Genomic DNA, 282,684 nt, shown 5'->3' on the forward strand with positions numbered 1-282,684 from the left:
AGGAAAAAATAAAACCAGCAGAGTTTCTGCATACAAAACAAAGCAAAATAAATCCTTTCTTTCTCTCTCTCTCTCTCTTAACCACACACAGCACTCCTACTCCTAACACACCCACAACATCACACTGTCCTAGCAATCCCTAGATAACAGAGTTGAGTGCTGGTCGTTAACCAATCAGAGTAAGTAGTTTCTAGGTCAAGCTGACCTTGGCTTTCTGCCAAGAGTAAATTAACACTGCCTTGAGTTAATTGTGTGAAGCCAGAATCTGTAAGTTTCCCATGAGAACCAATTAACAGAAACTCAACATTTACTGCCTGCCTAAAATCAATCTGGGATGGGGCCTGATGGATGCTGCGGCTGATTGTTTTTAGGGATGCTAATTGTCCCAAACGGGGCGGTGTGAGAAATCAATCAAACCCTCTCACCTATCTCAGCATAAAACCATGAGGTCAGCCGACTCCTTGGGAGACTCCTGGGCCAATGACCAGCTTGTTCAAAGCCCAGCTCAGGGAAAAGGAGTTTTGGCGTTCATTAGCCTGCTAATGCCTGCGAAGTCCTTCGATGCTGTTTGGAGATGCTAAGCCGGCAACAGTCAGTGGGGACGTAATGATTGCACCTTGGGCTGCTAAGTAGCATTTTGATCTTAATTGCTTTTCTTTCCTTCTGCTGAGACGGAAGATCTGATTGTCGGACCATCCAGGGATTCTTTACCTTTAAAATAAAATAAAAAATCTGCCTTGCACCCAGAATAAGAAAATGCAGAAGTATCGGGAAGCCGGTTTCTATCGATTTCATGGGCCAAAAAGCTGGGGTCACACAGCTTAAAATCTGCCCCCACCTCAGTAAAGGCTGTGTGGATGGATGAGAGTTGAAAAAGATCCTGAGGGTTATCCACCCCCATCATCCAGCCATTGCCAAGGGCCTTCTGGCGGTTCCCTCCCTGCGAGAAGTGAGGTTATAGGGAACCAGGCAGAGGGCCTTCTCGGTAGTGGCACCCACCCTGTGGAACGCCCTCCCATCAGACGTCAAGGAAATAAACAACTATTTTACTTTTAAAAGGCAACTGAAGGCGGCCCTGTTTACGGAAGTTTTTAATGTCTGATGCTGTATTGTTTTTAATATTCGGTTGGAAGCCACCCAGAGTGGCTGGGGAAACCCAGCCAGATGGACGGCGTATAAATAAATCATCATCATCATCATCATCATCATCATCATCATCATCATCTAGTCTAGCACCCTGCTATGCAGGAATCCCTACACGTGGTCCCCAACCCAATTTGAAACCAGGAATGTGCCCTTGCTAAAACCCAGGAGATCCACTGCCAATCCGTATGGCCTATTGGTCCAGAATCTCATTTCTACACCGAAAGGAGGCGGGTCGTGCTGTGGTCTAAACCACTGAGCCTCTTGGGCTTGCCGATCAGAAGGTTGGTGGTTCAAATCTGCGCAACGGTGTGAGCTCCCGTTGCTCTGTCCCAGCTCCTGCCAACCTAGCAGTTCGAAAGCAAGCCAGTGCAAGTAGATAAATAGGTACCGCTCCGGCGGGAAGGTAAATGGCGTTTCCATGCAATCTGGTTTCCGTCATGGTGTCCCATTGCGCCAGAAGCGGTTTATTCATGCTGGCCACATGACCCAGAAAGCTGTCTGCGGACAAACGCCGGATCCCTCGGCCTGAAAATGGAGAGGAGTGCTGCTCCCCATGGCCAAATTCAACTGGATTTAGCTGTCCAGGGGTCCTTTACCTTTACCTACAGTGGAAGGTCACAAACAGGACCCTGAGTGCAGCAGCTCCCTCCCCAAAAAGCGATAGTGCCAATGATTCTCTGTGTGAGTCTACGGAATGGCCTAGTATTGCTCTGAGGGGCATTATGGGGGGAAGGAATGGTGCCCTACTGCACGCCATATATATATATACAAGGCACATGCTTTCCTTTCCGAAGAATTATGGGATCCGTAGTTTTTTGGAGCGTCTCCACCCCCATCGTTCAGCCTGGACACTGAGGTCCAGCGCCGAGGGCCTTCTGGCGGTTCCCTCGTGGCAAGAAGCCAAGTTACAGGGAACCAGGCAGAGGGCCTTCTCGGTGGTGGCGCCCGCCCTGTGGAACGCCCTCCCACCAGATGTCAAAGAGAAAAATAACTACCAAACTTTTAGAAGACATGTAAAGGCAGCCCTGTTTAGGGAAGCTTCTAATGTTTAACACGTTGTTGTATTTTAGTGTTTTGTTGGAAACTGCCCAGAGTGGCTGGGGGGACCCAGCCAGATGGGCGGGGTAATAATAAAAAATTATTATTATTAATATTATTATTGTTGTTGTTGTTGTTGTTGTTAAAGGTGCTAGGAATTGCAGTTCTGTGAGGGGTGGACTTCAGATTGAGGAGAAGCCATGTGGACTTGGGCTCCCCCAGTTTGACCATCCCCAGTGGTGCTGAAGAATTGATGCTTTTGAATTATGGTGCTGGAGGAGACTCTTGAGAGTCCCATGGACTGCAAGAAGATCAAACGCATCCATTCTTAAGGAAATCAGCCCTGAGTGCTCACTGGAAGGACAGATCATGAAGCTGAGGCTCCAGTACTTTGGCCACCTCATGAGAAGAGAAGACTCCCTGGAGAAGACACTGATGCTGGGAAAGATGGAGGGCACAAGGAGAAGGGGGCGACAGAGGACGAGATGGTTGGATAGTGTTTTCGAGGTTACCAGCATGAGTTTGACCAAACTGCGGGAGGTAGTGGAGGACAGAGGTGCCTGGCGTGCTCTGGTCCATGGGGTCACGAAGAATCGGACACGACTAAACGACTAAACAACAACAACAACAAGTGGTGCTACAAAAAAGGTTCATCCCTCGCCCTGGCTGCCCCCTTGAAAATTCTGGGGATGCCAAATTTGTCACCTGGCAGCCTGGGCACCCATCCTTTGCTTCTTCCCACTACAAATACCCCGTTCATTTTGCCCACAAGATATAATGTTGTAACTCTTGGAAGATAACCTCTGAACAAAGAGAGGCTTGTCCAAACGCCCTTGGCAATTTTTACTCAAGTGACAGAATTGAGATATTATTGGATGGACTATGCATTGCCCTGAAGGACTTGGCGTCTCACTTTACCGCTCGATTTTTCTCAGGTATTTGACAGGTGCCTGTGTGCTTCAAAATGTAGGGAGGACCCTGCCTTTTAAAGACAGTGCATGATGTTAATTACATGCCTTGTGGGCTGCTGTAGGTTAGTCCAGGGTTAGACTTTGGTAACGGGGCGCTCTGTGTGGGGAGAAATTTTGGCGCTCCCCTAAATATTTCTGATTTTGTATGCCCTCTTCCCTTCTGTGCATGCTCTCAAGTGTGCTACGCCATAGCTGCGGAAACTCAATTGCCCATCTCAACTGGGCCTGAGTAAAGGTAAAGGTAAAGGGACCCTTGACCATTAGGTCCAGTCGTGACCGACTCTGGGGTTGCGGCGCTCATCTCGCTTTACTGGCCGAGGGAACCGGTGTACAGCTTCCGGGTCATGTGTCCAGCATGACTAAGCCGCTTCTGGCAAACCAGAGCAGCGCACAGAAACGCCATTTATCTTCCCGCTGGAGCGGTACCTATTTATCTACTTGCACACTGACGTGCTTTCGAACTGCTAGGTTGGCAGGAGCTGGGACTGAGCAATGGGAGCTCACTCTGTCGTGGGGATTCGAACCTGAGTAGGTACCCGTATAAATATAGGGTTTTAAAAATATTATTATTATTATTATTATTATTATTATTATTATTATTATCATTTTGAGCTTCCTTAGCTCGGCACCCTGTGCAGGATAACTGCCTGCACCACCCTAAATCTGGCACTGTCTAGCCTTTCCACTTACAACAATGGTGAGTATTTTTTTTCTAACCCGAGGGCCACATTTTCTACTGTGCAACCTTCCAGGGGCCACATGCAGTTGATGGGTGTGGCAATGAATATGCGTTTTACCTCTGCACAGTAGACTAGTATTTTGTGCACAGTTATCTATATCTTCCATCCAGCCAAGCAGGAGCAGTTGGGGAAACCCTGCCAGATGGCGGGGTATAAATAATAAATTATTAGTATTATTATCAGAGGCAATACCAGAGTTCAAGGCATGGGCGCCAGCTCCATAGGGCTGAGCCCTTTTGGTCCCCCTTATATTTTGGGGGCTGGTGCTGGGACCCCCCCCCAAAGTCCAAAAAGCACGACGTCTCCTTTTCATCCTGCTGCTGCTACAGCAGAGGTTTGAAGCACCCTCCTGCCAGTGATGGCACGAAGGGGAGGAGATGCCAGCCATTGAGGCTGCACGGCCACCGCATTTGGCTCCTCCAGATGTCCTGGCATCACATGCACGGCGTCCCCCCAAAAAAATCACCCTCGCAAGCTGGCACCTCTGGTTCAAGGGCACATTCCAGTTAGGTAATATCGTGGATTGGTTGGATGCAGAGGACTGGTGGGGAGGAACCAGCTGGGGAACCCCCAGGGGAAGAAGGCTCAGAGCCCAGGCGGTGGTGGTACAAAGAAGAGAGGTCGGAGGGAGAAGATGGGGAGGAGGTGTCAGTAGCTTGAGAGCTAACAGGCCTTAGTGAGCTGGAGGAGTCTGTGGCAGAGAGCAGTCCAGAATCAGAGGTAGAAGCTGAAGCAGGAGAAGAGGGAGGCCAAGAGGCAGAGATGAGTCAGGCTGGGGAAGAAGCCAAGGGCGTCCCCCTCTTGCTGCTATAAGTTATGGTTACCAGATTTTTTTCAGTTAATCCAGGGACACTTTTTTTTTTTGCGCTGAGTAGCAACAGGGAGTCAGTAGTGGGGATGGTGAGGCAAAAGACCCTGGGCCCAAGCACACATGCATATTGTATAAAGGTGCAAAGCCCTTCTTTCGCACCCTGTGAAACATAAATGCACAGTTTTTTACAAAACTGGGCAATGGCACACTGCCTGCCCATGACTCCCGAGCCTTCCCCAATCTCCTTCCCCCTTTGTTTTGATAGATCAGGAGAGGCTCGGGAGTCACGGGCGGGCGGCTGTTGCCCAGGAGGGGCCAGCCTGGTAGTGCAGTTGGCTCTGGCTGGCTTCAGGAGCTGCTTGCTGCCTGCTGCCATGGCGCAGGAAAAATGGCAGGTGCCACGGCAGTGAGCAGCTCCTGAAGCCAGCCAGAGCCAACTGCGCTAACAGGCCGGCTCCGGGCTGCTGAGGCTGCCGCGGTCACATTTCCCGGAGACCGACTTGCAAATCTGGGGACATTCCGGGGACGGAATTTGTCCGGGGACAGATCTGCATATCCGGGGACTGTCCATGGGAACCGGGGACGTCTGGTAACCCTACTACAAGCTCCCTTCACGCATGTCTCCCAGAACCAGAAGAGGTGTGAAAAGGGCAGAGGAGAGGTTGGCTTCATGCAGGCACAGTCTCTGATTGCTTGGAAGAAACCCGGGAAAGGAGGAGACATGGACAGCTCTGGGGAAGCACGGGCCTTTAGCCTTGGCAAGTGATTCATGGGGCAAGACCTACCGGGGTGAGCTGCTGCGCTCATTTGCCAAGTCTGTGCCGATCCCGTTCTCACTGACAAAGAATTAACTCCAATGTGCCTGGTGGCGCTGTGGGTTAAGCCACAGAGCCTAGGACTTGCTGATCAGAAGGTTGCGGTTCGAATCCCCGCGACCGGGTGAGCTCCCGTTGCTCAGTCCCTGCTCCTGCCAACTTAGCAGTTCGAAAGCACGAAGTGCAAGTAGATAAATAGGTACCGCTCCGGTGGGAAGGTAAACGGCATTTCCATGCGCTGCTCTGGTTTGCCAGAAGCGGCTTAGTCATGCTGGCCACATGACCCAGAAGCTGTACGCCGGCTCCCTCGGCCAATAAAGCGAGATGAGCGCCGCAACCCCAGAGTTGATTGGACCTAACGGTCAGGGGTCCCTTTACCTTTACCTTACACTCCTGTCAGGTAAGAACACTCAAGGATGGGGAGCAGAGGCAGTGAGAGGCGTGGCCTGGGGAAAGAGGGTGTGGCTAGGCAGAGGGTGTGGCCTGGGGACAGTCAAGAGAGCCAGAGAAAGAGGGCTGGAGAGTTCCCCGCCCCCCCGGCTTACAAAAATGTTGGTGCTTCAGGGGGCTGCGTGCCTCTGAGCTCAACTGGAGTTCCTTGACGGAGGGAATTTTCCTCACCAGACCAGCTATGAGGCGGAATCTTGTGCGCTGACTCTCCATCTGCCAGCCCCACAAAGAAAGCACAGACAACTGGGGAAGGAATTGAAAATAGAACTGTCAACATCACAATGCCATTGTACCAATCCATTACCTGACCGCAGATGGAACACCGTGTGCCGTTCTGGTCGCCTCACCTCAAAAAGGATATTGCAGAGTTGGAAAAGGTTCAGAAAAGGACAACCAAAATTATCAAGGGGACGGAACGACTCTCCGATGAAGGAAGGTTGCAGTGTTTGGGACTTTTGTCACTTAGAGAAAGTGAGAGGGGGAAGAGACATGAAATTTATGAAATTATGCCTGGCACAGAGGAAGTGAATAGAGAAAAGTTGTTCTCCCTCTATTGTAACACTGGAACTCATGGGCAAAGAAGAGGAATATTAGAAGATTCAAAGGAGATTAAAGAAAGAACTTCTTCACACAGCACATAGTTAAAACTTTGGAACTCACTGCCACTGGAGACAGTGATGGCCATCAACTTGTTTTTTTTTTTTTATAATGATTTTTTTTTACAGATTTTTATAACAACACAAACATATAACAAATACATAAACAAACAAAAAACAAAAACAGAACAAAAAAAACATGTACCATTTCGTATCTTAGTTTCTTATACCTTTCTTCCCCGACTTCCTCATGCCTCCCTTTTCTGTATTCCAAGTTCTTATCAATTACTCAGCAAATCTTCCCTTATTTTAATTAAAATTTAAACTAATCTTCCTTATTCTCCTTGTCTTAACCATTGCTAATAGTAACCATTTACTTTCCAGTCCAACATCATTCTAGCTTTCATTAATTTTATAATATTTCTTTAAATAGTCCTTGAACTTTTTCCATTCTTCTTGCGCTGCTTCTCTTCCCTGGTTTCGGATTCTGCTCGTCATTTCTGCCAAGCCCATGTAGTCTATCACCTTCATCTGCCATTCTTCCAGTGTGGGTAAATCTTGCGTCTTCCAGTACTTCGCAATGAGTATTCTAGCTGCTGTTGTAGCGTACATAAAGAAAGTTATATCTATCTTTAACACCCCCTGGCCGACAATACCCAAGAGAAAGGCCTCTGGTTTCTTGGGGAAAGTATATTTAAATACCTTTTTCAGTTCATTATAGATCATTTCCCAGAATGCCTTAATCTTCGGGCACGTCCACCAGAGGTGAAAGAATGTACCTTCCTTTTCCTTACATTTCCAACATTTATTGTCAGGCAAATGGTAAATCTTTGCAAGCTTGACTGGGGTTATGTACCACCTATAGATCATTTTCATAATATTCTCTCTTAAGGCATTACATGCCGTAAATTTCATCCCGGTGGTCCACAACTTTTCCCAATCAGCAAACAAAATATTATGACCAATGTCCTGAGCCCATTTAATCATAGCTGATTTAACCGTTTCATCTTGTGTATTCCATTTCAGCAGAAGATTATACATTTTTGACAAATTCTTGGTACTGGGTTCTAACAATTCTGTCTCCAATTTTGATTTTTCCACCTGGAAGCCAATTTTACTGTCCAAAGTGATGGCCATCAACTTGGATGCCTTTAACGATTGGACAAATTCGTGGAGGGGAAAAAGGCTATTAAGCTCTACAATGTTCTATCAGAGCCATGTTCAAAATTCCCCTGGTGTCAGGCTTGTTTTGCTACTGGCGTGGGTCCAGTTGTAACTGTGTGGAGATTTCTGGGCACCAGGTTGGCAACCACAGTTTAAAAACCTCTGCCTTAGTCCATTTCCGCTGTGTGTGTTCCTCCTTCTTGCATACTGGGACGAGTGAAATGTTGTAAGAGCAAACTGCAGTCAAGCAATGCAGTTCAGATCATAGAAGTCCTTTGTGGCTTAGGGCCCTCATATCTATGGGACCCTCTCCTGGTATGCCCCACAGAGGACCTTAAGGTCCATGAAGAACCATAGTTTAGAGGTTTCTCCCTTTTGTCCTGAGTTCGAGTGTCTTCAAAGCCCATGACACCTTTGGTCAAGGCTGTTCTCCAACTGGAGCGCTCGCAGGCCAGTGTTTCCCAGTTGTCAGTGTTTATACTACATTTTTTTAGATTTGCCTTGAGAGAGTCTTTAAACCTCTTTTGTTGACCACCAGCAATACGCTTTCCATTTTTAAGTTTGGAATAGAGTAGTTGCTTTGGAAGACGATAATCAGGCATCCGCACAACATGAGCAGTCCAACAAAGTAGATGTTGGAGAACCATTGCTTTGACACTGGTAGATATGTGAGCATTTAGAGGGTAGCTACAATCAGACATACACATACGGAGTATCTGTTGAGGGGGCTCAGAACTTACAGGGTTAAGAGTTCTGAGTGATGACGTCTCACATTCTGAGGGCGGGCATAGAACACGGAAGGGGTGTGGATTTCTCTGTGTGTTTTCAGTCTGCGTGTTTGCTTCAAGGAGAGAGCAAGCGAGATGTCGGCTCTCTCGCCAGGCAGGAAATTTATAGCTGTTGTGTTTTGCTAAGGAATAAAGTCTTTAAAGATAAGGACACTGCCTGTCAGCCTGAGTTATTGCTACCACACGACGGAACGTTCAAGCTTCTACTTCCGCTGTGTTTTACGCTCTGCTGAGTCAAAGGTCCCGGGGGAAGACCAGAGCTGCGAGAGGGAAGTGTGCCGGACCCCGGTCGAACTTGACCCCGAATAGGTTATGGCGATCAGCAATTAAGATAAGCAACGTTCGTGCGTGTGAGGAAACTGCAGGCAGAATCGGCAGAGGCCAGCTAAGGAGTAGCTGGAGCCAGCCGGGAGGAGCTCGCTGGGAAGGATCTGCCGGACCGGGAGGTGCTACTGTATCGTGAGTAAGCTGGGCCCCCGGGGAGAGATGGCAGACAGCCATGAATCACGTGCAGTCCCTTTTGAAGAGGCAGACGGGAGCAAGCCCTGGGCCGAGAGAAGGCAGGCACTGAAGAAAGCAGTGGGAGCCAGGCCAGAGGGGGCTGAGAATTGCTCTGAGGAAGCACCATGCCCAGGAGGGGCTGGTGGATGCCCAAGAAGCCCAGAGGGACGCCCAGAGGGGGCCAAGAGCTGCACAGAAGCTGGGGAACGCCCAGAGAGTCAAGGAGGGGCTGTGGGACGCCCTGGAAGCCCAAAGTGGGCTGGAGCCGTGTCTAAAAGCTGCTGCGATGCTTTGACACGCCAGAGAGACAGGCAGCCGTGTGCTGGAAAGCTGCTGGAAGCTGGGAAGAGGAAAGCAGAGGCAAGCTGTTCCTCTGGAGGCTGTGCACCAAAGTTTGGGGGTGCAGGCCAGAAAGGCCAGTCCAAGAGTCTTGAGAGTGCCCAGGCTGTTTGGCAGGAGCTGGAGGGGGTTTGCAGAGAAACCACAGCAGAAGCCAAAAGCCATTTTCCCAACGGCAGAAAAGCCTCAAGGAGGAGGGCTGCTGGAAAGGTTGGGGGGGCACTGACGTCCAAAGGCAAGTTTGAAAAGTTTTCCATTCGTTGCTGTTTTGTTTGCGGTTCTCCGGAGCACCTGCGCCGAAGCTGTCCACAGCGAGACAAAGGGCAGGAAAGTCCCAAGGACATTTCCCATGGGAACCAGTCGGGTTTCCATGGCAACAGCGCAGGCAGGCGTGTGAAAGTTTTTCAACTGTCTGCTTCGATGGCGGTTTTGGACAACACCACCTGCAGCGAGAGCTCCAAGGTCGGGGGGAGCAGGAAGTCAGTTGCTAAGGCAACAAAGAAGGACAACTCCGGTGGGGGGAGAGTGCTACGTTGGGTTGTTGACTCAGCTGCGAATGCCCATTTGGTAACAGCGCCACCTGATGGACAAATGTGGAACTGCAAAGCTGTTTCAACTGAGAAAACTGTTAGATTTGCTACAGGTGCACAGGGGCGTGTAACCCATGTTTCTAACATGTTCGTCTCTTTTTTACAGGCTGAATTGAAGGTTTATGTTCTCCCTGAGATAAAACATTGCTTGCTGTCTGTACCTTCTCTTTTACAGGAGGGATATTCTGTGAGTTTTGAAAAAAATGTTTGTACAATTTCCAGAGGTGGAGAGCAACTGGTACGTGTTGAAAAAAATCAGAACAACCTCTTTGTTCTGGAATCACCTCTCGAGGGTGAGGGGAAAGCCACTGACCACACTCATGTGTCGTGTGCTTGCGTGTGGCACAAGAGAATGTCACATGGGTCCTGTGAGGACGTCCAGATGTTATCAGAGTGCACCAAAGGTTGCAAGGTAAAAGAATGTGGTAAACCTTTGAATTGCAAGGCTTGCAGGAAAGCCAGAAACAAGGGATTTAATGATCCCAGGGTGGAGAGGGTCACCACAAAGCCTTTTGAGCTTGTGCATGCAGACCTTTTAGGTATGCCACAGCCAAGTCTGGGCAAGGCCAAGTGGCTGATGGTGCTGACAGATGATTTTACTAGGAACTCCTGGGCTTTCACGCTGAAAACGAAGGAGGAGGCAACGCAACTGATCAAAGATTGGGTTGCAGAGGTGGAACTGAGGTTCTCCACCAAGGTGCAAGGGTTCAAATGTGACCGAGGTTCAGAGGTCACTGGGTCTGCTCTAAAGGGTTTCTTTCGCCAGAGGGGGATACGTCACAAGGTGACTTCTCCTCAGGAGAGTGGCGTGGCAGAGCTGAGGAGTAAAGCCCTGGTTCGAGCATCCGAAATTCTACTGGATGACTCTGGTTTGCCTCACAGTTTTTGGGGGGAGGCGGTAAAAACGGCCAATTTCTCGATGAACAGGTGCTACAATGCAGTGGTAGGTGACACCCCATATTTCTTGCTCAACGGACAGAAGCCACAAGTGCATTTCTTCCGTTCGTTTGGTTGCAGGGCCATGGTGCCTGTACCAAAGTGGTTGCAGCAAGAAGGTGGTCCAAAGTACCAGGAAATGATCTTCTGTGGATATGAGCCTGCGACAAAAGGGTGGAGATTCGCATACCCAGAAGGTGATCAGACCAAGCTTCTGGTCAGTAAACAGGCTGAGTTCTTTGAGCAGGATGGTTGGGCAAGGCGCAAAGTGCGCTCTGACGTTCACTCAGATTGTCTGTCTGACTCTGAGGAGGAGGGAGAGCCAGAGCCTGAACCTGCTGGTTCAGGCTCTGAACAGAGCCTGAACAGAGCCTGAACAGAGTAGGGCGTCTCCACAGGTTGTTAAGGGAGTGTCCAAGAGTGAGCCCTCATCTCCTGTGTGCATAATGGAGAAAGCTCACAGACGTGTCAAGTCAGAGGGGGAGTCTTCTGATGAGGAAGACGCACAAGCTGGCCCCAGTGGGTCAGGAGGAGCACCCCAGTTTGTGCCCAGGCGGTCATCGCGGGCTACAAAGGGAATTCCACCTGAGAGGTTTCAGGTCACAAATGCGTGGGTTGGTTTCGCACAGTGCGAACCTGAGGTTTGTGAGGTTCAACAGGTGCCTAACAACGATGCCAGGAAGGGGCGGAAGGCAATGGGGAAGGTGTTGAACACTCAGAAGTCCTCTCAGAATGTGATTCGAGAGGGGGTGTTGAGGGGGCTCAGAACTTACAGGGTTAAGAGTTCTGAGTGATGACGTCTCACATTCTGAGGGCGGGCATAGAACACGGAAGGGGTGTGGATTTCTCTGTGTGTTTTCAGTCTGCGTGTTTGCTTCAAGGAGAGAGCAAGCGAGATGTCGGCTCTCTCGCCAGGCAGGAAATTTATAGCTGTTGTGTTTTGCTAAGGAATAAAGTCTTTAAAGATAAGGACACTGCCTGTCAGCCTGAGTTATTGCTACCACACGACGGAACGTTCAAGCTTCTACTTCCGCTGTGTTTTACGCTCTGCTGAGTCAAAGGTCCCGGGGGAAGACCAGAGCTGCGAGAGGGAAGTGTGCCGGACCCCGGTCGAACTTGACCCCGAATAGTATCTTCCTCAGGGGTTGGCAAAGTTGTTGGGGCTTGGGCCAGTTCACGGTCCCGCAGACGCCGCAGTTGGCCGGTGTGTGTGTGTGTGAGCCAAGCATGCGCAAAAGCTATTTCTGGCGCTTCTTCTGGCGTGGAGGAGGCGTGCTCAGCTTCCCATTGGCTGCAGGAGTTTCCTGCAGCCAATGGGAAGCCGGCCAGCGTCACAGAAGGCGGTCCCCTCTCCGCTCTGTGCTGATTTAGAGTGGTGCATGGGAGCCAACCGAGTGGGCAGCAGGGGTCCATGGGCCGGTTAAACAACCCCCCCATGGGCCGCTTGTGGCCCATGGGCCTAAGGTTGCTGATCCCTCATCTAACTGTTCCTTTTTTTTGCCCATGAAACCTTGAGTGCCTGCTCAAATTCTAAGCCATACAAAATGTTTACTGCATATTTACAAAAGCAATGCACACAAGTTAATAGATTAGCAGGATTTTAAAAAAAAAACCACTTGTAATATTATACACAATGTACAAAAATTGGAAGTAATCAGAGATAAAGACTTTATTGACGTGCATGAATGAAAATAATATAAAGTAACCAGGGGAAGGGATGGAGTGAACTCAGCGGATTCAAGTCATCCCATACTGTGGATTCAATACTGATTGTGTATATAGTTGCTTTAAATGTTTTATTTCATGCTTTTTAATGCAATGTTTCACAAGAAATTCTAAGCCATGCTGTCCGCAGTTTCAAATAATGTGTATATATTTGTTAAAAAAATGTGATCCTGCAAAAAGCAAAGACCAGAAGGAAGTCTCCTTAAAATAAATAATAAAAGTAGGCAGTGCACTGTAGGAATATAATGCCTAGTGTTGCTATTTTTACCGCACCTGCTCAGAGCTGAGATGGGTTAAAATAGAGGGCTTTAATGACCATTTGGCAACAGTGACCTGCTTTCCAATGGACTAATTATACTCACGGTTGTACCTGGCTGGCCCACTGGGATTGTGAATGCTTGGGCTGACAGGTGTTTAGAGTCAGTGGGGCTGATCAGGGATGCCAACTTGAATGAAATATAGTGGGGGCCCAGATAAGCCCTGCCGCACACAACTGATCATATGATGCAGGTGGCGCTGTGGTCTAAACCACTGAGCCTAGGGCTTGCCGATCGGAAGGTCGGGGGTTCGAATTCCTGCGACAGGGTGAGCTCCCCTTGTTCGGTCCCAGCTCCTGCCCACCTAGCAGTTCGAAAGCACACCAGTGCAAGTAGATAAATAGGTACCACTCTGGCGGGAAGGTAAACGGCGTTTCCGTGCGCTGCTCTGGTTCTCCAGAAGCGGCTTAGTCATGCTGGCCACATGACCCGGAAGCTGTACACTGGCTCCCTCGGCCAATAAAGCGAGATGAGTGCCGCAACCCCAGAGTCATTCGCAACTGGTCCTAACGGTCAGGGGTCCCTTTACCTTTATCTATAACACTTCAGAGTGTTCAGTGTGCTTCTTGCTGATCGGAAGGACAGCAGTTCGAATCCCGGCGACGGGGTGAGCTCCAGTGGTTCGGTCCCTGCTCCTGCCAACCTAGCAGTTTGAAAGCACACCAATGCAAGTAGATAATAGGTACCGTTCCAGCGGGAAGGTAAACAGCGTTTCTGTGTGCTGCTCTGGTTCACCAGAAGCGGCTTAGACATGCCAGCCACATGACCCGGAAGCTGTCTGCGGACAAACGCCGGCTCCCTTGGCTTATAGAGTGAGATGAGTGCCGCAACCCCAGAGTCGTCCGCGACTGGACCTAACGGTCAGGGGTACCTTTACCTTCAGGTAAGCCCCGCCCCACAGAATTGATCACATGATGCAGTGCCCACACACCATTTGAGTGGGAGCACCCATCAACTTTGTGGGGCCCCTCAAATATTTTATTGTGGGGGCTGGAGCCCCCATGCCCCCTAGGAGTCGGTTCCTTTGGTACGGATAATGTCAAAGGTTGCAGGTTTGATCCCCATACGGGACAGCTGCATATTCTCTGCATTGCAGGAGTTTGGACTGGATGATCGTTAACCCTCCCCCAAACCTCTTGAGCTCACGTCAACCCTCTCCTGTCTTTCCAAACTTTTGCTCCTTTCATGCTCTGGGCTTCAGTGAGGAGGCAGGATGCTAACGCCCCCCCCCAAAGACGACACAGCACCCCGGCCCATTTGCCCCCCCAATCCCCACCTCTAAAACCCACGTTTCTCTTCCCGCCCCCCTTACCCAAAACTTGGCTCTCCTGATGCTCTTAAGGGGTCTTCAACGAGGAGGCAAAACACGACCCACAACACGCCTGGTCCATTCCCCACCCCCACCCCATCCTACCAAACTTTTGCTCGCTGCCGGTGCTTTGCAGCTGCGTTGTGGCTGTGTCCCACCCCCCCCCACCCCCAAAAGGGAGCAGGAATAGGAAGGGGGACTGGATAGCCCTGGGGGAAAGTGCGCAAAAACTTCTCGGTGGCCGGCGTGGGTGCGTATTGGGGGGGGGCGCATTTGGACGGAGGAGGTTGGCTCAGCTGGCGAGAGGGAAGGAGGGAGGGAGGGGAGGGAGAAGTGGAGGGGGGAGAAGAGAGAGAGGCTGCAGCCTCCGCGATCATGCGGAGGAGCCGCTCTTTGCACGGTGGAGAAGCAGCGATAGCAGCAGCAGCAGCAGCAGCGCAGGCATCCCCGAGCGCAGACGGATCGCGCTCCCCCCGGGTCGTGTCCGCCTCCACCGCCGCCCCCCCGGCTCCCCCCTGCGCCGTCCCGGGCTGGCTCCGCCGCCGCTGTCCCCGGCCGAGCTGCCCCCGCAGCCGCTCTGCATGGACGTCAAGGCGGCGCCCAACGGGGTGGCCACCATCGAGGACCGGATCCTGCGCATCACCGGCTACTATGGATACTACCCGGGCTATTCCAGCCAGAAAAGTGAGCACGAGCGCCGCGGTCCGGGGAGGGGGGGGGCAAAGGATCTTGGCAGGGGGGGTGTATTTCGAATTATTATTTTTTTGGAGAGGGGGGGTCTGTTTCTCCGGCGCGGGGGGGGGGGAGAAAACTGCAGAGAAGTACCGTAAGTGACTCCTTTGTGGGGGTGTCGGGATGCGGGGGGGGGAGAACAAGCCAGGATCCCTCCATCTCTTACGTTGACTCGCTCCCCCCACCCCTTTTGCAGCTGGAAAGTGGGAGGGGGGAGAGGAGAAAGTGCGATGGATTCTGGGGAGGGGGCGGTGGAGAGGGGAAAGTGGGGGGGGGGCTGGTCTGTGTCTTCCTTGCTGGGGGGGGTATCCTCTCCAGACCCCTTTTGCATTTTAAGCCGCTTGGTGATGCGTTGTGGAGGGTGGTTGTTGCAAAATTGTGCACAGTTTTTTTTTTAAAAAAAGGTTGTATTTGGAGTGTGTGTGTGTGTGTGTGTGCGTAAAAGCACGAAGGAGCCTGCAGTGCGTGTGTGTTTGTGCACGTGTGAAAGAGGTTTGCTGCTGCTGCTGCTGGCTAGCGTCCGCGCGGCAGCTCTTGAGGACTTGCCGCATCAAGTGTCGAGGGGCACGTGGGAACGGGCTGCCCGCGGGATGGGGCTGCAGTAATCCTGCGGGGAGGTCGACCCTGCTGCACGTGTGAAGCAGGAGGCACAGATTGCGGCTGTGGAGGTTCTCCTGAGAGGTGGCGGACACGACAGAGGTGCTTAAAGTGGTGCCTTCGGTGGAGAAACCAGGGGGGGCACTTCTTTGCACATAAGGAGCTTGTGGGACTCACCGCCACATGATCCGCGGACAGGTTATCAGCCCAGAGGGATTTTGAAAGGGTTTTGGCCCCAGCCATGGCTGGTGTTCGGGATGGTGAAATTCAGAGGTAGAAAGTGCTCTGAAAGCCCCATTCTTTGCACTGATTTTAGCATACTTAAGCCTGCAGTCTTTTGTCGGCTTACCTGGGAGTAAGCCCCATTGCAGCCAAGCAGATATGTGCAGAATTGCATTGTGAAGATGGTCTTGGATTACGGCCAAGCTATTTGGAAGAAACACCCCGCAATTCCACATTCTGCAGCGGTGCAACTTTCCTGGAAAAGTTTCAAGATTTTTATTTATTTTAAACATGTATAAACCTCTTTAGTAGAAAGCCAAAAGTGCCTAAGCTTGTGTATTAATAACAGGGCCCATGATTATTATTATTGTTTGATGGAATAACAGCAATAATAATTTGCCACCTACAAATAAACATGAGCAACATTATCTTTTATCATCTGAAGCTACTGGAGATCTGTCACCGCTTTGATTCGCAGTCCAGAAAGGGACCGCTTGCATTTATTAGAGCTCAACATGATCCGTAGAGGAGGCCAATATTCAAGTTTTTAACGGGCAACTTTTATAACCTTTCATCTACCTGCAGTGAGGAGTGCGGCTTGTTTTGTGCAGAATGGAAAGGATTTTGTCTCTGCTAAGAAAACCACATGCCAGCGCTTTGCCACTGGAACGATAAGATGAACGTTCATTTGTCTAATCTGTCTTGGCTTCTCTGTCTTAATTCACTGTAGTGGAAATTCAGATGCAGTTCTTTGGCTTTTTGCTGCTTCTTCTTTTTTGCAATTCTGGCAGAAAGCATGAAATGGCACACTATGGGTGTTAAAAAGGCATTTTAAGGGTGGCTGTGCAACCTGAAGTTCTTAAATCACACGTGGAACCACGGCAGTGGTGAAAGTGAGCAGAAAGACTGCTACAGTTTGTGGGGTCCTGGGAATAGCATCACAACCTTATCTCTCTCGCCCTGACCTAGCCACTGTGATCCATGCGACGGTCACCTCCAGACTGGATTATTGTAACTCGCTCTACGTGGGGCTGCCCTTGAGACTGACCCAGAAACTCCAGCGGGTGCAGAATGCCGCGGCGAGACTCCTTATGGGGTCTTCGCTGCGAGATCACATTCATCCGGTGCTATATCAGCTGCACTGGCTCCCGGTGGAGTACAGGATCAGGTTTAAGGTGCTGGTTTTAACCTTTAAAGCCCTATACGGCCTAGGACCCTCGTACCTACGGGACCGCCTCTCCTGGTATGCCCCACAAAGAAACCTACGGTCTGCAAATAAAAACATCCTGAAGGTCCCAGGCCTCAGAGAGGTTAGGCTGGCCTCAACTAGAGCCAGGGCCTTCTCGGCTGCGGCTCCAATCTGGTGGAACGCTCTGTCACAAGAGACTAGGGCCCTGCGGGACCTGACATCTTTCCGCAGGGCCTGCAAGACAGAGTTGTTCCACCAGGCCTTTGGTCAGGGCGCAGCCTGACTCCCTCCTCTGGCAACCTGCACAGAGTTTTGCTTAATGGTTGCCATCAACTTGATTTTAATTAATTTTTATAATGAAATATTTTTAGAATGTTGGTTTATTTGATTGTTTGATTATTTGATTGTTGTTAGCCGCCCTGAGCCCGGCTTCGGCTGGGGAGGGCGGGATATAAATAAAATTTATTATTATTATTATTATTATTATTATTATTATTATTATTATTATTATAAGATATTGGATGTTTCCATTACAGTGGTACCTTGGGTTAAGTACTTAATTCATTCCGGAGGTCCGTACTTAACCTGAAACTGTTCTTAACATGAAGCACCACTTTAGCTAATGGGGTCTCCTGCTGCCGCCGCACCGCTGGAGCACGATTTCTGTTCTCTTCCTAAAGCAAAGTTCTTAACCCAAGGTACTATTTCTGGGTTAGTGGAGTCTGTAACCTGAAGCGTATGTAACCTGAAGCATATGTAACCCGAGGTACCACTAGTTTTGGACCAGGCTTCCCAAAACACTACTTGGGCAGTGATTCATTTTTTTAAAAAGGAGGGGGTGCTGGAATGATTCACAACTGGAGTCCTTAATTGTGCAATCATAGAGTCATAGATTCTATGATGAGGGACCCTGAGGGTCATCTAGTTCAACCTCTTGCAGGACATGAATCTCAAGGGTTCAGTGGTAGAGCATCTACAATCCCAGGTTCAGTCCCAAGCATCTCCTTGTAGGGCGCAAGGAGATGCCTGTCTGAAATGGCAGAGAGCTGCTGCCAGCCCGTGTAGACAATATGGAGCTAGATGGACCAGTGGTCTGAATCAGGAAGTATAAGCCAGTGCCCTCTGTTCCTAAGGAGTGCAGAAGGTAAAGGTAAAGGGACCCCTGACCATTAGGTCCAGTCGTGGCCGACTCTGGGGTTGCGGTGCTCATCTCGCTTTATTGGCCGAGGGAGCTGGTGTACAGCTTCCGGGTCATGTGGCCAGTATGACTAGGCTGCCTCTGGCGAACCAGAGCAGCGCACAGAAACACCGTTTACCTTCCCACCGGAGCGGTGCCTATTTATCTACTTGCAGGGACCGAGGAGGGGGGAGCTCACTCCGTCGCAGGGATTCGAACCACCGACCTTCTGATCGGCAAGCCCTAGGCTCTGTGGTTTAACCCACAGCGCCACCCGTGTCCCAAGGAGCGCAGAAGAGGAACAGTTAAATAATCCAATCTGGGGGACTGGATTTCCTCGGCCAAGCTCTTCCTGCCGATGATGACGTTTCAGCTAGGAAGTGATCCAAAATGTGCTCCTTCTTCCTGATTTGGTATTGTTGTTGTTGTTTAGTCGTTTAGTCATGTCTGACTCTTTGTGACCCCATGGACCAGAGCATGCCAGGCAATCCTGTCTTTCACCGCCTCCTGCAGTTTGGTCAAACTTGTTTGATCTTCTTGCAGTCCATGGGACTCTCAAGAGTCTCCTCCAGCACCATAATTCATAATTTTAAGATGCTGTCCAGGTTTGTCATTGTTTTTATCCCAAGAAGCAGGCGTCCTTTAATTTCGTGACTGCTGCCACCATCTGATTTGGTATGGGGCACCCCAAAAGCCAGCGAGGCACAACCGCCAGGTTAGCAAAGGACTGGGAGCCCCTGGGAGCCTTTGCAACGGTGCGGTGCGGAAGGTGGTTAAGGCAGGTTCCTAGGTTCTTGTTTGAATGGACAATGAGGACTGGAAACTTGCTGCTGTTTTTAAAGCAAATGCCATAGCTCTGTGTTAGGGCACCTGCCTTGCATGCAGAAGGCCCCAAGTTCAGTCCTCGGCACCTCCGTGTGGACCCAGGAGAGACTTCTTGCCTGAAACCCTGGAGACTCTGACAGTATAGCCAGCTGCCTCAATTCAGGTCAAACTATTTGCCCATCTTAGCCAAGGACTCTGCATTCTGACTTCATCGACTCTCTCTTTAGCTCAGTCGGTAGAGCATCAGACTCTTAATTTCAAGGTCGTGGGTTCGAGCCCTGGGTTGGGGCAAAGTTTTCCTGCGTTGCAAGGGGGTTGGGCTAGATGACCCTCGTGGCCCATTCCAATTATACAATTAGCTATGATACCAGATCTTTGCAGGGCTTGACCCTGGAACCTTCCACATGCAAAGCATATCCTCTGCCGCTACAGTCCCATTCCCATAGGTCAGTGGCGGGGGGGGGGGCATTATTACAGAGGCCTGCAGGGTGTCCTGCCTCTTCCAGTGTGGCACCCACTGGGTCAGAAATGGTAGCTCATTGGTAGAGCCTCTGCTTTGCCACACAGAAGGTGCTGGGTTCGATTCCTGGCATCTGCAGAGACTCCTTCCTTGAAACCCCCAGAGAGCTCAGTCAGTGTGTGCGAGACTGAGCTGGATGGAGTGATTTGTATGAGCTTTGTGGGGTTTTTTAAAATAATAATAATATTTATTTGATTTTTCAAATTACAGCTTTACAATCACATATCCAACATACAACCTAAAGACAAAATTACATAGAATCTCCAGGGCTCCCCTCCTCCCCTTTGTGTGTCCTGTTGTTAATCATTTCCTCCTGCATCTTTTATAACAATCCAAATCTTTTACCTCTCCATTATTCCCAAAATTCAACATTGAACTACAGTTATTCCTATCCTACTAACCATTTTAACTGTTTCCAATGGTTTTTAAGGTCAATTATAAACTTCTCCCGTTCTTTATTAAAAAGTTGTTGTTGTTGTTTAGTCGTTTAGTCGTGTCCGACTCTTCGTGACCCCCTGGACCAGAGCACGCCAGGCACTCCTGTCTTCCACTGCCTCCCACAGTTTGGTCAAATTCATGCTGGTAGCTTCGAGAACACTGTCCAACCATCTCGTCCTCTGTCGTCCCCTTCTCCTTGTGCCCTCCATCTTTCCCAGCATCAGGGTCTTTTCCAGGGAGTCTTCTCTTCTCATGAGGTGGCCAATGTCTTGGAGCCTCAGCTTCAGGATCTGTCCTTCCAGTGAGCACTCAGGGCTGATTTCCTTCAGAATGGAGAGGTTTGATCTTTTTGCAGTCCATGGGACTCTCAAGAGTCTCCTCCAGCACCATAATTCAAAAGCATCAATTCTTTGAGAGCCAGTGTGGTGTAGTGGTTAAGAGCGGTAGTCTCATAATCTGGGGAACCGGGTTCGCATCTCCGCTCCTCCACATGCAGCTGCTGGGTGACCTTGGGCCAGTCACACTTCTGTGAAGTCTCTCAGCCCCACTCACCTCACAGAGTGTTTGTTGTGGGGGAGGAAGGGAAAGAAGAATGTTAGCCGCTTTGAGACTCCTTAAGGGGAGTGAAAGGCGGGATATCAAATCCAAACTCTTCTTCTTCTTCTTCTTCTTCTTTGGCGATCAGCCTTCTTTAAGGTCCAGCTCTCACTTCCATACATCACTACTGGGAAAACCATGGCTTTAACTATATGGACCTTCGTTGGCAAGGTGATGTCTCTGCTTTTTAAGATATTAAAATGTTGGTTTCCCTGATTTCCGATTCTTCCCGTAATTTTTGCCATTTTGGCATAATCCGCCAACTTAAATCTGCCATTCGTCTCTGGTGGCCAAGAGGTCTACAGATAGCTTCAAGTCCTGGTGGCTCATATCTCCCTACTCAGTTGGAGACAGAGATGCTTTTGGGTACCAGTTGCTGGAAACCACAGGAGGAGAGAGTTGCTCTTGGGCTTGGATCCTGCATCTGGTTATCCACTGTGAGAAGAGGATCCTGGGCTCGGTGGGCCACCGGCCTGATCCTGCAGCTGCTTCAAGGTAGCAAGGCCCTGCATTACCTTGGAGTTATCTGTGTTGTTTTCTTTTGGCTTAGGCCCCTCATATCTATGGGACTGCCTCTCCTGGTCTGCCCCGCAGAGGACCTTAAGGTCCATGAATAATCATAGTTTAGAGGTCCCGGGCCCTAAGGAAGTCAGACCTTCCTCCACCAGGGCCAGGGCCTTCTCAGTGATGGCTCCGACCTGGTGGAATGCTCTATCCCATGAGACCAGGGCCCTGCAGGATTTAACCTCCTTCCGCAGGGCCTGTAAGACAGAGCTTTTCCACCTGGCTTTCAATTTGAACTTAGCCTGATCTTTTATTCCCCTTCCTTCCCTCCCTCTCCCCTTTTTATGAAGATTACCCGCTCTGGGTTCCCACAGCTAATTCTCCCCTGGTCTCCTCGCTGGCCCAAATAGGACTAATTTAGCCAGCCAGCCCTGGTGATCATCTAATGCTTATTGGATGGATTCCTCGCTAAATTGATTTTTGATTTTATTGTTATTCACGTTTTATACCGTATTTTATGCTGGGTTTTTTTGTAGCATTAATTAAGTGTTTTAAATTTGTTGTTAGCAGCCCTGAACCTGGTTTTCTGAACCGGGAAGGGCGGGGTATAAATCAAAAATTATTATTATTATTTTGCATGGGGTCTGGGGGAAGTCTGGGGGAAGTGACTTCTCATTACTGCAAGCTCTGAGCAGGGTGTGGGTGCGGGTGTGATCCATCTGGGGCCCCCTACATGATTACAGCATTTGAGACCTGGCACCTTTGAGCAGAGCAGAGCCGAGCCCCCCCCCCATAAAATATATATGGGTGGGAGTTGGATATGGCTCCTGAACAGGTCTCGGATCACCTTTACAGCCCATGGCTTCCCTTGAATCATTCTGGGAACCTTAGTTTGTTAAGGATTCTGGCAATCGTACCTTTGCCGGGCGTGGTGAACTACAATTCCCAGGATTCCTTAGGGGGAAGCTTAAAACATCTTGCAATTGTATCGCGTGGATGTGGCCAGCAGTCTCTTTACATGTTCTTAACTACCCTTTATTCATCACTGTGTTATAATGTCAAAAGGTTGCGCGTATTTGTGGGGGTTGGACTAAATGTCCTCCCGGGGTCCCGTTCCAAGTTGGTGGCTCTCTGGATTCTGGAAGAAAGAGAAAGATTCTGGAAAAGTGAAAGAGAATCTTCCTCAGTGGATCTGGCCTGGCATATTCCCTTGGTTGGTAAATTAGAGGTGATGGGTTGCCATGGGAACCAAATAATAGGCCGATGGCCCTTAATGGTTGGCCTTATAAATGGGCAACTGAGATGCTTCTACCCCTTGCTAAGGAATGTGGTAACCCAAATGTCTGTGAGGAAAGGGCAGCCTTCAGTTGGTAACAGGCTGAGGGCAGAGGCGTCGCAGGCTTAAGCTAGATGTGCCCTCGAATGCATAGCAACTGGGGATGGATCCTGCTTTTCCTCCTGATTCTCACTGCCAGATGTCAACCTGCTTGCACTGTTGAAGGAATGGGTTTCCCAAACCCAAAACTGACTGTGCAGGCAGTTTGAAAAGGGCACCAAAATCCTTATTTTTCCTTAGCTAAAATCCATTAACTTGAGCTCTGAGTCAATGTATAAACAAAAACCCGGCTGTATAAACAAGTGCTCAGAGCCCTCTCCGTTATCAGTTTGTGACGGCAAGGATGACCTTGGCTGTTTCAGTGGAGTAGGGGTGACATGTCTAGGTCTTATCTTACGTCCTGACGCACAGACCTAGTCTGGGAACAACGCCAGAGTGTGTTCTTGGTGACCTCTTGCTCCAAGATAAGAGTAGGAAGGAATACCCTTTTATGGTCAGAAGTACAGGAAGGAATACCCTTTTATGGTCAGAAGTACAGGAAGGAATACCCTTTTATGGTTAAGAATACCGGCGCAGGAACATATGTGATGTCAGCCTGCGTGTATAGGCTGGATTCCTGGGGAAGGGGGGAGAGGGTGCCTGGAGGATATATATACTGCATGAAATTTCTCATTTCTTTGGACTTGCTGTGGACACACCACACAGGTGCCTTTCTGCTGTTCCGGAGAGCAGAAATAAAGAACTCTTTCTCTGAACCAACCCTCGGTGTCATTTGACTTCCTTCCTCCTGTCCGGGAGCAATGCAGACCCAATCGGTGAACTCCAATAAGGCTACACTGTGACCTCATAGGAAAGCCCCTTACGCAGACCCTTGGTCCATCTAGTTCAGTATTGTCTGCTCTGACTGGCAGAAGCTCTCCAGGGTTTCAGATGGAGAGCGTTTCCAGCCCTAACTGCTGACATTTGAACCCAGGACCCGCTGCATGCAAAGCTGACAGCTCATTCCCTTAACCAGGAGCCTTGAGGGGCAGCCATGGGATCTCTCCCCTGAATCTCTTCTCTCTATGGGGCGGGCAGGGTATCCATATTGTAGCCTTATTGGAGTTCACCGATTGGGTCTGCGTTGCTCCCGGACAGGAGGAAGGAAGTCAAATGACACCGAGGGTTGGTTCAGAGAAAGAGCTCTTTATTTCTGCTCTAACCACTGTGCCACCCTGTTACCCATCGGGAAGGTCTTGGATTCCCATCTCCAGCCTCTCCTGATGATGCCTTATGAGGAACGGCTAAGGGAGCTGGGCATGTTTAGCCTGGAGAAGAGGAGGTTAAGGGGTGATATGATAACCATGTTCAAATATATAAAAGGATGTCACATAGAGGAGGGAGAAAGGTTGTTTTCTGCTGCTCCAGAGAAGCGGACACGGAGCAATGGATCCAAACTACAAGAAAGAAGATTCCACCTAAACATTAGGAAGAACTTCCTGACAGTGAGAGCTGTTTGACAGTGGAATTTGCTGCCAAGGAGTGTGGTGGAGTCTCCTTCTTTGGAGGTCTTTAAGCAGAGGCTTGACAACCATATGTCAGGAGTGCTCTGATGGTGTTTCCTGCTTGGCAGGGGGTTGGACTCGATGGCCCTTGTGGTCTCTTCCAACTCTATGATTCTATGATTCTATGACAGGGCTAGGAAAGACTCCTGTCTAAAACCTTTGAAAGTTGCCACCTGTCCATGTATGGATGGTACTGAACTCTGGAGACAATGGCCTGGCTTTCTCCTATAATGGACCTTTCCTGTGGTCCTGTGTGCGAAAAAGATTATTTCCTGGACACCCTATGATCCTCAGGTGTGCCGTTTACATTTTTCCTTCCAGTGTGTAACCTAGGCAATGTGGGATCTGTGCTGCCTTAACGGAGAACTTCTCCGGCGAAAGAAATTTCACTTTTAAGAGCTGAGCTGCAAGCGAGCTGTCCTTGCTGGAATAGAACATTTCTGCGTTGGACGTTTTCAATTAGAAACTCTTTGTTTCTTTAAGCTGTAAGACAACCTTTTTGCCCTAAGCAGAAGTGATTCATGTTTATACACGGATGGGAAATGACCCATCACGGTTTTTACTGTTTTTGGCATAATTTCTTTATTTGGCATACCCTGAGGTGGCTGTGGACAAGGCACTTTTAAAAGGCAGTGATTTAAGGAATGTCCGAGGCGAAAATTCAGACGGAGCTGCACTGGGGAATGCAAAAGATACCGTATTTTTTGCTCTATAAGACTCACTTTTTCCCTCCTAAAAAGTAAGGGGAAATGTGTGTGCGTCTTATGGAGCGAATGCAGGCTGCGCAGCTATCCCAGAAGCCAGAACAGCAAGAGGGATTGCTGCTTTCACTGCGCAGCGATCCCTCTTGCTGTTCTGGCTTCTGAGATTCAGAATATTTTTTTTCTTGTTTTCCGCCTCCAAAAACTAGGTGTGTCTTATGGTCTGATGTGTCTTATAGAGCAAAAAATACGGTAATCCATAGGTTTTTGGGGACAGGGAAGCTGTGTATCTATAGGTTGGGAGACGGGGGAATGGTGGCTCCCCTGTTGCTTGGGGACTGGGGAACTGCAAAAAGACCAGTTCCAGCATCCCTAATTTTCAGAAAGCGGGTGTCTAGAAAGAAGGGGAGAGAGGGGGGGATGCTGAAATCCACTTTCCAAATGAGCAATGCAGCTAGCAGTAAATTAAAAAAAGGACGATGCACGATACTCCCTCCTAAGCCTTTTGCTCGTGATGAAAGTAAAGAGAATCTGGCATCAAACAACTGTGCTCTTATTGCAGCAAACTGGCAAAGACGATTATGTAAGACAATTGTTTGTAGGGCGCGTCTGACGGCCTTCGCTGATTTGTCTCCTGCCAGCTGTGAGCTTTTGAAGAGGATACTTGAGGCAAAGAGAGGGGATAATTCTTCGGAACGGATGTGCACAAAAGGAGCACAATGTTTCTGTCGTGCGACGAGCCGCGTTCGGAAATGGGCAGAACCTCCCTCTCTCTGTGGCTCCCCCCCCCCGTTACCTGCCCACCACCAGGATTTTTGTTTGTCTATTGCTTGTTGTTGTTCTTGCTGTTTGGTCGTGTCCGACTCTTCGTGACCCCATGGACCAGAGCACGCCAGGCACTCCTGTCTTCCACTGCCTCCCGCAGTTGGGTCAAACTCATGTCCAACCATCTCATCCTCTGTTGTCCCCTTCTTCTTGTGCCCTCCATCTTTCCCAACATCAGGGTCTTTTCCAGGGAGTCTTCTCTTCTCATGAGGTGGCCAAAGTCTTGGAGCCTCAGCTTCACGATCTGTCCTTCCAGTCAGCGCTCAGGGCTGATTTCCTTAAGAATGGATAGGTTTGATCTTGTCTGTCGCTAAACTTCTTTAAAAATGTAAAGGGACCCCTGACCATTAGGTCCAGTCGTGACCAACTCTGGGGTTGCGGCGCTCATCTCGCTTTATTGGCCGAGGGAGCCGGCGTACAGCTTCCGGGTCATGTGGCCAGCATGACTAAGCTGCTTCTGGCGAACCAGAGCAGCGCACGGAAAAGCCATTTACCTTCCCGCTGGAGCAGTACCTATTTATCTACTTGCGCTTTGATGTGCTTTCGAACTGCTAGGTTGGCAGGAGCAGGGACCGAGCAACGGGAGCTCACCGCGTCACGGGGATTCAAACCGCCGACCTTCTGATCGGCAAGTCCTAGGCTCTGTGGTTTAACCCACAGCGCCACCCACGTCCCATAAATAAATATAGGGAGAGCCAAATGTCACTTAGAGAAGGATCTGAACTATTTCCCTTGAAGCTGGAATCTGTTTTATTCTGGATTGTTTTATTGGATGTTTAATGTGTTGTGAACTGTTTTGAGGTTTCCCCCCCTTTAAAACATAAAGCAGTATAGAAATGAAATGGATAAGAATAAGAATAAATTATAATAATAATAAATTCCATTGCAAGAAAAGGGGCCCAGATATTGCATTGTGGGGACCACAACCTAGGTTCAAGGTGCCATTAGGCAATTATAGCTTAAATATCTGTATTTCTGTCCCTGCTCAGAGGCACCTCAGAGGCATTTGTTTCCTTCATAGGCTTTGGTAAGAAGGTTTTTGGAGGCCCAGACACCCCCTTGAACCTGCACATTTCTGTAATGCTGTCAAGATTTACAGACCTGCCAGAGTGCTTTATCCAAAGATCCATCGCGGAGAAATAAGCAATGAATAATCTGAAACGTCTTTTGGCACCAGCTAGCATCCTGTTTTTAGATACCGCAAGTCAGATTTCAGGTTACATATTGAAATGGCAGAGAAGAGGTCACAAAGAGCAAACAATAATCTCGGAGAACAAACACAAATAAAAAGCGTCTGCTTTGAGCCGGGAGATCTGGGAAGTCTACGTCCCAATTTGTCGCATTGAAAATGTCAGCTTCTCCATTCCTGTGTGACACGCTAATCTTTTTTCTCAGCCTGTCATTCCGGGAGGTAGGGGAATCTGTCAGTTCTAGAGCATCCACTTTAGAGGCAGAAAGACCCCGCCTCAAATCCTAGAGAGCTGAGCTGCTGCCAGTCCGTGTTGGGCAGTAAAGAGTTAGATGGACCAGTGATTTGACTTGGTGTGAATCCATTTCTGATGTTCTTCTGCTAAACAGTTTCCTGTGTTCAAAAGCATCACAATCCTGGAATAAGAGGAAGGGGCCTTCTTATGGATCCGGAATTGGTTAAATAATAATAATAATAATAATAATAATAATAATAATAATAATAATAATAATTTATTACAGTGGTACCTCAGGTTAAGTACTTAATTCATTCCGGAGGTGCGTTCTTAACCTGAAACTGTTCTTAACCTGAAGCACCACTTTAGCTAATGGGGCCTCCTGCTGCTGCCGCGCCGCCATAGCACGATTTCTGTTCTCTCTTTTTTTTTGTAATAATATTTATTAAAATTTCAGAGGAGATACAAAAATATGAAAAAGAAAAAAGGGAAAAAAAGAAAAAAAAGAAGAAGAGAAAAAGAGGACAAAAAGATACAAAATACAGAAAAATAAAAATAGTTAAAAACAAATCAGTCATTCCATATCCTATCTTTCATCTGCCTATTTCCCTGACTTCCTCACACCTCCCTCTTCTTGTATCCTGATTCAGTCATTGCTTCAGCAAATCCTTTCTATACTTTAGCTTATAACCAATTAATTAACTCTATACATCCTATCCATCTTTTACCATATTCTGTTATTCTATTTACCTTACTTTATTTGACCTTATCTTACCATAAAATACATTAACCTTATCTTACCACAAAATACCATAAAATACCTTAAGACTTAAAAACTTAATACTTATTTATCCACGGAGCCAGTTCCTCTGGTTGGAGGAACTCTGCCATTTCGCCGATGGCGCTAACCCGGAAGTCCCTCTGTTCTCATCCTGAAGCAAAGTTCTTAACCCGAGGTACTATTTCTGAGTTAGCAGAGTCTGTAACCTGAAGCGTCTGTAACCCGAGGTATCACTGTATTTATACCCCGCCCATCTGGCTGGGTTTCCCCAGCCACTCTGGGTGGCTTCCAACACAATATTAAAATACAGTAATGCATCAAACATTAAAAGCTTCCCTAATCAGGGCTGCCTTCAGATGTCATCTAAAAGTCTGGTAGTTTTTGTTCTCTTTGACATCTGGTGGCAGGGTGTTCCACAGGGCGGGTGCCACTGCCGGAAAGGCCCTCTACCTGGTTCCCTGTAACTTGGCTTCTTGCAGTGAGGGAACCGCCAGAAGGCCCTCAGCACTGGACCTCAGTGTCTGGGCAGAACGATGGGGGTGGAGACGCTCCTTCAGGCATACTGGACTGAGGCCGTTAGCAGAGAGTAGGCAGAAAACGGATAGTTCTCCCAATGGAGGGAAGCAGAAAGTGGAAATTCCCCAAGGATCAGTATTGGGACCTGTGCTTTATAGCTCTTTCACAAAGTATCTAGACTCTGAGGCAAGGTGTGAGATAGCAAAGTTTGCTGATGCTACTAAATGGTCCAGGGTCATTCAAACAAAAGGATGGCGAAGAGGTTCAAAAGGAACTCTCCAAACTGAGTGAATTGGCAGGGAAGTGCCGAATGCGAGTCAATGTAAATGGGTCTGTAGTGTTACGGCTAAAATCTGGGTGCGGGGCTACTCTGCCACCCAGCTCATCGGACTAAGTCCGTGGGTCCCTGCGGAAGAAAATGAGCTCAGCCGGAGACAGGAGCAAGATGCGGAGATCCAAGGTTTATTGCGCAACAGGTTCAAGGCGAGATTGAACAGCGAGAAAGGGGTGACATGAACTTTTGAAACTCCCTCCATGTCCCAGAATACAGTGCAAAATACATCCCAGTTACATCATGAATACATTAAGGAGAGGTTGGGTTACACCGGATTAACATATGGAGGAGGGAGGGGGGAATATGCAGAGCTGGAGATATGCGCAGATAAGCGCTTCCTGAGTGCCGGTGATGGGAAGACAATGGTCCATGTATGCATAGTCTGCCACCTGGCATTGCCCGGAGGAAAGGCTTGGCAGAGCACCTTACTTGAGGGATTATGGAGGACAGGGGAGGTGTCATAGAGTCCTAGAGAAATTGAGCAAATTGGCACGTTGATTTTCTATGGATTTTATAGATTTTAGTCCCTTTTGACATTGACAATTGGGAATAAATGGATATATTGTAGCGAAGAAGAAGGTGAAGAAGACATGCCCCCCCCCTTCCGTAACAGTAGGGATGGAAGGTGGAGCAAGTTGCTCCGGAAGGTAGGACCCGAATCAATGGCCTCAAGTTACAAGAAAGGAGATTCCGGATGAAACACCAGGACAAACTTTCTGACTGTAAGAGCTGTTTGACTGTGGGACGGAAGGTGACTGGTTCTCCTTCCTTGGAGATGTTTAAGCAGAGTTTAGATGGCCACCTGTCATGGATGCTTTAGTTGAGATTCCTACATTGAAGGGGGTTGGGCTAGATGACCCTTGGGGTCCCTTCCAACTCTGTGGTTCTATGCTTTTGGGCTTCCCTGAAGAGGCATCTGTGTGCTGGGCCCGGGGATAACCTGTGAAACGCGATCCAGGTCCAGTCCCGAATTCAAGGATTCCGTGAGGAGTCAGTCCGACAGGGCCAAGGCAGGACACGAGGCAGGAAACCAGGCAAGGGCAGGTGCAGGATCTGGCATACAGCAATGTTGCTCCCGCAACCTGGGACAGGGTCCAACAGCCTTTTATCTTTGTCGGGGTAATGGCCGGTCCTGATCCCCCGGTGACTCACCTCCCTGTTTCGCCCAAAGGTGAGCACTCCTCCTGTGAGTACTCAGGTCTCTCCTTCTCTCAGACCTCAGTCTCTGCAGCTCGGGAGCTGTCGGTGGGTTACTAGACCCAGAGGCCGCCTCAGCCTCCCCTGACCCAACCGGTAGTGGAGCAGCTGTAAGTGATGGCCCAGCTGGAGGCAACGAGGGAATACCCGCATCTGGAGCCAGGGCAGGCTCAGGCCCCTGACTCGGCCCAGCTGGTGTTTGTTGCAGGGGAACCTGTGCAGACTGGGACTCTTCAGGATCAGGCCCCAGGCTTGGTTCAGATGATGCCTGAGGCAAAGGATCCGGTGCAGACTGAGTCTCCTCTGGTTCCGAGTCCGAGTCCCAGGCCATCACAATCTGGTTGGCCACCACGAAAGCAGGAAACCACCTCAGATGGCCCCTTTGCCAGATCTAGCAGGGCTTTGCTTACCTTCTCAGTGGGATGTTGTCTTTTCGGCATGGACGGAAAACGTTTATGTTTCTTTGGGTTGTGGACAGCATTTTAATGTGGTGATTTTCTCCTGTTTTTCTCCTCTGCGACATCTATTCTCCGTCAGGGAAAAAAAAACCCCAAATGCATCTGAAAGGCTGTTTGGTTAGAAAAAGAAACTAGCAAATCATTTTATGAGGAAGCGTGGACTTTCTTATTCCAACAGACTGGTTGCTTTTGATTTCGGGGCTGGTGCTATGTTGTTTTTATTGTTAATTAGGTGTGTGTTTTTAATAGAACTTACAGTTTTTAGTTCTATTGATGTTTCACTGTTTTTTAATGATTGAAAAAACAGTAAGTTTCTAACTGTTCTCATTTTATCTGTAAGCCGCCTGGAGTCCCTGTCAGGAAAAATGGCGGAATATAAATAAATAGATGAAGAAGGAATCTAGTTTCAAGGATCTGCAAACTGAACATTAACTGTGAGCAGGAACACACAAGTCTTTCCGTTGCATCCCTTGGTGCAATGGGACTTTGCCCTCGTCTCGCCTCTCTGCCCCCCCAACCTGCTCCCGAGGGTCCATCAATCCTCAGAAGCAGATTTCAGGGTGCACACATGGGGGGGTGGGCTGCGTAGAAGAGGAGACGGGAAGAGGTGCAGTTCTACTGTGCAGGCAAAAGGCTTTGGTGGAAGCTGTTACGGGAAAATCTAGGCGCGAGGTTGCTCAGTCACCCAGCTCATTGGGCAGAGCTCGCGGGTCCCTGTGTAAAAAGGAAGGAGTCCAGCCACCAACCGGAGCAAATAGCTGTGTTGTTGTTTAGTCGTTTAGTCGTGTCCGACTCTTCGTGACCCCATGGACCAGAGCACGCCAGGCACCTCTGTCCTCCACTACCTCCCGCAGTTTGGTCAGACTCATGCTGGTAACCTCGAAAACACTATCCAACCATCTCGTCCTCTGTCGCCCCCTTCTCCTTGTGCCCTCCATCTTTCGCAGCATCAGTGTCTTCTCCAGGGAGTCTTCTCTTCTCATGAGGTGGCCAAAGTACTGGAGCCTCAGCTTCATGAGCTGTCCTTCCAGTGAGCACTCAGGGCTGATTTCCTTCAGAATGGAGAGGTTTGATCTTCTTGCAGTCCATGGGACTCTCAAGAGTCTCCTACAGCACCAAAATTCAAAAGCATCAATTCTTCGGCGATCAGCCTTCTTTATGGTCCAGCTCTCACTTCCATACATCACTACTGGGAAAACCATGGCTTTAACTATACAGACCTTTATTGGCAAGGTGACGTCTCTACTTCTCAAGATAGCTGTAGACCAAAGTTTATTGCGCAACAGGTTCAAAGAGGAATTTTGCACCCCGAGGATGGGGTGACAAGGACTTTTAAAACTTTCCCACCATATCCCAGAATACAGTTTGTACAGCATCATTGCTACATCATTGCTTCATCATTGCTACATCACTGACATGGCACAAAAGGGGAGGGGTAGACAGGGGTTAGGGATGTGGATGGCGCTGTGGGTTAAACCACAGAGCTTAGGACTTGCCGATCAAAAGTTCGGCGGTTCGAATCCTCGCGATGGGGTGAGCTCCCGTTGTTCGGTCCCTGTGCGCGTGCACAGATGTGGCGCTGTGGGTTGTGGACACTGGAGGTTGCGAATGTGCCTCCCGCACGGATCATGTTCGCAACCTGAGCGTCCACTGTATTTGTTAATTGCTGAACCTAGACATTTTGAACGGGGAGGGGAAATAGTTCATTTACGCAGTCGTCATTTCTCGCTGTGCATTATGCATTCTGTTCCAGCTCCTTTGAGTCAGAGGAGGGAAGATTGAGAGGAGGCAAAAAAAAGAAAAAAAAAAAAGGGTATGTAGGCTTTTAAGTCATTTGGGTAATTTAGAAAATGTTACACTTAATCTTTTGTAAAAAGTACAGGCCTCTGGTTCTCTTAGCGACACTCCTGCTGGTTCTCTCCCCACCCCCAGTAAGGAAAAAAGGACAAGCTGCTGTTTCAGGAGGTTTCTAAAGCAAACACCCACATATCGTACTCAGGACTAAAAGTGTGTGGGACCCTCAAGGACCCTTTGCTTTCAATAACACTTGCACAAGTTGTTTTTTTTGGGGGGGAGGTGGGTAGGAGGGTGAAAATCCTGCTTCATTTCCAATCAGTGCTTGCCGTGTAAGTTGCTGCTGAAATCCTGCATTTTTTTTAACACCACAAATTGGTGTTTTAAGAAAAATACTGCTTCCTTTTCCTTATGGGGTATCTAAGAGCCAATATAGAGTCCTTATGTAGGTTCTCTATCAGTAGGAGAAAATAACAGAGGCCAACCAGAGAATATTGAGGAGCAAAGCAGCTAGTAAGCCTGATCTTTATTAAACTGTTGCAACCGTCCATCTGTGGCTTCCCTAATAATAATAATAATAATAATAATAATAATAATAATGAAACCTTCCCTATACAGGGCTGCCTTCAGATGGCTCTGGGGTCGGATAACTCCATACTCTCCAGCATTTCTGCAAAGAAAATAGGAACGTCCCAAGAAAAGCGGGACATTCTGGGATCAAATCAGAAACGGTAAAACCAGGACTGTCCCTGGAAAACAGGGACACTTGGAGGGTTTGGAAGTTCCATAGCTTTGATGATGCAAAGCGTGGAGATAGACTTTCTTCTCTCTGTCTTAAATCTTCCCACATTTGGCAGTCCGCAAATTCTAGTGTTGTGAGAGAGGGAGAAAAGCTAAGCAAGCTATAGCTTATCGGCCTCCCTCTCTTGGGGCCCCCCAAAAAACGTAAAGGGAAAAAACAACTGAATGTACATTTCCAAAATATAAGGGATAAAAAACAAATAAATTAAAACCTACATACAGCAGCCGTGTTTTGTGTTGTGCAGGCTCCTCTGATGTAAGTCATGGGCCCTGCCTGCTAGCCTTCTCCCTAAAATATCACTGGTTTGCTCCTTTCTATATACAGTGGTACCTCGGGTTACATATGCTTCAGGTTACATACGCTTCAAGTTACACACTCCACTAACCCAGAAATAGTTCTTCAGGTTAAGAACTTTGCTTCAGGATAAGAACAGAAATCGGTCTCCGTCGGCGCAGCAGCAGCAGGAGGCCCCCATTAGCTAAAGTGGTGCTTCAGGTTAAGAACAGTTTCAGGTTAAGACCTCAGGAATGAATTAAGTACTTAACCCGAGGTACCACTGTATAGGGTGCCTACATTCTGCATGGACTGGTTGCATAGCAACATGTGCAAATGGCTTGAGATACCTATTAGGTCCATAAATTACCATATAGCTTATATTCAACACAAAAGACAGTGACAATTTGTTGTTGACAAAGGACAGCTGGACATATAAAGGGCCCCATTACCTCCAGTAGCTTAGGGCCTCATCAAACCTAAATCCGGCCCTGTATGCCTGGCATTTTATAAGCTTCTCTGTCATGTCTCCTCTTACCGTACTTGCCTTTTCTCGAAACCAAAAGATCCTGAATGCTGCAACCTTTCCTCGTGGGGGAGTCATTCCATCCCTTTGATCATTGGGGTGGTCTAAACCACTGAGCCTCTTGGGCTTGCCGATCATAAGGTCAGGGGCTCGAATCCCCTTGACGGGATGAGCTCCCGTTGCTCCTGCCAACCTAGCAGTTCGAAAGCACACCAGTGCAAGTAGATAAATAGGTATCACTGTGGCGGGAAGGTAAAGGGCATTTCTGTGCACTCTGGCACTTGTCACAGTCCTCCGTGCGCCAGTAGCGGTTTAGTCCTGCTGGCCACATGACCCGGAAAGCTGTCTGTGGACAAACGCCGGCTCCCTTGGCCTGAAAGCGAGATGAGCGCTGTAACCCCATACAGTGGTACCTCGGGTTACAGACGCTTCGGGTTACGCATTTTCAGGTAACGGACGTGCCAAAACCCGGAAGTACCGGAACGGGTTACTTCCGGGTTTTGGTGCTCGTGTATGTGCAGAAAAGCTAAATCGCGCTTTGCGCATGCGCAGAAATTTTGAATTTCGAAATTTTGAAATACTTTATTGTCACTTGTACAACTTGTATACAGTGAGATTACACGAGCACCCCCCACTCAGCTCTTTTAGTCTTAATTCCGCTTGTTTTCTGACGCAAACCCACCAAACCCAAAAGTCAGTTGCCCTGTTGTTATCTTTTCATTCAGCAGCCTAACAGCCCAAGGATAGAAGCTGTTCTCTACCCTGTTGGTGCGACTAATCCTGCTTCTATATCTTCTGCCCGAGGGCAGGAGATCAAGTAAGTGCCGGGGTGTGAATCATCCCTGAGAATTGTCCTCACTCTCCTGAGGCAACGTTCTTCCGCGATGTCATCCAGCGGATTCATGGGATAGCCCATAATATCTTGTGCTGCATTCACCACCCTCTGTGGGCACTTCCTATCAGTTGATGTCAAACCAGTGTACCACACCGTGATGCAGTATGAAAGGACACTTTCTATTGTGGACCGGTAGAAGAAGATCATCCAACATTGATTGACATCGTTCTTTCACAGTACTCTGAGGAGATGGAGTCTCTGTTGGGCTTTCTTAGCCACCTTGGTTGTATTTATTTTCCATGTAAGGTCTTCACTGAGATAAACTCCTAGGAATTGTATCACACATGCGCGCAGATGCGGCACTGTGGGTTGCGAATGTGCCTCCCGCACGGATCATGTTCACAACCCGAGGTTCCACTGTACAGTGGTACCTCGGGTTAAGTACTTAATTCGTTCCGGAGGTCTGTTCTTAACCTGAATCTGTTCTTAACCTGCAGCACCACTTTAGCTAATGGGGCCTCCTGCTGCTGCCGCGCCGCCGGAGCACAATTTCTGTTCTCATCCTGAAGCAAAGTTCTTAACCCGAGGTACTATTTCTGGCTTAGCGGAGTTTGTAAGCTGAAGGGTATGTAATCCGAGGTTCCACTGTAGTCGCCTTTGACTGGACTTAACCGTCCAGGGGCCCTTAACCTTACACCTTTCTGAACCTTTTCCCAACTCTGCAATATCCTTTTTGGACTGTGCACAGGACTTCAAATGTGGTCGCACTGTAGGTTTGTGCAACAGCATTATAATATTGTCCGTTTCATTTCTAGTTCCTTTACTCATGATCCCTAGAAAGGGATTTGCCTTTTTCCACGGCTGCCACTCACAGGGCTGACCCTCGTTTGTCCTCTGCCATGGATGGCACAGTTAGTCCTACTCGCTATATAAGTTTCCCCTCTTGTAAAATTCCCTTGCAGCTTTTAGCCCAAGGTGCCTTCCCTCGCAAGGAACAAACAAACAAATCTGCAAGCTGTTAAGAGTTTGCCTCTGTTTAGCCCAACTTGCTTCTCTTTGATCGTCTGCATAAGCCGGAGGCTCAAATGGACCCCATCTTTTATTTATACAAATCCTTTGTTCTTAAAGATGTATGAATTACTTCAGTTTGCTAAGCTGCTGTTATTGCTTTGAGAAAAAGCCCATTCCACCTCCCCTTTCCACCCCTCCCCCTTCTTCTGAGTTCTTCAATATGAATGCTGGAGGAAGCCTGCCCATAAAAGGATGTCACATAGAGGAGGGAGAAAGGTTGTTTTCTGCTGCTCCAGAGAAGCGGACACGGAGCAATGGATCCAAACTGCAGGAAAGAAGATTCCACCTAAACATTAGGAAGAACTTCCTGACAGTAAGAGCTGTTTGACAGTGGAATTTGCTGCCAAGGAGTGTGGTGGAGTCTCCTTCTTTGGAGGTCTTTAAGCAGAGGCTTGACAACCATATGTCAGGAGTGCTCTGATGGTGTTTCCTGCTTGGCAGGGGGTTGGACTTGATGGCCCTTGTGGTCTCTTCCAACTCTATGATTCTATGATTCTATGAAATTTCCATTCGTCATGTCATATATATGCGCTTGCTATATGGAAGTGGATTTTGGAAGTTTAAAATTAGGGTGCCCTTTAAGGGATCATAGAATCGGAGTGCTGGAAGGGACTCCAAGGGTCATCTAGTCCAACCCCCTGCAATGCAGGAATCTCAGCTAAAGCATCCATGACAGATGACCATCCAACCTCTGCTTAAAAACCTCCAAGGAAGGAGAGCCCACAATTTCCTGTGAGAGGCGGTTCCACTGTCAAACAGCTCTTACTGTCAGAAAGTTCTTCCTGGTGTTTAGTTGGAATCTCCTTTCTTGCAACTTGAAGCCATGGGTTCGAGTCCTCCCCTCCAGAGCAGGAGAAAACAAACATGTGCCATCTTCCAAGTGACAGCCCTTGAGATATTTCGCTAACAGAAGGGGAATCCGGCAACAACAACAACAACAACTTCTTCTTCTTCTTCTTCTTCTTCTTCTTCTTCTCCTCCTCCTCCTCCTCCTCCTCCTCCTCCTCCTCATTTCTATACCACTTTTTCTCCTTTTCCATGATCCTCTTTCTGCAAGGAGGTTCAGTTATTGTTGTGTTCAGAGGCTTCTCATAGGCATCTGTGAGAAAAGGATCCTGGGCTGCACGGGACTTTGGTCTGACCCTGCAGGCTGGCTCTTACATTCAGAGGTAAATTACTTAGGTATCTGGTGAGACATAGTGTGTTTCAGACGGCAGCCTTGGCGCAATCCGTTTTCAGTTCTGGCAGGAAGAGATATGTAAAGATCAGGCACCGACTCGCTCAGAACAAACCAAAATCAGGCACTGTGCACTGGATTTGAGCGGAAAGATGTCAAGAGAGAGAGAGAGAAAGAGCAGGGCTCCAGTACCTTTGTGTAGAAAAGCGAATTTCAACAGGTGCCGTTTGTGATGCAAGCTGCACCTGCTGAAACCCCCTCTCCTGCACAGGTGGAATCTGTAGTCCAAAACATTGGAGGGCACCAGGTTGCAGAAGACTGTCATGTTTCTTGGTTCTGACTCCCTTGCTTTTGCTGGCTGGAGAGATGTGCTCCATTACAGAGGAGACGCACGGACTTCTGCATTTGTACGCAGAGCAAAGCCAGATCGGGAGAAACACGCTATTCTAACCAGAAGCTGCTGTTTGGAGAGTCAGAGGAATGGCCCTTCGTAGTGCTGAAGGAATGGGTTTCCCAAATCTAAAGCCTGACTGTGCAGTCAGTCTGAAACGGGCCCCAAAATCCCCATTTTTCCTTTTCCATTAGCTAAAATCCATTAACTTGAGCACTTGAGCCAATGTATAACAAGAACCCAGCTGTATAAACAAAGCCCTCTCCTTTATCAGTACGTGACGCTTAATGGATGGCCTTGTCAGTTCCGAAGTGGAGACGGACGGCAGAGCTGGGGCTTATCTTATCTTGTGGGTTGTAAATATCCTGACACACTGACGCACAGACCTTGCAAGACACCCTCACGCTCAGGGATGGTGCCAGGAGTGCTTTTAGAGTTGGTGACCTTCTTACCCCAAGATAAGGAATACAGGAACAGGAACATCTGTTTATGGTCATGGATGTCAACTTACGTGTATAAGCTGACGTGGCTGGATTCCTGGGGAGGGGGCAAGGGGACCAGAAAGGGTATATAAGCTGTGTGTAACTGCTCTTTAGGTGCTCTTGCTGTGAACTGACCACGCAAGTGCCTTTCTGCTGCTTCAGAGAGCAGAAATAAAGAACTCTTTCTCTGAATCCAACTCGGTGTCCTTTTGACTCCTTCCCTCTCTGGGAGCAACACTCACCCAAGCAATCGGTAAAGTCTAATAAGGCTACAGTGGGACTTCAAACCCGGGTGCAAAGCTTTTGGATCGACTCTCCTTGAGATCCTGAACCGAAGCAAGCGATGCATTTGGTTAGGAATGCAAGAATCAGACCGTAGGTGGATTTAGTCCAGCGATGCTTCCAGCAAACTCACAAATGGGGAAGGGTAGCTACAGTCCTCTCCTCTGTGGTTGTCCCACAAGCAACTAGCATCTGGAGATCTGCATCCTCCAGACAACTGGTTTCTTGAGGATTCATCCTGGTTTGCTTGCACTAAGTTCACAGGGAGGTTAGGCTCACGTCAGGGGAACACCATATGTTTAAAGCGCCTTTGGCGCTGTGGTCTAAACCACTGAGCCTCTTGGGCTTGCTGATCAGAAGGTCAGCGGTTCGAATCCCCGTGATGGGGTGAGCTCCCGTTGCTCTGTCCCAGCTCCTGCCAACCTAGCAGTTTGAAAGCATGCCAGTGTGAGTAGATAAATAGGTACCACTGTGGCAGGAAGGTAAATGGCATTTCCGTGTGCTCTGGTTTCTGTCACGGTGTCCCGTTGTGCCAGAAGCGGTTAAGTGCTGCTGGCCACATGACCTGGAAAGCTGTCTGTGGACAAACACCGGCTCTCTCGGCCTGAAAGTGGAGATGAGTGCCGCAAGCCCATAGCCCATAGTTGCCTTTGACTGGGCATAACCGTCCAGGGGTCCTTTACCTTTACCTAAAGCACCTTTATACCATTTTAACAGTCATGGTTCCCCCCAAAGAATGCTGGGAGCTGTTGTCTACCCACTCACAGAAGTACGGTTGAAAGCAGCCTTAACAAACTACAATTCCCAGGATTCTCTGGGGGATAAGTCACGTGTGCTAAACATGTGTTCATCCTACATCTTCCTGAGAATTTTCAAGTCCAGCTCGTTGCAATGCAGGAAATTGCAGTTGTCCTATATGGGGATCAAACCTGCAACCTTGGCGTTATCAGCTCCACACTGTAGCCAACTGAGCTATCCAGCTGTTTAACTGGTAATCAGTCACAGCCAGTCCATCATTTGGAATAATAATAATAATAATAATAATAATAATAATAATAATAATAATAATATATTATTTATACCCCACCCATCTGGCTGAGTTTCCCCAGCCACTCTGGGCGGCTTCCAACCAAGTGTTAAAAACAACACAGCATTAAACATTAAAAACTTCCCTAAACAGGGCTGCCTTCAGATGTCTTTTAAAAAGAAGATAGCTGCTTATTTCCTTTATATCTGAAGGGAGGGCGTTTCACAGGGCGGGCGCCACTACCGAGAAGGCCCTCTGCCTGGTTCCCTGTAACTTGGCTTCTCGCAGTGAGGGAACCGCCAGAAGGCCCTTGGTGCTGGGTCTCAGTGTCCAGGCTGAACAATGGCGGTGAAGACGCTCCTTCAGATATACTGGACCGAGGCCGTTTAGGGCTTTAAAGGTCAGCACCAACACTTTGAATTGTGCTCAGAAACGTACTGGGAGCCAATGCAGACCTCTCAGGACCAGTGTTATGTGGTCCTGGCGGCCGCTCCCAGTCACCAGTCTAGCTGTCGCATTCTGGATTAATTGCAGTTTCCGGGTCACCTTCAAAGGTAGCTCCACGTAGAGCGCATTGCAGTAGTCCAAGCGGGAGATAACTAGAGAATAAGACTTTAGAGCCGCCTCAATCTCAAATGGCAACTAGATATTTTGTTTTGGTGATTGTAACCTTGGTTTAAGGAGCCATCTGGTGCCTAGCTTATCTGTCTGAGTTTCTAACACTGCTTGTTTAACCATCTCCCATCGAAAACTGGGGGGCTGAAATCTGATTAACTGTAGCCAGATTTGGCTCCCTATATATGAACTTGCTTTTTAAAGAGATGGGACTTGTTGCAACCGTTTCATTCCTTTGATTATATTGAGACAAATGCTGGAGTCGGCTGTGCGCACATTAGATGAGATTTATGTTGAACCGTCTTGGGGTGGCTGCTGATCGATGGAAAGCACAGAAATTGCTTTATTGCGACCCGAGAAGCTGCTTTTTCTCGAGCTTGAGCATATTTGTGCGGTTATAGGTCTTGACAGTCAAAGTGCTTGCACTTATCGCGACATTTTGTAACTGCTCCTTTGCTTCGGCTGAGAATGGCCCCCTGAGAAAAGTTTGGTGTGCGTGAATAAAAATATAGAGAAAAACATCTGGGTCACACCAACCCAGCACAAACAACGAAAGTCTCTTGTAGCTCCTTAAAGACTAAAAACTAGTTTATTGCGGCAGAACCTTTGTGTCAACCAGATCACACTTCACAGGAAGCATGAAACTGTCTTCCCTTAGCAGACATATTTGTACATTGGCTTGGGAGTAGATGGGAGGGGAAACTGGTAATCTTTCCAAGATGAAAGGCCATAAGATTATAAGAAGAGATTGTTGGATCAGGCCCATGTGTGGTCCAGCATCTTGTTCTAACAGTGGCCTGAGGGACGGGCGGTGCTGTGGTCTAAACCACTGAGCCTCTTGGGCTTGCCGATCGGAAGGTTGGCAGTTCGAAGCCCCACTACGGGGTGAGCTCCCGTTGCTCTGTCCCAGCTCCTGCCAACCTAGCAGTTCGAAAGCACACCAGTGCTAGCAGATAAATAGGTACCCCTCTGGGGGGAATGTAAACGGCATTTCCGTGCGCTCTGGTTTCCGTCACGGTGTCTGTTGCGCCAGAAGCGGTTTAGTCCTGATGGCCACATCACCCGGAAAGCTGTCTGTGGACAAATGCTGGCTCCTTTGGACTGAAAGCGAGATGAGCTCTGCAACCCCATACAGTGGTACCTCGGGTTACAGACGCTTCAGGTTACAGACTCCGCTAACCCAGAAATAGTACCTTGGGTTAAGAACTTTGCTTCAGGTTCAGTTTCAGGTTAAGAACGGACCTCCAGAATGAATTAAGTTCTTAACCCGAGGTACCACTGTAGTCACCTTTGACATAAGAAGAAGAAGAGTTTGGATTTGATATCCTGCTTTATCACTACCCTAAGGAGTCTCAAAGCGGCTAACATTCTCCTTTCCCTTCCTCCCCCTCAACAAACACTCTGTGAGGTGAGTGAGGCTGAGAGACTTCAGAGAAGCGTAACTAGCCCAAGGTCACCCAGCCATAGCTGTCAACCTTCCCTTTTTTTGCGGGAAATTCCCTTATTCCAGTGCCATTTCCCGCTGCTATCCCAGATTGTTAGATATCCCGTAGACTGTCCCCGGGACAGGTGAGGCTGCTGATCCCTTATTTTCGAGGCTGCTGATCCCTTATTTTCAAATCTGAAAGTTGACAGCTATGCACCCAGCAGCTGCATGTGGAGGAGCGGGGAAGCGAACCCGGTTCACCAGATTACGAGTCCACTGCTCTTAACCACTACACCATACTGGCTCTGTACCTTCATCCTTACCTTCTAACAGGGGCCAATCTGCAGGAACCCCACAAGCAAGATCCAGCCGCAAGAACCCTCTCCCTTCCTGTGGTTGCTGGCAACTAGTATTTAGAAACATTACCGCCTCTACGTTAGAAATTAGCCAGGCGCGTTTTTCATTCTGCCACCTATTTCTCCAAGAAGTCCACGATTCACCCTCTTCCTCCGTTGATCCATACAACGACCCTGCGAGGTAGACTGCGAGGCAGGGACTGACTCCAAGGTCACCCGGTGAGCTTCATGGCTGAGCGGGGATTTGAACCCTGATCTCCCGGGTTCCAGTCTGATACTCTAACCACTCCACCACACTGCCGGTGTGCAGCACTAGTGGGGAGAGTGCTGCTGCACTTGGTTTTGCATCTGGGCTTCCGTTGTTGCTGCCTTGATCCTGTTTTGGAGTCTCGCCTTCAACAATAAGTGCATTTTCTGTGTTTCCGTCCTGCATTTACGGAGTTCATCATCAGGACTCGAGATTTGTCTGGTTGGAGACCTTGATTCTTTGAGATGCATGTGTTAAGGTCTTTTATTCTTCTGTTTTTAGAAGCAGGCATTTAACCTCTGAGTTGACCTTTGCTTCCTTTTTCTTCCTCTTGAGATAATGCTGCTGATTTCAGTTGGATTTCGCCCTCCCCGCCTTGTGTTTAATGCTGTTCTGTGCTTTGATAACTCATTTGAGTTGGTGATCCGATTATAAATCCCCAGAGAAATAAATAACTGTACACTGACGGGGCTTATAAAAGCACTACTAATAACTTAGATCCCCAAACTTTTGCTTGGGTTTACTGCTGTGTGCCGCTTGATTTCCCCCAAGCCTCTGAGCATGTGCTGTGTGCTATTCCTCTGCCCAAGACCCTCCAGTGGGCTCTGTTCCTTTTAGAGGAAGGGGGGCAGGTTGCCTGCGGTCACAGGGATCAGCTTCAGATAAGCCGAAGCCTCAGGAAATCTCCTTTTGCAAACAAATCCCCATTCCACTCCCTCTGCCTACGTTGGAGTGTGTGGCTTAGGGTATCTTCAATCTCACCGGAAACATATTTTGAGCCTTGGCAATCCTTGGGGACTTTGTCCCTCTCCACTATTCTGTTGCAGACTGCAAAGCAAAAGTTGTTTCTGCTGGTTCAATGGAAAAAGCCACGGCACCCCTGTCTGCAGCTTCTGAACATCACACACTTTCTCAAAGACACTTGGCTGCAAGCTGCTTCTGGGTACCAGTTGCTGGAAGCTGCATGTTAAATAGTGGGTAGACCAGACCCTCAGTCTCTGCAGTTGATGCCGGTGACTTCCAGGCCGAGGGCATCAAACCAGTCTAGCCCTAGGAGGCTTGGCCGCTGACCTTCGACCACCACCAACCGGAGCAGGCCCGAAAAATCCTTGAAGGCGATCCAGAACCAGCCAACGCCTACCACGGGAATGTCGTTTCCCTGGTAGTCTCTCAGGTGTACGCAGTGAGAGTCGAGTTGCCTTTTGGACACTCTGGGTACCAGTCTTTTGATGGTGCTCCAAGACACGATGGACAGGGCAGACCCGGTGTCAATCTCCATGTCACATGGAGCTCCTTCAATGAGCACCGTGACGTTTAGCTTGCGTCACGTAGGCGAGTCGGTTTGGCCAATCGTGGTTCCAGACGGGCAGCGGCAGTTGGTGAGAGCGAAACAGCTTTCCTTGGCAGACTGGAGTGAAGACTTGGACCTGCGAGTCGGTGAAGGGGGGGTGTCAGACGGAGCCGATCAGCAGACCTTAGCGATGTGGCCCCTTCTGGAACACTTCCTACAGATGGCGTCTCTGAATCAACACTTGGCACGGGAATGGTTGCCTCCGCAGCCGGCACATTCCGGTTGACCCTTGGACTTCTGTTGGAACTTCCTGCGCTCCCGCTTTGTCTGGTGCACGTCATCGTCTTCACTGGAGGATGCCTCATCACTGCTGGCCTCTTCATGATGCACTGGAACTGGCTTCCTAGCAAGACACGGGCTGCTGGACTTGTGGATGTCCTGGGTGGAGCGTTCAGCAGCTTCTGAGGCCACAGCCTCCTCAATGGCTTTCTGTAGCGTGAGGTCTGGCTTGGCGAGGAGACGCCGTTGCAGATGGATGTCCCGGACCCCGCAGACGATTCGATCCATCAGGGCATTGTCTAAGTATCGGAACTCGCAGTGCATTGCAGCCTGTCGCAGGGCGGTGGTGTAGTTGTTGATTGATTCCCCATCTGCCTGGTTCCAGTGGTAAAACGCATGGCAGGCAGCAATCTTGGGTGGCTTTGGGGCGTAGTGGTTGCGGTGCTTCTCTTGGATCGTGTCCCATGGTGTTGCCTGGACTGCTTCAGGCACAACCAATGCTCGGGCCGTCTCAAACACCTCAGGCCCACAGAGGCTGAGGAATAGGCCCCGCTTCCGTTCCTTTGATACTGCTGTCAGCTCGTTGGCTTGGAGGTAGCAGTCAAACCGAGCGAGGTAGGAGTCCCATGATTCAGAGGCTGGCGCAAACGGCGGTAGAGGCACAAGTGAAGCCATGATTCTGATGCCGGAGAGAAGGGCGATGGATGGAACACAGTGCTCTAGCCAGAACGGTCAGCTCTGAATTGGTTCTGTCCAGTGATTTCGCTCAGTGATTTCGCTCTGTGATTCAGCTCAGTTCAGAGGATGGCCGCATCTGGCTGTGCTCTGATGTCCACTAATCCCACCTTCGTCGCCAGTGTTAAATAATGGGTAGACATGGCAGACGACACAGCGATTTCTCCAAAATAGCTCTTTATTTTGTAAGCTGGAATAGAAACTGAACAGCAAACAGCTCAGCCGGCCTGCTTTTATAGGCCGCTAGCTGTCAACATTGTAGCAACAACAACCCAGGGTTTCCCGCCTAAAATAACTGACGTGGACCTGAGTGAAAACTATCTACAGTATCCCCCTGCTGGCCCAGGGTGAGAACTTCTGTACATAACACTGCAGGACTTGTGTCCGAATCCTGATTGTGGGATTTCAAGTGGGGCATCTGGTTGGTGGGATGCTGGACTAGAAGGGCCGCTGGCTTGACCCAACAGAGTCTCTTCTGATGTTCTTGTGCCCTTATGCAAAGGTCAAGAGTTGCAGACTTCATTTCAGAGCTCTGTATGTCTGCATTGTAAATTGTATCTTAACCTGTACTTTAAATTGGTCGTCCCTCCCCATTATGTTTTACTGTAATTATACTGATGTTAGCTGCCCTGAGCCCAGCTCTGGCCAGGGAGGGTGGGGTATAAATAAATAATAATAATAATAATAATAATAATAATTATTATTATTATTATTATTATTATCATCATTATTATAATTATTGTTATCATTATTACTATTATTATAGCAGGGGGCAGCAAACTTTTTCAGCAGGGGGCCAGTCCACTGTCCCTCAGACCTTGTGGGGGGCCGGACTATATTTTGAAAAGAAAAGAAAAATGAACAAATTCCTATGCCCCACAAATAACCCAGAAATGCATTTTAAATAAAAACGCACATTCTACTCATGTAAAAACACCAGGCAGGCCCCACAAATAACCCAGAGATGCATTTTAAATAAAAGGACACATTCTACTCATGTAAAAACATGCTGATTCCTGGACCGTCTGTGGGCCGGATTGAGAAGGCGATTGGGCCGGATCCGGCCTGTGGGCCTTAGTTTGCCTACCCGTGTTTTATAGGATGGCATCAGCTCTCCTGAGTTTCTAAGGGTTTATAAAAGAGACGAAGTGTCTTGAGCCTTGGTGTAAAGAGCTTGGGAGCGCCATGATCAAATATTCATGATGAACATTGGTGCTTATTTGAAACTATAAATCCCGCAACAGTTTCTTGCACATTCAACAGTTTGCTGATTAGCATTCTTCTGTCTGGGCTTTACGAAGACAATAATAGCGAATGCTTATGAGCTTTGCAGAGCCGTCGTTAGATACACAAATATGTTGGCGCCACTTGAGAATGAAAAGGAAATTTTCAAGCCTTCCTAAAATGAGAATAAGTGAGAATTTGGTAACCCTGGGCACTTTCAGTCCAAGATTATTGTGGCCTCCTCCTTGTAGGAATAGAAGATTTTTTTTTTATTATGGTCACAGACCAAAAACATGGAACGTACAATTAGAAACATGCAACTAGTTTAATACAACTAAAGATAAACATGTTTTTCTCAAAGAGCCAACAAGACAATTCTCCTGAAAAAGAATGTTTCAGCTGCTTTGGTAATATGGAAGGAATGTCCCTTTAAGCGAAACTGTACAAAATCTACTTAAAGTCTTCCCAGAAGGGTTCTTAATGGCGGGAGAGAATTGTCCTCTCTGAACAATTTACAGTGCAGAATAACATCTGTTACTCCAGCTCCACACAGGCAGAAACGTTAGTTAACCAGGACCTTGTTTAAATCTTGATACCTTTTTTAAAAAATTACATTTGTAATTAATATTTACATATTGTAATATTTACATATTGTACATACTGTAAAGGGACCCCTGACCATTAGTTCCAGTTGTGGCCAACTCTGGGGTTGCGGTGCTCATCTCGCTTTATTGGCTGAGGGAGCTGGTGTACAGCTTCCAGGTCATGTGGCCAGCAGGACTAAGCCGCTTCTGGCAAACCAGAGCAGCACACGGAAACACTGTTTACCATTCCGCTGGAGTGGTACCTATTTATCTACTTGCACTTTGACGTGCTTTCGAACTGCTAGGTTGGCAGGAGCAAGGACCAAGCAACGGGAGCTCACCCCGTCATGGGGATTCGAACCGTCAACCTTCCGATCGGCAAGCCCTAGGCTGAGTGGTTTAGACCACAGCTTTTATATCATTAATATCGTTGCATTTTTTTACGTTTTCCAATTCTAATTACACTCATTACAAAACGGCTCAAAATTTAAATAAATGTAGAAAGGTAGAAAATTTCTCATTACAAGTCTTCAGACAACCCTGCTAGGGATGTTAATTGCTTACAATAATCTTTCAGATAGCGTATTAATTTACTCCAGTCCTTTTTGGAATACTTGATAGTGCTGGTTTCAGATTTTTCCTGTCAGCCTCACCAGTTCTGCAAAGCCCATCACCTTCATCTGCTACTCTTCCTCTCGGCTAACACTCTCACTGGGTTGGGCCACGACCTCCGTAATCCTAAAGCAGCAAAACAGATGTGGCTGAGCCATTGATGCAGACCCAACAGGAGGAAATGCAAAACGAAAATGCTGCTCAGCATTGTGGCCGCCTTCAACCCTACACGGTGGGGCGGTGTCTCATTTCTGCGCAAAGCAGCGTTAGAAGTTCAGATATCTAAGGTAAAGGTAAAGGGACCCCTGGCCATTAGGTCTAGTCGTGACTGATTCTGGGGTTGTGGCACTCATCTCGCTTTATTGGCCGAGGGAGCCGGCGTACAGCTTCCGGGTCATGTGGCCAGCAGGACTAAGTCGCTTCTGGCGAACCAGAGCAGTGCATGGAAACGCCGTTTACCTTCCCACTGGAGTGGTACCTATTTATCTACTTGCAGTTTGACGTGCTTTCGAACTGCTAGGTTGGCAGGAGCAGGGACTGAGCAGCAGGAGCTCATCCCGTCGCAGGGATTCGAACCACCGACCTTCTGATCGGCAAGTCCTAGGCTGTGTGGTTTAACCCACAGCGCCACCCGCGTCCCTCAGATATCTAAGCTATGTGCCAAATGGCTCCTTAAAACGGAACACTTGGTTGCTATTCTGGGGCTGGACGGCTCGAAAGTCGTATTTTTCAATACAGGTTTTTGTCCCTGTGAATCCAGATAAAATATAACGGATAGATTTCTACAGGATGTGTTACTCGGGGGTGAAAACAGTCCAGATTCAAGGATCCCCAAGCATGCACCTCCAGATGGTGGAGGTGTCGGGTGACATTCTGGCACCCGGTCGTCTTCACTTGGTCACAAGTGGCTGATTTTGTTGTTGTTTAGTTGTTTAGTCGTGTCCGACTCTTCGTGACCCCATGGATCAGAGCACGCCAGGCACCCCTGTCTTCCACTGCTTCCCACAGTTTGGTCAAACTCATGTTGGTAGCTTCGAGAACATTGTACAACCATCTCGTCCTCTGTCGTCCCCTTCTCCTTGTACCCTCCATCATTCCCAGCATCAGGGTCTTTTAACAACAACAACAACAACAACAACAATTTATTTATACCCCACCAATCTGGCTGGGTTTCCCCAGCCACTCTGGACGGCTTCCAACAGAATATTAAAATATAATAGCCTATTAAACATTAAAAGCTTCCCTAAACAGGGCTGCCTTCAGATGTCTTCTAAAAGTTTGGTATTTGTTGTTTTCTTTGACATCTGGTGGGAGGGTGTTCCACAGGGCGGGTGCCACTACCGAGAAGGCCCTCTGCCTGGTTTCCTGTAACTTGGCTTCTTGCAGCGAGGGAACCGCCAGAAGGCCCTCGGAGCTGGACCTCAGTGTCCGGGCAGAACGATGGGGGCGGAGACGCTCCTTTTCCAGGGAGTCTTCTCTTCTCATGAGGTGGCCAAAGTCTTGGAGCCTCCGCTTCAGGATCCGTCCTTCCAGTGAGCACTCAGGGCTGGTTTCCTTCAGAATGGAGATGTTTGATCTTCTTGCAGCCCATGGGACTCTCAGGTGGCCGATAGCCAGGTGCCAAATGCGCCTGGCGAATTTCAATCACTAAGGATGCTACAACCCCCTTGGAAGTTTTGGGGTGGCAGTTATTTTATAGTGTTACTCTTCGTGTCTCTCCCTCTTCTCTCAAACAAAGCCACCCGCCGCCACCCCACCCACCCCCGCGATGATTTCTGCACTGCCACAAAACAACAGCGGGATGCCTTTCTAGTTGTAGACGTCATGTAAAATCTGACATCTCTTTGAAGAGCGCTGCTATTTTGGTTCAAGAGGGCTTTGTCCCCCTGTCTCCCCCTCCTAGGTTTGTTTTTCCACTTTACTTTGTCCTCGCCCAGCTGCTATTTTGCCGAAATGCTTTTCAGATCAGATTACGGCAAATCAATTGAGCTCTTTGCTGAAGACTTTGCTGTCGGTGGGCGCTGCGTCCGAACGGTCCCAAACTTTGTTGGTATACCATTCCCAAAATGGCTGGTACCACCCTACCCTGGGGGGTCAGCAGGATTATTTTGGGGTGAGGCCAAGAGGCAAGGGGGGGCAGAGTGGCCGTGGCCGGAGGGGTAAAGGACTACAGACTTCGAATAGCTTCTCTCGCTGGATCGTCAATTTTGTTGAGTTAACTAATGAAACTAATAGCTCAGTTGGTAGAGTGTAAGATGCTTAGGGTCATGGGTTCGAATCCCGTGTTGGTGGAAAGACTTCTGCTTTGGGCCAGATGACCGTCAGGGTCCCTTCCAACTCGTTCTAGGATTTTATGAATGGGTTTTGTGCAGCAAAGGTGCAATTAAGGGTTACTGTTTTGAATTCTATTGTGCTATCATCTTCCTTAGTGGGTTATGCCAACAACGGTTCTGAATAATGCTTTTTTATAGGGCAAGGTAGGGGTCCCTGAGGGCTAGTTTATGGAACCGGGGGGGGTGACCCCCCAAAATTGGGGAGCCACTGGGGCATAGTTCTAGATGTGGTCATTACTGGGCCATGTTTGTTGCTGAGTTGAGTTCACTCAAATGCACGAAGCCATCATACCTGACAGCTGTAACTCCATTAATTGTCTGCATGATGTCCTCCTCTGAATCACTTCCTTTAAAAAAAGAATCCCCCCCCCCCAGATATATACATTTCACTGATTTCACAATCATTTTGACATTTTAAAACTTGTCTTCCTCCCCCCTCTTTCTTTGGTTCCTTAAATTTATTTTTATTATCTTCTGCATATCCAAATTAACTTAACTTACTCATTTATTTATCTTCTTTAAATATATGCTCTTAAGTAGCTGCAGGTTATTACAATAACCCTGCCAGTGTTTTTATCTGTTTACAATTTATCTGTAAATATTCAAGAAACCATTTCCATTTCTTATTCTTCTGGGAATTTTTTTGCCATTTCTGCATATTCCATAAGTTTCATACGTTGCTGGGGCTTCTTCTTTCCATTTTTGGGCAGGTCAGATTCTTGTCTCCTCTGAATCACTTGCTTCCCACATTTCTGGCTCCCTCGATATGGTTTTTCCTCCTCCTTTTCCCTTTTTGGAGTATTCCTTTCATGAGAAAATCTGGATTCAGGGGAGGGGAAAAGTGTCAGAAGGTGACGACTCAGAGGAGACCTTCATGGGACAACGCAGAATTAATGGAGGCACAGGGAGTTTCCTCTCTGCAAAACAAGACGGTATGGAAGAGGCTTTCAAAGGGTGCGTGGAGACACAGCTGCCATTGCTACAATTCCCAGAGTTCCCTGAGAAGAGGGATTGATTTTTAAGCCACTCTGGGAACTCTGGTTTGTGAAGGGAAATGGGGGCCGCCTAACAATTCTCAGCACCCTTGACAAACTGCGGTTCCCAGGTTACTCTCTGAGAAGCTGTGGCTGTTTAAAGTGGTATCAGATGTGGCCTTCAGTATTCCTGAAGGAGCGTCTCCACCCCCATTGTTCTGCCTGGACGCTGAGGTCCACCTCTGAGGACCTTCTGGCAGTTCCCTCACTGCGAGAAGGGAGGTTATAGGAAGCCAGGTAGAGGGTCTTCTTGGTGGTGGCACCCACCCTGTGGAATGCCCTCCCATCAGATGTCAAGGAAATAAATGGCCTCGGCCCAGTATAGATGAAGGAACGTCTCCACCCCCATCGTTCTGCCTGGACACTGAGATCCAGCTCCGAGGGACCTTCTGGCGGTTCCCTCCCTACGAGATGTGAGGTTACAGGGAAGCAGGCAGAGGGCCTTCTTGGTGGTGGCACCCTCCCATCAGATGTCAATCAAATAAACAACTACAGTGGTACCTCGGGTTATGAACTTAATTCGTTCTGGAGGTCCATTCTTAAGCTGAAACCATTCTCAACCTGAGGTACCACCTTAGCTAATGGGGCCTCCCGCTGCCGCCACGCCGACGGTGTGGCATTTCATCCTGGGGCAAAGTTCTCAACCTGAGGTACTACTTCCGAGTTAGCGGAGTTTGAAATCCGAAGTGTTTGTAACCCAAAGTTCCACTGTATCTGGCTTTTAGGAGACATTGGAAGGCAGCCCTGTATCGAGAACATTTTAATTTCTGATGTTTTACAATGTTTTATATGTGCTGTAAGCTGCCCAGAGTGGCTGAGCAAACCCAGGCAGATGGGCGGGGTATTATTATTATTATTATTATTATTATTATTAGACCAGGCAGCCCATAAAGGATGCTTTAAAACAGATAACTGCCACCTGACATTCCGTCAAGCCAGAGACTGTGCTGTACAGGGATGGGGAATCTTTTCAAAGCTGAGGGCCACATTATTTCCTGGGGAACCTTTTGAGGGCCACATGGTCGTGGTAGGCAGAGCAATTGATATAAATTATACCCTTGAACAGTAGCCTAGTTTCTGCACACAGCCCTCTGAATTCTCCATTCGGTCAAGCAATGAACATAGGTAGAATCTACACACGTATAAAAACTGTTCTGAAAAAGTTTTTTTTAAAAAAAGCGTTTTTAAAAAGACATTGAATTTTCCATAAGGCTTGCCATCGCCATCTAGTGTCACATTGTATATTGCACTTAAAACATGCTTAAAGTGTTTTATTTGCAGCTATATAGCTGAGTCCCTAATCAAAGTTCAGAGAGAGTGAGAGAGGCAAGGTGTGTGGCTGGGAAGGGTTTCAGGGGCTAGGTGGAATATATTGAGCAGATGATAGTCTTAATGGGAGATACAAATGTGGTAGTTTCTCTAGAGATGGATAGAACTATAAGACAAACAGAAACTAAGGAAGGGAGACTACCTGTAACTTTTTTCAAACTGGTAGAGAATTTTGATTTGATAGATATTTGGAAATTTAAATACCCCCTGGACAGGGAATACACATTTCTCTCAGAACCGCATCAGTCCAGTGGAAGAATCGACCCAGTATGGCTTTCGAGAGAGTTAGTGACACAGGCCAAAAGTAGAGGTACAACCCAAAACACTTTCGGATCATAATTCAATTTTATTAGAATTAAAAGGAGAAAAAAATATATTGACTAGATGGAAATTAAATGAGGAGCTTTTAGACGATCAGAATATTTTACAAAAAAGCAGAAAAAGCCCCGCGGGATTATTTTGAATTAAATTTAAACCCAGAAATATCCAAAAAGGTGGTTTGGGATGCCGGCAAAGTGGTAATGAGAGTGTTTTTTCATCCAACAAAATGCTTATCAGAAGAAAATTAGGGAAGGAAAAAAGAAGTACAATGGTACCTTGGGTTAAGAACTTAATTCGTTCTGTTAAAGAAAGTGAAATCAGGGGTTGCTGGAAAATTTTAAAACAGGGATGCAGAAAAGGGAGGCATGGGGAAGTCGGTGAAATAAGGTTTAAGAAAAAGAGGTTATGAAATTATACGTGTTTACATGTTTGTTTGTCTATGTATTGTGAGTTGTAATGTGTTTAATTCATGTTGGAAAACTAATAAAAAATTCATTAAAAAAAAAAGAACTTAATTCGTTCTGGAGGTCTGTTCTTAACCTGAAGCACCACTTTAGCTAATGGGGCCTCCCACCGCTGCGCCGCTGCGATTTCTGTTCTCATTCTGAAGCAAAGTTCTTAACCCGAGGTATTATTTCTGGGTTAGCGGAGCCTGTAACCTGAAGCGTCTGTAACCTGAGGTACCACTGTATTGAATGAATTGATTGAAAAAGAAAAGGAACTGGTCATAAAACCAAGGAACGAGGTAATAAAACAAACAATAAAACTGCTGGAGAGCCGCGTTCAAATCCTGGGGCTCTCTTTTCCCCCTCTGGCACAGAAGGAGGCACACCTATAGAGCAGGGCAGCTGGGGCACAGTACCTTTTGCCTGGCATACCGAGCGAATCTAAAAATAATTCTAAATGGGACTAAACATGGAACGCAAAAGAAAAAAGGCGGTGGCAGTGCAATGTTAATTGCTGAGCAAACCACCTCTCCACAAACTGTTTGTTCAGCTCCAATTAAACTTTCAGATTTCCGTCCTGGCACCAGCAAAACCGAAATCGATGGAAACCATCGCCTGACTCAGGGCTTGCTGGGCTGAATTGCAAGATCCTCCCTCCTTTGCAGTTGTTTGATTTGAGGCTGCTTCCAAACAGACCGTCCCCGCCGGTGCATAAAGGGAGTTAATTTTGAACTTGGCTGGGCGCTTGTTTGCAGGTATCTGTCTATCAGTATTCTGGGTAGAATTGATTTTCCTTTCCTGGTTCGGTAATTACTTCTGCAAAGCCTAATTTGCAAAATTGAAAGCAGCGGAGGGGAACCAGGTCGTTCATAATGTGTTTAGGCATTGTTTAGCTTCAGTCGCCTGCTTTTTCTATCTTACTTCCCCCCCATGGAAGATGGAAAAATGATAACCAGAAGTTCACAAGTGTTTGCTGGTAAAGCAATATAGGGACCTCCTACACAGAAACAGGAACTCGGATGGCATGTCACCAAGAGGGCAACCCTAAAAGAAGCACATAGATCATTGAAAACATTTATATTCTGCCTTTCCTGACAGTTCATGGTGTCTATAACAGTGAAATGGAATAAAGCATAGTTATGAATTGGGAGTGGGGTCAGTCTGGATGATTCCCCGAGTCCCTTTCAATTTTGAGGATCCTGTATTTGTGGGGTAAAATGCCAAACCATTTCTTTTATTGAGGTAATTATTTTGGGTAGCTAATTAAGCACCCCAATTAGCATAAGCAAGGGATAGCTCAGTCAATATCACATAAGACTCTTTTTTGTAATAATAATATTTTATTGAAAGGTTTTCGATTATAAAGAAATAAAGTGATACACAGAAAAAAGAAGAAAATAAAAATAAAAAGGTAAAGGTACCCATGCCCGTACGGGCCAGTCTTGACAGACTCTAGGGTTGTGCGCCCATCTCACTTAAGAGGCCGGGGGCCAGCGCTGTCCGCAGACACTTCCGGATCACGTGGCCAGCGTGACGAAGCTGCTCTGGCGAGCCAGAGCCACACACGGAAACGCCGCTTACCTTCCCGCTGGTAAGCGGTCCCTATTTATCTACTTGCACCCGGGGGTGCTTTCGAACTGCTAGGTTGGCAGGCGCTGGGACCGAACAATGGGAGCGCACCCCGCCGCGGGGATTCGAACCGCCGACCTTTCGATTGGCAAGCCCTAGGCGCTGAGGCTTTTACCCACAGCACCACCCGCTTCCCCTAAAATAAAAATAGAAAGGCACAAAATGTGTAGAGACTATCCCCCCAAAATACCTTAAGCCATTCTTTTATAAATTTGATATTGTTATCCTAATACATATCTAAATATTAATAGCCTAATACATTTTGTATAAGCTCATTCCAAACATTGTCATATTTGTCCAAACAAAGTCTATGTCTGTAAGCAACCTGTTCATAAGTTGCGAGTGTTATCGTATATCGATCCATTTATTGAAGGCAACCATATCTTTATTCTTCCGGTTCATCAATATAAGTCTCTTGGCTACCATTCGAGCACGAAGAATCCATTTTGTTGTCCCGTTACTAACGAATAGAGCATGAGACTCTTAATCTCAGGGCTGTGGGTTTGAGTCCCACGTTGTGCAAAAGATGCCTGTATTGCAGGGGGTTGGACTGGATGTCGCTTGTGGTCCCTTCCAACTCTATAAGATTCTTGTGGAAATGTTCAGGGAGGCAGGAGAGGATATATTGTTTATTAAAACACGATAAAACAACAAACATTAAAAACTTCCCTTCAGATGTCTTCTAAAAGTCAGACAGTTGTTTATCTCCTTGACATTTGATGGGAGGGCATTCCACAAGGCAGGCACCACTACTGAGAAGGCTCTGGTTCCCTGTAACCTCACTTCTCACAATGAGGGAACTGCCAAAAGGCCCTCGGCACTGACACCCACTGTAAACGGCCTCGGTCCTGTATACCTGAAGCAGCGTCTCCACCCCCATTGTTCAGCCTGGACACTGAGATCCAGCGCCGAGGGCCTTCTGGCAGTTCCCTCATTGCGAGAAGTGAGGTTACAGGGAACCAGACAGAGGGCCTTCTCGGTGGTGGCGCCCGCCCTGTGGAACGCCCTCCCTTCAGATGTGAAGGAAATAAGCAGCTATCTTTTCTTTAAAAGACATTTTAGGGACATTCTGTTTAGGGAAGTTTTTAATATTTAATGCTGTATTTGACTGTGTCGACCACAGCAAACTATGGCAAGTTCTTAAAGAAATGGGAGTGCCTGATCACCTCATCTGTCTCCTGAGAAATCTCTATGTGGGACAAGAAGCTACAGTTAGAACTGGATATGGAACAACTGATTGGTTCAAAATTGGGAAAGGCGTACGACAAGGCTGTATTTTATCTCCCTGCTTATTTAACTTATATGCAGAATACATCATGCGAAAGGCTGGGCTGGATGAATCCCAAGCTGGAATTAAGATTGCCGGAAGAAATATCAACAACCTCAGATATGCAGATGACACAACCTTGATGGCAGAAAGTGAGGAGGAATTAAAGAACCTTTTAATGAGGGTGAAAGAGGAGAGCGCAAAATATGGTCTGAGGCTCAACATCAAAAAAACGAAGATCATGGCCACTGGTCCCATCACCTCCTGGCAAATAGAAGGGGAAGAAATGGAGGCAGTGAGAGATTTTACTTTCTTGGGCTCCATGATCACTGCAGATGGTGACAGCAGCCACGAAATTAAAAGACGCCTGCTTCTTGGGAGAAGGGCAATGACAGGCCTAGACAGCATCTTGAGAAGTAGAGACGTCACCTTACCAACAAAGGTCCGTATAGTTAAAGCCATGGTTTTCCCAGTAGTGATGTATGGAAGTGAGAGCTGGACCATAAAGAAGGCTGATCGCCGAAGAATTGATGCTTTTGAATTATGGTGCTGGAGAAGACTCTTGAGAGTCCCATGGACTGCAAGAAGATCAAACGCATCCATTCTTAATGAAATCAGCCCTGAGTGCTCACTGGAAGGACAGATCGTGAAGCTGAGGCTCCAGTACTTTGGCCACCTCATGAGAAGAGAAGACTCCCTGGAGAAGACACTGATGCTGGGAAAGATGGAGGGCACAAGGAGAAGGGGGCGACAGAGGATGAGATGGTTGGATAGTGTTTTCGAGGTTACCAGCATGAGTTTGACCAACCTGCGGGAGGTAGTGGAGGACGGGGGTGCCTGGCGTTCTCTGGTCCATGGGGTCACGAAGAGTCGGACACGACTAAACGACTAAACAACAACAACAATGCTGTATTGTTTTTAACACTTGATTGGAAGCTGCCCAGAGTGGCTGGGGTAACTCAGCCAGATGGGCGGGGTATAAATAATAAATTATTATTATTATTATTATTATTATTATTATTATTATTATTATTTGCCCCCGGGGATGGCATCCTACGTTTTGGGGACCCCAGATGTGGACAATCTCGAGGCATTTGGCCCAGTGTTGTGACTCTGTATAACTGAGTCGTACATCTGATTCACACTCCGGATACTCCTTTTCGGCCCTATTTGATTCCTTATTCTGATTCTATATAATATGGACTCCTTTTGACTGCCATTGAGACTTGTATAAAATAATTGTTGTGTACTGGTATTTTATGTACCTTTATACTATATCACTGTATATTTGAAACTACATTATTTCTGTACTTAAACGTTTTACCTTAAAACTATTGCACTTACACGTTGTGTTTAAATTTACTATTAGCTTCAAACTGTTATTCTTAGCAGAATATACACGTTTTTCTTTTCAACTCTCGAGTAGGAATTATTCCTTATATTGAAACTTGTGGCCTGAGCTCTTGGTATATTCTTTTTAGTGTATTTCCGACAAGAACTCCAATTTCTTTAATAGTGACTCTGTATAAGGCAGAGGCTTCTTTAAGCCTCACCCAAACCTCAAATAGGCGGCGGGGGCGGGGGGGGGGGGGAGAATCATGCAACGATGCCAGAGGAAGACCAGCCAGGCTTCGATGAAGCTGACCGAGACCAAAAGGCTTCCTAATGAGGTTGCAGCAGAACACTATCAGGGGCTGAAGGAGTTCTGGCTCCTTTTAATTGCAGCCCAGAGATCTGAAGCTCCTTCTTTGCAGAGCGACCTGAATGGGGTAAGGCGACCGTTTGCAAACACACAGAGGGGGGAAAAAGAGAACAGTGATTTGCATAGAGTGGTTGGAATACGGGGATGGACATTCAGCGGCATAGCATGCACTGCTGGTGCCTGGGGCGAGGGCACATGCTGCCCCTTGCGGTGGTGTGCGCTCTGGGGAAGGAGGATGCAGAGAGTGAATGGAGCCTCGCCGCTGATGCCGCTGGAACGACCACCCGCCAGAGCCAAGCAGGGTTGCACTGAGGGTGCAGCAGGCATGCACACAAACAGCACGCTCACGCTGCCCTGCCAGCGCTGCGCCGCTCTGTGATGCTGCAGGGCTGCGTGAGGAGGATGCAACAGGCATGCGCCCTTCCTGTTCAGCCTGCAACATCGCTCAATATCCTTGTTGCAGTCACCAAGGGCTGTGGGCAGGCAGGGCGGCGAGGAGCCAAATACCCCCCCAAATGCGCCCAGGGCCACAATCCCTCTGGTCCTCCCCTTGATCAGCATTGGATAGCTCAGTGTCAGGAGTCCAGGTTTCCAGCATGATAACACAGTAAGCGTAGGTAATCAAATAATAATAATAATAATAATAATAATAATAATAATAATTTATTATTTATACCCCACCCATCTGGCTGGGTTTCCCCAGCCACTCTGGGCGGCTTCCAACAGAATATTAAAATACAATAACCTATTAAACATTAAAAGCTTCCCTAAACAGGGCTGCCTTCGGATGTCTTCTAAAAGTCTGGTAGTTGTTGTTCTCTTTGACATCTGAGGGGAGGGCAGGTGCCGCTACCGAGAAGGCCCTCTGCCTGGTTCCCTGTAACTTGGCTTCTCACAGCGGGGGAACCGCCGGAAGGCCCTCAGTGCTGGACCTCAGTGTCCGGGCAGAACGATGGGGATGGAGACGCTCCTTCAGCTATACTGGACCGAGGATTTATTGCAAAAACAAATAGATACCTCCGGATGGCTCTAACAAAGCCTCTGGCATCATCACTCAAGATGACCCTTCTGAAGGTTTCTTTCGCTGTCAACAGCTCTTACGGCTCTTATTTTGCTTCTCGTCTAGTAGCCCTCCCATTCACCGACTCCTAGGACTTATTGGATTAGCTCTTCTTTTCTAATATGCTATCTGTGTGTTTGTTCGCTCCTGTTTGAGCTTCCGGTGAGCTTTGACTGTGTTCTGGCCTGCTCTCAGCTACTGCCTTATCAGCCTGCCCTTCAAGGTCAGGAATAGCCAAAGTTTCCAGCTGCCGGCTCTCCCCTGCCTAACATCTAAGCCTCTCTGTTCTTGGCTGCTTTCTACAGTTGGCTGCAAACCTTTGCTAGGAGCTGGCTCATTCCTGACACTCAGTTGCTTAGAGCTTGGTGCTTAGAGCTTGATAATGCCAAGGTTGCAGGTTCAATCCCCGTATGGGACAGCTGCATATGTCTGCATTGCAAGGGGTTGGGCCAGATGACCCTAAGGGTCCCAACCCTGCAATTCTGTGATTCTATGTGACGCCACTGTGCACATCCAGAAACATTGCAGGCTCAACAGAAACACAATGCATCTCTCCAGAGTAGGAGAGACAGTGACCAGATGGCTGGATGTCTGCTCTGTCTGCTGTCCGGGTGCTCACAGTTGACTGGAAACTTCAAGGCCTCTCCTGCTCTACCTTCTTTTGGGTCGTCTTCTTCTTTTCTATATACAGTGGTACCTTGGTTCTCAAACTTAATCCATTCCGGAAGTCCATTCCAAAACCAAAGCGTTCCAAAACCAAGGCACACTTTCCCATAGAAAGTAATGCAAAATGGATTAATCCGTTCCAGACTTTTAAAAACAACCCCTAAAACAGCAATTTAACATGAATTTTACTATCTAACGAGACCATTGATCCATAAAATGAAAGCAATAAACAATGTACTGCAGTCACACAATCAATCAATCAGTAGCTGAACTGGGTTCCACACAGCCACAAAAACAAAACAAAAAAGCCACAAAAACGCAAAATAAATAGCAAAAGCAGACAGACATCAGTGTTAACACTCAAATCGGAAGCGTAACACTCAAAACGGAGCACGTTTAGCTTCCGAAAAAAGTTTGCAAACTGAAACACTTACTCCTGGGTTTGCAGTGTTCGGGTTCCAAGTTGTTTGAGTAGCAAGGCATTTGTACAGGTACCACTGTATTTTTTTTGCTAATTGCCCCCCCCAAACATTTTGTGTCTTATCCTCATGTCCGGCTTGTGGGTTCCCCATAGGCATCTGTTATCAAGGACTGGGCAGCCTTTCCTTCCAGAGAAGATGAAGACAGTTCAGAATTACCACAGGGGTTTGAGGGAGGTCACAGCTCAGAGGCAGGTCAGAGGAAAAGCTGGGAAACAATGGGAGAGGGGAAGGAGGAATAAGAACCACTAGGGGAGTGACAGCTGACGGACTCAGTGTCTTTAGAAAGCATTCCAGACCCCACCATCTCCCAGAACCCGGCAGGCCTTGAAAGGAGGAGAGCAAAGAGCTCCAAGGCAGAGGGCACTTTTCAGCTCCCATAACGAGGGCTCATGAGGAAGTGGCTCCCAGTACATTTCCGAGCACAATTCAAAGTGTTGGTGCTGATCTTGAAAGCCCAAGACGGCCTCGGTCCAGTATACCTGAAGGAGCGTCTCCACCCCCATCGTTCTGCCCGGACACTGAGGTCCAGCTCCGAAGGCCTTCTGGTGGTTCCCTCACTATGAGAAGCCAAGTTACAGGGAACCAGGCAGAGGGCCTTTTCGGTAGTGGCACCCACCCTGTGGAACGCCCTCCCACCAGGTGTCAAAGAGAACAACAACTACCAGACTTTTAGAAGACATCTGAAGGCAGCCCTGTTTAGGGAAGCTTTTAATGTTTAATAGGTTATTGAATTTTAGTGTTTTGTTGGAAGCCACCCAGAGTGGCTGGGGAAACCCAGCCAGATGGGCGGGGTAATAATAATAAATTATTATTATTATTATTATTATTATTATTATTATTATTAGTGAGAGAGACAGAGCGTGTGAAGATTCACCTGGGACAACGCTGTTATCCAGAGAGGCTGCATTCCCGAGCCTCTGTCTGTGAATATTGAATAAAAGCAGATGTTAAGGACTTTTTCCTGGTCTTGTCCATTCTTGGCAGCTTGGTTTCTTTGCCGCCTGACCTCTGGCTGGCCAGTGCGCGAACAGGATCCTGGACTAGATGGGCCCTTGGCCTGATCCTGCAGGCTCTTGTCAGGTTCTTATGCATGGTGTGCAGTCCAGCGGATCGAGCGGTCCCAGGGGACTGTGGCCAGAGCTCCACCTCTCAGCCCCTGCTTGTCCCTGGGAGAGAACAGAAGTTCCCTGACCGTGTCTGCGGTTTTGCTCAGCTGCGGCCGGTTCCTGATTAAAAGCATCCGGGAAGCCTTGCATCCTTCCGGCCTTGCCTGCTTTGCCAGGCGCTCCTATTGCTTCAATCAATTTTAAATTTGTGATACTGATGATGGCAACAGAAGCCGCTGCTTGGTCACGTGGCCACGGGGAGCTAAAAATACCACTCTCCGCGGAGCTTTACTTATTTCATGCTCCGAAGCCCCAGAAGTGTTTGTTTGAGGGGGAAAACATATTATGAAGATAGCACTTAATGCTATTCAGACACACTTCACAAATAATTTACCAGGGGAGGGGAGGGGAAATAATATCCACTGGAAATCGTGAGCTCCTAGAGTGCCTGGCAATATTTATCCTAATTACGGCGCTAGTAAGCTCTGCTTGCCCTCTTCAGATTTGCGTCTTCTCTTTATCGTTTCTTTACTTTCCCTCTTTATACCACCCTTCACCAAAAATGGCCATAGAAGCCTAGGGTTGTAGTGTTGGGTTGTTGTTGTTGTTGTTTAGTCATTTAGTCGTGTCCGACTCTTTGTGACCCCCTGGACCAGAGCACGCCAGGCACTCCTGTCTGCCACTGCCTCCCGCAGTTTGGTCAAACTCATGTTAGTAGCTTCGAGAACACTGTCCCACCATCTCATCCTCTGTCGTCCCCTTCTCCTTGTGCCCTCCATCTTTCCCAACATCAGGGTCTTTTCCAGGGAGTCTTCTCTTCTCATGAGGTGGCCAAAGTATTGGAGCCTCAGCTTCAGGATCTGTCCTTCCAGTGAGCCCTCAGGGCTGATTTCCTTAAGAATGGATGCATTTGATCTTCTTGCAGTCCATGGGACTCTCAAGAGTCTCCTCCAGCACCAGAATTCAAAAGCATCAATTCTTCGGCGACCAGCCTTCTTTATACTACCCTTCACCAAAAATGGCCATAGAATCCTAGGGTTGTAGTGTTGGGAGGGAACCCCAAATGTCATCTAGCCTGACCCCCTGCAAGGAGGGGGTCACACCTTAAGGATCGTTGGCAGAGGTGATGCATAGAAGTGAGAGCTGGACCATAAAGAAGGCTGATTGCCGGAGAATCGATGCTTTTGAATTGATGCTTTGGAAGACAGGAGTGCCTGGTGTGCTCTGGTCCATGGGGTCACAAAGAATCGGACACGACTAAACAACTAAACAACAACAAAGTATTTGAAACCATGATTTTCACCTTTTATCATTTGCCACTGGACGTTCATGGTTCAGGACAGCCTTCCCCAACTTGGTGCCCTCCATATTTTTTTGGACTATGCTTCCCATGAGCTTGGTAGCAGTTGTAGCACAAAGTATCTGGCGGACATGCAGCTGGGGAACGGTGTTCCGAACCCTGAACACAGGCGACAAATGGTGGGGGAACAAGAGAAGGTTTCCAGCCATTAGATAAAGGTAAAGGTACCCCTGCCTGTACGGGCCAGTCTTGACAGACTCTAGGGTTGTGCGCCCATCTCACTTAAGAGGCTGGGGGCCAGCGCTGTCCGGAGACACTTCTGGGTCACGTGGCCAGCGTGACATTGTTGCTCTGGCGAGCCAGAGCCGCACACGGAAACGCTGTTTACCTTCCCGCTGGTAAGCGGTCCCTATTTATCTACTTGCACCCGGGGGTGCTTTCGAACTGCTAGGTTGGCAGGCGCTGGGACCGAACAACGGGAGCGCACCCCGCTGCGGGGATTTGAACCGCCGACCTTTCGATCGGCAAGCCCTAGGCGCTGAGGCTTTTACCCACAGCGCCACCTGTGTCCCAGTTCCAGCCATTAGAGGGAGGGAATATATCCATGATTTTGAAACATTTCGGATGGGAGCGAGTCAAAGCCAGTTGACTGGAGAAAGACGCTTCTGTGCTGCTGCTTGGCTACTTACCCTTCAACTCACACAAAGCTGCTTCCATCTGGCTGTTGACACAATAAATACATGAATCAAAGAAGCCAGCAAGCTGTTGCAAGGTGCCCTCCTTTATTTGTTCTTTCTTTTCCTCCCCTCTCTCTCCTTTTTTCCTCTTTAGCCTTGTTTTGTTTTGACAACAGAGAAGCTCAGGAATCCCTTGATAACAATTATTTAGATAATCATTCCATCTGAGTAATAAAGAGGCATTTCCAGCTCGCTACAGAGAGCTATCATTATTGTTAATTGTTCACGTAGCCCTTTTTCGCAGGCAAAACGCTCCTTCCTTGGCTGCACACGGGCTGTTATTTCTGCGGCGCAAATGAGGAGATGCCACAAGCGAAATTGCGCAAGTAAAACATCGGTGGATCGGGCAGCTGACAGAATTAAAGGGAAGGCGCCAGGATTGGGACCGAGCTTGCGTTTTAAACTAATGACTCAAATCCATCCTGCAGTGTTTGCGTACGTAGACTAAAATGTGCATATTAGATAGCTTGAAAATGGTTGCGTTTTTTTTTAAGCCATAAAATTGCAGAGTTGGCAGGGACCCCCAAGAGGTCATCTAGTCGAACCCGCTGCAAGGCAGGGATCACACCATAAGAATCCCTGGCAGATGACCATCCAACTTCTAATTAAAAACCTCCAGCAAAGGAGAGCCCACCACTTCCTGAGGGAGTCTGTTCCACTGTCAAATGGCTCCTGCCATCAGAAAGTTATTTCTATTGTTTAGCTGGAATTTGTCCTTTTTGCCACTTGAATCCATCAGTCCTGTCCTATTTTCCAGAGTCTTATCCTCCAGAGCATCAGGAAACAAGCTGTTTTCTGTCACGGGGAGGCACAATTAAAAATAGGACAATAATTCCCATAAGTCACACAATTAACATAAGTACAGTCGTACCTTCTTTTCTCAAATTTAATCCGTTCTGGGAGCCCATTTGACTCCTAAAATGGTTCAAAAAACTAAGGTGTAGCTTCTGATTGGCTGCAGGAGGTTCCTGCAGCCAATCGGAAGACGTGGTGGACATTCGACTTCCAAAAAACGTTTGCAAACCGGGACACACACTTCCAGCTTCCAGACATTTGTTCAGTGTCTCTGGGGCTGACTCAGGATGGCCGCCCATCAACAGACAGAGTTTGAGTCAATCAACCTAGCAGTTCGAAACCCACCAGTGCAAGTAGATGAATAGGTACCGCTGCGGCAGGAAGGTAAACAGTGTTTCCATGCGCTCTGGCTTCCATCACTGTATCCCCTTGCGCCAGAAGCAGTTTAGTGCTGCTGGCCACATGACATGGAAAGCTGTCTGTGGACAAACACCGGCTCCCTTGGCCTGAAAGCGAGATGAGCGCCACAACCCTATAGTCGCCTTTGACTGGACTTAACCATCCAGGGCTCCTTTACCTTTTACCTTTTTTACCTGAGCTGCCCAAAGGACAAGACCACACCCTCCCGCAACTTTGCTGATGTGGTCCAAAGGAAAGCAGAGCAAGATGTTTGGCACCAGCTTGGCTGCAGGAGTTGCCAGAAGGAGGCGTAGAAGGCGCCATCCAACCGTCTTAGGGACTCCACTCTGGATTTGTGTAGAGTTTACTCCTTAGGTCTTTCTTCTCCCAAAGATGTCCTGCTAGGCAGCGGAGGTTTAGGACCAGAGTCTTCCTTTTCCGAGATGGGCTGCCTTCCCAGGTTGATGAGCCCCACTTACCCCTCACTTCCATCTACAGCACGTGCAGAAACCGCCATCTTGACCATTGGACCCACTCTTAGTCTCGTCTGTTGCATCTACCAGAGCCTGTCTTCTCATACAAAGGAAGTCCCTAACTTACCGAAGGTTTGAGATCCATCAGCTACTCTCACCTGGTTTAGCTGCCCAGTCGAAGCCATTGCCGGGGTGTGGCTGCTGTTGCCTGCTGACAGCTTCTAGGAGTCACAAATGAGAACCACCCCGATCTTGAAGCAGAGCAGTTTCTCGCTGGTGGTGGCAGCTGCTGGGAGTTGTTCTCCAAAGCCCCCGTAGGGAATGAAGGTAGCAGATATTTCTCCTCCCTCTGGGTTTGATCCCAAAGTCTTTCTCACGAAGATGCAAGATGCAAGGCAACGGTGAATCTGTCAAGAGTTCAGCCTACACTCGAGTAGGACCCTGGCAGAGACACATGCCCGACTGGCATGTTCTCTCCTTCCTGGTTGATCGTTTGGGAGTTTCATAAGCTTTCTTCAGCCCGAACGTCACAGCGACCGATGCCAACCGACACCGGCACACTTAGGGATCTGCAGAGTTTGTGCAGTTGCGTAACAGACCTCAGCAACTCAGCATTTTGGCTAATCTACTTTATTTACATATAAACACACACGGAGCACTGCAACATGGCTCCCTCTCTCTCTAGCATCAGACAGCAAAGAGAAAAAGAACAAAGGACAACCGTCCCACTTCACGGGACACAGGAACACAAACATCCTGTCTCCATCACTTCCCACTCTGTGGAGTCAAAACGTGTACCGTCATGTGATAGACAACAATCCCATGACTGCAATCACAGAGCAGGAATTCTAACAGAATCAGCTATTCTTCAAGGTGCCATGGGTCTCTGTGTCATCCTTCACCAACTTGGCACCCTCCAAATGTTTGGGGCTAAAACTCCTGTGTGCTGGTCCTGGGGGGGGGTTACCATGCGGCGTGGTCCGTGTCCAGTCCGAGGCTGAAGCGGGGTCCAAGGCAGTGAGTCGGGCGTGGTCAGGAACTCTGGCAGAAAGCAGGACAGGGTGCAGGCAGGAACAGGTAACCAACGATGTTGCTCCCGCAGACCTGGGCCTGGGTGGACTGGCCTTTATCTCCTCTGAGGCATAGGGTGGCCCTGGTCCACAGCTGACTCGCCTCTCCTGGCCTGGAGGCAAGCACTCCTCCTGCGAGAACTTAGTTCCCTCCACCTCTCTGCCCTGAGCCTCTGCAGCTCAGGAGAGGCTGGAGGGTTACTAGACCCAGAGGCAACCTCACCTTCCCCTGACAGGGCTGGGAGAGGAGCACCTGCAGGCAATGGGTCCTCCATCACCTCCGGAGCCAGAGCGGATTCAGCTGGTGTCTGCTCCTGAGGATCCGGCACAGGTGAGGGCCCTTCAGGTTCAAGCCCCTGCCCCAGCTCAGCCGGCCCTGGAGGTGGGGACTCCTGTGCAGGCTGGGATTCCTCAGGTTCAGCCTCTGAATCAGATTCCCAGGCCATCACATCCTGTCAGCTCCAGACTGCACAGAGGGCACCAGGTTGACGAAGAATGGCCTCAGTTGTTTTTGCTGCAACATGCTAAAACAGCCTCACCCGAACCAGATACTTCAAACTACAGTCCCCACCACCTCTGAACAATAGCGGGACTGATGGGACTTGTGGTCCGGAAGATCTGGAAAGCGCCCAGCTGGGGAGAGCTAGGCTAAGCCCATCCCCACAGAGCCAACTGCTCCATTTTCAGCACAAAACCCATCCCGTGCAAAGAGGCAACCTGGGCCCAGGAAGTGTATCTACTGCTCTAGAAAGATGACATTTAATATTATTGAAATATGCCAGCTTTGCAGGTGCTTGTTTACATGCAATGTAGGTCACTAACCTAAATTTAAACGGTACCTTTCCTTAGGGACGCGGCAGGGTTCGTTCCCTCGGGGAATACTCCCAGGAAGGCACGGCTGGCGATCCGAGGGGCAGATGGATGACCTGCTTCCTAATTGCGCTGCGCATGATGTTTGCATAATGGGCGGAATTTGCAGCTGGAGTCAAAAGAGGGCAAGCCCGTGGCACTGGGAGGCAATGGGAGGCTGTAAATTATATGCTGCTGCTGCTGCTGAGCCCTTTCGTTGAGGCTCTTCCCCCAGTGTTGCTGAAGGAAGGCAGGTGAACATTATGAGAGCCACTGTGGTGTAGCGACAGAAAGGTAGCCGTGTTGGTCTGCCATAGTCAAAACAAAAAATTTTTTTCCCTTCCAGTAGCACCTTAAAGACCAACTAAGTTAGTTCTTGGTATGAGCTTTCGTGTGCATGCACACTTCTGAAGTTCCCTCCACCTCTCTGCCCTGAGCCTCTGCAGCTCAGGAGAGGCTGGAGGGTTACTAGACCCAGAGGCAACCTCACCTTCCCCTGAAAGAGCTGGGAGAGGAGCACCTGCAGGCAATGGGTCCTTGATCACCTCCGAAGTCTTCTGAAGAAGTGTGCATGCACACGAAAGCTCATACCAAGAACTAACTTAGTTGGTCTTTAAGGTGCTACTGGAAGGGAATTTTTTTTTTTTTGTGGTGTAGCGGTTAGAGTGTTGGACTAGGAGTGTTGGCCGGGAGACCAGGGTTCGAATCCCCGCTCAGCCATGAAGCTTGCTGGATGGCCTTCACTTTCAAAGAATATGAGACAGATTCATGGAGGAGTGGGCTATCGATGGTTACTAGCCACAGTGGTTGCACCCAGTGCTTTTTTCCTAAAAAATGTTTAGGGGTACTCTCATTTTGACTCAAGAAAACCACCGTTTTATAGTTCAAATCGGGGAAAATAAGTAACAGCAAATGGAGAGAGCTCTTGTGGTCAAATCCTGCTCCCTGGTTTCCCATAGGCATCCGGTTTTCCACTTTGGGAACACGATGCCATGCCCTCCAACATTTCTCCGATGAAAATAGGGATGTCCTATTCCATCAACAACATTATTATTAATAATAAAACATTAAACCATTAAAAACCCTTCCCTACACAGGGCTGCCCTCAGATGTCTTCTAAAAGTTATATACTGTAGTTCATGGGTAGGCAAACTAAGGCCCAGGGGCCGGATCTGGCCCAATTGCCTTCTAAATCCGGCCCGCGGACGGTCTGGGAATCAGTGGGTTTTTACATGAGTAGAATGTGTGCTTTTATTTAAAATGCATCTCTGGGTTATTTGTAAAAGGTAAAGGTAAATGTACCCCTGCCCGTACGGGCCAGTCTTGCCAGACTCTAGGGTTGTGCGCTCATCTCACTCTATAGGCCGGGAGCCAGCGCTGTCCGCAGACACTTCCGGGTCACGTGGCCAGCGTGACAAGCTGCATCTGGCGAGCCAGCGCAGCACACGGAACGCCGTTTACCTTCCCGCTAGTAAGCGGTCCCTATTTATCTACTTGCACCCGAGGGTGCTTTCGAACTGCTAGGTTGGCAGGCGCTGGGACCGAGCGACGGGAGCGCACCCCGCCGCGGGGATTCGAACCCCCGACCTTTCAGTCGGCAAGTCCTAGGCGCTGAGGCTTTAACCCACAGCGCCACCCGGGTCCCGGGTTATTTGTGGGGCATAGGAATTCATTCACCCCCCCAATATAGTCCGGCCCCCCACAAGGTCTGAGGGACAGTGGACCGGTCCGCTGCTGAAAACGTTTGCTGACCCCTAGTGTCTTATCTCCTTGGCTCGGGGGTCGCATAACTCCATACCCTCCAACATTTCTCCAATGAAAATAGGGATGTCCGAAGGAAAAGCGGGACATTCTGGGATCAAATCAGAAACCAGTCTCTGTAAATCCAGTCTTTGGAAAATAGGGACACTTGGAGGGTCTGGGATGCTGGACTAGATGCGTCACAGGCCGAATCCAGCAAACTCTTCTTATGTTTGTAGGGGTTTATACACTAGCACCTTGATCACAGCCTGGGAGCTAATGGCCAGCCAGTGCAAATCTCTTTCTTCTTCTTCTTCCTTTTGGCTGCTGCTGCTGGAGCCCAGTGGCCTCTGAGCCCACAAGAATGCTGCATCTCTCCATCCTTGAGGCCTGGGGTCAGCGGCAGACTTGGGTACTGTGGAATCCTGTGCAAAGCCGACATCTAGCACCCTCCCAGGCCTCCCTCTGCCTTCCCAAAGTTGGGTAAGGAGGTGCCCAGCCTTGGGAGGGAGGCGCAGGGCTCTGGTGTGGTCCTAGAGCCCTCTCATCTCCTTTCCAAAGCTGGGAAAGTGCTAGGCTTTGCGAAGGAGGCTTTGTGAGTGTCTGGAGGCAGTTGGAGGATGGATGGCGGCTAACAGATTGAGGTTGAATCCTGACAAGACAGAAGTACTGTTTTGGGAGGACAGGAGGCGGGCAGGTGTGGAGGATTCCCTGGTCCTGAATGGGGTAACTGTGCCCCTAAAGGACCAGGTGCGCAGCCTGGGAGTCATTTTGGACTCACAGCTGTCCATGGAGGCACAGGTCAATTCTGTTCCAGGGCAGCTGTTTACCAGCTCCATCTGGTACGCAGGCTGAGACCCTCCCTGCCCGCGGACTGTCTTGCCAGAGTGGTGCATGCTCTGGTTATCTCTCGTTTGGACTACTGCAATGCGCTCTCTATGTGGGGCTACCTTGAAGGTGACCCGGAAACTACAACTAATCCAGAATGCGGCAGCTAGACTGGTGACTGGGGGCGGCCGCCGAGACCATATAACACCGGTCTTGAAAGACCTACATTGGCTCCCAGTACGTTTCTGGAATTCAAAATGCTGGTGCTGACCTTGAAAGCCCTAAAGCCTTGAAAGCCTCGGTCCAGTATACCTGAAGGAGCGTCTCCACCCCCATCGTACTGCCCGGACACTAAGGTCCAGCTGTGAGGGCCTTCTGGCAGTTCCCTCCCTGCGAGAAGCCAAGTTACAGGGAATCAAGCAGAGGGCCTTCTCGGTAGTGGCACCCTCCCTGTGGAACACCCTCCCACCAGATGTCAAAGAGAACAAGAACTACCTGACTTTTTGAAGACATCTGAAGGCAGCCCTGTTTAGGGAGGCTTTTAATGTTTGATGTATTACAGTATTTTAATGTTTTTTTGGAAGCTGCCCAGAGTGGCTGGGGAAGCCCAGCCAGATGGGCGGGGTATAAATAAATAAATAAATAAATAATAATTATAGCAGGACCCTGCCAGAGCCTCACACCTCCTTGTCAAAGGCCAACACCTTGCTTATCAGGCTTTGAGATGGCGCCCCCTTGGCTCAGCACCAGGTGCCACTCATACAGCCCTAAATTGGACCCTGCTGGGGTGCTGACTCTTGGAGGGGAGGGGACCTATCCAGTCCAAATGTTCTCAGATGTTTTCCCCTTCCCCCATGTCACAACCCCAACCCCAGCTCTCACAAGGCATCCAGTGCTCCACTTCAAAGAGGCTTCAAATCAAAATGATGCATTTTGCTGGGTTTTGGGCTTTGGCATTTTCTGGCTCTCTCGTCCAGTACATTTCTGAAGCAAAGCAAGAAGGTTAAGACTTGGTCCCTGGAGTCTTCCCCGTAATGGTCTGAAAAAAACTGACAGAAGAGTTCCCTGCAGAAGCAAAAGGTGAATGTGTGTTGGAAGGAATAAGCTTTTATGCCTTGTTTTGATAATCAAGGCATTCAAATGCTTTTCTTTTTTAAAGAAAAGTTTGTCTAGGTCAGCTCAGGCTGATGGGAGTTGTAGTTCACAACATCTGGAGGGCACCAGGTAGGGAAAGCCAGGTGAGGAGCACAACTCCTTAGAAATCTCCGATGGAGGAGAGCTCACCATTTTCTGGGGGAGCCCATTCCCCCGGTCAAACAGCTCCCACTTTTGCATGATATACAGATTCTTAACAAACAGAAGATGCCCATTTAGGTTAGAGCCAATTCCATATCAGGGCAGGATGAATGAAGAGATCTTGAACCTGTTTGGTTGTTGGCATCCATCTGTCTTGGGAGACAAGAGAGCAGTGCCCCTTCGGGGGTGAAGTCAAACCATTGGAGAGATACAGCTGTGACTGTAGAGACCAATAAGGGACCACAGTTTAAGGCAGGCAGTAGGAGACCAGGGAGACATGATGATCTCTCCCACCAAGGAAGGCAGCTCATCCCTTACGCCAATCAAGTTGAGCTTATAACTTGTAACTGCTGCCTCCCATGTTGTTTTTTTGCTGTGCATGGAGGTCTTGGGCTGCCCAGACGACAAGACCCCCCCTCTCAACCTCGCTGATGTGATCCAAAGGAAAGCAGAGTGTAGGAATAACGGAGGACAACCGGAGGTTGGATGCAGTTGAGCTGTGCAGAAGCACGCTGGCAAGCATGCTCTAAGACAAGCTGCCGGCTAGCTCTGTAGAGGCTCCTTTTATTAGCACACTATGCAAAACCAGTCAGATAGATTTGGACTGTGACCTTTACACATCTTCCAACCCCGAGATCGTGGGGTGGTACAAAGTTATTTTGGCACCTGTTTCCACCGCATCATTTCCCCCTTGAACAATGTATGATGCAGGAGACAAAGGTCACAGACAGGGCGCGGCAGAGAGCAAAGGTTAGATAGAGGGCATGATGTCCAGACAGCTGTGGCTTTGTCTGCAGATGGAAGTGTGCTCCACACCAGACGAGTGGAAGTGTGCTCCACACCCGGCGATCATTCCTTCAGCAGAGCAAGACATTTGGCGCCAGCTTGGCTGCAGCAGTTGCTGGAAGGAGGCACCATCCAACCATATTAGCAACTCCACTGCAGATTTGTGTAGGGTTTACTCCAGAGGTCGGCAAGGTTTTACCTGCCTGGGCCGGTCAAGTCCCATGGAGATCTCTCCATGGACTGGATCGCACGCACACAAATTCTGGCGTCTGGGCATGTGCAGACGTGATTCCCGGCACCACAGAAGCAAGTCCCTGCACCGTGCTGTGCCGGTTTAGTGCAGCGTGCGAGGACTCGCTCAGCGGGTGGCTTGGTTCGGGGGTGGCTCGTGGGCCAGTTAAACTGCCGCTGTGAGATGCTTGTGGCCTATGGGCCACACGTTGCCGACCCCTGATTTACTCTTTAGCTTTTTCTTTTGCTGGAGGTGTCCTGCAAGGCAGCGAGTATGGATTACTCCTCAGGGTTTACCCTCAAAGCCTTTCTCTTGGATGGGTATGTAATAATAATAATAATAATAATAATAATAATAATAATAATAATAATATATTATTTATACCCCGCCCATCTGGCTGAGTTTCCCCAGCCACTCTGGGCGGCTCCCAATCAGTGTTAAAAACAGTACAGCGTTACATATTAAAAACTTCCCTGAACAGGGCTGCCTTAAGATGTCTTCTGAATGTCAGGTAATTATTTATCTCTTTGACATCTGATGGGAGGGCGTTCCACAGGGCGGGCGCCAGTACCGAGAAGGCCCTCTGTCTGGTTCCCTGTAGCCTCACTTCTCGCAATGAGGGAACCGCCAGAAGGCCCTCGGCACTGGATCTCAGTGTCCGGGCAGAACGATGGGGGTGGAGACGCTCCTTCAGGTATACAGGACCGAGGCCGTTTAGGGCTTTAAAGGTCAGCACCAACACTTTGAATCGTGCTCGGAAACGTACTGGGAGCCAATGCAGATCTCTCAGAACCGGTGTTATGTACCGGCTTCTTGACCATCGGACCCCCTATTGGTCTTGTCTGCTCCATCCCCCAGAGTCTGTCTTCACATGCAGGGGAAGCCCCTAACTCAATGAGGGTTTGAGCCCCACCAGCTCCCCTCACCTGGTTTAGCCAGCCAGTCAAAGCCATTCCCGGGTTGTAACCGCTGTTGCCTGTTGACAGCTTCTAGGAGCCACAGGTGAGGGCTTAGTGCTGGGTGGGGACCAAAGCTGGAGGACAAACCACCGCAGAAGGAGCATGATGCGTCCCCCACCAGAGGTACTTCCCCAATCTTGAAACAGAGCAGTTTTTATTCTGCAAGCCTTTCTTCCTCGCTGGCTTCTGGAAGCTGTAGTCCAAAGCCTCTTGAGAGAACCAACCAGGCTGGGAAGAGGCTGTTGTATAAACTGCTAGTATAAAAGCCTTCCTTCCCGTTTACTGCAAGATAAGAAGAAATCATGTTTCCAAGATGCCTTGGTCAGACACGCTCACGGGAGCTTGACAGCCGGCGTGGGGGGGTGGTTGTTGTTATTGTGAGAGACAGAGACTTAGAGCCGTTCTGCTTCAGGTCCCCGGACCACCAGAGCCGGAATTCTTCCAGTTATCTTCCATTTATCCTCACTTCTCTGTGCAGTTTACCCGGCTGGCATGGGCAAGGCTTGCAATGTGGCATGAAACGCCCGTCCTTCCAAGAGGCGGCAGCTGCTCAAATCGTTTATCTCTTGCTTTCTAACTGCCCCAAGGGAGATTGCAAGAAGAGTCTGGCTGGATCAGGCCAATGGCCCTTCCTGCCAGTACAGTGGTACTTCAGGTTAAGTACTTAATTCATTCCGGAGGTCCGTACTTAACCTGCAACTGTTCTTAACCTGAAGCCCCACTTTAGCTAATGGGGCCTCCTGCTGCCGTCACGCCGCCGCAGCACGATTTCTGTTCTCATCCTGAAGCAAAGTTCTTAACCTAAAGCACTATTTCTGGGTTAGCAGAGTCTGTAACCTGAAGCGTATGTAACCTGAAGCGTATGTAACCCGAGGTACCACTGTACTCTGCTGCTAACAGTAGCCGGCAAAATGTTTCTGGAAAGAGAAACGTCACAGAATTTAGTTTCGGCTGACATTTTGTTTGGAAACCCGCTTAGTTCAAACTTGATGGACTGATATGCAGCGGTGTACTGGCACATTCAGTTGTGCAGGGTCTCTTCAAGCTAGCCACAGCCATGTCCCTTTCTAAGATGGTGCACTAATATTATAATTATGCGATGATGACAATTAGGGATGTCTTGCAACAATCAGTGCAAATCTCAGTGTGTTGCTTTTCAGCCAGATATACTATTTTTTGTGCACGGGCCACGGATTTGGAGTGCTCAAACATCTTTTGGACTGATTTAAGTCGTGTTTTTACCAACAAAGGTCCGTATAGTTAAAGCCATGGTTTTCCCAGTAGTGATGTATGGAAGTGAGAGCTGGACCATAAAGAAGACTGATCGCTGGAGAATTGATGCTTTTGAATTATGGTGCTGGAGGAGACTCTTGAGAGTCCCATGGACTGCAAGAAGATCCAACCTATCCGTTCTGAAGGAAATCAGCCCTGAGTGCTCACTGGAAGGACAGATCCTGAAGCTGAGGCTCCAAGACTTTGGCCACCTCATGAGAAGAGAAGACTCCCTGGAAAAGACCCTGATGTTGGGAAAGATGGAGGGCACAAGGAGAAGGGGATGACAGAGGACGAGATGGTGGGACAGTGTTCTCGAAGCGACCAGCATGAGTTTGACCAAACTGTGGGAGGCAGTGGAAGACAGGAGTGCCTGGCGTGCTCTGGTCCAGGGGGTCACGAAGAGTTGGACACGACTAAACGACTAAACAACAACAACTATTTTTTTTGCATGGGCCACTGATTTGGAGTTCTCCAACATCTTCTGGAATGACTTAAGTCGTGTTTTCCTCAAACTTCACCTTTTCCTTGAAACTGAAGCACCCTGAGTTTCCAGTGCCTCTTCTGGGAATGAATTACTTGCACCGTGTGAAGAATAGGGAGGGTGAATACGCCAGTTTTGCCTCCTTTCCGTTTCTCATTTTTCCAGTCCTCAGTTCAGAGCTTCATATTTCCACATCAGACGGCTTTCAAAATAAATCCATATGAAAATTCATTGATGTTTTAGTGGAAGTTTATCCCAACATACACAATCTTACCCTAGTGTGCACTCTTTCATACATGTTAACTGCTTGGAGAACTCACTGCAAAATTCAAGGAAGTACAGATTTTGAAAAGTAGGCGTGTTTCGCTTCACTTACTGCTCTGGAAAGTGCCAATGAGATCTGTTTGCCTTTCAGTGCAAACTGAATCTAATTCCAGCCAGCCATCCCTGGCCATCCCCAGTGAATAAGTCCTCTCTTCTGTCTCTCCTGAATCTTCCAGCTTCGTTAAAGGTAAAGGTAACGACTCTGGGGTTGCGGCCGACTCTGGGATTGTGGCGCTCATCTCGCTTTACTGGCCGAGGGAGCCGGTGTACAGCTTCATGCGGCCAACATGACTAAGCTGCTTCTGGCGAACCAGAGCAATGCACAGAAACGCCATTTACCTTCCCGCCGGAGTGGTACCTATTTATCTACTTGCACTTTGACATGCTTTCGAACTGCTAGCTTGGCAGGAGCAGGGACCGAGCAACGGGAGCTCACCCTGTCACGGGGATTCGAACCACCAGACTTCTGATTGGCAAGCCCTAGGCTCAGTGGTTTAGACCACAGCGCCACCCACGTCCCCTTCCAGTTCGAAGCCCCCAAATTCTAATATTGCAAGAGAACAAAGTGTCATGATGAACAAAGGGCACTCTGCCAGTGTTCAGCCGTGGCAAAGACATTCAGGAGTGGTTCTGCAATTCTGCAATTGCAAGGAAAGCAATTAGCGCCGGGTGCACTTTCCCCAACTTTTGAGACATGTCAGCATTCAGCATCTGACTTTGCCAGCAGAATTCTCCTGAGGCCAGTGGACCTCCCTGGGGGGGCCAAAATAACACTGGAGGTGGGGTGGGGTGGGGAAAGTGGACTTTCTGAGAAGCTGTAATAATAGTTTTTAAGATGAGTGAGCCAGCAAAAAGTTAATGGCATTGCAGTCCCTTCTGCTATTCAACGGGGTCCCCCCCCGCTCCACCTTTCATTCCTCAGCCATTTGGGACTTAAATAGGGAACAGCTCACAGACCTCACAAATGAGCGCATTAGAATTCCAAGCAGTTTCATAATTCAGATTTTCAGAAATCTTGGGTGAGCTGCTGGCACAAAGGACCGGCTTTATTGAGGTGAAACGGTTCACAGCCGCTCACTGGGGGAATTGTAATTTGAAAGGCATGGATATTTTCTCTGTGTTTGGATCCTGCATTGAGTTCCTGGGGAAAAATGAAGATCTCATTCCTCTTGTACTTATGTTAAGCTGTATTATATCATTGCAGGAGAGCTTAGAGCTGTCTTTCCCAACCAGGTGCTGCCAGATGTTTTGGCCCATGGCCCATGGGAATTGTAGTACAAAACATCTGGTGGGTGCCAGGATCCCCAAGTGGGCCATACCATGCCCTGTGGGGGAGGGATTGTTACGAGGCAAGGGGACGGCAGGGGGCACTGAGGTAAATGGCAGTAAGACTTTGAAAAGCTGATTTCGCTGGATGAACTTCATCAGTTTTCCTGAATTAATTAAACTAAATAATTTTAATTGGATCCTGAATACGTGCACCATTAATTGTTACTGTTTTGAATGTTACTGTGTTATTATCTTCCTTAGTAGGCCATGGAAACTACTATTCTGAATAATCCTTTTTCTAGAATAGGGGGCACTGGGAATGAGTTTTTGGAAGCAAGGGAGATGTCGCCCCCAAAAAGTTTGGAAACTACTGCTTTGGAGTTATGATAGAACCTGAGGTAAAGGTAAAGGGACCCCTGACCATTAGGTACAGTCGTGGCCGACTCTGGGGTTGCGGCGCTCATCTCGCTTTACTGGCCGGGGGAGCCGGCATACAGCTTCTGGGTCATGTGGCCAGCATGACTAAGCCACTTCTGGCGAAGCAGAGCAGCGCACGGAAACGCCGTTTACCTTACCGCCAGAGCGGTACCTATTTATCTACTTGCACTTTGATGTGCTTTTGAACTGCTAGGTTGACAGGAGCAGGGACCGAGCAACGGGAGCTCACCCCATCGCGGGGATTCGAACCGCCAACCTTCTGATAAGCAAGTCCTAGGCTCTGTGGTTTAACCCACAGCGCCACCCCCTTGCCCTCAGAGCCTGAGAGTTCATCCTAAAATATAGGTCACTTGCTTTAAACTCTGCAAACTCATCACAGCCAAAGTCTGCTGTTTCCTAGAAATTCTCACAGCGCGATTAGCCTTGTTGCCACCTGCCCTCGGCTTGACTGCATGGAACTCTTCCCACTTGCTAGAGTTGCCATATTTTGAAGAGCAAAAAAGAGGACACATTTGCCGACTTCTGCTTTTAACTATAAATCTCTATGACGACTCTCATCGTGAAAAAGAGGACGTGTCCTGGAAAAAGAGGACATATGGCAACTCTTCCTGGACATCTTGTGGACCCGCTGGACGTATTTTCACACTTGGGAGAAAAAATGCTCACTGGAGCGAGTGTGTGTTTGTGTAAAATTCCTCTTGGGAGTTCAAGTGCTTTCACCAAATCCCCAATCTGACAGACTTTATTCAGCACAGACCAAAGGTAAAGGGACGTGGGTGGTGCTGTGGTCTAAACCACAGAGCCTCTTGGGCTTGCCGATTGGAAGGTCAGCGGTTCGAATCCCCACGACGGGGTGAGCTCCCGTTGTTCGGTCCCAGCTCCTGCCAACCTAGCAGTTGAAAAGCACACCAGTGCAAGTAGATAAGTAGGTACCACTGCGGCGGGAAGGTAAATGGCATTTCCGTGCACTCTGGTTTCTGTCGTGGTGTCCTATTGTGCCAGAAGCGGTTTAGTCCTGCTGGCCACATGACCTGGAAAGCTGTCTGTGGACAAACGCCGGCTCCCTCGGCCTGAAAGCAAGATGAGTGCCGCAACCCCAGAGTCGGCTGCAACTTAGTTGGTCTTTAAGGTGCTACTGGAAGAAAAAAATTTTTTTGTTTTGCCTATGGCAGACCAACACGGCTACCTTTCTGTAATTCAAAACCCATGACACCTTTGGGAAAGGCTGTTCTCCAATTAGAGCGCTCACAGGCCAGTGATTCCCAGTTGTTGGTGTTTATACTATATTTTTAAAGATTTGTCTTAATGAGAGTCTTTAAACCTCTTTTGTTGACCACCAACATCATGCTATCCATTCTTAAGTTCGGAATAGAGTAGTTGCTTTGGAAGACGATCATCAGGCATCCGCACAACATGACCTGGCTGGTGTATGGAAGGGCTGGGGGATGAATCCCGAGGGCTGCATCTGAACCCAAGGCGTGAAGTTCTCCACTCCCTTGTCTAAATGCCTCCCTTTATTTTGTTGCATAATATCTATTCTAATCGGAATTGTCTTCTTCCCAATGCTACGGAAAGGAGCTGAACCATGTCACTGCAAAATATTTACATAATGCATAATCTCATAGACTTGTGTTCTAGAAAATATTCAAAGAAGACCCAGGTCTTCATTTGCATAATGCATACATTTTGCAAAATTCAGCTTTTCTTGCTGCAGATTTTTTTTATATAAATAGTGTGCATACAACTCTGATTATAATCTCCCAGCTTTCATTAACTCTCTGGTTGCTTGTCCCCACCAGCCACAAATAAGAGCTTTCTCTCTTTTTCTGCAGCAAGAGCCTTGCTTATAAAAAAGAACATGATTTGGAGATTTGAAATGCAATATTCCAGTCACAGGCTGACGGGAAGGACCAGATCTCAGGGGGCCAGAGAGAAGATTTGTCCTTAGCTTCTTTTAATCATTCAGTAAGACTTGCCGATCAGAAGGTCAGCGGTTCGAATCCCGCCGACGGGGTGAGCTCCCGTTGCTCGGTCCTTGCTCCTGCCAACCTAGCAGACAAAAGCATGTCAAAGTGCAAGTAGATAAATAGGTACTGCTCCGGCGGGAAGGTAAACGGTGTTTCCGTGCACTGCTCTGGTTCACCAGAAGCGGCTTAGTCATGCTGGCCACATGACCTGGAAGCTGTATGCCGGCTCCCTCGGCCAATAAAGCGAGATGAGCGCCGCAACCCCAGAGTCGGTCACGACTGGACCTAATGGTCAGGGGTCCCTTTACCTTTACCTTAAGGTGGCTGTTCCCATCTATTGCAGGGAAGTGGGCAAAGCAGCGATGCCGGCAACGTAACAGTCTATTTCTCCTCTCAGGAAATATCAGCTGTCCTGTGTTGTCTTAACTGTCCTGAATGGGTTGTAGGTTCAAGAGCAATTTGGAGGTAGGAAAGATTTTTCTTTTAAGTTCTGAGATCGGTCAAAGGTGAGGCTCGATTAGGATAACTCCTCAGGGGAGATTGAGGTTGAATCCTGATAAGACGGAAGTACTGTTTTGGGGGGACAGGGGGTGGGTGGGTATGGAGGATATCCTAGTCCTGAATGGGGTAACTGTGCCCCTGAAGGACCAGGTGCGCAGCCTGGGAGTCATTTTGGACCCACAGCTGTCCATGGAGGCGCAGGTTAACTCTGTGTCCAGGGCAGCTGTCTACCAGCTCCACCTGGTACGCAGGCTAAGACCCTACCTGCCCGCGAACTGTCTCGCCAGAGTGGTGCATGCTCTAGTTATCTCACGCTTGGACTACTGCAATGCGCTCTACGTGGGGCTACCTTTGAAGGTGACCCAGAAACTGCAACTAATCCAGAATGCAGCAGCTAGACTGGTGACTGGGAGTGGCCACCGAGACCACATAACACCGGTCCTGAAAGACCCACATTGACTCCCAGTATGTTTCTGAGCACAGTTCAAAGTGTTGGTGCTGACCTTTAAAGCCTTAAACGGCCTCGGCCCAGTGTACCTGAAGGAGCGTCTCCAGCCCCATTGTCCAGCATGGACACTGAGATCCAGCTCCGAGGGCCTTCTGGCAGTTCCCTCCCTGCGAGGTTACAGGGAACCAGGCAGAGGGCCCTCTCGGTAGTGGCACCCGCCCTGTGGAACGCCCTCCCATCAGATGTCAAAGAGGTAAACAACTACCTGACTTTTCGAAGACACCTGAAGGCAGCCCTGTTTAGGGAAGTTTTTAATGTTTGATGTTTTATTGTGTTTTTAATATTCGCGGGTGGCGCTGTGGGTAAAGCCACAGTGCCTAGGACTTGCCGATCGTATGGTCGGCAGTTCGAATCCCCGCGGCGGGGTGAGCTCCCGTCCTTCAGTCCCAGCTCCTGCCCCCCTAGCAGTTCGAAAGCACCCTTAAAAAAGAAGTGCAAGTAGATAAATAGGTACCGCTTTATAGCGGGAAGGTAAACGGCGTTCCGTGTGCTGCGCTGGTGCAGGCTCGCCAGAGCAGCTTCGTCACACTGGCCATGTGACCCGGAAGTGTCTGCGGACGGCGCCGGCTCCCGGCCTCTTGAGTGAGATGAGCGCACAACCCTAGAGTCTGTCAAGACTGGCCCGTACGGGCAGGGGTACCTTTACCTTTAATATTCTGTTGGAAGCCACCGAACATTGGCATCAGCTGGTGCAGATTTTGGAGATCTCAGCGGCAAACCGTGAGCGTGTTGCACATATGCACGCAAAATTCCCCCGACGTTTAAAAATTCAATTTACTCTCCTTTTAAAAGAGAAGCATGGCAAGCCCATTAGCGGGGAAAGGGAACATATGTTTCCCCGTGCTGAGCAGCTTGGACATGCTGCAGGCGGCAGATCGCAAGAGACGCTCTTGGCACATAGATTTTTAAAAAGTAACATTCCCCCCCCCCTCCGCACCTCCAAGCAGCCATCGAGATAATTAATCATAAGGCAAATTAAAGTTCTGAGCCTGGAATGCCTGTGTGGTACCTAGGCCACAGTTTGAGAAGGATGCTGAATAGGGCCTGCTGCTGATGCTCACCTGTCTGACCTCACCTGGGGAGGAGTCCCAGGTGAACCTTGGATGTCAAACAGAGTGGATTGGCAAGGCATCCTTTGCAGAAGGAGGTCCTTTATGTACTTGAAGATACTTCAAAGGTCTGGGCCTAATTGCTCCCAAATGTAGCAGAGATTCATACAGAAATCTTTTCAACTTTTTTTTCCCTTAAAGGCCCTTCACTTTTTTGTTTTGAAGCGCAGGAAAATCACAGGGGAAGGTGACGCAGCTCCTGCAGATGGAAATTATCCCTGTTGTCAGTCATTAGGATGGTTATGAACACCTGTGATTTCAAGCACGATAATAATTGCAAACGTATTAGCTTGCATGGAACGTATGAAATTGTGTGGAACAGGTGGATGTAGCACATTCGTCAGGGATTGCTGGATAAGTTAAGCAAAAGGTCCCGAGTTCAGTTCCCAGAACATCCAGGTAGGACTGGGGAAAGATTCCCTAGCTGAAATCCCGGAGAGCTGCTGCGTTGGCCATACTGAGCTGGATGGACTGGGGGTCTGGCCCAGTAGAAGGCAGCTTCCTATGTACCCATGTTTGCATGGCAGAGAGAAAGTGTGTGTAGTCAGCCCACCACTGTCCCACGTGGGGAGAAAGATGTTGGAGGGAGGAATGATCAAATACTGTTGGCCCCCAAACTGGGGGAGATTAGCAGCCAAACCTAACGCGTGCATATGCTTACTAGTAAGCCTGAGAAGGGGTTAATACCATAGTGCTGAATTGCTGATAGGCAGATACTCAGACCATAGACGTTCAGTTGGTAGAGAGGGCTCTCTGTGATGTCATTTCCTCTCCTCTCCTAGAGAGCATAGAGTACTTCCTGTTCCCCTGCTTTGACCAGCATTGAATGCAGACATGTCTCTGTTTGCCCCAGCTTTAGGCACATTCCTGAGGCTGGTTATACTGTAAATATAAGTATTTTGCCTGCCTAGTTTTTACTGCTGCCATTGCTGCAAACTAACACAAGATTACAAGTAAGTAAATTATAATTTTAAGCTTTCCTCCCTGGTTGATTCTTTATTAAGCAGGGTAAGAAAGAGGAACCATTTTCCTTCATAGCGTGAGTTGCTCAGAACAAGGTTTTGCAGATGAATTTATTTTAATTTTGCTGCCAAGGATGGGATTTTGAAACTCTGTTCAACCCACACATGTGAGTGCTTGGTGGATAAATTGCAATTAATATATCCTCTCCTACCTTTTAAAACCCATTCCACACAAACTCCCAGTGGCTTCATTTATACTTTCAATAGCAGTGAGAATAATACAGTGGTACCTTGGTTCTCAAATGCCCCAAACCCGAAAGTAAGTGTTCCGGTTTTCGAACGTTTTTCGGAAGCTGAACGTCCGATGCGGTTGTCAGCTATTGTTTCCGGGGCGCCTGCACCAATCAGAAGCTGCACCCTGGTTTTTGAACATTTCAGAAGTCAAATGGACTTCCAGAATGAATTAAGTTTCGTGCTTTTGCTATTTATTTTGCGTTTTAGTTTTTGAGACTTTTTCGGTTAATTTGTTTTTGTGACTATATGTGGAACCCAGTTCGGCTACTGATTGATTTTGATTGTGTGACTGCGGAAATGGATAAAAGCCCCGCACCCAAACAATGACATCAGTGCAGGTAAGAAAAAATAATAATTTTTATTTTTATCCTCTACAATACTGTCTTAGTTATTTTATAGTACAGTACATTGATTATTGCTTTCATTTTATGGATCAATGGTCTCAGTAGATAGTAAAATTCATGTTAAATTGCTGTTTTAGGTTTTTTTTGAAAAGTCTGGAACGGATTAATCCATTTTGCATTACTTCCTGAGGGAAAGCACGCCTTGGTTTTGGAACGCTTTGGTTTTGGAACAGACTTCCAGAACGGAGAACCAAGGTACTACTGTATTGAAGCTGCCAAAGGACTCTCCCAGTGCCACTCTCTGTAGGACTGGAGCCACCACAGAACAGTCCCCCTATTCCTCTCCCAGAGCTACGATTCCCAGAGTTCCCCTTGAAGAGAAATTGTCTGTTAAACCTCTTTGGGAATTGTAGCTCTGGGAGGGGTATAGAGGCGTCTCCTAACAGCTCTCAGCACCCACAACAAACTACAGCTCCCAGAATTCTTTGGCGAAGCCACGACTGTCCACAGCAAAGTCGTACTGCGTCAAATCCACCGTCTAATGTGGTCCTAACTGCACGCAGCATTGTCATGGGAACCGCACGCAGGATTATAACACGAGAGTTTGACTTTTTAAGCGGCTTTCCGTGAAGGTTATCGCAGCAGCGCTAGCAAAGGAGAGACAAGCTTCTCCTCTTCGGAACACTCTCTTGACTTAACATTCCTAGGCAATTTATAATTCATGGGGACACTAGGAAAGGTTTGAATTTCCCCCTGACCTACTTAGAGCAAGAATGGCTACATCTGTGCAACATGCACAAGATCACAAATTCATGGGTTTGCAAATTTATTCTGCGGTGGCCAAGACCTTCCCACGACATCTCTCCACCCAAAGTCTCCCGCAGTATAATGCAGAATTATCTAAACCTGCGGTATCCTGAGTTTTGAATGGAGAGTGCAATTAGTGAAAGTGATGGGGCAGTTTCTGAGGGAATTACCTCTCTTAAACAGTTGTCATTTGGGGTAATTACCCGGCTGTAGCAGGGGCAAAATTGGAGCAAGCTTACCCACCGGTTAACAGTTTATGAAAGTTTAGGGAAATTTTTAATGTTTTATCGTGTTTTAAATTTTCTGTTGGGAGCCGCCCAGAGTGGCTGGGGAGGCCCTGCCAGATGGGCGGGGTATAAATAATTAATAAATAATAATAATAATAATAATAATAATAATAATAAAAAATTATTATAGCGGGTCTTTTTCAGGACAGTGGAGAAGATTTCTCCAGAAAAGTGGACTAGAAAAAGTATTAAGAATTTCTCAGATCTTGGGGGAGGGGGAGAATTCAGACTATGAGCTGGACATTTTGATTTTCAAAGTCGGCATTCTCTGAGGGATACTTGCAAAGAAAATGACTTTTTAGGTTTTGTTAGCTGTTGTTGTTTGGTCGTTTAGTCGTGTCCGACTCTTCGTGACCCCCTGGACCAGAGCACGCCAGGCACTCCTGTCTTCCACTGCCTCCCGCAGTTTGGTCAAACTCATGCTGGTAGCTTTGAGAACACTGTCCCACCATCTCGTCCTCTGTCGTCCCCTTCTCCTTGTGCCCTCCATCTTTCCCAACATCAGGGTCTTTTCCAGGGAGTCTTCTCTTCTCATGAGGTGGCCAAAGTCTTGGAACCTCAGCTTCAGGATCTGTCCTTCCAGTGAGCACTCAGGGCTGATTTCCTTCAGAATGGAGAGGTTTGATCTTCTTGCAGTCCATGGGACTCTCAAGAGTCTCCTCCAGCACCATAATTCAAAAGCATCCATTCTTTGGCGATCAGCCTTCTTTATGGTCCAGCTCTCACTTCCATACATCACTACTGGGAAAACCATAGCTTGAACTATATGGACCTTTGTTGGCAAGGTGATGTCTCTGCTTTGTTAGCTATTCAGTACCTTACCCCGTGGCTTGCAGGACATCTTAGGAGAAGGAACGGCTGCCTCAATCCACCTTTCCTCCACGTAAGGCTTCCCGTTTTATCCTCACAACCTTGTGAGGTAAGCTATGCTGTGAAACTGTGACCAGCCCAAGGTCACCTGGTGAGCTCCGTGCTGAGTGGGGAGATTCGAACCCAGCTCTCCCCGCTTGCGGTCCCTAAACACTTTCTAACTGCTACTCCACGCTGCCCCAGATCTTTGGCACTTTTGTATCTTGAAACAAACCAGGTTCCTTCGTTTGGTGCAACGTTAATTCCAGCCATGGGACTTTGTGGTTTTCTCGGCCCATAATTTGGATAGTTATTGTTGCTGCAGACTCATAAACTTCCCTAATATTCCCTCTCTTTTCTCCCAGCCTCAGCAATAAAGCCTTGGCTGCCCCTGCAGCAATTTCAGCTGATTAATCGATGGAGTACTTGACGTCTGCCATATGTTATGCTTGAAACTCCTGCACTTTTTTTTTTATTAAAAGAAATTTATTATAAGAAATCTGAGCGGTTGGTAGAATATATATTTTTTTGCTTTACGAGCAAAAAGTGCTCCTAGCGCAGCTTTGGCCGAATGGGGCGGCCATTAAATCACAGGGATGTTTGTTTCGCTGTCAAGCTCAGGTTTGGACCACGTGGAGCCTAAAAATAAGAGAGGGCTTTCAATTTTGCATGTTCAGGCGATCCGTCACCATAAGCTAAATGGATGGGTTAAATGTGCTATTTAAATGTGCTCAGCAAAGCGGTGGATCGTTTTCCTCCGCTGAAATATACTTTCCGGTGCCGGAGCCAGCGCTGCAAATCCGCGGTGGTTAAATTATTTACGGGCAGAAATGTCAATGTTTGGAGACGCCGAATGATCTTATTGATAGAAGCAACTTCGGCGTTTTGATGCTCTGTGATCTTTTAGAATTTATTCTGTTGGCTGTGGGTGGTTGTTGTGCTTATCCTCTTTTGTTTTGGTGGCATCCATGCAGCATTTTGCCACCCAACCGAGTCTGCAAAAAGCAATGAGCAGCACAGAATTGGGAGGGGTCCCGGCGGTCATCTAGACCAACCCCAGCTAATGAAGGAAGTCTGCTCCCACAACAGCCCTGACAGGTGGGCATGCAGCCTCAGCTTGGATACTAGTGTCAAAACCTATTTGCAAATTCAGTAGGCAGGATTTGATTAATGAGAGTTCATTAAAGGATCTCATCCAGTCCATTACCGAGGCAAGACAATGGTCCGGCACATTCACTGTAGAGGTAAAGGAGAAGCAGAGCTGTGTGTCATCAGCATATTGCTGACAGTGTATTCCAAAACTCCAGATAACCCCAATCAGCGGTTTCATGTACTGTATTTTTTCGTGTATATGACGCTCCCCTCCTCCTCATTCACTACCTGTGTATAAGACAACCGCCAATTTTTGCCTATAATAATTTAGCAAAAAAGCATTGTCTTATACATGGAAAAATACGGTAGATGTTAAACACAATGCGAGATAAAATCAGACCCTGAAGAGCCCCACACTGAAGACTTCCATGGGGCTGAAGAGCGCTCCTCAAGCAATAAAAGGTAAATGTAAACGACCCCTGCACGGTTAAGTCCAGCCAAAGGTGACTATGGGGTTGCGGTGCTCATCTCGCTTTCAGGCTGAGGGAGCCGGCATTTGTCCAGCGACAGCTTTCTGGGTCATGTGGCCAGCAGGACTAAACCGCTTCTGGCGAAACGGGACTGTTGGATAAAAATCTCCCTTCTCTTCCACTGCGCTTCTGGCAACATACATCATAATGATATACAGTCAGACCGCGGGTTAAATATGCTTCAGGTTGAGCGTTTTCAGGTTACACTCCGTAGCAACCCGGAAGTAACGGAATGCGTTTTTTCCGGGTTTTGCCGCTCGTGCATGTGCAGACACTCAAAATGACATCATGTGCATGCGCGGAAGCGGCAAAACACGACCAGCGCATGCGCAGACATGCAGTCGCATGTTACGTTCTACTCAAGATGCGAACGGGGCTCCGGAATGGATCACGTTCGCACCCAGAGGTACCACTGTATGCACGCTAAGCTTCTGGCAAAACACAGCTAGAACAGTAAGATGTCGTAGAGCTAATCTACTATTTATTTACACACTAGGTACAGACAAAAGCATAATGGTGTCCATTCTCTCCAGCTTTGAGAGAACAAACAGAACAAGTGAAAGTGAAAGTACATTACAGCAGAAGAAATAAGACTGTCTTCTGTTTCCAACAGTCTTCTCAGACAGGCATGTGATTTACAACAATCTTATCTGCAGCATCAGAGTATTGAAATTGCTAACACTGTGACGGAAACCAGAGCGCACGGAACAGTGCTTACCTTCCCGCCGCAGCAGTACCTATTTATCTACTTGTACCGGTGTGATTTTGAACTGATAAAACAAAAACAAAACAAAACAAAAAAATTCCTTCCAGTAGCACCTTAGAGACCAACTAAGTTAGCTATTGGTATGAGCTTTCGTGTGCATGCACACTTCTTCAGATACACTGAAAAAGAAGTCACCAGACCCTTATATATAGTGAGAGGGTGGGGAGGGGTATTACTCAGAAGGGTGGTGGGAATTGGTGATTGGCTGATAGGTGTGGTAAGCCTGTTGATGACTGTTAACGGCTGCAATTGGTCTTACAGGAAAAAGCAAGGGGTGAGATGGCTTTATCATGTATAATGAGATAAGAATCCAATGTCTCTATTCAGACCAGGTCTCTCCATGGTTTTAAGTTTGGTAATAAGTTGCAATTCAGCAATTTCTCTTTCCAGTCTATTTCTGAAATTCTTTTGTAATAAGACAGCTACTCTGAGATCTTGTATAGAATGTCCTGGGAGACTGAAGTGTTCTCCTTCTGGTTTCTCTGTTGTGATTCCTGATGTCAGATTTATGTCCATTTATCCTTTGGTGTAGGGTTTGGCCTGTTTGTCCAATATAGAGAGCTGAAGGGCACTGTTGCCAAATAGCCAGCACGTGTAGACACAAAGTCAGAAAAGCTAAAGCACAGAATGAACTCAGGCTTGCTAGAGAGGTTAAAAGCAACAAAAAAGGCTTTTATGAGTATGTTCGTAGCAAAAGGAAGAACAAAGAAACAGTGGGGTCACTCAGAGGAGAAGATGGTGAAATGCAAACAGGGGACACAGAAAGGGCTGAACTCCTCAATGCCTTCTTTGCATCAGTCTTCTCTGATAAAGAAAACAATGCCCGACCTGAAGAATTTGGAGCAAATGATTCAGCAGAGGAAACACAGCCCAGAATAACTAAGGAGATAGTACAAGAATACTTGGCTAGTCTAGATGTATTCAAGTCTCCAGGGCCAGATGAACTGCATCCAAGAGTATTAAGAGAACTGGCAGATGTGATTTCAGAACCACTGGCAGTCATCTTTGAGAATTCCTGGAGAACAGGCGAAGTCCCGGCAGACTGGAGGAGGGCAAATGTTGTCCCTATTTTCAAAAAGGGGAAAAGAGAGGACCCAAATAATTACCGCCCAGTCAGTCTGACATCAATACCAGGGAAGATTCTGGAGCAGATCATTAAGCAAACAGTCTGTGAGCACCTAGAAAGGAATGCTGTGATCACAATGTTAGAAGATGAGCAATTAAATAGTCCTGAGATGCTAAGTTGGCAGGAGCTGGGTCAGAGCAACAGGAGCTCACCCCGTCGTGGGGATTCGAACCGTCAACCTTCTGATCGGCAAGCCCAAGAGGCTCAGTGGTTTAGACCACAGCACCACCTGTGTCCCCCCCCCACTCCTCAAGCATCACCCTCTGGAAATGAGCATCCAAATTGGACCAGAACCACTGCAAAGTGGTGCCACCGATCCCTAACTCAGACAGCCACTCCAGAAGTGAATTAACACTTAACAGGGACACATTTCCCCTGCCTGTCTCCCGACAAAGGTCATTTTGTTCACACTTGTGAGTGCAAATATGTTGGGAAACTGTGTATGTGCAGCTACTCACACAGAGTCAATTAAGACAAAAAATTTTTTTCCTTCCAGTAGCACCTTAAAGACCAACTAAGTTAGTTCTTGGTATGAGCTTTCGTGTGCATGCACACTTCTTCAGATGCATGCACACGAAAGCTCATACCAAGAACTAACTTAGTTGGTCTTTAAGGTGCTACTGGAAGGAAAAAATTTTTTTGTTTTGACTATGGCAGACCAACACGGCTACCTTTCTGTAACTAGAGTCAATTAGGGTTTGGCAGACAGCCAAAAGGTCATCTGAAAGAGTAAGTCTGCCTGGTGATACAGAAGGCATGGAGACAGCTCCATGATTGGTCAAGCTCTCTCAAGGGAGTGATAATTAATGGCCTACTAACTGGAATGTGTTAGTTCAGAGTTCTGTGTGTCAGTGTAGGAGTTCTGAGTCGTAGAGAGCTAGCAAAAGATCTGTGTCCTGTTCCTGTAAATAGTCCACTGTATATAATAAACACCTAGCTACAAGATCCTGGTTCCTGCTTTGTCTATCCTGTCTGCAGCCAAGTTGCCAATTGCTTCCATGGATTCTGCGTGTACTCTGCTAGGTCTGGCTAAGGTCCTGCAACTAGTCTGAAAGTTGCGAAACACCAATAAGTTTCGCCAATAAAATATTGCACCTGCTGCATGCAAACCTGCAGCGTGGGCCCTCCTTGTGCAGCCGGTGTGTTGGTAGGCAGCTACAGTGGTACCTCGGGTGACATACGCTTCAGGTTACATACGCTTCAGGTTACAGACTCCACTAAGCCAGAAATAGTACCTCGGGTTCAGAACTTTGCTTCAGGATGAGAACAGATATCGTGCTCCGGCGGCGCAACAGCAGCAGGAGGCCCCATTAGCTAAGGTGGTGCTTCAGGTTCAGAACAGTTTCAGGTTAAGAACAGACCTCCGGAACGAATTAAGTACGTAACCAGAGCTACCACTGTAATGCACATTGCAGAGACCCTCAGTTGCTCCACTCAAAAAACCTGTTCTGCCGCTTGTCTTATCAGTCTGATTTTGCTGTGTCAGACCACACGAGGTTTGCGCAGGTAGTGGAACACTTTTCTCTTCCTCGTAGGATCTTGTGCTTATAGTCCAGGTGGGGAGGAGAGAGAGAGAGAGAGAGAGAGAGAGAGAGAGAGAGAGAGGAGCCATTTGCTGCATTATTCACTCGCCCAGAAATAGATTATGTTCCAAGAGTCATCTTTGGGGAACAGATGGCCTCAGGTAACAGCAAAACTCCCAGTTCGTTTGTGACGTCCTTTCCCAGGTAGGCTTTTGTGGCGACCACACAGGGTCCCCGGACGTTTGACGGTCTATCGATCCCTGTGCCACCACTGTGATTGCCTCTTCGCTGCCACCAACCCGTTTCCCTCGGGTACACACAGAGTCCAGACAGTTGTTAACATTAACAAATAATCAAGTTTATTTTTATAAGCATGAACAAGTTTAAGGTTTCAGTTAATTTTTCTTGTCAGTTTCTTAATCTTAGTTTCTACACTGGCCTAACTGTTACGAAAAAGGAGCAATGCAGAAGCGAGCTCCAGGTGGCTGGAATGCCAAACAGGATGTTGATGTTATGGGACTGTACCGTGGGAACGAGGGACGGTCTATTCAGTGCACTGAGCACCGGATGTTAGCTCAGAGTGGCACATGACCCTGTACTGGTAGTACATGGGAGGAGTTATTTCTCTCTCTGCAGTTGGTAATGAGAGAGAGCAGTCACGATTTCTCTGTACTGCTGGAACGACAGAAATAAAGGCATGTAAATACATTTCTGTCTGTCTTTCTCCCCTCCCTGGGAATGGGAGGGGTGAAGTGGTGTGTTCTTCTTCACGTTGAGAAGAATCGCCGATTGAGACCTCGCCTTTGTCTTGCCGGGAGTCGCTGACAGGGAGGTCAACAAGGTTTCAAGCCGGGCACCTGGAGGGTGGCCAATTCCTCTGACTTTTGGCTTGAATAACCTACAAATAACTTCAAACTGATTATCCCAACTATCTATGTGACTCCACCTAATAGTTTCTCTCACTCTCTCACCACACAACTTGACCAACCCACAGACTTATCCTCCCTCTTCCTTCTCCAACTCCCAACTCTCAACTGACTTCCACACAACTCCAACTCTAACTCCTCCCCTCGGGTTCCCACTGGCCAAACATCTTCACACACATTTAACCCTTCCCTTATGACCCACCTAGGAGGCAAACGCCACAGCTGCTTCGAGGGAAGGGCACAACTCGAACCTTTATTTTGGGGGTGGGGTAGGGTGAAACTCTGGTCCAGGGACTGAATGTGGCCCCCAAGGTGTTAGGATATTTCCGTTCCACCTTAAAAGGGAGCAGGATGTTTGTATAACAGCCTGCGTAAGTTCCTGTCTCACAGGATGTTTATGTTGTAAGTTCGTTTCGTTTTTGTCTGTTTTGCCTGAGCAGTCGGAGGAGACGGTCATGATTTCTTTGTTCTGACCAATGCCTAATAAACTGTAAATATGCATGTTCTGCTCTCTGCTTGTGCAACTTCCTGCTGTGTGAATTCTGCTGATATAGTGTGCACTAAGCCTGAGGCTTAGTGTCGCTGAATTGCTGATATTGCCTGACTACGGGAGGTCGATGGATCGTCCGGCACCGAGCTTGGGGGCCAAGATGGACTTTATCTCCCTGGCAGTATCCCAACAACAGGTTATGGGCCCAGATTCACGGCACTTGCAGGAGAGTAAGACTGCGACAGACTGCTGAGGTATGTGTGGGAAAAGCGAAAGCAGAGGCTTTTCTGTTGCCGCGGCAGCCTCTTTGATGTCCGGCTGGCCTAATTGGCCTGGGAGCCGAGCCAGAGGCATCGTGATTTATGGGCTGCCGAGATAAGAAGTCTTAGAACGCATAAAGGCTCACGGCTAAAGTAAAAAGCTGGAATGGAGTTTTTCCAGGCCTCTGAAGCTGCTGAGTGTCCTAAATTAAATCGGGACAATTATGAGACCTGGGCAAGATGGTGTGAGAGTTTGCTGCGTCAGTTTGGAGTCTGGCATACTGTATTTGAGGCCACTCCAGTTCCTCGGACAGAGAAATGGCAGGGCCAGGATTCGAAGGCCATGGATATTATTGTCTTATCCGTCTCTCTAGAGGAAATAAAGACGCTTGCTGGAAATCTCACGGCACGTGACATGTGGGATGCTTTGAAAAAAGCCCATCTGCCAGTCATCCCAGCCCAGAGTTTGACTGCATCGGAGGTCCTGGCTGTTTCCCAGAATGCTAGTGAATGCAGGGATGCTGAGGGCACCGGTTGCAAGCTGCAGGCGGAGCTGACTGTGACGTCATCCCAGGCAGCATTCCAGCCTCCAGGGGGAGCCAAGGAGTCGGCAGCTGAGAGCTCTGTTTCTCGTGAGAACCAAGGTCAGAGCCTTTGCAGAGGCCGGAAGACCAGATGTAAACAGAGCAAGAAGCCTGCAGGTGGCCCGAAGCAGAAGGGGAGTGGAACGCCAGTGGAAAACAAAGCTATGTTTGCTGGCACAGCTCCACCAAAGGCTAAAGGCACGTCTGATGGCCAGGAGCAGGGGGGCAAGTTGCTGTTGAGGGGGCTCAGAACTTACAGGGTTAAGAGTTCTGAGTGATGACGCCTCACATTCTGAGGGCGGGCATAGAACACGGAAGGGGTGTGGATTTCTCTGTGTGCTTTCAGTGAGTCTGCGTTGCGGCTTGGGGAAGCAAGCAAGATGTCCGCTCGGTCTCCAGGCAGGAGATTTATAGATGTTGTGTTTTGCTAAGGAATAAAGACTTTAAGATAAGGAGAGCTGCGTGTCAGCCTGAGTTATTGCCACCACACGACAGAACGTTCCTGCTTCTGCTTCTGCTGTGTTTACTCTGCTGGAGTCAAAGGTTCCAGGGGGGAAGACCAGAGCTGCGCAGAGAAGTGTGCCGGACCCCCGGTCGAACTTGACCCCCCCGAACAGGTTATGGGAGATCAGCAATAAGGATAAGCAACGTTCGTGCGTGTGAGGAGACTGCAGGCAAAGAGGCCAGCAGCCAAAGGCCAGCTAAGGAGTAGCTGGAGCCAGCCGGGAGGAGCTCGCTGGGAAGGATCTGCCGGACCGGGAGGTGCTACTGTATCGTGAGTAGGCCGGGCCCCGGGGAGAGATGGCAGACAGCCATGAATCGCGTGCAGTCCCTTTTGAAGAGGCAGACGGGAAGGAGCCCTGGGTCGGTTGGCAGGCACTGAAGAGAGTGGGAGCCACACCACTGGAGGGGGCTGAGAATTGCTTTGAGGAAGCACCATGCTCAAGAAGCCCAGAGGGGGCTGGAGGCCCAGAGGGGGCCAGATGCTGCACAGAAGCTGGGGAACGCCCAGAGAGTCAAGGAGGGGCTGTGGGACGCCCTAGAAGCCCAAAGTGGGCTGGAGCCGTGTCTAAAAGCTGCTGCGATGCTTTGACACGCCAGAGAGACAGGCAGCCGTGTGCTGGAAAGCTGCTGGAAGCTGGGAAGAGGAAAGCAGTGGCAAGCTGTTCCTCTGGGGGCTGTGCACCCAAGTTTGGTGGTGCAGGCCAGGAAGGCCAGTCCAAGAGTCTTGAGAGTGCCCAGGCTGTTTGGCAGGAGCTGGAGGGGGTTTGCAGAGAAACCACAGCAGAAGCCAAAAGCCATTTTCCCAACAGCAGAAAAGCCTCAAGGAGGATTGCTGCTGGAGAGGTTGGGGGGGCAGTGAAGACCAAAGGCACGTTTGAGAAGTTTTCCATTCGTTGCTGTTTTGTTTGCGGTTCTCCGGAGCACCTGCGCCGAAGCTGTCCACAGCGAGACAAAGGGCAGGAATGTCCCAAGGACACTTCCCATGGGAACCAGCCGGGTTTCCATGGCAACACAGGGAGCAGACGTGGGAGCGTTTTTCAACTGTCTGCTTCGATGGCGGTTTTGGACAACACCACCTGCAGCGAGAGCTCCAAGGTCGGGGGCAGGAGGAAGTCAGTTGCCAAGGCAACAAAGAAGGACAACTCCGGTGGGGGGAGCGTGCTACGTTGGGTTGTTGACTCAGCTGCGAATGCCCATCTGGTCACAGCGCCACCTGATGGACAAATGTGGAACTGCAAAGCTGTTTCAACTGAGAAAACTGTTAGATTTGCTACAGGTGCACAAGGCCGTGTAACCCATATTTCTAACTTGTTTGTCTCTTTTTTACAGGCTGAATTGAAGGTTTATGTTCTCCCTGAGATAAAACATTGCCTGCTGTCTGTACCTTCTCTTTTACAGGAGGGATATTCTGTGAGTTTTGAAAAAGATGTTTGTACAATTTCCAGAGATGGGAAGGAGCTCGTAAGTGTTGAAAGAAATCAGAACAACCTCTTTGTTCTGGAATCACCTCTCGAGGGTGAGGGGAAAGCCACTGACCAAACTCATGTGTCGTGTGCTTGCGTGTGGCACAAGAGAATGTCACATGGGTCCTGTGAGGACGTCCAGATGTTATCAGAGTGCACCAAAGGTTGCAAGGTAAAAGAATGTGGTAAACCTTTGAATTGCAAGGCTTGCAGGAAAGCCAGAAAGAAGGGGTTTAATGATCCCAGTGTAGAGAGAGTCACCACAAAGCCTTTTGCGCTTGTGCATGCAGACCTTTTAGGTATGCCACAGCCTAGTCTGGGCAAGGCCAAGTGGCTGTTGGTGCTGACAGATGATTTTACTAGGAACGCATGGGCTTTCACGCTGAAAGCTAAGGAGGAAGCAGCGCAACTGATCAAAGATTGGGTTGCGGAGGTGGAACAGAGGTTCTCCACCAAGGTGCAAGGTTTCCAGTTTGACCGTGGTTCTGAGGTCACTGGGTCTGCTCTAAAGGGTTTCTTTCGCCAGAGGGGGATACGTCACAAGGTGACTTCTCCTCAGGAGAGTGGCGTGGCAGAGCTGAGGAGTAAAGCTCTGGTTCGAGCATCCGAAATTCTACTGGATGACTCTGGTTTGCCTCACAGTTTTTGGGGGGAGGCGGTAAAAACGGCCAATTTCTCGATGAACAGGTGCTACAATGCAGTGGTAGGTGATACCCCGTATTTCCTGCTTCATCAGCAGAAGCCGCTTGTGCATTTCTTTCGCACTTTTGGTTGCAGGGCCATGGTGCCTGTACCAAAGTGGTTGCAGCAAGAAGGTGGTCCAAAGTACCAGGAAATGATCTTCTGTGGGTACGAACCCGCGACCAAGGGGTGGAGATTCGCATACCCAGAAGGTGATCAGACCAAGCTTCTGGTCAGTAAACAGGCTGAGTTCTTTGAGCAGGATGGTTGGGCAAGGCGCAAAGCGCGCTCTGACGTTCACTCAGATTGTCTGTCTGACTCTGAGGAGGAAAGAGAGCCAGAGCCTGAACCTGCTGGTGGAGACCAGGTCCCTGAACAGAGTAGGGCGTCTCCACAGGTTGTGAAGGGAGTGTCCAAGAGTGAGCCCTCATCTCCTGTGCGCATAATGGAGAAAGCTCACAGACGTGTCAAGTCAGAGGGGGAGTCTTCTGATGAGGAAGACGCACATGCTGGCCCCAGTGGGTCAGGAGGAGCACCCCAGTTTGTGCCCAGGCGGTCTTCAAGGGCTACAAAGGGAATTCCACCTGAGAGGTTTCAGGTCACAAATGCGTGGGTTGGTTTCGCACAGTGCGAACCTGAGGTTTGTGAGGTTCAACAGGTGCCTAACAACGTTGCCAGGAAGGGGCGGAAGGCAATGGGGAAGGTGTTGAACACTCAGAAGTCCCCTCAGAACGTGATTCGAGAGGGGGTGTTGAGGGGGCTCAGAACTTACAGGGTTAAGAGTTCTGAGTGATGACGCCTCACATTCTGAGGGCGGGCATAGAACACGGAAGGGGTGTGGATTTCTCTGTGTGCTTTCAGTGAGTCTGCGTTGCGGCTTGGGGTAGCAAGCAAGATGTCCGCTCGGTCTCCAGGCAGGAGATTTATAGATGTTGTGTTTTGCTAAGGAATAAAGACTTTAAGATAAGGAGAGCTGCGTGTCAGCCTGAGTTATTGCCACCACACGACAGAACGTTCCTGCTTCTGCTTCTGCTGTGTTTACTCTGCTGGAGTCAAAGGTTCCAGGGGGGAAGACCAGAGCTGCGCAGAGAAGTGTGCCGGACCCCCGGTCGAACTTGACCCCCCCGAACAGTTGCAAAAGCCCTCGCCAGTGGAAAACACGGCTATGTTTGCTGGCACAGCTTCACCAAAGGCTAAAGGCAAGCTGCAAAAGCCCACGCTGGTGGAAAACAAGGTTTTGTTTGCCAGCAAATCTGCTTCGAAGGGGAAGGCCAGGTTTATTGTGGACTCTGCGGCCACGCGCCATCTCACCAAAGACCGCCATCTGTTCATCTCCTTCACACCTCAAGATGGAGAGGTCCAGCTGGCTGATGGAAGGACTTTGCAAGCTACAGGAGTTGGGACTGTGAAACTTGAAAGTCTGCATACTACGATTAGTAATGTTCTTTTTGTTCCAGGAGCTGTGGACAATTTGATAAGTGTACCACAGCTGACTGGGCGTGGTTTTGAGGTATCCTTCAAGAAGACTATCTGTGTCATCAGAAAAGGCAAAGAGGACATGTGGCATGCAAAGTTGATGGATGGTTTGTTCTGTCTAACTTATGATGACAATGGTGTTGCTATGTCTAATGCTGATACTTGTTGTGTTGCACAAACTAACAAGGTTCTTCATGCAGGATGCATTCATGATGCACATCGCAGATTTTGTCACCTCTCTTGGCAAGCGCTAACCAAGATGCCTGAGTTGGTTGAAGGTTTGGACATCAAACCTTGTAAATTTCACATGAAATGTGTATCTTGTGCAGAGAACAAGGTGAAGGTTGCTCCAAAAGGCAAGGAGTCTAGCAGGCAGGCTTCCAAACCCTACCAGCTAGTTCACGCAGACCTGGTAGGTCCTCTAGCGCCCTCTTTGGGTAGAGCAAGGTACTTCATGGTTCTAATTGATTCTTTTTCCAGGTACATTCATGTGTTTATGCTCGAGCAGAAATCGCAAGCATTTCCTAAGTTCAAGGCATTCTGTGCTTGGTTGGAGAATGCTCATGGTAAACGTATTGGCTGTCTGTTTACTGATCGGGGCGGGGAGTTCACTTCTCAGCAGTTTGAAGCTTTCCTGACTGAGAAGGGAATCCAGCATGACTTGTCAACGCCTAGATCGCCATGGATGAATGGGCTTGCGGAGAGAGCAAATCAAACGTTGCTGCAAGGAATAAAAACCTTGTTGCATGATGCCAATCTCCCTGAGAAGTTTTGGGGGGAGGCTCTGGCGAATTTTGTTTATTCTTTTAACAGGAGACTGTCATCACCTATTGGCTGCACTCCCTATGAGAAGATGTTTGGTAAGAAACCTAACACCAAGCACTTGAGAATCTTTGGTTCTGACATGTGGGTACACACCCCACAAAGCAACAAGCTTGGGAAGCGTGGGGCACATGGTTTGTTCATGGGGTACGAAAAAGGTGCATACAGGGTATGGATGACTAACTCTAAATCTATAAAGTTCACAAGGAGTGTTGAGTACAATCCTAAGTGGGGGGGAAATGTGGGAATTTTCCAGAGTTACCCAGAGGAGGATGAAGGTGATGTGAAGAAACCAGATCATGCTGAGAAAGCTGAGGAAACTGAGGATGAGGATGATGATGATGATGATCAGAGTTCGGATTCCAGTTCAGTGGGCGGCGCTGCTGCTGCTGTCAGTGACAGTGATGACACAGCAGACTACAAGAGCGCAAAGGCCTCAGTCAGACCATCTGATGAGTCTGACAATGAACTGGAAGAACCACTGTTCACCATTGGTCACTTTTCTCCTAAGAAAGAGGAGATGAGTCCAGAAGACTTGCGTCTGGTTCGCAGGTCTGAAAGGGCGACCAAAGGCAAACCTCCAAAGAGATTTGCTGATGAGTTTGCTAAGATGGCAACTGCTGTTCTTAGTAGCTCGGAGAAGGTGTGGGAACCTTCTAGCTTCAAAGAGGTCCAGGAGTTAACCTCTAAAGATGCTGAGCCTTGGCTTAATGCCATGAAGGCTGAAGTTGATTCCTTAAACAGGAACCAGACTTGGGAACTGGTACCGGTAGTCCCAGGAATGAGACTGGTTGGCAGCAAATGGGTCTTCAAGGCCAAAACAGACCAGAATGGCAAGGTTGTCAGACACAAAGCCAGATTGGTTGCCAGAGGTTTTTCACAGGTACCAGGGCAGGATTACCACGAGACCTACTCACCCACGGTCAAATATGAGAGCATTCGGCTGATGCTCAAGATTGCTGCGGAGGAGAAACTGCGTGTTTCCCATCATGACATTAATACAGCTTTTTTGTACGGGATTCTGGGGGAAGAGCTGTACATGCTTCCACCTGACGGGATGCAGATACAGAAGGGAATGGTCTGTAAACTGCGGAAATCCTTGTATGGTCTCAAGCAGAGTGCCAGGTGTTGGAACACAAAACTCACTGAAACGTTGCTTTCTCTAGGTTTTCACCAGGGCAAAGCAGATCCATGTGTGTTTGTCAAGGAGGAGGGGCAAAACAAACTGTATTGTTTATGTTTTGTTGATGATCTTCTGATGTTTTGGAAGAATCAGGCTTTCTACCAAAGCACCCTAGCTCAGCTGAAGGAGCACTTTGACATGAAGGATCTTGGTGAGGTATCCAACTATCTTTCTCTGCAGGTGGAGAGGGACCAAGCAGGTAATTTTCTGGTACACCAAACACAGAAAATTGCTGATGTTTTAACCAGGTTGAATTTGGTTGATGCAAACCCAGCAGACACACCGATGGTGACAGGTTACCAGGTAGACAGTACTGCTGAAGCGTTTTCTGACACAACGCTGTACAGATGCATTCTAGGCAAGTTGAATTTCATTGCTAGATGTTCGAGACCTGACATTGCTGTAAGCACTAACCTGCTTAGCAGACATGCTAACAATCCTACTGTTCAGGATTGGAAAGCTCTGAAGCGCATAGCCCGGTATTTGAAAGGGACTATGCGCTACAGGCTGAGGTTCACCAGTCAGAAGACTGGAGGTCTTGAAATCTTTGCAGATGCAAGTTTTGGAAGTGACACCACGGATGGTACAAGCACTTCTGGAGTATGCTACATGTACAACCACTGCCTGTTTGACTGGTTGTGCAAAAAGCAGACGACAGTTAGCCTAAGTTCCTGTGAAGCAGAACTCAATGCTCTGTCATTTTCACTCATGGATTGTGAATGGTTGATGCAACTGTTTAAGGACATTGGGGTTTCTGTGAAATGTCCTATACAAGTGTATCAAGACAATAGATCTTGTTTGGCTTTGCTGAACTCGGAGAGTTGCAAGCAAAGAACCAAGTACTTGCAGATTAAGCTACATCGTGCAAGAGAGTGTATTCAGAAAGGACTCATTCAGGTGTCCTACATGCCAGGAAATGAAATTCCTGCTGATCTGTTGTCTAAGGTTGTTAACAGAGAACAACTTAAGGTTTACGCACAAAGGTTGCAATTGGGTTGAACCACAGGTACTACAGGTTACACGGAAAGGGGGAGGATGTTAGGATATTTCCGTTCCACCTTAAAAGGGAGCAGGATGTTTGTATAACAGCCTGCGTAAGTTCCTGTCTCACAGGATGTTTATGTTGTAAGTTCGTTTCGTTTTTGTCTGTTTTGCCTGAGCAGTCGGAGGAGACGGTCATGATTTCTTTGTTCTGACCAATGCCTAATAAACTGTAAATATGCATGTTCTGCTCTCTGCTTGTGCAACTTCCTGCTGTGTGAATTCTGCTGATATAGTGTGCACTAAGCCTGAGGCTTAGTGTCGCTGAATTGCTGATATTGCCTGACTACGGGAGGTCGATGGATCGTCCGGCACCGAGCTTGGGGGCCAAGATGGACTTTATCTCCCTGGCAGTATCCCAACACAAGGCCCCTCTATCTGGCCCTTGGAAGTCTCACCAGATCACGCACCTCGCTGGCCTTGAGTGTCTTGGCTTTGCCGGAATGTGCCCTTAAAATGCCTGCAGCAATCTGGAAAACGCTTTAGCAGGTGCCAGGTGTACATGAAAATGGCTCAAAGTGAAAGCAAAGAGTCACAGCATTTCACAGTGTCCGTCCCCCCCCCTCATTTTAAATCTGCAAAGCACGGGTTGATCGCCCAAAGACATAAAAAGCCACCATCATTTTGGAATTAAAACTGATTTAGCATGGGAGTCACTTGAAGCGCAAGTTTTTTGCCACACTCTCATAATGGGCATGTGGCTTTTAACTTGTTTGCAAATGATCGAGAGTTAGGGGTTAGTAGGAAGGTTGCAAAGTTTGCTGACGGTATTAATTATAAACACATACAATAAATAATGGGTGCAGACAGTGTTGACAGCTGGCCTGCTATCAGGGCAATCGGTATTTTAACGCTGGTTCTAAATAGGTTTTCTTTTAAGTATTGTCTTTAGCTAATTTGTTTTTTTTTTTTTTACATGGTATTTTAAATTTGAGGTTTTAAAAATAGCGTAAGCCGCCTTGAATCCCAGCTTGGGAGAAAGGTGCAATATAAATAGAATCAGAGAATCATAGAATTGTAGAATTGGAAGGGACCGCGAGGGTCATCTAGTCCAACCCCCTGCAGTGCTGGAATCTTTTGCCCAATGTGGGGCTCAAATCCACAACCCTGAGATTAAAGAGTCTCATTCTCTGCCGAGTGCAGGTCTACCACTGCCTTGGAGATTTTGAACCATCTCTAGATGACATCCCTCTAAAGGAAGAATTATGGTCCTGGGCTGTACTGACAGATGAATAATGAGAGTGGCTTCTGCAAGCCCTTATGGTTTCAAAGAGATGGCTAGAATGGTAAAGGTAAAGGACCCCTGGACAGTTAAATCCAATCAAAGGCGACTATGGGGTTGCAGCACTCATCTCGCTTTCAGGCCGAGGGAGCCAGCGTTTGTCCACAGACAGCTTTCCGGGTCATGTGGCCAGCATGACTAAACCGCTTCTGGTGCAACGGGACACCGTGACGGAAACCAGAGTCTACGGAAACGCTGTTTACCTTCCCGTCGCAGTGGTACCTATTTATCTACTTGCACTGGCATGCTTAGAAGTGCTAGGTTGGCAGGAGCTGGGACAGCAACGGGAGCTCACTCCGTCGTGGGGATTCAAACAACCGACTTTCTGATCGGCAAGCCGAAGAGGCTCCGTGGTTTAGACCACAGCGCCACCCGCGTCCCCAGAACAACCACTACTCCGTGATCTCAAGGGCTCGGTGCCCTTTCTATGTTGGAATGCAAGGCTTATAGTCCTAGAACTGTGTAGTTAGAAGGGACCCTGAGAGGCATCTTGCAGTGCAGAAATGACAGGTAAAGAATCCCTGATAGACAGCCATCAAATCCCAGCCTGAAGCCTCTATTGAAGTTTTTAGTCATCAATCTAGATTAGATACCTATTTGGATGTGTGGGCTGCCTATATAAGATACAGAAAATAAATAAATAGAAAATAAACTCGGTTTTCAGTGTGGGGACATTCCCTGTTCTACTTGGAGATGCCTGGAATTGAACCTGTGACCTTCTGCATGCAAGGCAGGGGCTGTAGCGCTGAGCCATAGCACTTTCTTCAAAAGGGCCTTTTACTCCTCTTTTGACCAAATCAAACTAGACTTTTTTCAGAGAGTTCTTTGGGTTTTTGAAAGCATCCTATACACACGTGTGTGTGATTTTTATTTCTTTCTCCTGCTTCTTTCATTCCTACAAAAGATCTCGGAGCGATTTTAAAGAAATTAACAGTAAAAATCAGTTACAACAATTTCAGATGCAAAAGAGATGGAAAGGATTTTAGATAAGAAACCATTAAAAATAAGTTCAGATATAAAAACAGTTTCACATCCAGTGCAGTGCAGAGCAGAAGCAGATTCAAGAAACAGCAACACCTTCCCCCTAAAAGGTTTACTTACCTCTTGCCTTTTCTGTCATTAAGGCAGCTAACATCAAAAATCAGTAGAAACGACACATTTATGCAACAGGTCAAAAGGACAGTAAAATTAATCTGAGTGTCGCATGCAGTCCATGGCCAAAGGATCAGAGGTCAGCAATCAAATCTCAGGCTCAGTTAAGAAGTCTGCTGAAGTTACGAAACGAGAAAAGGTTTGCTGCTTGCCAAGAGGCAAACAGTTATGTGTCCAGGCATAAGATCTGCACATTGCTGCATTGAGTATATATCTTTCTATATAAATAAAAATGCAAGGCTGTCATCACGCAGCCCCACTGGAGGATTCTGCATTTGCATTAAGGCAGGGGAGGGAAGGGGAGCAAAAGAGAAGGCAGGTTTTAGAATGGCAATCTTAAACAATATCAGATGCATTAATAAAGCAGGTATCTGAGGAGCTCCGAGGATATGGAAGGGCTAGAAGGAGCTGTGAAGGAATGGGAGTTTGGGTGAGTTGTAAAGGGAGTGAGGGGTAAGCTGGCAAGGCAAGAATAGGGGTTTGGTGTGGGTAGGGGGTAGGTGGGGTTGGTAAGCAATCTGAGCAGGGGCAACAGCCCCTAGTGTATATTATATAACTGATGATGATGATGATGATAAAATGTGGTTTTCCTGGAACAAAAGGTTGCTCTCTTTCTTCTCTCCCTCTCATAAAACTGCTGCAGGTTTCCTAATAGCCCTCCCTTCCTCTCTCTCTCCACACATGAAGAATCAATGAGGACTTTACCTTTTGCACAGCTCCCCTGCAGTTTTTATTTAGTGTCATGGCCACAGGTCACTTTGCAACGTAGCCTGGGGATTTGTAGTGTAGCGGTGCTTCTTATTGCTTGAGTAATACCATTAGAACAAGCGTTCCCACCTCACCGCAAGCACGTTAAAACCCCCCTCTGACTTGTCTGCCAGCTCTGAGCTAATGTTAAGCATAAATTCTCCTCCTTAACCGAAGCCGAGAATAGAAAACAAGCCGGTTTGAAAACGAACCCTTTGAGAAGCTGAGCATTCTCTGCTCATGCGAGGCATCCTTATTTCAACTGCAAAGACGAAGCGGTGGGTTGGGCACGTGCCAGAGGTCGGCAACAGGATCAGGCCAATTTGCTCATCTAGTCCAGCATCCCATTCCCAGATGCCCTGGTGGAAAACCCACAAGCAAGATCTGAGCACAAGATCGCCTCCTGCGGTTTCTAGCAGCTGATATTCAGAAACTTTACTGCCACTGACCCTGGAGTCACAGCATAACTGTTGTGGCTACTCACAAATTCCCGATTTCTCCCAACTGAAGTGCAGGGAAACCAAAATGCTTGTTTGCAAAGCTATGGTACTACCAACCATACTGTATGCTTGTGAAACGTGGACCACTTATAAACACCATCTCCAACTCCTCAAAAGATTCCATCAACGGTGTCTCCAAAAAATTTTACACACTACTTAGGAAGGCAGACAGACTAACACCAGTGTACTGGAAGAAGCAAAGATCACCAGTGTTGAAGCGATGATTCGTCAACATCAACTTCGTTGGACTGGTCATGTTGTGCGGATGCCTGATTATTGTCTTCCAAAGCAACTACAGTGGTACCTCGGGTTAAGTACTTAATTTGTTCCGGAGGTCCGTTCTTAACCTGAAACTGTTATTAACCTGAAGCACCACTTTAGCTAATGGGGCCTCCTGCTGCTGCCATGCCACCAGAGCATGATTTCTGTTCTAATCCTGAAGCAAAGTTCTTAACCTGAGGTACTATTTCCGGGTTAACGGAGTCTGTAACCTGAAGCGTCTATAACCTGAAGCGTCTGTAACCCGAGGTACCACTGTACTCTATTCCGAACTTAAAAATGGAACGCGTAATGTTGGTGGTCAACAAAAGAGTTTTAAAGACTCTCTCAAGGCAAATCTTTAAAAAAATGTAGTATGAACACCGACAACTGGGAATCACTGGCCTGCGAGCGCTCCAGTTGGGGAACAGCCTCTACCAAAGGTGTCATGGGCCTTGAAGACGCTCGAATTCAGGACATCAATAGCTTTCCTCTTCAAAATCAACCTTACCTTGAGCAGGAATGCCACCCATTCTGGAGTCCAGGGGAGTCTTAGCAGGTTGAATATATCCCACTGGTTTTATTGTTCATAGGGCTAACCAGGCAGACTCTTCCTCTTTTCTCAGGGCTACAACTATCTGTGTTTACCATGGACAGCTCCTGTTTTCTGGCTTCTCTCCCCCAGGATACCTGGGACCTCTCCCTTCCTTCGGCATGGAGACCTTTGGCATAGGGATATTGATGAGTCCACCAATGTCTTGTGCTGGTGGGAGGCACCAGTTGGGGAACCCTCAAGGGAACCCCTGGGGGAGCAGCTGGGGAACCCCCCAGGGAAAGAAGGCTCAGAGCCAGGGGATTGGTGGTGGGACGATGCTATGTGGTCAGAGGGAGAAGAGAGTGAAGACAGGGAGGAGGTATTGGAAGCTGAAGAGGCAACAGGGTTTAGTGAGCAGGAGGAGTCTGTGGCAGAGAGCAGTCCAGAATCAGAGGCAGGAGAGGAGAGGGGCCAGGAGGCAGAGATGAGTAAGGCTGCTGAAGACGCCTTGGAGTCTCCCCCTCCTGCTACAACCAACTGCCCTCGGCTCTTGTCTCCCAGGACCAGAAGAGGTATGAAGAGGAAGGAGCAAAGCTATGGTTTTCCCAGGAGTGATGTATGGAAGTGAGAGCTGGACCATAAAGAAGGTTGATCGCTGAAGAACTGATGCTTTTGAATTCAGGTGCTGGAGGAGACTCTTGAGAGTCCCATGGAGTGCAAGAAGATCAAACCTCTCCATTCTGAAGGAAATCAGCCCTGAGTGCTCACTGGAAGGACAGATCCTGAAGCTGAGGCTCCAAGACTTTGGCCACCGCATGAGAAGAGAAGACTCCCTGGAAAAGACCCTGATGTGGGGAAAGATGGAGGGCCCAAGGAGAAGGGGACGACAGAGGACGAGATGGTGGGACAGTCTTCTCGAAGCTACCAGCATGAGTTTGACCAAACTGCGGGAGGCAGTGGAAGACAGGAGTTCCTGGCGTGCTCTGGCCCAGGGGGGTCACAAAGAGTCTGACATGACTAAACGACTAAACAACAACAACAACAATAACACATTAGTAAAGAAAAAGCGTTTTATACGTGTTATAACACTGTGACACCAGACGGTGCTGTGGAGTTCCGTCTTTTGCCAACGTAGTTTCCCAATTTGAGGCTCACAACGCGCTTTTCTGAAACGCTTCTTTGACCCAGCCGGGAAGAGCTGTCTGCCAGTGGAACGATCTTCCTTGGGAGGTGATAGGCTCTCCTTCCTTGGAGGCTTTTAAGCAGAGGTTGGGCAGCCATCTCTCATCTATGATCTAGTTGAGATTCCTGCATTGCAAGGGGTTGGGCTAGATGACCTTTGGGGGTCCCTTCTGGCTTTACAGTTCTATGATTCTATGCTATATCTATGGGTGGGCACAGAGGTCTCATGCAGCAGCATTTTTATCGGATATTTGGTGCCCATCTGCTTCCAGGGGGTGGGTGTGTAGGTCAGAACGTTGCTCTTTAAGCTCTTCTTCCAAAGAGGTAAAAAGAACATAAATAATTACTTCAGCTCTGGAGAGTTCTCCAAGAACCGCAGCTTTCATTAAAAGGGAAGATTTCTCCCCACCCCCCAGCCCTGGCCTGCTAAATCCCAAATGTTATGTTAATTCAAAACCTAAAGCATAGATTTTAATTGCAGGCAAGTCAAGCAACGCTCTTCCCAGAACAGCTTTTAACTCTGTGCCTGGGTACAGATCTCCTCCTCCTTCCCCACCCTGCTACCCATAATTACACATTGTAGCTGTGCTGGTTTTAAAATGTTCCCATGTTTGCATGTTAGGGCGCTTAAAGGGTGTGTGTGTGTGTGATGGCCTGGGATTCGGACTCAGAGGCTGAACCTGAGGAATCCCAGCCTGCACAGGAGTCCCCGCCTCCAGAACCAGCTGAGCCGGGGCCTGAGCCTGAAGGGTCCTCACCTGTGCTGGATCCTCAGGTGCAGGCACCAGCTGAGTCTTCTCTGGCCCCAGAGGTGATGGAGGACCCATTGCCTGCAGGTGCTCCACTCTCAGCCCCGTCAGGGGAAGGTGAGGTTGCCTCTGGGTCCGGTAACCCTCCAGCCTCTCCTGAGCTGCAGAGGCTCAGGGCAGAGAGGCGGAGGGAACTAAGTTCCCGCAGGAGGAGTGCTCGCCTCCAGGCCAGGAGAGGCGAGTCACCTGTGGACCAGGGCCGGCCTATGCCTCAGGGCAGATAAAAGCCAGCCAGCCCCAGGTTGCGGGAGCAACGTTGTTGCTAGCCTGTTCCTGCCTGCACCCTGACCTGCTCTTCTGCCAGAGTTCCTGACCCCACTTGACTCCCTGCCTTGGACCCAGCTTCAGCTTTGATGGACAGCCTCCATACCACACCCTTGACCTCGGACTGGACTCGGACCTCGCCTCTCGGTAGCCCCCAGGACCAGCACAGGGGGGCATGTTTTGGTTTGAAGCAGGCCGGAGTTAAGTGATGCTCAGCGCTAGTGGAATTGGCACGTCGTTCACAAATCTGCTGTCAGGAGTGTCAGGGACAGGTCTGCGATAACTCAAAAGGTGTCCACGAAGTTAACTCTGCATTCAAAGAAAGTAACATCTTGGGCCTAGTGAGCAAAGCAACTAGGACTGAAAGTTCCTGCCTTCCCACTGCTCTCTAAGGCTCCTCCCTAAGCAATCTGAGGCGGTCTCTCTTTGCTCCTCCCTCTTCATCCCTCTTTTGGTCCTGGGAGATCAGGGGGCAAAGGAGCTGGTTGCAGCAGTAGGAGCCGGAGACTCCCTGGATTATTCATAACCTGACTCATCTTTGCCTCTTGGCGCTCCCCTCTCCACCCTCCGCTTCTGCCTCTGAGTCTAGACTGCTCTCTGCCACAGACTCTTCCTGCTCACTAAACCCTGTTGTCTCTTCAGCTTCTGACACCTCCTCTGGATTTGGGTGCTGGCAAGCATTGTATTCTTAGGCAGGACTCCCAAACCTTTGGGGGCCACTGTCCCCTCGGTTCCATAAACTTGCCCCCTTACCCTACCCTATAAAAAGCACCATTCAGAACAGCGGTTTGCACGACCCACCAAGAAAGAAAGCAACGCAATGAGATTCAAAACAATTAATTGCATAGAATCATAGAATCATAGAGTTGGAAGAGACCACAAGGGCCATCGAGTCCAACCCCCTGCCAAGCAGGAAACACCATCAGAGCACTCCTGACATATGGTTGTCAAGCCTCTGCTTAAAGACCTCCAAAGAAGGAGACTCCACCACACTCCTTGGCAGCAAATTCCACTGTCAAACAGCTCTTACTGTCAGGAAGTTCTTCCTAATGTTTAGGTGGAATCTTCTTTCCTGCAGTTTGGATCTATTGCTCCGTGTCCGCTTCTCTGGAGCAGCAGAAAACAACCTTTCTCCCTCCTCTATGTGACATCCTTTTATATATTTGAACATGGCTATCATGCATACTTATTCATGGTCTGGTTAGCGCTATTTAGTTTAATTGATTCAACGAAGCTGATGACCTTGATCCAGCCATGCCAGCTTTTCAAAGTTGGATGGTCATTTGCACCTCCAGCTTCCTCCTAGAACTGTCGCCTCCCAGGTCCAACACTGTAACCACTACACCATACCATCCTGCTTGGAAGCTTCCCGTAGCACTGGGACGGGGAAACCTGTTGCCCTCTAATTGGACTCCAACTCCCATCATCTCTGACTATTGGGCATCTTGGCTGCGGGTGATGGGAGTTGGAGTCCAATTGGAGGGCAACAGGTTTCCGCTGCCCCAAATTATCAGTCCTTTGAATTGTTGGAGAAGGGGTTTTTCAATACAGTAGTACCTTGGGTTAAGTACTTAATTCATTCTGGAGGTCCGTACTTAACCTGAAACTGTTCTTAACCTGAAGCACCACTTTAGCTAATGGGGCCTTCTGCTGCTGCCGTGCCGCCGGAGCACGATTTCTGTTCTCATCCCAAAGCAAAGTTCTTAACCCGCGGTACTATTTCTGGGTTAGAGGAGTCTGTAACCTGAAGCGAATGTAACCTGAAGCGTATGTAACCTGAGGTACCACTGTATGTATATATTCCCCCCCCCCCGCGTGTGTGTATTTTTCCTCTCTGCTTGTGTTTGTGTGCCATTTGCTACTTCACGTCCTAAAACGTTTTGGACTAACGGTGGCATCAAATTGCATTAAGTCGCTACTCTGAAATATCTGTGTGTGTGTGTGTGTGTGTGTTTAAGAGGTTGAGTGTTAAAAGCATCACCCTGGGGAGGGTGTCACTGTCTTGAAGTAATTCCTGCTGAGGCCACTGACAGCTCTCTGAAATTCAGGTGCTGAAATTCAGGAATTGTAAAAAACCTTTTTTTCAAAGCGCTGCTTCGACTCAGACAGACCTACCTTTGCTGTTGGATGGGGAGAATCATTCCATGCCTGATCCGCCCCCCAAACCCTAAATATTCCCCCCCCCTTGTGACCTGGATGGGAATAATTTAGCAGTCTGTCTGTCTTGTCTGTCTGTCTGTCTGTGTCTCAGGTGATACTTCCTAACTCACTCTGAGCACTAAAGCCTTGTCAACTGTGGAGATTGTGGTCTTCCATCAGGACCTTCTCTTTATGGAAATTTATTCCAGTATAAAATATGCACACGCCAGAGAATTCTTCACAAAACTGTTTTTTTCCACCCTTAGTTTGCTGCCAGCTTATTACCACCGTGGGCGATGAAGGCAGCCCTGAGGCGTCGGATTTTTAACCTTGCCGGCAGATTAAAAAACAACGTTGCATTTGAACAGGAGAAAGTTTGTGGTGCTTCCCCGCCCCACAACCCCCTGCCCCCGATAAAGTAGTTCTGGTGTCTTGTGCTTCCTTCCTGAGGTGAGGGGTGGATTGTATGCTTTGCATTGCAGGTTTAATGTGCAGTTTTAAATGTCTGAGTGATGGAAGGAAGGGTGAATCTCTGGAACGCAGCCAGGCATTGAGAGGAAAAATGGAAAAGTTGTAGAAGCTGTATTGTTTGTGGCAGCCTGACGCCTCAGGCACCGACTGGCTGAACTGAGCGTCCCAGCAATAAAGCGGGTAGAGAATGTTGGCAGTTCGGCTTATTTGAGGGAAGGGGAAATTGTCAGTTTGGCTGGGATGAAAATCTCACAGAGGCTACAAGAGGACTGTGGCGATCACACAGGGCCCCTGGACATTTGACGGTCTATTGATCCCTGCGCCACCTCTATGATTGCTTTCCCGCTGCCACCAACCCGTTTCTCTCCGGTTAGGGTTAGGGTTACAACAACAACAAAACATTGACTTCCACCAATCCCACAGTACCTCCTTTATCTCTCATTGTGTCTTCCTGTTTTCCTTATCATCTCTATCCCAACATCTAGATATAAATCCCCCTTTCACTTCACAACTCTACATTTCTATGTTCCTGTGATTGTAGGATTTGCTCCCCGGGCTTCAGGCTCTTCATGCCTTCCAAATGGGCTTGCTCTGAGCCGTTTCTCTGCCCAAATTGAATGCTGTGGAATTTCAGGCTTTAAAAAAATGCCCCACAGGCTTCTTCTTCTTCTTCTTTGGCGATACCTCGTAGCCGAGTAAGATTGTCTTTCATAAACACGGTCTTAACAGTAAGTCTGTAAATGACTGCGGAGGCCAATTCTGGACCCACATGTCCTTCCACAGTGGGGACATAGGTTTGCAGGCAGGAGTTGATCATGGTGAGGGTTTGCCAAGCGTGCCTTCCTCTTAGCACGTTTCTCCCTTGCGTCCTGAGTTCGAGTGTCTTCAAAACCCTTTGGTAAAGGCCATTCTCCACTTGGAGCACTCGCATTTGTTGGTGTTTATACTACATTTTAAAAAAGATTTGCCTAGAGAGAATCTTTGAACGTCTTATGTAGACCACCAACATTACGCTTTCCATTTTTAAGTTCGGAATAGAGTAGTAGCTTCGGAAGATGATAATCGGGCATCCGCACAACATGACCATTCCAACAAAGTTGATGTTGAAGGATCATTGCTTTGACATTGGTGATCTTTGCTTCTTCCAAAGTTCACCTGTCTTCTCAGATGATGTGTAAAATTTTTCGGATACAATTGGAGTTGGAGATGGTGTTTATAAGTGGTCCACGTTTCACAAGCATACAATAAGGTTGGTAGTACCATAGCTTTGTAAACGAGGTTCATAGTACCATAGCTTTGTAAACAAGAAATTTGGTTTCCCTGTGAATGTCCTGGTCCTCAAAAACTCTGCACTTCAATCAGGAGAAAGCTGCACTCATAGAGCCCAGATGATGTTGGATTTCAGCATCAATGTCTGCCCTTGTGGAAAGATAACTGCCCAAGGACTTGTTTTCATTTCCCTCCTCCAAAAGGCCATTTTTCAGGGACCTCCCCGCCCCCCCAATTCTCCCCTTCCTCCCTCACAAAGTTATTCATGTTGCTGGTAAGATCGTCTACTCGTGAGTCGCGCTTCCACGAGCAAGCCCTTCCTCGCTTTGTAAAATGTGCCTCCCTCTGATCTTGCAGCCTTATTCCTTGGCACTGCTCCAGAAGGGTCTAAAATCCATTTGCTTTCCCTGAAAATAGCTGCCTATCGATTGACCGGCGTCCAGTGCTACAGGAGGGTGCTAAAATGCTTCCCCTTCTACAAACGGGAGGCTGGGAAGCTGTGTCCCAAAGTGGCTTGGCTTTCAAATGAGAAGGCATTTAAACAAATCTCTGCAAGTAGCTTCCAAGTTTTGGGTTGGGTGTTTTGTTTTGTTTTTATATGTGGGGCTTGGGATGCCCCTAATGGGATGCAATCTCTGGGTTCCCCCTCTCTGCCTTGCCACTGTTGCTGGTGCCCGTTGGTTTATCCATCACCATCACAGAATCATAAAATTATGGAACTGGAAGAGACCCCCCCCCCAAGGCTCACCAGCCCCCTGCAATGCAGGAATCTCATTCATTTCATTTCTACATCACTTTATATTTTAAAGAAAAAGTCTAAAAGTGACTTGCATCACATTAAGATATCCAATAAAGCAGAAGAAAGTAAAAAAACCCCCAAAGTATACGTTGAGCACAACATAATTAACAGGAAAACAAAGTATTAAAGATTTCAAAATAAAACATTACAAAGAAGCCCAACGACAGAGTGCACATTTGACACAGCAAAGCTAACCCCCCAAAATTACCGGTATCTTAAACATTTCGCAAGAAAACAGTACTAAAGGGAGACAACAAATAGAAAGTGCACATTTAAAACAGCATAATTGACAAGGGATCAAGTTTTATCATAAGTAAAGAATCTGCTGCTGTGGCTGCCAATCCTACCAATAGTTGTTTGTTGTTTAGTCGTTTAGTCGTGTCCGACTCTTCGTGACCCCATGACCAGAGCACGCCAGGCACTCCTGTCTTCCACTGCCTCCCGCAGTTTGGTCAAACTCATGCTGGTCGCTTCGAGAACACTGTCCCACCATCTCGTCCTCTGTCGTCCCCTTCTCCTTGTGCCCTCCATCTTTCCCAACATCAGGGTCATTTCCAGGGAGTCTTCTCTTCTCATGAGGTGGCCAAAGTATTGGAGCCTCAGCTTCAGGATCTGTCCTTTCAGTGAGCACTCAGGGCTGATTTCCTTCAGAATGGATACGTTTGATCTTCTTGCAGTCCATGGGACTCTCAAGAGTCTCCTCCAGCACCATAATTCAAAAGCATCAATTCTTCGGCGATCAGCCTTCTTTATCATCCAGCTCTCACTTCCATACATCACTACTGGGAAAACCATAGCTTGAACTAGACGGACCTTTGTTGGCAAGGTGATGTCTCTGCTTTTTAGGATGCTGTCTAGATTTGTCATTGCTTTTCTCCCAAGAAACAGGCGTCTTTTAATTTCGTGACTGCTGTCACCATCTGCAGTGACCTACCAATGGTGGTTCGTGGCAAATAGTGGCTGTGGAAGCTCAGGCTCCGTGACCCGGGTTTGTACCAAGAGGCAGCCAAGATGGTTTCCAGCCTCTCCTCCAGCCTCTGCTTTTGTAGCTGGAGTCAGTCCAGGCCCTGCCCTCCCAGGCCAGGTGGGGAAAGGCCTGCGAGGCAGGGAGGAGGTCTTTCAGGACTCACAGCCAAGGTGGTTTGTTCACCCTCTGAAGGCCCGATCTGAGAGAGAGCAGGTGAACAGGTAGTGACAGCAAGGAGGAAGCCGTGTCGGCCCCCACCCACTGTAACAATTTGGTCTCCCTGGCCTGGAATGGAGAATTTGGGGGTGCATTTCCATGCAACACCCAATATGATGGCACTGTAGAGGGTTGAACTAGGTTACCCCCTGGGTCTCTTCCAACTCTGCAATTCTGTGATTTTATAGTCTGCCTTTCTGGGGAGGCTTTGTTGAGCTCTGGCGTGGTGTAGCGCAGCGATGGGGAATCTCAGCCTCAGGAGGGGCAAATGTGCCCCCCCAGACCTCTCTACCTGCCTTCTTTTCACTCCCCTCCGCTGCCATGCGCACTTGGGACCCTCTATTTGTGTGGGGTCAGTTTGCACGCATCCCTTGCTTCCTGCAGAGATTACCGTAACAGCACTCCAGCCATTGCAGAACCTGCTTTTGTCTCAAGCTGCAAACTGCCGTCACATCAGCAGTCCGGTCACAAGCACACCTGCCTGACTTCATTCCTCAGGCAGGCTCTGCTGCCCGTCTGCCTTCTTAGCTGGAGGCGATGCGCGCTCAGGAAGGCAGGCGAGACGTGCGGAAGGAGCATCAAATGCTGCCAGCTAGTGGTGCTCGCTTTCCTCTCTTTTGAAATCCAAGGCAAGGCTGGGTTATCAACTCAGGCAGCTGTCTTGCAAGAACATAGGCACTGGCGAGAGGGCTGGAGATTCTCTTCTGCTCTGCCGGTTGCAAAATGGTTTTTCTGTCCTCTGGCCTGGTTCTGGGTGTGGGTTCTCAGCCCTGGAATTGCCTCTGAAGCCCCAGAAGCAGAGGAACAGCCTTCCCTTCACTCACAGAGGGAACCAGATCTTGCCCAAAATACCTCTGGCAGTAGAGTCTGGCTGGATGAGAAAAGGGGACGGAGACAAGGCTGGAGCCAACTTTTCTGCAGCCTCTCCTTCAGCTTAGTGGTGGAGCATCTCCTTTGCATGCAAAAGTTCCCAGGTTTGCTCCCTGGCATCTCATAGAATTGTAGAGTCGTAAGGGATACCCAGGGGTCATCTAGCCCAGCCCCCTGCAATGCAGGAATCTCAGCTCAAGCATCCATGGCTGATAGCCATCCAACCTCTGCTAAGAAAGATTTGCGAGGAATCTGCTCCACTTTCGAACCACTCTTACTTTCAGAAAGTTCTTCCTGATGTTTAGTCGGAATCTCCTTTCTTGCAGCTTGAAGCCATGGGTTCGAGTCATACCCCCCAGAGCAGGAGAAAACAAGCATGCTCCCTCCTCCATGTGGCAGCCCTTGAGATATTTGAAGATGGCTCTCCTATCTCCTCTCAGTCTCCTCTTTTCCAGGCTAAACCTACCCAGCTCCTTCAAGAGCTCCTCATAAGGCTTCGTTTCCAGACCTCTCATCATCTTGGTCGCCCTCCTCTGTACACCTTCCTACTTGTCAACATCCTTCTTAAATTGTGGTGCCCAGAACTGGATACAGTATTCCAGATGTGTTCTGACCAAGGCAGAATAGAGTGGTACCCTTAATTCCCTTGATCTGGACACTATGCTGTCCAGTATATGAAAGCGTAATGCTGGTGGTCAACAAAAGAGGTTTAAAGACTGTCTCAAGGCAAATCTAAAAAAATGTAGTATAAGCACTGACAACTGGGAAACACTGGCCTGCGAGCGCTCCAGTTGGAGAACAGCCTTGACCAAAGGGCTTTGAAGACACTCGAATGCAGGATGCAAGGGAGAAACGTGCTAAGAGGAAGGCACACTTGGCAAATCCACACCGTGATCAACTCCCACCTGGAAACCTCTGTCCCCACTGCGGAAGGACGTGTGGATCCAGAACTGGCCTCCACAGTCACTTACGGACTCATAGTTAAAACTATGTCTATGGATGACAATATTACTTGGCTGCAAGGGGTCGCCAAAGAAGAAGAAGAAGACGACTGTACTTCTGTTGTTGTAGCCTAGAATAGCATTAGCTTTTTTTGCTGCTGCATCACATGGTGGACTCACGTTCAGCTTGTGGTCCACCAAGACCCCTAGATCCTTTTCGCATGTACTACTAGCAGATGTCCCCATCTCCAGGTACAGCTGCGAGTTTTGCTGCCTATCTGTGTAGACAAATCCTCAGATAGATGGACCACTGCTCTGACTTGGAATAAGACAGCTTCCAATGTCCCTGCAATTCTGCATTCAGCGACTTTCTCAGGAAAATTTACAGTATTACATTCTCTGTTCTGGATCACTGCCATTGCCAACTGACATCAGTTTTTAAAAACTGCTTTTTTAAAAAAAAACCTGATTAAAAAAAAAATCTCAGCTTACTCAACATTTCCATTCCTCAAACAGAAATGGTCACATCACAATTAAAATGCCTCTTTTAATCTCATAATTTATTTTTCACTTTAATCTTATTTTTGTGTGATTTCTCCAAAACTGCTATAGTCTGTACATGTAAATTGAAATGTTTGGATATTCTATTTTCTTTTCTTTCATTTGTTTTTAAGTTATTTACTGAAGTAGCTTGGGGCAAATGATTGTTCTGTGTGGAGTAACGATACACAACTTCAGCTGCATCTTGGCTGAAGTTTTGGGCTAGCTTAGCAGGGCTTTAGGACCCGGCGGAAGAAGCTGGTGAACATGCTGTTCTTTCCACCACCATAAAAAGGACTGAAATAGGTTCGCTCATGTTCTTTGGAAGAGGAAATATTGCTCTGCAAAGTGTTAATCACTTGGAGGAGGTTGGACCCAGAATGTTCAGACAGGAAAATTCATTTCTCTGGGACACAGGGCTGTTAATACAGGCTGTTCCCTTAACGAGATGGGCTTCTCCGATTTAATTGAATAAATCCCTGCGACTGAACACCTCTGATTTGTAGCTGCCAAGCTGAAGTGCCATCTGATCAATATTGTGCCCTGTCCGATAAAATGATCCTCATTTGAGAACTGACCACCATGTCCTCAAGGTGAAAGGCTCATCTTTCAATGAGTACAGAAGCTGCCTCATCAACTCTCTCTGAACTTTTCGGAAATTGCGAGGGAGATGGAGAGGCAGCACTGATGATGGGGTGCAGAGAAAATATGTGTGTGGCCATTTTCATTTCAAACCCCCCCCCCGAGGAAATTCATCACACACACGAAAGGACACTGGTTTGCATAACATTTGCATATAATTGAGAGGGGCAGTAGTGATGTATGGAAGTGAGAGCTGGACCATAAAGAAGGCTGATCGCCGAAGAACTGATGCTTTTGAATTATGGTGCTGGAGGAGATTCTGGAGAGTCCCATGGACTGCAAGAAGATCCAACCTATCCATTCTGAAGGAAATCAGCCTTGAGTGCTCACTGGAAGGACAGATCCTGAAGCTGAGGCTCCAAGACTTTGGCCACCTCATGAGAAGAGAAGACTCCCTGGAAAAGACCCTGATGTTGGGAAAGACGGAGGGCACAAGGAGAAGGGGACGACAGAGGACGAGATGGTTGGACAGTGTTCTCGAAGCTACTAGCATGAGTTTCACCAAACTGCGGGAGGCAGTGGAAGACAGGAGGGCCTGCTGTGCTCCAGTCCATGGGGTTACGAAGAGTCAGACATGACTAAACAACAACAACAATTGAGAGGGCAAGATGCCTTCAGCTTGTGGGCCAAATGAGGTCCAGCTGGAAGTCAGCAGTGCAAAAGATCTTCCTCTGTAGGCTCAACCTGGGATATACTAAAAAAAAGTTAAATTGCAAAAGAAAGAAAGAAAGAAAGAAAGAAAGAAAGAAAAAGAAAAGGGTGGGGGTGAATCCAGAGTTGCACCCAAAATTCATGGTTTGGCTCCCAGTACGTTTCCAAGCACAATTCAAAGTGTTGGTGCTGACCTTTAAAGCCCTAAACAGCCTCAAAGGTCCAGTATACCTGAAGGAGCGTCTCCACCCCCATCGTTCTGCCCGGACACTGAGGTCCAGCTCCGAGGGCCTTCTGGCGGTTCCCTCCCTGCGAGAAGGGAGGTTACAGGGAACCAGGCAGAGGACCTTCTCGGTAGCGGCACCCGCCCTGTGGAACACCCTCCCACCAGATGTCAAAGAGAACAACAACTACCAGACTTTTAGAAGACATCTGAAGGCAGCCCTGTGCAGGGAAGCTTTTAATGTTTGATGGTATTTTAATATTTTGTTGGAAGCCGCCCAGAGTGGCTGGAGAAACCCAGCCAGATGGGCGGGGTATAAATAATAAATTATTATTATTATTATTATTATTATTATTATTAGCCCAGCTGGTGGCCAGTCACTGGTGTCTCTCCCTCCTGCTCTGCTCCCCGCTTGTCTCTTAGACCCAGAAGGGCAGAGGGGAGATTGGGGATGAACAAACGCAGTCTCCAATTGCTTGGGAGAGGAGGAGACAGAGACGGCTGTGGGAAAGTGGGGACCTTTAGTCTTGGCAACTGATTTCACAGAGTAAGACCTACAGGAGATGAGCCGCTGTGCTCATCTGGCCTCACACTCAGCCAAGTCTGTGGAGATCCAACTTTGAGCTGTGTGATTCACAGGCCGGCTCGCTCTGTAGCACCCAACTCCTTGGTGAGGCCAGTCAGGTCTCTGTAACATGGGGACAACTAACAGCACTCCTCTGGATGACTCCAGGGTTTGAGCAGGCACATAAGGCAGTTCTTCAGGTAAAGTCCATATCTCCTGCCCAGGCCCTGAGACAAGCACCTCAGCCTCTTCTCTTCATGTTCCCTAGCTCAAGGTAGATCTGGACGGTGGCGACAAGAGACGGGGTCTTCTCTGTAGTAGCCCCAGTTCCTGCAATGCTTTCCCCAAGGCAACCTTCCTGGTGCCAACCTTGTCACTGTTTCAGCACAAGGCAAATATGTTCTTGTTTTGGGCAGCACCAACGGTACATTTTTGGAGTGTCAAATGTGGTCCGTCTCCCCAATGTTTATGTGATTTTATTACTTTGTAAATCACCCTGGGGTTTCTTATCATTTAGGGGGACACGATGCATAAGGTTATGTTGGCATCTGTTTGTTGGCTGCATTTTAACATTTTAACATTTTACTGTTTCAATATTTCAGTGTTGTATTTTAATCTTGTTTTTAAGTTGTATTCATTCAACTTGTTTTATTATTGCTTGTTAGCCGCCCTGAGCCTGGCCTTGGCTGGGGAGGGCGGGTTATAAATAAAAATCATCACCATCATTATTATTATCTCGGGAGACAATGGAGGAGTGCGCCTTTGGGGGTGAAGTCAAAACTGTTGAGAGGTTACAGCAGTACAGGATACAGGAGAGACATGTTTTGTTGCAGCTGGGGCAGATGGAGGTGTCCAGTTGTGCTGTTGCAGATGCACCACGGCGTTTTTCTGTCTCCTCTAGTCACTGCCAGCCTCCATGTCACGTTTGCAAACTTTCCCTAAAACCTCACTTTCCTTAAACAGCAACAGCCCAATTTGCAAATTTATTTATTATTTCCTTCCTTGGTTGAAAGCCAAGCCCTCACCCGGAAGACTTCAGATTCACTTGAAGACTCTTCTTTCTCTCTTCAACAACACAAGACCCAGACCTAGCACTTCTTTGATCCCTGGGGGCGCCCCTCAGAGAGTTGAGTGCTAATTCATTGTAAGTACGGCTAATCCAACTCCTGCCGCCCAGACTGATTACAGTGACTTTCCTTTCCTCTCTTTCTTTCTGATTTTATATCGTAGTTAGCACCTAATCCTCCTTCAGTCCTGCAGGCTTTGCTATGTTATCTGCTGCGCTACAATATGGTGAGAGAAAGCAAGATTTCCAGGGGAAAGTATTAAGGAGGATTATATGGAGATTAGACCAGAATTAGAATGAGAGACAGACAGACAGACAGACAGACAAGGGGAAAATACCCTCACAATGCTACAAGTCATTTGCAAAAGGAATTTTAAAATTTCAGCTTTTGGAAGGCATTGTTTTGCGATGGAGGGGCATTTGAGACTCCTTCTGTTCACTTGGAATGGAGAGGGCTGGGTGGACAACAATATCTTTCTCCCACCCTGACATCTTTGCTCCAGACGGACCATTTATTAAATCTGTATCCTGATTTGCTTGCAAAAGCTTCCTCGGTCTCCTTCTGATTTGTTTGCGAGGCGCTTATCTGGCAATGAGCATTCAGCCTGATTTGCTTGCGGGGTGTTTGCATGTCTTCCCAATTAACCTTCCATTCATCCCACGCTTCTCAAAATTCTGGAGATCAGGCAGATCCCGAATCCAAGACGTATTAGCAATTTATGTTTGTGTGTCTCATTTCTCAAACGGATCGCCCCTGTGCCACCCGATTAAAATTCACAGGGCATCCTGTATCGGTTTCAAGCTTACCTTCCTCAAAGGGTGTTTCTGGGGCTGCTGGCATCCTTGCAAGGTTCTTCTTGGCTTTTGAAGTGAGTGTGTATCAAGAAGTCTGAAGTTCAGGGCAGGGGCAAAGTCACATATTAAAGGTAAAGGGACCCCTGACCATTAGGTCCAGTCGTGGCCGACTCTGGGGTTGCGGCGCTCATCTCGCTTTATTGGCTAAGGGAGCTGGCGTACAGCTTCCGGGTCATGTGGCCAGCATGACTAAGCCGCTTCTGGCGAACCAGAGCAGTGCACAGAAATGCCGTTTACCTTCCCGCCAGAGCGGTACCTATTTATCTACTTGCACTTTGACGTGCTTTCAAACTGCTAGGTTGGCAGGAGCAGGGACCGAGCAACAGGAGCTCACCCCGTCACAGGGATTCGAACTGCTGACCTTCTGATCAGCAAGTCCTAGGCTCTGTGGTTTAACCCACAGCGAGTCACATATTACGGAGGCACAAACTCAGCTCTCCCTCTCAAGGTGCACAACTCAGTTGGTGAGAGCGGGGTGCTGATTGTTGCCATGCGTCCAAGAGAACAGGGGCAATTGGCAGGCCCCCAGCTGGCTCCAGCCCACCGACCAGTAGCCGGTCGAACTCCAGTCCTCGGTTCTGCATCAAAACTGCGACTCAGAGCTTCAGAAGCCTCTCAGAAGCTGAACATGCAAACCAGCAGAGATAACAAACGCTTCGCGACGGAAGGGCAGACAGAGGTATATGTAAAGCATATTTACAAGCAGTTTATTCAGTATAGATCAGGACAAAGGAAAAACATGTCTTCTCCCCTTCGTGTCCAAGCAAGAAGCATAAGGCAAAAGCTATACACAAACGGAAGTTCCCAGCAAGCTGTGCTGGAATGTAAACAGACATGTGACATACAACAGCTCCACATATCTGTTTAGGTGGAACGGAACATCAATATGCTAACATTGAGAGCGGGGTGCTGATAACACCAAGTTTGCAGGTTTGATTCCCCTTATGGGACACCTTCAAATTCCTGCATTGCAGGGGGTTGGACTAGATGATCTCCAGGGGTCCCTTCCAACTCTAAAAAAATACTGTGATTCTAAATTCTAAGTGTCACCTGTTTGACACACGTGCTTGCCAACAAGTACCTGTTGAATTTGCATTTTACAACAGTACATTGCTACTGTAAAAGAAGATCAATACCCCATCCAAATGTTATATGCAAAGCAGCCTTCTGTCGTTTCCATAGCTGAGCCTTCTGCGCCAGATCTTGTGACTCCATCAGAAACCTGGGGCAAGGTCTAAACAAGCTTTCCCCAATCTGGTCCCCTCCAAATGGTGTGAACTAAAACATCCTTGTCCACGGGTCACGTGATCTTCTGGAGAGTTTGATGAAGAATGCAGTGCGACTCAAAGGCTTGCTCACTGAATTGCTTGTAGGCAAGGTGTAATACTTCCCATTTTCTCCCCCCTTCTTCCTTTTTCTCAGCTTTTTGTCGGGCACAAAAGGGAAAGCACATATTTGTCTAATTAAGTGTGGAGTGTCTAAAATGTAAAAGGAGATATAAGGCCGGGATGCTCACCACACCGGCACTCTGATTAGTGGCTTCTTTGCAGATGCCCTGCGATAAAGACAAAACACATCGTAAGTCCAGAATTGGAAGATGTAAGCGGCTTTCCCCCCCTCCGCCCCAGATTTGTTCGTATATAATTATTTGACATCCAATTACAACCAAATTATTCTTGCTCCAACTCATAAAATAAATAGAAATCTATTACTGCGCCCGACAATGTCGTGCAGCACGCTTCAAATTAATAATACAGATTTCTTTCTCTATTGCTGCTGCAGACAGTCTCTGCCCACCCGCCCGCCCGCCCCCAATGGTAGTTTATTCTCACCATGTTCCGCTGTCAGTGAACAGCTAAATTACTATGTTGAAAGATTAAGGAGCCCATCATCTCTCTTTAGGCAGGAGAATCCTTTGAGACAGCCCTCTGCTGAGAACGAAAGGCTTGCAAGATGCCTGCTTCGTGAAACTGTGTCTCAGATACATTGGGTGCTCTGATGTCTGATTTTGCATCCTTGGGGGCTGTTCTAGCCTAGCGAAGCTTGCTCGGGGGGCTAAATGTTGGGATACTGCCAGGGAGATAGAATCCATCTGAGCCCCCAGCTCGGTGCCGGACAATCCATCGACCTCCCTTAGTCACGCAGTATCTAGCAGTTATAGCGACACGAAGCCTCAAGAAAAGATAGCCACATTCTTGGACTTGTGCACACTCTATCAGCAGAATTCACACAACAGAAGTTGCACAGCACGAGAGCAGAACATGCATATTTACAGTTTATTAGGCGTTGGTCAGAACAAAGAAATCATGACCGTCTGCTCCGACTGCTCAGGCAAGACAGGCAAAAACGAAACGAACTTACAACTTAAACATCCTGTGAGACAGGAACTTACGCAGGCTGTTATACAAACATCCTGCTCCCTTTTAAGGTGGAACGGAAATATCCTAACATCCTCCCCCTTTCCGTGTAACCTGTAGTACCTGTGGTTCAACCCAATTGCAACCTTTGTGCGTAAACCTTCAGTTGTTCTCTGTTAACAACCTTAGACAACAGATCAGCAGGAATTTCATTTCCTGGCATGTAGGACACCTGAATGAGTCCTTTCTGAATACACTCTCTTGCACGATGTAGCTTAATCTGCAAGTACTTGGTTCTTTGCTTGCAACTCTTCGAGTTCAGCAAAGCCAAACAAGATCTATTGTCTTGATACACTTGTATAGGACATTTCACAGAAACCCCAATGTCCTTAAACAGTTGCATCAACCATTCACAATCCATGAGTGAAAATGACAGAGCATTGAGTTCTGCTTCACAGGAACTTAGGCTAACTGTTGTCTGCTTTTTGCACAACCAGTCAAACAGGCAGTGGTTGTACATGTAGCATACTCCAGAAGTGCTTGTACCATCCGTGGTGTCACTTCCAAAACTTGCATCTGCAAAGATTTCAAGACCTCCAGTCTTCTGACTGGTGAACCTCAGCCTGTAGTGCATAGTCCCTTTCAAATACCGGGCTATGCGCTTCAGAGCTTTCCAATCCTGAACAGTAGGATTGTTAGCATGTCTGCTAAGCAGGTTAGTGCTTACAGCAATGTCAGGTCTCGAACATCTAGCAATGAAATTCATCTTGCCTAGAATGCATCTGTACAGCGTTGTGTCAGAAAACGCTTCAGCAGTACTGTCTACCTGGTAACCTGTCACCATCGGTGTGTCTGCTGGGTTTGCATCAACCAAATTCAACCTGGTTAATACATCAGTAATTTTCTGTGTTTGGTGTACCAGAAAATTACCTGCTTGGTCCCTCTCCACCTGCAGAGAAAGATAGTTGGATACCTCACCAAGATCCTTCATGTCAAAGTGCTCCTTCAGCTGAGCTAGGGTGCTTTGGTAAAAAGCCTGATTCTTCCAAAACATCAGAAGATCATCAACAAAACATAAACAATACAGTTTGTTTTGCCCCTCCTCCTTGACAAACACACATGGATCAGCTTTGCCCTGGTGAAAACCTAGAGAAAGCAACGTTTCAGTGAGTTTTGTGTTCCAACACCTGGCACTCTGCTTGAGACCATATAAGGATTTCCGCAGTTTACAGACCATTCCCTTCTGTATCTGCATCCCGTCAGGTGGAAGCATGTACAGCTCCTCCCCCAAAATCCCGTACAAAAAAGCTGTATTTATGTCATGATGGGAAACACGCAGTTTCTCCTCCGCAGCGATCTTGAGCATCAGCCGAATGCTCTCATATTTGACCGTGGGTGAGTAGGTCTCGTGGTAATCCTGCCCTGGTACCTGTGAAAAACCTCTGGCAACCAATCTGGCTTTGTGTCTGACAACCTTGCCATTCTGGTCTGTCTTGGCCTTGAAGACCCATTTGCTGCCAACCAGTCTCATTCCTGGGACTACCGGTACCAGTTCCCAAGTCTGGTTCCTGTTTAAGGAATCAACTTCAGCCTTCATGGCTTTAAGCCAAGGCTCAGCATCTTTAGAGGTTAACTCCTGGACCTCTTTGAAGCTTGAAGGTTCCCACACCTTCTCTGAGCTACTAAGAACAGCAGTTGCCATCTTAGCAAACTCATCAGCAAATCTCTTTGGAGGTTTGCCTTTGGTCGCCCTTTCAGACCTGTGAACCAGACGCAAGTCTTCTGGACTCATCTCCTCCTTCTTAGGAGAATAGTGACCAATGGTGAACAGTGGTTCCTCCAGTTCATTGTCAGACTCATCAGATGGTCTGACTGAGGCCTTTGCGCTCTTGTAGTCTGCTGTGTCATCACTGTCACTGACAGCAGCAGCAGCGCCGCCCACTGAACTGGAATCCGAACTCTGATCATCATCATCCTCATCATCATCATCCTCAGTTTCCTCAGCTTTCTCAGCATGATCTGCTTTCTTCACATCACCTTCATCCTCCTCTGGGTAACTCTGGAAAATTCCCACATTTTCCCCCCACTTAGGATTGTACTCAACACTCCTTGTGAACTTTATGGATTTAGAGTTAGTCATCCATACTCTGTATGCACCTTTTTCGTACCCCATGAACAAACCATGTGCCCCACGCTTCCCAAGCTTGTTGCTTTGTGGGGTGTGTACCCACATGTCAGAACCAAAGATTTTCATGTGCTTGACGTTAGGTTTCTTACCAAACATTTTCTCATAGGGAGTGCAGCCAATAGGTGATGACAGTCTCCTGTTAAAAGAATAAACAAAATTCGCCAGAGCCTCCCCCCAAAACTTCTCAGGGAGGTTGGCATCATGCAACAAGGTTTTTATCCCTTGCAGCAACGTTTGATTTGCTCTCTCCGCAAGCCCATTCATCCATGGCGATCTAGGCGTTGACAAGTCATGCTGGATTCCCTTCTCAGTCAGGAAAGCTTCAAACTGCTGAGAAGTGAACTCCCCGCCCCGATCAGTAAACAGACAGCCAATACGTTTACCATGAGCATTCTCCAACCAAGCACAGAATGCCTTGAACTTAGGAAATGCTTGCGATTTCTGCTCGAGCATAAACACATGAATGTACCTGGAAAAAGAATCAATTAGAACCATGAAGTACCTTGCTCCTCCTAAAGAGGGCGCTAGTGGACCAACCAGGTCTGCGTGAACTAGCTGGTAGGGTTTGGAAGCCTGCCTGCTAGACTCCTTGCCTTTTGGAGCAACCTTCACCTTGTTCTCTGCACAAGATACACATTTCATGTGAAATTTGCAAGGTTTGATGTCCAAACCTTCAACCAACCCAGGCATCTTGGCTAGCGCTTGCCAAGAGAGGTGACAAAATCTTCGATGTGCATCATGAATGCAACCTGCATGAAGAACCTTGTTAGTTTGTGCAACACAACAAGTATCAGCATTAGACACAGCAACATCATCATAAGTTAGACTGAACAAACCATCCACCAACTTTGCATGCCACATGTCCTCTTTGCCTTTTCTGATGACACAGACAGTCCTCTTGAAGGAAATTTCAAAACCACGCCCAGTCAGCTGTGGTACACTAATCAAATTGTCTGCAGCTCCTGGAACAAAAAGTACATTGCTAATGGTCGTATTCAGACTTGCAAGTTTCACAGTTCCAACTCCTGTAGCTTGCAAAGTCCTTCCATCAGCCAGCTGGACCTCTCCATCTTGAGGTGTGAAGGAGATAAACAGATGGCGGTCTCTGCTGAGATGGCGCGTGCAACCTGAGTCAATTACAAACCTGGCCTTGGCCTTGTTTCCCACCGGCGTGGGCTTTTGCAGCTTGCCTTTAGCCTTTGGTGAAGCTGTGCCAGCAAACATAGCCTTGTTTTCCACTGGCGTGGGCTTTTGCAACTTGCCCCCCTGCTCCTGGCCATCAGACGTGCCTTTAGCCTTTGGTGGAGCTGTGCCAGCAAACATAGCCTCGTTTTCCACTGGCGTGGGCTTTCGCAACTTGCCCCCCCGCTCCTGGCCACCTGCAAGCATCTTCCTCTGTTTACATCTGGTCTTCCGGCCTCTGCAAAGGCTCTGACCTTGGTTCTCACGAGAAACAGAGCTCTCAGCTGCCGACTCCTTGGCTCCCCCTGGAGGCTGGAATGCTGCCTGGGATGACGTTATAGTCTGCTCCCCCTGCAGCTTGCAACCGGTGCCCTCGGCATCTCTGCATTCACTCGCATTCTGGGAAACAGCCAGGACCTCCGACGCAGTCACACTCTGGGCTGGGATGACTGGCAGATGGGCTATCTTCAAAGCATTCCACATCTGACGTGCAGTCGTGTTGCCAGCTAGCGTAGCAATTTCCTCCAGAGAGACGGACAAGACTATTACGTCTATGGCTCTCGAATTCTGAGCCTGCCATTTCTCTGTCTGAGGATCTGGAGTGGCTTCAGAGACAGTATGCCAGACTCCAAACTGACGCAGCAAACTCTCACACCATTTTGCCCAGCTCTCATAATTGTCCCGATTTAACTTTGGACACTCAGCAGCTTCAGAGGCTTGGAAAAACTCCATTCCAGCTCTTAACGCCAGCCGTGAGTCTTCTTCACTTCAGAGACTCCTTATCTTGGCACCCATAAATCACGAAGCCTGCTTGGCTCGGTTCCCAGGCCAATTAGGCCAGCCGGACATCAAAGAGGCTGCCGCGGCAACAGAAAAGCCTCTGCTTTCGCCTTTCCCACACATACCTCAGCAGTCTGTCGCAGTCTTACTCTCCTGCAAGTGCCGTGAATCTGGGCCCGAAACCTGTTGTTGGGATACTGCCAGGGAGATAGAATCCATCTGAGCCCCCAGCTCGGTGCCGGACGATCCATCGACCTCCCTTAGTCACGCAGTATCTAGCAGTTATAGCGACACGAAGCCTCAAGAAAAGATAGCCACATTCTTGGACTTGTGCACACTCTATCAGCAGAATTCACACAACAGAAGTTGCACAGCACGAGAGCAGAACATGCATATTTACAGTTTATTAGGCGTTGGTCAGAACAAAGAAATCATGACCGTCTGCTCCGACTGCTCAGGCAAGACAGGCAAAAACGAAACGAACTTACAACTTAAACATCCTGTGAGACAGGAACTTACGCAGGCTGTTATACAAACATCCTGCTCCCTTTTAAGGTGGAACGGAAATATCCTAACACTAAAACCATCTAACTCCTTCCTGGGATGTTCAAAGTCATAGCAGGAAGTTGCGTTATACAGTGGTGCCTTGGTTCTCAAATGCCTTGGTACTCAAACAACTTGGAACCCAAACACTGCAAACCTAGAAGTGTGTGTTCTGGTTTGTGAACTTTTTTCAGAAGCCAAACGTGTTCCTAATTGAGTGCTACGCTTCCAATTTGAGTACCAGCCTTCCGTTTTGAGTGTTATGCTGAGGTCTGTCTGTTTTTGCTATTTATTTTGCAATTTTTGCGGCTCTTTTTTTCCTTCTGACTGTGTGGAACCCAGTTCAGCTACTGATTGTTGATTGTATGACTGCAGTACATGGTTTATTGCTTTCATTTTACGGATCAACGGTCTCGTTAGATAGTAAAATTCATGCAAAGTTGCTGTTTTAGGTGTTGTTTTTAAAAGCCTGGAGCGGATTAATCTGTTTTGCATTACTTTCTATGGGAAAGCACGCCTTGGTTTTGGAACAGCTTTGGTTTTGGAACGGACATCCAGAATGGATTAAGTTTGAGAACCAAGGTACCACTGTACTGAGTCAGCCTATTGGCCCATCTAGCTCAGTACTGTGCGTTTCTGCATACAAAACAAAGCAAAATAAATCCTTTCTTTCTCTCTCTCTCTCAACCATACACAGCACTCCTACTCCTAACACACACCACACACAAACTGTGCTAGCATTCCTAGATAACAGAGTTGAGTGCTGGTCGTTAACCAATCAGAGTAAGTAGTTTCTAGGTCAAGCTGACCTTGGCTTTCTGCCAAGAGTAAATTGACACGGCCTTGAGTTAATTGTGTGAAGCCAGAATCTGTAAGTTTCCCATGAGAACCAATTAACAGAAACTCAACACCCCCTCACAGATTCTGCTGGACAATTAACATCAAATACACCTATGTAGGAGATTATTTTTCCAGCAAACCTAAACCCTTGCACATTCGCTCAATGCGGCGTACTCTGATTCCGTTGATGACACACTTACAACGTCTTGCTTGCGTGACCGCCAGCTGATTAAAGCTCCACCGACCATTATGACCAGTCCTGTGACAGATTTTCTATCCGGCAAATTTCCCCAGTCACTATCACAGTAGCAACTCAACATTTCATCCTCTGAAGAATTTAATTGTAACATATAGCCAATTGTCTGTTTGAGGTATCTCAGAACTTGTTTTACCCCTTTCCAGGCATTTAGTGTGGGTTTTGAGACCAATCTACTTAATATGCCTACTGCATAGCTAATATCAGGTCTGGACCACTGTGCTAGATACAATAAACTTCCAATTACAGAATGATATATATCAGGATGTTCAAATTCAGGACTCTCGTCTGTATGAAGTGTTTTTATGAAACCTGGATCCATAGGCACCACTGCCCCTTTGCAATCCTGCATCCTGTATGTAGTCAGTAGTTGTTTAACTTTGTTCTGCTGACTAATTAGGCAGCTGCCATCTTGGGCCCAGCACACTTCCAACCCTAGATATGTCCTAACCGGGCCTAAGTCTTTCATTTTGAACTTACTGGACAATTGCTTGGCAAACCTTTTAGTTTGTTTATCTGTTTTGCAAGCATACAATACATCATCTACATAAATCAGACAAAACTCTTGATCACTGCCTGTACCACGTACATAAACACAATTGTCAGCTGTACTCTGCTTGAAACCAAATGACACTAAGGCCTCATGGAAGCATTTGTTCCAAGATCTTGCAGCCTGTTTAAGACCATATAGAGCTTTGTTTAATTTCAACACTCTATTGGAACCTGTCTTATAACCAGGCGGTTCGGCTAGATACAGGTCTTCTGATATTGATGCATGTAAATATGCAGTCTGGATATCAAAATGGTTTAACAGGAGTTTTCTCTTTGCTCCAAGCGTTAAAATCAGCCTTACACTGTCCCCCTTAGCAGTAGGGGAAAAAGTCTCGTCATAATCTTTTCCAGGCCTCTGAGAGTATCCTTGAGCCACTAAACGAGCTTTGTATTTGTACTCTCCTGTCACCAGAGGTTTAAGTTTGTACACCCACCTGCAGCCTACAATCTTTGCCCCCTCAGGCGCTGCTACTGGTGTAAAAACCTTGTGCTCATTCAGAGAGGACATCTCTTCCTCCATTGCCAGTTTCCAGAGCTCTGCCTCCTCTTTTGGTAACTTTAACACCTCCTGAAAACTCTTGGGCTCTGCAATTACACTAAACACATTTGCAGTATCTGGAGAAAAACGCACTGGAGGCACTCCTTTGTTTTGTCTTTTAGATCTTCTGGGAGAAAATTTTTCTTCTGACCCACTTTCCTCCTCAGAACTATGACCTCTCTTTTGTTGCTTAACAACTGGTCTTTGGCTAATTCCACTTTCTTGAGACCTCTTATCTGAACTTTCCTCCCCCTCAGACTCTGATTCTCTATGTTTACCTTCAGAGTCATGAAGCTCCTGGGAAGGTTCAAACCAAACCTCAGTATTGGCATGTAGTCTCTCCCAGCCACTATGTTCACAAAAACTGGCATTCCTGGAGATCACAATGCCATTTGTCCCTTCAGCAAAGCGGAAACCTTTTCCCAGCTCCTGGTAACCCACAAACACTAACTGTTTGGTCTTAGGATCTCCCTTCTTCCTCATTTGTTTTGGAATTAACACCCAGGCTTTTGATCCAAACACATGCAAATGGTCAATTTTGGGTTTTTTCTGAAACAATTTAAAGTACGGGGTTGTACCTATTGTTTGATGAAAGAGCCTATTTTGGAGATAACACGCGGTGAGCATGCTCTCCCCCCAATAAGACATGGGCAAATCAGCATCATCAAGCATGGCAAACATCATGTCTTGTAAAGATCTGTTTTTTCGCTCTGCAACGCCATTCTCCTCTGGGGAAAAAGCGTTCGTTTTTCTATGCCCAATGCCACGCTTTTGTAACCAATCTCTAAAAGCATTTGACATAAATTCGCCACCTCTGTCCGTCTGAATCCTTCTGAGTTTAGTGGACAGAAATCTTTCCACAGATGCCACCCAGCCTTTAAACTTAGTGAACACGTCACCCTTATTCTTCATGGGAAAAACCCAAGAATAACGTGTGGCGTCATCCACAATTGTTAATGAAAAACGCGATCCACCCCTGCTTACAGCAAATGGACCAATTACGTCCATGTGAACCAGCTGTAGCGGTGACTCACTAACTCTGTCACTTCTGGGGTAAGAGACTCTGTGGGTTTTAACCTTTTTACAAATATTGCAATCAAGGTACTTGTTACAACTCTTCAAATCACCCCCATCAGCCAATTCTGACATTTTTAGTACACTTTTCCAGCAAGCATGCCCCATTTTCCTATGCAATAAGTGCACACAGTTGTCATGTATAGCTTTGTTATTCACTGCAGGCTGAGATTTACTGACTACTGCTGCAACTTGAGATCCTGCTTTAAGCCAAAACAAGCCTCCCTCTGACTTAGCAGTGCCTAAAATCTCACCAGCCTTCTTAATAATGCAACTGTCTCCTTCAAAATACACTTTAAACCCAGCTTTTAGCAAACAATCTACAGACATCAGATTGCTCCTTAATGATGGCACACAAAGTACATTTTGCAGGCATTCACGAAGACAAGGAACAAAAACTGCACCCCCCGAAATCACTTCGGAAGTACTTCCGTCTGCTAGAGCCACCTGGCTGCGTTGTGCTGAGTTCTTGGAAACAAACAATTCATCTGAATTTACGATGTGCCGAGATGCTCCCGAATCGACCACCCAGACAGCTTGTTTCTCATCAGCAATCTTGACCTCGGCGGTCACCAGTTGAGCCGACTGTTTTTGTTTGAAGAATTTCTTTTTACGCTGCTGCTGCTGCTGATCTCGTCTCTGCTCCTGCACCGGAAGCTGAGACTTGACCAACTCAGGACATTGTCGTTTTAGATGCGCTGAAGACCCACATCGAAAACAACGCCTAACAGCAAACGCAGACTCCTCACCGGCACGCTGCTCTTGCTTCACCCCTGGCACGGCATGAGAACTCCTTCCAAACCGCCCGCCTGTAGAAGCCTCTGCAGCAAACGACCTTTCTTGCCTCTTCTGCCATTCTTCAATCAAACGCCCAGTAACGTAACTGATTGATAAATCACGCTCCTGTATGCCTTCTAGAGACAAAACTAAATTATCCCAGCTTTCCGGGAGAGAACTCAAAATAATAGCCACCTTCTCCTGCTGGTCTAACGCACAGTCTCTTTCCTGTAGCGCAGCAAACTTTAACTGTAAACTGTGTAGGTGTTCCTGCATTGTAACCCCAGGCTGTAACATTGCCTTGTACAATGCCTTGCGAATGAACAGCTTGGAAACCGCTGTCTCACGCACATGGAGTTCTTTAAGTGCTTGCCACACACCTCTAGCTGTCTTGATTCCCCTCACATACGGCAACTGGGAATCTTCCAGCCCCAAGACAATTGTGGCCCTTGCTCTTTGGTCTTTATCGAGGTCCTCATCATCAGGCTTCGCAGGAAACTTACTCACCACTTGCCAGAGACGATCCCTCTGCAGCACTGCCTGCATGCGTTCCGACCACAGCAAGTAATTGGAGTCATTCAGACGCTCAAAAGCCATCTGAACTGGTTGTGAGGCCATCTTGAGAGCGATGTCCCTGGAACCCGGAACCAGCTACTCACGACCACCGAGAGAGAAAACAGGAACCACAGCACCCAGCACTCGCACGCTGCAGCTGTTGTCCTTGTGTCCGCTGCGTCACCAGCTCACCACAGTCAGGAACCAGCCAGTGTCCATCTGCTGCACCAACAGAAACAACAACTTCTGGAACTACTGGAACCAACGCCGTTGATGCTGACACCACCGCAACTCAGGCTGGCAGCACAATACCCATAACCTCATGGAACTTTGAAGTGTCAGGCATAGCTCTAATGGCTTTAGCCCAAACGTAGCAGAGTTTTCCTGCACAGCGAAGAAGCTAGTTGAGGTGGAAATGACTAGTCAGCTAGACTCAGAATAACTATTTACAGGATTTATTAAAAGGAAAAATAAAACCAGCAGAGTTTCTGCATACAAAACAAAGCAAAATAAATCCTTTCTTTCTCTCTCTCTCTCAACCATACACAGCACTCCTACTCCTAACACACACCACACACAAACTGTGCTAGCATTCCTAGATAACAGAGTTGAGTGCTGGTCGTTAACCAATCAGAGTAAGTAGTTTCTAGGTCAAGCTGACCTTGGCTTTCTGCCAAGAGTAAATTGACACGGCCTTGAGTTAATTGTGTGAAGCCAGAATCTGTAAGTTTCCCATGAGAACCAATTAACAGAAACTCAACAAGTACTGCCCACACTGACTGGCAGCAGCTCTCTGGCATTTCAGGCAGGAGTCTCTCCCAGCCCTACATGGCAATGCCGGGGGTTGAACCTGGGACCTTTGGCATGCAAGGCAGACGCTCTACCACTGAACTACAGGCCTCCGTCGAGGGCTCAGAACATAAGAGCCCTGCTTATCATTGTTGTTGTTGTTTAGTCGTTTAGTCGTGTCCGACTCTTCATGACCCCATGGACCAGAGCATGCCAGGCACTCCTGTCTTCCACTGCCTCCCGCAGTTTGGTCAAACTCATGCTGGTAGCTTCGAGAACACTGTCCCACCATCTCGTCCTCTGCCGTCTCCTTCTCCTTGTGCCCTCCATCTTTCCCAGCATCGGGGTCTTTTCCAGGGAGTCATCTCTTCTCATGAGGTGGCCAAAGTCTTGGAGCCTCAGCTTCAGGATCTGTCCTTCCAGTGAGCACTCAGGGCTGATTTCCTTCAGAATGGAGAGGTTTGATCTTCTTGCAGTCCATGGGACTCTCAAGAGTCTCCTCCAGCACCAGAATTCAAAAGCACCAATTCTTCGGCGATCAGCCTTCTTGATGGTCCAGCTTTCACTTCCATACTTATCATAGAATCGCAGAATTGGACAGGACCCCAGGGGTCATCTAGTCCAACCCCCTGCGATGCAGGAATCTCAGCTAAAGCATCCCTGAGAGATGGCCATCCAACCTCTGCTCAGAAACCTCCAAGGAAGGAGAGTCCACAACCTCCAGAGGGAGCCCATTCCACTGTCAAACGACTTTTACTGCCAGAAAGTTATTCATGGTATTTAGTCGGACCCTCCTTTCATGTAACCTGATGTCAGGTGTGTGCGTTCAGGAGCCAGGCCCTGTGACCAGTAGGACTCTGCAGGACTGGGGCCTTCCTAAGTTTGTTCTGAAGAGGCAAGGTGTGGCCACACAGGTAAGGCCGATTGGTAACTCACAGCACCTGGTGGCAAGAATCGGGAAGGGATATAATGTTAGCATTTCCCTTTGGTTCTTTGCCACAGCAACACGTTCCCTGCCTTGATTCTTGATCCTCGGACCCCTGACTTCGTGACTCCTTGCTTCTTGATCCTCAGACCCCTGACTTCATGACTCCTTGCTTCTTGATCCTCAGACCCCTGACTTCACGACTCCTTGCTTCTTGATCCTCAGACCCCTGACTTCGTGACTCCTTGCTTCTTGATCCTCGGACCCCTGACTTCGTGACTCCTTGCTTCTTGATCCTCGGACCCCTGACTTCGTGACTCCTTGCTTCTTGATCCTCGGACCCCTGACTTCGTGACTCCTTGCTTCTTGATCCTCAGACCCCTGACTTCACGACTCCTTGCTTCTTGATCCTCAGACCCCTGACTTCATGACTCCTTGCTTCTTGATCCTCGGACCCCTGACTTCGTGACTCCTTGCTTCTTGATCCTCGGACCCCTGACTTCGTGACTCCTTGCTTCTTGATCCTCGGACCCCTGACTTCGTGACTCCTTGCTTCTTGATCCTCGGACCCCTGACTTCGTGACTCCTTGCTTCTTGATCCTCGGACCCCTGACTTCGTGACTCCTTGCTTCTTGATCCTCGGACCCCTGACTTCGTGACTCCTTGCTTCTTGATCCTCGGACCCCTGACTTCGTGACTCCTTGCTTCTTCATCCTCGGACCCCTGATTTCGTGACTCCTTGCTTCTTGATCCTCAGACCCCTGACTTCATGACTCCTTGCTTCTTGATCCTCAGACCCCTGACTTCGTGATTCCTTGCTTCTTGATCCTCAGACCCCTGACTTCATGACTCTTTGCTTCTTGATCCTCAGACCCTTAACTTCTTGCTTCTTGATCCTCAGACCCCTGACTTCACGACTCCTTGCTTCTTGATCCTCAGACCCCTGACTTCATGACTCCTGGCTTCTTGATCCTCAGACCCCTGACTTCGTGACTCCTTGCTTCTTGATCCTCAGACCCCTGACTTCGTGATTCCTTGCTTCTTGATCCTCAGACCCCTGACTTCGTGACTCCTTGCTTCTTGATCCTCAGACCCCTGACTTTGTGACTCCTGGCTTCTTGATCCTCAGACCCCTGACTTTGTGACTCCTGGCTTCTTGATCCTCAGACCCCTGACTTCGTGACTCCTTGCTTCTTGATCCTCAGACCCCTGACTTCGTGATTCCTTGCTTCTTGATCCTCAGACCCCTGACTTCGTGACTCCTTGCTTCTTGATCCTCAGACCCCTGACTTTGTGACTCCTTGCTTCTTGATCCTCAGACCCCTGACTTTGTGACTCCTGGCTTCTTGATCCTCAGACCCCTGACTTTGTGACTCCTGGCTTCTTGATCCTCAGACCCCTGACTTCGTGACTCCTTGCTTCTTGATCCTCAGACCCCTGACTTCGTGACTCCTTGCTTCTTGATCCTCAGACCCCTGACTTCATGACTCTTTGCTTCTTGATCCTCAGACCCTTAACTTCTTGCTTCTTGATCCTCGGACCCCTGACTTCTTGACTCCTTGCTTCTTGATCCTCAGACCCCTGACTTCATGACTCCTGGCTTCTTGATCCTCAGACCCCTGACTTCATGACTCCTTGCTTCTTGTTCCTCAGACCCCTGACTTTGTGACCCCTTGCTTCTTGATCCTCAGACCCCTGACTTCATGACTCCTTGCTTCTTGTTCCTCAGACCCCTGACTTCATGACTCCTTGCTTCTTGATCCTCAGACCCCTGACTTCGTGACTCCTTGCTTCTTGATCCTCAGACCCCTGACTTCATGACTCCTTGCTTCTTGATCCTCAGACCCCTGACTTCGTGACTCCTTGCTTCTTGATCCTCAGACCCCTGACTTCATGACTCCTTGCTTCTTGATCCTCAGACCCCTGACTTCATGACTCCTTGCTTCTTGTTCCTCAGACCCCTGACTTTGTGACCCCTTGCTTCTTGCTCTTCGGACCCCTGACTTCTTGACTCCTTGCTTCCTGACCCTCAGACCCTTGGCTTCTTGACTCCCGGCTCTCTGACCCTCGGACTCTTGGCTTCCTGACTCCTGGCTCCTGGACTCCCGTTCCTGCCCACACCCCGCCATCTTGCCCCCGGTCCTGACGTCCCCGGCCGGGACTTTGATCGCCCATGAACCGGACCGTGACACCTGAAGCTAGGAACAGGAGAAAACAAGCTTGGTCCCTCTTCTGTATGACATCCCTTGAGATATTTGAAGATTGCTATCATCTCTCCTCTCGGTCTCCTCTTTCCCAGGCTAAACATACCCAGCTCCTTCGACCATTCCTCAAAAGGCTTGGTTTCCAGACCCTTGATCATCTTGGTTGCCCTCCTCTGCACATGTTCCAGCTTGTCAACATCCTTCTTAAACTGTGACGCCCAGAACTGGACACAGTATTCCAGGTGTGGTCTGACCAAGGCAGAATAGAGTGGTACAGTGGTGCCTCGCAAGACGAAAAGAATCCGTTCCGCGATTCTCTTCGTCTAGCGGTTTTTTCGTCTTGCGAAGCAACCCTATTAGCGGCTAAGCGGCTTAGCACTATTAGTGGTTTAGCGGCTTAGCGGCTATTAAAGGATTAGCGGCTTAGCGGCTAAAAGGCTATTAGCGGCTTAGCGGCTTAGAAAAAGGGGGGAAAGCGGGGGGGGGGACGCAAGACTAGCAAGACGTTTCGTCTTGCGAAGCAAGCCCATAGGGAAAATCGTCTTGCGAAGTGCATCGAAAAACGGAAAACCCTTTTGTCTAGCGGGTTTTCCGTCTTGCGAGGCATTTGTCTTGCGGGGCACCACTGTACTATGACTTCCCTTGATCTGGGCACTAGACTTCTGTTGATGCAGCCTAGAATAGCATTCAGTTTTTTTGCTGCTGCATCACCCTGTTGACTCGTGTTCAGCTTGTGGTCCACCAAAATCCCTAGGTCCTTTTCACATGTAAAACCAGGTGTCCCACATCTTAAATTTGTGCATCCGGTTCTTCCTGCCTAAGCGCAGAACCTGCCCTATTGAAATTCATTTTGTTAGCTTGCGCCCAGTTCTACAATCTGTTAAGGTCACATTGAAATCTGAGTCTTCTGCGGCATTAGCTACCCCTCCCAGTTTGGTCTCACCTGCAAATTGGATGGGCACCCCCTCAATTCCTTCATCCAAGTCGTTTATAGAGATGTTGAACAACAACAGTCTCAAGACAGAACCCTGCGTTACCCTGCTAGGCCAGTGGCTCACCCAGTCCAGCATCCTGTTCGCACAGTGACCAACCAGATGCCACAATGGGAAACACACAAGTAGGACCGGAGTGTCAGGCTTCAGGGAATCAGCTTCCTCCTCCCTGGCAGTAGAGATTTTTCGCTGCATAAGACGCACCTAGTTTTTAGAGGAGGAAAACAAGAAGAAAAAAATTCTGAACGAAACAGTGGATGTATGATTTTTGTGGTTCGTGCTGTGGCCACAGACAGAGTTTGGGGTAGCCCAATATGTAGGAGTGCAAATATCCAGAGATGTAGTGATCAGGTGGGATTGCTATGAGGAAGACCTCCTTCTTTGGAGGTCTTTAAGCAGAGGCTTGACAACCATATGTCAGGAGTGCTCTGATAGTGTTTCCTGCTTGGCAGGGGGTTGGACTCGATGGCCCTTGAGGTCTCTTCCAACTCTATGATTCTATTCTATGATTCTATGAGAAGTAGAGACGTCACCTTGCCAACAAAGGTCCGTATAGTTAAAGCCATGGTTTTCCCAGTAGTGATGTATGGAAGTGAGAGCTGGACCATAAAGAAGGCTGATCGCCCAAGAATTGATGCTTTTGAATTATGGTGCTGGAGGAGACTCTTGAGAGTCCCATGGGCTGCAAGAAGATCAAACCGATCCATTCTTAAGGAAATCAGCCCTGAGTGCTCACTGGAAGGACAGATCATGAAGCTGAGGCTTCAGTACTTTGGCCACCTCATGAGAAGAGAAGACTCCCTGGAGAAGACACTGATGCTGGGAAAGATGGAGGGCACAAGGAGAAGGGGGCGACAGAGGACGAGATGGTTGGATAGTGTTTTCGAGGTTACCAGCATGAGTTTGACCAAACTGCGGGAGGCAGTGGAGGACAGGAGTGCCTGGCGTGCTCTGGTCCATGGGGTCACGAAGAGTCGGACACGACTAAACGACTAAACAACAACAACAACATGAATTATAACAGATATAGAGTAAGCCATCTGTGTCAGCAATGAAAGCATGGCGTTGACTGGGTTTAAACTATTTTGATATGATTCTTTATCAATCTACACCTCTGCATCTCTGGCCATTTTCTCTACTGCACATCTCTCTTGCCTGAAAAGTCACGTACACAGCCTAGTTGCTTAGCTAGGCAGGCATCCTGGGCCATAAAGATAGTGGACAAGCTTCTTTGAAGTAGCTTTCTAATATGTTAATCTTAGGATGTTAATCTTAGGGTCAGGAAACAGATCTCACATGAAGGTGATAATGATTGCTGTCCTCCTGGCCATCCTCCTTATCATGTGTATTGCTTGCTTATCACCTCTGGGGTTGCCAAATGCTCTTGTTTGTAGTTCTGTTCTTTGTTTACCCTGTGCTTAATTAGTTTTAGTAGTTTAACTTGTCCCCACATGGGTTTGTGGAAATGCTCAGAAGAAATCTGATTGGTTCTTATGAACACTCTGTAAAAAGTTCTTTTGTGAATAAAACTACCTGGGCCAGGGGCTGCAGACAGACAGGCACAGAGGGACACGATTATACGCACCCTTCCCAGAGTCTTGCTGGTTCAAGCCTCTGTGTGTATTCTTATTAATCAGAGTTCAATCCTTCCTTTACTTTATGAACGCAACACCAATGCAAAAATCCTGAGAATCCATGTGGATCCGTGCTTTGTAACCACGTTTTTGCGCCATTGCAGCCCCATGAAACAGTGGATGCATGGGGTTTTTTTGGTGCAGGCTGTAGCCATGGACATGCTATGTGATCTGATGGTGAGTTTGGGGTGACCCAATGCAAAATCCTGAGGATCCATGGGCTTTTACCTTCCCCCTCCCAGGCAGCCTCCTTTATCTCTATTGTCCCTTATCTCTCTTCCGATCACTTACCAATCAGCTGCTTCCTTTCAACACCTCCTTCCCTTTTGTTTGCCTTAGTGTCTTTTCCTTAGCTGGAGCAGTTTTTTGCTCCTCCTTTTCTTCTAATTTCTCTCATTGCCTTAGTCTTCCTGTCTCCTCTCCTTGCAAGTTCTTTACCTCCCCCTTCCCAGGAAGCCTCCTTTATTGCTAGTGTCCCTTATCTCCCTCCCTGATCACTTGCCAATTAGCGACTTTGTTTCAACACCCACTTCCCTCTTTAAAAAAAAAAAAAAAGCACGATCTGCTTTTTGCCTCTGGGCAATTCGGCTCCAGAGACCATGCATTCGCTCCATAATAAGCACATACATTTCCCCCTACTTTTTAGGAAGAAAAAAGTGTGTCTTATGGAGCGAAAAATACGGTAAGTAGAACAAAGGAAAAGGAGTCGTCTTATCAGTTAGAAACTTTAATAATCACAGCAAGAAGCAAGAGAACAAAGAACACCTCTCCTAGAAATGACGGTGCTCCCAATTAAGGATTCCACCCCTTACGTCTCTATTAATCTACATCACGCCTACGTCTTGTAATCTGAGCTTGTACCCTCTGTGCTTTCTGTTCTGACACTTTCTGAGCTCTTCTTGACCTTGGGGAGAGCGGAAGAATGCTTTCCAGAGACAGTGAATCTGTTAACCCTCTCTCTCTCCCAGTGTTTCTTCTCCTAACTGCTCCCCATCCGGTATTTCCCAGCTACTGCCTTCCGAACTATGTCCCTTTGCAAACCACTGTTCCAAATCTATACTGTCCCCCTACTCTTGGGAAGATTCAAACGCAGGGGGAGGGGGTAGCTCCCACCATTCCTCTTCAGTGCAGCCTTCCTCAGCACAGTCCTTGACACTGAGCACAAGAACATCTCTCCCTACTTGTGATTGTCAACCACTAGAAAACTAATAAATTTGTCTTCGTCTGGCAGTAAGGCAGGGGTGGGAGATTGTGAGTTTCCAGGTGTGGCTGGACTACAAGTCTCAGCTTGGCTGATCATTGGCCACTCTTGGCGGGGTTGATGGGAGTTGTAGTCCAAGAACATCTAGCGGGCAAGGTTCAATGTGTTAATATTAATATATAAAGCCCTTAACAAACTTGGGACCAGTTTACCTACGAGATCGCCTTGCCCCCACTTGAGCGCCCCAGTTGGAAGAGTGGAATTGGCACTCTTACAGGTGTCACGCAGCGTATTTTTCGCTCTATAAGACGCACCCGACCATAAGACGCACCTAGTTTTTAGAGGAGGAAAACAGAGAAAAATATATTCTGAATCAAATGTTGTTGAAGAGGCTTTGCGCGACAATCCCTCTTGCTGTTCTGGCTTCAGTGAGAGCAACGCAGCCTGCATTCACTCCATAAGATGCACACACATTTCCCCTTACATTTTAGGAGGGAAAAAGTGCGTCTTATAGAGCGAAAAATACGGCAATACCCGTTCTACATTTGGAAGAGATCAATCTTTTAGTGTGGAAGCAGTTACACTTTGGAACTCCCTGTCGATTGACACCAGGCAGGCTCCTTCGCTGTACTATTTTTGGCGCCTGCTAAAAGCGTTTCTCTTGAACAAGCCTACGCGAGTGCTCAGAAAGCGGAGGTCAATCTGTTTCAGTATTTTAAAGTTTTAAAATAGGGCTGTGATTCCCCCCCCCCCCGATTTTTACCTTTTGGAAACCGTTCTTTTACAGTCTGGAGGTGTGTAAATTGCATGAAACAAACAAACAAACAAACAAACAAAGGAAATAAATAATAGTGGACCACAAGTTTCAAGGTGGAGCTTGAAGTCAGGTACCCACAGGTTGTGAAGGCCGTGTTTGGAGTTGGTACGACATCCCTGACAAGTGGTGATGAGGAATTCTTTCAAATTCTGGGCCTCTTCCGCAATGTGTGGGGAGTAAAAGTGGGGTTAGGGGGCTGCATTCTCCAACCAGGGAGATTTCTGGGGCAGGGAGGTGAAATTTGGGCAAAGCTCAACGCTGCCACCCAGAGCTTCTCCAGAAGACTTTTTGTTGCTAGGTGACCAGGGATGATGGAATCTATAGACCATGGGTAGGCAAACTAAGGCCCAGGGGCCGGATCCGGCCCAGTCGCCTTCTAAATCCGGCCCATGGACAGTCCAGGAATCAGCATGTTTTTACATGAGTAGAATGTGTCCTTTTATTTAAAATGCATCTCTGGGTTATTTGTGGGGCACAGGAATTGGTTCATATTTTTTTTCAAAATATAGTCCGGCCCCCCACAAGGTCCGAGGGACAGTGGACCGGCCCCCTGCTGAAAAAGTTTGCTGACCCCTGCTATAGCTCCCCAGATGGGGTCCGCTGGTTCCCTTGCACAGCTGAGACCTCCCCACTGCCTTTCCCTCTCTCCCCAGAAGCAGCAGAGCCCAAGAAGCTAGTGGGGGGGGGCGCTCCACCTCATTGTGAGAGCCGCTTCCCCCCCACATTATTTTTTGGTTGGCCCAAGTCTGTCTCGAGAAAAAATGGAGTGTGCGTCTGGGGGAGGGGGGGAGTCATACTGCTGGTACCCCATTTAAGCACTCATTCAGGGTAGTTACCCTGCTTAAACAGTGGTAAAGTTGGAGCAGGCTTACCCATCGGTTGACAGTTTATGACGGCACAAATTTTTGCAGGAGAGTGGAGAAGATTTCTCCAAAATAGAGGGCAAGAAAAATGTATCAAACGTTTCTCAGATCTGGGGGGAAGTGTCAGAATATGAGTTTGACATTTGGAGCTTGGTTATTTTCACATTTTTAAAGTTTGCATTCTTGGAGGGGTAGTTACAAAGAAAATGACTTTTTAAGATTTATTGGTTAAGGTTTACTCCTGAGACTTTTCTTCTCCTGAGTAGCTTTGTTGTTGTTGTTGTTGTTGTTGTTTAGTCGTTAAGTCGTATCCGACTCTTTGTGACCCCCTGGACCAGAGCACGCCAGGCACTTCTGTCTTCCACTGCCTCCCACAATTTGGTCAAACTCATGCTGGTAGCTTCGAGAACACTGTCCAACCATCTCGTCCTCTGTCGTCCCCTTCTCCTTGTGCCCTCCATCTTTCCCAGCATCAGGGTCTTTTCCAGGGAGTCTTCTCTTCTCATGAGGTGGCCAAAGTCTTGGAGCCTCAGCTTCAGGATCTGTCCTTCCAGTGAGCACTCAGGGCTGATTTCCTTCAGAATGGATCGGGTTGATCTTCTTGCAGTCCATGGGACCCTCAAGATTCTCCTCCAGCACCATAATTCAAAAGCATCAATTCTTCGGTGATCAGCCTTCTTTATGGTCCAGCTCTCACTTCCATACATCACTACTGGGAAAACCATAGCTAACCCTACACAAATCCAGAGTGGAGTCTCTAAGGCGGTTGGAATTATTATTACAATTACAATTATAATTACAATTACAATTATTTATTTAAATTTCTATACTGCCCTGCATCTGAGGATCACAGGGTGCGGTTTACAATATAAAAACACAAAAATACATACCATAGTAACAAACAATACCCCTCCCCCCACCGTTTAAAAGGCCATAATTTGTTTAATTAGACAAATGCCTGGTAGAGGAGCAATGTTTGCTCTAAAAGGACGACTTGCAATGAACCAACCTGTTTAAAATCAAATCAAACCTGACAGCACTGTCAGTTTAATGCGTGATCAGTCCTCACCGGCACACTCTCAGCTTTGCGAAGATTGCTGCTGTTATTGCTTTAAAGTGTTTACCTGGGTTGGGAAGGAAATTTAAAATCGCACACCGCCTTTTCCCCCTTGAGTGGCACTTAAAGTGCGGAGCCTGAAGTTCCCTTCGTATCTCTTCCCCGCCCAGCTTTGCATTGTTTCCTTGTTTGCTTCCATAAATCACATTAATATTCCAGCCCTGTGAAATGAGCTGATAATGGCCCTGTCACTTGTCATCCAGTGTCTTAAAAGCACGGAAGATATGACAGCAGATGGTGAGGTTTTCTCATCCTGCTGGCTGGCTGGCCTCCCTCCCGGCGAGCATTTGCAAAGGTTATTTGGTGAAAAGCCAACTTGAACCTGGAAGGCTAAGGATGCCAGGGTCTAGGATCGCCGCAAACCTAGACAGCATCTTAAAAAGTAAAGACATCAGCTTGCCAACAAAGGTCTGTCTAGTTCAATCTATGGTTTTCCCAGTAGTGATGTATGGAAGTGAGAGCTGGACCATAAAGAAGGCTGATCGCCAAAGAATTGATGCTTTTGAATTCTGGTGCTGGAGGAGACTCTTGAGAGTCCCATGGACTGCAAGAAGATCAAACCTCTCCATTCTGAAGGAAATCAGCCCTGAGTGCTCACTGGAAGGACAGATCCTGAAACTGTGGCTCCAATACTCCGGCCACCTCATGAGAAGAGAAGACTCCCTGGAAAAGACCCTGATGTTGGGAAAGATGGAGGGCACAAGGAGAAGGGGACGACAGAGGACAAGATGGTTGGATAGTGTTCTCGAAGCTACCAGCATGAGTTTGACCAAACTGCGGGAGGCAGTGGAAGACAGGAGTGCCTGGCGTGCTCTGGTCCAGGGGGTCACGAAGAGTCGGACACGACTAAACGACTAAACAACAACAACATGAATTATAACAGATATAGAGCTGAGGCTCCAAGACTTTGGCCACAAGGTGGAGGGCACAAGGAGAAGGGGACGACAGAGGATGAGATGGTGGGACAGTGTTCTTGAAGAGACCAACATGAGTTTGACTAAACTGCGGGAGGCAGTGGAAGACAGGAGTGCCTGGCGTGCTCTGGTCCATGGGGTCATGAAGAGTCGGACACGACTAAACAACTAAACAACAACAACAGGATCGCCGCGGATCTCCAGCACTAGAGGCAAGTGGCTCAGGTTCCTTGGTTTGGTATTTTGCAAATGAGAGATGGCAGTGGTGCATTGGTCGGAGTGTCAGGTTAGGACCTGGGACAGACCAGGGTTCGAATCTCCACTTGGCCATGAGGCTCAGTGGTTGACCTTGGTTCTGCCCTTGCCTCTCAGGCTAGCCTACCTTGCAGGTTGTTGAGGAGATCAAAGGAAGAGAGGAAGAAACATGCACGCTCCTTACAGGATTGTGGTATACCAATGCAACAAGCAAGCAAACAAATCATATCCAACGAACACTTGGGATTGTGCACTCTGCCTGCTCCCCTCCATGCAAATGGTAGTTTCTATGCACCTAGGCAGGGATGTGGGTGGCGCTGTGGATTAAACCACAGAGCCTAGGACTTGCCGATCAGAAGGTTGGCAGCTTGAATCCCCGTGACGGGCGGAGCTCCCGTTGCTCGGTCCCTGCTCCTGCCCACCTAGCAGTTCGAAAGCACGTCAAAGTGCAAGTAGATAAATAGGTACCGCTCCAGCGGGAAGGTAAACGGCATTTCCGTGCGCTGCTCTAGTTCACCAGAAGTGGCATAGTCATGCTGGCCACATGACCCGGAAGCTGTACACCGGCTCCCTCGGCCAATAAAGCGAGATGAGTTCTGCAACCCCAGAGTCGGTCACGACTGGACCTAATGGTCAGGGGTCCCTTTACCTTTACCTCTATGCACCTTGGCACTGCCAGCATGACACAGCAGCCATATGCCAGGTAATGAAAAAATGAACCTATGCTGCTAATTCTTGTAGTAGACCAGTAAAGTGGTACCTCTTGTTAAGTACTTAATTTGTTCCGGAGGTCCATTCTTAACCTGAAACTGAAGCACCACTTTAGCTAATGGGCTCTCCTGCTGCTGCTGCGCCACCAGAGCACGATTTCTGTTCTCATCATGAAGCAAAGTTCTTAGCCCAAGGTACTATTTCTGGGTTAGTGGAGTCTGTAACCTGAAGCGAATGTAACCCAAGGTACCACTGTATAAAGTAAGCAGCACATAAGCGGCACACAAAACACTACCAAACCATTCTACGTTCTAAATCTTATATTAATAATTGAGACTGAATCTTTATTTTGGACACAATTTGAATGAGTTTTCTGTTTGTGGCTTCTGTAGTAGATCTTGTACATTGCTCTCTCAATTTTTGGATTATTAATATAAGATTTAGAACGTAGGTCGCTTCGGTGCTGCTAACACAGCAAAAACAACTTGGGGGGGCAGCAGTTACAAGTTATAAGCTCAACCTGATGGTGTAAGATATGAGGGCTACAGGTTGCCTTCATCGGTGGGAGAGATCTACTGCCTGCCGTAAGCTATGCTTCACGAATAGCTGCCCCAGCTGCAACAAAGGATGTCTTTCCCCTATCAGTCTCTTCAACCAAAGCAGGTGCAGTAACTCTCCAACGATTTGACTTCACCCCCAAAGGCGCACTCCTCTGTTGTCTCCCGAGACAAATGAATTCGAAGAACCAAACAGGAAGTGCTGGAGGAACAGGAACCTGGTCAGATATCAACTCCCCCTATCTCCCTGGTGACCTTGGGCCAAGCGCTCTCAGCCTAAACTACCTCAGAGGGTTGTTGTGAGAATAAATTTGGGCGCGAATGGTGACTACAAGCCCTGTGAGCATCTTGAAGGAAGCACATTATTATTATTTTTAATGCAATCATTGGAAACATTTGTCAATTAACTTCCTTTCTCCGCAACCTAAATTTCCTTTTCTCCTGCAACCTAAAATGGGAGTCTATAATGCTTCTTGATCTTGCCGTTTAAGTGTACAGTGGTACCTCTGGTTAAGAAATTAATTTGTTCTGGAGGTCCGTTTCTAACCTGAAACCGTTCTTAACCTGAGGTACCACTTTAGCTAATGGGGCCTCCCGCTGCTGCTGCGCGATTTCTGTTCTCATCCTGAAGCAAAGTTCTTAACCCGAGGTACTATTTCTGGGGTAGCGGAGTCTGTAACCTGAAGCGTCTGTAACCCGAGGTACCACTGTATTGGATTTTGATTTCTCCTGCTAAAGATGCTATTTGCTCCAGTGATTCCGGGATGAGCTCTGCAGCCGTGTGTTTTTCTATCGTCTCCCCCGAAACACTGCTTTTGTCTGCCGTGTTGATTTCCAGGACTTCCCCCTCGCTCTGTGATATTTAACTAAGCGAGCTGAGAGCACCGGTTCCCCTGTCTAATATTAGACCTCACTGGCAGAGAAGTGCTTTCTATTCTGGTGAGATGCAGCCGACCTAAGCTCATGAATTTTCATGGCACGAAGGGCTCGCAAAACAGCGCTGCATCTTTCCTTTCGCTGTGCCGTTGCCGAAAGATAATATGCCTCCTTTGTGGGCTTTCGGGGGGGGGTCGTTTCATTGCGAACGGGGTGCCTTGATTCAGAAGGGGCTTGCTGTCTCTTGGAAGTGGAAAGAGGGATTTTTTTGGGGGGGTAGGGGTAAAATATTAAGAGGGGCACTAAGATCTCTGGCCATGCCCAAGAACTGTGCAAAGTGCTGGCTCTGAGGTCAAGCCTTGTCTGAATGTGTTGCAAATGGTTTCTCTGGGAAACAGCAGATCTGACGGCAGCGTCTTCTGAACAGCATCTCCAGACACAGCAGAGAGGTACCTTGTGGCATAGGGCAGGGAGGGGGGCAGCCCTCTCCCCCCAAAAAATGTGCGGGCAAAAGGCGGCGAAGAGGACGTAACGTCTCAGTGGAGGGCGATTTCCACAGAATGAAGAAACATACCGCGAGAGTGGCACCTTTGCAGCCCTTCAGTATTTCCACATTAAATTCAGCTAGATCAGACGGTAAATGCCATTTTATTTCCTCCTACGTACCTTCCAACCTATTCCCCCCCGCCAAAGAAACCAGTAATTTTTCATTTAGATTTTTGTGTGTGCATGTGTGACGGAAAGGCCATTTGTTGGAATGTTGATGGAATACTTTTATTTCTTAGTTTTGGTCATGCGGTCCCCATAATGTCTAGTTTTTTCACTGTATTGAGATCCATTTCTGGCAATTGGGGGGGGGGGAGAGGGAGACCAAACAGGGGCAAAAAAAGGGGTTGTTGTTAATCTTTCATATTTAGTTTGTGAAGTCCTCACAAACCAGCTCTCTCAGATTGCCTCTGTCTCCCAATACTATTTCAGTGGGGGAATCTTTCATTTCTCTCTCTCTGTGTTAGAAGTATTTTATTATGTTGCAGCAGGTTGTGAAGATCGTCTACTTATCCTGAGTTTCAAATAGTAGAAAATGGGGGGGGGGACAGGAGAGAGAAAAGGACAAGAATCAGTTTTCTCATGAATAGCTTTAATCCAGGAATGTGAAGAGAATGCACTTTGCACACCTGTCCACAGGTGTGCCCTGTTGATGGAAGAGATGGAGGCGGAATCCACAGAACTTCCAGAGTGGGCTCACCTGATCTGGGTGGACCAGGACTCTCAAGGGCTACTAGCCAGGATGGCTGTGCTCTGCACATAAAGTTGGGGGGCAGAATGCTTCTGAATACCAATTTCTGGAAACCGCAGGAGGGACGAGGGCTCCTGTCTTAATGGCCTTCCTACAGGCATCAGGCTTGACCACTATGAGAGCAAGATACTGGACTTGATGGGCCATTGGGTTCTTATGACCCAGACCAGATCATGAACCAGCTTTAGTCCACTGTGGGCTCCTCAGCCTTGAGGTGGTCCAAGAACTCCAGCCATACCTCCATCCATTGCACAGTGGTACCTCGGGTTAAGTACTTAATTCGTTCCGGAGGTCCTTTCTTAACCTGTAACTGTTCTTAACCTGAAGCACCACTTTAGCTAATGGGGCCTCCCGCTGCTGCCGCGCTGCCGGAACACAATTTCTGTTCTCATCCGGAAGCAAAGTTCTTAACCTGAAGCACTATTTCTGGGTTAGCGGAGTCTGTAACCTGAAGTGTCTGTAACCTGAAGCGTATGTAACCCGAGGTACCACTGTATGTGTGTGTGCGTATGTGTGTGTGTGTGTGTATCTATCTATAGATAGATAGATAGATAGATAGATAGATAGATAGATAGATAGATATGTATATAGGGATGCGGGTGGCACTGTGGGTTAAACCACAGAGCTTAGGACTTGCCGATCAGAAGGTCGGCGGTTCGAATCCCCACAATGGGGTGAGCTCCCGTTGCTCGGTCCCTGCTCCGGCCAACCTAGCAGTTTGAAAGCACGTCAAAGTGCAAGTAGATAAATAGGTATCGCTCCGGCGGGAAGGTAAATGGCGTTTCCGTGCGCTGCTCTGGTTCGCCAGAAGTGGCTTAGCCATGCTGGCCACATGACCCGGAAGCTGTACGCCGGCTCCCTCGGCCAATAAAGCAAGATGAGCGCCGCAACCCCAGAGTCGGCCACGACTGGACCTAATGGTCAGGGGTCACCTTTACCTATCTATATATCTATATATCTATATATCTATATATATAGATATAGATATATCACCTAGCTTTCCCTTTGCAAAGCTCCAGAAGAGGTCATCCGACTGCCCACGGTCTGAAGGACCTAATGTGTGGGTTTTCTTCCGACCATGCACTTTGTATAGAATACAGCAAGTCCCCCATGGGAAATCAGATACGTAAGCTAATCGTCATATGGCACCTTAAGGGGACGCGGGTGGCGCTGTGGTCTAAACCACTGAGCCTCTTGGGCGTGCTGATCGGAAGGTTGGTTGTTCAAATCCCCATGACGGAGTGAACTCTCGTTGTTCTGTCCCAGCTCCTGCCAACCTAGCAGTTCGAAAGCACACCAGTGCAAGTAGATAAATAGGTACCACTGCGGCGGGAAGGGAAATGACGTTTTCATGCGCTCTGGTTTCCGTCATGGTGTCCTGTTGCTCCAGAAGCAGTTGAGTCCTGCTGGCCACATGACTCGGAAGGCTGTCTGCAGACAAACGCCTCGGCCTGAAAGCAAGATGAGCGCCGCAACCCCATAGTCGCCTTTACTGGACTTGACCATCCAGGAGTCCTTTACCTTAAACCCACGTTACGTTCCCCACAATGCGATGTCTAGGCACTTTTTGTTTTTAACAAGATTACAAAGCTGAAAATGAATTGCGCCTATCGTCAGCACAACAGAGATGTTAGTCGCCTTCCTGGCATCCAGAGATCTCTACATGGTTGCAGCTGGACCCTCACCAGGTGCAAAATGCACCTGCCACCTGGGGAATTTCTAGCACTGGTTCCGTCGTCCTTGGACAAAGCTACAGGAAGGCAGCTTGGCTTCCTCCCCTGCAAAAAATGCCTGTTGTGATAAATGGATGAGGGTCTAGTTGGAGGAAGGTCTTATCTGTGCCAGCTGGAGGGTTTATTACGGCAAGGAGAAGCTTGATTTGTGACTAGGATCCAATTGGAGAGGTGGTGGCAGCAGTGGTGGGCTGTTCAAAATGGATCTGGTTCCATGGATGGTCAAGTAGCATCCTTAGGATCTGGTGGGGCCAGCTGGTTCCAGGATCAATTTGCTGAGAAGTCCCAAGTGTGCGTCTGCATTTTTGGATTCCCACAAGCACCACACAAGTCAGGGAATCCATGCCAAGATCAATTCATAAGCTGGAGTGACTTGCCAGCGCAGGCGCCATCTTGTAGGTAGGCCAGGAGGTTCTAATTTCAAGCCAGGATAAAAACCAGGTTTGCAATCCCGTTTTGGGGAGGTGAGGTGGCTTAAAGTGCAAACCGTTGTTTCCTAGTTTAGGTGGAACGACAAACAGTGGTTTGCAAAAACACCGTGAAGCAACTGAGCGCTCTGACCGTACAAGGGGAGGCGAGTGTGGAAGTCCAAAGTTCCTTCTGAGATCGTTCTTACGGTTCCATATATTGGTTTGGAATTACGTCCAAAATGAGCAATCGAACAATATATGCACATACATGATGTAGACAGAGCCTCTCAGTTAAAAAATAAATAAATCTGTGTTTTTAATTTGGGTTGGTGGAGAGCTATGTCTGTTGCATTCATATAGTGTTTCATTTGATAGTTGTCTTTCTTATTTGGTATTTACATCCCTTGAAACTTGCAATTCGCCTGGACCAGGAAGTAGAGTGGGAAGATTCGGCTGATCAAAGGGAGCAATTGCTGATGGGACACAGTTCATATCTAACTTAAGAAGAACTCAGACTATTGCCCCTTTCTTACACTACAGAAAACCAGTTTGTCTTGCTTCTCTCTCTCTCCTCACCCTTTATAAGGGGCTATTCATTCATGACTCGTGCTGATGACAGATGCATTGTAAATCCCACCCCCCTCAGAAAACGTCATTTTCAGATGGGCTAAAGGGACTGATTGGGATATCCTGTTATGGTTGGTCTTTAAAAAGGGTGAGGACACAGAACGTTTTGAAGAGCCTTCCATGAACTACGTGTGCTGGTTTTCCCCCCTCGCTGTCCACACGACATCCTCCGTAATCCAAACAGATCCTGACGCTTTGGGTAAATTAATGCCCTCATTTTTCTTCCCCGTGTAAATCCGCATTGTCTCCTCGTGTGGAAGACCAGAAATTCTCCTTTAAAAAAAAAAAAGAATTAAAATCTGGTGCTCTAAGCCGATGACAGGATAAGAGAGCAAAGTTGCATTTTTATATTTGAAGGAAGCTCTGGCAGCCTAAAATCCCAGCACAACACCTTCTTGGTTTACAAATCAAGCTGCTGCTTCTTATTTATTTTTTTATATGGTGCTGGGTTGATTCACAAAGCAGGTTTGCTTCACTGGTGCGTGACGGCTGTAAAGAAAGAGAACGCATCGCATTTTTGTTTTAAAGCTGACACGTAGAAAAATCACAGGAGAGGGAGAAGGAGCTCCAGCTGATGGAAATTATCCCTGCTGCTGATCATTGGGATGGTTAATAACCCTGGTGATTGCAAACACCGTAATGATTGCAAGCGTATTAAATTGCATGGAGCAAGTGGATGAAACACATTCGTCAGGTCCTGCTGGATAAGTTAAGCAAAAGGTCCCGAGTTCAGTTCCCAGAATATCCAGGTAGGACTGAGGAAAGACTCCCTGGCTGAAATCCTGGAGAGCTGCTGCCAGCCAGTGTTGGCCATACTGAGCTGGATGGACTGGAGGTCTGGCTCAGTAGAAGGCAGCTTCCTATGCACCCATGTTTGCATGGCGAGGAGAAAGTGTGTGCAGTCAGCTCACCCCCATCCCACATGGGAGGAAAGATATCAGAGGGAGGAATGATCAAATACTGATGGCCCCCAAACTGAGGGAGATTAGCAGCCAAACCTAGCACATGCATATTCTTGCTAGATAGCCTGAGAAGGGGTTAATACCATAGTGCTGAATTGCTGATAGGCAGCTACTCAGACTATAGAAGTTCAATTGGTAGAGAGGGCCCTGCGTGATGTCATTTCCCCTCCTCTCTTGGAGAGGAAGGAGCATAGAGTACTTCCTGTTCCCCTCTCTCTTCCTTTGACCAGCATTGGATACAGACATGCCTCTGTTTGTCCCAGCTTCAGCCACATGCCTGAGGCTGGTTGTACTGTAAATACAAGTGTTTTGCTTGAATAGTTTTTACTTCTGCCATTGCTAATCAATGTGAGGTTATAAGTGAGTAAATTATATTTTTAAACTTACTTCCCGTGTTGTGGTAAGAAAGAGGAGCTGGACTTGCTCAAATATCTCAAGGGCTGTCGTGTGGAAGATGGAACAAACTTGGTTTTTTCTTCCTGCTCCTGAGACTAGGACCCAAACCAATGGATTCACGTTTAAAGAAAGTAAATTCCGACTAAACATCTGGTAGAACTTTCTGAGGGTTTGACACGATTCTGCGATCCTCTGTTGTTGGCACTGGAGGTGTGTGCCTTTGGGGATGAAGTCAAGCTGTTGCAGAGTTACAGCGCCTGCTGTGGCTGTAGAGTCTGATACAGGAGAGACATGTTTTGTTGCAGCTGGGGCAGGTGAAGGCATCCGGTTGCACTGCTGCAGATGCACCAGGGCTTTTTCTTCTCTCTCTGCTCACCCAGAGTTCATTCCTCCTCTGGTCACTGCTTATTCTAACCTCACAACGCAGTGTTGATCGAAACTCTGCAAACCTGTAAGGTAAATGGCCTGGGTGGGGACGGTCCAGCGCTCTGTTGGATACCACACACTTTGCTTGCAGAAGGTCCAATTTGTGGCGTCTCCAGAACCAGCAGCAGTCTTAATAATAATAATAATAATAATAATAATAATAATAATAATAATTTATTATTTGTACCCCGCCCATCTGGCTGGGTTTCCCCAGCCACTTTGGGCGGCTTCCAACAAAGATGAAAGATACACTAAAATGTCGCATATTAAAAACTTCCCTGAACAGGGCTGCCTTCAGATGTCTTCTGAATGTCAGGTAGATGTTTATCGCTTTGACATCTGATGGGAGGGCGTTCCACAGGGCGGGCGCCACCACTGAGAAGGCCCTCTGCCTGGTTCCCTGTAACTTGGCCTCTCGCAGTGAGGGAAGCGCCAGAAGGCCCTCGGAGCTGGACCTCAGTGTCTGGGCAGAATGATGGGGGAACGATCTTCAAGGAAAGATCTCTGTTAGAGCAGAAAATACTGGGGTGGGCAGACAAAACAGCTTCCAATTTTCCTGCTACCAGACCAAGACGTTCTCATAAGAACATAAAATGAGCCTGCTGCATCAGACCGATGGCCCATCTAAGCCCAGCACCCTCTTCTCATGGTGGCCAACCGGATGCCCATGGGAAGCCCGCAAGCAGGACATAAAGGCAGCAGCTTCCTGCCCACCTGCGATGCCCAGAAATTTGGTTTCAGAGGCATTTTCCGCATCCTGGACTCTCCTCTCCCTTGGCTGCCTTCTCGTTTGTCTATACAAACCGCCAAGCGACTTCAGGAACTTCTGGACCAGGCTGAGCTTCTGTTTGGGGAGAAATAAATAAATGAAGCCCTCGGAACATTTGCAGTGGTACCTCGCAAGACGAATGCCTCGCAAGACGGAAAACTCGCTAGACGAAAGGGTTTTTTGTTTTTTGAGCTGCTTCGCAAGACGATTTTCCCTATGGTCTTGCTTCGCAAGACGGAAACGTCTTGCAAGTTTGTTTCCTTTTTCTTAACACCGTTAATACAGTTGCGACTTGACTTTGAGGAGCAACTCATAGAACGCGGTGTGGTAGCCTTTTTTGAGGTTTTTGAAGACTTTGGTGATTTTTGAAGCTTTTCCAAAACTTTCCCGACACCGTGCTTCGCAAGACGAAAAAAATCGCAAGATGACAAAACTCGCGGAACGAATTAATTTCGTCTTGCGAGGCACCACTGTACCAGAATGCATCGGTTCACCTTGAGGGTCAAAGTACATCCTTGCAGCACACTTAGCTGTGTCAGTCTGAAAGAAGGCAGTTTGGAGCTTCGCAGCTGCTGTTGGATGAAATATTGATAAGCTGTCGCTCCTCAAACATCTGGGAAGAATAGTTTCCCCGATCGAGCAGTGTCACCGAATTAAAGACGATAAAGAGCTGGTCAGAGCTCCCCATTCTTTGGGGGGCAGGGGATTAAGAAAACAGGTTGCCACAAACTTCGACGTTGGATTTTTAAAATATTGAAGACACCTTTGGTTGTGAAAGGGGCAAAATAAATAAATCAGCTGCGACTCCGGCAGCCAGGTAGCCTAACCTTTCTGCCAAGTCCTTTGTGGGCTGAATTCTGAGGCTGCCCGTTTCACCGCCTCTGCAATTTTCGAGGTAAATGCCGGCCATCTCTTTCAATTATGCAAAGAGCCTTCGCAGACCAAGTCTAGATTTGGCCTTTTAGAAAGGGAGGGAGGAAAAGAAAGCATAGATTTGATTTGGAGCACTCCCTGGCCACTGGTCCCATCACCTCCTGGCAAATAGAAGGGGAAGAAATGGAGGCAGTGAGAGATTTTACTTTCTTGGGCTCCATGATCACTGCAGATGGTGACAGCAGCCACAAAATTAAAAGACGCCTGCTTCTTGGGAGAAAAGCAATGACAAACCTGGACAGCATCTTCAAAAGCAGAGACATCACCTTGCCAACAAAGGTCGTATAGTTCAAGCTATGGTTTTCCCAGTAGTGATGTATGGAAGTGAGAGCTGGACCATAAAGAAGGCTGATCGCCGAAGAACTGATGCTTTTGAATTATGGCGCTGGAGGAGACTCTTGAGAGTCCCATGGACTGCAAGAAGATCAAACCTATCCATTCTGAAGGAAATCAGCCCTGAGTGCTCACTGGAAGGACAGATCCTGAAACTGAGGCTCCAAGACTGTGGCCACCTCATGAGAACAGAAGACTCCCTGGAAAAGACCCTGATGTTGGGAAAGATGGAGGGCACAAGGAGAAGGGGACGACAGAGGATGAGATGGTTGGATACTGTTCTCGAAGCTACCAGCATGAGTTTGACCAAACTGCTGGAGGCAGTGGAGGACAGAGGTGCCTGGCGTGCTCTGGTCCAGGGGGGTCACGAAGAGTCGGACACGACTAAACGACTAAACAACAGCAACAACATTCCTGCCCAATCAGGGCGGAGCTGGATGTTACAGGGATGCGAGACTGCCGAGTGGCGGCAACAGCTCTGATGATTAATAGTGCTGATAAATAATACCTGATAATGTAGGGAAAGCTTTGGAAAGCCACCTCCTTGCAGAGACACGAGAAGCTTATGGATTGGACAGAGGTGGCTACCTGTTAATACCCTGTATTGTTAACTGTTCCTGTCTTTCTTTTTTTTTTATTTTTTTTTTTATTAAACAATTTTTATATTAATGCAAACAAAACATACATAAATAAACAACAAACAATAACAGAACAAAAAACAAGTACCATTTCATATCCTAATTTCTTTAACCTTTCTTCCTCGACTTCCTCTTGCCTCCCGTTTCTGTATTCCAAATTCTTATAATTAATCAGCGAATCTTTCCCTTATTTTACTATAAATTTATGTTAATCATCCTTATTCTCTTTGTCTTAACCAATACTAATAGTAACCATTTATTTTAATCCAACATCATTTTAACTGTCATTAATTTTGTAATATTTCTTTAAATAGTCCTTGAACTTTTTCCATTCTTCTTCCGCCGCTTCTCTTCCCTGGTTTCGGATTCTGCTTGTCATTTCTGCCAAGCCCATGTAGTCCATCACCTTCATCTGCCATTCTTCCAGTGTGGGTAAATCCTGTGTCTTCCAGTACTTTGCAATAAGTATTCTAGCTGCTGTTGTAGCATACATAAAAAAAGTTGTATCTGTCTTTAACACCCCCTGGCCGACAATACCCAAGAGAAAGGCCTCTGGTTTCTTGGGGAAAGTATATTTAAATACCTTTTTCAGTTCATTGTAAATCATTTCCCAGAATGCCTTAATCTTCGGGCACGTCCACCAGAGGTGAAAGAATGTACCTTCCTTTTCTTTACATTTCCAACATTTATTGTCAGGCAAGTGGTAGATCTTTGCAAGCTTGACTGGGGTTATGTACCACCTATAAATCATTTTCATTATATTTTCTCTTAAGGCATTACACGCCGTAAACTTCAACCCGGTGGTCCACAACTTTTCCCAATCAGCAAACATGATGTTATGACCAATGTCCTGAGCCCATTTAATCATACTTGATTTTACCATTTCATCTTGTGTATTCCATTTCAGCAGCAGATCATACATTTTTGACAAATTCTTAGTACTGGATTCTAACAGTTCAGTCTCTAATTTTGATTTTTCCACCTGGAAGCCTATTTTACTGTCTAATTTAAACACTTCATTTATTTGATGATAATGTAACCAATCTCTCACCTTCCCTTTTAGTTTTTCAAAACTCTGCAATCTCAATTTGTCCCCTTCCTTTTCCAAAATTTCCCAATATCTTGGCCATTTCGACTCCATATTTAGCTTTTTAACTGCCTTAGCTTCCATTGGTGATAGCCATCTTGGAGTCTTATTTTCCAGCAAGTCCTTATATCTAACCCAGACATTTAATAGTGCTTTCCTGACAATATGATTTTTGAAACTTTTATGCGCTTTAACCTTGTCATACCACAAATATGCATGCCACCCAAAAATATTGTTAAATCCTTCCAAATCCAAAATGTCTGTGTTTTCAAGAAGCAGCCATTCTTTTAGCCAGCAGAAAGCTGCCGCTTCATAGTACAATTTAAAGTCTGGCAGGGCAAACTCCCCTCTTTCCTTTGAATCCGTTAATATCTTAAATTTTATTCTGGGCTTCTTGCCCTGCCAGACAAATTTAGATATATCTTTCTGCCACTTCTTGAAACAATCCATTTTATCCATTATTTGTAATGCTTGAAACAAAAACAACATTCTTGGCAATACATTCATTTTTATAACTGCAATTCGACCTAACAAGGAAAGCTTCAGATTTGACCAGATCTCCAGATCTTTTTTCACTTCTGTCCATGTTTTTTCATAATTGTCTTTAAATAGGTTCACATTCTTAGCTGTCATATTCACACCCAGATATTTCACTTTTTTGACCACAGTCAACCCCGTCTCATTCTGAAACCTTTCTTTTTCAATCTGTGTTAAATTTTTCTCCAATACCTTAGTCTTTGACTTATTCAGTTTAAATCCTGCCAATTGGCCAAACTCTTGAATTATCTCTAAAACTCTTTTCGTACTAGCTTCTGGCTCCTGTAAAGTAAGTACTAGATCATCTGCAAATGCTCTCAGTTTATATTGTTTAACTCCGACCTGAACCCCTTTCACCGACTGGTCCTTCCTAATCATATTAAGCAAAACCTCCAGGACCGAAATAAAAAGTAATGGGGAGATAGGGCACCCCTGACGTGTCCCTTTTTCAATCTTAAACTCTTCTGTTACCACATTATTTACAATTAATTTTGCTTTCTGTTCAGAATATATTGCACCTATACCATTTTCAAACCCTTGGCCTACCCCCATCCCCCGGAGGTTCTTCAACATGAAGCTCCAAGAAATATTGTCAAAGGCTTTCTCGGCGTCCACAAATATCAAAACAGCCTTAGTGTTTATATTCACTTCCAACTTCTCCAAAATGTCAATTATATTCCTTACATTGTCCGACAAATGCCTTTTCGGGAGAAAGCCCGCCTGGTCCCCATGAATCTCCTCCATCAAAACTCTTTTCAGTCTCTTTGCTAAAACATCAGCAAAGATTTTGTAATCCACATTTAGTAAGGAGATGGGTCGGTAGTTCTTAAGTTGGGTCTTTTCAGTCTCTGTCTTTGGTATAAGTGTAATGTAGGCCTCTCTCCACGTATCGGGTGCCCTTCTCCCCTCCATGATCTCGTTGCAGACTTCCTTCAAAGGTTGTATAAGCCCTTCCTTCAAAACTTTGTAGTATTTGGAAGTCAATCCATCCGGTCCAGGTGATTTGCCCAACGTCATGTTTTGAATGGCATCTTCTATTTCCTGTGCTGATATCTCCTGGTTCAAAATTGTCTTACTTTCCTGAGAAATCTTTTTCAGCCCATTTTTCTCGAGGAATTGTTGTATGTCTTTATCTTTCTGCGGCCCTTGTGTATACAATTGTCTAAAGTAGCTCTGGAAACAGTTCCTAATTTCCACTGGGTTGCATATGTTCTTTCCCTCCACTTCTAAATTTGTTACCGTGTTGAGTTTTTGTCTCTTCTTTATTTGCCAAGCCAGTAACTTGCCACATTTATCTGCAGATTCAAAGGTCTTTTGTCTCATTTGTTTGATTTTCCATTCTATTTCTTGATTCATCAGTTCCATATATTGTGTTTGGTACAGTTTAATTTCTCTTAAAACCACTTGCGATTTTGGCTTCAATCTTAGTTTCCTTTCCCCTTCCTTTATCTTTTCCAGAATTTTCTCTTTCCTCTCATTTTGCTTTCTTTTCTTTAATGTATTTTGTTGTATCAAAAACCCTCTCATCACGGCTTTACTTGCGTCCCATATTATTCTTTTTTCTACTTTAGATCTTAGATTAATTTCAAAATAATCCTTCAAAGTTTTTTGGGCCTTTTTACAGATCTCCTCGTCTCTGAATAAGGTGTCATTCATTCTCCATCTGAAGGAACCAGTTGTTGTTTGCTTCATCACCATCTTTACTGCGTTATGGTCGGAGAGAGTTTTTGGGCAGATTTCCACTTTCTTTATGTTCGACGCCATGTTGCTAGTCACCCAAATTTGGTCAATCCGAGTCCATGTCATTTTGGCTTCAGAAAAGAAGGTTCCCTCTCTCTCTAATGGGTGTTTTGTTCTCCAGATGTCTATCAAATCCATATTGTCAGTCATTTCAAAAAAAGTTTTTGGTAGTCTTCCATCTTTTGTAACTACCTGTCTTTGTGCTTTATCCATATTTGTTGAAACTACTCCATTCATGTCTCCCATCATAATTAGTTTATAATCCATATAGTCCATTAAAGTCTCATGCAACTTCTTAAAAAATTCTGCTTTCCCTTCATTTGGTGCGTATATCCCCACTATCAAAAGTTTTTCTCCTTGAAATTGAATTTCAATTGCCAGATATCTTCCTTGATCATCTTTAAAAATTTGTTTCGGCTGCAGATTTTCCTTTGCGTAGATCACCACTCCTCTTTTTTTTACTTTGTCTGAAGATATAAATTCTTGTCCCAATCTCTTATTTATTAATAGTTTTCTGTGTGCTCTTGTTACGTGGGTCTCTTGTAGACAAATCAAGTCCAATTGGTCTTTCTTTAAAGCATGAAATATATTTTTCCTTTTTCGGGGATTGTTTAGACCATTACAATTCCAGGTTAGAAGTTGCAAAGCCATGATGAGGTTATTTAATTCCTCCTACAGCTCCCAGTTGTTGTTCGTCCTTTGTCGGTGGTTCTGTGTCCGTGTCTAGTCTTGAAGGATGTCCTTCTCCTGGATAGGTCTCTTTCTGTAGGTCTTCTTCGTGTTCTCCCAGGAACTTGTCTTTATCACTCACTGTTTTTATTCTTCTTTTCTTCCCCTTGTATTTAAAAGACAGGCCTTGGGGAAACTCCCACCTGAATAGTATGTAGTTCCTCTTCAGTAGTGTCACCAAATCCTTATAAGGACCTCTTGCATCCAAAATACTTTTGGGAATATCTTTAAAGATCTCAATATGAAAATCTTCAATTCGAAGGGTTGTTTGGTAGTGCAGGTTCAATATTTTATCTCTCTCTTCTTTGGATCTTAGAGTTATCAAGCAATCTCTGGGTCTATTCTTCCTCTGCCTTATTCCCAACCTAAATGCACTCTCTATTTTGAACTCTTCTTCTTTCAAATCTTGCTTCCAGAAGTCAGAAAACTCTTTTGTCAAGTAATCCACCAAGTTGTCTCCTTCCTTTTCCGGCACAAGTCTAATCCTTAAGTTTTTCTCCTTGCGTTGCATATCCTGCATAGAAAGTGTCAGTTCATACTCATCCAGTTTCCTGTACACCGGTGGAAGTTTCCCTTCAACAGCAGTAGCAATTTCCTTGGCTTCCTCAGCTATCTTTCGTGTTGTAGATGAATCTTCCAATAGTTTCCCAATTGCTTCTGCATTAGAGTTCACTTTATTCCCGAGGTCAGTTATGCTTTTAGTATTTAAGTCAATTTTCCCAGAGATTTCTTCAATTTTCTTATTTGTTTCAGCGCCTTGCTTCTTTAATTCCTCCAAAGAATCATTTATTTTTCCCAATGCCTTTGCAAACGCTTCTTCAGAAGACATTGTTTTCACTTTTGCCTTTGTGACAGCTGCAGTTCCCGAGGCCCCTGATACAGAGGCCCTTCTTTGCATAGAAAGATCAACTTTGTATTGTCTACCAGATCTCAAAGTCGTTTCTTGTGAATCTTCTTTCTGTTTACCATCTGCCATAACAAAGTCTTTCACTCAAGGTCATTCCCACACTCTTAAGCTGTCAAAATATAAAAGTTCTCAGGTTTTAAATTCCACTTGTTGCTGAAACTGTCCAAATCCTCTAGAGGGCGTAAAGTCGGTTCTTAAACTTTAAATTGTTCCCACACTTCCAAAAGGCAAAAGCCCTCCAAGTCCCTTTCTTTGTAAAAGATCCAAATCAATAGTGTCCTGCAAGTAACTTACTATATAGCAAAATACGATGTTTCAAGTTGAGAGTAGCCAGAGTCTATATTACAGTTACTTTCTAACCTTTTTTGTAACGACCGTCCTTGGCCGGTTCCTTTCCTCCGGCAGTCCGACCCCCAGGTAGATAAGCAGCGGTAAACAGTTCAATCTCCTTTAAAAACAGGCAGGGAATCCCTTTAAAATCTTCTCCCCCCCCCCTCCTGCCTTCTGGGGGGGGGGGTTCTTTACTTGGTGTTGGGTTTCTTGGCTCATAAACTCTCCTGTCAAAAGTTACAGCTTAAATGCCTTTCGCTTTAATCTTGCTGCAGGACGGAAAGCAGACTTCCTTTTTAATGCTTATCCGTCTCGGTGCCCAATTTCTTTAGTTTTAGTGTCCAATTATTAATGCAAGCTCAATCCTACTCACGGAAAGTTGCTCTTTTTTAATCCAAAATCTTCGGAAGAAGTCAGCGCTCTCCGCTAATGGCGACGCGGCTTCGCTTCGCAGGCTGGGTGAAAGCGACTCTCAGCACCGCTCCACGCACCCTCCGCTGATCTATAGCCTTTAAAAAGGCTATTTCACAACGTCGGGGGGGGGCAAAGGTGCCCGCCGAGTCTCCGGTTCACAGGCTACGCGCCTGTGACTTTTGAGGGTCCTTGCTCCGCCGTGAGCTACGGGACCCGAACCCGCGAAGCAGATCTCTCCCGGAGCTCCGGGAGAAATCCGCCATTCAGCGCTGGCGCTAACCCGGAAGACTGTTCCTGTCTTTCAGGACAGGAGAGCATGTGCAGAGTACAGTGGTACCTTGGGTTAAGTACTAAATTCGTTTTGGAGGTCCGTACTTAACCTGAAACTGTTCTTAACCTGAAGCACCACTTTAGATAATGGCGCCTCCTGCTGCTGCCGCGCCGCCAGAGCACGATTTCTGTTCTCATCCTGAACCAAAGTTCTTAACCTGAAGCACGATTTCTGGGTTAGCGGAGTCTGTAACCTGAAGCGTATGTAGCCCGAGGTACCACTGTATGTTGATGGCTGGAAAAAAACTGGTGGCACAAAATGGGTGTCACCTCTATCCTTAAGGGTTGGTAAATCGAGTGGCAGAGGTGATAAAATTGACTGAGAGGGTTGTTGTTGTTTAGTCATTTAGTCGTGTCCGACTCTTCGTGATCCCATGGACCAGAGCACGCCAGGCACTTCTGTCTTCCACTGCCTCCAGCAGTTTGGTCAAACTCATGTTAGTAGCTTCGAGAACACCATCCCACCATCTCATCCTCTGTCGTCCCCTTCTCCTTGTGCCCTCCATCTTTCCCAACATCAGGGTCTTTTCCAGGGAGTCTTCTCTTCTTATGAGGTGGCCAAAGTCTTGGAACCTCAGCTTCAGGATCTGTCCTTCCAGTGAGCACTCAGGGCTCATTTCCTTCAGAATGGAGAGGTTGGATCTTCTTGCAGTCCATGGGACTCTCAAGAGTCTCCTCCAGCACCAGAATTCAAAAGCATCAATTCTTTGGTGTTCAGCCTTCTTTAAGGTCCAGCTTTCACTTCCATACATCACTACTAGGAAAACCATAGCTTTAACTATATGGACTTTTGTTGGCAAGGTGATGTCTCTGCTTTTTAAGATGCTGTCTAGGTTTGCCATCGCCTTTCTCCCAAGAAGCAGGCGTCTTTTAATTTCGTGGCTGCTGTCACCATCTGCAGTGATCATGGAGCCCAAGAAAGTAAAATCTCTCACTGGTTAAGAAAAGCATCAAGGGACCTTTTGTCTGAAGCGGTTTTCTTGTGCCGAATTTACGAGGACCGGCTATAATTTAGTTTGGAGGTGGGAAGCATTTGGCGCTCGGGGGCCGCATTCCGTTCTGGATATCCTTTCAGGGGCCACAAGATGTGGGCGGGGCCAGTGGCAAAAGTGGGTGGAGCAGTGAGTGTGAACAGATTATTAGTTTGTCTTTGTTCTGATTTTTAATTATGTATTTTGTGGTTTTGGTATTGTAATTTTAGGTGGTGAACCGCCCTGAGATCTACAGGTATAGGGCAGTATACAAATACAGTGGTACCTCAGGTTACAAACGCTTCAACTTAGGTTTTTTCAGGTTACGAATGATTGTAACCCGGAAGTAAGTTGTCCAAGCTCTCGGAGGCCTCGCCGCTGCCTGGAGGCAAACCCGGACATTGGTGGGGCCTATGGAGCTCTCGGAGGCCTCCGCGAATGCAGGGAACCAAGCCCCGACATCCACGGTGCCTGGAGCGGCTCTGCGTATGCCGGGATCCAAACCTGACATCTGCGGTACCTGCAGGGCTCCGCGGATGTCGGGAGCCAAGCCCCAGCATCCACGGGGCCTACAGAGGCTCTGCGACTGGGCTTCAGCCGCAGGAGCTCTCTGAGGCCTCCACGAATGCCGGGAGCCAAGCCGATTGTGATTCTGGAAGAGGACCCTGAGCCCCCTCCAAACAGTGAGTTTGGAAATAAATTTTTTCATCTAAAATACTGTCTTATTTATTTTATAGTACAGTACATGGATTATTGCCTTCATTTTATGGATCAATGGTCTCGTGAAACAGTAAAATTTGTGTTAAATTGCTGTTTTAGGGGGTGTTTTTTCGTCATCTGGAACGAATCAGTCCACTTTCCATTACTTTCAATGGGAAAGTCCACTTCAGGTTAAGAACGCTTCGGGTTAAGTACAGACTTCCGGAACCAATTAAGTACTTAACCTGAGGTACCACTGTAATAATAATAATAATAATAATAATAATAATAATAATAATAATAATAATTGTACAGAAGTAAGGCCCACTGTGTTCAGTGGGACATTTTCTCTGAAGGGTGGAGAGGTCCTAGGAAATCTGAGTTGGATCCTGTGTTTCAGTTTTCTTTCTGTTTCAGAATGTGTGAATTATTAGGTAGGTTCGTGTCATTGAGAACTGAATCTACTGAGCAGGTTAAATCATTAGCAGGATTTTAACCACACTTGTGAATTAATGGAAAGTATGGATAATTTGGAAGGATAAAACTTGGATAGTATTGGTATGCAGTTGTAAATATTATCACCAGGACCCATGGAAGAGATGGGGGAAGTCAGGAGATTAAGAGTAATCTCGATATTTGGATTTTGAATTTGTTGTTGTTGTATGTTTATATTGGCTAAAATCATATATATATATATATATATATATTATATCTCACAACTGAATCTACTGAATCTACTGCCCTCCCTAGTCACAACACTCTTTGGCTTTTGCTGGAAGAGACTGACTCATCTATAACTTTGGAAAACATATATTTTGCTCTCCGCTATATACAGTACCAGGGACACGGATGGCGCTGTGGGTTAAACCACAGAGCCTAGGGCTTGCCGATCAGAAGGTCGGTGGTTTGAATCCCCACGACGGGGTGAGCTCCCGTTGCTCGGTCCCTGCTCCTGCCAACCTAGCAGTTCGAAAGCACACCAGTGCAAGTAGATAAATAGGTACTGCTCTGGCGTAAACGGCGTTTCTGTGCGCTGCTCTGGTTCACCAGAAGCGGCTTAGTCATGCTGGCCACATGACCCAGAAGCTGTACGCTGGCTCCCTCAGCCAATAAAGCGAGATGAGCGCCGCAACCCCAGAGTCAGCCATGACTGGACCTAATGGTCAGGGGTCCCTTTACCTTTACCTTTATATACAGTACCAACCTTTCCTTCTTCTTCTGCAACTCATAGGCTTTTATAGCAATAGGTGCTGCAAATGTTCAGTCTGAGTAAGAAAGGGGACTGGAGTAGTTGGGTTGGGTTCTGAGCTTCCGTCCTCCCTCTCTGCTGTAACCTCAAAATGCATCTGCCAAAATGAGAAGAGGCAACGGCCGTGGATGATGCCGTCATTCCCCACCTAACCTGTCAGATGCATCTAGCAAGGACTCCCTGGACCAGTTTGAGCAAATGGCATCAACTTCAGCAAAGATACTTGAGATACTTCCCAGCAAGGGAAAACGGGAAATTCCGCCTGGGTCAAAGTTGCCATCACCAGAAGACTGTGAGAAGGTGCTTTCTAGCTAAACCACCATGGGATGGTGGCTCCCAGCTCTTGCTTCCCAGGGGCTCAGAGTGGAATATGTTTCATGTAAATAATAATTCTGTAGCTGAGACTACATCTTTGGATATTGAAGTCCTCAAGCAAGTCTGGCCAAGGTTGTCCACCATGAGGAAAAGGTCTCCTGAAAGTGCTGAGAAGACCTCTCTTCTTTATGATTGCATTGCCTGCCCCATTACAAACATGGCCATTGGGGCACCCCCAAAACCTGACTTGAACATCCACAGTGTGACTTATCTGCCTTGTTGAGAAGGCTGGTGGAAAGGACTCAAGTGAGCTAGCATGAGGCTCACTGTTGTCTTTGTCATCCGCACATGAGCAGAGACTGTCCTGCGCATGCACAATCACATACATACATAATTGCATGCCTTTGTAGAAACGTTCTTCTGATTTGTTTTGGTTCTAGATGATGCAATAACAGTGTTTTCTGGTCCGTGAGTTACCATATCGTGGCACTTCAATTGATGGCTGTTTGTTTTCAGGTGGACAGTTTTCTTACACATACAAAATTGATTTGATAGAGGACAATATTAGCCAAGTAGCTGGTGCCCATTGTACTGGTAGAGTGGAAGGCAGACATACCAACTGACAGGGTTGAGGCCACAGCCAACAACAGGCCAGAGCCAACTAATTTTAGTTTTGCTCCCACCTTCCTCCCCACTGAGTTCTACAAGGGCAACACTAAGGACACATGCGCAGCATACATTTAAAGCGTGTTGCCCACCATGGCGTCCCTCAAAGAATTATGGGAGCTGTAGTTTGTTGAGGGTCCCATCCCAGAGCCACAGTTCCCAGACAGGTTAATCAACCAGCCCCTCTTCCCACTGTAGCTCTGCGAGGGGAATAGAGACCACATTCCCCCAACAATCTACGTTTCCCAGAATTCTTTGAGGGGAAGCCATGACTGTTTAAGGTGGTATCACAGTGCTTTAAATATAATGTGTGCAAGTGCCCTGAGATGGAGGAGGAGGAGGAGGAGGAGGAGGAGGAGGAAGAGGCTGACAGGCCAGCTCCCTGGGCTGGTTGTAAGTAAACAGGTAGGTAGGTAGGTAGGTAGGTTGGGGGGCTGGCTGAGGGTTGGTGGAGTGGATTCCCATTTGCCCAAACAGGCCAGCTTGCACCGGCCAAGTCCTTTGCCCTCCCAATTTTGGGGAGCTTATCCGCCAAACTGATGCACGCCTCTTTCTCCCCAGGTGCCTCACGATCCTCTGTCGTCCGATGCAAGCCGGGAGCCAACTGCCCCAACACGCAGAGTGGCCTCCGCAGGCAACATTCCCCCTTGTCTGCCGCTGAAGATTCTGCTGCTCCCATTCTAGAGCTGCAGAGTCGAAGTCCCTCCGGATTTTGCCGGCACGGCAGAGGAGAGAGGCAGAACAGATCAGGTAGGCACCCCGTAGCCTGAGCGTCACGGCTTCCTGTTGTGCCTTGGGTACCAAAATAAACTTTTTAAAAAGCCTTCCCTGTCCCAACAAGGCATGAATAGTTTATTGATGATGATGATATTATTATTATTATTATTATTAATAATAATAATAATAATAATAATAAAGGTAAAGGGGCCTCTGACCATTAGGTCCAGTCGTGGCCGACTCTGGGGTTGTGGCACTCATCTCACTTTATTGGCCAAGGGAGCCAGTGTACAGCTTCTGGGTCATGTGGCCAGCATGACTAAGCCCCTTCTGGCGAATCAGAGCAGCACACGGAAACGCCATTTACCTTCCCGCCGGAGCGGTACCTATTTATCTACTTGCACTGGTGTGCTTTCGAACTGCTAGGTTGGCAGGAGCAGGGACCGAGCAACGGGAGCTCACCCCGTCGCGGGGATTCGAACCGCCGACGTTTTGATCGGCAAGCCCTAGGCTCTGTGGTTTAACCCACAGTGCCACCCACGTCTAATAATAATAATAATAATAATAGCATTTATATCCCACCTTTTTCTCTAAGGAGCTCGAGGTGGCCTCCTCATTTAATCCCCCACAACAACCTTGTGAGGTAGGTTAGGCTGAGAGAAGGCAGTGACAATCTCAAGGTCAGCCAGTGAGCTTCATGGCCGAGTAGGGACTCGAACCCTGACCTCTCAGGTCCTGGTCCGAAACTCTAACCACTAGCTCTCACTGACCCCTACACTGGACCTACATATTTTGGGAGTGGCACAGCAAGGGAAGGAAGGTTGTGTGAAGAAAGACACTCCGCTCTCTGTCCTCCATCCAGGCCCAGTTCAGAGGCAAATTCCAGCCAGGCAAAGACCCCTGCGGAGGGTGCAGAGAACGCCGAGGGGTGTGGCTTGGGGAGGGGTGTGGCCTGCAAAGAGTCCCAAGGGCAAGAGGCCTGGAGGGCTGCATTTGAATTATAGACCTGAGATCTACTACCCCTGAGTAAAGAAACTAACCCAAAATATGGTGGACTCGTAGCCCAGTGGTAGAGTTCCTGTTTCTTGTGCAGAATGTCCCAGGTTGATTCGTACCCCTCTCATGCGGATGGGTGTTTTTTTTTTGGTGGGTACAAAGGATGGCTGGTCAAAATGAGATGTGTCGTGTCACGTTGCAAGTTTGCAGCGAGCAAGTTGCATCGCAGAAGACTTCTCAAGTAGGACATATGAGCCCTGGGGACAGAGGTTCTTGGGGCCTCTGAAAGGCAGTTCAGTTCTGCCACCGAAGCAGCGATGCTTTTTCTTTCATTCATAGGCAGAGAGAAGAGAACGAAGAGAGAAAACCAGAGGAAGGACCTATTTTTGAGATTGTTAAAAATTGAGAGTTGGACTGGGGGGGGGGTCTTTTTGTTTGCTTTTTTGGAGGATATTTTGAGTGACTGTCTGTGGTTTTTTTGGGGGAGCGGTAGTGGGCTTTGATTCCTATGTTTTGTTTGTTTTTTGGGGGTGCCGATGTTTTATCTATTGTTTAGGGCGAGGAGGTTCGGAGCACAGTGGTACCTTGGTCTTCGAACGTAGTCCGTTCTGGATGACTGTTCAACTTCCAAAACGTTTGAAAACTGAGGCGCAAAGGGAACTGAAAAAAATAACATCATTTACTTCCTGGTTTTCGGTGTTCAAAAACCAAAACATTTGGCTTCCGAGACTCTTGAAAACTGAGGTACCACTTTATTGCCAGCTTTCATGCTGTGAAATGGGCGCTTTGTGGTGCCCGTGGGAGTTTCTTAGATTTCCAAATGTGCCCTCGGCACGTTTTCAACGCCCCAGAAGGCTGGGGACCTCTGGCCTACTCCGACTGGGAGCAGTTTTCCAGGGCCTCCGGGGAGAGAAGGGTTGTTCTTGCCCTCCCTGCTGGAGACTTTTTCAAGTGGAGGTAGCATCAGGGATTGAAGCTGGGAGCACCACGCAAAGCATGAAGTACACCCATGTCCCGAACGGAAAGGAGCCTCAGTGGGTAGTCACCTTTTGTTGTTGCTGTTGCTTTTGATCTGCAGGTGACACGTAGTTGGCTGTCTCTCCACTCACGTGTGCTGCGTTACCTTTGCATTGAAAAGAATATGGTGGAATAAGCGAAGTGACAACATAATTTTACGTAACGAATTGCGCAGATTGCTTAAGTTGTGTAATTTCACCTGCAGCAGACGGCAATACGAATAACATCATTTTGGGCAAACTGTTGAATCTGACCTTGGGCCTCTCCAGGCTGGTGGTTTTGTGTGGCAACATGTCTCTGAAGCGATGGTGATAACGCGTTAGTGCTGGATTTATACTGGACTGCCAACACACAATATTCTGCTTTATTAGTTGTTCGACACAAGATAGTATCACCAAGGCAACTGCAGTCATACCTTGGTTGATGTACGCCTTGGGACTCGAACGTTTTGGCTCCTGAACCTCACAAACCTGGAAGGGTTTGCGAACGTTCTTTGGAACCCGAATGTCTGTTCTGGCTGTTGGCAGAGGGCCTTCTCGGTAGTGGCGCCCGCCCTGTGGAACGCCCTCCCACCAGATGTCAAGGAAATACAGTGGAACCTTGGTTTTCGAACGTAATCTGTTCCGGAAGACCATTCGACTTCTGAAATGTTTGAAAACCAAAAACTGAAAGCAGAAGCCTCAGATCAATAGGGAAACTCTAAATGGAAGCCGAGTAGCACATTTGGCTTCTGAAAATCATTTCAAAACAGGAGCAGTTACTTCCAGGTTTTCGGTGCTTGAGTTCCGAAATGTCCGTTGATGGAGACGTCCGAGAACCGAGGTTCCACTATAAACAACTACCTGACTTTTAGAAGGCAGTCCTTTTTAGGGAAGTTCTTAGTGTTTGATATTTTATTGTATTTTAAATATCGGATGGGGTATAAAATATAAATTATTGTTGTTGATGTTGTTGTTGTTAAAAGTTGCAGTATTTTGGCAGGAAGTTATGGGGCACACACTGATTGCAAGCAAAGCGGTATGTCCAACTGGATGGTCAGTGGTCACATGCTAGCAGTGGGCAGGGCCAAGGGGAAAGTGGGCAGAGCAAGCAATGTGAATTTTGCTTTTCTACAGTAGAATGCGGACTCACTCAGACCCTTATCTATGCGCTGTCCAAGCAAGTAGGACGCACCACAATCAGAGTTCACTGACTTATGCCACTCAAAGAGAGCACAAAGCAGGGTGGGTAAGGGGTGTGGCCAAGGAGGGGTGTGGCCTAGGGAAAGTTCTGGGGGCCAGGCAGACAGACCTGGGGGGCCACATTCCATTTCAGATTGCTCTTTGTCAACCACTTGGAGGCTTCTGGGGGAAGGAGCTTGGGGGAAGACTGCCTTGTCTCCTTGCCCTGAGGTCTCCTTTGGGATGGTGCTGTGAATTGGGCTCAAAGGGAGAAGGTGAGGAAATGGTGTCCGGGACAAAGGAGATGGGTTTGGTCAGGGAGGGAGGGGTCCATTGAGGCCATTTTGACTGCACCCGACACCCCCCTCCGAAAGCACACAACAAGAACCCTGGAATCAGCACTATGTACAAGCAAAGCAGCGGAGGGGGAAACAGCTGCCGCAGGCAGAGACGTATGAAAAACATACAGTGAGAGTGTTTGCCCCACCCAGGAACCATTCTGGGCCCAGGCATAGCACAAAAAGCCTTCTCTAGAGGCTTCAGACATTGGGGGCAGTCACACATAATGCTAAACCATGGTTTGTTCAGCAAACCTCAAGTCATCTCACAAAGAATCCTGCAGCTTGGGTTGCTTTTGCCTTGTGCCTCCATCGCAAGGCTGTCAGGCTCAGACGTAACAGCAAACCATCGCTAAAGTGATCCATGGTTTGCAGGTCATCAACAAACCATTGTTCCAGGTCATGGTTTGTTGCCAGAAAACACACAATCGTTCATCTACTGGGCTGGGTTCAGATGTCCAAACAAACAGCGTTTGGGCTAAACAACCATGGTTTCGCTTTGTGCATGAACCAGGTTACTAGTGTGAACCAAATTCCCAGAATTCTCTGGCCTGGTGATGCTCACTTTCAGTCAACAAATGCATCTGATTTCATGCCCTCTTTTCAATACCAGCTGTGTGGCCTGGGCTTCCTCCTTTCAGATATTAGAGGTGGTCTCGATCCCCCTTTAACAGTCACCGCTGCCTCTTTTTGCAGGGGAAGACGGGGCCCAGGGCCACGGGGAGAATGGCAGCCAGGAGAGCCACGTGCAGACGCGGTGCGAGTCCTGCACGTCCACGTTCCTTAAGATTGTCTGGGGATTTCTGATCATCCTCTCCGTCTCCTCCTCCTGGGTCGGAACAACGCAGATTGTGAAAATCACATACAAGAACTTTGATTACCCGTTTTTCATGACTTGGTTTTCCACAAACTGGAACATTATGTTTTTCCCAGTGTATTACTCCGGGCATCTTGCAACGGCGCAGGAAAAGCAATCTCCAATCAAAAAATTCAGGTAGGCCTATCATTTATTTCATTCCCATCCCACCATTTTCTCCAGGGAGCCCAAAGTGACTGACATGGTTCTCCCCCTCCTCATTTAATCCCAACAATGACCCTGTGAGGTAGGTTAGGCTCAGTATACCTGAAGGAGCGTCTCCACCCCCATCGTTCTGCCCGGACATGGAGGTCCAGCTCCGAGGGCCTTCTGGCAGTTCCCTCACTGCGAGAAGTGAGGTTGCAGGGAACCAGGCAGAGGGCCTTCTCGGTGGTGGCACCCACCCTGTGGAACACCCTCCCGTCAGATGTCAAGGAAATAAACAACTATCTGACTTTTAGAAGACATCTGTTTAGGGAAGTTTTTAATGTTTGATGTTTTATTGTGTTTTTAAATATTATGTTGGGAGCAGCCCAGAGTGGCTGGGGCAACCCAGCCAGATGGGCGGGGTATAAATAAAAATTATTATTATTATTATTATTATTATTGAGGCACTGGCTGGCCCAAGGTCACATCCAGTGAAGGTTTCATGACCGAGTCGGGATTTGAACCCTGGCTTCCCAAGTCCTAATCCAGCACTCTAAACCACTACGCCATTCTGGTTCCATTACGATGGTGAGGAGTCTTCCTGGGTAGAATTGATCGAAGGCAAACGCAAAGCTGGGAAGATGCTGGACTCAGGTCACACTTTGACATTTATTTTTTGTGTTTGTCCACACCCTGGGTTTTAAGACTCCTGTTTTCTTTTCCTTGTGTGTGCAGGGAATGCAGTCGGATCTTCGGGGAGGATGGTCTGACGCTGAAACTCTTTCTTAAAAGGACAGCTCCCTTTTCTATTCTCTGGACTTTGACTAATTACCTTTACTTGCTGGCTTTGAAGAAGCTGACGGCCACGGACGTCTCGGCCCTATTCTGTTGCAACAAAGCCTTTGTCTTCCTGCTCTCGTGGATTGTACTGAAGGACAGGTTCATGGGTGTAAGGGTAATGAACTCTGCCATTCCCTCTCGTTCTCGCTCCCCATTGTGGGCAGGCCATGCGCCATGGTGGCTTTGCAGTGAATATAACCAGAAGGGGCATCAACTTTGGTAGAAACGGTTTTGGCGACCTGAGTGATTTAACAGCCCCCAGGCGATTCTGAAAACCTTGGGTTGCGTTCACGGGAGTCATTTTTATGGAGAAATCTCACCGTCAGGTCGCTTTTCCTTGTGATTCTTCCACAAGGAAGGTCTCATAAATGTTGCCCTCTGGTGAGGAAACTGAGATACAACAATGGGAAAACGAATCCACTAAAAATATATATACCGTATTTTTCGCTCCATAGGACGCACCGGACCATAGGGCGCTCCTAGTTTTTTGGGGGGGAAATAAAGAAAAAAAATTATCCCCCCCCGCCGCCCCAAAGAGCAAAGAAGCCAAGACAGCGGGCAGGATCCATCCCGCTGGCTGTCTTGGCTTCCTCTTTAGCTGAACGCAACCTCTCCAGCCAGGAGAGGCTGTGCGTGGCTTTGGCAGGATGGATCCCGCTCGCTGTGCGTGGCTTCGGTTTTAGCTGCAGGGCTAAACCCCAGCCCCCAAAACAGGTCCAGGAGTGGCGGCAAGATTGCGCGCAACCTTCGCCGCCGCTCCCGGAGCTTTCGGGTAGCTGCCTGAAGCCTGGGGAGCGCAGCGGGAGTTGGTGCTGTGCTCCCCGGGCTTCAGGCTGCAGGTTGCTATCCGCAAGCCTTCAGAGCCCGGTGGGAACTCCCGCTGGGCTCAGAAGGCTTGCGTTTATCTGCCTGAAGCTCGGGGAGCCCAGTGGGAATTGGCGCTGTGCTCCCCGGGCTTCAGGCTGCAGGCTGCTATCCACAAGCCTTCGGAGCGCTCCGAAGGCTTGCAGATAGCTGCCTGAAGCCTGCATTTGCTCCATAGGACGCACACACATTTCCCCCTCATTTTTGGAGGGGAAAAAGTGCGTCCTATAGAGCGAAAAATACGGTATACAGTGGTACCTTGGTTCTCGAATGGCTTAGTTGTCAAACAAATCGGCTCCCAAACGTCAAAAACCCGGAAGTAAGTGTTTCGGTTTTGGAACGTTTTTCGGAAGCCAAACGGCCAAGTGCAGGAAGCTCCCGCAGCCAATCGGAAGCCGCGCCTCGGTTTTCGAACGGTTTCAGGAGTCGAACGGACATCCAGAACGGATTACGTACGAGAACCAAGGTTCCACTGTAATGCAAACTTATTTGCATACAACCAGGGTTGTATCTTTCTTTAACTCCTCAGGAACACATTTTTAAGGAAAACTAACTGGAAGAATGACTGGTAAATGTTGGATTGTAGACATTGCTAGTAGAATTTCACCCTTATTGTGGGGGGGGGGGGGAGAGGCACTCACCTGACCTCCCAAGAACTGGGTCCCTTTTGCTTCTCTGTAAAGACCGGGGTGGGTGTTGGTATTCTTGAGAGTGTATGGATCAGGGCCATTGTGCAAAATGAAGAAATACAGCTAATCAGCCACCTGCCTTTTATCTAGCATCACCGATGCCAATAAGTACATGGTGGGAGATATTTCCCTTAGAATTAATGATAGTGGAACAATTATGCACATTAAATAATCATAATCACAATCATAATCATAATATTTATATCTGGCCGGGTTTCCCCAGCCACTCTGAGTGGCTCCCAACAGAATTAATGGTATTAATATTTTTTTAAAAACCGATAAAACATCATGCATTAAAAACTTCCCTTAACAGGGCTGCCTTCAGATGTCTTCTAAAAGTCAGGTTGTTGTTTATTTCCTTGACATCTGATGGGAGGGCATTCCACAGGGCAGGTGCCACCACCGAGAAGGCACCCTTTCGGAAAGATTGAAAGATGTGTGCTGTAAGGCAACTGCTACCCATCAGTATTAAAAGGAAAGGCTTTCTTTAACGCCCCCGTTCCTGATTTCTATTTCTGTAGCACAACAAAGCCCCAAATGCGCTCCCAAAATAACCCGTGCATCTTTACAACTCGCGGCACCATCAATGAATGTTTGCCCTCGCCAGTTAAAATTGTCCTCCCGACGGCAAATTAACTGAAGGAAAGCTTTCATGGGTTAATCCGTTGATTAAACCGATTTGAGCTTCCTGCTCCAGTGTTTATTCCATGGTTCTCTCTGTCCAATTTACTCTGCCCCTTAATGAACACACGTATAAACAAGAGGAGGCAGATAAGCAAACCGGTGGGATGAGCCGATGGAGGATGATGCCTTCTTGTGCCGCAATGAAGAATGAAGGAGCCGGGAGATCTTTGCGGGGAATTGCAAGGAGAGAGGGGCTGTTGTACTCAAGATCAGCTTGTGGACTTCCCAAGGGCATCTAAGATGCTGGAGTGGAGAGTGTGGAGGGAGAAATTTGGTTCTGTTTGTATTTTAATATCTGCACTTCTCTGAATTTTGCGGTGCAGTTCTGCAGCCAAGGAATGTACAGTGATACCTCGGGTTACAGACGCTTCAGGTTACAGACTCTGCTAACCCAGAAATAGTACCACAGATTAAGAACTTTGCTTCAGTATAAGAACAGAAATTGCACGATGGTGATGCGGCGGCAGCAGGAGGCCCCATTAGCTAAAGTGGTGCTTCAAGTTAAGAACAGTTTCAGGTTAAGAACGGACCTCCAGAACAAATTAAGTACTTAACCTGAGGTACCACTGTAATAAATTTGTGGTGGTTCTGGTCCAATTTGGATGCTCATTTCCAGAGGGTGATGCTTGAGGAGTGGGGGGACGCGGGTGGCGCTGTTGGTTAAACCACAGAGCCTCGGACTGGCGGTTCAAATCCCTGCGACGGAGTAAGCTCCCGTTGCTCAGTCCCTGCTCCTGCCAACCTAGCAGTTCGAAAGCATGCCAGTGCAAGTAGATAAATAGGTACCGCTCCGGCGGGAAGGTAAACGGCGTTTCAGTGCGCAGCTCTGGTTCACCAGAAGCAGCTTAGTCATGCTGTACGCCGGCTCCCTCGGCCAATAAAGCGAGATGAGCGCCGCAACCCCAGAGTTGGTCATGACTGGACCTAATGGTCAGGGGTCCCTTTACCTTTACCACTGTATACAGAAATGCATGTGTGTTTTTTTTGTGAAAACACCATGCAAGCGTCTCCCCACAAACCCAGGGGTTTTGTTCCTGGGAACCATGCGTATATGTGAAATCATATATGGTGGGGAACACCACCTAAAAAGCCTCTAAACCTCTGGAAACCCTTGAAAAACTCTTTTAAAAATCTGCCAAACTCCACCACAATCGCTCCCTCCAAACCTCCTTTCTCAAACTCCAACTCTCCCCAATTCTCAAAGGTCGGTGCACCAGGCTCCTGGAATTGCAGTTGCAGAGGCCCCTGCGATAGCTAGCTGCTTCCCCACAGTTATTGCACAATTCTTGCAGTTTCCCCGCTCTTTCTGGGCCATTCTAGCCCTTTACGCAGCTTTCTGCAGCTTTAAATCAATTTATTTGATTATTTTGCAGTGCCACACATTATGCACTAGCTTAAGTGGAGAGACGCCTGCACAAAAGGGCATTCTAGTAAGGGAAACTGCTTAGCAGAAATGTGTGTGTTTGGAGAATGAATTTGTGGTGAAATGCTTTTGAAGATTAGAAAAATTCACGGAGGCTAAAGCTATATCGTGGCTGCTTCTGCTCTGCTTGGAGGCAGTAAAGCGGCTGAACATCAGTTGGTGCAAACCACAGGATGGGAGAGAGCTCTCACACTCGGGTCCTGCCTGCAGGCTTCCTATGGTGATCTGGTTGGCCACTGTAAGAAAAGGATGCTAGATTAGATGGACCATGGGCCTGATCCAACAGGAAGGCTCTTAGGTTCTCATGGCTCCAAGGCTCTTCCTCAAGAAGCAGTCTCCTTCTCAGAGTGTAGCCCAAGTTGGCTCATGTCTTCTTCGTCTTCTTCTTCTTCTTCTTCTTCTTCTTCTTCTTCTTCTTCTTCGATCCCTCATAGCTGAGTAAGATTGTCTTCCATAAGCACGGTTTTAAGAATGAGTCCGTAAGTGACTGTGGAGGCCAATTCTGGATCCACACATCCTTCCACAGTGGGGACATTGGTTTCCGGGTGGGAGCTGATCACGGTGTGGTTTTGCCAAGCGTGCCTTCCTCTTAGTACGTTTCTCCCTTTTATCCTGAGTTTGAGCCTCTTCAAAGCCCATGATATCTTTGGTCAAGGCTGTTCTCCAATTGGAGCGCTCGCAGGCCAGTGTTCCCAGTTGTCAGTGTTTATACTACATTTTTTAAGATTTGCCTTGAGAGAGTCTTTAAACCCCTTTTGTTGACCACCAACATTATGCTTTCCATTTTTAAGTTGGAAATAGAGCAGTTGCTTTGGAAGATGACAATCAGGCATCCGCACAACATGACCAATCCAACAAAGTTGATGTTGAAGAATCGTTGCTTCGACACTGGTGATCTTTGCTTCTTCCAGTACACTGGCATTAGTTCGCCTGTCTTCCCAAGTGATGTGTAACATTTTTCGGAGACACAGTTGATGGAGTTTTTCGATTTCTCACCCAAATGACAGTGTGCTATCTTAAATAGGCAAGTGACAAAGATGTAGCAAGATCTCAGAGGCTGCCTGCACAGTCGAGAAACACACACCAGCAATGTAAGGTTCCCCATTCACACTGTGTACCTTACGAAGTCCTTGATGAGTACTCCTCTTGCCCTGTTAGCCCCCAAAACCATCATTCCTTCGTCCATTTTAAAAGACCGATAAGAGAAACAAATCTGGTTTGGGAGCAGCCTTGCCCAAATTGCTTTTAAATCTAAAATATCCTTTGAAATCATAGAATCAAAGAATCATAGGGTTGGAAAGCTACACCAAAGAGTTATCTAGTCCAGCCCAGCAAGGCAGGAATCTCAGCTAAAGCACCCATGACAGATGGCCTTTCAACCTCTGCTGTCAAACAGCTCTTACTGTCAGAGAGTTCTTCCTGAAAAAGTCCCTCCACCAAATTTTATGAAAAGAGGGGATGCGCTGTAATAATAATAATAATAATAATAATAATAATAATAATAATAATAATAATAATTTATTGTTTATACCCCGCCCATCTGGCTGGGCTTCCCCAGCCACTCTGGGCGGCTTCCAACAAAACACTAAAATACAGTAATGCATCAAACATTAAAAGCTTCCCTAAACAGGGCTGCCTTCAGATGTCTTCTGAAAGTCTGGTAGTTGTTGTTCTCTTTGACATCTGGTGGGAGGGTGTTCCACAGGGCGGGTGCCACCACCGAGAAGGCCCTCTGCCTGGTTCCCTGTAACTTGGCTTCTCGCAGTGAGGGAACCTCCAGAAGGCCCTCGGAGCTGGACCTCAGTGTCCGGGCAGAACGATGGGGGTGGAGACGCTCCTTCAGATATACTGTTACCAAGACAACCCCCTTGTTGTCCCCATAGTCTACACTGGGGGTGTGGGGGGGTGTCCCAAAATGGGCAGTGGGGTTACGGGGGTGGGGAGCGCTAAGGGATATAAATGACTACCAGACTTTGCAAAGCTGGTATCGCAGGACGAAGTTCGTCCATTTCGCTGAATGAATGAAGCTGAATAGTTTCAACTGGATTTTGAGTAAACGTGCAATTAATTGTTACTGTTCTGAATTTTCTTTTGCCCTTACCTTCCTTAGGGAGTCCTGCAAAGCACTATTCTGAATAAGAATGCTTTTAAAAGAATAGGGTAAGGGGCACTGGGGAGGGGTTGTGGAACAGGGGCAGAATCAGTGTCCCCAAAAAGTCTGGGAACCACTGGCCTGTGCTTCCATTATGGTGGTCTGTCTCCACTAAGAGCCCCCTGTTCAGAGGGAAAATATGAGAGAGAGAGAGAGAGAGAGAGAGAGAGAGAGAGAGAGAGAGAGAGAAATTAGTTTCCGGGCCCAAGTCAATGTGCTGGTTTTGATCTATAAAGCCTTAAACAGCTCAGGACCCCAATACCTCAAGGACCACCTCTCGCCATAGGAACCTACCCGGATCCTAAAATCATCTTCTGAGGCCCTTCTTCATGTGCCTCGTCTCCAAGAGGTCCGGGGGTGGCAACACAAGAACAGGCCTTTTCTGTGGTGGCTCCCCATTTTGAGAATTCCCTCCCCAGGGCGGTTTGCCTGGCGCCTTCATTATATATTTTTAGATGCCAGGTGAAAACCTTCATCTTCCACCAGGCGTTTGGCTAATTAACATTATATGTCCTTTTAAATGTGGGGTTTTTTTGAGGGGGGAGGTGATTGCTGTGTTCATTTTCTTATTTTTATTATGTTGTGTTTTTTACGTTGTGAACTGCCCTAAGATCTACGGATGAAGGCCGGTACGCAAATTTAATGAACAAACCAACCGACAAACCTCACGGCATCTCTTTACGAGTGACACAATTGCTCTAAATTTCTTTCTTTGTGGATTACGCAGATAGTTGCTGCAATCATGGCCATCACTGGAATCGTCATGATGGCGTATGCAGATGGTTTTCAAGGCGATTCGATTATTGGGGTCGCGTATGCCGTTGGGTCTGCATCGATGTCAGCGCTGTATAAGGCAAGTCTTTGCACACTTCCTTGCTATCTTAATGCTTTGAAGGAGGAGAGGAACAAAATTCGACCTGCAGGAGAGCAAAGCAAGCTCTCCATGCTGTGAAGGCCCCTTCCTTCCTTCCTTCCTTCCTTCCTTCCTTCCTTCCTTCCTTCCTTCCTTCCTTCCTTCCCTCCCTCCCTCCTTCCTTCCTTCCCTCCTTCTCTTCTCCTTCCTTCCTTCCTTCCTTCCTTCCTTCCTTCCTTCTCTTCCCTCACCTGATTTACATTCTGTGCCAGGTGCGTCAGGGGAAAGTTACGAGGGAGATAATTACTTTTGTGGCCCACCAAGGAATCAGCTTGGCTTCCCTTTATCGAGTCTTAATGAAAACTCTATTATTCCGCCGCGGTGAGATTAGCATCTGTGAGTCCCTCATTTTCTGCGCCAGTGTTTTTATCGACGCTCGCTGTGCATGAGTGGGAGAGCATGCTGAAATGTCGAAGGAGGACCCCTCCAGTGAGAGGAGGAAGGTCTCGCTCATGACCCCCCTCTTTTTTCGAAAGTCCAGCCTTACAAGGACACAAGGGATTCTTGCCAGGGCGCTAACAGTCAAGAAACAGTGAGGAATCAACTCTTATCAAAAGTACCCTTACAAAGCTAGGAGAAGGCTTGTCTGCCAGTCCTACTGGGTGGCGCTGTAGTCTAAACCACTGGGCCTCTTGGGCTTGCCAATCGGAAGGTCAGCGGTTCGAATCACCGTGATGGAGTGAGCTCCCGTTGCTCTGTCCCAGCTCCTGCCAACCTAGCAGTTCGAAAGAACATCAGTGCAAGTAGATAAATAGGTACCACAGTGGCGGGAAGGTAAACGGTGTTTCCGTGCACTCTGGTTTCCATCACGGTGTCCCTTTGCGCCAGGAGTGGTTTAGTCCTGCTGGCCACATGACACGGAAAGTTGTCTGTGCACAAACGCCGGCTTCCTTGGCCTGAAACCGAGATGAGCGCTGCAACCCCACAGTTGCCTTTCACTGGACTCAAACGTCCAGGAGTTCTTTAAAGGTAAAGGTAAAGGGGCTCCTGACCATTAGGTCCAGTCGTGGCCGGCTCTGGGGTTGCGGCACTCATCTCGCTTTATTGGCCGAGGGAGCCGGCGTACAGCTTCCGGGTCATGTGGCCAGCGTGACTAAGCTGCTTCTGGCGAACAAGAGCAGCGCACGGAAACGCCATTTACCATCCCGCTAGAGTGGTACCTATTTATCTACTTGCACTTTGACGTGCTTTCGAACTGCTAGGTTGGCAGGAGCAGGGACCGAGCAACGGGAGCTCACCCCGTCACGGGGATTCGAACCGCCGACCTTCTGATCGGCAAGTCCTAGGCTCTGTGGATTATCCCACAGCGACACCTGTGTCCTTTACCTTTTACCTAAGGTTCTCAGCTACTCCTAGGTGTACACCCAATGAAGAAGTTGCTGCAACAGAGAGGCCCCTCCCCCAAACTAGGCTTATGTATCTCCCCCACCCAAGCTGCGCACAAGCAGGCGAAGACTATGCCCCTGTGCATCCTGCTTCTGCTCCTCTCTCTTCAGTCCTCTCCTGGTCCTGGGAGACAATGGGGGCAGGAGGAGTAGGTGTGGAAGTCCTTGACTCTACCCCAGCCTGACCTCTCCCTCCCTCCTCCTGCACCCATTCTTCCCTCTTCAGTCCTGCAGCTCCTCCTGCTTCTTTCTCTTATCTCCCAGCTGTTTCTCCTGGTTCACTGATCCCTCCTTCCATGTCAGTCTCCAACCCCTCTTCTCCCAGTGCCCACTCCTCAGTCCCAGCCAGTCCCTGACCATGCCTCCCCACTTCAAGAGCTCTCTGCTATCTTCTGCAATGGGCATGACAAACTTCCAGCCTATGAACTCAAAGCAGCACCCAAGAGCTGGCTGGTCGCCCCCCCCCGGACTCTCCCAGGCCATGCCCCTCCACCCAGACCACGCCCCTCCACCCAGGCCACACTCCTCACAGGCCACGCCCCTCACCAGCCCTGTCCTTGTTGAGCAGAGTGAGGTGGCCACTTCAGGTCGGAGCTTTTGCGCATCCCAAAAGGACAACAAATTGCTATTTCAATGGGTAGATAGTCGTAGAATTGTTGGGTTGGAAAGGGGTTCCAAGGGTCATCTAGTCCAACCCCCTTAAATTTAATAGGGTCGTCTTCTTGCTCCCAGGATTCCGTGCCTCAGGTGTCGAAATAACTTGAGCAACTTTGGGGAAGTTGCACCATGGCTTTGGGAGGGAGGCTGACCCTTTGCTGCGCTGCCTCAGGCACCAAAATATCTTGAGTTACTCTGTGCCCCAGCAACTGGGGAGGTTGCACTCAGCCTGAACTGTTTCCCCCTCCCCCCCCTTTAGGTTCTGTTCAAGATGTTCCTGGGGAGCGCAAACTTTGGAGAAGCAGCCCATTTCATTTCTACACTTGGCTTTTTCAACTTGGTCTTCCTTTCCTTTACACCGATCATCCTGTATTTCACCAAGGTGGAGTATTGGTCTCCCTTCTCGGCCGTTCCCTGGGGCTACCTGTGCGGAATAGCCGGCCTCTGGCTAGGTATTTATCCCTATTTTATTTCTTTACCTGAATGTTTACGATTTGCACAACCGTCTCAAGGTGGCTGTGTGGTAGGTGGAGCGAGCTTGCTTTCCCTGCTCCGGAGAGCAGGACCCGAACCAATGGATTCGAATGACGAGAAAGGAGACTCTGACCAAACATCAGGAAGAACTTTCTGACGGGAAGAGCTGTTCAACAGTGGAACAGACTCAGTGCCAATTGTCAGGGGTGATGAGAGGTCCAACAATATCTGACTGGTCACAGGTTTCCCATCCCTGACCTATATTATTATTATTATTATTATTATTATTATTATTATTATTATTAGCTAAACGTATTGGTTGCTTTTTTTCTTGCCGAAGGCAACTGAAAGCAACAAACAAACCACTGACCGCCCACCCACAGATCCGTTAAAATGAAGAAACAAACAGAAAAAATAATATATTTATTTCCTTGATGGATTACATGTTGCATAGTTCTTACCGGAGGGCTTTCAAGAGGGAGGGGCGGTAAGATGAAGGTGACACATTTTTTATGTTTATTAGCTGCGAGCTGGGAAAGGGTTGTAGCTCAATAGTGGAGCAACTGCTTTGAGTGCAGAAGGTCCCATTATGGCAGAGTGAGGCATGTGCCTAACTTTCAAGTCCTGCTCCTTTTGACGAAGGGCTGCAACCTTATTTCATTTTGTTGGGGGATATGCCCTATAAAACCCGGTGGGACTTTAGGGAAAGACCACAGCTCAGCAAGAGAACATCTAGTTGTATGCAGAAGGTCTCAAACTGTCAGAGACGTTCCCCTTCTGACATACAAGAGAGGAGTCCAGAAGGGAAGGGGAAGAGTACCTCCGGTTTTGGATAGGATCCGTTCCGGAGCTCCGGTCGGATCCCGAGGTTTTCGCAAGTGGAGCTGCCTGTTCTGTGCATGCACGCGGGGCAAAACCCGGAAAAATACTGTATTTTTTCCTCTATAAGACTCACTTTTTCCCTCCTAAAAAGTAAGGGGAAATGTGTGTGCGTCTTATGGAGCGAATGCAGGCTGCGCAGCTATCCCAGAAGCCAGAACAGCAAGAGGGATTGCTGCTTTCGCTGCGCAGCGATCCCTCTTGCTGTTCTGGCTTCTGGGATTCAGAATATTTTTTTTCTTGTTTTCCTCCTCCAAAAACTAGGTGCGTCTTGTGGTCTGGTGCGTCTTATAGAGCGAAAAATACGGTACTTCCGGGTTTGCCGTGAGCATATCCCGAAGGATACGTAACCAGAGGTGCTCGTAAGTAGAGGTACCTGATTCCTTCACACAGTGAAAGCGAGATAAACTTATCTCACTCAGGAATGCAGCCTGGCAGTTCTGAAAGTAACACAGAGCGGAGAAAAGAAGATGCAACAGAAAGAGGGGAAAGGGATATTAGGACCAGAGTCCCCAAAAAGCCGGAGATTGAGTTGTTTGGCAGAAAAGCGCATGACAGGAAAGAGGTGGGGGGGAAGGTGGAGAGTATCTTGCTTCAACCGGAAAAATAAGCTAGATCCGTCAACTGACTCCAAAGGTGACGAATGAGTGAATGAAGCTCAGACTGCTGAGCCCTGTAATTGCTGAATAAATCTGAAGTAATAAAGCTGTCAGAGGCTGCGTCTTGTGTGGGAGAGACTATCAAACCTGACACACACACACCCCACAGCTTTTTAGACTTTCAACTGGGTGACATTCCAAACCGAATCTCGAGGTGCTAGGTAATCCGTTTGTATCCTCCGTGAATTTGTTTAATCTTCTCTTCATGCCATCCAAGGAGGCAGCCGTCACTGTCTCCAGTGGGAGGGAGTTCCACAATCTTTCTTGACTTTTCCCAAAATTCAAAGTCCCAAACTCTATAAACCTTCCTCATACGGGAGTTGCTCCATCCGATTCATCATTTTGGTTGTCCTTTCCTGAACAGGTGGGATTTGTCATCCAGGGGTCAGCAAACTTTTTCAGCAGGGGGCCGGTCCACTGTCCCTCAGACCTTGTGGGGGGCCGGACTATTTTTTTTTGGGGGGGGAATGAACGAATTCCTATGCCCCACGAATAACCGAGAGATGCATTTTAAATAAAAGGACACATTCTGCTCATGTAAAAACACGCTAATTCCCGGACCATCTGCGGACTGGATTGAGAAGGCGATTGGGCCAGATCCAGCCCCTGGGCCTTTGTTTGCCTACCCATGATCTAGAACCTAGGAGGACAAGGCTCTCTGGAAGAAAGATTTATTTATTTGCCGGTTCTGATCCTGGTGGTGCAGAAGATCTCTTTTTCTTCTTCTTTTTCTTCACAACCTCACACTTTGCTGTTTTTCTCCGCAGCTTTCAACATCCTGGTGAACGTCGGAGTTGTGCTTACGTACCCAATCTTAATATCTATCGGGACGTTGCTCAGTGTTCCTGGCAATGCAGGTATGTTGTTGTTGTTGTTTAGTCGTTTACTCGTGTCCTCCTCTTCGTGACCCCCTGGACCAGAGCACGCCAGGCACTCCTGTCTTCCACTGCCTCCCGCAGTTTGGTCAAACTCATGTTAGCAGCTCCGAGAACACTGTCCAACCATCTCGTTCTCTGTCGTCCCCTTCTCCTTGTGCCCTCCATCTTTCCCAACATCAGGGTCTTTTCCAGGGAGTCTTCTCTTCTCATGAGCTGGAGTCTCAGCTTCAGGATCTGTCCTTCCAGTGAGCACTCAGGGCTGATTTCATTAAGAATGGATGTGTTTGATCTTCTTGCAGTCCATGGGACTCTCAAGAGTCTCCTCCAGCACCATAATTCAAAAGCATCAATTCTTTGGCGATCAGCCTTCTTTATGGTCCAGCTCTCACTTCCATACATCACTACTGGGAAAACCATAGCTTTAACTAGACGGACCTTTGTTGGCAAGGTGATGTCTCTGCTTTTTAAGATGCTGTCTAAGATGCAGGTATAAATAATGCCTTTTGATCAATGCAGTGGCTCTGTGTGTGGCCCAGGTTACTTGCTTATTTATTTACATAAAATTCCTAAGCCACACCCCCTAATAAATTGAAATAAATGTTTAAAAGCACCTTTCCAAAACAAAAACAAAAACCCAGAGTCCTTTTTGTTGGGGATAATTCAGATGGAAATTCCCAGGTGTCAAAAAAGGTTATTTATGTATGCCACTACTGTGGTCCGTGTATTGTAAGCCCAAAAATGGAAAATGAGCGAGGTCCCAGCCAAAGAAGAATGGCAACTTAAACTGATGGAATATGCGCAGTTTGTGGATCTAACGTATAGAATAAGAGAACAAGAACAACATCTGTTTAAAGAAGATTGGGAAATGTTTATTGACTGTATGGGGCGAAATTGTGTACACTTGAAATTGCTGGCAGCATTCAGATAAATTCAACAGTGCAAATAAGTTTCCATGGGTGTAATAATGAAATATATTGAATGATTTAGTTTATGTAAAATGTGCAGGGATTTATGCTATGTAAAATGACCATGGAAAGATAAGAAGGGAAGTCATTTTATTTTTTAAGGTTGTTTAATAAATATTCTTAATTGTAAAACAGAAAATTTAATTAAAAATTATACATAAATTCTAATAATAATAATCATGGGGTAGGAGCAGGGCTGGATTTAGGTTTGATGAGGCTCTAAGCTACTGAAAGTAACGGGGACCTTTATTTGTCCAGCTGTCCTTTGTCAACAACAAATTGTCGCTGCTTTTTGTGTTGAATATATGCTATATAGACCTAATAAGTATCTAAAGCCATTTGCACATGCAGAATTTAGGCACCCTATATATAGAAATGAGCAAACCAGTGATATTTGAGGGAGCAGGCTAGCAGGCTTACATCAGAGGAGCCTTCCCAACACAAAACACTGTTGCTGTATGTAGGTTTTATTTTATTTGTTTTTCATCTCATATTTTGGAAAGGTACATCCAGTTTTTTTCCCCTTTAAATTTTTTTGGGGTCCCCAAGAGAGGGGCCCCCTAAGCTATAACTTGTTTAGCTTATACGTAAATCCAGCACTGGTAGGAGGTGGAAAGGTGGAACATATATGTAAATAATAATAATACAAGAACCTCTGTCTTTCGCTGTACAAAGACAGAAGCTGCAAGAGTCCACCCACTTTCCCCTCTGCCCACCCAGGGCATGAGGCCCTCAGGATGAGACTGCTCCCCTGACCATAGCTGTCAACCTTCCTGTTATGTACTGAAGTTCTCACCCTGGGCCAGCAGGGGGATACTGTAGATAGTTTTCACTCAGGTCCACGTCAGTTATTTTAGGCGGGGAAACCCTGGGTTGTTGTTGCTACAATGTTAACAGCTGGCTGCCTATAAAAGCAGGCTGGCTGAGCTGTTTGCAGTTCAGTTTTCTGTTCCAGCTTACAAAATAAAGAGCTGCTTTGGAGAAATCGCTGTGTCGTCTGCCATGTCTACCCACTATTTAACACTTCCCCTTTTTTGTGGGAAATTCCCTTATTCCACCGCCATTTCCCGCTGCTTCCCACTGCTATCCCAGATTGTTAGATATCCTGTAGACTGTCCCTGGGACAGGTGAGGCTGCTGATCCCTTATTTTCAAATCTGAAAGTTGACAGCTATGTCCCTGACCCCATTTCTCGCTAATCTCCTCGCTCCCCTTTTCTCCCCAGCTGTCGATCTTCTCAAACGCGAGGTGATCTTCAGCGTGGTCCGTTTGGGGGCCACAACCATCATCTGCCTCGGGTTCCTGCTTATGCTCCTTCCTGAGGAATGGGACGAGATCACGCTGCGATTCATCAACAGCCTGAAAGAGAAGAAGGGCGAAGACCACCCTGAGGACGTCACGGACTCGAGCGTCCACTTCCGGAGCAGAAGTCGAGTCAACGGGACTGTGTCTATACCGCTGGCTTAGAGCCGGCCGGGCTTCAAGTTGTGTGCACGCCAATGTATATTCTGTGAATATGATTTATTAATTCCTTCCCCTCGCCCACTTGTATGCTTTAAAAAGAGACAGCTTTATTTTAAACAGGAATGGAATTCAACGCTAAACACATCAGATACCTAAGCTGTTTACATTTGTACACTTTATCCAGGAGTAGGTGCAAATAAGGACAATAAATTCTTTTTTATACAGAAACGCAAATAAAAGAAAGCTATATATGTCTGTGTTTGGTTCTAGAGGTTGGCGGGGGGTTGGCGTTTGGAATTTGCGAAAAGCGCCGCGGGCACCAGCTACAAAATGGCTGCCGTGGGAGTGTTGGGGGACACAAAATGGCTGCCACGGGGGACGGACGTGGTGGGACACAAAATGGCTGCCACATCTAAAAGAGCGGAAGAAGGGGCCGGTCCACAAAAAGTAGCCTGAAGATGGGAAAAGGCACCTACAGCACCCACCGCTGAGATTGCAGTCAGAGGGGGCCCTTGGCGCCTCTCCTCCGTTCAGAAGGGAAGGGATGGAGGGAATCCAGTTGTGGCATCTAATGAAATTTTGGGGTTTTTCCTGAGGGGGGAAAAGTGTAGAAAGTGGCAAGCCAGTGCAAATGGGAACTGAGTGGGAAGAGCAGTGTGGATTTCTGGGGAGATAATGGGATATTTTGTGGGAGCTACTGGAGGGTGCATTGTGATATAATAATAATAATAATATAATTTATTTATACCTCGCCCATCTGGCCGGGTCTCCCCATCCACTCTGGGCAGCTTCCAACGAAATATTCTTCTTTCTTCTTTGACAATCACTCCTAGCCGAATAAGATTGTCTTTCATAAACACGGTTTTAACAATGAGTCCGTAAGTGACTGTGGAGGCCAATTCTGGACCTACATGTCCTTCCACAGTGGGGACATTGGTTTCCACAGTGGGGACATTGGGCGTTGATCATGGTGCCAAGTGTGCCTTCCTCTTAGCACATTTCTCCTTTGCGTCCTGAGTTTGAGCATCTTCAAAATCCCAACGGAATATTAAAAACACGCTAAAACATCAGTCATTAAAAACTTCCCTAAATGGGGCTGCCTTCAGATGTCTTCTAAAAGTCAGATAGTTGTTTATTTCCTTGACATCTGATGGGAGGGTGTTCCACAGGGCAGGTGCCACCACCGAGAAGGCCCTCTGTCTGGTTTCCTGCAACCTCAGTTCTCGCAGGGAGGGAACTGCCAGAAGTTCTTTGGAGTCCAAAATGACTCCCAGGCTGCGCACCTGCTCCCTCAGGGGCACAGTTGTCCCATTCAGGACCAGGGAGTCCCTCACACCAACCCTCCCCCTGTCCCCCCGAAACAGTACTTCTGTCTTGTCAGGATTCAACCTCAATCTGTTAGCCGCCATCCATCCTCCCAACTGCCTCCAGGCACTCACACAGGACCTTCACCGCCTTCACTGGTTCCGATTTGAAAGAGAGGTAGAGCTGGGTATCATCTGCATATTGATGGACACCCAGCCCAAACCCCCTGATGATCTCCCAGTGGCTGCATGTAGATGTTGAAAAGCATGGGGGAGAGGACAGAACCCCGAGGCACCCCACAAGTGAGAGCCCAGGGGTCTGAACACTCATCCCCCAACACCGCTTTCTGGACACGGCCCTGAAGAAAGGAGCAAAACCACTGCATAACAGTGCCCCTATAACAGTGCCCATAACTGCCACAAGGTTAATAAAAGCTTTGGAGAGTTTATCCTGATCAGGGAAACAGCACCAGCAGAGTGTTCATTAAAGGTAAAGGTAAAGGGACCCCTGACCATTAGGTCCAGTCATGACCGACTCTGGGGTTGCGGCGCTCATCTCGCTTTATTGGCCGAGGGAGCCGGCGTACAGCTGGTCATGTGGCCAGCATGACTAAGCCGCTTCTGGCGAACCAGAGCAGCGCACAGAAACACCGTTTACCTTCCCGCTGGAGCGGTCCCTATTTATCTACTTGCACTTTGACGTGCTTTCGAACTGCTAGGTTGGCAGGAGCAGGGACCGAGCAATGGGAGCTCACCCCGTCATGGGGATTCGAATGGCCAGCCTTCTCATCGGCATGTCCTAGGCTCTGTGGTTTAACCCACAGTGCCACCCGCGTCCCTAGAGTGTTCATTGCTACAGCCCAAATCCTCTTCACAGACACACTTTTATAGGTGCTTTAATGTTGGAAAAACCAATCTTAGATCTTTGGTGGTGTGTTGAGTTTCACACCAGTGTGCATTTTCCAGAATGGTAAAGGTAAAGCACTCCTGACAGTTAAGTCTAGTCGTGGACAACTCTGGTGTTGCGGCGCTCATCTGGCTTTACAGGCCAAGGGAGCCGGTGTTTGTCTGCAGACAGTTTTTCTGGGTCATGTGGCCAGCATGACTAAGCCGCTTTTGGCGCAACTGAATACCGAAACCAGAGCAGCGCACAGAAATACTGTTTACCTTCCTGCTGCAGTGGTACCTATTTATCTACTTGCACTTTTGGGTGTGCTTTCGAACTGCTAGGTTGGCAGGAGCTGGGACAGAGCAATGGGAGTTCACCCCGTCTTGGGGATTCAAACCGCCGACCTTCTGATCGGCAAGCCCAAGAGGCTCAGTGGTTTTAAACAAGACTCGACTGGGGATTTAGGGATGAGACTTCATATTTAAGTGAACTGAGCTGGTTCACACCCCTTGGACTAATACACAGACTGGAACATTATTATTATTGTGATTTCAGACTTTTCTCCATTTGAATTCAGTCTCTGGCACCACAAAAGTACCAAAATGTGTCAGAACAGCAATAGGCATTTTGGGATGGGATATGGTAAGACCTATGTACATTGGGATAAGATATATATTTAAATACATGCTTTGTGGTTAAAAAAATGTATTTAAATATGAATTTTCATGTGGGGTTTTTTTTTTAAATGCAGAATAGGACAGGGCAGACCTTTGAATAAACCCATGTGGAACTGATAAGGATTTGAAACTGACTGATCCATTCATTTCTAGAACAACCCAGGCTAGGGGTGGGGAGAAATTTGATTCAGATTGCATATAAAGGTGAACCTACCTACGCCACATATTCCGAAACACTATATGAACTGAAACGCAGCCATCTTTTGAAATCTGCACTTTCTCAAATTTTGCAGTGCAGTCCTCCAGCCAAATAATGTGTATTTAAAAAATAAAACAAAATGCATCTGTTGGATTGGAAGTGCACACACTAGTGAAAATAATATAAATTAATTGTGTTGGGTATAATTGCATACAGGTATGTGTATATCAGAAATTCACACTAAAATGCTGGTGAAGAACTGATGCAGAATTGTAGAGAACCGAAGACTGGAACAATGAGAAAGTGAAACTGACCGATTTCCCTGTCCTTAACCCAGACAGATTCTTACTCTCGCCACCTATGAAAACAAGGGCGTAGATATCCTATTTTTGCAGACGAGCTTCAATGATCCGGAAGCAAAGCAATCCGCTAACTTAATTTTTTGCCGGGCGAAAACTGCCTTGGCGCTCCGAGCAAAGAAAAATACAATTTGACAAATGAGGCAGCTGTGAGATTGCATTCCTCGGCTCGTAAGGGCAATCAAGCCTCTCTCTGTCTCTGACGGGGAAAACAAAACGTGTGGCGAATAATGTCAGCTTGAGAACCTTCCCAGAAACACAATAATGCATTTCCAAAAAGCTCTGGAAGGAAGCGGTGACAGCAGCGATGGCCTCTCATCGCAGTTCATATGCAACAGTTTATTGCTCTTCAAATTCATCTCTGCTGCAGACATGCTGCCGATGGTACTTGAGTTCACAGGCAAGACCTAATGAAATCTAGGACACAGAGCAATGTGCTGTAATCTCTGGACTATCACATTATACCACAATATTTCTCGGTGTTATTTGATCAGTTTCATGGTGTGACACGGGGCTTGACTGCCGTGCTTTGCTGCCACAGGGTCTCAGAATTGAAATCAGGGCCAGGTTTAGGTTTGATGAGGCCCTAAGCTCCTGAAGGTAATGGGGCCCTTGATATGTCCAGCTATCCTTTGTCAACAACAAATTGTCACTGTTTTTTTGTGTTGAATATATGCTATATGGTAGTTGATGGACCTAGGTAAAGGTAAAGAGACCCCTGACCCTTAGGTCCAGTCGTGACCGACTCTGGGGTTGTGGCGCTCATCTCGCTTTATTGGCCGAGGGAGCCGGCATACAGCTTCTGGGTCATGTGGCCAGCATGACTAAGCCGCTTCTGGCAAACCAGAGCAGCGCACGGAAACGCCGTTTACCTTCCCGCCGGAGCGGTACCTATTTATCTACTTGCACTTTGATGTGCTTTCAAACTGCTAGGTTGACAGGAGCAGGGACTGAGCAACGGGAGCTCACCCCGTCGCAAGGATACGAACCGCCAACCTTCTGATCGGCAAGTCCTAGGCTCTGTGGTTTAACCCACAGTGCCACCTGCGTCCCTAATAGGTATCTAAAGCCATTTGAACATGTGGCCATGCAATCAGTCCATGCAGAATGTAGGCACCCTATATATAGAAAGGAGCAAACCAGTGATATTTGAGGGAGCAGGCTAGCAGGCGGGGCCCATTACTTACATCAGAGGAGCCGACACAACACAAAACACTGTTTCTGTATGTAGGTTTTATTTTATTTGTTTTTTATCTTATATTTTGGAAATGTACATCCAGTTTTGTTTTCCTTTAAAAAAAATTTTTGGGGGGGCCAAGAGAGTGGGGCCCTAAGCTATAGCTTGTTTATCTTATGCGTAAATCCGGCACTGATTTAAATGAATATTGGAGGCCATGATCCGAAGTCAAATGGCTCTCCTTTGGATGTTTCAAAAAATAATAAAATCAAAGGTATACAGGGAAGGACCAAAGCTCAGTGTTAGAGCATCTGAAGAATGTCCCGGGTTCAAACCCCAGCATCTCCAGGCAAGGCCGGGAAAGGTCTTTGTCTGAAACTCTAGTGAACTGCTGCCAGCTGGTGAGCTGGGTGGCCTGTCACTCGGTATAAGGCAGGATAAAACTCTCTCTGGGCATCAGGAGTCCAGTCCTCGGCTTGATTAAAAAGGGTGATTTATTGTCAAAACAACAGATCGCTCCGGATGGCTCGTAATACAGCCTCCCGGTATAATCACTCATGATGACCCTTCTGAAGACTTCTTCCGGTTACAGAAGGTATTGAACTTTCTCACTTTGCGCCTCTTGCTTTGTTTCTGGTTCAACAGCCCTCCCCTTAGGAGGGATTGGCTCTGCTCCAATCTCTTCCCATTCTGACAAACTGCTCTGTTTGTGCCAGTTTGCACTCCTTGAGTTTGCCCACTCTCAGCTATTTCCTTATCAACCGGCATTCCAAGGGACGGGGGAGTTAGCACTAGCCAATGCTCATCCTGCCCGGCAGTTAACCCACTCTGTTCCTGGTTGCTTCCTTCAGCTGGTTGCAAACCTTCACTGGGAGCTGACTCATTCATGACGCTGAATCACTTTTGTCTCTCCTTCCTCAGTCCAAGCAAGCATCAGGCACCAGAGGCACCAACTTGAATAAAAAAAATTTGGGGGGAGGGGACACACACACAGAGATAAGTCCTGCCCCCGATCCTAGAAATGGTGATACCTACTGCTGGTGAAATGGATTATTCCCACTGCACCCCGTTTTTTACCCCCTGAACAGTCCTGTGAGGTTGACTGATCTCAGAAACAGCAACTGGTTCAGGGCTACTCTGAATTCTTAAAGCTAAAAAGGGACTTGAACCCAACTCTTCCGTGAGCTCAAGTTTCTAGATACAGTGGTGCCTTGGTTCTCAAACTTAATCCATTCCGGAAGTCTGTTCCAAAACCAAGGCGCGCTTTCCCATAGAAAACAATGCAAAATGGATTAATCCGTTCCAGGCTTTTAAAAACAATCCCTAAAACAGCAATTTAACATGAATTTTACTAATTAACGAGACCAATGATCCGTAAAATGAAAGCAATAAACAATGTACTACACTCACACAATCAATCAGTAGCTGAACTGGGTTCCACGCAGTCACAAAAACAAAACAAAAAAGAGCCGCAAAAACAAAAGCGCAAAATAAATAGCAAAAACAGACAGACCTCAGCGTAACACTCGAAAAGGAAGTGTGGCACTCAAATCGGAAGCGCAACACTCAAAACGGAGCATGTTCAGCTTCCGAAAAGAGTTCACAAACTGGAACACTTCCGGGTTGGCAGTGTTTGGGTTCCAAGTTATTTGAGTACCAAGGCGTTTGAGAACCAAGGTACCACTGTATCTGGTTGAGTCCCCACTGCCACCCAAAATCAGCAAGGGCTGGCTGCAAAATTGCTTGGGCATATTTTTAGAACCCACCTTATTTCCGTGACAGTAAGTTGTCTTTGAAACCCTTTTGGAGGGTTTTTGTGAGACTCTCTCTAATTTGTTTGTTTGTAGTTAGGATGGGACTGAAGGACCATGATGGGGTGGTTTGTGTTCCTTCTCCTATTTTAACGATGACTTCTACTGGGGCGTGATCTGTGATTTTAATGTTACCTATGTTTGTTGATTCCACTGAGGGGATCAGACCCTGTGTGAGTAGAATGCTGTCCAGTCTGGACACTGTATCATGGCGTCCCAATTGGAATGTATGGCTGATGTCTCCCGGGTTTTGCTCACCCCAGATGTCGTAGAGACCCCTGTTTTTTTAGCAATTTTAGTAATTTGTAAGAGTTCCTAGTTGTTGGAGGTTTCCTTCGGAGGAAGGTTGCCCATGGGGTTGTAGGGTAGATATCTTTCAGGGATATACCTTTCATATTTAGATTGAGGTCCCCTCCTAGGATTGCTTCCCCTTCAGAGAAGGAGAGGAATTTGTTTAGTGTCTTCTGGAAGAATTCTAATTGTTTCGCGTTTGGGGCATATATGGAGCCGATTGTCAGTTTGATTTTTCCGTCTAGTGTCCCTTTAGCGAAAATGAATCTGCCTTTTTTGTCCTTGAGGACTGTTGTGGCAGTGAAGTTCAGGTCTCTACTGAGTATTATGGCTACACCACGTGCTTTCCCTGAGCCTCGTGCGACCCACTGTTGACTGAAGCGGGGGTCGCTCAGGAGTTTGCTGCCTTTGGGTGGGTTGTGTATTTCTTGTAGGAAGGTGATGTGTGGTTTCATGGTGTTTATGTATGAGGTGATGCGCTTTCTTTTGATGGGGTTTCCCAGCCCCCTCACATTTAATGTAATTGCTTTTAGGTTAGCCATCTTGCTTATATATTATGTGGGGCGATTCCCTGCCAACCCGTTCGGGTTGTCTTGTGTCTCTCTCTTCGTGTTGTTTAAAGAACCAGTGGGGTTGCGCTGACCTAGGGTGTGGTGGGTGGGGGGCTAGTGGGATTAGAGTAAGATTTGGGTTAAAGAGTAGGGGGTAAGTTGTGGAGAGTTTCCTATATGTAGTCATATAGGTGTTTGTTTGGGGTATTTTGGGCCATCTGGCATTTAGCCGGTTGGTCCTAGGTCTCAGCTGGTGTGGAGGGCCGTGTTCAAGGGCAGGCCATCCCCCCTTTTGTTTGCGATGGGGGGTGATCAGCGAGACAGTGTGAAGTGACTTTGTAACGTCGCTGTCAAGTATAAGGTTCATAAGCAATGTTGCCAATGTTTTGAGCAACATTGTTGGTGTGTTAGGGTGGGGATGTGGGTGCTGGTACACTCTGGTGCCACCATAGTGCTGGTTGGGTATCAGATTTTTCTTCCTCTCTCCCCCTTTCTTTCTCCCTCTTTGCTTTAGCTCCACTGTTCTCCTGGTTTTGGAGCTCCTCTGGGCTGTTGGGGGGGGTCGGGTGCCTTTCCGGCTCAATCTCAGTCCTGGGGGGGTGTTTTGGCTCCTTTGATAGACTCCTGGGCACCCCCGATTCCTCTCCGCTGGCGGTGCTGGCGGCAGCAGTCTTGGGAGCCCGGGAATCGGCCAGACAGCCTTTTACTCTGGCTGGCTTCAGGAGCTCTTTTCTGCTGTTGCAGCCGCCATGCTGCCTCGCCGGAAGTCCTTGGCCCCAGGTTTCTGAGTGTGCGTTCTTATGCACACACGGAAGTAAACCCCATCAAACTCAGCAGGACTTAATTCTAATTAAGGATGCACCAAACTGGATTGTCAGTGTCAATATTCAGCAGTTTCCCAACTCTCTGGGGGGAAGAATACCTCCTTTGCATCTACACTGCAAGTGTGTGTTGGGGGATTATTTCCTTGCAAAATGCATAACAAGTGCGCAAGGAGGTCTAGTAACTGGCGCACAATGCGTAAAACAAATGGCAAGTTCCTGGTAATTTATCTGCAAACTGACTTTGAGGTTCAGGGGTCTCGGTTGCAATGCTATTCCATCGCAAAACAGTATCTGAACATGACTTTCCTTCCCCATTGCCAGCTCTTCGTCCTCTCCTTCCCCTCTTGTTTTCCCCCCTCCCTGCGAAAATGCATTTCCTACCCAGCTGGTAAGGAAAACCACCCGCAACTGCAGAGCAAAGACTTTGCGGTAGAGACATAAAGCTGGTGGAGCATGAAGACGGTTTTCGTGTGGGTGAGTAACCTGCGCTGGGGAATGTGGCTCGGAGTCATGAATTTCATTACTGCATTATTCAGCAGCGCCGCTAAAATGATCGTTCCCCTGCTTGCGGGGTGCCCTAGTCTAACAATTGCTAATGTTGGGAGTGGGGTGGGTGGATGCGCTGCAGAGCAAGTGTTGTGGGATGTTGGAGGCAGGGATCTGCAGAGGAAGCTGCCTTCGAGCAGAACAGGCTATCTATCCAGCCCAATATTGTCTGCACTGACTTGCAACAGCTTGCAGCCTCGGCCCAGTAGACCTGAAGGAGCATCTCCACCCCCATTATTCAGCCCGGACACTGAGGTCCAGCGCTGAGGGCCTTCTGGCGGTTCCCTCCCTGCGAGAAGTGAAGTAACAGGAAACCAGGCAGAGGGCCTTCTCGGTGGTGGCACCCTCCCTGTGGAACACCCTCCCACCAGATGTCAAAGAGAACAACAACTACCAGACTTTTAGAAGACAGCTTTTAATGTTTGATGTATTACAGTATTTTAATAATTTTTTTGGAAGCCACCCAGAGTGGCTGGGGCAGCCCAGCCAGATGGGCGTGGTATAAATAATAAATTATGATGATGATTATGATGATTATTATTGCCACCTCTTTCCCATATGTGCGCAAGCGATCCTTTTAACTGGAGAGGCCGGCGGTGAACGACTTCTGCTCTGCCACTGAACTATGGCAGTTTTCTTGGGGGGGGGGAGCAGGAATGATGTGGTCCACTGGCAAACTTCTGGAAGATCCCCACATGCCTGCTGGATACTGGCAATCTTGCGCAGACTGTTGGGCAAGGTTTGCAAAGTAAGGTAAAGGTAAAGGGACCCCTGACCATTAGGTCCAGTTGTGGCCGACTCTGGGGTTGCGGCGCTCATCTCGCTTTACTGGCCGAGGGAGCCGGTGTACAGCTTCTGGGTCATGTGGCCAGCATGACTAAGCCGCTTCTGGCGAACCAGAGCAGCGCACGGAAATGCCATTTACCTTCCCACTGGAGTGGTACCTATTTATCTACTTGCACTTTGACGTGCTTTTGAACTGCTAGGTTGGCAGGAGCAGGGACCGAGCAATGGGAGCTCACCCCGTCGCGGGGATTCGAACCACCGACCTTCTGATCGGCAAGTCCTAGGCTCAAACAATAACCCATTCAGGAAAATAGCCAGCAGTGTGTGTATTGGTTATAGTGCCACCAAGCCACATGGGGAAATATCCAGGTTCAAATTGTTGAATAGTGGGTAGACATAGCGCATAGTGGTTGTGGAGCTTCTCTTGAATCATGTCCCATGGCGCTGCCTGGACTGCTAGAGGCACAACCGTGCTCGGGCCGTCGCAAACACTTCAGAGCCACAAAGGCTGAAGGAAGAGGCCCCGCTTCTGCTCTACAGACCCTCTGTAGAGCATTTGCTTTGGGGTAGCAGTCGAACTGAGCGAGGTAGGAGTCCCATGATTCAGAGGCTGGCGCAAACGGCGGTAGAGGCATGAGTGAAGCCATGGTTGCGTGGCGAATCCCGCCCCCTCCCACAGATGGAGTAAATAAAGACACCGGACACCAGAATTAAGGTTAATGGGCGAAAATGGCCACAACTTTATTGATTACAGGTAAGAGTGGTATTGGCTTTAGGCATTGGCCCTAACATACTATCCGGTCTAACCGGGAAGGGTTAAGCACCAGCAGGGGGAGCCCCCCGAGATGCAGATCCCTAGGCGCTCCCCAAGGGGTTACCGCTCGGGAGCGCGTTTTAGGCCCTAGCCTCCGTAGGTTTCGGACGAGGCGATAGCCATGTTCAAATATATAAAAGGATGTCACATAGAGGAGGGAGAAAGGTTGTTTTCTGCTGCTCCAGAGAAGCAGACACGGAGCAATGGATCCAAACTGCAGGAAAGAAGATTCCACCTAAACATTAGGAAGAACTTCCTGACAGTAAGAGCTGTTCGACAGTGGAATTTGCTGCCAAGGAGTGTGGTGGAGTCTCCTTCTTTGGAGGTCTTTAAGCAGAGGCTTGACAACCATATGTCAGGAGTGCTCTGATGGTGTTTCCTGCTTGGCAGGGGGTTGGACTCGATGGCCCTTGTGGTCTCTTCCAACTCTATGATTCTATGATTCTATGACACCCCCCGGAGTCCTTTAACGAACTACCCTTCAAGATGTGGGGGAGGTGATGGCGTTCCTCCCCCCGACTTCATTTGCATGACAATACCCCCTGCCAATGCCTAACCGCCAAAACCAAGGAGTTGTGACGTTTTGCTACGAGGTAGGTGAAAAAACCAAGTGGCTTCAAATCACAGCCAATCAGCCAATGGAAAAACTCCTACCAGGCCCCTTGCGGCGACCAGCCGAAGCCCATAGCAAAGTCCGGATGCAACCTAGAGGGAGGGTGGGTGGGAAACCGCTGCTGCTGTAGAGAAGAAAAGGGGCGAACCAGGGCTGCCCCGACCTTAAGAGCACCTAGGTAAGCCCACCCCTACCGCCAGCTGATTGGCTGGCCCGAGGGTGATGAATATTAATGAGACTGGGGAATCCCTGAGTCCCGCGGGGCTGCCGCCAGCCCCACGAGAATGTAGACAGGGGCGTGAGCCCGCAACCCCCCCTCTTTAGGTCGGGAGTGGCTTTCCGATGCCAACATGGAGACGATTGATGGAACACCGTGCTCTAGCCAGAACGGTCAGCTCTGAATTGGTTCTGCTCCGTTATTTCGCTCAGTCTTTCAGCTCCGTGATTCAGCTCATCTCAGAGGGTGGCCGCGTCTGGCTGTGCTCTGATGTCCATTGATCCCATCCTCATCGCCAGTGTTAAGTTGTGGATGAACATATCAGACGACGCAGCGATTCTTCAAACGGCTCTTGTTTATTCACAGGCCAGAACAGAACTGAACAGCAAACAGCTCAGCCGGCCTGCTTTTATAGGCAGCCGGCTGTCAACAATGTAGCAACAACAACCCAGGGTTTCCCACCTAAAGTAACTGACGTGGACCTGAGTGAAAACTATATACATGATACTCCTGGTGGCCAGGGTAAGGACTTCAATACATAACACAAATCTTAGCCATTAAGCTCACTAGGTGACCCGAGGCCAGTTACTGCTTCATGAGTTGCTGCTTTCCTTCAGCTGCATGATCTGGGGCACTTTCTGGAGCTTGGACGAGATGTTGCTGAAAAGTAACAGGAGATAGAGACTCCACAAGATACTGCCAATTCCTTCGCAGGCTTCTCCAACATAGGGTGTCTCACCAGGGTTTTGCTGTTGGATAGTTTTAAAAGACGATTAGACACATTCATGGTTGACTATCTGTGGCTCATAGCCATGGTGGCAATGTTCTGCCTCCATTGTTGTCGTTGGTTGTTGTCTGTCTCGAGTGACAATGGAGTGTGCCTCCAAGGGTAAAGTCAAACCGCTGCATTAGCAGCAAGGAAGTAACCTCTTTGGGGCACAATTATATCCTTTCCAACTTGTGTTAACAAGTTCTACAATTTAGCAGAGTAACATTCCCCTTTTTAAACTTGCACAGCCGATGCGTTTGCTCAGGCTCTCTAAAGCCTCTAAAATATGTTTTCCTTTTGGTAATTCCCCATTTAGTCCCTCATAAAAAGATAGACACGACACAGTCTTCTATAAAAGTATAAAAATAATTTACTCACTCACATTCTGTTCACAGTTGGATCCCAGAAGGCAGACTTAAGTTAGAAAAGCAATATATACCTGGAAACTATCCCATAAGGAGAGCATCTTAGGCTAAGCAGATGTTGCTTCTTCGACGAATGTGGTCAGAGAGAGAGAGAGAGAGATGGCTGACGAGTCCTGCTCTTTTGTTACCTGGGCAGGTGAGGTCACGCCCACCTCTAGTCACATGCAGAGGAAGTCTGTCCCAGCCTAGGAGAAACAGGAAGTTCCGACTGGCTGGTCCAGACATCCCCTTTTATGTCCACTCTAGGGATGTTGTACTTGACTGCTCTGTGATTTTTACACCCCACAAAACTGTCTTAGAGACTGCACTCTGGATTTGTGTAGGGTTTACTCCTTAGATTTTTCTTCTCCCAAAGATGTTGTGATGGCCTGCGACTCAGGCTCGGAGCTGGAGGACTCTCAGACTGCACTGGATCCTTTGCCTCAGGTGTCATGTGAACCGAGTATTGGTCCTGATTCTGAAGAGCCCCAGTCTGCACAGGTTCCCCTGCAACAAGCACCAACTGGGCCGAGTCGGGGGCCTGAGCCTGCCCTGGCTCCAGATGCGGGGATGACCTCGTTGCCTTCAGCTGGGCCATCACTTACAGCTGCTCCACTACTGGTTGGGTCAGGGGAGGCTGAGGCGGCCCCTGGGTCTAGTAACCCACCAACGTCTCCTGAGCTGCAGAGACTAAGGTATGAGAGAAGGAGAGACCTGAGTACTTGCAGGAGGAGTGCTCACCTTCGGGCGAGACAGGGAGGTGAGTAACCGGGGGACCAGGACCGGCTGTTATCCTGTCAGAGACAAAAGGCTGCCAGACCCTGCCCCAGGTTGCAGGAGCAACATTGCTGCTTGCTGGAACCTGCCTGAGACCTTGTGCCTGACCTAGCCCGGTTTTCTGCCTTGGCCCTGTTAGACTCCTCACAGAATCCTTGGATTCGGGACCAGACCTGGACTGTGTGGCTCAGGTTAACCCCCAGGCCCAGCACAGATATCCCACAAGGTAGCAGAGTTTTAGGATCAGAGTCTTCCTTCTCCTGGATGGTCTCCCTTCCCAGGTGGACAAGCCTCACTTGCCCCTCACTTCCCTCTACAGTGTGTGCAGAAACCTCCTTCTTGATCATTGGACTCATTCTTGGTCTCGTCTGCTCAATCCACTGGAATGCTCCAGGCTGGCTTAATGTTCAGTCCCCATGAGACGGCTCATTCTTTCATAACAGGAAGTTACCAGACCAGGTCAATGTTTAACTGGACTTACCAAAGTGTGGAGATGGGAAGAGTCTGTGAGGGAGTTGCCATGGGAATGGGTGCACTTTTGGCTCTCCCGTGCGTCAGGGAGCGTCCTGAGGGGAAAATTCCACTGGGAGACCATCGGTAGGTTGCGTTAGAAATCCAGTTTCATCTCAAAAGGTGGTCGGTCGAACGAGTGGCTCTGAAAACCTGCTGATTTTTTCCCTTCTTGGGCTTCACCCTTCCGGGTGGACATTGAACTCTGCGTTTTGAACCCGTCTTCAGCTTCAAACCTGGAAATGTCACCCCACTGCACGGAGGAATTCTCAGTCTGCGGGTTTTGTCCTTTTGGATCTTGCCCCCATTTTGACGACTCCGCGCTTATGGACCTGGGGAATGGAATGTAGGGCAGTTTTGGGAGTTGGGGCCTTTGGCTGTTACTTCTTTTCCAGAGCGACTCACCGCTGTCTGGAAAGATGGGCTCGAATTCCTCAAAGGCCCGTCGGAAGGTGACTAAAGTAGCTCCCATGCCAATGAAAGAGGACTGGCTGCAGGTCCCGGGCAGGGTGGCCGTCTACACGTTCCAGAGCCCTCAGAGGGAGACAAGTCGAAACACATTTGCCTCCTGGGTGGAAAGGAATCCAGCATCAGACAGGCACCTTCCGCCCCTGAGAGAAATGGGACAAGGGGCATATCCCACAGGTAATTCTTCGTTCCTTTTTAGGGTGAAATGAAAAGGACAGAGGTGTCATTTTTACTGTGCCTTCCTGATGATGATCAGTGATATCATACGTTGTTGTTGTTTAGTCATGACCCCCTGGACCAGAGCACGCCAGGCACTTCTGTCTTCCACTGCCTCCCGCAGTTTGGTCAAACTCATGCTGGTACCTTCGAGAACACTGTCCCACCATCTCGTCCTCTGTCGTCCCCTTCTCCTTGTGCCCTCCATCTTTCCCAACATCAGGGTCTTTTCCAGAGAGTCTTCTCTTCTCATGAGGTGGCCAAAGTCTTGGAGTCTCAGCTTCAGGATCTGTCCTCCCAGTGAGCACTCAGGGTTGATTTCCTTCAGAATGGAGAGGTTTTACCTTTTTGCAGTCCATGGGACTCTCAAAAGTCTCCTCCAGCACCATAATTCAAAAGCATACCCTCCAATATTTCTCCGATGAGAATAGGGACATCCCATTCCATAATGATAATTTTACTGTTTATATATCCCACACATCTGACTGGGTTGCCCCAGCCAGTCTGGGCAGCTTCCAACATATATATAAAACACAATAAAACATTAAGCATTTTTAAAAAAACTTTCCCTATTCAGGATTGCCTTCAGATGGCTCAGGGGTAGGATAACTCCATCCCCTCCAACATTTCTCCAATCACTGGAAGGACAGATCCTGAGGCTGAGGCTCCAAGACTTTGGCCACCTCATGAGAAGAGAAGACTCCCTGGAAAAGACCCTGATGTTGGGAAAGATGGAGGGCACAAGGAGAAGGGGGCGACAGAGGACAAGATGGTTGGATAGTGTTTTCGAGGTTACCAACATGAGTTTGACCAAACTGTGGGAGGTAGTGGAGGACAGAGGTGCCTGGCGTGCTCTGGTCCATGGGGTCACGAAGAGTCGGACACGACTAAACGACTAAACAACAACAACAATAAAAAGGGGGCATTCCGGGATCAAATCAGAAATCGGGGTGGCTTCTCTAAATCAGGGATGTCCCTGGAAAATAGGGACGCTTGGCAGGTCTGGGATATTTTTTCTAGAAAAAGAGACACCAGAACTCACCATGAACACCTCCATCTTAGCATGGCAATATCTCCCACCTGGGAAGGGCCAGAACTGAGTTCTGGCTGAAAACAAGTCCTGATGTTGATAGTTGTTATTTATTCCTTTCCCCAGACCTGGACTCATGGCGGGTTATGCAAATTAAAACAACACGGATAAAGCACAAAAAGCCGAAAAGATATACAGTGGTACCTATGGATGCGAACGGGATCCATTCTGGAGCTCCGTTTGCATCCTGAAGCGAACGCAACCTGTGTCTGCGCATGCCGCAATTTGCCGCTTCTGCGCATGCACGTGACATCATTTTGAGCGTATGTGCATGCGCAAGCGGCGAAACCCGGAAGTAACGTGCTCTGTTACTTCTGGGTCGCCGCGGAGCATAACCTGAAAACACTCAACCTGAAGCACATTTAACCCGAGGTATCACTGTAAAGGGTAATCATTAAATGGTTTAAAATTGAAATTAGAATGATTTTCTAAAAGCCAGACCTGTTAAAATACAGGTAATCCATAAAATACATAATAATCATGGGAGATATTATATCACCTATTCAACAGATATGGGGCAGGGTTTTCTGAATACCGCAGGTGTGAACGTGAGAACGTCAGAATAGAGACCTGAGGCTGGATCTAGTCCTGTTCTCACAGCCACCGGCGAGATGCTTAAATGGGAAACCTGCAAGCAGGATTTGAGCACCAGACCCCTCTCCCCTTCTGCGGTTTCCAGCAGCTGATATTCAGAAACATTGCCATCGATAGCCCTCTCCATGGATTATTTGCCTAATCCTCTTTCAAAGCCATCCAAGTTTGTGGTCATCACTGCCTCCTGTGGCAATGAGTTCCACAGGTTCACTACATGAAGAGGTACTTTCTTTTCTCTGTCCTGAATCCTCCAACGTTTAACTATCGACATCACAAAGGTATCTGTCGTGTACTCTTCTTGGTGCCTGCTAATAACATTGTTGTTGTTTAAGACTAGCCTAGCCAGAGGAATTTTTTTAGTTCATTAGTAGGTTGTTAGGTTTTTTGAATTTTTGAATTCTTTTTACTAATAATCAGTCCCCGAAAACCTGTTGGAGTGGAACAGTCTCCACCTGCCAGCAGGAGGACAGCAAGGAGCGAGCCGGTACAAATTCTGGGGGCAGCCACCAAGAAGGCCCTCTCCTGCATCCCCACCAAATATCCCTGTGAGGGTGATGAGACCGAGAGAGGGGCCTTCCCCGAAGATCTCAGAGCTGGGGGGGCTCATGACTTGCACTCATGGTGGTATCAGGGCAGTTATACACTCCCCCCTTTCAATAGTGTTTGTGCCTGCAAAAGTTTTGGGACAGAGCAATCTGTGGAACACCCTCCCACCAGATGTCAAAGAGAACAACAACTACCAGACTTTTAGAAGACATCTGAAGGCAGCCCTGTTTAGGGAAGCTTTTAATGTTTGATGTACTACTGTATTTTAATATTTGGTTGGAAGCTGCCTAGAGTGGCTGGGGAAGCCCAGACAGATGGGCTGGGTATAAATAATGTTGCCTGTTGTCTTTGTCCATGGAGTTTTCTTGGCAAGGATACTGGAGTGGCTTGCCGGTTCCTCCTCCAGGTGGATCACGTTTGGTCAAAACTCTCCACTATGACCTGTTCATCTTGGGTGCCCTGCTCGGCGTAGTTCATAGCTTCTCTGAGTTCTTCAAGCCCCTTCGCCACGGCAAGGCAGTGATCCATGAAGGGGGGTATAAATAAATAATAATAATAATAATAATAATAATTATTATTATTATTATTATTATTATTATTCCCAGATGGGCCTTGGAATGAGGATGGTTGATTTGACAGGCTTCTGGTATGATCTTATGCAGGGCCATCTTAAGCACATTCGGCGCTGTGGTGCAAAGATCCCTCCGGCGCCCCCCCCCTTTCCCAGAGTTGTCGAACTTTTTTTAGGGCTGGAGGAGGTGGGCAGTGGCTGGAGGGAGGCTGGACTCCCGGCTCAGCTGGCTGCTTCGTGCCGCAGTGGACACGGCAGGCAGCACACCAAGCGAGCGTGCGTCGTTCCCACTGAGCGCCGGCTGGGTTTTCCCCCTTTTAGCCTTCTGGCGCCCCGTTCAGTGTTCTCCAGACTCTTGCCTGGCGCCCTCCAGAACTTGGCGCCCTGGCGCCCCGCGCCACTAGCCTCTATGGGTAAGAGTGGCCTGATCTTATGCATTTCCATGAAAAAGGTTTGTTTCCAGCAATTCATTTCACCGAAAACAAGGATGCGAGCCTTTCTTTGAGAAATAATAATCTTGCATGGAGCACCATGGATGTCTCTCTCCCCGACCCCCCCGGATGATCTCATGGTAGAGGCTGCCTTGCGCACGTGAAAGGGAATGTCCCCCCCCCCCCGAAGAAGACGTGGAGGTGAATACAAATGAGTCCTGGGCATTTGGCAAACGACCCAAAACGGTTTATGACAGCAAGTACGCTCACATAAAAACACCTGGCAGAAAGGTATAAGAAAGCAGATTCTGTCGGGTATTATGAAAATGTTGTTTCCTTCTCTCTTTTTTGCACAGACGTTTTAACGCACTCATTATGCCAGAGTAGAAAATCTGTGAAGCTGCTGGGGGGGGGTGGGCTCTCCTGTGCTTTTCCTCCATCCCCTCAGTTAAAAAGAAAAAGGAAAGTGAAATGGATCTGTGTGCGAGAGAGAGAGCTCTGTTCCGCACACAAGGGGATCTGCATCTTCTAGAGCTAATTGACTGTTTGGGGTTGCCAGTTTCCCCAGAAAGCACTCTCCCTCTCCAAGTTCTAATTTCTGGGTATTATGAATAATTTGCAAATTAGACGCCGTCCTTATTAAGTCGTGCGAAGATCCTGCAGGTGGCATAAAACGAAGCAAAAAAACAAAAAACCAAGCCAATTTATAAAAGCAAAGACAAACTGCCCAAAGGGTCAGGACGATGTTGGTGGTGGATCATAGAACTGTAGAGACGGAAGGGACCCAGGGGTCATCTAGTTCAACCCCCTGCAATGCAGGAGACATGGCCTCCCATGTCCTCTCCCCCATGCTTTTCAACATCAACATGCAGCCGCTGGGAGAGGTCATCAGGGGGTTTGGGTTGGGTGTCCATCAATATACAGGTGATACCCAGCTTTACCTCTCCATTAAATCAGAACCAGTGAAGGCGGTGAAGGTCCTGTGTGAGTGTCTGTAGGCAGTTGGAGGATGGATTGCAGCTAACAGATTGAGGTTGAATCCTGACAAGACAGAAGTACTGTTTTGGGGAGACAGGAGGCGTGCAGGTGTGGAGGAATCCCTGGCCCTGAATGGGGCAACTGTGCCCCTGAAGGACCAGGTGCGCAGCCTGGGAGTCATTCTGGACTCACAGCTGTCCATGGAGGCGCAGGTCAATTCTGTGTCCAGGGCAGCTGTCTACCAGCTCCATCTGGTACACAGGCTGAGACCCTACCTGTCTGCAGACTGTCTCTCCAGAGTGGTGCATGCTCTAGTTATCTCTCGCTTGGACTACTGCAATGCGCTCTATGTGGGGCTACTTTTGAAGGTGACCCGGAAACTGCAACTAATCCAGAATGCGGCAGCTAGACTGGTGACTGGGAGCGGCCGCCGAGACCACATAACACCGGTCTTGAAAGATCTACATTGGCTCTCAGTACGTTTTCAAGCACAATTCAAAGTGTTGGTGCTGACCTTTAAAGCCCTTAAACGGCTTCGGTCCAGTATATCTGAAGGAGCATCTCCACCCCTATCGTTTTGCCCGGACACTGAGGTCCAGCGCCGAGGGCCTTCTGGCGTTTCCCTCACTGCAAGAAGCCAAGTTACAGGGAACCAGGCAGAGGGCCTTCTCGGTGGTGGCGCCCGCCCTGTGGAACGCCCTCCCTTCAGATGTCAAAGAGAACAACAACTATCTGACGTTTAGAAGACATATGAAGGCAGCCCTGTTTAGGGAAGCTTTTAATGTTTAACAGACCACTGTATTTTAATACTTTGTTGGGGAGACCCAGCCAGATGGGTGGGATATAAATAATAAATTATTATTATTATTATTATTATTATTATTATTATTATTAAAATTGTAAAAATTATATGTTGATGCAAACACAGGATGGGCAGCCCCCCCGATGCCTTTAGCTTCTGCAGCGAAATGTTGAAGGATATTGAGTAGTTGGGTTCCTCAGCCCTCGCTTCAGGAAAAAAGCATGTTAAAAATATTATTATTTATTTATTCAAAAGCCTTTCGCAGAAACTCCCATGACAAAGATGCTCCTCTTTCCTCCCTCTTTCTAAGTGCCGAGGTCCATTGCGCTAGACCTGAAGATGGAAGCGGGAGGACAAAGCATCATCAAACAGCATCCTCCCCGAAGACCCCAGGTAAGAGGGGGCAGAGCAGGCCAGTGACGTCAGGGGTGGGTGCCAGGAACAGGTCAGCAATAACTCACACGATGTCTGTGACATTAACTCTTTATTCAAAGAAACAAACAGCTCAGGAGGCCAGGCCTACGAAGCACAGCAACTCATCCCGGTAGATCTTGCCCCTATGAGGAAGTTGTGGGGCTTTCCCACAGTATACCTGAAGGAGAGTCTCCACCCCCATCGTTCAGCCCAAACACTGAGGTCCAGCTCCGAGGGCCTTCTGGTGGTTCCCTCCCTGCGAGAAGCCAAGTTACAGGGAACCAGGCAGAGGGCCTTCTCGGTAGTGGCACCCGCCTGTGGAACACCCTCCCATCAAATGTCAAGGAAATACAGTCATACCTCTGGTGACAGCTGCTTCAGGTTGCATTTTTTCAGGTTGCTGACCGCCAAAACCCAGAAATACTGGAACGGGTTACTTTGCACATGCACAGAAGCACCAAATCACAACCCGCACGCGCACAGATGTGCAGACGCAGGTTACGAACACTGTGGGTTGTGAACGTGCATCCCGCACGGATCACGTTCGCAACACGAGCGTCCACTGTAAACAACTATCTGACTTTTAGAAGACATCTGTAGGCAGCCCTGTTTAGGGAAGTTTTTAAAGACTGATGTTTTAATGTATTTTTAACCTTTGTTGGAAGCCACCCAAAGTGGCTGGGGAAACCCAGCCAGATGGGCGGGGTATAAGTAATAAATCATCACCACCACCACCACCATCATCATCTAAGTCTCCTCCTCTCCTGGGTCCTTCCCAAGCAATCTAAGACTTGGTTGAGGCATCTGTCTCTGCTCTGCCCTCTTCATACCTCTTCTGGTCCTGGGAGCCCAGGGGAGAAGGGAGCTGGTTGCAGCAGGAGAGGGAGACCCCATGACTTCTTCAGCAGCCTGCCTCATCTCTGTCTCCTGGCCCCTCTCTTCTCCTCCTGTCAGGCTTCAGGGAATCATGTCCCTCCCACTGTGGCAGCCAAGACGCAGAGAAATGATAAAAGTTCTTCTTGTTGTTGTTGTTTAGTCATTTAGTTGTGTCTGACTCTTCATGACCCCATGGGCCAGAGCACGCCAGGCACTCCTGTCTTCCACTGCCTCCCACAATTTGGTCAAACTCATGCTGGTAGCTTCGAGAACACTGTCCAACCAGCTCGTCCTCTGTCGTCCCCTTCTCCTTGGGCCCTCCATCTTTCCCAACATCAGGGTCTTTTCCAGGGAGTCCTCTCTTCTCATGAGGTGGCCAAAGTACTGGAGCCTCAGCTTCAGGATCTGTCCTTCCAGTGAGCACTCAGGGCTGATTTCCTTAAGAATGGATAGGTTTGATCTTCTTGCAGTCCATGGGACTCTCAAGAGTCTCCTCCAGCACCATAATTCAAAAGCATCAATTCTTCGGCGATCAGCCTTCTTTATGGTCCAGCTCTCACTTCCATACATCACTACTGGGAAAACCATAGATTTATATGTCTATTCATTAGAAGCCACCAATGGGCTTCTCCTCGATGAATTTGCCGAATCCTCTTTCAAAGCCTAGAAGAAAATGTGACTCTCATGCTTTCAAGTTTCCCCGTACGCTATCCGGTTTAGCACTCGCGCCGAAGTTAATTTGGCAACATGGTTAGCGCAGCAGCTAACAGGAAGCTTTCGTGATGACAGGTCCCCCGAAGGCAATAATTGCACCACCGGTCCCTTAAAACAGCCGTTGCGTAGTTGAGATTGAAATTCATAGGCCCGCGTCCCGGCAAACATCCCTGAAAGCCAAATCGAATGATGCGGAAGCCCGTGGGAATCTTCTCCCCGGAGAGATCCCCGTTACCGTTCTTTGACTTGACAAGATCCCTTTGAAGGGCTGTCTCTCTTCCGCTCCTTTGCCTTTTCTTCCAGGCAGCGTGGCGCTCGTCCCTTTTCATGTGAGATCCCACCAGATGCTTTTAGCTGGCTTGCTGGTTCCTTTTGCTCGGCCTACTTCCTCAGGCTTTGAAAGTCTCGGCGGTGAGAAGGCTGAAAGAAGACCGCAAAAGGCGTTCCCAGGTGGACTTCTGGCCCTGAATCCCATGCAGATTCCTCACAGCTGTGCGTGAGGATCTCTGATGCAGTCTGGAGCAGAATCAGAAGCCGTTCTTATTCACACACACTGATCAAGCAGCTAGAAAGTTATATATCATCACCAGCACCGTCCAGTTTAAATGCCACCCATCTGACTGGGTTGGCCAGCCACTCTGGGTGGCTGCCACAAACAACAGTAAAAGCACAGGGATAAATGTTTGAGATCCTAGTGTTACAAACCAATTGGCCAAAGCAAAACCAAAGTAGGTTGTTTTTTTTCCAGCTGGGAAAGTTACAAAGGAAATGAGTGTGGGATTGCCCAGGGCTCCTCCCTGCAGAGGGTTCACTCTTTAAAAAAAAAAAAAAAAATTATTAAATTTTCCACCGTGATAACACAAACCACAAAGCAAGATGATACACAAAAACGGGGGGGGAGAGAAGGGGGGGAAGGGGGAACAATAAACAGATAAACAATAACAACAAACTTAATTCTTCACAAATCCAACCTTTTAACCATCTTGGTTGACTTCCTCAAATCCCTCCCTTTTCCTTGTTTCCTTGTAAGTAAAAGTAACAGCTTTCCAATATCATTATTAAACTAAAACAATTTCCAATTATAGTCCATCTTACTCACTTTTCTTAACATTCTAAATCCCATTTATTTAATCATGACTTAATTTAATCCTAGGCCGATTTGTTTCTTTCAAGTAATTTCTAATTTTTTTATATTACAATATTCAAATAGTCCTTGAATTTCCTCCAGTCCTCTTGAAACTCCTCTTCTTTCTGGTCACGGATTCTTCCAGTCAGGTCAGCTAGCTCCGAAAAGTCCATCATCTTCATCTGCCAATCTTCCACTGTTGGTAGTTATTGTGTTTTCCAATTTTTAGCAAGTAATATTCGGGCAGCCGTTGTGGCATACAAAAATAATTTAACATTTTTCTTGGGCAATTCTAAACCTGTAATTCCAAGAAGAAAGGCCTCTGGGTTGACTCTTTATTGTAATTGATCACATTTACAGCTCCGGAAATCACTTCTGCACAGCTGCGATTTTCGGTGTCTGGGCATGCGCAGAAGCGATTTCCAGTGCCACGAGCATGCGCAGACACAATTTCCAGCGTCGCGCTGCACTGGCCCGGCCCACGGAGGATGTCCGCGGGAGTGATCCGGCCCATGCCCGGTAAGCCTTGCCAACCTCTGGTCTAGCCCTTTTATGTTTTTGCATGTGCCTAAAAAGAAGGGTTGCCTCTGAGCGGCAGAGCATGCAGGAGGTGCTGGGTTCAATTCCTGCCATCTCCCGGTAGGGCTGGGAGAGATCCTTGCCTGGAACCCTGGAGTGCCACTGCCCATCAGTGCACTGTAGCATCCTATGTTCTTATGTGTACTGAAAAGTTATGATTTGTGAAGAGCGTTCCAGCTGAACTGAGCAGCTGGCAGATTTTCCTCCCTGGGTTCCTGGGCAAAATGGTTTGAAGAAGAGTTAGCTTTGCAGTGTTAGGTGCTGCCACCTAGTGTCCACACTCAGAAGGCAGTTTCTGCAGAGGAACAGATGGGGCTCGTCCAACTGGGAAGGAAAACTCTGATCCTAAACCTCCAAGGGTTTGCAAGGCACCGTATTTTTCGCTCCATAAGACGCACCTAGTTTTTAGAGGAGGAAAACAAGAAAAATATATATTCTGAATGAAACAGTGGATGTATTATATCTGATGGTGAATTTAACAAAGACATCACCTTGCCGACAAAGGTCCGTATAGTAAAAGCTATGGTTTTCCCAGTCGTGCTGTATGGAAGTGAGGTCTGGACCATAAAGAAGACTGATTGCTGAAGAATGGATGCTTTTGAATTATGGTGCTGGAGGAGACTCTGGAGAGTCCCATGGACTGCAAGAAGATCATACCTTTCCATTCTGAAGGAAATGAGCCCTGAGTGCTCACTGGAAGGACAGATCCTGAAGCTGAGGCTCCAAGACTTTGGCCACCTCCTGAGAAGAGAAGACTCCCTGGAAAAGACCCTGATGTTGGGAAAGATGGAGGGCACAAGGAGAAGGGGACGGCAGAGGATGAGATGGTGGGACAGTGTTCTCCAAGCTACGAACATGAGGGAGGCAGTGGAAGACAGGAGTGCCTGGCATGCTCTGGTCCATGGGGTCACGAAGAGTCGGACATGACTAAACGACTAAACAACAACAACAACAAATGCAAAAATCCTGAGAATCCATGTGGATCTGTGCTTTGTAACCACATTTTTGCGCCATTGCGGCTCCACACAACAGTGGGTGCGTGATTTTTTGGGTGCAGGCTGTAGCCGTGGACATGCTATGTCATCTGACGGTGAATTTGGGATGACTTTGGGGTGACCCAGTGTAAAAATCCTGAGGATCCATGGGCTTTTACCTCCCCCCTCCCAGTCAGCCTCCGCTAGCATCCCTTATCTCTCTTCCGATCCCACTGATTAGCTGTTTCCTTTCAACACTGTATACAAATATTGAAAAGCACTCCTCTCCTGAAAGATGCCTGCTCTGGCGGGCGCCCGAGGTCTCAGGAGCTCAGAAGGGCTCCAGAAAGGTCTTGCCGCCTCTCACTACCCTCCATTCTGGGTCCCATCCCCCGGTCACCTCACAGCCATTTCAGTGCTGGGCGGATGGCATAGATGCTTTTCTGAAGAGACATCTGGTTGAAACAACCTGAGAGCAGAATTTGCCACGTTTGGGAGACAGTGACAGCTGACAGGTTCCTGCTTCCCTTCAACATACAGAACCAACACACAAAACAACACTGATTAAGAAGGGAGTTCTAGTTGTCCTGTTTATTATACATACATACATACATACATACATACATACATACCCCACCCATCTGGCCGGGTTTCCCCAGCCACTCTGGGTGGCTTCCAACAAAAGATTAAAAATACATGAAATACATGAAAACACCAGTGATTAAAAACTTCCCTAAACAGGGCTGCCTTCATATGTCTTCTAAACGTCAGATAGTTGTTTATTTCCTTCACATCTGATGGGAGGGCATTCCACAGGGCGGGTGCCACCACTGAGAAGGCCCTCTGCCTGGTTCCCTGTAACCTCACTTCTCGCAGGGAGGGAACTGCCAGAAGGCCCTCGGCGCTGGACCTCAGTGTCCGGGCAGAACGATGGGGGAGGGGACGCTCCTTCAGGTATACTGGGCCAAGGCTGTTCAGGGCTTTAAAGGTCAGCACCAACACTTTGAATTGTGCTCAGAAACGTACTGGGAGCCAATGCTGCAGCAGTACATATACTAAAATTGGAACGATACAGAGAAGATTAGCATGGCTCCTAGTAAGGGAGCCAGTGTGGTGTAGTGGTTAAGAGCGGTGGACTCGTAATCTGGTGAACCGGGTTCGCTTCCCCGCTCCTCCACATGCAGCTGCTGGGTGACCTTGGGCCAGTCACACTTCTCTGAAGTCTCTCAGCCTCACTCACCTCACAGAGTGTTTGTTGTGGGGGAGGAAGGGAAAGGAGATTGTTAGCCGCTTTGAGACTCCTTCGGGTAGTGATAAAGCGGGATATCAAATCCAAACTCTTCTTCTTCTTTCAAGACTAGTGTTATGTGGCCTCAGCGGCCGCTATTTCATTTATATACTGATTGGTTGCAAACAAAACAAAACAAAAACCCTCAAATATCTCAAAGCAAAACAGTGTTGAACAGTCCAAATCTCTCTTCTTGGCTTTGCAGAAGTTGGAGCCTTTCATTCTTGCAAAGGACATCCCTGCAGACAAGTTCTTAAGCCTGCCGTGTGGTGGAGCAACATACAGAGCAAAGGTTGGTAGAAGTTCGTGAAGGAAGGAAGGAAGGATGGAGGGAAACGTTTATGCCGTAAGTACAGGGTAATCTTAGTGTCCAACCGCATGCTGCAGTTAGCAGTTTTTCAGGAGGTGCGGTTAACGTTCTGGCCATGGAAGTATCGTATCAAACACATGCACTGCTCTGCTTGGGCAAGAACTCCCATCATCCCTGACCATTGGCCATGCTGGCCAGGGGTGCTGGGAGTCCAGCAACACCTGGAAGGCTAGATGTCCCCTTTTCCAGATAGATCAGGGTTTTCCAAACTTGGGTCTCCAGCTGTTTTTGGACCACAGCTCCCATCATCCCTAGCTAGCAGGAGCAGTGGTCAGGGATGATGGGGATTGTAGTCCAAAAACAGCTGGAGACTCAAGTTTGGGAAGCCCTGAGACAGAGAATGGTCTGCCCATCCAATAGGGCCGTTTAATTTCCGTGCCCTCTTCTTGGGGAGGGGATTAAACTATCCTAATTTAGGCTAATGCTTCAATCTTTTTCAGTTTAATAATCCTCAACACATACTTCCTCCAGAGATATAATATGTAGAACTTTAGCATGGGAGTCTGCTTCTATGTCCCATGGTTGCAAATACTCACTAGTTGGACCAGGTTTTGCTTCAGCAAACCAATTCCTATGTCCATTGCTTACCCATTCCAAGGAAGAACTCTGTTTATACTCACACTAGGGATGAATGGACATTTTTTTTGCATTTTAAAGCAAATTGGTCTCGTTTGCACTTCCTGGCCCTAAGTCACAGATTGGAACATAATGATCCTTTGGTTTTTACATTTCTCTGAATTTTGCAATACATTTCTCACCCCCCCCCCCAAATACATTTAAAGAGTGTGCATTTTAGGATAAAACACATTTAGGAATGAATGTATTTGGAGATTAGATGCATGGATTTAAGTAAATACATATGTAAGTATGAATTTAAATAAGAATTTTCTTGTGGGCTTTTTTTTTTACAAAAAGAAAGATAAAAACCCACAGATTAATGCAGAAACCAGATGGATCAGATTTATGAATGTACGCATGCAAACCTGCAACAGACCAGAAACAGAGTGATCCATCATCCTTATATCACCGCGTAAGAATCTTTGATTTTAGAGAGCATAAGAATAGAACACCAGTTGAGCGTGTTTTTTGCGTCAGCTACAAATACCCTTGTTCACCTTGCCCAACGAGTGATGGATAGGATTGTGATGGAATCATGAGTTTGTTTTGCGAAATACGGGTCTTCTCCCCCTCCTTTTCCCTTGAAGGAGCAAGATAAAGGAGGGAAGACTGTTCTGCACCCCGCTGGAAGACGGCAGTATCTACTGAAGATGAAGATGCTAGAACAAAGGAAAGAGGTAATGGCCACGGGATGCCCTTGGTGGATTCAAGAGGGAAACGTGGATAATTAAGTAAAACGATGGAACTTCCCTTTTGTGCATTAGAGAACACCACTGCAGGAGGGACTATGATAAGAGATGGTATCATTCTGAATGGATTCACTGCCATAACCATAGGCTTATGACATTCAGTTGTTTATCAATTCCATTAATTGTAGAGAAGTCAATCCAATTAAACAGATTTTAATCGATTTGTTTTATTTGACCGATTTAAGGGTTGTTTTTTTTATAGCGCGACTGTATGCAGGTCCAAATCAGAAGTGGGTTTGGTGGGATTTACTCCCAGGTAACCTCCATAGGAGGGACATGGGTGGCGCTGTGGGTTTAACCACAGAGCCTAGGACTTGCTGATCAGAAGGTCGGCGGTTCGAATCCCCGCGACGGGGTGAGCTCCCGTTGCTCGGTCCCTGCTTCTGCCAACCTAGAAGTTCCAAAGTAGATAAATAGGTACCGCTCCGGCGGGAAGGTAAACGGCGTTTCTGTGCGCTGCTCTGGTTCGCCAGAAGCGGCTTAGTCATGCTGGCCACATGACCCGGAAGCTGTACGCTGGCTCCCTCAGCCAATAAAGCGAGATGAGCGCCGCAACCCCAGAGTCGGCCACGACTGGACCTAACGGTCAGGGGTCCCTTTACCTTTACCTTTTATACAGGTCCAAATCAGAAGTGGGTTTGGTGGGATTTACTCCCAGGTAACCTCCGTAGGACTGCATCCTTAGGGCCAGATCCAGCTACATAGTTGTGCTAGCGGCAGCCAATGCAACAATGTGTGCGAGTGTAATAGAGCTGTCTCCTCTCTCCTCCCCGCACTGCACCCCGCCCCCCAATTGGCTCCAGGAAGTTGAGATAACACCCAGAATAGCACACATGGGGAAGGAGAGGTGTGATCGTTTCACCAGGCAAGCAGAAATCTTTGTGCCAATGAAGCACTACTTTGTATTCCACCCAAAGTCAAATAATCTACCAATTAAATGCACATGTGGGTTAAAACAGCATTGCAATCTGTTTTTAAGTGTGACTTGTGTTCCTTGTGACTTGCCCCGAGACCTTAGGGTGAAGGGAATAAAATCAAAATAATAATTATTCCTATTCTTATTATTTCTGAAGAAGGAAGTCTATTTTCTTTTCAAAACTGCAATAATGCTTGCAGTTCAAACACTGCGCCACCCTTTAGTTAGAGCAAGCGACCTGCTGCATTCTTTGGAGTATCTCTCTGATGCAAAAACTAAGGTCAAATTTATTCCTACTGAATTGGCGTGGCACCCTCAAAGGATCATGGGAACTGTAGTTTGGGGAGGATTCCGATCACAACCCTCTGGCAGCTGCACTACAGCTCCCAGGTTCCCCTGGGGAGAGCAAAAGACTGCTAGATCTGTTTAAGGCCCTTCTGTGCATATAACTAGCTATTTATAAACCCAGGCAGAACTGAAAAGATGCTTGCAGCAGGAGGCAAGACTTAACAAGCCAAAAGCGAGGGACCTCAGCATCAGCGAAACTCTTGGGTGTGTGCCGGGAAATAATAGCTCCGAAGATGAGGAGCTTCTTGCCCTTGAGCGTGACCAGACATTTGACGGAGACCACGGTAAGTGATACTGGGGAGCTGAGCAGGTTTTCCGGTTTAAGCAACCTGCTGTGGTTCACACAGCTGCAACTGCCATATAATTAAGACACCACTTCCCGCACGGATCACGTTCGCAACCCGAGCGTCCACTGTAGTTTAGTGTAACAATGCGCCAGATCCTTCCAATAGCTTGTTACTATGAGCCTGGCTGCTAGTCAAAGAGAACTCCTTAAGAGATTTGAACTGTTAAGTTAGCATCACCTCCCACAAAAAGACTGAGAAGTGCCAGCTCTGGACATGTAAGGACGTTTCGTCCGGTAATTGCATTTGCATATGCTGATCAGACAGCAAGTCCCAGAGCTGCAAGATATATCGGCATTCAGGTCAAATGTCCACAAGTCACCAAGTGCCATTTTGTGACTTTCCTGATTGCCATCGGGCAACAAGGCAGAAGGTGAGAAAATATTTTCCACTCCGATGTCAGAGGTCCAGTCCCTGGCTTGATAACACAGTAAGCGTAGTTAATTAAAAAGGATGATTTATTGTCAAATCAAACAGATAGCTCCGGACGACTTAACACGGCTGCCACCATCATCAGTCAAGATGACCCTTCTGAAGACTGCCTCCCACATGGCCAGAAGCAACTGAACTTTCGCTTCTTATGTCTTGTGTTTTACTTCCTATCTTGCAACCCTCCCATTCACCGAGACCTCGGACCTCAGCTCCCGCCTCTTCCCCATTATCTGAGAGGCTGTCTCATAACTCTTTCCTGCCTGTTTCTGCTTCTGGCGAGCTTTGACTGTGTTCTAGCCTGTTCTCTGTTACTATCTTATCAGCTTGTATGTCAAGGTCAGGAGGAGCCAGAGTATGCAGCTTTCCTCTGTCTGACTAACATCAAAGCAACCTCTCTGATCCTGGCTATTTTCTGCAGTTAGCTGCAACTTTTGCTTGGTGCTGGCTCATTCCTGACACCCGAGGACCACATTTGTTTCTGGGCATCATTCCAGGGTCATGCACCAGGGGCAGGTGGGGCCAGAGGCGAAAGGGGGCGGATCAATGGATGCAAATTTGTACTGAAGGCTAGTTTCTGCCCACACATCCAAACATCCCTGGTCCTGCTTCAACCGAGGCAAGGAAGAGGCATTCTCAGAGTTCCAGGACACATTCCAAGCAAGCAAACACATTTCAGGTACAAAACAGCACCAGTGGGGCCTGGGGGCACTTCCAAGGGCCTGGTAGAGAGCCCTGGAGGGCCACATTGAGCCCACTCTTCCTCTAGGCAAAACTATTGAAATTGATGGGCCACTCCAAGGTAGCCAAACCCATTGTTGTTGTTGTTGTTGTTGTTTAGTCGTTTAGTTGTGTCCGACTCTTCATGACCCCATGGACCAGAGCACGCCAGGCACTCCTGTCTTCCACTGCCTCCCTCAGTTTGGTCAAACTCATGCTGGTAGCTTCGAGAACACTATCCAACCATCTCGTCCTCTGTTGTCCCCTTCTCCTTGTGCCCTCCATCTTTCCCAGCATCAGGGAGTCTTCTCTTCTCATGAGGTGGCCAAAGTCTTGGAGCCTCAGCTTCAGGATCTGTCCTTCCAGTGAGCACTCAGGGCTGATTTCCTTCAGAATGGAGAGGTTTGATCTTCTTGCAGTCCATGGGACTCTCCAGAGTCTCCTCCAGCACCAGAATTCAAAAGCATCAATTCTTCGGTGATCCGCCTTCTTTATGGTCCAGCTCTCACTTTCATACGTCACTACTGGGAAAACCATAGCTTTTACTATACAGACCTTTGTTGGCAAAGTGATGTCTCTGCTTTTTAAGATGCTGTCTAGATTTGCCATCGCCTTTCTCCCAAGGAGCAGGCGTCTTTTAATTTCGTGGCTGCTGTCACCATCTGCAGTGATCATGGAGCCCAAGAAAGTAAAATCTCTCACTGCCTCCATTTCTTCCCCTTCTATTTGCCAGGAGGTGATGGGACCAGTGGCCATGATCTTCGTTTTTTTGATGTTGAGCTTCAGACCATATTTTGCGCTCTCCTCTTTCACCCTCATTAAAAGATTCTTTAATTCCTCCTCACTTTCTGCCATCAAGGTTGTGTCATCTGCATATCTGAGACAGTGTTGTTATTAAGCTTCCTGTGGCGACCAGATACCCAATGCAGTTTTTTCTGTTTCTTTTTATTAGGCGATCGGTGGAGCGGCGAATTTCCAAAAGAGCTTGGACCTTCTGAACCCCACCAAGGACAGAGGGGTAAAGTGGAGACATGGTTGCTAAAGCAGCAGGCAAGAAGGGAATCTTTTTGGGATGCATCAAGCACGGACTCCGAGAACTGGGAAGGCGACTTGGGGAAACCTCGCCGGAAACCAGCCTTAGTGAGGACTAAGACGGAGAGGATCGCTCTGTTCGACGAGTTTTTTGATAGAGAGTTCTGAGCCAGAGAGTCCCCAGAAGGAAGGTCAGGTTGGCGAGGAAGACGGAGCGAGCCTTCAAGCCAACAAGGGAGATGTCATGGCGGCTAAGAGACCGACACCCTCCCATCTCACTTCTGCCACGGACTTGGAAGCTTCTCTTTTGCTCTGCAAAATGGGGGGGGGGGGAGTTTCAACAGCCTACCTTACAGGGTAGGTGTGTGAAGCATTGGGCATACCAATGCTAAGTATTATTACAAAGCCCTCAATGGCTCGAGACCAAAGGACCTGCAGGAGTGATTATATCACCAGGGGAAGCCCTGTTCTTGATGCTTCCTGATTGGCACTGACCCAATGACAGGGCCTTCTTTGTGGTGGTCTCTTTGTGGAATGCCTTCCCTGATCAACTGAGTCTCTTTCCCTCCCTCCCCGACTTTCAGGAGAAATTTAAAGGTATCCCTGTTTACCCAGGACTTTGAGGGCCAAGAGACCTTGAAATTAGGAGCTGCGAGGGAAATGCGATTGCTTTTCAATGTTGTTATATGTTCTCAACGGTTTAAAATGGTTTCTAAATGTTTTAAACATGTGTTTTGTTTTATTTTAAACTGAATTGTTTCAACATTTGCTATGTTTGTCACCTTGGGCTCCTTTGGGCAGACGGGCAAGATACAAATTTAATAATAAAATAAAATTATAAAACCCTGGTTCAGCTGTTGGCATGGCTTGGTCAAGTGGCATGGGAACTGCAGGTTTTGCTGCAGTGCTCTGCTGAGATAAGCACATTTAACAGCCTTTATTCAAGCTCAGCCGAGTATAGTCTGCTGTCGCAGCGACTCTCCACGATTTCTGGTGGAGACTTTTCCCATCCCAGCTACCTGAGATAATTACCTGTTGAGTGGAGAGTTACCATTTTAGCAGAGCTGCTAAAAGCTACAGCAACCTAGCTGGTTTGGGGGTCACTACTGGTTCTGGTGCAGTTCAAATAAACGAGCCCCCGCCTTCCTCATTTTCTTTGATTTAGGTGGATGTCTAGGGCAGCTCGGAAGGGTCCTCGTGCAAATGCGCATGCGTGCAACGGTAAAGGCCTGGCTGGAAAGCTTAAATCCTGCCGCCACTACACTGGAGAGGGATTGAAAAAAAAGGAAATATGAATTGGCCCCACCCTGTAGCTTGACCAATCGTAGCTAGGAGCAGCTAGGAGCCAAGCAGAGTCACAGAGCCACATAACACCGGTCTTAAAAGACCTCCGTTGGCTCCCAGTACATTTCTGAGCACAATTCAAAGTGTTGGTGCTGACCTTTAAAGACCTAAATGGCCTCGGTCCAGTATACCTGAAGGAGCGTCTCCACCCACATCGTTCTGCCCGGACACTGAGGTCCAGCGCCGAGGGCCTTCTGGCGGTTCCCTCATTGCAAGAAGTGAGGTTACAGGGAACCAGGCAGAGGGCCTTCTCGGTGGTGGCGCCCACCCTGTGGAACGCCCTCCCATCAGATGTCAAGGAAATAAGCAGCTATCTTATTTTTAAAGGACATCTGAAGGCAGCCCTGTTCAGGGAAGTTTTTAATGTGTGACATTTTAGTGTATTTTTGGTCTTTGTGGAAGCCGCCCAGAGTGGCTGGGGAAACCCAGCCAGATGGGCGGGGTACAAATAATAAATTATTATTATATTATTATTATTATTATAGATCTAAAAAGAGAAAAGGTGTAGACTCGCACACACTGGCCAGCTTCCATTTTGACTTGAAATGTTCATGTTGGGCTTCTCTGAAGTATGTAAAGGCAAGAAGCGGGCTGGGGGAGCGCCGGCTCACAATGGCACCCACCTGAGAGGTGCAAGAACTGCTCTCCGGCCCATTCCAAGCTGAAAAAAAGCAGTGTAAATCACTATCAGTCTTTGAAAAGCTGGCATCACTGGTCAAGCACTTTGGTTGAATGAAACGAAATCATTTTATGTGTGTTTTGAATAAATGTGCAATTAATTGTTACTGTTTTGAATTTTATGGTGCTATTTGTCATGTGACAAAGAGACATGAGAGCAGAAGCAGCAAAGCAGGCTGGGAAGTGCTGGGACTACATAATCATTTGGGCCTACTAAAGTTAGTCAGGTTATGGGCCCAGCGTTTTATTGAAGGCGAATTGCTAAAGCTGGAGAATCAGGGTGTTGTTGGTGAGGACCTTGAAGGGACTGAAGGTCCAGTGGTGAGGTCGCGTACCGAAGAAGCAGACCCGGTGCAGCAAGGAGGAGAAGCCATGTCAGCTCAGCAACCCACACAGTTTATTAATCTTGGCAACACTGCCCAGATGGAACGTCTGAATGGGAAGAACTACCTGACTTGGGCTCTCAAGCTTGAACTGGTTCTAAAACGTGGTAAGACTTTGGCACTGTGTGGAAACTGGTTTGAATCATGTTGTTTATGAAGAAGTTTATTTTAACTCAGTAAAGCTTTTATTCTTTAAAACTCTGCATCATTAATTTACGCTGCGTGTCACTATTATCTTCCTTAGTAGGTTGTGCAAACTGCTGTTCTGGACCATGCTTTTTATAGGGTAGATTAGGGGGCACTGGGGGTGAGTTTATGGAACCAGGGGAGCAGTGACCTTCAAAGGTTTGGGAACCACTGGTGTAATTCAGCTTTGTGCTGTGACGTACATCCTGTCTGTGCTTGCCACATGGTATTAATCACCGTATGATTCCCCACTCAGGTCCCCCTGTGTGCTGTTCTGGGGGTTCTCCTGAGCACCCGAGCCAATTTTCAGTGCAGGGGTGGCGGGGGAGAAAAGCTAGGGGAAGCCCCACTGCACATATAACTCTGGAATATTTGCAGATACCTCGAGCCACCTTGGTTGTTTTCATGATTTCCTGTTCTGTTCCCTTCACCCCCCCCCCAGGTCAGGGTTATGGCACTCCTAGGATAGGCTGGAGCGGGATGCCTCTGTATGTTTTGACCTGGCTCAAATAAAGGAAATTAATGGGCTTTTCAAACAAAGGAATAAGCAACTGTCCAAAAGTGAAAAACAGTATTTATTTCTGTATAAGGGCTGGGAAGGGAACTGGCATGTGTTTTGAAAAGGAGAGAGAGAGGTCCGGCTTCATTTCAGTGAATCAATAAGTAAGTACCTGACATATAACCTTGAAGGAATGTTTCCTTTCCTCGCAAGCAGTTTAAGTAACCCAACGCCAGGTGAAGAAAGCCAAGAACCAGCTCTCTTTTCAGATAAGAAACGTCAGGCTAAATGCTTTAGATGAAGATAACTCACCACGCTGAAACTGCGAGCTACCCTCACACTGCCTTCCTCTGTTAAGACCAACTGCCGTGATTTGGTTGATGGCCTGGGTGGGTGTGTGTGTGTGTGTGTGTGTGTGTCTAATCCGATCCTTGTCGTTTATCTTTCATCAGCAATTCTCCTTCTTCCTGAAGTTGGCATTGGCAGAAGTCTCATAGGAATGTGAGAAGAGCCTGCTGGATCGGGTCCATGGCCCATCTCAGTCCAGCATCCTGCCCTCAACCATGGTCAATGAGATGCCTCCATGGAAAGAGCACAAGCAGGGCACAACAGCCCTCTCTTCTCCTGTGGTTTCTAGCTACTGGTACAGTGGTACCTCGGGTTACATAGGCTTCAGGTTACACACTGCGCTAACCAAGAAATAGTGCTTCAGGTTAAGAACTTTGCTTCAGGATAAGAACAGAAATCGGGCTCTGGCGGCGCAGCAGCAGCAGGAGGCCCCATTAGCTAAAGTGGTGCTTCAGGTTAAGAACAGTTTCAGGTTAAGAACGGACCTCTGGAACAAATTAAGTACTTAACCAGAGGTACCACTGTACAGGGGACGCGGGTGGCGCTGTGGGTTAAACCACAGAGCCTAGGACTTGCTGATCAGAAGGTCGGCGGTTCGAATCCCCACGACGGGGTGAGCTCCCGTTGCTCGGTCCCTGCTCCTGCCAACCTAGCAGTCGTCAAAGTGCAAGTAGATAAATAGGTCCCGCTCCAGCGGGAAGGTAAACGACGTTTCCATGCGCTGCTCTGGTTCGCCAGAAGCAGCTTGGTCATGCTGGCCACATGACCCGGAAGCTGTACGCCGGCTCTCTCGGCCAATAAAGTGAGATGAGCACCGCAACCATAGAGTCGGTCATGACTGGACCTAATGGTCAGGGATCCCTTTACCTTTTTTACCACTGTATTCTGAAACATCACTGCCTCTGACTGTGGAGGCAGACCATAGTAATTGTGGCTAGTGGCCATTGACAGCCTTCCCCTCCATGAATTCGTCCAGTCCTTGTTCAAAGCCATCCAAGCTGGTTGCCATCACTGCCTCCTGAAGAATGAGTTCCATTGTTTAAAATGTGGCACGTGAAGTTTTTTTCTGTCCTATATCTTCCAACCTTCAGTTTCATTGGATGCCCAATTCAATATAGCGCTATGACAATTCAGCGCTGTGTTATTCCGTCTGTGCTAACATTCCAGCTGGCCACATGTGCAGCTACCCGCTCTATTCCCCACCCCCATGTGCTGTTCCAGGGGTTCTCCTGATCCTGAGCCAATTTTGGGGGGAACGGGATATTATCTGGGTTTTTCTATCCACTTCCTCCACGCCACGTATAACTTGATGGGCTTTGATCATGTCACCTCTGGCTCAGTTTTCTCTATAAGATTTTGATTCCCCAGAGGTCCTCTTCTAAAGACCAAATGGGATGCATGGAAACCAGATGTGCTTCTTAAGAGTTTCTTACACGAGTCAGTAGGGACGCAGGAAGACACAGAGTTTTCTGTTCTGCGCTCGACTTGTCACAAGCCGCGCTGCTTCCATTCCTCTGCAGTCCGACTTCAGCCAAAAACTATATTATTCATTTCACTGGCAGCTGTAGCCAAATTACGTAATTGACCTAATTATGTAAGTTACGTTGTCATTACATTATTCCACCCCATTCATTTCAATGCATTAGGTAGCTAGCAGGATCAGTGGTCAGGAATCATAGTCCAAAAACAGCTTGAGACCCAAGTTTGGGAATCCCTGGTCAAGACCAACATCCTATTTCCAATGTTGACCAACCAGATGACTTTGAGAACCTAACAAGCAGAGAAAGTATGGATCTTTAACAAAGAATACAGTGGTGCCTCGCAAGACGAAATTAATTCGTTCCGCGAGTTTTGTCGTCTTGCGATTTTTGTCGTCTTGCGAAGCATGGTGTCGGGAAAGTTTTGGAAAAGCTTCAAAAATCACCAGTCTTTAAAAACCTCAAAAAAGGCTACCACACCGTGTTCTATGAGTTGCTCCTCGAAGTCAAGTCGCAACTGTATTAACGATGTTAAGAAAAAGGAAACAAACTTGCAAGACATTTCCGTCTTGCGAAGCAAGCCCATAGGGAAAATCGTCTTGCGAAGCAGCTCAAAAAACAAAAAACCCTTTCGTCTAGCGAGTTTTTTGTCTTGCGAGGCATTCGTCTTGCGAGGTACCACTGTAGTGTGATCTGGAAAAATAAACCATCTTTATTCTAGAGGTCACGGACTCAGCATTTTCGGGGAACTTGGAAGCGATTCACTTTGCTTTAATGGCAAAAGGCAGTGTGCACTGAAAATTCAACATACTAAATCTAGCCTTGGCCAATCTGGTGCCTTCCATGAGACTTGGGACTATAGCCCTCCATCAGTCTGTTGCTTGTTGGGGCTGTAGTCCAAGATATTCGGATATTCAGAGGGTATGCTAAGCAGCTGCAGAAAGGGGCAGATTACCATTTGGGGATTACTAGGATACAGAACGGTAGGCAAAACCACAGATGACAGAGGTAAGCACTACATATTATGGCAGATAATCCTTACAGCCATGGCTAAAGGTAAAGGGACCCCTGACCATTAGGTTCAGTCGTGACCGACTCTGGGGTTGCGGCGCTCATCTCACTTTATTGGCCGAGGGAGCCAGTGGCCAGCATGACTAAGCCGCTTCTGGCAAACCAGAGCAGCGCACAGAAACGGTGTTTACCTTCCCGCCGGAGCGGTACCTATTTATCTACTTGCGCTGGTGTGCTTTCGAACTGCTAGGTTGGCAGGAACAGGGGCAGAGCAACGGGAGCTCACCCCATCGCGGGGATTAGAACTGGTGACCTTCTGATTGGCAAGCCCTAGGCTCTGTGGTTTAGACCACAGCGCCACCCACGTCCCTTACAGCCAGTGGCTACTTCAAATTAAATACAGAAATGCAGCATTGTCATCCAGCAACAGGAGAAAAACCAAGGCAAAATCAGCTGTATTTTTTGTTTTGATATCTGCTTGAAGTTTTCAACTAATTAACACTATCTGAATCAAGTTTTTCCCCCCTCACGGTGATTTGATGCAATGCAATTGTCAGGACTGCAAAGAATGTTTTTGTACTTGAAGACAAATCTCTTTTGGAGAGAACATTAGAAACTGATTGGTTAGTTGAAACTTCTTCTTTTTAAACCCTCGTCTTACTGCTGCAACAGCCCTTCAGAACACGCCTTTTGCCTTCCGAAATTGGGAATAGATGAGTACCTCAAACATGGTCCCAGTACTGTTTTGCCACAGTTACTAATACTTCAAGCAGCATTCTTCCAACACAGGAAAAATGTACACAGCATGCTGTGTACACACAAAGATTGTATTTGAAGTGGACTCAATAGTGGCGTTCTGGAGGAATTCAGCCAGCTGGGAAGAAAAAATACAATCTACAGATTAAATATTCCTAAAATGCACTGGGGACAGATCGTTCAGGATTATGGCACTTTGGATTTTAGATGAGAGGTTAACACGTGGGAGCAGTTAAATATGCAAGCACAAAAATGAGAAACTTTCTGTATGTAGAGAGCTAGCATATTGAGAAGTAATTGAAGTTAAAATGTTTCATGATTTTCATATTGCAGTGGGTTCCCCCCCGCAAAAAAACCCCCAGTTTATTCAAACATGCAATGCACACCTACAGTTGAAAAGTTATATAGTCCAGGAAGATTTATCCTTTGTTTTTAAAAAGAATTATTTCTAATTTGTCACTGAAAGCCTCAATAATTAAATAAGAGCGTTACCAGCACTTTAAAGAAAATCTCATGGTTTTATACCAGAAAACTCACGTCAATTACTCTTACGGTGCTAGACGCAGACCTCCAATCCTCCTGGCTTACTTTCTGTAGTGTCAAACAGAATTACGGTATATACTGGGGTGGGAAGCAGTAACAAAAAGATGCTTCCATTATTATGTCTTCGTAGCATTTACTTAGGCACCCCATTGCCCAAACTCTTGGCTTTATTAGCGGCAAAGATGGACTTGCACGATTGTTCGATAGCTAGACCCTGGTAGGAAACAGATGCCTGGTGGATGCTCAACAGGACATTATCTGCTGCTGCAAACATGGTGAATCCTGCTAGCAGGGCACTCATTCGAATTGATAAAGAGCTACAACTAAGGCCTGATTCAGATTGGGGGGCCACGGTGGAGGGAGAGGTGAACCACACAAATTGTGTCCAGAGAGAAGTGCCAGTTTTAAATTAAAATCCTTTATTTTTCCCAAATACAATTCACAACTTATACATAGTGGGGAAGATGCTCCGTCTGTGCAAAATAAGGATGGCCTTCCTTTAAACTTACTAAGCTGTCCAGAATGGGTTGTCCTTCTCCAAAGGGTGACTGGAAATCAGGTACTCTCAAATGTACAGTTAACTCAAACCATTGCTGTTGTTGTTGTTTAAGACAGGTTGAATCCTTAACAAACAACATAGTAAGGCAAAGTTGAATTCTGAAGATTTTCCTTCCGATATAAGGAAACGATTTATCTTTCCACGAGTCATCTAGGGTCATTTTAATGTTTTACTTATATATATTGTATATAATATATATACCAACGCTGTCATTGCTGAACTGCCAAAAAGAAATGATTTGCTTTACATATTGCACTGACAGACAGAAGTACACACTGTGGAGCTGCTGAAAAAGGATATTGGTTTTAACAAGCTGATGTAGCCCATTCTGAAAAGGGGGTCAGGGTTTGTATCAAACCTTCGAACACCTCTCTGCCAAATTAATCCCAAGAAAATTAAAACTGCACGAGTTTTGGCTTTCGTTAAAAAAGGAAGAAGAGAGAAAGCGAATGCAGCTTAAAGATGGGTACGGTGCAACTTGAAATTTATTTCCAAGACCAAGAACTGGAAACTGAAACATTTTTAAGAACACGGAAGCAAAGCAATGTGAATCCAAATCAAAATTACGCTCTTCCAACTGCTTTAAAATAATGCCTCTTTAGCTATTCTAGTGATAATTTTGATTAAATTAAACAAAAATCGATCCAATCTACATTAATTTACTGCTTTGTGGTTTTGTTTTTTTATATATAAAAAAAGATCCCTCGCTCTCTTTAAAGGAAAAAGTGCATCAGACTCCCTTTTAGCAGCCACTCAAAAAAATAAAATAAAAATAGCTTACACTTCTTGCTGTAAGAGACGGGCTTTTTAAGCCCTCGCCTGGGAGAAGTTTCCAAATCATAAATGAAATAATTTATTATCAAATCCAGAGTTTAAATAAAATCTGTTCTTGCAAAGACCAAAAAAAAGGGGGGGGGGGAATCAAGAAAAGAAAAGCATGCACTCAAAAGTCAGCGGTGGAGACAAATATACTATCTATACAGGCACTGGCAGACGCAATTTTATTGTCACCGTTACTCGATGTAACACACACCCCACCCTACAATACATTTTTTCATCCACTAATCACTGAGGTACCAATATTTAAGAATGAAAAGTTCAATATTGAAAAATAAAACCTAAAGTTGAAGCAGTTTTTATTTTCCCCAGAGAAAAAAAAACCTATGGTGAGTTTTGTATGAAATGTTAGTATACTTATAGTATTTTTTTTCTTTTTTTCTTTTTACAATCTACATTGGCTTATCTTTTTCTCTCTCTCTGGAACCGGGGAAAAAAAAGTTGTGTTCCACATTACACAGGTTCTTGGATAAAATGTTCACCATCTTATATATCAGGAGTCAGTAGACTTGCAAATGAACAGGGATCTTGGCTACCTACTGGCACATCTTCCTGGTTACCAAGAGGATCTGAAGTCTGAAACAACCTGTTGCAAATTCAGAACAAGACGTGCCATGCCACACAGTGCAACGATTTAGGTGCGACGTTCGATGAGACACTCACAGAGAAGAGCTGCATGGAAGTTATTATGTCCACCTGCAAAGCAATTTCACACAAATTGCATTGCATGCAAAGGACGCCGCTGCCCGGCTGGTTGGGGAGAGGAGTCCTGGGCGCAAGGATGGCCTCCTATCAACGCAGCCACAGTTTAAGACGCAGTGCATCAACTCCATTTAAATAGTATCTGAACAGCCTCTTGTCTCGAACAAAGCCAAGGTTTTCATAAAGTTTCAACGCGGACTTGTTTGTGATCTCGGTCTCCAAGACAACCTGCAAAAGAAGATGACAAAATTTTCAAGCGATACTGCATTTTTCTGAAACTCCGAGGTTCATCAGATTGATATATATTTAAGCACCAGTCAGATTCTTGTATTTCAGCTTCAAATTATCTGTAGTCCCGTAGAATATCACTATAGAAACCCCCAGAACTGGCCAAGGAATCAATTTGCTGAATCAAATGTGCATGTTTAAATCACCTGTCCAGCATGTGGGTGGTTTATTTTTTGAAAAAACAACTAATGCATTTACAAAGGAGGACCAAGGTTTGCAACTACAACAATTCAGAGTATTGACTGACTAGAAAGATGTGGGTTCATATCTCCCCTCGGTCATGAAGCACTTCAGGGGATCTTGGCTGAGTCATATCCTCAGCCTAACAATTCCCTCACAGTTTTGCAAGAAGACGGAAAAAGGGGGGGGGGCACATTTCATCTCTTGAGCTCCTGTGGCATAAGGATGGACCAAGATGTTATTTTAAAACAAACCAAAAACAACAATTTCAAATGGTGATACATTCTTACTGATAACCTGTTCTTCCATTGACAGAATGTAAACATAGCAAGCTAAATCTGGGATTGTTGATCTGAGAAAAGGCGTTTCATAGAGCCAAGATATGCAACAAATAACTTATGTGTGTACATGAATCCATACAACCGGTTCTCTAAAATGCAGAAGGACATATTCTGTGTTCTCCTAATGGCAGCCTGGTGCCAGGACAATCTAACCATCTCTCAGATGGTCAGACATTATATAGTTAAGCTGGCGTTACCTAGATGAGGGGCTGCCCAAGACCATAGAGGGTAACGGAAAACGCTGATTGAATATGCCTCTGAAAGATCCTCTCAAGAAGGGAAATTGGCTGTAGCCCTCACAGTAAAAATACATAAGGCAGCAATACGCTTTAACTTTCTGTGCACACACTGTGTATGTAAGTAGGTAAGTCTCTCTCTGTGTAATACAAACATTTGTTTTATGTATGACATTTGTCATATCATTACTTTAAAACGTACAATACACTTGAGACATGTTTTTTCTTATAAGAGGAACAGAAAGCTAAAGTTACACCACATCTTGATTGAAGTTTGTTAAGAGACACTAGAGCCCTGATTTAGCCTGCCAACAGTCAACTGGCCATCCCAGTTCTATACTACTGCTCACCTTTACCAGATCTTAGAGGCAGCTGTAATAATAGTAGTAATAATAATAATAATAATAATAATAATAATAATAATAATAATAATAATTAATTATTTGTACCCTGCCCATCTGGCTGGGTTTCCCCAGCCACTCTGGGTGGCTTCCAACAAAGATTTAAAATACATCAAAATGTCACACATTAAAAACTTCCCTGAACAGGGCTGCCTTCAGATGTCTTCTAAAAGTCAGGTAGTTGTTTATCTCTTTGACATCTGATGGGAGGGCATTCCACAGGGCAGGCGCCACCACCAAGAAGGCCCTCTGCCTGGTTCCCTGTAGCTTTGCTTCTCGCAGCGAGGGAACCGCCAGAAGGCCCTCGGCATTGGACCTCAGCGTCCGGGCAGAACGATGGGGGTGGAGATGCTGTTATTCCTGGTTACCTCCGAAGTGGAGACTGATCTGCAGAGGCAGTCTGAAGCTGGGAGTCGTTTTGCTCTTTTTCGGACACTCTGAAGCCTAGTGCAATTCAGAGACGGTCCTCTAGGCCACTTTGTACAGGGGCAGGTGGTTTGGCTGATTAAAGTTTTATGGTTTCCTCTGACAGCTGCATTTGCAGACTCTTGCCTATGAAGCATGCACATAATGATGATAATCAGCATCAACGAGAGCATAATGCTTCTTGTATGCACCTCTGCCCCTTCTTGCTATCCGCTGCCGCATGGGTAGTTCACAGCCCTACCGCTTCACTGCCCCACCTAGGAAGTTTCCTATTTCCCCAATACCCTAATTCAATGCCTCCTCTTCCTCCAAATGTAAGCAGCCATCACGACATATCCACAAATGAAGCTGCTTCACGTCCATCAGCACCGTCACGAGTGGAAAACCACAGATCACAGTTGCCTCCCAAAATATCCATAAAGCCAATTTATATACGTTGAGTTGGGGTGGCCAGGAATGAGGGAGCTGAAGTTTCAAGTTGCAACAGATTTTGTGATTAACAACACTATGTCCACCCTGAACTCTAAGGATGGAATGAGCCATAAACCAAACAAACTCCACTAACGTTATCTCTAGAAGTATTTGCTTTTCTAACTACACAGGCAGCATTCACTTCCACCAGTGCTATTTTAAGACACTGGCTGTGCTCAGACATTCAAAACGCCACAGAAGCCTGGGCTCTGCCATACCACTGTGATAGTCCAACACTGCATTGCCCACAAGTATGTATTAATTACTCTGTAACTGCATTACAGAGGACGCGGAGGGCGCTGTGGGTAAAACCTCAGCGCCTAGGACTTGCCGATCGTATGGTCGGCGGTTTCGAATCCCCGCGGCAGGGTGAGCTCCCGTCTTTCGGTCCCAGCTCCTGGCCACCTAGCAGTTCGAAAGCACCCCTAAGTGCAAGTAGATAAATAGGTACCGCTTTATAGCAGGAAGGTAAACGGCGTTTCCGTGTGCTGCGCTGGTGCTGGCTCGCCAGAGCAGCTTCGTCACACTGGCCACGTGACCTGAAAGTGTCTCCGGACAGCGCTGGCCCCCGGCCTCTTAAGTGAGATGGGCGCACAACCCCAGAGTTGGTCACAACTGGCCCGTACGGGCAGGGGTTCCTTTACCTTTTTAACTGCATTAGATTATAATATTATGGTTATGATTTGATAGTGAGAAGATAGGGTGCAGAAGGGGAGAACAACTCCTCCGTGGAAAAAGGAGTGGCAAACCAACCAAAATGAGAAAAGACGAAATTATGTTTTGAATATATGTGTTAAATGCTGAAACTCTCTCTCTCTCTCTCTCTCTTTTGTGTGTGTGTGAATTATTCAGTAACTGCTACGTAAAGTGACCATACGCATGCATGAAATAGTAATACAGTGGTACCTTGGATTAAGTACATAATTCATTCCGAAGGTCCGTTCTTAACCTGAAACTGTTCTTAACCTGAAGCACCACTTTAGCTAATGGGGCCTCCCGCTGCCGCACGATTTCTGTTCTCATCCTGAAGCAAAGTTCTTAACCTGAAGCACTATTTCTGGGTTAGCGGAGTCTGTAACCTGAAGCGTATGTAACCTGAAGCATATGTAACCCAAGGTACCACTGTAGATCCATCACCGCAGAGAGAACTTTTACTACTTGCGACATCAAAATACAATACTTTTCAGCACACATTGTTTAGTTCAGACTAAAGCTGCTGAGTAGTGAGAAATGTACACACATGAATGGGTCAGGCCCAAATGCATCAGAATTAAATATATGGCAAGGTAAGAGGACGCATCGTCATAATCAGTTTATTACGGTCAATAGACCTGAAACAAAGGGGATTCACACTGAATGCTCCTGTTTCAGCCTTCTAATTTACTGCATCAGGAGAGAGAAAATCTACTATAAATGCAAACTGGAATTTATAAATCCGAATAATCCAATTGTTCGGGAACTTCAAGCTCTTCAAGGAATAGTTCAATTCAAAACAGCTCCAGAGAAATGCAGTTTAAAATATATCTAGGGTTCCAGGTTTGGGAAAGGATGCTGCAGACTAATTAATAAGGATGTTGCCAAGCTGGGATGTGTGCAGAAGACAGCAACTAAGATGAACAAGCCTTATGAGGAACGGCGGAGGGAGTTGGGTGTGTTTAGCTTGGGTAAGAGGAGACAGGATAGCCATCTTCAAATATGTAAAAGGCTGTTACATGGAAGAAGGAACAAGCTTGTTTTCTCTTGTTCTGGATGGCAGGACCTGAACCCATGGATTCAAGAGGAGATTCCGACTAAACATCAGGAAGAACTTTCTGGCAGTAAGTGCTGTTCAATAGTGGAACAGATTTCCGCGAGATGTGGTGGACTCTCCTTCCTTGGAGATTTTTAAGCAGATGTTGGATGGCCATATATAATATATGATTTAGTTGAGATTTCTGCATTGCAGGGGGTTTGGCTTCAGAGAAGAAAAGAGATATGGGGCAACAACTAGGACAAAATTGACCCCCTCAGTAACACGTAGCAAGGCTATCATTTTAAAGCTGAAGATCACGGGTAGGCAAACTAAGGCCCGGGGGCCGAATCCGGCCCAATCGCCTTCTCAATCGAGCTCACGGACGGTCCGGGAATCAGCGTGGTTTTACATAAGTAGAATGTGTCCTTTTATTTAAAATGCATCTCTGGGTTATTTGTGGGGCTTAGGAATTCATTCATTTCCCCTCCCCCCCCCAAATATAGTCTGGCCCCCCACATGGTCTGAGGGACAATGGACCGGCCTCCTGCTGAAAAAGTTTGCTGACCCCTGCTGAAGATGTATCTCATTGGTTTTCACTTTAATTAGAATTGTCTGTGTTTCTTTTTTCTTTTCCTTTTTTGGCTAAGCAATGGTCATTTCCACAATGAAATTTTTGCTATTTTTCTGCCTGAGTGGGCTTATTTGTACTGTTCTGTTAAAATGAAATAAACACCTCAGTCTTTGATAGCTACCATTATTTTCCTGGCCTTTTACAGGTAAGGGGAGATATTTATTAACTTCCACTGTGTTTTTTTCAAAAATGAATTTTGTGCATTTATGAAGCAAATGAATCTTTAGCTGTCATATGCAACACCTTTGTTTTCAAGGCAGGGCAATAAATTATCATTGCAAGTAGTCAGCACAACCAGCAGCATTCATTCCATTGTTTACTCTGTTGGTTCAGCAGGTGTGAGTTAATGTTGAAATTCTTGTTTATTGGCGCTCTAAGTACTTCAAGGTTCTCTTTTGTGGTTGTTCAGAAAGCCTTTCTACCAGTTTGCCCTTTCAAAAACAAGCTGCTTCCATGTCAAGATTTCAACATTAGTTCTGATCGGTTGATTTTATTAGGTCCCTATTCAGAGCTCCTAAAAAGCAGTAACTGTTTTAAGATGACTGAGGGTGTTTGGCTCAATGTCCTATTTGATAAGCCATGGTTTGCAATTTGGCAGCGAGTTGGAATTAGAAACCATGGCTTGTGATGCGATGTGAGTTTGCAAACTATAGTTTGTATTAGTTATGGTTTGGTGTGATGCCAAAGCTGAGTAAGTTACAGCTGCTGCTGTGTGCCTGGAAGCCACTAAATCCTGAGATAGGAGCGCTGAGCAAAGAAGGAGGAAATGGGAAAGAAACTCTAAACCATAGGTGGGACATTTGAATGCTCTGAGCAGTGGTTAGCATAAACCATAGATTTGGTACGGTGTCTGAACCAAGCCATAATTTCAGATTTTTCACCCATCGAAAAACACAAATCAGTTTTAAGAGAGTTCAAGCAGATCAAGGGGAAGAGGCAGGGAAGGCTGCAGGGCAGAGCACCAAACCAGGAAGATTAGCAATAAATAAGAGGGACTGTAAACTCTTTCAGTATGCAATAACAGCAGCGAGAATATTGATGGCCCAAAAATGGAAACAAGAAGAATTACCGACTTTGGAAGAATGGAGAACAAAACTAACAGACTATGCAGAACTGGACAAACTAACTGGAAAAATCAGACTTCAAAGAGACCTTAAGTTCCTAGAGGACTGGGGAAAATTCAGAGAATATTTGAAGACTGTATGTGAGGAACAAACAACGCTAGTGTGTTTTAAAGAAGCTTTGTGAAAAAAATAAGGAATATTGCAAGAATGTAAATGAGGACTGAAAAATTTTACTTAAAGGCGATATTATAATTAAGGAATGTGAAGATAGAAATTTAACTACGGATAATTGTCAGAGGAGTTGAGGGAGGTTCAATAAGTCAAAATATGTGATTTGGAAAATTGCATGATTGGAGATATTATGGAAAAATTTAATAAAAAAATCTATTAATTAAAATCAAACCAGGAAGATTAGCAAAACAGATCAACAAAAGGATAGCCCACTGATCAACAAAAGGAATGGTATCCTGTATTGCGCTTTTAAGGGTGGGTGTCTCCCTCTGGGCCACATGTAGTTCCTCCAGCAAAGGCCCAACATTATTGTAATCAAAGTGTGCCACAAAAAATTCCCAAAACTTTGCTCGTAAACAAAAGGGGGGGGGGAATTGCTTTCAGATGATGTGTGCGAGAGAGATTTCATGCTTTTACATGGTAAATTTCACTGCCAGGTTTTTAAATGCAACACATCAGCTATGCACAAGGGATCCCCTTCATTGGTTCTTCTTGCTAGGTGGCACCAACTTCATAATAAAGCCTCGTGGCTGCTAAGAGGGATGTTTGGGTGGAAAACCACTTCTGGGCCCAGACTATTGTGAAGAGAACGCATTAGCCCCAGAGAATACTGAAGCTGCTGATACCCAAGATGTGTTTTCATGTAATAAAGCCTTGTTAGTCATGTGGTTTTTTTAAAGAGTAAAAACTGTCACAGTTTTGCATAGTCTACAACACCTTAAACTTTTAGTACACAAGCCAGAAATGCCACTTTAAGGTGCCCTTACTCCGGACAACTGTTAATTTCTCCAACTGTTTTTGGATGTTTGTAAAAACAGTCTTTATAGACATCACTGCCCTGTCTAAAACAGCCAAACAGATACTAACTCATTTCCTGGAGTCACAGAAAGCTCTCAGAATAATGTATCTTTCTGAATGTGTTCTATATTCTGCTCTAACAGAAGAGTTGCTTACATAGCAAATGGCATTTGAAATGATGGCCTTCTAGCGAAGTGAGGAATGAAAACATACTTCCTTCAAATGAAGAAAAGACTCACCTCATCGCAATCTCCTTCTACCATGGCATAAATAGCTTTCTTAACCAAGTTTGTACCTGGAAAAGAGATTAAAAGCAACAAATTTAAACCACTGGCACAAATTATTTCAGCACCAATTAGCTCCTAGAGTTCAGGCTATGGCATAAAAGCAAATGTACATAATTAATGATTACTATGGCTATTCTGTACAACCAAGATAAAATACCTTCTCTAATTCAAAATAAAAAGGTCTCTTAGCCCTCTGCATCAAATTGGGCTGGGCATTTCCTGTCTCCTAATTCAAACTGAAGCACTGGCCTTATTGAGGTCTTTTTTATTTTGTTTTTACTGAAGCAGAAGCACAAAGCAGCTTCCAGGAAAACAACCACCGAACAATAAATCAGATTTAAAATAACGAAGGTGTTACAACAGCCAGGGCCACTTAGCCTGCAATGGTATAATGAACTGTATGGCCAGGGAAGATTCTGGGGTACAGGGTAGGGGGCTAAAAGTGTGAGGCATCATGGGTTGTGCAACTAAGGCCTTGGCATTAAAAAAACAACAACCTTCAATTGCCTGCATTGTCAGAGTTTTGCTTCTCACAAAATGTCATGCTTTGGACCCTCCCCTCCCCCAAGTTTTGTATTTGTTCCCTTAGTGTAGTTCAGATTTCCGTCTAGACGTGTTTTAACTGAAGAAGTCTACCATCTGAAGATGTCTTACAAGGCAAGGCAGCCACCTCGAAGAGCATGCACTGCACATAAAAGAGGCATGCCAATCTTCAACAGGATGCAACTAGAATGAACGCTGGGGGGAAGATAATAAATGAGTTTCTATGTCAGTGAATAAGCAGGGAACCAAGCTGTGTCCAATAAGTTGCTGCTGTGGACAGAGAAAACCAAAGCACCCTGGTGTGTCTGCACAAGGACTCTTTAGATCCCTGCCAGTCAACAGTGTGCTGTACCAGCGATCTGAAGCAATGGCCTGTGAATTCACTTACTCCCAACTGCCAAGGCAAGCTTTCCTCTCCCAGTTCCCGCAAAGCAAGCCTTCAGAGCTCAGAGGGCCAAGGAAGAGCACAAGTGTGGGAGCTAGTCCCATCTCCTTGTGGAACCCTGGTCTGAACAAGGTGGCTGGGATTAAATTGGAAACCGCCAATTTCTGTAACCAAGCCTAAAGCCGAAGTGTATTTGGGGAGGAACGCCCAACAAATTCCTTCTAAAATGGGAGTGGGAGAGTAGTTTGTGCTTCATATCCAATTTACCATTCATTCATGGAGCCTACATTTGCATTAAGGAAACAAAAAAGGGTTCTCCCCTGGCTTTTGGTTCATTTAAGGCATACATAAAACGGCTGGCAACTGGTAGTTGTCAGGCTACATCTGGCCACCTGAGGGATGCCATCTGTTCACAACAAATGTAGGTAGATAGATTAGGGGGTTTATCGTGTAGCAGCCACGAGGCCCCGTAGTGCCCAACACTGGCAATTTCCTTCAAAATGCAGCCATGACACACTTCAATGAATTCATGATGGCTCAATTTAACAAACACAGCAAACTTGCTGAGAAGGTGAAGTTATCACCTGGTGGTGGGCAAGCTGGTGAACTCACAGAGGCCCGGTTTCAGCTTTTTATTTAATTTTTGTTTGCTGTTCCCTCAACACAGACACACATATACTGGAGGGCTTTTGCTGATTTGCATGATTAAGTGTATGTTCTTAAGACATGATTTTCATAACATGGCTTAAATATTATTTTTATGAACATGGGATGCACCACACAGCTGTAGGTATTCCACAACACAACGGTGCAACTATGCTAAATAAAAAAAGATCAACTCTCTTTCTCCCCATAATGGAACTCTAAACAGGACCCAGACGGGTGCATGTCTGGTGCATCTTATGTTTTTAGGTCATGCCCAGTTTGTGTACATTCTGATTATTTAAAAATGAACTATAGTCATATGGAATTGTTAATGAACAAGCAAAAGTGGATTATTATCAGGAGTCTATTATGGACTTCAAAAACTGTAGAGACGGGCTGGAGAACTGAAAATTTTCTCTCCTAGAAACAATAACGTTCAAAAATAACTTGTAACACAAGAAGGGTGTAATCAAGATTTCATCCCAAAGCAGCAACTTATCAGCAACTTTTAGATATATTTTTATTTATTTTAAAAAGGACACAAATGCTATTCTTACCTATGCCTTTTCTTCTGTATTTGGAATCCACTGCTAACATGGCTATATAACCTCTGCGAAACATCTTTTTGTGCATATCCAACTTGCAGACGATGGCACCTACACACTCGTCTCCTACCATTGCCTTGAAAAAAACAACAACCCAAGAAGATTTTTGTAGATTAAGAGGGCAATATGCAGTGCCAGAAAACTCACCATTCTATAGGTACATTTACAGCAAGATTGCTTTCTGGAAGTTATTTGCTTTACAAATCAAGGCAGATGCATCTCCGAGTAACTAAAGCGTACACTACACATTTTGTAGTAAGGCAAATTTCGAGGAGGATTTCTCAAATTGTTACATTGACTGGCTTGGATTCTAAGTAGCACAAATTTAAGAAAGCTCACTTTCCTGTTCCCTCGAAGCCCCAGCACCCTGAGAAGTCCCTCTCTCTCTGAGGTGTGGAGGACCCTCTCCACTGTGTAAGACAGGGCAAAGAGAGCTGCTGGGGGAGTTGCCCCCAACTGGACCGAGGGACTGTCTGCGAATTTCATCTGCAGAAGGCATCTCTGCTGAAAAGCGTGTGTCTCCCCCATGCCTTTTAGGAACACCCTCCTGCCTGGCCTCTCCTCAGGAGCTTTTGGGTGGATGCAGAAGAGACAGGAAAGTCCCCTTGTGCAAGCTTGTTTCTGCTTGTCATTTAGGATACACACTACTGATTTCAGCCTAGTTACTATTCTACACAGAACTCCTAAAAGATTATGTAAAGGAAGGCCTCATGCAATTCAAACAATGCATCGATACCAGTACAGGTGGTACCTCTAGTTGCGAACACCTCTGGATACGTATCCTTCGGGCTATACACGTGGCAAACCCATAAGTAATGGAAAGGTTTCCACTGCGTGCGCATGCGCAGAAGCAGGCTATCGCCCCGTGCGCATGCGCAGAAGCAGCGCCTCTGGATGCAAATGTTTCGGGGTAAGAATGGACCCCCTATTACTCGCCGGAGGAAAATAATTTTGAAATCCCGAGAAGGAAATACACAATCTAAGCATTATTTAAGTTAGCAAGCTGTTCCAATGATATACAGCCACTGTCCTCTAACCATGAACTAAACTGGAAGTCACAAACAAAGCTGCAGTCAGAGAGAACTCCAGAAGCTATTCTGGAATAACTGGTTTGAGGACTGCAAATAAGGACTGCGAAGAAGGGAAAGAAAAATCTACACTCCCCAAACTACCTCTTTCACAAAATATACACAAAGGTTTTCGATATATACGTAGATCACTTGCCATAGCTAAATTTGTTTCAGAATTCTTATCCTTTCAACAAAATACTAATTACTGATAACTTAAGCACTGGTGGAAGTTAACTGTACACTTCCTAATCCATTTACGACACACCTGCACACGTAAATAAACTCTTGAGTGAGGAAAAGAAGCTGCAAAATCATTTCATTTGAAAAGATTCATAAACCTATGTGTTAAAAGATACTGAATGTGTAAAATTTAACACCAAGGAATACCTTAAGGGGAGATTCCATGCTAAATCTGCACCTCTCTCCTCTCAGATCCAAGTCTCTACCCACAAAACCTGTGCAACAGGACAATGCAGAGACCAACCCAAGCACTCTGACTCAGAAGGAAAAGTTGCTGGATTTAAAATTCAATCCATCACATCAAAATGTTTTCTTAATAAAATCTGGCATAGAAGGGCCCCATAAGTTTTTTAAGATATAAAACATTAAGCAGCAACAGCGAGTTGCAGAGGAGCTCAACTACCTTCTCAAGTTCTCAAACATAGGGGAGGGGGAAATCCCCAACCTATGCTAAATTTTTGCCTTAGGCTGAAACCTTGCACACATTTTATATGTACCAGCCAGATCCTGAGAAGTGTCACTGAATATGCTAAGAGAACACCAATTTTTGCGCAAAGAAGCTCAAATGTATTACGTGGCTGTTCATGCCATATCTTCTTTTGTTAAAGAGACACCAAGGGTAATACTGCATTATAGGCCTAACCACTTAGAATCAGGCAGCATTATAGGCTAGCAGCACAAACCAATTACAGTTAAGCATCCTAAATTCTGATCAAGTTCAACAGGAGGGATTTAAGCAGGTACTTAACTCTCCCGTTGTGATCAATGGGGGCACGGTTTTTCTTCCTAACAAACCTCTTGGAACAAGTGTGCATTCATGTAGTGAGTTCAAGGGCACACACACACACACACACACACACACACACACACACACAGTATACAATAGGCTTACTCGCCTCTTGCCAGGGAACCGCGTTTGCATAGCAGGATGAACAGAGCCAGCTGCTTGAACTTAGAAATGCTTACGCTGGCATACAACATAAGCATTTTGTGCCCTCATGCTGGCACAGCTGTTCTCTTACATTCTGTCCTTAGAGGTTACATGGAGTCTTAGATTCGGTAGGTAGGCAGGCAAGAGTAGATTTCATTGTGCAGCAGCAGCAGAAGCACCCAGGCTATGCTATGACATACAGAAGATGACATTTCAAGCAGCTTTCTCTTAAGATTTCACTCAAGTCATGAATAAAAGCAGGTCCCACTTAGTTCCTAATGTCTTAAAAAGGGCACCCAGCCAATTATTGCTAGAAGCATGGAGAAAGTATGCAAGTTAGAATCCACTTTGAAGTGGAGCTGGGGTCACACACATGAAGATAACAAGACCTGCAGAAAACTTTGGGAGTATTTTAAGAAGTGGGCACAAAAAGAGCCCTGCCTTAAACTTCAGCCGCAAATCACTTCTCACTGACATACTGATGGCCTTGCAATAGTGAAGACAAAAAATTCTAGAGATAAGCAGCTATAAGCTAACGTCTTTCATCTTTGAGGCCAATGAGCAATACCTGAATTCCTGTTGTCACTTTATTATCCGGAAACAATAACTCTAGTTCCAGCAACACAGCTAAATGAACAGTGTTTCACTCGGAGCTCAGAATTTAACCAAAGCTGCTTAGAATTTACTTCTCCAGCTTTTATTCACGGGCCTCATTCAGTCACCACACTAGTTCAATCTACAAAGCATATTTTAGAGATCAGGAACATGTGACAGGTTTCCATTCTCTTTCTGCCTCTCTTCCTCTCTCATGTGTGCATATACTTCCTTTCTTCCATGGTTTGTTTTGAGGTAGCGCTAGTTAGCATTTATCATTGTTTGCACCTGAATCAAGCAAATCATGGAAAGAAGAGAGAATCTTTGAGAGGACAGGGCTGCAGTTCAGTGACAGAGGATCTAGAAAGTCACAGCTTCAATTCATGACATCTCCAGCTTGGGTGGGAGAAACCTCAGTCTGAAACCCTAGAGCCACTACTGGTCAGTGTAGACAAAACTGAATTAGACGGACCAACAGCCCCATTCAGTATACGGCAGTTTCCTATGTATGTCTCTATGACAGACAGAAGGGAGCAAGCATTACTGAATGCTAGGTTTAGACTAGGCCACTGGACAATAATCTATAAAACACAAACTGCAACCAAACCAGAAGTTTACCATCAAGTAGCACCATTTAGAAACTTGGCCTAGTAAAAATTTGGCCCTTATGAGGCCACCTTTAAATTTCTCGTTTTATGTTCTGTTACCATTCATGTTCAACATTCACAAGGGTCCAAGCTCACCAGACTTCTAAACACACAAGCAGGGAGAGACTATGGCATATCACCAGCATTAAAACTTTAAGCAAGGAAAGTCCCATTACTATAGGAAGCTTAGTGCTTCACTCCAACACTACAGCTTAAAAAAAAAAATCAAACCTGACTTCAGGGATGCTGAAAGTATCAAGCACAGACTACAGACAGATTAATTTTGTTAGTGGCTAATCAATCTGGCAGGACTAAGCATCTTGCAGCATTATTAGTTTTAATATGTTCAGAGAAGAGAGGCCATAAAGCTTCAGGAAGAACATTTTGTATTTGATAATTAGAACGTCCACAGATCTATTAGCCGCTGAAACCCATAAATGCAATGTTTGCTTGCTAGAAGGCCTTCCAAAATTCAGTTTTGTTGGGTGCTCTTGTTCAGCTTTCTGGAACATCAACCCTGCAAATGAGTGTTTAGAAACCAGCCTCACAACTGCCAGAACAAAGGTATTGGCTGACTCAAGTTGAAATGCTTAATCACTTTTCTTAAAAGCAGATGCTTGTGAACACCCTCAGTCCCTTTACCAAATGCAGCATGTAGGCAGCATTATACCAAAACAACATGGTGTTCAGTTTTGTTACTGGGGCCCAGCCAGTGGCTTCTGAGGTCACATAACCAATCTGCTGCAGCAATACACAATGCCTGTGTGATTCACAGACCTAACAAGAAGTGTGATGAGCATTTGGACTGATGCTGCCAGTATGAAGAACCACCCCTTAAGATTTTCCCCGCAAACCATTTTTGTTCTCTACCTAGCCAATTGATGCTTGCCCATGAATGTTCTCTTCTCCACATCACAAGCCCTTAAAAAGCTGTCTAACTAGCAGTTCATAAACGTTTTAAAATCAACTGATATAAAATTCCATAGGTGGCATTTCCTTGTAAAAAATAAGGAGACATCTTATTACATTCTCATGAAATAAATTCCAAGGATTATAATATTAAAAGGCTCAACAAAATACCTGTACAATGTTCGCAAAGTCTATTTTATGTCCACTTATAATTGTCTTTAGAGATATAATATTTGCCTTGTAGTTTACCTCTACTCTCATCATCCGGTAACAGCACAGCTTTGACCCTGAAATTATTTACTACTTCTGCATGTGCATCCATAAAAATAAACATAAGAGGGGCTGACAAGTCTGAGCTCTGACCATATAAGTCTGCAGTCCAGTCTGATTGTTATTTTGCTATAAGGTGGGACACTAATATTTCCCTTTAGCACTGACAAGTTCTTTAACATATATAATGCAGTAGGAGCACTTGATTAGGTGCTTCCCCATTCTCTCGAACATATCAAAAGCAACAGTTACCCTTCAATAGAAAATTCCCCAAAGCTTCCACACACAGTCCCTCATCTATATGGGTGGACCAGCTGCTGTTTCTGTAACTAAAATGTATACTTCAGACATGCATTTTTATGAGACTTTTGGTGATACGAAAAAGTAAACTTTCTATTTGAAATTGGCATGCCACAGAAAAAAGGAGAAACCATCATGTTTCTAGCTCTGTGATCACCTCTTTCAGCATTCTGAAATCTCTACAGGCCTCAGTACTCTACCATCACAGAATAATATCTCAAAGAAGGTGAGGCAGCCAAATGAATAATAAAAATAGCATCATTTGGTAGAGACTAAGAAGGAACACAATTTTCAATGTATGACAGATGACAGCTGTGTTCCAATTTCATTAGGGAGAATAAGAACTGAATACAATGGAAAAGAGATTTTCAGTACAGCACAGTTCCACAGTTCCAAGTGGAAATGTATTACTATGTAATGACACATAAGATCCATTTTAGAGGCTTTTAAAAGGTGTTGAATTGCTTTTCAGAAGTAATGTGGGCTTAAATCAATGCCAGTCTGAAGGAAGATGGGACTAGACAATATCCAGGCTAAAATGTTTCTAAAAACTTCTCTACAGATATGAAGGCTGCCAGCTGTCAATTGATACCATTAATATGGCTATTTCTCATTTTTACTGGGCTGAAGTTGAGAGAGGGAATGCTAAAAAGAAATCAAATGGGAAAGTAATGTCAATGACAACTAATGCACACAAAAAGTTTAGGGTCTTATTTGTACACGCACACCCCAAATTTGAAGTTACAGAAAAATCTCCATAAACCGAAGACTTACACATTCCTATGCCAAATCAGCTGAGCCACAGAGGTCACCAAGCTGGTTCTGTGTATCTTTTATTTCAAAAACAAAGTGACCAAATGTGGACTAGCTTCCCCTGTGACCACCGCCTCCCCAACCCTGCACCAGCCACCCTTCCTCTACACCCCTCAACGCCAACTTCCTTCACCATGCCTCCTTCCTCGCCCCCTCCCCCAACTTACCAAAAAGCAAAGCTGAGGCCAGTTGTGGATAAAATACCTATATGTGTAAATGGAGTAGGGTTCAGACAGATCTTTGGTGATCAGTCTCATGATATCGGGCATCTGCAGCTCGGACTCATAGCGGACGTATCGTATCGTCAGGTCCCCTTCCTCCTCCTCCGCCTGCTGGGGGCCCCAGGAAGAGTCCGTGGTGGGGGCCCCCGGGGGGGAGCATTTCTGCAAGCTGCAGTTGGAGGCCAAGGACCTGGACAGGAGCAGCAGGGACTCCTCCTCCTCCTGGTGGCCTCCCCCTCCTTCCTCTTCCTCCTCCTCCACCCCTCCCGCTCCAGCCAGCCCATTCCTGTCCCCTTCAGAGGGGGCAGAAGCAGCGTCGTGGCGGCGCTTCTGCTGCTCTGGGGGCTGCGCAGTCCTTGCTTGGGAGCGGGGGACCCGGTGGTGGTGATGGTGGTGGTTGCTGAGCGAGGAGGGAGGCTGCTGCTGGGGGGGCAGCTCCGGACCCTCTTCCTGCTGCTGCTGCTGCTGCTGGCCGTGTCCCATTGTCTTGCCAGCGGAGCCGGGGCTGCTCCTGCCGCCGCCGCCGCTGCCGCCTCTCTTGCTGCCCGGCGGGCGCTGCTTCTCTCCGCCGCCGCCGCTCAGGACCTTGCCCTTGAGGGGGCCGCGCAAGTGCCGCAGGTCCGGCCCGGAGATGAGCCCGTTGAGCTGGTGGTTGCGCCGGTGCGGCGGGCAAGGCCGGCGGCGGTCCCGGGCGCCTTCATCCCCGGCCTCCTCTTCTTCTTCCTCGCGGGGCCTCCTTCCTCCTTCCTCCTCTTCTTCCTCCTCCTCCTCCTCTTCCTCGGCGGCTCCCGGAAAGGGCAGGAGGAGCGAGGCGGCGTCTCCCGGCGGCGAAGCGAGGAGGCTGCTAGGCCCGGGCGGAACCTCGGCCATGTCCTGAGGCGGGAAGAGACCGGCAAGGGGAAGGGGGAGAAGCGTGAGAAAGAGAGGCGACCCCCGCCCAAGACGCTCCCCTCGCCCACACGCCCCCCCCCGGCCGCCCCTTCCCCACCGCCGCCCCGTCTCCGCCTCACCCCAAAATCCCCTCAGCAGCAGCAGCAGCAGCCGCGGCGCCTCCCGCTCCCCTCCTCCGCTCCTCCTCATCCAGCGGCCGTAAAGCGAGGGCAGGTTTCCCGTCAGGCCAGGCCGCCGCTCTCGCGCGAGGGCGGACGAAGGAAGAGCGCGACACTTCGCGCCGGCGCCTCGCTTTACGGCCGGGCCCCCTCAGGAAAGGGCTGCGAGGGAAAAGGGAAGGAGAAACGGCGTAAGGAGGGGCGGGGCCTCGCCGAGAGGGCGGGGCGCGGCTTCTGCGCGCGCCGTCGCGGCCCCTCCCACCCTGCGGGGCGACGCTTCCGCTCGCGCGCTCGCTTTGTGCTAACGGTCCCCGTCCTCCTTTTCTTATCTCTATGGTCCTAACAAGTCGCGGAGACTCTATGGTCAGCGAGAGAAAGAGAGGCCGATACAGTATATGCTGGTTCTATTTCTCTTTTAAAAAGCTGTCCCTTCACGGATAGGCCCTCGCGACGGTGGGAGAGCTGCGCAAGCGCAGATCGTGCTTTGGCTGAGGGCTAGGCGGGAACGAGCTTGGGGGCGGGGCTAGCGGGGGAAAGCGATCCTGTACACGTTTCTCACGTCAAGGGGGGAAAGACACGTGTACAGATGCATGTGAGTATGGGCGTACACGTGTGCGGTTTTCGTGAACTATATTTCTCGGGTGACTACTTTGACTAAAGCTCTTCATTACATCCCCCTCAAATTAAGATGATGGATCATCACCATCCGTTAATTAAATCACCCTTTATCTCCATGGAAGCAAAGGTGGAACGTAGTAAGAACAATTATAATTATTAACTTCATTTGTATACTGCCCTCCTTCACAACGTAAAAATGCAAAATGAGAGCACAAAATACATAATAAGACAGAATCAAACCTATAACCCCCCTCCCACAAGCACAGGCCATAGAATATTAGTCAGCCCACAGCCTGGTTATAGAGATTGTTGTTGCTGTTGTTGCTGCCCAGCTGGTTTCCCCCAGAGTGGTTTCCGCAGCCACTCTGAGCCGTTTACAGTGTACATATAAAAACATGGTTTTTTCCTGGTCCAGAAAGATATAAAGGGGATGCGGGTAGCGCTGTGGGTTAAACCACAGAGCCTAGGACTTGCTGATCAGAAGGTCAGTGGTTTGAATCCCCGCGATGGGGTGAGCTCCCGTTGTTCAGTTCCGGCTCCTGCCAACCTAGCACATGACCCGGAAGCTGTACGCCCGCTCCCTCGGGCAATAAAGCGAAATGAGCGCCGCAACCCCAGAGTCGGCCACGACTGGACCTAGTGGTCAGGGGTCCAGGGGTCCTAAAGGTCAGATGGTGGCCCACCTCTGGCAACTCCCCTCCACCCCTGGTAGGGGCTGGTGGGAGTTGTAGTGCAGGACATCTGGGCAGCACCAGGTTGCAGAAGCCTTTCCTTTCCATCCCCTTGGAGCCCCAGACCCTCCCATTCTTTGAGGCCACCTGTTTGCTACTCAATGGACAGTTGCCTCCATGAATCCCGCCGTCTCTCCTGCCATGTGCAAAGTGGCCGTTGTGCCATGGAGATCAAGCAGGACCACCTGTCCAGGTTTCACGTGAAAATGTCCCCTGAAAGGAACTTGGGTCATTTGCTTCAGATAGCAAAGGCCGTGTTCTCTCGGCCTGAAGTCACAAAGCTTGCAGTGATGTCAGAACCGGCTGCAGGGTGGATGTCTGTGATCGATACTTCAACATCAATTTTGTGTCTTTTCCTTAGCTGAAGCAGTTTTTTGCTCCTCCTTTTCTTCTAATTTCTCTCCTCATTGATTTTGTCTTCCTGCCTCCTCGCCTTGCAAGTTTGCTGTCTTTACCTCCCCTCCTCCCAGGCAGCCTCCTTTATTGCTAGCGTCCCTTATCTCCCTCCCCGATCGCTTGCCATCAGCGGCTTTGTTTCAGCACCCCCTTCCCTCTTTTTTTTTAAAAAAAGGATGATCTGCTTTTTTCCCCTGGGCAATTGGGCTCCAGGGACCACACATTCACTCCATAAGACACACAGACATTTCCCCTTACTTTTTAGGAAGAAAAAAGTGTGTCTTGTGGAGCGAAAAATACGGTACATAAAATAAAAACAACAACCCAACAACCTCCCATGTGGAAAAAAAATCACATTTTAAAAGGGCATAGGATCCTGGCAACTTTTAAAGTAAGACAATTAAAAAACTGCTCATTGGAAAGATCATGATCTCAGAAATGTCTGCAGCAATATTTGTTGGCAACCCAATTGGCTGAGTGTATGGTTTACTCCTGTGGCCTTTCTTCTCCCAAAGATGTCCTGCAAGGCAGCAGGTATGGGTTTTTCCCGGGGTTTACTCCCGAAGCCTTTCTCACGAATGCATATAGCCAGAAGGCAGCAGAGGTTTAGGACCAGAGTTTTCCTTCTCCTAGATGGGCTACCTTCCCAGTGGACAAGCCCTACCTGCCCCTAAGGGCGGTGTAGAAATGTAATAAGCAAGCAAGCAAAGCCATCTCCATCTTTCACCTAAGATGCACTCCTCTCCTGTCTTTCACCTGGCTGGGATGAAAAGGGGCAGGCAAGTTTCACCACAGGAAGAGAAGAAGAGTCTGTTAGATCCAGCATCTTTTTCACCCAGTGGCCAAACGCCCTCAAGGGAAACCCATAAGTTTCCTCTGCCTGAGAGCTATGAATTGCTGCTGGCAGCCTGTGATGGTTCTAGGGGTTGCTCGTGCGTAAGCCGGTGCGAACACCTGGCTGGGTTGCCTGAGTGAACCTTTTCTGTCCGGACAGCCACTCTCCTGTGGCTGTCTCAATCGCTGGCAGAATCCGTCAGTGGGCGTTTCTTAAACTTCTTCCAGCAAAGAAGCTCTTTGACGCCTAGTCTCCTCCTACTCTCTCTGCGCGGAAGCCTTCTATAGCATCTAGATCAAGGGAAGTAATAGTGCCACTGTATTCTGCTCTGGTCAGACCTCACCTGGAGTACTGTGTCCAGTTCTGGGCACCACAGTTCAAGAAGGACACTGACAAACTGGAACGTGTCCAGAGGAGGGCAACCAAAATGGTCAAAGGCCTGGAAACGATGCCTTATGAGGAACGGCTAAGGGAGCTGGGCATGTTTAGCCTGGAGAAGAGGAGGCTAAGGGGTGATATGATAGCCATGTTCAAATATATAAAAGGATGTCACATAGAGGAGGGAGAAAGGTTGTTTTCTGCTGCTCCAGAGAAGCGGACACGGAGCAATGGATCCAAACTGCAGGAAAGAAGATTCCACCTAAACATTAGGAAGAACTTCCTGACAGTAAGAGCTGTTTGACAGTGGAATTTGCTGCCAAGGAGTGTGGTGGAGTCTCCTTCTTTGGAGGTCTTTAAGCAGAGGCTTGACAACCATATGTCAGGAGTGCTCTGATGGTGTTTCCTGCTTGGCAGGGGGTTGGACTCGATGGCCCTTGTGGTCTCTTCCAACTCTATGATTCTATGATTCTGCGCAAGGAGGGGGTAGGCAGCGGAGGACCTCTACTCTCTCCGCTGGTCCCCGGCAAGGAGTCATGGGACCGCCTCGCCGCTTCCCCCATCTGTCCCCCTTCTCCACTGGTGCTACGCTGATTCTCTTCCCCAGAAGATGGGCTGCCTCTCCCAATCCCGGGGCGCTCTCTGGAATCCCTCTGGATTTTGCTCTCTCCCTCCGGCACTGATGGCAGTTCCCTGACACAGCCAAAGCAGACGATACTGAGTTAGGTGGCTGAAAAACATTATATATCGCTTGGGAAGACAGGTGAACCAATGCCAGTGTACTGGAAGAAGCAAAGTGTTGAAGCAATGATTCTTCAACTTTGTTGGACTGGTCATCTGGTGCGGATGGCCTGATGATTGTCTTCCAATGCAACTACTCTATTTCCAACTTAAAAATGGAAAGCGTCATGCTGGTGGTCAACCAAAGAGCTTTAAAGACTCTCTCAAGGCAAATCTTTAAAAATGTAGTATATAAAGAGAAATTTCCTGGAAGTAAAAATTAGGCTTAGGGGTAAAATAAGATTATGTTGTCAATAAATATTAAGGATTGGAGTATTAATAAAGGTGAAGAAGTTAATAAATGAAAGAAGTTAATATTATTAGAACTGTGAATTTGGAGAACTGCTAAACAGGTGATAGACTGAAATTCAGTTAGAGGGGATTCGAGGAAGTCAGTTATCAGTGTAATGAAATTAGGATTGGGAAGTTAAAATCTTTCTTTTTTTAATGTGTTTTTCTTTATTTTTATGTATTGTAATGTTTTTGTTTTTTCCTTGTTTATTTCTTATGTGATAAATGTGAAAATCAATTAAAAAAATTGAAAAAAATAAAAATGTAGTATAAACACCAACAACTGGGAAACACCGGCCTGCGAGCGCTCCAGCTGGAGAACAGCCTTGACCAAAGGTGTCATGGGCTTTGAAGACACTCGAACTCAGGATGCAAGGGAGAAACTTGCTAAGAGAAAGGCAAATCCACACTGTGATCAACTCCCGCCCGGAAACCAAAGTTCCCCCTGTGGAAGGACGTGTGGATCCAGAACTGGCCTCCACAGTCACTTACGGACTCATCGTTAAAACCATGTTTATGGAATACAATCTTACTCAGCTACCAGGGATTGCCAAAGAAGAAGGTAGCCCAAGATCACATAGAAGATGGAGCAAGATTGTTTTCTCCTGCTTTGGAAAGTAGAACTCGAACCCATGGCTTCAAGTTACAAGAATGGAAATTCCGACTAAACATCAGGAAGAACTTTCTGACAGCAAGAGCTGTCTACATTTTATATGTGCCTTTTTCAGATGTTGTGAGTTTGTACTTATCGTCTGTCCATTGGTTGGAGGGAACCCCTTTAAATTTTTCCAGTTCTTTAATACCTGTCTGCCATGCTGGTGTTGGTGCAAAAAAATGGAAAACAGATAACGAAAGAAAAGAGGCGTCTCGAACTGCTAGAATATGTGGAGTTAGCAGGCATGGCCACCAGAATACGAAACCAAAATGATGATCCCAGGAGTAAAAAAAGGTTTTATTTAAATATGCAACGACAGCAGCATGAATATTATTAGCTAAGTACTGGAAAGAAGCAGGTGTTCCAGCGAAAGAAGATTGGCAAGTCAAATTAATGGAATATGCTGAAATGGCTAAATTGACGTTAAAACTAAGAAGAATAGACAACAACGGATTTAAAGAAGAATGGAAGGACTTTATTGCATATATACAAAAGCATTGTTCACAGGTCAATTCATTGGCAGGATTTTGAAGTACTTGTAATGTGATTATGAATAAGATAATAAGTAAAAACAATGACTTTTCAGGCTACAGAGGATGTGAAGAAATACAATGTAACCAAGGAAGGGTTCAGGGGGAAGTCAATTTTTTAAATATTTGGACCTGAGTATATATTGTTATTGTATAAGTTTGTTATTTTTGGAAAATTAATAAAAGGTTATATAAAAAAGGAAAGAAACCAAAATGATAAAAGATATAAGGAAGACTGGGTATTATTTATTGATTATATGAACAAAAATTATAAGCAGGCAATTAGCCTAGCAGGATGGTAATATTTTCAGCAGCGTAAGTTAGAACTAGAATTAATGGGCTGAGCAGAGAAAGATTGGGGAAACTAAGAAGACGCGAAAGGAAGTGGAAGTCCGTCAGTTACCGTATTGTTTTTAAAAATGTAATAGAATATCTAACATGTAATTTTATTTTTCCTATTTCCTATTACTTTCGGGGGTGTTTCTTGTGTTGAAATGTATCAGAAATGCAAATTTAAAAAATAAATACCTGTCTTTTTGCAGTAGTAAGGGAGTTCATTCTTATTGTCCCCTTGTTAGGTTCCATGTATTGGGGATATAATTCAGAAGGGTATTTTCCTCTGCAAATTTAAGATTTTTCCATACAGTTACATTAATTGTCTCTGTTACCCTATGCTAAAAATTTGTGAATACATTGGTAAGAACATATGTTTTAAAAAAGTATTGACCCTGTTCAGGGTGGATTTGATTAAATCAAATTGCTTTAAGTCATGATTTAAATAACGATTTAAATCACTAGTCAATAAGACTTGATTTAAATCACTAGCCAGCAAGACTTGATTTAAATCATTATTTTTTTACAGAAAGACTCATTCTTGCTGGTATAATCTTAATATTTACAACCAGATGAAGGTTTCATTTTTGGAATAACAAATTTTCAGAGTAGTTTTTACAGTTATATCAAAAATTACTGATTTGGTTATACTATTAGAAATACATTGACAGATAATTATGAAATTATTGTGAGGTTTAGTAAGTTAACTGTTTATATTTGGACAACTTTTCTGCTGTACTTTATTGGAAGGAGAAAAACGATCATTTCCTTAATAACAATTTAAACAATTTATTTAACTAAAACAATAGCATTATAGCATATGTTTGTTAACTGATGTGGTTAAACAATTTTTTAAAAAAGAAACCTTAGACTGAGTTTTAGCACACATGAAAAACTAAAAACCAATCCTTATTTCCTGATGAATAGCCTTTGGACTACAATGTAACTTAAATAGAAAACTATCTTTAGAAATATTTTCCCTCCAAAAGCGTTTCACTTTAAAAATCCAATTTAAATTTTAAAAAAATCAGATTTAAATAAAAAAAATCAGATTTAAATAAAAAAAATCAATTTTTTAATATTTAATTTTTAAAAAAGTCATCCATTTTTATCCACTCTGACCGTGTTACATCTCCAGCAGCTAATGTTTTTTGCCTCTTGCACCGCTTAGATCTGGAATATGAAAGGCAGTTTGCATTAACAAACATAATATCGCTAGAGGGCAATGTTGCATAGCTTTCTCTGCCAGCGCTGAAAAGCACCGGGATAAATTCCCTTTCAGTTGCTCTGGGCACCTCTCCCCTCATTAAGTTTTGATATGCATACCTCTAAAAAGCGTGAATGCGGTGTACAAGTTTGCAAAGATAGGGTCTCATTGTGGGTAGGGATGGCCAAGGAATTCAATTCAGTTTACTTTGAGAGGTGAACTTACTCGATCCACACTCACGGAAGCAAAATGTAAACCAGAACCAAAACAAAATTTGCACTTCTCTGGATTTTGCAATGCAGTCACCCAGCTAAGCCTTATGAACGAAAATGGGATGAAGAGGGTTGGAAAAATGCACTTGTGTGAAAATAACATCCAAAATGCATTATATTGCGGGTGGGGATCCTTTGAGAGCGCAAAATATGGTCTGAAGCTCAACATCAAAAAAACGAAGATCATGGCCACTGGGCCCATCACCTCCTGGCAAATAGAAGGGGAAGAAATGGAGGCAGTGAGAGATTTTACTTTCTTGGGCTCCATGATCACTGCAGATGGTGACAGCAGCCACGAAATTAAAAGATGCCTGCTTCTTGGGAGAAAAGCAATGACAAAGCTAGACAGCATCTTAAAAAGCAGAGACATCACCTTGCCAACAAAGGTCCATATAGTTAAAGCCATGGCTTTCCCAGTAGTGATGTATGGGAGTGAGAACTGGACCATGAAGGCTGATCGCCAAAGAATGGATGCTTTTGAATTCTGGTGCTGGAGGAGACCCTTGAGAGTCCCACGGACTGCAAGAAGATCAAACCTCTCCATTCTGAAGGAAATCAGCCCTGAGTGCTCACTGGAAGGACAGATCCTGAAGCTGAGGCTCCAAGACTTTGGCCACCTCATGAGAAGAGAAGACTCCCTGGAAAAGACCCTGATGTTGGGAAAGATGGAGGGCACAAGGAGAAGGGGACAACAGAGGACGAGATGGTGGGACAGTGTTCTCGAAGCTACCAGCATGAGTTTGACCAAACTGCGGGAGGCAGTGGAAGACAGGAGTGCCTGGTGTGCTCTGGTCTATGGGGTCACGAAGAGTCGGACACAACTAAACGACTAAACAACAATCCTTTGAAAATGTGTATATCAGGCAAAATTGACTTCAGGCAGATGCCTTCACTGTACTTTTTCGGGCACCTGCTAAACACATTTTTGTTTATGCAAGACGTTTAGAAAGTTGATGTGTGTTTTAAATATGTTCTTGGTTTATTGCTGACCATTCTTCCTTAGTCTTGGTTTCCAGACCAGTTATTCTCCTGGCCGCCCTCCTCTGAAGCTTGCTTCTTTTGTCTGACTGACGAAGAATTCTGCATAACCTGTAAGCCTGCATGCTCTTATATTGGCAGATAAAGAGACACACATCTCAAACCTTTCTTTTTCTTTTTCTTCTTCTTAACTTACATCTCAGATTCTCCCCCTGCCCCACACCCAGCCATTCGACTTTTGGATATCACATTGCAAAAAATGAATTGAGAAGTCAGAAGGGACCCATTTGTTTTATTTCTATGGCATGGGTAGGCAAACTAAGTCCTGGGGGCCGGATCCAGCCCAACCGCCTTCTTAATCCGGCCCACAGGAGTCAGCATGTTTTTACACGAGTAGAATGTGTCCTTTTATTTAAAATGCATCTCTGGGTTATTTGTGGGGCCTGCCTGGTGTTTTTACATGTGTAGAATGTGTGCTTTTATGTAAAATGCATCTCTGGGTTATTTGTGGGGCAGAGGAATCCATTCATTTTTATTTCCCCCCCAAAATATAGTCTGGCCCCCCACAAGGTTTGAGGGACAGTGGACCGCCCCCCTGCTGAAAAATCTGCTGACCCCTGTTCTATGGTAATGCAGCGCAAGGACCCAGGATCTACTGCTCCTTTTAAAAAAAAAGCTATTTATTTACTTTTGAATGAAATCCAGACTTATTCTGTGCATAAGTGATTGTGCTTTCTGTAAGCAAGAGAAACAGTGAGCCCAGGTTCCTGTTCTGTCTAGAACCACACTGGGCTGAGTTATCACGGGGGTTCCTCTCCTCTTCTTTTGGATATCATACACCATCTGGCTCTCTGGCAAAGCTTAGCAAAGCACCATCTTGAGTGGGGCAAATTGCTGGCGGTGAATCAGCTGCACCTGTTGGGTTTTAACCTGCTCTTGACTGTGAAAGAGCAGCAACAGTTGCAGACCATTCAGAGCAGAGGTCAGCAACCTTTTTCAGCCGTGGGCCGGCCCACAGTCCCTCAGACCTTGTGGGGGGCCGGACTATATTTTTTTGGGGGAAATGAACGAATTCCTATGCCCCACAAATAACCCAGAGATGCATTTTAAATAAAAGGACACATTCTACTCCTGTAAAAACACGCTGATTCCCGGACTGTCCAGGGGCCAGATTTAGAAGGTGATTGGGCCGGATCCAGCCACCCGGGCCTTAGTTTGCCTACCCCTGATCCAGAGCATCTCCGGACGTACAAAAACCCCTCTGTTTAGGCTTCCCCACTTTGGATTGCAGGATACGGAGTGCAAATCATCACCATCACTACAGACTTAGAATTGTAGATTCGGAAGGGACCCAGGGGTCATCTAGTTCAACCCCCTGCAATGCAGGAATCGCAGCAAATGAATCCTTGACAGATGGCCATCCAAGCTCTGCTTAAAAACCTCCAAGGAAGGAGAGTCTACCACCTTTCCATGTAGTCTGTCCCACTGCCAAGTGGCTCTAACCATTGTTCTTCCTAATGTTTACTTGGCCTCTCCTTTCCTGCAATTGACTCCATTGTTTTGGGTGCTGCCCTCTGTAGCAGAAAACAAACTTGCTCCATCTTCCATGCAACAGCCCCTCATATCACCTATCAATCTTCTCCAGGTGAAACATACCCACTAGGTTAATAATAATAATAATAGGGATGTGGGTGGTGCTATCAGTGTTTGTAAAAAACAAAAAGGTTCTGACCTCCTTTTTACTCCTTTGCCTAATCCTTGGACCTTAGTTGGCACAAAAGAGTCTTTGAGAAAGAGTATTCTTGCAGAGAAGGGACGCGGGTGGCGCTGTGGGTTAAACCACAGAGCCTAGGACGTGCCGATCAGAAGGTCGGCGGTTCGAATCCCCTTGACGGGTTGAGCTCCCGTTGCTCGGTCCCTGCTCCTGCCAACCTAGCAGTTTGAAAGCACGTCAAAGTGCAAGTAGATAAATAGGTACCGCTCCAGCGGGAAGGTAAACGGTGTTTCCGTGAGCTGCTCTGGTTTGCCAGAAGCGGCTTAGTCATGCTGGCCACATGACCCAGAAGCTGTACACTGGCTCCCTCAGCCAATAAAGTGAGATGAGCGCTGTAACCCCAGAGTCGGCCACGACTGGACCTAATGGTCAGGAGTCCCTTTACCTTTACGTTTTTATTCTTTCAATCCAAATTTCCAGAAAGGAATCGGCGCTCTCCGACAATGGCTTGCGGCTTCACCCCGCGAAGATGGTAGAAGATGGTAGACGACTCTCAGCTCCGCGCCGCTCACCCCCACTCCGTTCAGAAGCCTTTAAAAAGGCTCCCTTGCAGTCGGGGGGGCGCAAATGGAGCCCGCCGAGTCTCCGAGTTCACAGGCTTCACCGCCTGCGATTTCTTCGGGTCTCCACTTCGCCTCAGCGGCCAGACCCACGCTTCACGGAGCCGGTTCCCTCCGGAGCTCAGAGGGAACCCGCCATTAATCGCTGGCGCCGACCGGAAGTCTCTACCTTTACGTTTTTATTCTTTCAGAGTATTGCTGCTTTTATTCTTAAAAAGTCGTCTTCTCCAACCACAACCAACAGCTTTTACACACATCAAACGCAACGAGCTTTCTACCATCCAACCAACCCAACCCAACACTAACAATGACCGCTCTATATATACAGGTATAATTTGGTGAAAGGTTGCATGAGTCATTGTAGGCCACTGACTTAGTTCTTTTAGCATTAAAGAAACAGCAGCCAATTTTTAGCCATGACAGGTTCTGTGGTCTAAACCACTGATCCCCTTGGGCTTGCCAATCAGAAGGTCGGCGGTTCAAATCCCCGTAATGGGGTGAGCTCCCGTTGCTCGGTCCCTGCTCCTGTCAACCTAGCAGTTCGAAAGCACGTCAAAGTGCAAGTAGATAAATAGGTACCGCTGCAACGGGAAGGTAAATGGCATTTCCGTGCACTCTGGTTTCCATCATGGTGTCCCGTTGCGCCAGAAGTGGTTTAGTCCTACTGGCCACATGAACCAGAAAGCTGTCTACAGACAAACACCAGCTCCCTCGGCCTGAAAGCGAGATGAGCGCCACAACCCCATAGTTGACTTTGACTGGACTTAACCGTCCAGGGGTCCTTTACCTTTTACCAATAATAATAATAAGACATAAACCTTGCATGTAGAAAGCAAGCATATAAAGGAAGTTGATTTTAGCCTTCATACTCACATGCTAGGTTTCTTTGTGAAGGATTTTTCATTTCCATTTTCTATTAAGGAACATTCAGTCAACACCATGGCTGCTATGATGTTTTTTAATTTATTTTTTAATGGAAAGAACCATGGTCTCCTAATCATACGTGGGTGCCCCCTGAGACCCCAAAGCACAGATGGTGTTAAATATGTATTCCGTCTTTCAGTTACTTACTGTTTAAAAGAAGAAGAAAGGCATCACCAAAAACGGACACAGATTTGCACAATTTGCGTGCACTGCTGTTTATGTATAGATGCAAATTTGCACTGAAACACAGAAGAATTTTCACGAGTATTCTTTTATTGTGAAAACTGATTTTTTGTAGAAACATGGAGAACTGAATTTGCAACTGGGAAATTGAGAAGTTGAGACAGATTCATTGCCCTTACAACTTAAGGGAAAGCAATGGCTTTTTCCATTCTCTGGCCCTGGGAGCCTTTCCCAGACCATGATTTTGGGAACAGCACAAGCAGCTGGGAAAAGGAGTTCAGGGAGATATATATAGATATATATATATCCTAAGTTATGTGTCCTTGTTTCTCAGTGTGATCCTTTTACATGGATTTGTATGTTTTGTGATATTTTATGCATTGTGTCTTGCCGTTATTTTGATTATAGTTTAGTAATTTTTTATCGTAACTGATAAGTGTAAACTGTTTAATTATTATTTGCTGATATTTAATTTCACTGTTTACTATTTTATTCTAATAGATCATTGAATATTGCTTTATTTGCTATAAGTTGCTAATTTTAAAGTTATTGTGGCTTATTGCATTGGATCAGATGGTGTGATCTTCGCTGGCTATTTTGTCACTTCTTCAGCTTTTAAACCGCCTTGTGTATAGTAATATAGAAAGGCAGTATACAAATTAACAGTGAAATGCAATGAAATGCAACTGGCTGGGCTTGTCGGGGCTTTTTGTTCCTTGCGAACACCTTCAGCTGAATCAGAAATCACGCAGCGTTCAGAAGCATCTCTGCCTGGAAGTGGTCCAGTACTTAAGAGTTACGTTTATGTTGCAGTTGGGGATTAAATGGAAAGGGAGCAGATGGCAGCAGTGACCCCTGATGAAGAATCTTTTTCTTTTTTTGCTCAAGAAGGATCCTCCGCTAAAATTGCTACTGTTCTCCCATGTCGTGCAAGCACCCTCTGGTGGAGAAAGATAGCTAGTTCAGCCATCGCGCCTTGAAAACGTGATTGCAACAAGGAAAACTCACTGTAAACCATGGGTAGGCAAACTTGGGGCCGGATCCAGCCCACGGACGGTTCGGGAATCAGCGTGTTTTTACATGAGTAGAATGTGTCCTTTTATTTAAAATGCATCTCTGAGTTATTTGGGGGCCTGTCTGGTGTTTTTACATGAATAGAATGTGTGCTTTTATTTTAAATGCATCTCTGGGTTATTTGTGGGGCATAGGAATTCATTCATTACTTTTTTTCAAAATATATTCCAGCCCCCCACAAGGTCTGAGGGACAGTGGACCGGTCCCCTGCTGAAAAAGTTTGCTGACGCCTGGACCATCTCGTACCTACGAGACTGCCTCTCCTGGTATGTCCCACGGAGGACCTTACGGTCTTCAAATAAAAACATCTTGGAGATCCCGGGCCACAGGAGGTTAGGCTGGCCTCAACCAGAGCCAGGGCTTTTTCGGCTGTGGCTCCAATCTGGTGGAACGCTCTGTCACAAGAGACTAGGGCCCTGTGGGACTTGACATCTTTCCGCAGGGCCTGCAAGACAGAGCTGTTCCACCAGGCCTTTGGCCGAGGCACAGTCTGACTCCCTCCTTTGGCAATCTTCACAGAACTCTAGCTCAATGGTTGCCATCAATTTGACTCTGAATTGATTTTAGAATGAATTAATTTTAGAATGTATTTCAACTAATTGATTGTGATTTTATGTAAACTGTGTTATTTTTACTGTGGTTAGCCGCTCTGAGCCTGGCTTCAGCTGGGGAGGGCGGGATATAAATAAAATTATTATTATTATTATTATTATTATTATTATTATTATTATTATTATTATTTTGATCCAGTGAGCAACCTGGCCTCTGTATTCTGCACCAGCTGAAGTTTCCAAACCGTCTTCAGAGACAGCCCTACGTATAATTCATTGCAGTAATCTAACCTTGAGGTTTACCAGAGTACAGGGGCGTGGCTGGGCCACCAGCCGAAGCTGATAGAAGGCACTCTGCGCCACTGAGACCACCTGAGCCTCAAGAATCCAGGACCTGCTCCTTTAGAGCGAATGTAGCCCATCAACAGCAGGCGACCTCCCACCCATCTGGTCTAAGGGGCGACCCACAAATAGTGCCTCTGTCTTAATCCAGATTGAGCTGCGGTTTGTAGCCTGCGGAGACCAGAGAGCAAAATGAAAGCCAAAGACTGCAATCAGCTGGCGATTGGAGCAGATGTATTTGTCATGCATGGCATGTGTTTTTGTGAGAATGTGGGAGTGCAAGACCAGCCCTGCAAGATCAGGCCAGTGACTCATCTAATCCTGAATCCTGTTCTCACAGTTGACAAGAAGGAGTTGAGCAGGGCTGGGCGATATATCTATATATTGCCCCAAACCCGTTCAAAGTCCATATCGTGATACCAGTTTTGTAATTTTCGACCTGGCAATATATCACAAATCATGGTGTTGGTGTGTGTGTGTGCTTGCATGCTATGCAAAAATCACAATGCGGGGAAAACCATGAAGCCAGCCAATGTCTCTACACAGCACCATCCTTGTTTCAGACATTGTGATATATCGGTATATCATGATGTTTAGCTGGTGATATAGCACAGGGTTGAAAACCAGATATCCCCCAGCCTCTACATGTTGTTGTTTAGTCGTTTAGTCGTGTCCGACTCTTCATGACCCCCTGGACCAGAGCACGCCAGGCACTCCTGTCTTCCACTGCCTCCCACAGTTTGGTCAAACTCATGCTGGTAGCTTCGAGAACACTATCCAACCATCTCATCCTCTGTCGTCCCCTTCTGCTTGTGCCCTCCATCTTTCCCAACATCAGGGTCTTTTCCAGGGAGTCTTCTCTTCTCATGAGGTGGCCAGAGTATTGGAGCCTCAGCTTCAGGATCTGTCCTTCCAGTGAGCACTCAGGGCTGATTTCCTTCAGAATGGATTTCAGAATGGAGAGGTTTGATCTTGCAGTCCATGGGACTCTCCAGAGTCTCCTCCAAAAGCATCAGTTCTTCGGCGATCAGCCTTCTTTATGGTCCAGCTCTCACAGTTCCATCCTTATTTCAGACATCATGATATATCAATGTATCGTGATGTTTAGCGATATGGATATGTTGAAGTATCACCCGAAGTATCACTTTTCTCTAAACCCAAAGGTCCCAAATGCTGCAGCTTCTCATAGGGGAGTCGCTTGACCTCCACAATCATTTTGGTTACCCTTTTGGGAACCGTTACCAGCTCTACAATATCCCTTGCACACAGCTAAACATTCAGGTGGATGGATCGCACCCTACAAAACAGCTGGACGACATTGTCAGCTAACAGTAAGGCTGGCTTTGCTAGAAACACATATTTAAGTTCTCCGATTCCAGAAGTCCCAGCCGCTCACAAAGGACGCCGTTTCAAGGAAAATACAAGAACAACGGCATCACCTGATGCATGTTATCATTTTATTTTGCTGCTGGTGGGAAACTTGCCATATTTGCATTTTTGAGCCTGAATAGTTCTAATTTCCCATTTTTTAATTGCAGAAGCTCAAGAGGAACATTTACTTTGTTTTCACTGAGCAGTTATACAATTATTCCTTTTCAGATACTATGTGAACCATGAACCCTAATAGGCTAGGCTTTGTTAATGCAATTTGGCAGAGGTATTTACATGAAAACAGAAATCTAATGAATTTTTCAAATGAGTACATTGGTAACACAAAGTAATTACTTTTTGGGAGGTGGAGGAACCCAAAATTCATTAAACTTTTTTTTTTCTCAATTAGCAAAGTGACTTGCTAAATAAGCTGGGGATGGATGGAGAAGTGTTTTATTATAAACATGTTACACATATACCGCTCCCCAGCCAAACCAAGCAAATTTGCTTAGAGAGGGCAAGCTTGCCTTGGTGTTTCAAGGCCAAGTGAGGGCTGGAAGTTTTTGGAAGAATTTGCATAGAGCTGGGAAGGGGAAAGGCTGTGGCGTTTGTAAATAGCAGCAGCCGCAGCAGATGGTGCCCATTGGGTCTGATAGGATGAAATGCAGGGAGGCCAACAGTAGGTGGCGGCAGAACTTAAGACTAGCCTGCTGGATCTGACCAGTGGCCCATCTAGTCCAGCATCCTGTTCTTACAGTGGCCTGTGGGGAACCAGCAAGCAGGATTCTAGCACAAGAGCCCTTTCTCGTCGTTTTTAATGATGATGATGGAGGCTATCCTCCAAACCATGTGGAGAGGATTTTTTTCTAAACTCCCTCCCTTGTTTCTCTGGGCCTCTTCATCTCTTTACTACAGGGTCATCCTCCCAGATATATCAAGAGTGTTGACTTTCAAGAACCGACAACACTGTACCTTCATTCTCGAACTTAATCTGTTCCGGGAGTCTGTTCGACTCCTGAAACGCGATTCCGTTTGGCTGGAGGAGCTTCCTGTACTCAACCGGAAGCCGTGTCAGTCATTCGGCTTCTGAAAAACGTTCACAAACCGGCACACTCGCTTCCGGGATTGCGGCGTTCGGGTGCCGATTTGTTCAGGGTCCAAGCCGTTCGAGTACCAAGGTACCACTGTATCATTGAGTCCCACTCTCTTACTCTCCGCAAGATCTAGACTCAATCGAGACTGGAAGCAGCCCGTTGAGGGCAAGCATGGATGAGGGAGAGGGGATGCACCTCCATTTGTGTGCTATGAACAGGTCGGTATGTACGCAGCCCAGAGTTTCGCTTGCGTGAAAACCTTGCCAGTCTGTTTCTTTTAAACGTTCAGCCTTTGTTGTTGTTGTTTAGTCGCTTAGTCGTGTCCGACTCTTCGTGACCCCCTGGACCAGAGCACGCCAGGCACTTCTGTCTTCCACTGCCTCCTGCAGTTGGGTCAAACTCATGCTGGTAGCTTCGAGAACACTGTCCCACCATCTCGTCCTCTGTCGTCCCCTTCTCCTTGTGCCCTCCATCTTTCCCAACATCAGGGTCTTTTCCAGGGAGTCTTCTCTTCTCATGACGTGGCCAAAGTATTGGAGTCTCAGCTTCAGGATCTTTCCTTCCAGTGAGCACTCAGGGCTGATTTCCTTCAGAATGGAGAGGTTGGATCTTCTTGCAGTCCATGGGACTCTCAAGAATCTCCTCCAGCACCATAATTCAAAAGCATCAATTCTTCGGCGATCAGCCTTCTTTATGGTCCAGCTTTCACTTCCATACATCACTACTGGGAAAACCATAGCTTTTACTATACGGACCTTTGTTCAGCCTTTGGGAAGTGGTAAATCTGCAAGCAACACAAAAACCTTTGATTTCTTTCAGTTCAACAGAGAATACCCGAAGCCTTTACGATGGCTCTTGATGCACAGTGTTAAATACATTGGTTGGTGGGGGTCCCCTTTGTCTCTTCCCCCAGTGACCCACTATACTTTCCATAAGCAAGGCCGGCGAGGGGGGGCGAGGTAGCTCTTTCCTTTTCTGAATATTCTCTCATTAGGCTGGAGGGGTGCACACCAGAAGGGCTAATTGTTGGAATCTTTAATTGTTCCCCTATGACCCCGGCTTCCCTCGGGTGATAGTGGGCCACCACTGGATCTAATAGAGAGAAAATCTGACTGCCGCTCCGACTAATGGAACACTTTCCCCTCATTTTCTCCGTAGGGGGGGCTGTGGGAGTGCAGCGTTCTAATTGTTGCTCTTACGGTAATTGGAGGTAGTAGGTGTACGAATAATTTCATTGTCTTTCCTGCAAGGGGGTAGGTTTATTTACGACCTCTTTGACGCCTCTTAGACCCCGGCAGCAGCGCGGCGAAGATTGCATTAGCTTTCCTTGCTGATTGAGCAAGGGCGACCCGAAAGCTGTCATTAACTCGGGGAGAAGCCGGGAACCCGGCTGGAGAGGCAGGGTCTGGAGCAAATCGTGGCAGCGCGAGGTGCTAGAGAAGGTGCCATCCTGCCACAAATCTTGGGGGTTTTCTTGGAGCCCCCAAGCCCTCTCTGCTCTGGGGTGAAAAGCAGGCTGGTTTCAGGCTCTTTCCTGAAAGGAAGCTAAATTGCAAAAGCCGCCCACCTCCTCGGAAAAAATCCCAATTTCCTGCCACTTTTGCCACTTTTCTCTTCGCCCTAATAACGTTTGGATCATCTTCTTTCTGCAAATGCAAGAGGGAATCCCAGGATGGTGTCGCAGCACCATGCGGCCAATCAGAGGTGGCCATGTGACTAAAGGACAAAGAAAGCCAATTGAGAGAGAGGAGAACGTGCCCAGGATCTCGCAGTGATATTGCTGTGGCTAACCTACGGGAGGCTGGCAAGCAGGACCTGAGTGCGAGAACACCCCAACTGTGAATCCCAGCATACTGTCTCCGATATTGAAGAATATAGCCTTATTATAAAAATATAGCGGGTGGCGCTGTGGTCTAAAACACTGAGCCTTGGGCTTGCCGATCGGAAGGTCGGCAGTTCGAATCCCCACGACGGGGGGGGGGCTCCCGTTGCTCTGTCCCAGCTCCTGCCAACCTAGCAGTTCAAAAGCACACCAGTGCAAGTAGATCAATAGGTACCACTCCAGCGGGAAGGTAAACGGCATTTCCGTGCACTGCTCTGATTCGCCAGAAGTGGCTTAGTCATGCCGGCCACATGACCCGGAAGCTGTCTGCAGACAAACGGCAGCTCCCTCGGCCTATAGAGTGAGATGAGCACGCAGCCCCAGAGTCGTCTGCAACTGGACCTAACAGTCAGGGGTACCTTTACCTTTAGAGTTGGAAGGGACCATGAAGGCCATACTGTCTAGGCCTCTGTGATGCAGGAATACTTTTTGCCCAACGTGGGGCTTGAACCGATGATCTTGACATGAAGAGTCTCATGCTCTACCAACTGAGCTATTGGATGAGGCTCATGATAAGGCTCAGGGAGCTTCATTATGCTCAGGAGGCTGCTAGTATAATGATGATGATGAGCTGCCATGGATGCTTTAGCTGAGATTCCTGCATTGCGGGGGGTTGGACTAGAGGACCCAGCTCTATGCTTCTATGATGATGATGATGATGATGATGATGATGAAGAAGAAGAATTTGGATTTGATATCCCGCTTTATCACTACCCGAAGGAGTCTCAAAGTGGCTAACATTCTCCTTTCCCTTCCTCTCCCACAACAAACACTCTGTGAGGTGAGTGAGGCTGAGAGACTTCAGAGAAGTGTGACTGGCCCAAGGTCACCCAGCAGCTGCATGTGGAGGAGCGGGGAAGCGAACCCGGTTCCCCAGATTACGAGTCCACTGCTCTTAACCACTACACCACAAAGGCTATGGGATTCCCTTCTTCACACACACTATGTATGTATGTATGTATGTATGTACGTACGTATGTATGTGTTAGGATATTTCTGTTCCACCTTAAAAGGGAGCAGGCTTTGTGAGTCACAGAGTCTGCGTATTTCCTGTTCACAGGATGTTTATGTTTTCAGTTGCTTTCGTTTCTTCTTCGTGCCTGAACGCCGATGCAGGCGGTCATGTTTTTCTTTGTTCTGACCAACGCTGAATAAACTGTAAATATGCTCTCCTGCTGTGCATCTTTCGCTGTGTGAATTCTGCTGATAGAGTGTGCACCAGCCTAAGAATGTGGCAATCTATTTCTGAGGCTTCGTGCCGCTAATTGCTGATACTGCGTGTCTACGGGAGATCGATGGATCGTCCGGCAGCCGGCTTGGGGGCTAGGATGGACTTTTTCTCCCTGGCAGTATCCCAACAGTATGTGTGTACAGTTTGGTTACCAGATTTTTTTCAATGAATCTGGGAACACTTTTTTTTTTTTTTTTGCTGAGTAGCAACAGGGAGTCAGTAGTGGGGATGGTGAGGCAAAAGACCCTGGGCCCAAGCCCACATGCATATTGAATAAAGGTGCAAAGCCCTTCTTTCGCACCCTGTGAAACATAAATGCACAGTTTTTTACAAAACAGGGCAATGGCACACTGCCTGCCCATGACTCCCAAGCCTTTCCTGATCTCCTTCCCCCTTTGTTTTGACAGATCAGGGGAGGCTCGGGAGTCACGGGCGGGCGGCTGTTGCCCAGGAGGGGCCAGCCTGTTAGCGCAGTTGGCTCTGGCTGGCTTCAGGAGCTGCTTGCTGCCTGCTGCCATGGCGCAGGTAAAGCGGCGCGTGCCACGGCAGCAAGCAGCTCCTGAAGCTAGCCAGAGCCAACTGCACTATCAGGCTGGCTCTGGGCTGCTGAGGCTGCCGCTGCCACATTTCCTGGGGACAGATTTGCAAATCCGGGGACTGTCCCCGGGAACGTCTGGTAACCCTAACGTACAGTATGTATGTATGTATGTATGTATGTATGTATGTATGTGTGTGTATGTATGTATGTATTAAATTTATATACCACCCTCCATCGAAAGCCCATAGGGCAGTCTACAGTGTAAAAATACAAAATGTAAACACGAAATAATATCTTCATAACAAGAAACAACAACAACCAATAACCCCCTCGCACAAACAAATTTATAAGACTATAAAGGTAAAGGTACCCCTGCCCGTACGGGCCAGTAGTGTCCGACTCTAGGGTTCTGTGCCCATCTCACTTAAGAGGCCGGGGGCCAGCGCTGTCCGGAGACACTTCCGGGTCACGTGGCCAGCGTGACGAAGCTGCTCTGGTGAGCCAGCACCAGTGCAGCACATGGAAACGCCGTTTACCTTCCCGCTATAAAGCGGTACCTATTTATCTACTTGCACTTAGGGGTGCTTTCAAACTGCTAGGTGGGCAGGAGCTGGGACCGAAAGACGGGAGCTCACCCCGCCGCGGGGATTCGAACCGCCGACCATGCGATCGGCAAGCCCTAGGTGCTGAGGTTTTACCCACAGCGCCACCCACGTCCCGTTTATAAGACTATAAAATGGTTTTAATCAGCTAAATGCCTGGTTATAGAGGAACGTTTTCTCCTGGCAACTTTAACCTTCTCATCACGGCGTATTTGGGGCAATGTGTGCTGGAGCAGCCAGCAGTACCTGTGTGTGTGCAAAACTTACCTGCATACCTTTATAAACCTTTCCTATTCCCACTCCTTCCGTCGCAATTGCCTTCCTGTCCCCCTTACACCAGAGCCCTGTGCCAGGAGAGCTAATCCAGACATGAAGGCGATTAACAGGGACAATAACATAATGCTGTGAACCGGTGGTGCCCTTTTTATGGTTGAGATGCTTATTTGTAGAGTGGTACCGAGGGTTAGGGATGCAGGTGGCGCTGTGGGTTAAACCACAGAGCCTAGGACATGCTGATCAGAAGGTCGGCGGTTCGAATCTCCGCGACGGGGTGAGCTCCCATTGCTCGGTCCCTGCTCCTGCCAACCTAGCAGTTTGAAAGCACGTCAAAGTGCAAGTAGATAAATAGGTACCACTCCTGCGGGAAGGTAAACGGTGTTTCCGTGCGCTGCTCTGGTTCACCAGAAGTGGCTTAATCATGCTGGCCACATGACCCGGAAGCTGTATGCCGGCTCCCTCGGCCAATAAAGCGAGATGAGCGCCGCAACCCCAGAGTCAGCCATGACTGGACAGGGGTCCCTTTACTTTACTGCGGGTTACAGATGCTTCAGGTTACAGGCTCCGCTAATCCAGAAATATTACCTCAAGTTAAGAACTTTGCTTCAGGATGAGAACAGAAATCGTGCTCCGGCGGCATGGCAGCAGTGGGAGGCCCTATTAGCTAAAGTGGTGCTTCAGGTTAAGAACGGACCTCCAGAACGAATTAAGTTCTTAACCCGAGGTACCACTGTATAGCATTTTCCTAAGTGCTCAAAAGCCCTTAGTTCACACAGAAAGTGAAGTCACAGCATCCCTTGGACCTGTCCAGGATATTCCCCCCAACATTATTCCAGGTTTCCAACATTACTTTGGAATAATTTTGGGATGGGGAACCAGAGACCCTCCACCTGTCCTCAACTACAACTCCCATCATGCTTTGTTCATTGGCCATGCTGGGGGGGGGGAGTGTCTGATGGGAACTGGGTTCCCCTTTGAGATGCCCATTTGTTTTTCCTGGGTGATGACAGACAGGCGGTTGCTTTGTTCCAGGTTGAAGGTGCTCCTAACAGGTTTAGACTGGTGAAGCTGTTTTGGAAGCCTCTTTGCTGCATTCATTCCAAATATATTCTGGGCTGAACTACAAAACGACAAACTCTCTAAGTGCAAGTTCAAAGCTTCAGCATGTTATGGAAAAATCTAGGTGCGAGGCTGCTCAGTCACCCAACTCGTTGGGCAGAGCCCGCGGGTCCCTGCGAAATAAAGGAAGGATTCCAGCCAACCGGAGCAAATAGCTGTAGACCAAAGTTTATTGCTCAACAGGTTCAAATAGGAATTTTGAACCCCGAGGATGGGGTGACAATAACTTTTAAAACTTTCCCACCATATCCCAGAATACAGTTTGTACAGCATCATTGCTACATCACTGACATGTCACAAAAGGGGAGGTGTTAACCTTGGCAAACATGTCCAGACAAGTCCTTGGTACCAGATTAGCATAAGCAGACATGGAAGGCAAGACTCAGGTATAAGATTAGCATAGACAAATATGTCTTAAGTACCCACCACCCAAAAGTACAATAGAAGTTCCTTTGCATGTCTGGAGCCTGAGGCGAGTCAGGTGATGAGATTTGGCTTCCTTTGGCTAACAATGAGCCCAGCAATTGTCACCTCTGGGAACTTCCTGGAGTCCTTTTTCAAGGGGAAAATAGCTTTGGAATGGAGGAAACTGTGAAAGGAGATGATTTTATATTATTTCTAAAGCTAGGTAACTTCCCTGAGCTGTCAAGTTGAAAGGATACATTCAGGCATAATATTTGTAATATTTAACTTTAAAGATGTGCCCCCCCCCGTAATTTCTGTAACAAGCATTTACTGGCTATCACCTATAATGGCATGGGAGAGGGTGGAAATCTCCCAGTTACCAGAGCAGTTGTAGACTTTTTTCTCCAAAAAAAGGTGTTTGCTTAATTGAGTGTTAAGTAAACAGATATATGTTCATGCAATACTTTAAAATTAAAAAGGACAGATAACTTTAAATGAAGCACGGGGGAGAGGTAGCTCAGTCGGTAGAGCACGAGACTCTTATCTCAAGGTTGTGGGTTCGAGTCCCAGGTTGGGCAAAATATTCTTGCATTGCAGAGGGCCGAATTCCTTCCAACTCTACAATTCTACAATATGACCAGTGATCTATCCACCTCTGTATTTGTTACTTTGCATGTCCGTCATTTTGGTTGCAAAATGGCCCAGTTGCCTTTTCGATTCGCCTCTGGTCACGCAGGATTCTGAAACAATTTGGAAAGGAAGTCTGCAAAGGGTGGAAGCCGAGTGTGTGAGCTCCGATTCCTCTTTCAAGCTATTTCAGCTCTCCGGAACGGATGGGAAGATCACATTTCTCTGGCTGTTTTGAAGACGAAATGGTTGTGCTGAATACAGATTTATTTTAATCTATTTATTTGCAAAAAAATACTAATGTCTGCCTCACCAACCTTAAGAAAAAAAGGTGTCATGGCGGCGAGCAGAATACGATCCACAATAAAACTGCATTCATGGAGCGAGTGCAAAATGCATCGCTAATCAGTAGAGCAGCTTAATACACCAAACTTAGCAGGATCACCCCTCGGGGGAAGCCTGGATGAGCAGATGAGCTTTAAGCAGGCACTGAAATGCCAATACTGTAGGTGGCTGGCTGGGGTTCATGGCATCTACCTTGCAAAGCACACAGCGAAGCAAATCCAGCCCCTGTCAGTTGGCAAAGAATACTGCATCGGAATGCCGTCTTCTTGGCTCGCTGTAAATCTTTGGACAACTCCCCCCCCCTTCCAAATCACACACACTCCAGCCCCTTTCCCAACATCTCCTTCTCAAGGTGAAGCGAAATCAAGACAATCCGCCAGCCTCCAAAATAGAAAGCATAAAATGGGGAGTATATAGAAAGTCAATCTTTCACTGCTCTTCTCCGCCCTCTCTGAGGATTTAGAAGCAAACAAGAGAACGAAGGAAGGGGGGGGGGGGGAGAACAAGCTGACCCAATTTTTCCAGCTAGCAGAAAAACTCCGGAGATAAAACAGGAGAATGGATCTTTGCATTTCACAAACATCAGTGGTGGGGGGACGGGACGGGACGACCACTTCTGCATTTTGAGATGCAAAGCTTGCGGCTTGACCAGGGGTCGGCAACGTGCGGTCCACGGGCCGGATGCGGCCCACAAAGACCATTTATTATTTTATAAATAATTTAAAATTATTATTTTACTGGCCCACAAGCCGCCCCCGAACCGAGCAGCCCACTCGGTGAGTCCCCCGGTACGCTGTATTAACCGGTGCAGCACGACACAGGGACTCACTGAGTGGCGCTGGAAATCGTGTCTGCGCATGTGCAGATACCGGAAATCGCTTCTGCGCATGCCGAGACGCCGGAAATCTGAGCAGGCGGGATGTTTGGTGTCTGGGCATGTGCAGAAGAGAAGAAGAAGAAAAGTTTGTATTTGATACCCCGCTTTATCACTCCTCTAAGGAGTCTCAAAGCGGCTAACAATCTCCTTTCCCTTCCTCCCCCACATCATCTCGCTTTACTGGCCGAGGGAGCTGGCGTTAGTCTGCAGCCAGCTTCCGGGTCATGTGGCCAGCATGACTAAGCCGTTTCTGGCGAACCAGAGTAGCGCACGGAAAGCGATGTGCAAATCTAACAAACCTCAACCTAGGGAGCTGGGCTAAATATTACAAAGCAGGCTTCAGCACTGGCAATGGGACAGCGCCCTCTGCAGCAGGGGAGGAGAAAAGACTAGTCTAGGGGAAAGCTGCTCCCCAGCACGGGTTGCCTCACTCTGTCTAATGGTAGTGCCGGCCCTGATATCCATTTCTGGCTATGGCTGATGGATCGGGAGCATCCTAAGCACTGAGATTTGGGAGCCCAAATCTGAGACCTACAGGCAGCCCCTGGGGGTGTCAAGGAGGAAAGCCACTGGTGGTTCGCCCTCTGGGCTTCCTCCCACTGCTGAGCCTGGAAGATGGAAGTTAAAGGGGAGAGAGGTTTAAGGAGCTTAGGAGGACAGACCCCACCGCAGAGAAGCTTATGCAATAATTTGCAGCGTGCTCCTGCCAGCCTGAAGCTTTCTTTTTCTTTTTCAATTTTTTTTTTACTGATTTTCACAAAATTAAAAACAGACTAACAAATAAACAAACAAACAAAAACCATAACCTTATTAAAACTAATCTTCTTAACATTGTTAGGTGACTTCCTCGTATCCCCGTAGTTGAATTTCAGTGCTTATCATTTTAACGGTTTCCCAAATCAAAGTTCTTATAATTTTAACTTTATCACTTAACATCACTCTTTCTTCCCAATTCAGCATTAAACATAATAATTCATCACATTACTTATTTAAGTCCTAAGCCTAACTGGTAATTGCAAGCTTTTCCCAATTAATTTAACTTAACGTATTTAACTAAATAATCATTAAATTTCACCCATTCTTCCTGGTACTCCACCTCATTCTGGTCGCGGACTCTTCCGGTCATGTCGGCTAGCTCCGAAAAGTCCATCATCTCCATCTACCATTCTTCCACAGTAGGTAGTTCTTGCGTTTTCCATTTCTTAGCTAGTAAAATTCGAGCAGCAGTTGTGGCATACAAAAATACTGTATTTTTTGCCCTAGAAGACTCACTTTTTCCCTCCTAAAAAGTAAGGGGAAATGTGTGTGCGTCTTATGGAGCGAATGCAGGCTGCGCAGCTATCCCAGAAGCCAGAACAGCAAGAGGGATCGCTGCTTTCAGTGCGCAGCGATCCCTCTTGCTGTTCTGGCTTCTGAGATTCAGAATATTTTTTTTCTTGTTTTCCTCCTCCAAAAACTAGGTGTGTCTTGTGGTCTGGTGCGTCTTAAAGAGCGAAAAATACAGTAATTTAACATCTTTCTTGGGCAATTCCAAACCTGTTATTCCAAGAAGAAAGGCCTCTGGTTTCTTTATAAATGTATATTTCAACGTTTTTTTCAATTCGTTATAAATCTTTTCCCAGAAGTCTTTCACCTTGGGGCAGGTCCACCACATGTGATAAAAAGTTCTGCCAGGCTGAAGCTTTCAAGCTGCATGCATGCCCTTATAAATAAAAATAAAAATAAAAATAAGAATTTTAAGGCACTCTTGCCCACTTGGAGATTCAAGCCTTCCTGCTGCCAACTGGAGACATCAGGTCAATCCTGGAGATCTGGCAACCCTGGATGTAACTCTGTGTTAGAAAATCTGCTTTGCCCACAGAAGGTCTCCAGTTCAGTCCCCAATAGCATTCAAGACGATACACTTGTATGGGCAGTCTATCCAGAAGATAATTGTATTTCGAGGAGATAGTGATCAATCTAGCATGGTTATCCTTCCTGCCTCTGTTTGCTTCCCCTTCCCTATCTCTTGTTAAACTCTTGGAAGGCTGAGAACAGCTTTAATGTCCTAATCTATTGGAAGGAAGCGATGGTACTGTTATGTACTGAGCTGAATCCTAGAACAATAGGATCCAGAATGCAGCAGTCTGATTGGTCCACAGGAGCCACCCACTCCAGCTCCAGGTGGAGGTGAATCAGCAACCTGATTGGCCTGCAGGAGCAGCCAATCAGGCTTTTGGAGGAGGCGAATCTGCAACCTGATTGGTCTACAGGAGCAGCCCGGAATTAACCAATCACGCGGGGCCCATTGTGTAAATAATCTATATATAGCTAGACGTTTTGGGGAAAGTTTCATTCATTGCTACTATGAGCTGAATAAAGGGCATGAAATTCACACTCGACTCCGAGTATATTTCAGGTACCTTCTGACCTTTGATGTAGAACATTGTTTGGAGAAAGTGAGGCATTGGGAAGAGGGTGGCTAATGACTCATCTGGACATAGCCAGTAGCAGGTAGCCAGTTGGCAAGCCACACAGGCTAACAAGCTAGTTATCTATAAATCAGATGTTGTTGGGCAGGAGTTTTGAGAAGCTCATCTACTTTGCCACTTCTTGAGGGCTTCCCAGTGGCAGATCGAAGTGCTTGCTTGGTAATGTATATAATGCTTGCTGTTTAGAATAAAATCTTTAATCCTCTCACTCGTGTTTTGTATTGCCTCTGAATCTCTTTTTTTAATTGTGTATTTTAAGTTCATTTTGCATCACACACACTCAAACTAAACAACAACAACAAAGTAATACAAATAAGATGAAGGTATGTACAAAAATTTATACAGAACAAATAACAAATACAGAACAAATAATACCATACCATATTTCGGTTCTTCTTTTCTTCCAAATGACTTCCTTCATCCTCAACACAGTTTACTTTTCATTTTTGGTCAACTGTCTCCTTATTTCGCTATTACCGCCTTTTTCTTTCTGTGTTTTTAAAAAAACCTTAAATACTGCAAAATAATTTATTTTGCAGAAGTTAATCGAAACAAGTCCAAGTATTTATTTGAGGGCACTGCTTTTTAAGGTATTCTCTATATTTTTCCCTTTCTTTTTGAAACTTTTGTTTGGACTGACCCCTAATCGCCTCTGTCAATCTGGCCAATTCAATATAATCAAATAGTTGTATTGCCTCTGAATCTCATTTTAAAAGAACCACCTTGCCTGGGTAAGACAACACTGCGTCTGAAATCCTGGAGAGCCTTTGCCAGTTGGTGGAGACCAGTGGCTCTCATTCCCCCCCCCCCTCTTGGCCACACATTCAGAATAAAAATTTGCTCATGCCAGACTGACTTTTAATTGATAACAAGTACAGTGGAAAACAGGGACGCGGGTGGTGCTGTGGGTTAAACCACAGAGCCTAGGACTTGCCAATCAGAAGGTCGGCAGTTCGAATCCCCGCAATGGGGTGAGCTCCCATTGCTCGGTCCCTGCTCCTGCCAACCTAGCAGTTCGAAAGCACGTCAAAGTGCAAGTAGATAAATAGGTACCGCTCTGGCGGGAAGATAAACGGTGTTTCCGTGCGCTACTCTGGTTGGCCAGAAGCGGCTTAGTCATGCTGGCCACATGACCCGGAAGCTGTACACTGGCTCCCTCGGCCAGTAAAGCGACATGAGTGCCACAACCCCAGAGTTGGTCACGACTGGACCTAATGGTCAGGGGTCCCTTTACCTTTACCTTACAGTGGAAAACAAAAAGAAACAGCACCTTGCCATGCTTGCTTTATAAAACAGAACACAACCACTTTATAATATGACTTCTAAAAGACATCTGAAGGCAGCCCTGTTTAGGGAAGCTTTTAATGTTTAATAGAGTATTGTATTTTAATATTCTGTAGCAAGCCGCCCAGAGTGGCTGGGGAAACCCAGCCAGATGGGCGGGGTATAAATAATAAATTATTATTATTAATCACAGAACATCCAGAAAGTATAAAACTGTCTTAAGTATGTTTGTATGTATACAAACTCAATGAGAGCTGTGAGTTTGCTTTTGTCAGTTAACCTCATTTATGTCAAGTCTAATTTGAGACAAGCTCTCATATCCATTTTTAATAACAATTTTTATTAAGAGTTTCCAACATAAAGTACAAGAAGAGCCAAATTAATCTGAAGAAGAGAAATGGGAGAAGAAGCACGAATAAGCAAAAGAAGAAACTAGACAAGTAGAAAAAGGAGAGAAGAAAAAGAATAAAAGAAGGTCCTCTATCATAATTTTTATTCACACAGAAGAGTGAACCCTCCCAGCTCTCACTTGGCAGCTTCCCCTTCTTGTCCCAGCTTCAAACTCTCATCTCCACATCAACCCAAAGAAGCTTTTCTCTTTTCTGATTTTTCATTTTTGTCAGAGCTGGAAATCCTTGCTCACGACAATATGTCACGGAGAACTGTTGAAGAATAGCCAGTGCTCGTGAAGAGAGGCATGGATACTATTCCTTGTTGTTGTTGGGTGTTCATCAGTATGCGGATGACACCCAGCTCTACCTCTCTTTCAAATCAGAACCAGTGAAGGTGGTGAAGGTCCTGTGTGAGTGTCTGGAGGCGGTTGGAGGATGGATGGCAGCTAACAGATTGAGGTTGAATCCTGACTAGACAGAAGTACTGTTTCTGGGGGACAGAAGGCTGGCGGGTGTGGAGGACTCCCTGGTCCTGAATGGGGTAACTGTTTCCCTGAAGGACCAGGTGCGCAGCCTGGGAGTCATTCTGGACTCACAGCTGTCCATGGAGGCGCAGGTCAATTCTGTGTCCAGGGCAGCTGTTTACCAGCTGCATCTGGTACACAGGATGAGACCCTCCCTGCCCGCAGACTGTCTCACCAGACTGGTGCATGCTCTGGTTATCTCCAGCTTGGACTACTGCAATGCGCTCTATGTGGAGCTACCTTTCAAGGTGACCTGGAAACTACAACTAATCCAGAATGTGGCAGCTAGACTGATGACTGGAAGTGGCCACCGAGACCACAGAACACCGGTCCTGAAAGACCTACACTGGCTCCCAGTACATTTCTGAGCACAATTCAAAGTGCTGGTGCTGACCTTGAAAGCCCTAAATGGCCTCAGTCCGGTATACCTGAAGGAGCGTCTCCACCCTCATCGTTCTGTCCAGTGTTCGGCACTGGACACTGAGGTCCAGTGCCGAAGGCCTTCTGGCGGTTCCCTCGCTGCGAGAAGCCAAGTTACAGGGAACCAGGCAGAGGGCCTTCTCGGTAGTGGCGCCCGCCCTGTGGAACGCCCTCCCACCAGATGTCAAAGAGAACAACAACTACCAGACTTTTAGAAGACATCTGAAGGCAGCCCTGTTTAGGGAAGTTTTTAAAGTTTAATAGGTTATTGTATTTTAGTGTTTTGTTGGAAGCCACCCAGAGTGGCTGGGGAAACCCAGCCAGATGGGCGGGATATAAATAATATATTATTATTATTATTATTATTATTATTATTATTATTATTATTGTGTGTTATGGAACTTGCCATAATTGAGTTCTGGCACCTCTCTGGTGGGTGCCATTGCCATTCTAAGAGAACAAGGGAGTTCATGGAGGGTTCCGGCGCCTCTTTTTCTAGAAAAATAGCTCTCCCTGTGTGTGTATTTTGATACTATACTACCCTAAAATGTTCAAATGTTTCTTGGATTGCCTTGACTCTTCCTGCCACACTTGCCATCCTCTCCTGCCACACCCTTTGAGAACCATGAGTGTAGACCGGGGGTTGGCAACCTAAGGCCCGGGGGCCAGATTTGGCCCAATCGCCTTCTCAATCCGGCTCGCGGACGGTCTGGGAATCAGTGTGTTTTTACCTGAGTAGAATGTGTGCTTTTATTTAAAATGCATCTCTGGGTTATTTGTGGGGCATAGGAATTTGTTCTTTTTTCTCTCTCTTCAAAATATAGTCCGGCCCCCCACAAGGTCTGAGGGACGGTGGACCGGCCCCCTGCTGAAAAAGGTTGCTGATGTAGACAGTACTGAGCTACATGGACCATTGGTCAAATTCGGTATACTGTCGTACCTTGGTTGCCGAATGCCTTGGTACTCCGGCCATAGCTGTCAACTTTTCCCTTCTTGCGAGGATTCCTATTCGGAATAAGGGAATTTCCCTTTAAAAAAGGGAAACGTTGACAGCTATGACTCTGGCTCTTGAATGATCGAAACCTGGAAGTGAGTGTTCCAGTTTCCGAACGTTTTTTGGGAAGCCAAAAACGTCCGATGCGGCTTCTGCTATTGTTTCCAGCGCACCTGCGCAATCGGAAGCCGCGCTTTGCTTTCCGAACATTTCGGAAGTCAAACGGACTTCTGGAACGCATTCTGTTTGAAAACCAAGGCGCCTTCCTATGTTCCTATGCTTTCTGACCCAGGTTTTGTGTGTGTGTGTGTGTGTGTGTGTGTGCGCGCGCGCTTGTGTGGGTAGGTCTTCTGCTTAATGGAGAAATCCATGGAGGGCTTTATTTTTTCAGGGTAACTCTGGGTGGTTTGCTGTGATGCTTAGTGGGTGCAAACGAAACATGGAGGGAGTTGGGTGAGTTGAGAGAGGGAGGAGGAGTAATGCATTTTTGCATTAGCAAGCCGCAGCCAAGTTACAGGACTGCCTCTTTCCAGTGACTCACGAAGCAATTTCTGAGCCGGTGAGCGCTACAGGGTAAATCTGACTTTTACTTTTAACCCCGTTAAGAGATAAGAAATGATTATTCTCCTAATTGCCGTGCCGTTACTTTATTGGTTAAATTAACATTCAATTGCAGGGGGTTTGCTGTGCAATATACAATATTATTTTGCCTACTGCGCGTTCAAAGTCTCCTTGTCACAGCAACAGCAGGCCAGCAGGAGAAATCCTTTTAACAAATAGGTAAATATAAGCCTTGGGGGGAGAGGCGAGGGAGGGGGAAGGGGGTAATTATTTCAGCTATGTTAGTGGGTGAAGGGGGGAAAGGGGGCTAAAAATAAGTCAAAAACGCTGGAAATTATATTAAACGGTCCACAGGGGAAAGCGGCTGCGATTCGAGAAGCGCCGGCGATGTTGGAGCAAATGGAAAGCCTTGCCAGATCATCTGAATCGCCGTAGAATTATAGAATTGGAAGGGACCCTAAGGGCCACCCCCCCCCCCGCAATGCAGGAATTGTATAAAATAACCTTTTCTAAGAAACCAGAAGCTTTTCTTTTAGGAATTGTAGGTGCTGGAATTCCAGGTGACCTGAAGAGACTATTTATGTACATGACTACTGCTGACCGGACACTATTAGCCCAGAGGTGGAAAGAAGGCACAGTTTCTACCAGGGAAGAACGGCAGATTAAACTGATGGACTATGCAGAAATGGCAAAACTTACTGGAAGAATTTGGAATCAGGAAAACCAAAATTTCAACAAGGAATGGGGAAAATATATAATTTATTTTTTTTAAAAAATGAGAAGAATCTTTCTTTGCATCAGCCACTAGCCATAGCAATAAAAAATAATATGTAATGTAAACAGAGATAAAAAATTATACAAACTACATTCCAGAGGTTTACATCAATAATCAAATAATCAAACAATTAAAATTATTAGTAGGATTGGAATGATAATTGTAGTTAAAAGTTGACTGTGGCTTTATTGAAGATTTAATAGAATTGGATTAACGGAGAAGATGCAGGAGAAAAAGTTAACATAAGGACCCAAAAAAGGAGAGAAGTGAAGTCCAAGGGGATTTATGGATATTGTCTTATTTGTTCTCTTTGCGATGGTTTGTAAATCTGAAAACCCCCAAAATAAACATATTAAAAAAAGAGAGAATGCAAATTCCATCACTGACTCTTTTTTCCTCCACCGTGAATTTGTCCAATCCCACTTTTAAAGCCATGTAAGGCATGTAAATGAGAGCTGGACCATAAAGAAGGCTGTTCGCCGAAGAATTGATGCTTTTGAATTATGGTGCTGGAGGAGACTCTTGAGAGTCCCATGGACTGCAAGAAGATCAAACCTCTCCATTCTGAAGGAAATCAGCCCTGAGTGCTCACTGGAAGGACAGATCCTGAAGCTGAGGCTCCAAGACTTTGGCCACCTCATGAGAAGAGAAAACTCCCTTGAAAAGACCCTGATGTTGGGAAAGATGGAGGGCACAAGGAGAAGGGGACGACAGAGGACGAGATGGTTGGACAGTCTTCTTGGAGCTACCAGCATGAGTTTGACCAAACTGCGGGAGGCAGTGGAAGACAGGAGTGCCTGGCGTGCTCTGGTCCATGGGGTCACGAAGAGTCGGACACGAGTAAACGACTAAACAACAACAACAAGTCATGTCTTGTGACAGCAAATTCCACAAGTTGCTTGTGCGCCGTGTGCAAAAGTTATTCCGTCAGTCTGCTCCGAACCTACACTGATCAGTTTCCATGGGCCTTGCTTTGTGGGGGTTTGTCATTCAGGAAAATTAGGCACGGTGGCTTGGATCATCTCCTCCTAGGCCTGGTCGCCAATCTCTTTTAGGTTTGTGGGATCTTTGAACCATTTATATGGCAAATTCATGGATCGGACAAATTCATGGAGGGGAAGGTCATTCGTGGCTACTAGCCATGATGGCTATGCTCTGCTTTCCACAGTCAGAGGCAATTGGAAACCGCAGGAGAGTTGCTATTGTGCTCAGATCCTGCTTGCAGGTTTCCCACTGGCTGTGGCCACTGTGAGAACAGGACTCTGGACTAGATGGGTCTTTGGTCTGATCCAACAGGGTACGGGATGCGAGTGGCGCTGTGGTCTAAACCACTGAGCCTCTTGGGCTTGCCGATCAGAAGGTCGACAGTTCAAATCCCCACGACAGAGTGAGCTCCCATTGCTCTGTCCCAGCTTCTGCCAACCTAGCAGTTCAAAAGCACACCAGTGGAAGTAGATAAATAGGTAGCACTGTGGCAGGAAGGTAAATGGCATTTCCATGCGCTCTGGTTTCCGTCACGGTGTCCCGTTGCGCCAGAAGTGGTTTAGTCCTGCTGGCCACATGACCTGGAAAGCCGTCTGTGGAGAAACGCTGGCTCCCTTGGCCTGAAAGCAAGATGAGTGCCGCAACCCCATAGTCACCTTTGACGGGGCTTAACCATCCAGGGGTCCTTTACCTTTACCTTTGTCATTCTTATTTTATTTATTAGATTTATAGTGGTACCTCGGGATGTGAACGGGATCCGTTCCGGAGCCCCGATCACATCCTGAAGTGACCGCAACTGGCGTCTGCCGGTTGCGTTTCGCCACTTCCGCGCATGCGCGTGACGTCATTTTGACCGTCTGCACATGTGTGCGTGGCGAAGCATGGAAGTAATGCACTCTGTTACTTCCGGGTCGCCGTGGAGCACAACCCGAAAATACTTAACTTGAAGCACATTTATCCCGAGTTATGACTGTATATACGGCCCATCATAAGATTTCAGGGCAGTGCACAGAATAAAATATGGGGGGGGGGGGGACACAAGTAAATAAGTAAAACAAAGCAGCAAAACAATACCCCCCCCACTTATGTTCTTATGTTCAATAAATCAGTCAACCAACTAATCAATCAATCAATCTATTGAAGTCAAAGACCATTCAGCAGAATGAACAACAGCAACATATACAATATCAGTACCAAGGGCAGACTTAGTAGACGAAATTGAAAATTCCCTATAAACTTCATCGCATTAAAAATAGCACTTCTTCTGCTAAAAGCTATATTCCAGAGTTTAAAATCAGCACTCGTTCATCACGTTCACATGATATTCTCATAAACTGATCGCAGTTGCATTTTTGGTTCAAGACGTGCTCCATTTCCCACTGCCCAAAATGAAACACTATGAAAAGCTGAATTCTCTTCTTTTTTTTACACTCAAAATCGACACCCGTTGCTATCGGCTGCTTTTCAACCTGAAAACACGAAGATGCATTTCCTTCTGCCATCGTAGTTCAAAACCAAGAATTGATGCACACACACCCCTTGCTCTGAGAATGCTCCCTTTGTTCAGCCCCAGCCCTGAAGTTTCTCTCTCCCCTCAACCTCTGACTCCCAGCAATGAGTCGCTCGGAGCTGGTGGTGAAAGATTTTTTCAACAGCAATTTGCTTGTTCCAATTTGCTTTTCAAGGTCTGTGATCAGGATTGTGAAGGAAGCCTGTAAAAGGATCTAGTTCTATTAATTTGGCCTGGTAGTTTCTCTTGTTTGACTCGTATTCAGTTTCGCTGGCAGTTCCACTCGGTGAGCTAATTGAATCCAGAGGGCCAGCGCTCGGTCCCACGCGCGGGGCTAGAGTTTCACGTCCAGACCTGAGCTGGGCTCCGGTGCAGTAACAAGATATACTACACCTGTTGAAAAGGTGAGGAGAGGTGGAAAGAGAGAGGTTTGAGGGGAGCTTCTCGGTCCTGCTTCGTAGCTTTAGGTTTTTAACAGAAATTCTCCCGGAGAATTCAGCTAAGACATTTATTTACAGCATAAGATTTGGGCGCAACTCGAGTGCAAAAGACGCACACTCACAAAGCGGTTTGCAAAGAAAGAAAAGCAATGACAAACCTAGACAGCATCTTAAAAAGCAGAGACATCACCTTGCCAACAAAGGTCCGTATAGTTAAAGCTATGGTTTTCCCAGTAGTGATGTATGGAAGTGAGAGCTGGACCATAAAGAAGGCTGATCGCTGAAGAATGGATGCTTTTGACTTATAGTGCTGGAGGAGACTCTTGAGAGTCCCATGGACTGCAAGAAGATCAAACCTCTCCATTCTGAAGGAAATCAGACCTGAGTGCTCACTGGAAGGACAGATCCTGAAGCTGAGGTGCCAATACTTTGGCCACCTCATGAGAAGAGAAGACTCCCTGGAAAAGACCCTGATGTTGGGAATGATGGAGCGCACAAGGAGAAGGGGACGACAGAGGACGAGATGGTGGGACAGTGTTCTGGAAGCTACCAGCATGAGTTTGACCGAACTGCGGGAGGCAGTGGAAGACAGGAGTGCCTGGTGTGCTCTGATCCATGGGGTCACGAAGAGTCGGACACGACTAAACGACTAAACAACAACAACAGTAAAATTATCCATAAGAAAAATTAACAGCAATGATTTAAGACACTCAAAAAGTTAAAATAGCCATAGACCAAAAAGAAGGTTTTAACATGCACCAACTTTCTAAACATCTGGGTAGTCTTAGCAAAAATGCAGCTGCTGAGAAGGCGAAAGTGAAGGTGCCTGCTTTATATCAATAGGCAAGGAGTTCCACAGTGTAAGAACAGCCATAATAAAAGATCGAATTCTTACAAAAGTGGAATGGGTGTTTTGTGGCTCCTGTAGTGGTGCTGATTCTGCTGATAGACGGGGTTGACTGGGTGCATATGAAGTGTGACAATCTTATAGGTAAACCGGCCCCAAGTTATTAAGGGCTTTATGTACTAATAGTAAAAGAAAAGAAAAGGTAAAGGACCCCTGGACGGTTAAGTCCAGTCAAAGGCAACTATGGGGTTGCAGTGATTATTTCGCTTTTCAGGCCAAGGGAGCCGGCGTTTGTCTCCAGACAGCTTTTGCGGGTCATGTGGCCAGCAGGACTAAACCGCTTCTGGCACAACAGAACACCGTGACAGAAACCAGAGTGCACAGACACTCAGTTTACCTTCCCGCTGGAGCGGTACCTATTTATCTACTTGCACTGGTGTGCTTTCAAACTGCTAGGTTGGCAGGAGCTGGGACAGAGAAACAGGAGCTCACCCTGTCACGGGGATTCAAACTGCCGACCTTCCGATCGGCAAGCCCAAAAGGCTCGGTGGTTTAGACCACAGCGCCACCTGCATGTTAATAGTAACACCCTGAACTTGGCCCAGTAGCAAATTGGCAATGCAGTGCAGATCTCTGAGCACAGATGTTAGATGCTGGCAGGGTCAAAAATCATAGAATCATAGAATTGCAGAGTTGGAAGGGACCGAAGCATCATCTAAACCCCTGCAATGCAGGAATCCTGTGCATAGCTGTCAACTTTCCCCTTTTTTAAAGGGAAATTCCCTTATTCCGAATAGGATTCCTCGCAAGAAAAGGGAATAGTTGACAGCTATGATCCTGTGTGGGCTCAAACCACCAACCATTCTGGTTAATGGCAAGACACTCTAATCCATTGCGCCACTGGGGGTTTGTGGTGTATCGTTCTGCACGAACAGCAGCTTCTGGATCAAGCTCAATAAATAATAATAATAATAATAATAATAATAATAATAATAATAGCCCCACACAGAGCACATTGCAGTAAGATATAGAGCTGTGGTCAATTCCTGATGATCCGTTGACTGAGCAGAGGTCCTTTGGCTGGGTCGGGACGATATGGGATGGGGGGCAACTCCCATCTCTTGCAGGGGCGCAATTAGTGCCAGCACCGTCTGTTAAGTGTTTGGGTCTAATCTTCGACACCTCCCTTTCCATGGAGGCGCAGATTGCAGCTTTAACAAAGGCGGCATTTTTTCATCTCCGCCAAGCTAAGCAGTTGGCTCCTTACCTCTCTCGCCACTGTGATCCATGCGACGGTCACCTCCAGACTGGATTATTGTAACTCACTCTACGTGGGGTTGCCCTTGAGACTAACCCAGAAACTCCAGCGGGTGCAGAATGCAGCGGTAGACTCCTTACGAGGTCCTTGCCACAGGATCACATTCACCCGGTGCTATACCAGCTGCACTGGCTCCCGGTGGAGGACAGGATCAGGTTTAAGGTGCTGGTTTTAACCTTTAGAGCCCTATACGGCCTAGGACCCTCGTACCTACGGGACCGCCTCTCCTGATATGTCCTACAGAGGACCTTACGGTCTTCAAACAAAAACATCTTGGAGGTCCCAGGCCACAGGGAGGTTAGGCTGGCCTCAACTAGAGCCAGGGCAAGACAGAGCTGTTCCACCTGGCCTTTGATTTGGATTTGGTCTGACCCTTCTGTTTCCCTCCCCTGATGGTTTTGATCTATGGGCTACTTTTAAAATGAGACTGCATTTTAAATTACATTTTAACCTGTATTTTAAATTTTTTTCCCTTATTATGTTTTTAGTGAAATTTTATTGGTGTTAGCCACCCTGAGCTCGGCTCTGGCCAGGGAGGGTGGAGTATTAATAAAATGTATTATTATTATTATTATTATTATTATTATTATTATTATTATTATTGGAGTCAAAAGGTAAAGGGACCCCGACCATTAGGTCCAGCCGTGACCAACTCTGGGGTTGCAGCGCTCATCTCGCTTTATTGTCCAAGGGAGCCGGTGTACAGCTTCTGGGTCATGTGGCCAGCATGACTAAGCCGCTTCTGGCGAACCAGAGCAGTGCACGGAAACGCCGTTTACCTTCCTGCTGGAGTGGTACCTATTTATCTACTTGCACTTTGACGTGCTTTTGAACTGCTAGGTTGGCAGGAGCAGGGACCGAGCAATGGGAGCTCACCCCATGGCGGGGATTCGAACCGCTGACCTTCTGATCGGCAAGTCCTAGGCACTGTGTTTTAACCCACAGCGCCACCCGCGTCCCTATTAATTGAGTAGGACATCCCTATTTTCATCAGGGAAATGTTGGAGGGTATACAGTCAGTATTATGTGATTGATGAGCCTACACATGAGGCTTTTTGGGGTGTTCCCTTCTGCAAACTCAGAGACTTCTCTCCCCGCAAGCCTGCTGATATCTCACCCTTATATAGTGGTCCTGTTTCCCTTCCATAAAGACCTGCACTTCTGTCTGAACTTCGGAAGCAGAGAGAACGATTTGGGGCATTTTTAAACCACCAGGGGGCAGACGTGGCCTTTGAACGGGATGCTCATTCCTTTGAAATGCTTCCTTCTCTAATGCTGCCCCCCCCCAAATCATTAACCTATTCTGGTCTGTAGAGCAGGCTGTGCGAGGGAATGGGAGCTGACTACCTGACAGGCTTTGGAGCAAGGCTACATCTTACAGGCTTCTGAAGACATCCCAGTACGATTCCAAGCACAATTCAAAGTGTTGGTGTTGACTTTTAAAGCCCTAAATGGCCTCATTCCAGGATACCTGAAGGAGCTTCTCCACCCCCATCGTTCTGCCCAGACACTGAGGTCCAGCGCTGAGGACCTTCTGGCGGTTCCCTCATTGCAAGAAGTGAGGTTACAGGGAACCAGGCAGAGGGCCTTCTCGGTAGTGGCACCAGCCCTGTGGAATGCCCTCCCATCAGATGTCAAAGAGATAAACAACGACCTGACACTTAGAAGACATCTGAAGGCAGCCCTGTTCAGGGAAGTTTTTAATGTGTGACATTTTAAGGTATTTTAAATTTCTGCTGGAAGCCGCCCAGAGTGGCTGGGGAAACCCAGCCAGATGGGCGGGGTATAAATAATACATTATTATTATCCATCACATGACAAGCTGGTCTGCTCCCTCACAATCTGGGGGACGGAGGACGTTGTGCATCAGAGACAGTAGGGCAGTTGGTGTGTGATGACCAGGGCAAGTACTTAATTCGTTCCGGAGGTCCGTTCTTAACCTGAAACTGTTCTTAACCTGAAGCACCACTTTAGCTAATGGGGTCTCCTGCTGCCGCCGCGCCGCTACCACGCGATTTCTGTCCTCATCCTGAAGCAAAGTTCTTAACCTGAAGCACTATTTCTGGGTTAGCGGAGTCTGTAACCTGAAGCATCTGTAACCTGAAGCGTATGTAACCCGAGGTACCACTGAAGTGATGTATGGAAGTGAGAGCTGGACCATCAAGAAGGCTGATCGCCGAAGAATTGATGGTTTTGAATTATGGTGCTGGAGGAGACTCTTGAGAGTCCCATGGACTGCAAGAAGACCAAACCTATCCATTAACTTCTTTCCATCTCTGGGCCAATAGCATATGTGCGGCTGATGTTGCAACCCGCCCCCCCCATATATATATTAGAAATATTCAGGGGCGGGTGCCAAATTTTGTCCTCACTCAGGCCACCATATGACCCAAGACTGTCCCTGCAGCGGTCAACCAAATCCCTGTGGGAAATCAGGGAGCAGGATTTGAGCATGAGAGCAGCTCTCCCCTCTTGTGGTTTTCGCAACTGGTATTCAGAAGCGTCGCTGCCTCTGATCGTGGAGGCAAAGCATCGCCATCGTGTTCAGCTTGATGTACACCACTGAGAGACAGGTGTAAGGTAAAGGGACCCCTGACCATTAGGTCCAGTCATGGCTGACTCTGGGGTTGCGGCGCTCATCTCGCTTTATTGGCCGAGGGAGCCAGCGTACAGCTTCTGGGTCATGTGCCCAGCATGACTAAGCCGCTTCTGGCGAAACAGACCAGCGCATGGAAACACCATTTACCTTCCCACTGGAGTGGTACCTATTTATCTACTTGCACTTTGATGTGCTTTAGTGCTAGGTTGGCAGGAGCAGGGACCGAGCAGTGGGAGCTCACCCCGTCGCGGGGATTCGAACCACCAACTTTCTGATCGGCAAGTCCTCTGTGGTTTAACCCACAGCGCCACCCGCATCCCTTCGCCAAGAGTTATAGAAAACAAACAAATAAACAAGGAAATCTGCAGAGGAAGATAGCCTTTGGAACCTTTAAATACCTCCTCTCATAGGTGCAGCTTGAGATCAAAAGCCAAGGAAGGGAGAATCAGGACCAGGCTAAGGTGGGCTTCCAATTCCTTTGAAGCTGAATCTCCTGGCTTCAAGGTGATGTCGGGTGATGGACAGGAGGGTTGCTCCGCCCACCTGTCAAAGTGGCACTTTGGAACTCAGGATCTGTTTCCCCCCCCCCCGCCGGGTGGATCCAGTTCATCACCTCTGCTTTCGGAGATGTGATGCTTTCTTTGACTCGCGGACTAAGAAGCCCGGAATAAATATCAAAAGGTCGATGGATTGATGTTTAAAGCATTTAATGAATTAAAAGCATTTCTAAACCGCTTAGAAAACCTCTGAGCGGTATTCGGGGGGGGGGGGGGAGAGAAGCAACATAAAAGCCAATTATATGGCACCATAAAAGCAGAGATGGAAATGTAAAAAAACAGTATTATGAAATGAGATAAAAGGAATTCAGCAATCACAGGATCCAATCTTAGCAGTAGGGGGAAACCTGAGCAAAAATACACAAGGTACCTGAAGCAACCAATAGATGCTTCTTCACATGAGCCATCGGGAAGGGCATTCCACAGGGCAGGGGCAATGGGGGGGGGAAATGCCCATGGGGGGGATGCACTGCCCTGTAATATTCCATAGGGTCTGGTGCCATGAGTAGAATCCAGATGTGATCAAGGTGATCCTACCGGTCTCTGCAGAGTCAGGCATTTTATAAGCTGCTGGGATGTTGATTTGAAAACAACACAAAATAAAATTACCGTATTTTTTGCTCTATAAGACTCACTTTTTCCCTCCTAAAAAGTAAGGGGAAATGTGTGTGCGTCTTATGGAGCAAATGCAGGCTGTGCAGCTATCCCAGAAGCCAGAACAGCAAGAGGGATTGCTGCTTTCACTGCACAGCGATCCCTCTTGCTGTTCTGGCTTCTGAGATTCAGAATATTTCTTTTCTTGTTTTCCTCCTCCAAAAACTAGGTGCGTCTTGTGGTCTGGTGCATCTTATAAAGCAAAAAATACGGTATTCTCAATCATCTTGCATTGGCAGACCTTGACGCCACAAATTTCAAAGTGCACCACGTGATGCCAAAATCCAGTACCTCTCACCTTCTGCCGAATGTCATAGTGGCAGCACCTGCTGTGGCACCCCAAAAGCTGTGCGCCCAGTGCTCCAAAACTGGGCCAAACTGGGACCAGTGCAACCAAACTGGTCGCACCTCCCTAGGTCTGCCTTTGTATCTAGTTGGGGCCCCTCACTGCCTCCTGGGGGAGCTTGCAAGTGAGCACACCACTGGGGGGGCATGTTACTCTGCTCCCATCTGCTAAGATGACACCTGATTCTTGTTGACAAGGCTGCATCCTCCATATAATAAAATGATTATTGGCTCCCCCCCCCCCGCCAAGGCTTTCCACTCTGCAGGAGGGTCACAGAAGAGAGCCAGTATCCCAGCTTCCCCTTCCCAAACAGCCCCCCCCAAAACAACCCAGATTCCCACCATTCAGTCACCATGTTCAGCTGAGACCATATAACACCGGTCCTGAGGGACTTCCGGGTTAGCGCCATCGACTAATGGCAGATTCCCTCTGAGCTCCGGAGGGAATTGGCTCCGCAGGATCGGGTCTTGCCGCTGCGGCGACGCGGGGACCCTCAAAAATCACAGGCGGTGAAGCCTGTGAACCTGGTGACTCGGCGGGCACCATTTGCGCCCCCCGACCTGCGAAGGAGCCTTTTTAAAGGCTTCGGAACGGGGGACGGAGTGAGCGGCGCAGTGCTGAGGGTCGACTGCTTCTCCTGCGGAGTGAAGCCGCATTGCCATGGTTGGAGAGCGCTGACTTCTTCTTGTGAACAATTGGATTCTAAAAGTAACAACCCGTGAGTACTACGGAAATTGGAACTGTAAAGAATTTTTTTTTTAAGAATTAGGCACGATCGGGGAAGGTGTAAAAAGGAAGTCTGCCTCCCCATCTTGTAAACAAGTTAAAGCAAGGACCTGCTAACTAAGGTCGAGAGAACCTCCTTTTTCCATCTTTGGTAAAAGACTTTAATTTCACGGTTTGGCAGTATAAGAAATCTTGCTGGAGGATAAAGAGCTAATTTTGGGAGCTGAAGTGCCACCCTCCCGGACCCGGGAGTGTTCCGCGAGAGAGCCTGTTGATGAGGTACTAAAGAGTTTGACAGCTGTCAAATTAGCTGTCAAGACGGAAAAAGAGAACTTTGTTTCTGTTGCTTCTGCTGGTCATATCTGTTACAATTTTGTTACAATTTGTTGAAAACAAGGAAGAACTGATACAAACTAACTGGATTTTTGGATTTGAACTGGAATGAATATTAAGAAACCAAAATCCCTCTAGAGGGGGTTTTGGGACATTACAAGAATGGCTGGAGGAGGGAGAGTTCAGGCTGAATTGGACAGGGTCTTTGTTCTCTTGGGAAAGTTACAAGGCCAAATTGATGTTTTGGCTATAAATGTTACAACTCTGGACTCAACTGTAAACAATATCATGGAACCTGATAAGGATTTGAATCAGGAAGTTTATCCAACTGAACAGAAAGAGAAACTTGACAACATTGAGAACTTGGAGAAGGAGACATATGTTGTCCCTGAAGAAAAGGAAGGAGGAACTGTAATTCTGCAGATGATGAAAGAGGACTTGAGGTTTGACATGATGGCAATGAAGGAAAATAAGAACTTGATGTGGAAAATCTGGCCTGAATTGGAGATGGAAAAAAGGAGAGATCTCCTTATGTGGAGATCTGAAGACCTAAGGATTACAAATTTGCTTAAGGTGGAGGTTGGAGCCTTGGGGACATTTGGTTTTGAAAGGAGTAAGAAACAAGATTTGGGCCCCACCTTTAAGTATGGAGGACTGGTTGGAAGAAATATGGATCCTGAAGGGCCAGAGCTTCTCCGAGATTTGGTGTTTAATTTTAAGGACTATCAAAAAAACCGGCAGAGAGGAATTGAGAGAGAATTAAGAGCCTCGGATGTGAGATCTCCAGGCTAATACTAGATTAAGACTGATGGACATTTGTTGGGGACTGAAACCGGGAAAGGGTGGGGTGGGGTTTGGGAATCCAAAGGGTACATAATTATAATGTGTTTTGTTTTTATTTTGTTTTTGTAATGTGTATGAAAATTGGGAAATTCGTGGAAGGGAATTTGGGTCGACTTTAGAAAGAATGTTTTAAGAATGTGTATTGATGTATAAGTATTGATGTTTAAGTTTGGATAAGGTAAAATTGGTTTTTTAAAATGAACTAAATTAAATGAAAATAAGGTTAGCAAAAATAAATTGAGGAAATGGATGAAAGAGAAAAAGTAAAATAATAATATGTTAAATTAAGTATAGAAATAGGTTAAAAATTATGGATAAGGATTTGCTGAATTAACAATTTGAATTGGAATACAAGAAAGGGAGGTATGAGGAGGTCAGGGAAATATGTTATTGAAAAATAGGTATTGTGAAATTTATGTGTTTTAAATCTTTTTTGCTTTTTTCTTTTTGTTTCTTTTTTATTGTATTAAATTTGAAAATCTTAATAAATATATATTTTTAAAAAAATATATAACACCGGTCCTGAAAGACCTGCATTTGCTCCCAGTACGTTTCCAGGCACAATTCAAAGTGTTGGTGCTGACCTTGAAAGCCCTAAATGGCCTTGACCCAGTACACCTGAAGGAGTGTCTCCACCCCCATCATCCAGCCCGGACACTGAGGTCCAGCACTGAGGGCCTTCTGGTGGTTCCCTCACTGCGAGAAGCGAAGTTACAGGGAACCAGGCAGAGGGCCTTCTCAGTGGTGGTGCCCTCCCTGTAGAACGCCCTCCCATCAGATGTCAAGGAAATAAACAACTATCTGACTTTTAGAAGACATCTGAAGGCAGCCCTGTTTAGGGAAATTTTTAATGTCTGGTATTTTATTGTGTTTTTAATATTCTGTTGGGAGCTGCCCGGAGTGGCTGGGGAAACCCAGCCAGATGAGCGGGGTATAAATAATAACAATAACAATAATAATAACTTCCTCTGCCATCTGATCCTGTCTACCAAATCCCAGTCCTGATGGCTCGTCGGGGCTCATGACATGTTGTTGCACTACGATTCCCAGCCAGCATAACCAACAGTCAGGGATACTGGGAGTTGCAGCCCACAACATCTGTCAGAGAGCATGTTAACCACCCCTGAGACTCTCCGTTCTAAGTGGCATTTATTTGTACACTGCAACGTCCAAGATCTCCTACCAGCCTTCGCCTGCGAGCTGTCACATAACTCTAGATTTGGACATTTCTTAAAAGGGATTTATTTGCAAAGCCCACTACACTGTAATAGGCCTTAAGCTGTTTCTGTCTAGGCTTTAAATCCTCCGTAGTTTATGCATTATTGACCCAATCGACGGCAATGGGGGCCGCGGACCCTCAACAACCCGCCATGTCAATCCAGCCGCTAGGAAGCCTGCAATTCTCCTCTGCTGCAACACGAAATGAGAGAGGAGTCTTGGAGATTTGCGTAGAGAGAAACCATGCAGATGTATCAAGCTGGCTTGTGCTGTGTCCCATCGCTGCTCCACCTTCTCCTTCTCCTTCTTTGGCAATCACTCGTAGCCGTGTAAGATTGTCTTCCATAAACATGGTTTTAACAATGAGTCCATGAGTGACTGTGCAGGTCAATTCTGGATCCACACATCCTTCCACAATGGGAACATTGGTTTCCAGGAGGGAGTTGATTACAGAGAGGGTTTGCCAAGCATGCCTTCCTCTTAGCACGTTTCTCCCTTGGGTCCTGAGTTCGAGTGTCTTCAAAGCCCATGACACCTTTGGTAAAGGCTGCTCTCCAACTGGAGTGCTCGCAGGCCAGTGTTTCCCAATTGTTGGTGTTTATACTACATTTTTAAAGATTTGCCTTGAGAGAGTCTTTAAACCTCTTTAGTTGACTACCAGCACGACGCTTTCCATTTTTAAGTTGGGAATAGAGTAGTTGCTTTGGAAGACGATCATCAGGCATCCGCACAACATGACCAGTCCAACGAAGTTGATGATGAAGAATCATTGCTTCAACACTTTGCTTCTTCCAGTACACTGGCATTAGTTCACCTGTCTTTCCAAGTGATATGTAATGTTTTTTCAGCCACCTAACTCAATATCGTCTGCTTTGGCCGCCAGTAGCAATTCATAGCTCTCAGGCAGACGAAACTTACAGGTTTCCCTTGAGGGCATTTGGCCACTGGGTGAAAAAGATGCTGGATCTAACAGACTCTTCTTCTCTTCCTGTGGTGAAACTTGCCTGCCCCTCTTCATCCCAGCCAGGTAAAAGACAGGAGAGGAGTGCATCTTAGCTGGAAGATGGAGATGGCTTTGCTTGCTTGTTTATTACATTTCTACACCGCTCTTAGGGGCAGGTAGGGCTTGTCCACTGGGAAGGTAGCCCATCTGGGAGAAGGAAAACTCTGGTCCTAAACCTCTGCTGCCTTCTGGCTATATGCATTCGTGAGAAAGGCTTCAGGAGTAAACCCCAAGGAAAAGTCCGTACCTGCTGCCTTGCAGGACATCTTTGGGAGAAGAAAGGGCACAGGAGTAAACCATACACTCAGCCAATTGGGTTGCCAACAAATATTGCTGCAGGCATTTCTGAGATCATGATCTTTCCAATGAGCGTTTTGTTAATTGCCTTACTTTAATAGTTGCCAGGATCCTATGCCCTTTTAAAATGTGATTTTTTTCAGGTGGGAGGTTGCTGGGTTGTTTTTATTTCATGTACCGTATTTTTCGCTCCACAAGACACACTTTTTTCTTCCTAAAAAGTAAGGGGAAATGTCTGTGTGTCTTATGGAGTGAATGCATGATCCCTGGAGCCGAATTGCCCAGGGGAAAAAAGCAGATCATGCTTTTTTTTTTTTTGTAGAAAGAGGGAAGGGGGTGTTGAAACAAAGCCGCTGAGCAGCTGATCGGCAAGCGATCGGGGAGGGAAATAAGGGACTCTAGCGATAAAGGAGGCTGTCTGGGAGGAGGGGAGGTAAAAACAGGGAACTTGCAAGGAGAGGAGACAGGAAGACAAAATCAATGAGGAAATTAGAAGAAAAGGAGGAGCAAAAAACTGCTCCAGCTAAGGAAAAGACACCAAGGCAAACAAGAGGGGAGGGAGTGCTGAAAGGAAGCAGCTGATTGGTGGGATCGGGAGAGAGATAAGGGACTCTAGAGATAAAGGAGGCTGCCTGGGAAGGGGGGAGGTAAAAGCCCATGGATCCTCAGGATTTTTACATTGGGTCACCCCAAATTCACCATCAGATCACACAGCATGTCCATGGCCACAGCCTGCACCAAAAAAAATCAAGCATCCACTGTTTCCTGGGGCCGCAATGGTGCAAAAATGTGGTTACAAAGCACGGATCCACATGGATTCTCAGGATTTTTGCATTGGGCTACCCCAAACTCACCATCAAATCACATGTCTGTGGCCACAGCATGAACCACAAAAATCATACATCCACTGTTTCGTTCAGAATATTTTTTTTTCTTGTTTTCCTCCTCTAAAACTAGGTGCGTCTTATGGTGGGTGTGTCTTATGGAGTGAAAAATACTGTATTTTGCGTGCAAAGACCCCCAAAACCACCCCCAAATGAAGACACAATAGACACAGATTTTAGTTTAAGGTTTTTGGCATTAAATTTTGGCTACCACTTTATTGATTACAGTATGTACGGCAACCTTACAAAGTTGTGACGATTTGCTACACGGTAGGCAAAAACCAGGTGGCACCAGCCAGTCAGCCAAATGACAAAATTCCTACTCAGTCCCTGCTACAAAACAGACGACCCCTAGACAGGCATAGCAAGGCCAAAAGAAAAACCCTAAAACCAGGAGGGCTGGTTATCCGCTGCACGTCGCAAGAAAGTGAAACACTCCAGCGACACGCAGCAGCTTAAGTAGCCCCTCAGCAGCCAATGGCCAATGCAACTGACCAAATTTCTGCCCCAGCAAGAGAGGGGCAATCAATGGGGCATTGTGGCCATCCAAACGGTCCCGCCCCACAACAGGGAGGCAGTTTCTGA

General features: G+C 47.1%; 3 protein-coding genes and 1 pseudogene across 4 annotated transcripts; 3 read left to right on the plus strand and 1 right to left on the minus strand.

Moving 5' to 3' along the window:
* Positions 1 to 14,580: 14,580 nt before the first annotated feature.
* Positions 14,581 to 180,248, plus strand: SLC35F4 (solute carrier family 35 member F4). The gene is made up of 8 exons (XM_053392423.1): positions 14,581 to 14,920; positions 160,403 to 160,591; positions 164,766 to 165,063; positions 165,808 to 166,027; positions 172,452 to 172,577; positions 174,939 to 175,131; positions 177,459 to 177,548; positions 179,759 to 180,248. The coding sequence occupies exons 1-8, from the start codon at positions 14,818 to 14,820 to the stop codon at positions 179,998 to 180,000; spliced, it is 1,461 nt and encodes a 486-aa protein (XP_053248398.1). The 5' UTR covers positions 14,581 to 14,817; the 3' UTR covers positions 180,001 to 180,248.
* Positions 180,249 to 193,205: 12,957 nt separating this feature from the next.
* Positions 193,206 to 211,029, plus strand: CCDC198 (coiled-coil domain containing 198). Its single transcript, XM_053392290.1, has 6 exons — positions 193,206 to 194,160; positions 199,522 to 199,604; positions 205,388 to 205,474; positions 206,758 to 206,847; positions 208,305 to 208,467; positions 210,629 to 211,029. Exons 1-6 carry the CDS (start codon positions 193,935 to 193,937, stop codon positions 210,874 to 210,876), a joined length of 897 nt encoding a protein of 298 aa, XP_053248265.1. The 5' UTR covers positions 193,206 to 193,934; the 3' UTR covers positions 210,877 to 211,029.
* On the plus strand, positions 204,930 to 204,989 carry LOC128403255 (uncharacterized; annotated as a pseudogene).
* Positions 211,030 to 218,333: 7,304 nt separating the features above from the next.
* NAA30 (N-alpha-acetyltransferase 30, NatC catalytic subunit) lies at positions 218,334 to 236,531 on the minus strand. Of its 2 annotated transcripts, XM_053392541.1 has the most exons (5): positions 236,302 to 236,497; positions 235,238 to 236,164; positions 229,249 to 229,372; positions 227,071 to 227,126; positions 218,334 to 220,260 (listed from the first exon to the last, which is right to left on the minus strand). In XM_053392541.1, exons 2-5 carry the CDS (start codon positions 236,159 to 236,161, stop codon positions 220,123 to 220,125), a joined length of 1,242 nt encoding a protein of 413 aa, XP_053248516.1. In that variant the 5' UTR covers positions 236,162 to 236,164; positions 236,302 to 236,497; the 3' UTR covers positions 218,334 to 220,122. The 2 variants fall into 2 exon arrangements, with proteins under 2 accessions (XP_053248516.1, XP_053248598.1); XM_053392623.1 differs by lacking the exons at positions 227,071 to 227,126; positions 229,249 to 229,372 and having other exon boundaries at positions 236,302 to 236,531.
* Positions 236,532 to 282,684: the final 46,153 nt, after the last annotated feature.

The sequence above is a fragment of the Podarcis raffonei genome, chromosome 1 (genome assembly GCF_027172205.1).
Source record: "Podarcis raffonei isolate rPodRaf1 chromosome 1, rPodRaf1.pri, whole genome shotgun sequence".
Taxonomy (NCBI): Eukaryota; Metazoa; Chordata; class Lepidosauria; order Squamata; family Lacertidae; genus Podarcis; species Podarcis raffonei.

What these genes read in the sequence shown, in the direction of transcription:
- SLC35F4 (XM_053392423.1), top strand. Translation starts at nt 14,818, where the DNA reads ATGGACGTCAAGGCGGCGCCCAACGGGGTGGCCACCATCGAGGACCGG. An exon ending in AGAGAGGCAGAACAGATCAG is followed by an intron (nt 160,592 to 164,765) that starts GTAGGCACCCCG and finishes CTCTTTTTGCAG; the next exon opens with GGGAAGACGGGGCCCAGGGC. An exon ending in TCTCCAATCAAAAAATTCAG is followed by an intron (nt 165,064 to 165,807) that starts GTAGGCCTATCA and finishes TTGTGTGTGCAG; the next exon opens with GGAATGCAGTCGGATCTTCG.
- CCDC198 (XM_053392290.1), top strand. Translation starts at nt 193,935, where the DNA reads ATGGGCTCGAATTCCTCAAAGGCCCGTCGGAAGGTGACTAAAGTAGCT. An exon ending in ACAAGGGGCATATCCCACAG is followed by an intron (nt 194,161 to 199,521) that starts GTAATTCTTCGT and finishes CCTCTTTCTAAG; the next exon opens with TGCCGAGGTCCATTGCGCTA. An exon ending in TGCTAGAACAAAGGAAAGAG is followed by an intron (nt 206,848 to 208,304) that starts GTAATGGCCACG and finishes TTATAAACCCAG; the next exon opens with GCAGAACTGAAAAGATGCTT.
- NAA30 (XM_053392541.1), bottom strand. Translation starts at nt 236,161, where the DNA reads ATGGCCGAGGTTCCGCCCGGGCCTAGCAGCCTCCTCGCTTCGCCGCCG. An exon ending in GGCCTCAGCTTTGCTTTTTG is followed by an intron (nt 229,373 to 235,237) that starts GTAAGTTGGGGG and finishes GTTTTTTTCAAG; the next exon opens with GCAATGGTAGGAGACGAGTG. An exon ending in TAGAAGGAGATTGCGATGAG is followed by an intron (nt 220,261 to 227,070) that starts GTGAGTCTTTTC and finishes CTTCTTTTGCAG; the next exon opens with GTTGTCTTGGAGACCGAGAT.